Source organism: Dermacentor andersoni, chromosome 7 (genome assembly GCF_023375885.2).
Source record: "Dermacentor andersoni chromosome 7, qqDerAnde1_hic_scaffold, whole genome shotgun sequence".
NCBI lineage: Eukaryota > Metazoa > Arthropoda > Arachnida > Ixodida > Ixodidae > Dermacentor > Dermacentor andersoni.
Window position 1 is genome coordinate 149363715 of NC_092820.1, and position 227315 is coordinate 149591029.

Genomic DNA, 227315 nt, shown 5'->3' on the forward strand with positions numbered 1-227315 from the left:
GTAAGACTGGTTTGAAAGTTAGCCATAAAAATGGCCACTACGATCCCCACAGAGATTGAGCATAAACTAAAATTAAGCTCAAGCTAAGATGGGCGCCAAATGCCACTGATCTGGCATGGTCCAAGACACCAATTAGGGGCATTTTACGCCCCTAATTGCACGATTTGCACGGAGAGCACTATAGTTGAGCGCTTAAGATTAATTTTGTTGGCTTGTGGCTTTTTAGTGTGCAACCATATCCCCGCTGGAACACAGTCGCAACGGTTGCAAGTGAAACCAGGCTACCTTACACACAGCAAGCAGTTGTCCAGTCTTGAGAAGACATTGCACTGGTGCTCAGTTTTGCCTCCACATTCGCCCAACTAACCATGGAGAATAGGAGAAAAAGGTGGGGGTTTCATGCCATTCTAATAAGAAAGAATGGGTTTCAAAGCTGCCGAGGCACGTCTCTCTGTTCAAGTCAGTGTGTCGGAAAAAAACGGGAAAAAATTTTTTTCACCAGAACAAAAACTGTTTCAGAGTTCAAGGGGAAAGTCAGTATTAGTGCGTATCTCAGACAGGAACAGTGCGAATGGTAGCCGGTCGAGCGCTCCACTAATCTAAGCCCGTTGCTCGGTGCACTGGCAGATCAGCATTGTAACAAAACCCCGAACTTGCGCGCAGAAGAGCTTATCGTTTCGTTTTCTACGGGTACAATGTTTTATTGTTCATTTATGTTTAGGTTGATTTTATTCAGACAGCAGTATTTCTATGAGTATACTCGATGACGTGCTGCTGCTAAGATCATGCTCGGTGCCTTGACTCAAGGCACCGAGCATGATCTCGGTACTCAATAACTTATAGAGAAAAATTAATACAATGTTTATATTGTTACTTTGCTTTGAAATGTTTTGTATGTACACAAAAACTGCTATAAATTACGGATAATTTTGTTGTTGTTCTGGAGCACTACCATTACGGAACTTTTTCAAGTGGAACAAAACTAAAACCAGAACGAAAACCATTTCGTTCAGACACCCTAGTTCAGGCACCAGCATCATAGCCACGGGCAGGAATTAAGAAGTTGGGAAGCTAGAGTGTCCTTTGCTGTTGTGGTTGCAAGTGGATGTGAGCAGAATATAAAAGTTCCATTTTACCAAAATTTGAACGCACTAATTGTTTCAAGTTCCTTACCTAAAAGTTTCCTTTCCATTGACAACCATGCCTGCATAATTAAATCATTTTTTTAATACTTAGTCGTACAAGCTTGTTCACCATGTCAGCAGGTGTTCTGCTTTGACTCGCATCATGAAACAGGACTGCAGTACGTTGGCTTGTGAATGAAAACATTGCTCTCCAAGCAGCACTTTTTTTTGCCACTGTGCAATTTTCTTGGTCTAAACAACCTGCAATGTGCTTTCGCCACATCTTAGGTTGTGCACTGACTGTGACACCAACTAGTTTTTAAAAAAAAATTTGTATGAATAGTCTTTGAAAGGTGTCAGCATGTAAGGTCGAATTCTATGCCATGGAAAAAAATGAGAGCTTGTGACATCATGATGCTGAGAGCAGCGTCTTTTTTTTTTATCAGTAAATTCTCAAACTACAGTTGAGAACCAATCTAGCAATACCAGAGTGCTCATTCTGTTCACACATGGGCACTTTTCAAGAGAACTACAGAGAGATATCACAAACACAAGTGCTTTCGTGTGCCATCTTTTTGTCCCACAGACAACTGTTTCTTTCCTACTCAATTTCACAGGTGATAAGACATGATAAAACGTCTGTATTGAGCAGTAACTTATTGCACACACCCTGCAACAAAAAAATAATTTTATATCAAGCAACGACAATACAAAAGCCAGTTGAGCCAACAATCACAGTAAGTTCTTTAGTACTTTGAACAATGCCCTGCTGCTGTGGCAGGATACACCAAAGGATCAGAGTTTTGTTCCTCAATTAGTTCACACTAAAGCCCCTCCATCGATGTGCCACCACTGCTTTTGCCAAGTAGCGCCAGCCTTTGATGTGCTGCTGTTCTCTGATTCCTCGATCACGTGTCAGTTGTGCTTCCGTAATTACCAATTCCTACGTTTTGTTTCCGGTAGTTCCGCTTCCCGGATTTCCAAACGTTCCCATTTTTCGCTTGTTGCACGCTTGCATCTCTATGCAGCAATAGCAGACGTCAGTGACGTCACTTATGCTTGGAACTGGAAGCTGGGACTACGTCATTTGTTTGACACCGCAAGCTGAGCGAATGAGCGAGGGAGAAGCATGGAGGAGGAGGGCAGGCTGGCAGTGAAGAGGTTGTAGATTGTCAACCTTTCTTAGATGTGCTCTTCTACTCATAATTTAACATTGTTCCCTGACAATCTACTGAAGAGAGCAGCAGTGATTATACCCAGCCTCATGCGGCTCTCGTGCCAGCGTGAGGTGTGATGGCTGCGTCAATACGTCTATCACAATGCATTCATCCTGAGCAGGAGTTGATGCAAGCTGCACTGGTAAGCTGAGAAGGCAGCTAATTGCAACCCATAAAAGTGTGAGGCAAGCAGATAAGCGAGACCTAAAGAAGAAGGCGTGACTATAATTGACGTCTACGTATCGGCTGCCCTTAATCTAAACTGTTGGTTTAGCGTTACACTGTTCACTTGGGGCTAAGTTACTTCTTTTTGGCGATTTCTCCTTTGGAATACAGAAAAAGAGACCAGCTCTCCAGGAGCAATATTCACGTTCTATAAACTTTTGTGGATATGGTCAATCGTGCAGGATATTGCGTGATTCGGCACTGGACACAGCACCAACAGGCAACAGCATACCTCGCACTGTGCCAACATTTATATCTTGGTTCTGAGAAAAAGAAATGTATAAGAAAAAAAATGCCCTTGGTCATGGCACTACGTATAACAAGGTACTGCGCCAAGACAGCACACGTGGCGCTCTGCGAGGAAAGCTGTCGCCCGTAGACGCTGACATGTCCGGGGGTGGAGAGCAGCGCCACAGGGCTGAGTTTTACAAAATATCACGACTGTGACAGACCAAGCATAACAATCCGTGGTTAAGTGAACCCATGGTGAAGTGAGTGGGCTGTTTTACCCAGTGACTGGCCAGCAGTTTGAGACAAAGCAGGTGTAAAAATAGAAACGTGAGACAAGCAGTTGATGCTAGTAGTGGCACCAGAGCGCTAAATGCAAAACGCTGTAAGACATGACGCGCAACATCACGGCTTGTGTAAAGTCCAGATGCAAGTCTGGCCAATGCCGGACATTGCCACCACACGGTAGCCCATCAGCTCTAGCTTGTTCAGCACAGTGCGGGGTGGGTCTTCCGTCCGGTACTCAGGGCTGAAACGGCAAACATGATCCATGCGCAATTAGTATGGTTTAAGGTGCATTCATATGATGGACAGGAGCATAAATTTTCACAGCAGACAGTGTATCATGTGACCTATGCGCCATGACTTGCTGCCCTTGCCGAGTTCGGATTTCTCCGCTCACAGGCCAGATGGAAGAGGTGGCGCAGTATTTCTGGCCATCCGTTTTACAGTCCTCTGTCTAGCTTAACGAGGATCAAGTCTGCCTACACGGACTGGACTGGCCTGGCTATTTATCTGGTGTGGAATTGTGTTTATGATTGCAAACATGAGTTTTTACTTTGCTGGTTTGTTGGCGATAAGCAGGCGTGCGATAGTCAGATTGCATAGCCTACAATGAAAGCGGCCTTGAGAACGCTCTCGCCTTTTATGCTTTGGCAATGTGCACAAGAACTAGGAGTCAGGAGTAAGCATGCGGATCCCTAGAGCACGCTCCAACCGAGTGAATGCGCCTCTGTAGACTCTGCCCCGTGTGTTGACGCAGTTTTATCAGTTGCCCCAAATCCTAGGTGGCCCAGACACCTGGGTACTCTAAATGATGTCCTGCATGGTACCGTGGTGGTAGGTGTTCATGTGTAAGTACCAACATCAGTAACATCTGTGACCTTGTGACCTTGGATTCTAAAATTTGAATCTTTGCAAGCTTGCATGCTTGCTTAAATGGTTATATAGCCTTCAGTATACGAGGGGCGGGGGGGGGGTATTTAAAAAAAAACTCTTGACAGGATCTTTAAACATCACCAGTGGCATATACCCAGAGAGGCGGACATTAGTTACATGAGAAACCACACACACACACACAAAATATGGTTAATTAACACAAGTTCAAACTCACATTTAATTGGTTACCTTAGGGAAAATATGACTGAATTCAAGCTATATATAGTGAGTTCTCAAGGCACAGCAACTTGAACGAATTTTGATATTACCATCGTTCCGAGATAAGAACTGTCTCTTCAGCTACGACACCCAAATTACCATATTAATAAGTAAAGGGATTAAATAATGCCTAATGACTGAAAATCAATTAGTAAAGCTTTTATTTGCAATTGTGCATATTGATTTCTCGTACGAGTATACTGTCCGCCTCTTCGAGTAGTCCGTCTTGTGCTATTGCCACAGGTGATGAAAAAAAATTACGTTAAACGAAAGAAAAGCTGGTATAATTATATCTCGTGCACACACAAGCATCGGTGTTCATTCGCGCCACCGGGCCACAATCATTTATCTGTTATGCAATTTCCTTAGATTACTGCCGTCAATTACGTTCAGGAAGTTCTTATCGGGCGATGACACAAGGTCGATTATTGTACTAGTCACGGCACGTAGCCATACATGTGAACGTATTGCTGCGACAGACCGCGAAGGCGCCGCAAAGAGGCTACAATTTGCAACTCCGTCTCAAATGACCGTCGTCTCCAGTAGTGACCTTGGTTTCATATGATTCACCAACCACCGGGAACTTTATCTGTTTCTTCTTTTTTTTTACGACCGGCGCGGATAAAGGCCAAAGAGCACCGCCTTCTTCCGCGAAGGGACCAGCCAATCCCTGCAGCAGCTCAATCACTGTCATTGTGCCTCAACTAAAAAAAAAAATAAAAAAGAAGAAAGAACAGCTCGTTTCGTAGTTAAGAACAAAATCGAACAGAAGACATTTACGCGTGATGAAGTGCTTCCTGTTAGTTACAGCTGTCATTCGCCTAAAACTTGAGAGAGTCAATTCCGAGTAGGATGTGAGGGCACGCCCTCGATCCCCTTTCGAAATGCCCGCAACATGCCGTTAGCTCGCGAGAAACTTTTAACGGTGTCGGCAAGGGATGTCGGCAGAGGAAAACAGGCAAAGGCCGGTTGTCTCCGTAAATTAAACCATGCGCATGTTCGACGAAAGATGAGCGACGTTCCGCTGATCATGCCCACGGCTTCCGCTTTGGGTTCCCAAATAGCGATAACGTTTGCTACGCGTACGAATACCGAGCAAACATGAACAGGCCGAGGGAAGCGACGGTCGGAAGACGGCGCACTCACAAGTCGTTTCCTGGCTGGGTGATCTTGCGCGCGCCAAGATGCTCCATGAGAGTTGGATCGCTGTTGCGGTCCCCTACGATGGTCGGTCCATTCTCCTGCGGCAAGATAAACACGACAGCAGTGTTATAGCCGCGAGCAAGAACTCCGCACAGCGTGCCACTTACCAGTCGGATCTGGGTTGAGATCAACATGTACGGCATCGCGGTCTCCAAGTTGCCCCACACGAGAAAGTCCGCACGTACGTGCTGCGTCTGCCGTCTGCTGCGCGTGCCAACAAATGCAGGCAGCTCGTAACACGCGTCGCACGAGCGACTACAGCGACCCACGTGCGATCTGCGCTCTACGGAGTTGTGTAAACACTTGAGCGAAGTCGTGCTGAAGCCTTCCCAAAGCTTCGAAACGCGTACGGACGAAGCAACAATCTACTGACATTGTCTTCCACGTGTGCGCAATAACAATTTTAATTTTGCAATTTCTAGTGCTATCAAACGTCAGTTTATAGTTTAAATATTTGAACACAGATGACGCAACAATCTGTAACTGGCATATTTTCTAAATTACAAATTGAATTCTTTGGATTCATTAAAAAAATACATACACATTGAATTGCATGTGAGAGCGTAAACCTCAGTGTGTGTCTCAATTTTCTCGAGAAAATTAAATAAAGAACAGCAGCAGTACAGCATAGAGTGGCACAGAGTTTTCTTTCGTACCACGGCCGCTCGATGAAAACGCACAGGTGCGGCCTGCCGCGTCGCGCCACCGTCTATGGGCGAGAGCGTGGAAGCGGAGTTTACAGTTGTCGCCGCGTTTCGCGAGGAGGGCGCTAGTTGTCGGGAGAGCTAGGGAGAGCCCGCGCGAGGCACTGGCGGGAAGGAGCGAGCATTAAAAAGGGCGCGCAGCTCAGTGGTTTTAATTTTTTTTTTTATTCGCTTGCATCGTTACTGTTTAGTGTCACTCAAGATAGTTCACGCCTGGGTGATCTTTTATGCTTGCGGCACAATGCCGCGCAACTGTTGCGTGCCGCTGTGTACGACGAATGCTTCGAAGAACACCCAAATCCGCTACCACGAGTTCCCCTAGCGACTCAGAACGCAGGGCAGCATGGCTGCGAAACATTTCCCGGGAGGGACCTGGCGGGAAAGGAACAATATAGCAGCCAAATGACAGGTCATTGTTGTGTGCTCTGCATTTTACAGAGCGCCGCTACAAGCGACCGCCAAGTTGATGGTGCTTTTGCCAACTGCGGTGCCGACAGTGTTCCCCAGTTATCACAGCTACATGAGCACGAGGACCACGTCAGCTCCAAGGAAGAAGCGGCCGCTCTTGGAAAGAAGATAGGGTGATCCGCAGTCACGGGCAGAATGCGCGGGCACTGTTGCTTCACATGACGAGCTTGTTGTTAGTCAAAACGGCCGGCTCACTGCCTGACAGCAATGAAACCGTAATGTCTAATAACACCGAGCCAGTGGTTGAAACCTGCGCTGAAATTGCATGATTTGCTAGATGCATCATGCCAAACTTCTCTCGAGTTTGAAAAAACGGCCTTCGCTAAGCTCGAACGCGCCGCGTACAAGCGAAGGCCGCGCGTCTTAAAGGAGCGCAACAGGCACTTCAAGAGAAGGTCGATGGAGCTGAGGAGCGCGCACAATTTTTTGAAAAGAACAAGGACATTGCCTATTTTACGAAGGTACTCGATGGTGTTGCTCAAGGCGACAAGACTGCCGAGTTCATTAGGAACCAAGTCCGCAGTATCTCCATGAAGAAGCCTAAATGTGGTAACGTCATTCTAAGGGAGTGTGTAATTTGGAAGGCTTGCTCAAGCAAATGATATGACCATGTAAGATCCAGAAATCTTTTTAAGCTTCCTTGCCGTTCAACGCTGCAAAGATATATATGTTGGCCATTCAACTGGTGGAATTGGCGTCACTTCGATGATAAAGGAGCGGCGGTGTATAGAATTTTTTCTTCAGCACCTTTTGCAATGCCGTGAGCTGACTTGCGGAGCGGAGGGCCGTACCATGGAAGGTGCAAAGTTTTCCTGAGAAAGCTCTTGCGACCGGTCGCATGCAAACTGGGCAGGAGATATTAACCTGTCAGTTGAGCGACTTGTACGCCTGGCGCAAAAGCCTCTCGCCAGGAAAGTACTGCACCTGTGATTACAACAACAAAGAGTATTATTTTTCCTACACGGAGTTATAACTTCTCCGTTGCTCTAGCTCGTATTCTTTTTTCTAGAGTGAAAAACACAATGCTTTGGTAAATACAAGCGCACTTGTCAACAAGCGGCTGTGCTGTTGCAGAAATAACTGTTGCATAAACCAACATCTTCGAGAGTGTACAGCGCAACGGCAAGGAAGGAGGAAACAGAGAGACGCGCACAATGCGAATAGCACAAGCAACCACTTTAGTTACAAACGAACAGTTGCTATATTTTGGTGGAAACATCGCCGACCTGGTACATTCGATAGTCATGCTTACTAACATGAGTAACACTATAAAAAAATTATTATCGCCCTTTAAATAGCGGCGAGAGCAGGCGAGCTGCGCTGTCACGTTGCGATCCGCCGCAAATATCTCCGGCTGCTCTCCCCTACTGGTGGCGCCGCTGCGGTGGCCCGGAACACTAGGCGAGCTACGCCGTCTCCGCCGCATACGGCAGGCCGCACCTGTGCGTTTTCATCGAGCGGCCGTGTTCGTACGAACAATAGCTGCCCCGCAGCAGGTGCTTTGGTCTTGGCGGGAAACTCTAATTTAAGTTTAGCCATCGGGGGTGATCGAAAGGCTCAGCGCTTAAATTATCTCAGCCACACGTTAGTATCGAAGACAGAAGGTGAGTACTCGGCCACGTGATCGGCGCATCCGGTGTCCCACATCTGCACAAGAACGGCATTGTTCCATGCGTGTCCGCAAACGGTCTCGGTCGACTGACGCATAAATATTTATCTTCCAGGGACCTGGCAGCGATTCAGGCGTGCAGCGAAGCTTGCGGATATGTAAAACGGCTAGCTCGAACAATGCAGCAATAGTGTTTAGTTTTGCGGTATACAGCGCAAGATTTCACAGCATGTCCAAGCAAAGGACAGCTGGGGAAACTTCGGATCGAGCAGCTGTGAAAATAACTAACTAAATAAATAAAAAAGCAGGCGCGCTCGGTGCTAGTCATTAGCTTTACCTATCCGATTCTTGGCCAATTTCCCAAAGTGGGTATGAGCAACAAGTTGAGAGGAAAACTACCAGAACCATGCCAGAAATTCGCATGAGTATTGGGGGCGAGGAGTTACGGAGTCGCCATCTGTCGGAAGCGCCTCCCTTGCGTAGTATGAGGGATCACGCGGCGCGCTCCTCATGGGTTTCGCTTTTATTCCATGGTTTCGCTTACAGCGCTCAATAAGAACACCACGCGGCAGCCTTTCTGACATTTATGTAGGTGCTCTCAAAACGAAGGAAGTTTTTGACTGTCGATATAATAGTCTTGGGCAAACTGAAAGCACAGAATCGTTTACAGACGCTATCTCTTTACTGAATATGTGCAGTGAACGCCACTGCGCGCGGTCGCCGCAATGGAGTCTCCTGAACCGGCTTTTTGCATGAAAGTTAGGCAAACGCTGAGAGTAAGCTATAGTGTGCTGTGGCGTAGCTAGGTCGTCTGGCACCCGGGGCCGATAGCCCTTCTGTCACGCCCCCCCCCCCCCCCCCCCCCGGGTGTAGTCGAGGAAGGCGAGGATAGCGACAATTTTCGGGTGTTTTCAGACGTATATGACACCCCCGCCCCCTACTGGCCCCGTGCACCCGGGGCCCACGGCCCCCCGGCAGTGGGCCCCGACTGTATGTATGTATACATACAGGGTGTTTCTACGAAGACTATAAGTAATATTTAAAGATAGCAGTGTTGAAATAAAAAGGACGGTTCCTTCGGAGACATATCGTCAGTGGTGGCGACCATGGTGACGGGCAATGCGTGTCAATTAGTCGCTAATTAACAAAAAAGTCCATTAGCTTTAAGCTTATAGTTTCCGCGGGCGCATCGTAATAGGGAATCTGAAGCGATCTCTCCGTGCAAGCCATATCAACTTTGGGATTTGAAAAAATGCGATTACCCGCGAAACTGTGGCACGACGAATTTCGGCTGTCAGAGCACGCGGAACCGAAACTGCGAGACCGCAGCGATCGCGAAGCCGCGCCCCTCGAGGTGATGTCAGCAGAAAAGCGCAACGCCAAAGCCACTACGCCACCACGGCAGGTGCGGAAGTGACGAAGAGAACACATTGCTGAATTATCAATTTCTTTTTTACAATGGAGCTGTTAGAACCTCGCGGGGTTTCTCTTGACGTCCGCAACTTCGCCGAACTGAGGGAGAGAGCTGAGAGAGCGCGAAAGCAGAGTATAAAAATAGCATCGCGCAGCAAAGAGACGCGGCCAGGGTGGGTGGGGCCTAGCGGGGGAAAAGGAGCGGCGCGGCGGGGACACAGGTGGTGTGACGTCATTGCTCTCCGATGATGATAGGATGTGATAAAAAACCGCTCGCTCGCTCCGGCAGTCCTCTTTCTCGCAGTAGAAGAAAATTATACGGGGCTCTGCTATCGCAAACACCAGAGAACAGCGGAGCTGCGGGAAGCCCAGCAAAAGTTTGACTAAGTGTGCGGTTTGGCACTACTTTGCTGGCCTTCCCCCAGCTCCGCTGGTCTCTGGTGTTTGCGATGGCAGCGCCACGCATAATGTTTAAAGGGACACTAAAGTGAAAAATGATTTCTTCTGCATCAGTAAATTATCGTTCTACAACACCAAAAACACCACTCTTACAACGATGAGACTTTTGGTAAGCCAGAAAAAGCGCTAGAACGAAATACGGGTGGCGACGCCTACTTAAGTTCCCGCACCTGGGGGCTGTGACGTCTTGAATTTCGATGGCATCTTCTAGGGCCTACTAATTATATATATCGGTACAGATTAACTACGTTGTGTTCTAAAGGAACCAAATATTAAACATGGCAAGTTTCTGGAACCTTTATTCAGCCAACGCGACACAAATGCCAAAACATACTTTGGAATCCCTGACGTCACGCTGACGTAACGGCGCTGGGGTTTCGGCTGGAAATTCAAATACTGATACTTGGACTTTCATTTTCTCACCTAATAATCAAACAATTTTTTTTAAATGATTGCCTGCAGGTTTCTCAAACAATGCTTCATTAGTCTAAACTGATTTATTGTTTCTCTTTAGTGTCCCTTTAATTAAATTAAATTAAATTAAATTATGGGTTTTTACGTGCCAAAACCACTTTCTGATTATGAGGCACGCCGTAGTGGGGGACTCCGGAAATTTGGACCACCTGGGGATCTTTAACGTGCACCTAAATCTAAGTACACGGGTGTTTTCGCATTTCGCCCCCATCGAAATGCGGCCGCCGTGGCCGGGATTCGATGTGTTATAATGATGCTCATAGTGTTTGTACAGTGGTCAGCGGCTGAGCGCATGCCTGCCGGTGCGTTCCACGCCAATGGGTGGTCGCGGTCGCTGGGGACACCCAGCCTGATGTATTGTTCTATATAATGTCCTTTTTTTTTTTTTTTACAGCGACGCTGTTAAGGGCTAGTTCCCGAGGAACGTGTTCGTGTGTTAACAGAGAATTGTCATCATCACGATTCGCTCCAGCGTCTTCTTCCACAGCTGGCTCGTTGGCGCCCCTCTGCGCTACCGCGCTTGTGCCACGTACTGCTCCCGCGTTCGTCGTCGTCATTAATTAGTTAAGAAACACAAAGAAAACCAAGTTTTACAGCGAATTACAGCGAAGCTGTTAAGGGCTAGTTCCCTCAGGATCGTGTCAGTGTGTAGGCACAAAACTCCCCATACGCGGGCCGCTCCCGAAGATAGCACAATACTGGGCCGACCCGTGGAGGAGGTGAAGCAGGCGTGAAGCACTCTCCACAACACGTGGGCCGATCCCGAAGATAGCGCAGTGCCGGGCCAACTCGTAGCGGAGGTAACGCATGCATAGGCGTTAAGCACTCTCCACACGTGGGCAGAGCCCGAAGGTATAGTGAAATGACGGGCCGACCGCGGCGGAGGTGCAGCTTACAAAGGTTCGCTGGTCATCCTTCTTCACAAAGTGGAAGGGAACTTACCTTTTTTTTTTCTTTTCACGCACTGGGACTTAATTTGGTTCCAAATCTATCACCCAGCTCTCAACAGTGGCGCAAGAAGTGCCGTCTGCTATGCGGTCACTGTACATATAAAACAACCTCCGAGATAGGGACGAACGTGCTCGCGCTACTTCCGATCTCAAAGGTCATGAACGAAGAATCCCTAAAGAATACGCATGCACGCACAACGCTGATACATTTATCCATAGTTGTCTAATATCTCTGCGAAGATATTCCTATTCCATCTCCATCAAGGTGAAGGAACGGTGCACTGGCACATTTTTCATTGGTTCATACACGGAGGAAGGAAACTAAGGAGAGGCCCTGACGTCACTCTTTGTGAAGCAAAAGTGAAGCCGGAATTTGGCGTTGCTCATGGCGATGCTCCGCCTTTTGGGCCACCCTCCTCGTTTGTTTACATCTTTCGCGAAACCACGCCGCGCTGCGCGTGGTGTCGCGCGCGCGCTCGCGCAACATCTGGCAGAGCACGGTGCAGGTAACACAGCGCAACAAGACACGGTGACTAACGCAAAACCGCCCACTCAGCGCCTTTGCCACGGCCCGAAACCTACCAGAGCAACACGTGTGAGCGCTCAAAACCATAACAACGCCGCTATTGTGGCCCAAAAGGCGTGGCCATACAACAAATAAAAAATAAAAAAGCAGAAAAAAAAATGAGAACCTACTACGTCATTTCCGTCACACTTTTCTCCTAGCGCGCGGAGGGGGTAGGGCCTCTCCTTAGTTTCCTTCCTCCGTGGGTTCATACGAAAGGGAAGGCTTACCCGGCGTGCCGTTCTATCCATGTTGTGGAGTGCACAGTTTGCGCTGACATGACAGATGACAGGCGTGTGTGCCCATTAGCGTCCCCGAGTGCCGCGGTGTCCTATCGCTATCAAACCAATTAAGAACTACCTTCGCATAGATTTCAAATGTTTCGATTGCTTTTCTTTTTTTTAATTACTATAGGTCTGCCCTAAATATGCACCCCGAACAATTAACAATCGTCATCAGTCCTGTTTGCGTTTCCTTTCGTGGAAACTGCCGCTCGCTATCGCTGACGTGTCAGGAATGCTGTGTCACGCTGTCAGTGACAGCACGCACCCGTTCGTGTACCGCTCGCGCTGCGTTAAAGAAAGGGTGCGCAAGGTGCACTATATAAACTAATTCAAAGCCTCAACACTGAAAAAAAAGTTACGCCCTTTGGGGCTTATCTTGTCCCACAACGATAATCGTCATTTGACTTGCCCGCATTTCCTTTGAGTAACGCTGCGAGCCCGGTATACTTCCAAGTCACGAACGAGATGCGCATGAGCATGCGCTTTATCGGCGTGACGTAGCATTCTCGACAGGAAAGTAGCGAGCGCAACTTTTTCAAGAAAGGAAACACAAGCAAGGCAGATGAGGAATATCGTTGTGGGACAAATATACTCCAAAAGGTGCAACAGCTTTAAGAGTGAAGGCTGCATAAATGTGTAAAATTTGTCTATAACTCGCGTCCTTACACCTCGACGGGTATGAGGATGCGAGTTATAGACCTATTTACACCACTAAGAGTGTAAATTTTTGTTTACCGTGCACGATAAAAACGACGTACAGCGCCAAGGACAAGCCCAAGCAACCACCCAAGTTTACCGTGCACGGTTGACGCGATCATCCTTCTGGCGCAGAGGTACGCCCCAAAGGGTGTAAAACGCTTGAAGGCGTTCGCTTTTCTTAGCTCGTTGCTAAGTTAAACGCCGCTGGCGCCGTATACACGGAGTGGTGGGCCGATCCCGGAGATCGCGCAGTCTACAGTTCCCACGGGCACGTGATATGTGTGGGTGTTTTTGCCGTCGTTGTCGCGCCTTCATCGTCGTCATACAGTGGTCGTGGCACCGTCGCAGTCGTAACGCCTCCGGCTGCGCTGGTGAATGCGTGTTGAAAGCCGGTGTGCGCTAAAAGCATCGGATACACACTCTAAAAACAGTTGCACCCTTTGGGGTGTACATTTTCCACACAGCAATAATCGTAATCTGTCTTGCCCGCGTTTCCTTTCTTTAACGCTGCGAGCCCGGTATACTTCCCAGTCACGAACGGCTTGCGCGTTATCAGTGTGACACAGTATATTCTCGGAAGTAGCGAGCGCAGCGTTTTCAAGAAAGGCAACGCAAGCAACGAAGATGACGAATATCGTTGTGTGACAAATATACACCCGAAAGGGTGTAACCTTTTTTAGAGTGCACTCTTAAAACGGTTGCACCTTTTGGGTTGTACATTGGTCCCACAACCATCATCATCTGCCTTGCTTGCGTTACCTTTCTTGAGAACTCGGCGCTCGCTGCTTTCCTGTCGAGAATGCTGTGTCACACTGATAACGCGCACGCCGTTCGTGACTGGGAAGTACCGGGCTCGCAGCGTTAAAGAAAGGAAACGCGGGCAAGACAGATTACGATTATTGCTGTGTGGAAAATGTACACCCCAAAGGGTGGATGGATGGATGCAAAACTTTAATGAAGGTCCTGAGGTACGCGACTCAGCGCACTGAGGGCCGCTCCCACGTTGGGACAGTCAGGCCATGCCCGACCGCCGCATTGTGGGCCCTCTGAGCCCATAGCTGCGCCATAGAGATTTGCGCCCCGGCATCGGGGCTCTTGGTAGCGGAGAGCCACTTGTCCGCAATGATTTGTTCTGTGCCTCGTAACGAGGGGCAACGCCAGAGCATATGGTCTAGGCTGCGAGGTCATTGCAATGCCTGCAAGAACTAGTGGCATAGGTGTCGGGATAAAGCTTGTGGAATAAAGCCGGGCTGGGATATGAGCCTGTTTGCAATAATCTGAGGGCCAATGCCTGCGCTCTATTTAACTTCTTGTGTGGAAGGGGAAAGTCTCTCCCGCCGACATAAAAGTGCTGCGCAATTTCATTGTATGTGGTCGGTCGATCTCTGTTCTCCACCACTGCGGGCCGGCGTTGGAGTTCTCCATGGTCGCGGAAAGAAAGGGTTAATTTTTTTTAAGGAGTGTAGGAGCGTGGTATAGTTTACACCACCGTTCACACTGAAATGTCATGGAAGAAGCGGGACTTTGAACGCCCACCCCTTAAAAGCGATTCGGCGAGCTCGAGAGCCGAGAACACGCATAGACCACACCACAGCTAAAGCTTAAAATTCGCGCTATGTCACTGTCAGTTCTTTTGTTTTTTAGAGTGTACTTTCTGCTCTTTTTATTTCCGCATTTAAAAGAAACCCGCAATGTCGCGCAATGGGCGGGCCACCGCGGCTTCATTTTAAACGTTTCGGCTGCTTTTCTTGAAGCGCGGAAGAAATAGGTATGCGCAAACGGTAACGCGCGTCGCAAACAATTGAAAATCGTGCTTTCGGACGAGCCCTTCGTATATGCATTTTATTGGCACTGTGGCTACAAAGTTAATTGAACACTTTACTAATTAATAACATAAAATATACTGAAGGCTTCTTGGAGGATTAATTATATATGAACATATGCAGGGGCTTTTTTAAATCGCTCGAAAGGCTTCGCTTTAACTTTTCTCCGTGCATGGCTCCGCGTCAGCTGGATCAACCGGTATAGGTGCCGGCCATCTTGTCTGTCTAGTGTTCCCGCACTCTTCTGTATGCCATGCAAGCTCCCTTTTAAAGTGCAACTTCTACGACCATTCTATGAAAACTATATACCCGGATTTATTAAGTAGAAAACGGTATACGGTCGAGCGTCTCTACAACGAAATGACCTGCATAACGAATGATTTCAGAGGCTCCAAGCACGTCATTATATATGCATTCCACTGCAGTTACTACAAAATGAATACCAAGACGTCATGGCGAACTCGTGTTTGGCGGAGTCTCCGTACATCTATCGTTTTTTTTTATCGCGATAGCAAATATACGGACACTCCAGGCGCATTTCCGCCGTCGCCGTGACGTCCCATATAATTCCACGTGCGAAAACATCGTCGCCGCATGCCGTACGTTGTACGTGCGAGTGAAAGCGTGCGAGAGTGAGCCGACTGTGGTGTTTCGATCTCGAGCGCGCAATGGAGTAAAGCGCGCCGCCTTGCACCGGGCGCACGACACCGGAGGGGGGAGGAGGAGGAGGAGGGGGAGTTTACTCTGGTGGCTGTTGCGTATGGCGCGGCCGCCCACGCCCTATCTCGAAATCGATCTGCGATGAGGACAGAGTGCTGATAGCTTCGTGTACGCTCTGTTTCTCGCCGCTTAGTTGGCACTGAAGCAAGAGGCAGCACGAAGGTCAATCAGCTCGCTGCTGCTGCCGCAGTTCCTTACTCCAACGTTTCGACAGCGAGTGCGCGTGGGCATCGAGGGAGATGTGTTTGTGCGCGCGTGACACCATGCCTGTCAATTTAATAAGTGACTGAAGCGTACACTGCCGATAAACTGTACTTATTTTGTATGGCTGTTGACTAATTTGCTATCACAATCGATGTTTCGGGCGGAACTGCAATATTTCTTTTCTCCAAAGCGTCCTCTGATAGAACGCAAGAGTAGCAGTTTTGCTATGGCGGGACAGTAATCTTGTAATCGAAGTCTCCGAACAACGAATGTCGGTGGAGCTTACGTTACGACAATTTTTTACTTAGAGACAGTTTGTCCCACAGCGATAATCATTATCTGCCCTGCTTGACTTTCCTGAAAACTCTGCGCTTGCTACATTTCCTGTCAAGAATGATATGCCATGCTGAAACGCGCATACCGTTCGTGGCTTGGAAGTACCGGAAGTGCAGCGTTGAGAGGATCGAACCTTTTGCTCAGGGTATTCTATGTAAACACATGGGAAAGGAGAAATAGTTTAATCTTGGCAACCACTCCACCAAATTTGATGAGCTTTATAGTGATTCTCGGTAGCACATTTCTGATTTAGGCCGTCCATTTCTTTAATTAGAATTGCTGAAAATCGAACATTTTCAGAAAACGAAACTATGAAGTTTGCAACTCTAACTCGGCAACAAAAAACGATATCGGAATTCTGTAAATTGCATCTACTAGAACATTTAAAGCAGTCAAAATTAATGCATTATGCACGGCTCTCAACTAGACAACCAATATGTAAAACTTTCGCAAAACCCTTGTAAAGAATGTACACAAATCATGTAAGATATAAATTGATAAATCAAATTTGTCCGCTTTGGATGCTCGAACGGATTAAGTTTACAGAACTGCAATATCTGTTCTTAGAGCAGAGCTACGAACTTACAAACTTCGTGCTTCTATTTCTTCTTCAATCTTACCAATTTTTGAAAATTATTTTTAGAAATTTAAATTTATTTAAAAATTCTAAAATAAAGATTCCGCTTCTAAAAGTCACTAGAATTCGCTTTGCACTCTAAAATGCAACAAATCTCATTAAAATCTGCCCAGTGGTTGTCTCAGAAAAAGAGTTTCTACATTTTACACATGCATTTGAATGCGCGGCGTCGGAGGTGGGCGGCCGACCTAAAGCTTCCTCTCAAACTATACGGAAAGGCGGGCAAGACGACTATTATTGCCACGGCTCGAGGTTTATTGTCAAGTTATTGTCAAGTCGAGGATTATTGTCGCGAGTCAAGCACCAACGGGTGCAAACGCCGTCTATCGGCTCCATGAGCTATGCAGTGGGCGACCTTTACAACGAAGTAACCTGTATAACGAATCATTTCGGAGGGCCCGCAAGAACGTCTTTATAAAGGCGTACCGCTGCGTGCTTCATGTAAACGCGATGCGGATGCGGCAGCGCACAGGCCGTGGGACGCCGCCCGCCACTTCACATCCGGCACGCGCGGCTGCAATTAAACGGCGGGCGAGCGCGAGGCGTCGAGATAGGGAAACGGTTCGTGTTATTGTGTACGACCTTTCTGTCGTTCGTAAACGTGGGCGCTTGACACACAAAGAAGAGCGCTATATCGATAAATTTCCGGAGGCGAGGGGGGGGGGAGTGACACTAACTGAATGGGACCGTAAACGTACTTCTCGAAAGTCAATGCTGATATTCTAATGCGCTAACATTAGGAGTGTCAACATGGGAAACGGAAGTGTATGCGTGTGGTGTGTGTGTGTATGTATGTATGTATGTATGTATGTATGTATGTATGTATGTATGTATGTATGTATGCGTCGCAACTGACGGTGGTCTGTTGGCACCACCGTCAGCTGCACTCCGCTCCTCGAAGTGGCGAGACTTGTGTCGAGTCAGCTCCTGAACAACACTTTTGCGATGTGGCAAACGTGGTTTAAGTCATGGATCCGAGACCTCAAAGAATAAGTGCGACGTAATTCTCAAGCATTTATACCGCTAAATCGCCACTGCTTATATTTTTTAATGCGGATACATTCTGGTCATTTTCAGGGCACATCACACAGTGATACAATATGCTGCGAACTACACCTTCTTTATTTTCTAATAAGAGGCTGAAACACTTAAAGTTTGCACCCTCGGGGCTCGTCTTGTCATCGGACAATAATCACAGGTGTGCGCAGCGCGCCTGGCACTTCCAGATCACGAACGGCATATGCGTTATACCTGCGTCACGTGACGTTCTGGGTAGGAAAATATAGCGAGCGGAGAGAAAGGAATACGCAAGCAAATAACGAACAACAGGTAGTTGTAACGCATGTAAACAGATAACGATTATTGTTCGAGGGTGACCTCGAAGGGCATAAGAGGTGTTATAGAGCGTTCTATACGCACCCCAAGATAAAAAACAAGAAAGAAAAAGATACTGCACGCCCTTGGAGGCCTATATCTCGTCACCCAACAATGAGCCGTGGCCTATCTTGCGTGCATTTATTTTGTTTCGGTTCACGAGCATCACACGCGTATCTACGTAACGTACAGCGATCCTCGGAAAGGACAGTATGCGAGCGCAGAATGCTAAATAAAGGGAAGCGTATACGCAATATTGAGGACAATTATTGCTGGGGGTAAAAGGTAAGCTGCAAAGGACTCAACATTTTTTTTTTTTTTTGGCATGTGCTTTACTACCGACATTCTTGAGTTCACCAATACGTACGCTCGCATTGAAAAAAAAAAAAAAAATAAGAAAAAGCTTAGTCGCCTTTACACAAACTCTGAATCGCTGTTCCGAGCGCTCTGAGACGTTACATGTCTCAAATACATGGCGTGAAAAAATTTCCACAACTGAAAACAAAGTGAGCATACAGGTGTGGTGAGACTGCGGTTGTAGCGATTATACTTCAACGAATGGGGGTACACAGAACCTTTTTTTTTCTTTTCTTTTTTTAAAGCGCTGCGATAATGTTAGAAATAATCGATTAGTTTTGCGAGACGAAAATCATCTACAGTGACACGCGAAGGGGGCCGCGGTACGCGGTGGCGCACGGAAGTTTTCGGCCCGCGGAAGTGGAGCCGGTAGCAAAAATGGCGCGCGTGCTGCAGTTTCAACCGATAGCTACACGCATTACATCGCCGGCCAGGTTTTTTAAAGCCGAAAGTTGTGTACGTGCAGGGCGCTCCGAAGTGTATAGCTGGGCAAATTTGTAAACACAGAAGCGCGGCAGCAATTATCACAGCTGTGAAGGATGTTTGTGGCGTCGATGGGGACGCGTGATCGCCCGGCGGAAGAGACCAACTGCGACAACGCAACGTTGTGTATACAGGCAGCAGATTCTGGTAACGTCGACTTGCCCCAGGATCCGCACCCCACGTTCCCGCTCGAGACTACTGTGGTAAGACGACAGAAAACTTCGCTTGCGTCGCTATAACGAAACATTTCGTTCACCGGATATATATATATATATATAACGGCGTAAGAAGTGCGGAGAGTATACGTTCGCTCTGTCAAAGCGAGCACCGAAACGGTTAAGAAGGCGCCAAAGGGACAATCCACCGTTTCTTTCACCTTCTACTACACAAAGAAACTGCATTACTGGCATACGCACACACACATAAAAAAAAGACCACAGTGGCACAGCCGAGGGCTCCTAATCGGCATGGGAAAATAACGCGTCTTACACGTCGCGCGGCGTTGTGTCGTCTGGGCAGCGGGGGCGATCGACTTTGCCGCAAACCGCAGAACCGATCGCCGCGTCAGGTCGTCGACGGGTATCGGTGGCGCGGTTTCCCCCCACCTCCCCCCCCCCCCCCACTACTTATCGAGAAAACGTCGTCCGAGGAAGCTGCGGCTGCATCCATAACACATATCGCGCGCGCTCGAGAGAGAGGAGTTCTCCAGATACATGTATGTACCGCTGCGCGGATACACGACGGACCTTCGGGAAATCCGGGCCAAGTCCCGGCTCCGCGCCGACGTCTCCTTGGAACGACGGGTCACCGATCAACGACGAGCAACAACACAACGTGGCCTACACGTGCCCCGGCGCAGAAGACAAAAGAAACATTTACGAACAACTGCACGAGCTCGGACCAGCAACGCAAGTATGTGTTAAGTGTCTCCCATCCCCGCCGACGCCGTTATCCGGTCCCGAGGAGGTCCCCGATAAGACTACTACGTCGACGGCGCACCGATAAGCGGCCGGTGCGTTAAAGACCCTTTCAAACTAAGGCAAAAAAGTTGAGTGTGGTGCCGGGGGGGTTTGGGGGGGTACACACACACACACACACAGTGCCGGCGCGCTATGGCACCGTCAGCGGGTCTGGTGGTGGCGACCTGGGACGCCCTGCTGAGCCTTCTGGTCTGCACTCCGCTGGTGGTCGCCCACTGGCGCGCCGTCTGGTTCCTCCTGGACTGGTTCGTGCTGCCGCAGCGACCTCTGGTAAGCGGCTGGCTTTGCTGCGTCATCGGCCACGCGTTCGTGCTGGTCGCCCACCTGGTCCAGCACAACCTCGGCTCGCTCGGAGACGACGACGTCGTCGCCCCCCGCGACGCCAAGGGCCGGCAGCGCCGTCAGTGGCCGTGGCGGGAGTTTGCCGGTCGCCTCTACACCCCTCTGCTGTCGGTGGCCACGATTGCACAGTGGCGCGGCATCTGGCTGCTCCACGACCTGTACCTCGTCGAAGCCGGTCCGTTGCCGTCGGCGCTGGTCTCGCTGGTCCTGGGTAGCGTGGGCCTGGCGCTGGCGGGGTCCTTGAAGACGATGGCGGCCTCGCCGCCCTTCGCTTTCGGAAGCGACGTGCCGTGGGCCTACTTCGAGGCGCCGACGAGGCTCGGTCGCCGCCCGGACCGCGAAGGCGGCTGGCCCTGGTTCGTGGCCGACTGCGCTCTAACGGTGGTGGTGCTGCACACGTTGCTGGTTAGCGGATGGAGGGGTCTCTGGGCTCTCCTGGACGCGCTGAGGAGGTCGCCGACGGCGTCGCTCGCGTCCGGCGCCACGGCCGGAGTGTTGCTGCTGGTCGCGCAGACGCCGGCGGGCATCTTGTGGCAGCGCCTAGGCGGGGAGCCCGAAGCCCCCGAGAACGTCTTGAACGGGGAGGCTGGAGTTTCCAAGGTCATGCTGGATGGAGAAGCCAGACCCTCCGAGAACGGTAACCCAAAACACTGCCACTCTGATTCTTGCAAAACAGAAACCACAAGGTGGGTGGGCGGGGCGCAGCTGGCATCGATGTTTGCTATAGATTATTGGGTACATGATAAATTGGCATTACCGGTCTACACAGTGCAGCTGTATCACCTCTTGCAAAAGACTTCTGCTTTGCTGAAAGGGTGCATCTTGTTTGGACGACAACTGTCTGGAATGAGAACGCACTGCTGGTTGAAAAGTATTGAGAACGTGGTTTACCTCTGCATACTGAATACCCTTTACCTTATGACCAATGTCTCCAATGTTTCTAGTGAATAGCGGCAAAAGGCCAATGCGAGAGAGAGAGAGAGTCTTGCAACCAAATAATGTATTAGGTGCAGCATGTAGGACAGGATGTATTGCTTTAAGTCAGCACAAGGACTACAAAAGATGCTAATTTGACAAATTATGACCACCCGGTATTTAGCATGCACCCAACGCTCAATACACAAGCTGTCTTGCATTCGACTCCAGACAGAATACTGCTGCCACAGTTGGGAATCAAACCCACGACCTTGTGCTCGACAGCAGAAAAAACATTGTAGCCACTGTACCACCGTGGCAGGTTCATCCCTGAGATGTCCTGCTTTGCCCTTTGTTACAAAATATGAATTTCACAAATTATGCCAATACATTCAAAACTCCTTTGAAATTTAAAATTGTAATCAAGTGACATGCTACAGCTACTGCGGCATCATATCTGCTGCTAATCTAGCCGTCTGTTACATAAACCACGAAATAATGAAAGCAACCACTGCTGTCCCTACCGAGACGGTGTTGAGTCCATAGTTCTGTGCATGGGTGCGGCATGCAGCCTCATCAAAATAAAGCTATGCCCACGATTAGGGCAGCTAGACATTTTAATGCTTTAGCTTTTAGAGCACACGCTCAAGAAAAAACACATCTGTGTCATAGAATAAAATCACCGTTTCTATAATCATTTATTTCAAGAAAGACTTTGTTAATCGAGTTCAGCCAGGTTAGTTTCGTTAATTCTGGTTGATGACAACACTGAACCCTAGGGGGATCTGCCGGGGAATGGAAATTTCTTCACTAGATCGGGAACTTCGTAAAATCGGGTTTCGTTAGATAGAGTTTTAACTGTACATCAGCCTCAGCTACTAAAGCCCCTACAGATAACAGTGCCATAGGTCATTCAGGAACATCTGAAGAGCTTGTAGCAGACACTGATAGCACAATGCTTCCTTGCATATTTTTGTAAAATGTGGTAACACGTGTAAGCACACAGCTCTGGCAAGTGTTCACAAATCACTGTGGCTGTTGGTACCACTCAAGCCCCTCCATCCATGCTCCACCGCCGCTTTTGCCAAGTAGTGCCAACCTTTGATGTGCGCCGCCTTTTGCCCTCATGCCGGTTCCGGTTTCAGAATTCCCACTTTCTGTATTTGTGCTGCTAGAATTTTCCCCACGACTGCTTTATTATACCATGACTGCTGTTGGATGCTAACAGGTGCTTATCAACTACGCTAACCTCAGTAGCTTGCTCTAGCCCCTCCACCTACATGCAGGCATCCTCCGCATTCATCTGCATTTGTTGAGTGCATGTTGTGCCTGCATGCTCTTGTCTGTCGTCCCTTTTTGCTGACATAACGCGGACAGCCATGGGCTGGTGCGTCACTTCAGCTCGGAACAGGAAGCTGAAGCTACGCAAGTTTCGTTTGACTCCGTAAGCTAAGGGGGTGAGTGCGAGAGGAGCGTGGAAGCGGAGGGTAGGCTGGCGGTACTTAACCTGGTCGGCGAGAATGTGGATGGAAGGGCTTTAGGTCCCACTAGGTAACTTAAGCTTGGCTTAAGGATTTCAGGTCTTATGTTGAGATATACGAAGGGTTGGTATTTCATACGTAAGGGTGTTTGGCAGTGCAGCTGCTTAGCATAGTCATTGTCTGGAGCGGCAGAGTCTTGTATAATTTTATTTAACAAATTATGTCCACTGGTGGACATGGGCAGTAACTGACTTGTTCACTACCAGCGGTTTTAAGGTTCTAAATAACCTTCTCACTGAGGATTGCTATACTTGTAAGCTAAATAAAAAACAAGCCATGTTCACACTCTAACAAAGACAGGTATATTTATTTTAGCGCCCTTAAATATCACAATATATCAACAGCCAACTAAAACACACGAAAGTTTGGGCATGTTTTAAAGAACAATAGTGCAAGGAAGGTTAAAAAAGTAATGTAAACAAATTGCAAGCAACAAATGTACAGCCAGGGCTAAAGTGCTCGTTCTGCCCCATTAAACCACCACAAAGCCCAATTTCACCACCAGCAGTGATAAACCTAAAATGCTGCGATGAAACTTGGCCAGAAGTTCAGCTGCATCCCAAATGACACAAATTATGTGAAACATACAAAAAAATGAAGAATGGGAGTTACGTTAACAGAATTTGGGCGCTCAGTCTTGCAGAAAAGGCGAAAAGAAGGAGCCTGACGCCGGCTTTAAGGTTCACAAGAACCCAGCAGTAAAGGCACAGCAAACACTATGGTTTTTGTGCACTTGCAGTGAACACCCCAAAAATTTAGGCATAGCTGACATTTCCTGCTGAAAGCTTAGCTCATAACAAGGCATCTGTATTGTATCACAACACCTCACCTCTCTTCTGATCTTTTGACCTTTCCTTAAGGAAAACCTGCATGCCCCACAACTTCCATATCCAACAAATCCCTGACGATCACATGAAATTATTCTATACAAAGAATGAAAAGACTGGATTTGGAGGTTCCTGAGCTTCTTAATGTGGTCATGCATCAAAGAAAAAAAAAATTCCCATCACCGATTTTTTTTGACAGCGGCAAGAGGCCTGTCCTGGATGCAACGTCTGTTCGAGGAACTCTGGCACCTGGCAGCAACATATGCCTGCGTGTCTGTCTGGCGAGGGATTTGGATGCTCGTCGATGAATGGCTCCAGGACGATGTGTCCGCATTTGCACTGCTGGCCACTGGAACGTTCCTGCTACTGCAAAGTCTGTACGCAGCCAACAATGTTCTCACACGAGGTGTCTCCATCGACGGACAGGGTGTTGCATTTGACATTGCTTTTCTGGCGGAGCTCCTCACAGCTCCGTCTTCCGGTCTATCTTGACTAGCTCCACCTCGAACGTCAGTGTTGCGTCACCTGTGTTTTGAGGCGAAAGCTTTAGACGCTGTATCTGGCTGCTGCGGCCAGCTGAGAATGTCGTGAAAGTCTGCTTCGCTCTGTGTTAGCTAGGCAAAGGCAGGTGAACGAAAGTACAGCAGCAATGTGGTCAAAGAAACACAGAGATTAGCAATAGTTCCAGAAAAAACAAAGTTGTGGATGTACATGCAGCCAAAATGAGCAGCTGGCATATCGCTAATACCTCCAGGCCATCAAAAGCCAAAAGGTGGACCAATAGGCCAAGTGAAGCATCACCTGTGAGTCACAAGTGATCCACGTGGGGACTCTCCCCGTATGATGCTTTACATGCAGAGGATGCACACTACACTCACCACTGCACCCATGCCCCAGTCAGGTGTACATAGAAGCGAAGTGTGGCATGATTCAACGTAAACACTCAAAGGACTCCATGTGTAACGGATGCGACTTCTTTTACTAGTTCGTGCCAGCGCTATTTATTGAGGCCATCTGGTTATGCTTGTGCTTTTGTTTGTACCAGGGTCAAGGACGTGTCCTAGTCATGATACCACTTATGCATGAGACGAAAATTGTAGGATGCGTGCTGTGCGATGTTCTTTAGGCCGCTTATGCTGTGCCAGTTACGTAGTGTACAAAGTAATAACGCACATAACATAGTGCTTCTACATCCTCAGACGAGGCAAGAAAGTAGACGACACTGGGCCACGGTGCTTTAACGAATTCAGCCACAGCTAGTGAATGAAACATGCTCTTTACAGTGTTCACCCCCCCCCCCCCATCTCCCCCTCTTGCTGTGTAAATGACAGAGCTTAGCTAAAATGCAGCTTGTCTCAAGTGTCATCAGTTCGAAAGGTCCACAAAGTAGAGTTCTGGAGTGCCGGGAAGCACACCGGACTAGGTTAACATCCCGGAAGACTTAACTGTTATTAGTACCCCGGCCACATGGGGCACTTAATCATGACTGAATCCTATCACGATTGGCTCATCATAAATTTCCTATCACGATTGGCTGCTCTGAGCAAGGTGTGGAATGGAGCCAGTCGTGATCAAGAAATTTGATCCTGATCAGGCTCAATCACAAATGAAAGTGCCCAGTGAGAACAAGGTATAACTCATTTGGCCCGAATGGTTTATCACTGATGTTTTGAACTGTTAAACATGGTTTGTGCAATTGTGTACTCCAGAAACAAGACTGATTTATAAACTGTGCTTTTGAATGTATCACAAAAGCACTGCGTACTCCAAGACGCTTACACAGCCCAGTCTTCCAGTCTATCATGATGGAGAGCAGAGGCGTCGTGCGATGGTTTGCGTGTTCACCTGCTGATTAAGGTATCAAGAACTTGCAGCTGCATCACAGGCACGAAGCCGTGGAAATAGCAAACTATATTTTGCATGTTAAAAAATTGAAGCTTGCTGCGGCATTAAACCTCATTTTTCTTTCTATAAGCACTCTTTTTCGTCAGCACACATACTATGAATGTTACACTGCATAACAAATTTTTCCCCTCATGTACAAAGAAAATGTGGTCTGGGCAGCGGGTTGCTGTTGGTGACAATGCAAAATTCACCAGGTGTGCTTCCGTGGACATCTTGTCTAACCGAGCCAAGATGGTGGGCCAGCATGGAAACTAATGCCATTATCTCTGTCGCCTTCCCAACAACAAAGATTTAAAAACGCATAGTGAGAGGTTGGCAATCTTGGCAGAGGCAAGTTATACTGCGTTTCATAGATAGTAGGCGACGCTGCGAAAGCTATGCAAGTGGCACGGTCATAGAAAGTCTCACTCTGCACATTTCTCACAGGGCAGTTGTTGCTTTCTACAGAAAGCTTCATACATTACAACTACAATTTGCAGATGTAAGGCTACATCAAACTAAGATTTCTTCGCGCAGCAGTGTGCTTCCAGTATGCAATGTGCTATATCTATGTTGCGAGTGCAAAAGTTCTAAATAACTTCAGATTTGTGACGCCTTTCAAAAAGTAAATATGTCATATTATGTTACATAAAAGTATGAGATGTGAAGTAACATCGTATTACGCGCCGCATACCTATCACTATCTTTTATATCAGACGCACTACTTTTGGGTCTTGACTGTAAGAGGAGTCTTCTAGCCTTTGCAGTGTTGCCTTCTACATACGAAACAGAGTACAGATGCATTAAGAAAGTCTGCTTATGGGATTTTGCCGATAATTTGCCAAACACACAAATATAACTTTTTCATGCCGGCCTCCCTCTCGGGCATGTTGCTTAAAACAAAATGTAGGGTGGGTGGAGCAAAGCTCTGTAAAGTTGCAGGCAACAGGTTGTAATGCCTGCGTGATGTCCAGCTCACTGATAAGGAAGTAGCTGAAATGGTGTATGAAAGATAGTGTAATCTTTCTTCCGTGTGGCATCATCAAAAAACAGCACATGATGTGCGACCCCAAATTGCTTCACAATTTAGCAATAGTGCCCCCACACCTGCTTCCGTCGCCTGCTTAAACGCTAACTGCGACGAAATTTCACTTTGGCTAAATTGGTAATAAATGGGTAGTGAATACCACTGAAGCAATACTGTCGGACTTGCATGGCTGGTAATTGTCTAACTTTCTCATTAGGAGCCTTTAAATAACACCTAAGCAGACGACGCACACACCTGGTGGTTTGCGGTATTACGGAAGTCTCAACATAGCCTCGGAGATTTCTTTAGTGCGTCGTGGGCCACCTGCAGGCAACACCTAAACTCAGACGGCCAGCCAAGGAGTTACATATTCAGAGTCTGGCAAGTGGTAATGGCGGTGTTTAATTTTAGTATTAAAAACATCTACTTTTGTAGGCCTTTTATAACACGTCCACTGATATCTCAAATGCAAAATTTTGCAAGGAAGTTGCTCTATATCCATGTTATTTGAAACTAGGCTTTTTACACACATAAAAATTTTTTTTTTTTCAGTTGGCAATAGCTGCGAACTGCTGATCCTGTCTTTCACCCTTTAAAAGGAGCAGAGCTGGCTCCAAATCATCGGGTACACTAAAGAGCAGTTTTGTTCGGCACAACATCTATCCCCTCCCCTGTATTGAAGTATATACACCAGGCGTCCTTGTTTTTTTTTTTTTTTTCCAATGCAAAGTTCGTAGAAATCATCTGTAGCAGTTAGGATGGATAGTTGGGCGGGTTGGTTAAGCATGATCTGAAGTCCACCGTCATTGTCGCACCTTCACTTCTGATCATCTGTAGCAGATAACGCCAATTCTAGTCCTTGAGTTGAGTTTCTCAAAGTGCTGCATATTCTTGGATGAGATATCGAAATGCATAATAAACTGAATAACAAAATGTCACTAATTAGGTTTTTACTTATTACTTAAGAACAAATTGCAATTTACTAATTGTAGCCCGTGAGTTTTCATGGCATATCAACTTGGAACGAATTCCATACATGGCACTATGCTCTGATTCATTCGCTGTCAAACTTGCAGTAAAAAGCACTCCTTACTGCAAGTTTGAAGTTGCGCCACTTTCAGTGAACATCTTTGACGCCAACTTGCATGACTAGGTATGTGCCACCGGTGATGTGCCACTCTACAACGACAAAAAGAAAAAGTGTCAGAACCAATCTTACCATGGCTGTCTATGGTAATGCATTTAGCACTGAATTAGTACAGCAATACAATGTATTTCCACCGTGGAAACAAGTTATGTACGAGGCCTGTACTGCTCATTCAAGAGCGGCACATAACCCAGTGACCCAAATTGGCATCAAAGAGGTTTACTGATGACCAGGACTGACCGAGGGGCACAGACCAGGACTGATGACCTGGACTGATGACCAGGACTGACCGAAGGGCACGTAAAAGGAGAATTCGTTTTTCTCGCCAACCAGTGCATCAAATTTGACGAGGTTTGTTGCATTTAAAAAGAAAAACTTAAAATCTCATGACTGTTGGTTTCAAATTTTTGATTTATGCCTCCAATTTTTTATTAAAAATTGGCAAAAATGGAAAATTTCCAGAAAACAAAACTATCAAGTTTACAACTCTGTAACACAGCAATGAAAAATAATATCACAATTACTGATATTGATACACATATATTGCGTGTTTCTTGTGGATGACGCATGCGGGCACCCCTACGAAGATGACGAACGCTCTCTGGCTCCTGAGCTGTCGGCTGAACTAGCCAGTGCTGCGGTTATTCTTTGTAAGTATACTTTGTAAATAGACTCCAGTTCTTAATCCTTCGTTTGCGTTACATTTTGGTGGAGGTGCGGGCTATCGATCCCCGTGCCTGATGCACAATATCATCACCGAATTCTGACCAAAAATGGTCAAATTATTTAGACCGCACTTGTAAAATTCTGGAGCCTTACGTGCCAGAACCATGATCTGACTACGAGGCATGTTGTAGCGGAGTTCTCCGGATCAATTTTGACCACCTGGGGTTCTTTAGCGTGCGCCTAAGGCATGTCTGCATGGGCATTTTCACATTTCGGCCCCATAGAAATGTGGCCACCATGGCCATGATTTCATCTAGTAGTGTCGTTGAGCGAAAACATGGGTGGGAAGAAACTGAGTGGACAGGTACGGAGCGCCTGTCCTGTCCACTCCGTTTCTTCCCGCCCATATTTGAGTTCAACAACACTACATGATGCACCAAGTGGCCGAACAGTCTACACTTCCAAGATTTCATCCCGCGACCTCATGCTCAGCAGTTCAACACCGTAGCCACACAGCAACCGCAGCAGGTAGAGACTCAAGGTTGCCGCCACCACATTTTACTTTCAAAGCTAAAAAAACTCACTCCTGCCATGCACAGCCCATGGATTTTGCATGCTGTCATCTCCCAGAACCATGACAAAGCACTGAGACAAAACCGGCTCGCCTGTGGCATTGCCAGAAAATAAAAAATCATCAAGGAGCTGAGCTCGTCCTTGGCCGTTCCTTAGCAGCAATGACTGGACGAAGTCTGCTTGTCCTTGACATAAAAGTAGTGGAAGTTTTTTAATTCCTAGATCATTAATTACTTGGAATTAATTACTTCAAAGTAATGTCTGCCTCTTCAAGTAATCCAGCTCAAGCACCAGAAGTGTATCGGCCACGGGCAATTTTTTTTTATTGTGTAGTCTTAAAACACCCAGCATGCTATATAGAGAGCACAACAAAGGCACACACAAGCTATCTGCAACAGGCAACTTAAAAAAGTTATGTATAGCCCTAAAAAAAAGAACATCCAGAATGTAGACATGAATCACGAGCACCTTGGTGGTAGCCATCTTTTGTATGGTCTGCGGGAACTCGTGAACAAGCGAGAAGGATACAATGAGCCTGGTATCCTTCCCGTCACAAACCTGTCTCATCTATTTATGCTGCAACAATTCACTTTTCTTTTTGTGGCCGCAGAAACAGCAACATGCGTGCTCACCTGGAATAGTGGGTGGTGCACCTCGGGAACCGTACGCCAAGTCAGGTGGTATCACCAGCTTGCGTTTCTCTCCCACACACATTCTGAAAAGCAATGCCTAGATGTCAACTCTGAAAAAGTGGCATGCATCAGAATGTAGAGGAAAGAGAAGAACCAAATCTGCTGCTTTTACGCAGAGTCTGCAGTTTTCATGGCCAAACTTCCTCATTGAAAAATTTACAACATTGATAACCTTGCATTTAAATCTGCGGTGGGTTCCTCGTGACAAAGCAAGAGGCTTCATGTGCAAGTTTTTTCACCACTAGGGAAAATACCTCATCAACATTCCAACACCAGTATCGGCTTACATTTGCACAAGTAAGGCCTGCAGATGATCTTATAGATATGTGCTTGAAGTGTCACGCCTACAATGTTTTTGCTATATGGAAACATTCAAGCTAACGTGGACAAACGAGTGATTTGGATGCTTGGTTACGGTGTAAAAGGTGCGAAACAATCTGAAGGAATGACAAAGCAGGACAGAACATCCAGTGCAAGACATTTGCATCGGCTCACATAATGCTCCAGCTATATGTCATGTTTAATAGCTGCTATTGACTGACAGTCCTTGACAATTTAGAGTTGTTTAAGATTTCATATATGCTAAAGAAAGTAAAGAAAAATATTGATTTATAGGATTTAATATTCCCGATAAAATCTTAGGCTATGCGAGATGGTGTAGTGGAAGGTTATGGATCACTATCTTTCACTATCTGGAGTATTTAATGTGCACCTAAATAGACGTGCAACAGCTCTTTCTGCACTTAACCCCCACCGATATGCAACCACCGTGGTTGGGAATCGACAAGAAAAACGCTTTCTCATATCCTGAAATTTCTTCCCATCGTTTCACGTCTTTCTTGCACTATAACCAAGCATGAATCAAACTGCCCAGCAACAAGTAGTGCTAAGTATTCAGAGTGAACAATCCTGCCTACAAACTTTATAGACAGTATCTTCTTGTGACAAACCTGTGTAGCTGAAATCAAGATGCCTGCAGTCAGCACTCAGAAGGTATGTGTGGGCATCAACTTCTGTTTTTCCATGTGACAAGCAACAGAATCAATGATACCGCTAACAATCAAATTTCGCAGAGTCGGCACGTGGCAGTATGCACTTTTTACGTACCAATTTGATGCAGTATGAGCCTGTGTGGTAGGTAATGGATGTCATACATAATGAATGTCGTAAGGAGCTATCTTCAGCGATACTAGGGTGAAGATTATTTTCAGCCGACAGTACGGAAGCTCCATCTATCCCTAGAAGAGCAAAATCGCTGCAGCATTAGCACCCACCTGTGGCGGGCGTTCTGCCCTTTTCAGAGAGATGGCGCCACCATCCCTTTACGTTTCGGGGATGCTTTTACTTTTGTGTTACGTGGCGTTTTGGCGCGACAGGCGTTCCGTCAGCTGCCTTTAGCGAATATGCGTACACCAAAGTGATACCCCTCGAAAGCGATCCAACATAAATACGGATTGTGCTCGACAGACGCGCCGCCAACAACGGTAACTGCACAGTCATACCATATACTAAAGAAAGACGTTGCCCGAAACAAAAGACATCGCCGAATATAAAAACCGATTCTCCCCCGGCAAAGTTCTGACTGGTGACTCTGCCTTTTCTCCGAGCAGCGCAACCTCAGGGGACACAAAAATAAGAAAACGCTCACGCCAGCAGTCCCTGGTCCCATCCTCGGATGACCTGTCCCGAGCCAAGCGTGAAGGTGAGCGGCTCGCCGCGGTTGTAGCTGCTGTCGAACTCGGTGCCGTCCTCGAGGGTGCCGCGGTAGTGCATGTGCAGCACGTCACCCTTGCGGGATCGCGCGTCGCACTTTTCGACGCGTCGCTTGACGCCGATCTGCAGCCGCTTGCTGTTGCCGCCGCTGCCGGACTCCGACGTCGCCGACACTGCGCTGCTCGCAGCCACTACGGCGAGCCACGCTACCAGGCCCAAGCGAACCATTTCCGTACCGTTTCGCGCAACAGACGTCTTCTTCAACGAATCAATAAGCTTGGCACCAAGGCAGCGCTTTTCGAGAGCGGTGCGCGTCTGCACTCTGCTCGCGCAGCGCTTCGTAACACAGCGGGAAAAGTGCCGCAAAACGCGAAGAATTAAACAGTATGTTAGAAAATGCGGCCACAGCACCACTAAGAATACGAACTTTTCTTTCAGTTTCTCCACACAGGTCGTAAAATACCCGGCTCCATGGAACGACTCACCGGCGTACTATTGGGGCGTACCGCCGCCTTGCGTCTTCCGAGCGCTTGCCAGCTGGCACTGTGCCAATTACGAAGAACGCCGAAGGGCGGCCGTGGCGCTAGTAGTCAGCTATTATTAAGCAGTATTTCAAGTTTCCGAACGAAATTACGCTTTTCTTCCAGACAAAGAACAATTTGTAGATTACCTACCGAACTATCGCAGCCGACACGGATATCAACTACACATTATTACTCGTACGCTAACATTATCCACCATGGAACGATGTATCAGAGACAAAACGCTGACAGTTTGCAATAGTTTTCCACTAAAATTGTACGAAACTCTACGCTAGAGACTGCGTGGTTAACTAAGTTGCTAAGCCGATTGGTCAAGTAAGGGCAGCATGGGGGAAGTCTCAGCCCTCTGCGTTCAGCAGAAAGAGAAGTTCGAAATGCTGAGTTTCAGCAGAACAATTCTAATGGCAACCACCCGAGAGACATGCGAATTTCTACCCACACTAACTGCTAATAGATTACGTATATTGTTAGGACAGCGTTTTTATTCCACCCGAATGCACAAGTGCTGTTGGGGAAGAATGGCATCAGGTATGGTAGTGCCATGGGACTTGTTGGGGTTGGTGCTTGCTTACTGACAATGTGGCGCGAAGGCGCAATTACAAATAAGAGACACAAGTACGCTGTGACCTGTATCTGCGTTTCTTCTTTGTAATTGTGCCTTCGCGCTACGTTATGTCGGTAAATAATACTGCAAGCGTGCTATATAACCGTTGTCGGTGCCCTTTGATCCAACAGTTGCCAGGACAGACTAGCTGGTACATTACATTCCGTTCTTATCAGCCATTCCCTACTGAACATTCATTTTTTTTTTTTTTGTGCGCAGCTCTCGGGCGCCCGTTTCTGCGCTGAGCGTCGGCGTCCCTCGGCGTAACCAGCAGGCGAACAATGGAAGAGCGAGTGCGGAGCGCAGCGGGTGATGAAAGACGGCGACAGCGAAGAGAGTGCGACAAGGAAAGCGGAAGAGGACATGGCGAAAGCGTGAGAAGCGTATGCCGCGCAACACGGTTTCTGCGGCGACGATCGCTACGAGATGGCACCAGGAGTAGCACGCCTCTGTTCACCGATAACACCATCGCTAAGGCACGCGGCAAGAACGTCCGTCGATGCCATATATGAAAACAAAGCGCTGCATGAGCGGTCTGTCCCGAGTGTATCTTATACACTCGTGACGTGGCGCCACCTCCTCACCATTGGCTGCGCTGTCACGCCCGATGACGCACGAACTAAACACACCTTCACTTTTTCGGGAGTTCGGGAAGCGAGCTCGTCTGAAGCACAGAGCCCCAGGTTCGATTCCCACCAATGCCGAAACGTACCACTCTTTATTCAATGCCCTAATTTACTTTGTTCAAAAGGACCGAAGTGAGAAATTTGAAGTCAATCCGATCAATTCTTGACGCGTTTCTCTCTGCACCGTTGGCAACTTTTGGTACCATCGTTAGGTCACGCCGCCGACTACGACGGGTTTTCGCGCAATGGGACATATAACGCATTCGCATGAGTAAAATATCCGGGGGAAGATACATATATCGGCGTGTATTTTGTACAGTAATAAATGGCAGGTTATCGATATCCTCGACTACATAGGTTACATTGAAGTCCTAGACCAACCCAAGGACGACAGAACAAACAAAGAGACATACATTAGGGGTCAGGTATTGCTTACTGTAGTCTGAATGCAGTAGCAAATATACAATACTGTCGAACTCTGAGAGGAAGAAAGCAAGAAAGCGGGGATTGGAGAAATGGTATGGATGTCAAAAAGGGAAACTCCGGCGATTTTTTTATGCCCACTGACGTCAATAAAATTTTGAATATATGTTCTCTTTTGCATTCCGATTATCCGTGCCGAACTATATGGCCGCAAGTCATTTAGATTTCCCGAAAATAAATTTTTAAAATTAGTTGCGTTCCCGACTTTATACTGGCCACCCTGCGTTTGCGACATCAGAGACTACACCACACTGTCGCTTAAATTGCCGCTGTCTAGTTCGGAAATTCTGCAAAAGCTCCCTGTGTCGTCAGGAGACATCAGCTTTGCTTCTTTGGTGTTAGCGCCACGTGAACTGCATGTTTACGTTATGGCAGTGTAAGATGCCACTAACTCATTGTGACGTCACACGAAGCAGCTGCCCATTTCGGTATCTCGTTTACTGGTTATTTAACATCGCTGACGAACTCAAAGCAAATTGAACCAACCTACAGGTGACAGGGCCGCCAATGCCATTTGAAAATGACAATAACCTAATATCGTTAAAAATATGCCGGAGTTGCCCTTTAAGAGCCATTGCATTTGCTCATTTCAGCGACGGCACCCACGAGGCAAACTTTCATACATAGGCACCTCTCGCAACTGCGTTTTGGCATGCACACACACACACACACACACACACCAATAACTGGTGCAGTTTGTGGGGATGCGCGACTCTCATGCCTCCCCTGAGATCTAGTTTTCCCGCATAGCTCGTCTCCTGCAGGGCGACTTCGCCCGTCGCGTGGCCTGGCGCCCGCGGCGGTCGGAGTGGTTGAAGCGCAGTGCGAGAGATGGCGCTAGTGTTGCGCTGCGGCGAGGTTACTTGGGCGCCGGAAGACAAGGGGCTGCCTCTTTCCCGGCGGGTCGGCGAACAGCGTGGTCTTTGGTTCGAGATCGTCGGCGGGCGCGGACGTCCGCGCGCGCGCCGTCCGATGCTTCTGCGACACCGTCTCGCGTGGCCGCCTTGGACACCATTCGCGTGACCGTACACGCCAACGACCAGGCGTTGGGATCCAGCATGGGGCGAACATATTCGCTCGTTTTGCGGTCGCGGTAAGTCGGACTCCTAGATTTGTCGCGCGCCCATCAGCATGTTTTGGGGATAGCAACTCGGCTAGCAGGCATTGATCTATGAAAGGTGCAATAAATGCCCTTGTGATTGTTTGCACTACTGTGTTGTCATTCCTTTGTCCCAAGAGTACGGAGGAGAACCCCGTATCTCCCACATGTTACAGAATGTTAATCCATTGGGTCAAACGAATGAATTTCAGCCGAGGGAAATAAAACGTTACATAGATTTATGCCAATTAAGGAACTCTTACACTCATAGTAAAAGTTTGCACCCTTTGGGGGTTGTCCCGCAACGACGTCATTGGCCTTGCCTCCTTTTCCTTTCTTGAAAAATCTGCATTGGATACTTTCCTGTCGAGAATAACAGGTTACGAAAACGCGCAGGCCGTTCGCAACCTGGAAGTACTTGTCTCGCAGCATTTAATGAAATAGCAAGATAGACACAGAAAAAAAAAAAAAAAAACTGGGCTTGTAGAGTTGCCCGATACGGATGCCTTTGATAGAATCGCATGAGATTATCGACAGCTTGATTAAACATTGTACGGCGCAGGGCATTTTGTTGAAGGTAAACGAATGCATACTACGGCAAGCTTTTGCTTCCCTTTCACAAAACGCACGAAGACAAAGTGAAGACAGCAAATACATATATATATATAATTCTTTTTTTTTTTGCACAGAACTTCATGACCCTGAAGTAAGCACTAACCTTGAAGAAACATTACAGGAGTGGGAAGCCTAGTGACGAGACAACTTCTGTAGCACCATACTTAACTAAACACCACAAGGACACCAGGCAAGAAACAAGAATGCCAAGGCTAGCAGGTTTTTATTTTCTTAAAAAATGAGCTACTTCGCTGACAAGAAAAAAAAAAAACACAGGGAGGGGAAATAAAAAAATGTAAACACGTAAGAAATGCAATGGTGTGCCTCGGTGACACAAAATGAAATGCCAAATGCCCCACATCTATGTACAACTACGGGCAAGACGTTTGTACAAGACCACTGCAAACGACCCAAGCAAATGGCAGGTGACTACACGGAAAATAATAAAAAAAAAGTAAAAAAAAAGGTGGGAAAGGGTGTGAGACAGCTCACACACGTTTAAGATGAGGAAGAAAGAGTGACAGAAAGAAAAAAGAAAGGGCAGGAAGGATCCTGCTGCAGAGAGCTAGGTCTGGGGAGCTAAGAAGAATGGATGGGGTTCGCTTGTCCTCGATTTAAAAACAGTTGCGGGCGCGCCACAGAAGCAGCACAACAGTCTGTACACGCTGGCAAACGTGGCTGTGAAGAAACTTGGCTGTGGAGAGGTTGATGAAAGCCTCAGGGAACGTGGTGACCTTTTTGACGTCTCTCGCACACAAGTGCTCGTAAACCATTCACACCTTTCCTCTTGCAACGCCATGACTCCGTGCCGAGCACCGCCTTGACCGTCTCTCCCTTCAGAGTGCATTGTACGGCTCGGTCTGACAGCCAGTGGTACGTAGGGGACGCCTTCGGGCCATCCGGTCGTTCTTCGGTCGTGGCACTGAAACCAGAGTGGGGTTCATCGTCACAAAATGTGGCCATACCGCTTGACACGGCAAAAAAAAGTGTGCCCGATTCTCGAGCCACGTAAAAAAAAGCACTGACGAAGCAGCACAGAACTATTTTGTACAGCAATACCTTGATCATGCGGATCTCTTTGGCTTTCTGAAAATGTACTTATTTGGCGAAATTCGCACGACCCACAACAAACCACAATTGCAGCACTAAAGTTGAGGAAACAATCTGCTTTATTTACAGCGGCAACTTTCAGCAGAAATCCTCACTGGCTTTTAGACCGTTATTTCCTTGTGAAGTCAATGCCTCCGGAATGCTCTAAAATTCTACACTTATTCCAACAATGGAGCACACCAAATCGACAACTTACCTTGACTTCAGAACTCCACAGCCACTGAATAAAAATGACCCCACTGCCATTCAATGGTGCTGCTTATGTGTATACAAATCAGAACATCTTGCAAAATTCTTCTGACTGCCATTCCAAACCATAAAAGTGAGTAAAGCCCTTGATGACTATTTTCTCCGGCTTCAGTTCATGCAGCCAGAGGTGAAGGGAGAAGTCTTGCGAAGAAAATTCTCATAGGACTGGGAAAATAAAAAAATGTGCATTTGTTCACGCTAGGTTGCACAAGCGATAATGTGCGTTTCCAATGTGTTCTGCATTCTGATGTTTTACGCAGTGTCAGGCTTAGCAAGTCAACTGCAGAGCCAAGTGTTCATTCTAGCCGCCACATTCTTTATTTGTTAGTAGAAAAGAACCTCATGCATGAGGAAGCCATTCCCATTACTAGAACCGGCAGAAAAGTTCAATGGCAGCAAGAATAAATAGGAGGAGAACCCTGAAGAGGCCTGGGAACTTCCAAGTGACGAACCGATCAAGGAGGGCACCCAGAGGACGGCCAAATCCAGGGCTCCCTAACCAATCAAGCAGAGAGAGAGAGAGAGAGAGAGAGAAACTCCATATGCAGGAAGGATAGGAGGCAGGAAGAAACAAGTGCACAGACAGTTCACCTAGATCAGGGGTCCCTTGTAACCCATCTTTGTGAGTGATCAAACCTAAATATTCTGCCCAAAATATTTTCCCAAAGGCAATCAAAAAGTTACAACCCGTGAAATGTAGTTTTACGATTTTATTGGCAATGATTCCACAAAGTCTACAGCTGCCATGAACCTTGGTTAACAAATAATTATCACTTTGCCTCTAACCTAGTTTCAGATTGTGAAGTCCTTCCCTGCCGAATTAAAGATAGCTGACGTTAGCCACCAGCTGGAAATGGCGCAGAAACCTGAATCTTGAGAAGCGATGCCTGAGCATGACCTACAAGATCAGGTGACACTCGCAGCGTGCCAAGAAATTCTGAAGCCACATTCCAGTCATATTTTTGTTACATCCCACGCAACCACCAGCGTCACTGCTATCAAAGAAAATTAAAACAATAATGGCAAGCTTCGGTTGATAGCTTATAATTAATCTGCAACCAATAAAGACAAAGTGAAACTTTGCTGCAGCAGGCCCTGCACAGTGTATCAAAATGCTGACTTAAGGTGGAAAACAATGCGAAACCCATGATTACGTGTTTATATGCCGGAGTGAAGTTTCAGCTGTCGATTTATAACCAATCACTATTTAATAATTAGCCATACTAAATAAGTTTTAACATTTATTATGTTCCAATATTGCTTGACAATTTCCCGTTTGAGCACTACAGGGTTAGATAATGATGTTTGGTGCATACCACAGTTTCGTACAAAAAACCACAAAAGGAAACTTTGCAGCCATACTCATTTGCAATACAAATTTGCACTTGCTATACAAATGATCAGAAAAAAACAGTAGCCTTCGGATAATTTGACTGGTTATTCCGATACCAACTTTACGTTGCAGCTGGCACCACTGCATTCTTACGGGCCCAAATTTTCATCATTTCGATACTAAAATTGGCCTTTGGCAGATAATTTGAAGTTGACCAGTCAGCATGCATGTGCGTGACCCCAATAGTGACCCCCTTCTGTGGCAGCACATCTTGTCGGAGCATAAGAGACTGAATGCATTGAACACATGCCATCTCTTGTTGAAATGCCTATTTCCGGTCTGCTCTAAAAGACAATGTAATAAAGGTAGCTCACACCATTTGTTTACATTACCTGCCAGTTGTGTGCATCTCAAATTCTGCATCTTCTTTTAACTTGACCCGCGGAATAATTAGATCAATTTCGTCTTTTCTGTCAGGGACAAATGAATGGAAGTCGACTGTACATGGACTTGCTCATCTCGAGTGATTTTTGTGGTGATATTTGTTGCACTTTACCTGTAAATGTCAACGAATCGTGGTTGACCTAACACAGGAAGGAACACACATACGCATGGCCATTGCTACAAGCTGCATCTGTAACAATACAAAAGGATGGACACTTGGGCAAGTTGGTACGGTAACATATTCTTGGTTTGCAGTGCGAAGTGACACAGATGAAGACTAGAAGATGACAGGACGAGCGTTAACTCTCACCTAAATGTTTATTGAAACTATCAACATGTATATAAGTGATTGCAAAGACCGTTGCGAACAAACATGACAAGGTCTAAAGACCATCAGTTACCAATACTTCAAACATGACCAATTTGCAAAGTCACCAAGCAATTTGAAGCAAGGCGGACGAAGTTGAGGCAAATCCACACATTTTACATGTTACGCCCATGCTGGCAGAATTGATAGGAGGCAGGAAGATAATGCGACTTGCACAGACACAAACACCAGAGTTCGCTATAGTAATTTTTGTAGGATACATTATGGTACAGACAAAAATAATTTTTGTAGTATACATTATGGTACAGACAAAAAAGCTATCGAATGCAAATGAAGGTTCAGCGCAGAAGAACTCTGGGGAAAAGCCATGACCAGGTTGCCAGTGAATTATTGGGTCATTTCATATTAAGGAAAGAAGAGCGCAATGTGTCAGCGTTCCCTCGATATCCCTGTACAACCGAAACCCGCGATAACAAAATCCCGCAACAAAAAAATTCTCGCGACAATGAAATGTTTTCATATCCTTGGCAAACGCCCGTAGGATTCAGTGAATTTCGTACCCCTCGACAACAAACTGTTGCTTTACTACAATCCCGCGTTAACGAAATTTGCTGGAACGCAACCCCGCGTATTACCTACTCGTGCAAGGCTAGCAGGCTCAAAAATATGCTCAAATGCGATTGCTTTGCACAAACATTGCGTGCGCTGGAAACACGTCTTGGCCGCCACCTTGTTTGTTGATCGCCCATTTGATGCGGCACGCGTGTTGCTACCAGCATGTGACGACGGTTTTTGCACACCTAGTGCAGTGCGTAATGTGCGCCTTGTCCAGGAAAATGCAGCAAAAACAAGGAAATCCATGTCCTGCCGATGTGGAATTGTGTATGGTGCTTGAGATGGCGGTCACAGCATGGAGTGCCACGCATTGGGCTGTGATTAGGCGGTCGCTTGGGAATACCCATCCCTGGCTTCAAGAACACCGATTTTGGTGCCACTCGACAGGCATCGCGTGCAGACTAGACGCCAGACGTAGATTTGCGGCAAGGGGCCGTAATATCAATCGATCGCCTTCGAGTATGCGAGATACAATCACTTTCGCGCTCGGCACCAGACGCGTGAGCACCTACGGATGACGACAAGCGTGCACTGGAGAAATGCTGCTGCATGCACTAGAAAACACTGTTGCTCTGCGCCCGGTGCCGAGTTACGCGAAATCTCGCAAAAATGATCGTATCTCCAAAATCAGTAGACCACTCAATATCAATACTGCTCCACGGCAGTGCTGCCACAGCTGATAGACGCACGCGGCACATTTTGTGCTGTCAGCATTGCGGTTCTGTATACTTGAGCAAAGCTTGCCAACGTAGGCTAACAGAATTTTGACAGTAACGTTTCCGTCTTGACGCATTATGTATCTGTGCTGTCTCATTTGCAACAACGAAATTCTCACGAAAGCAAATTTTTTCGCATTCCCGGCTGATTTCCTTACTGCGAGGTTCAACTGTAGTTTTTTTAGATACAGCAGCCTAAACAATATGGAGCTTATACGGTTGCTGTCTTTTGCGTAAACTTTCTGCATGCATGCATGTGTGTGTCCAAAGTTTACTTGTGTAGGTTTCAAACTACCAAATCAGTTGTGAGTTGGCGCCTTAACCCTGTTCTTGTGAGCGTCTTAGTTTGCACTGTTCTTAAGCTTGGAACAAAGACAGCACGGGACGGCTCACCATTGCCGTTGTCAGCTTGCACAGCACGGTCACAGGTTTGGACTGGAGAGAGGGGACCGTCTGCCCAGGACGGTGACGAGCAGTGGTTCGCAGGTGGCGAGGTACTTGAACGCTTCCGGCCGTTGCCGCCCGAAGGCAGCAGGCCTTCCTGCTGTTGAGCCAACAGTGCCTGCTTACGCTGCAGCACCTCCAGCATGGCTGGAGTGGGGTTGTCCATACCCATGCTGTTGCTGTCCTCACAGAAGCCGTTCTTCCGAGAGTCTGCATTTCGTGTTGAATTAAGAGATTAAATTCTGGGGTTTCATATGCCAAAACCACGACATGATTATGAGGCATGCTGTAGTGGGGGGAGTCGAATCGTACTGGATCATACGGTTGTGGTATCACCGTGCCTCTGTGTGCAGGAAATGCTCAACGCTGGAAAGGTTGATGCTAACGATTATACTGTCATGAGGCAGTGACAGGGCTGGCTAAAGGGGCAGCCCTGAAAGCTTTTTCTCTTTTTATTGAACTCAAGAAATGCATTGGGAGCTAAATTGTGCCGTTTCAGAAATGCCTCACCGCAAAGAAGTACTTCAATGTGTTCAGCAGAACCAAAGTTATGGCAATTAAAGATAACCTTTGAACCCCTTTGCGGCGTTGATTTTAACCCACACACACACATACACACACACAATGCTGTTTCCCAGTTACTTATTCAAAAAGGTTCTTGCATTATGAATGAGTGAACACGGCATAAACAATCAACACACGAGCTATCCTAGGACGACAAAAAAGTAGTAGGGCTGTTGGCCCCGCGCTCAAATTTACCTTTAGAACTTGTCCTACCCGAGAGGGATGAAGCCGCTTTCTTTTTCGGCATTTTCGGCTCTGGATCCAACTTTGCGAGGCTGCTGAGGCCCGAGGCAGACTTCGTGGCCGCAGGCGACCGGCGGTTGTTTTTCCGGGCTGGAACCGCACGGCTGCGAGCAACCTTGGTTGCCGGCGGTTTTTCCGCAATGTTCTCGCTCTCACTCTCGTCCGCGCTGTCTTCGGCGAGGATAATTTCTTGAAGCACCGGTTTCTTCTAAGGCGGGCGGGAAACAAAGAAAAAGAAAAAAAGAAAAAGAAAGGTGGGCAATGAGAGACCGGAAATGTCAAATCGACAAGGACTTGCACTATTTCATTTTCCATTTAAGACCCTAAAAGGGAACAATGAATCTTTTAGACCGATGTGGCATTCTTTTACAACTCAATGTTGGCAAATTTCATGGCAATAGATTGATTATTAAAAGAGAAGATGAAGGTCAAAGTTACACCTTTTAAAATTTTGCACCAATGCCCCACGCCACCACGCTGTTGCAGTATGACAAAAGTTCTACGAGGTTCCTCTTACATATTCAGTTGCACAACTACCTTTTATGTCACGTAATGTGGCTTCAATACTTTTGACAAAGAGTAGCGGAAACACTGACACGAGACACCAAACTTGCTAGAAAATTTGCCGCATTTTTTTTATGCGCAATTACATAGACTGCATAACATAAAACTAATACAGGTGTCTGCCACTAACTTATACCCTTTAGTGTTGGGAATTCCACAAGGGCCTTTTACAAACTTAGCGCAAATTATCTGCTGTTAAAAGTGGACTAATTTGGATGCCTTGTCAAGGGGAAATAGACTGAACAGGAGTGTATCACACAACAGTAACAACTTCAGACAATCTTAGGGTTGTGCGAAAAGTGTTTTCATGATACCAATTCATACATGAATTCAATAGTGATGGCCCCAAATTCAATATTCTTCAAATGGTCTCCAACACAAAGCAGACTTTTTACTCAAGTGTTCCAAGTATACTACGTTGACTCTCTTTGTAACAATATTGAAAATGTACATTGAAGCTGAGATGCTAGGGTTTGCTCGAAGAATAAAGAAACAGCCGAATACAGCCCGATAATGCTTTTTAACAAGGCTTGATTGGCATGCTTGACAGGTGCAGATCCCATTTCCAAAGGACAAGTGGGAAATAGTTGACAGGAGGGAGAGAAAGACAAACAATGGAGACCCAGATAAAAAGAACCAGGAAACGAAGTGTTTCAGTGCACAAAAAAAGCCTTGGTAAGAGAAAGCCCGTGCTATGGGAAAGCAGGCAAAAGCTTCTGCTCAAAGGGGTCGGTTAGGATGCGCAAAGAGCACAACGCAATGTTATGCCTAATGGCCGTCTAGTGGTAGGCATCACCGGCGAGAGCAGAAAAGCACGATTAGGCTAAACTAAGTGCACAACGAAACAGATCAAGCAGCAAAGCTACCAGGGCATTAGGTGAATGTGCTTGTGTAACAGTAGCGTCAACAAAGATTTCTTTGAATGGGTAGTTCAAAACTTACAGATTGACACTTTCCCATGAGCTCCATAGAGGCACAGAAACACACCTATATCATGGACAAAAAAACGTGCACCCACACAGAAAAAAAAAAAAAGTGTGAGGAAGAACTTTAGTACTAACTCTTACGACATTGATATCATCACAGCAGATGCGCCACTTGAAGGCTGAAAATCAGCCCAGAAATCGTATTTTCAGACTCATCTTCGCGCGTCCGAGACTGAGACCCTGCTGCACCAATCTACAAATTTTAGTTTCAAAGTTACATTTTCTTTCCCACATTATTAACATATCCCTCACTTGGAAAGTAATTGAAATTTCCAACATGACCCATTTGAAATGAGCAAATCAAATAGGCAGGGGGCATTTGATTTGTTGACGTCTTCGAAACCATTCGCACACCCCTACTCATCACATGGTCTTAGATGTCAGCACGACATGTGTCTGGCAAAATAAACTTTTAGCCTCCGCGTGCACGCACTATTGTTGTCACCAATTCGACATTTCAGCTGTAAAATTCACAACACAGCTCACATATCAAGTCTTGAATGCCTCTAAGGGACATTAATAACTGCTTCTCCCAGCTACATCCTAATTTTCCTTTAAGATTTCACCCTCTCCATATTCTTTTTTTTTATGCTGGCTGTGCTTCTACTGCAAGTAATGCACCGAGTTTGCTTTTGGAATATAGGCTTTTATGACAAAGAGTACGTCAGCGAGTAAAGCTGTTAAAATAATTATCACTGGCAGCTTCCCTTCCACACCAACACACCCAACAGTTTTAATGGTTACCATAGTATCACCACTATGCATTATCTACAGGACTTGATTGTAAAGGTTGGTGGTATCAGCATTGCACTACCCTGATGCCAGGCTGTGAAAAAATTTCAGCGACGTCATGACATGGAAAGAGCGCATCGATCTCAACTAATTTTGAAGGATAATTCTGCATGGACTGCAGGTTGAAAGGTGCTAGAATTTCGCAATCCTTCGTAGTCCACATTTGGAGTGCCTTGCTGGCATGGTTACTCCATCAATAATTATTTGCGGGCCCGACTGTTGGCCTGCTTCGTGTACTGAATGCCAGAGGCCAATGGAAGGCGACAGAACGCTCGATTTACAGAGTTGCTGCCAATCATAGGGAAAATTTGCTTCCACCAGAGGTGAGAATAACTTGCACCATGAGACTCTTGTCTGGCATGAACAGTATTCTTTCAATGGGAGTACTTAATTCTAGCTTGACAAATCAAAGCACCAACACTCAATGCACTGTTTTAGGCTCTAGGCTACAAATCACATTCTCCAAAGCAGTACTGCATGCACTGGACTCGTTTAAACGAGACGTACAAGCCCCCACACAATCGCAAGAGTTTGGGGACCTATGGTGCCGTGAAAAACGTGTGCATACTTGACCATGCCCAGCAGCATGGCTGTGCACCTAAATTCCTCTCTCTACTGCTGTCACACAGTTTCTTATCTTTTGCTCACGATGGTATTGCCTACGTTTTCAACTTTCAAAGCAGTCGCGAAATCCAGCTTGGCACAAACCTTTGGCGAGGACGAGTTGCGTCGCGGGGTCCTTGGCGGCGTGAACACTAGCCTGCCATCGGGCTTGAAACCAGCCGCCTGGATGCCCTTCTCCAAGATCCTCTTTAACCGCTTGTAGTCTGGCGTGTCCTCAAACTTCATGGAAGCCACGTACTGCAGGAACTCTGTGATGCCGCCTGCACAAGACACGGTGATCTGGGAGAGCACTTTCAGACACCTATAGTGCGTGAGCTGCAGTAGATTAGCTTCTCAAAGCGCAATAACTGCGGCATTATGTATAGACCTGCACCGAGCGCCAGTACAGCGCGATACCTTAGCATAGAAAATTCAGCAGCTTGGGTGAAACAACAGTGCCCTGGTCAGGCAAAACTTTGCTACAGAATAAGTGTCGTACTAACACAGTTTAACTTATTACAGTAAAACCTCGTTAACCCGTACCCACTCAAACAGAGTAGTTTCGTTTCAAAAGTAGTAAAGTCAAATCCCCGAGTCAGTGGCCGCTGAACATAATGTGTTTTGCATCCGCATAAACCGTACCAGCTTACTGCTTACATATCAGTTAACAAGTAGTGTTTCCGCTTTTTGTCATGCAGTCAAGATGGTAGGCCCGCGCGGCAGAACAAGCCTCAGATCAGAACGGCCTCCACGCACAAATGCAGAGGGCGCTTGGAGGGGTGAAGTCACATCAACATAATTTCAGCGCCGTGCCAGAGAATGTTGCGGCTTGTCTTGTGACGTCGTGCAAGCTAGGACTCGCGTCATGCTGAAGCTGGGACAAAAACCGGCTGCTAAGCACAGAAGGAAAATTGGACATTGTTAGTGCTATTAAATGCGGCACAAAGTCGGTGCTGGCACGCGAGAGAGATCTACCGTTGACTACGGTGTCAGTGTGTGGCAGTTGGAATGCAAAGGAGCAGTTGCTCGGCAGTGATGCTGCGCTTGTGAAAATATGTTGGCTACGAGGTTCGACTATTCACCACTGTTGCCTCTGTTATTGCCGGAGTGTCGCCTAATGATAGTGATGAGGACAACATGGAAAGCAACAGCATGGGCAATTCAGCCCTGACAGTGGCAGAAGCTACAAAAGTAAAATGAACAAAACTGGGTTCAAGCAATCTAATTTGATCAGATGGACTGGCTCATGCTTTTCCCTGCAAGGTTACAGCAAAGGCAACACAATCGCACTTTCATCGCACCCTCATGCGGTGTTTGCTGAGAAGAGAGAAGGGGCTGGCGGGAAAAGCTGGCTTGCAGCTTAAGGGGGATGTGGCTTTGAAAATTAGCTTCCTTAAACCTGACCTTAAACATGGAGATCTCAACAGTAGGAGCAGAGCGTGGCACCGAGGAGGAGGAAGTGCGGCAAATGCAATGTGTTGTTGACGTTGTCGAACTAGCCAAGCCACCACATCTGTACACCGCTGCGTTCAAATGGAGCCCTCAGCACGATCGATGTATGCAGCCATAGTGTGCAGCAGTCGGGAACGCCCATCGTGCCACCGCTATCTTCGAGGGTGTTGTGGGAAAGCTCACTGCCTGCCAACAGAGCGCGCCTGGTCTGGGGGTGGTGGAGTTCCAACATATCCATTTTACGTCCAATCTCATTCGCAATAAACTAAAAATGCATGCGATTTTCCAGGTGATGTAGAAAGTGTTCGGTATACACAATAATTTGATATATGCGTGTACTATATACTGAGGTTTGACTGTACGTAGTCGCGCAGTCGATGTGCTTATTCACACAATCCAAGGTGCCGACGCACGAAATTCCTAGCTGCAAGCTTGAGGAGTCGACACTGAATGTGCTTAGTCACGCAGTCGGAGGTGCCAAAGCGCGAAATGCCTAGACACGGGCTTGGAGAGTCGACGCTTGATGTACTTAGTCACGCAGTCGGAGGCGTCGATACACGAAATGATTAAGCAATGGTCCAATAAGTCAGCACGCGATGTGCTTGATCACCAAGTCAGACTCTCCTATGCGCGAAATGCTTGGTCAAGAATTCCCAAACACCGAGTGTTGAAAGGCTTAGCCGCATGTCCAAGGATTCCGCGGGCGAATCTTGGTCGCGATGTCTGAGACGTTCACAAATGTTGGGATCGGCCACGCTACTGCGATGTCTGCGTAGCGCCCGTTTTGACACTTCCGAGATTACAGCAAATGGAGACGTCCAGACTCGCGAGGTGCAAAGAGCCGAGCAGATGACATGAGCACAGCCAATCACAAACTCCAGCACGACCGTCAATAATTTGCTTCTTGTGTGCTTATGTCTGCATGGAAAAGATAGCTGAAACGTCAAATTTGAAGACGGGGAAATGCGCTTTCCAACGCGACCAAAATGGTGGCGCTCGGTTTCGTCGTTCCAGAGATATTGTGGCTTGAAAAATGCTGTTATTGATTTCTGCGAAATTTTTCGCCAACTTGGCTGATAAAACATATTTTAGAGCACTTCCACATGGTTTACAGTGGCAGTGATGATATTTTGGAATAAGACAGAGTTATAGAAACTGAAAATTTCAGTTTCAAAAAGCTATTTTTTCGTGGCATTTTTTGCAATGCGAAAGCCATGCCCTCCCTTTAAGGGGAGACGTGGGTCCCAAAACTAACTTTGTTAATCTTAGTGTGAATGGGATGATATTTAACAGTATTGTTGAGCTTTTTCTGCTGATTGCAAATATCTAATTAGATTTTGTATATCTTCATTAGAACAAATGATGCAAAGTTTTTAATACAGAAATTCAATCAATTTCTTACGGGACTTTTCAAAAACTTATCTTTGTCAAAAGGAAAAACAAAGTATACGGCCAGAACGCCAGAGAGTAGCTCTAGCCGGTGATGCTATTTTTATTGTTCTCAGTGCAATTATAATGCAAAAATACCAGATGTAAACATAATTTCAATATTTTTGCTAATTTTCATTTGTATTTAGTGGCAATTAAACTTTAGCCGGCAACGTTAGAAATAAATAAATAGCATCACCGGCTAGATCCATTCGACACAAATATATTGATACCAAACATTTTGCTGGTACTTAGAAAGAACATATGAAGATCCCCCGTAAGGCAGTGTGCGGTGTCCAAAAAAATGAAGCTGAGAAAAACGAGTTTGAACTTTCAGTTCACTATAACTTTTAATGGACTAACAATATGGCAATATAAATTGCACCACCATGTAGCCCTGTCTTTCAGCAACAAGTTCATGACATATATATCGCCATTTTGCAAAAATAACATTGAGATATTGGTTGCAAAATCATGCATAGTCACTGAAAGCAATGCCAGAAAGCTAGCACCACGAGCTTCACATTCCTATTTTAATTCCTTGTTGTACAGAAGGCACACAAATGGCATCCCTATGCAAATAAAGTTGCGCAGAGTTCATGGCCACAACAAAATATGTCCTTTCCACAAAGTTTATGGCTACAACAAAAAATTTGGATCAAATCCCAGTGGTGGTCGCCATATTTCAATGGAGCTGAAATGCAAAAAAGTTCCTTTGCTTGTGTTGTGGCGCTTCCCAAGTGGTCAAAATTGGTCCAGGATCATATCACGGTTTTGGAACGTAAAATCCCAGAACTCAAATTAAAAAAAAAAAATTGTTTTGCACACTCTCACAATTGTGCATTCAGCAAAAGGTCACACCTATACCTATAAAAGCCCAGGACTGTAGGCAGAGTCTGTTGGTGGCATGTGCCTCTTTGCAAGCTTGTTTATCAAAGCATTTCTGTTTTTGTGATCCTTGTTGGACATGTGAAGCCTCCGACGATCCTTTCGCGCATGCCACACGGGGAGCACTCCAGCACAAGCTTGGCACAGAGCCCGTACTCCTTGGCGGGGTCCTTCGAAAGCATCAGCGTTTTCTTGGCGCACACGGGACACGGCATAAGTCCAAAAAAGTCTTGCACCACGGATAAATCCACGATCGCAAGTTCTGTTCCGCTGTCGCTGACGTCCTCTTTCGTGTCAACACCCAGCAGCTCAAGCTTTCGCTCCGTTGCAGACTGCGACGCCAGGCGCGTTTTCGCCTTATCGGCGATCGCTGCGCGCTTGCTTCTTTCTTCGGTCGTGAAGAAAACGGTATCTATGCGGTCAGCGGCAACACGCGAGGCGTGGGTGGACGAAGTGTTGATGCTAGACGTACTGGGTTGCAGCTCGGAACTCTATCCGGCAGAATCTTCAGGCAGACCAGCAGCCGGCAACTCCGGGTACACGACAGCATCCGTCTTCTGTCGCGCATTCCACGGCCGCCTTCGCGCCTTGCCGAACGCTTGACGCGTAGTAGTCTTCATACGACGGTCTCCTCCAGCCTTTCGGGCAGCGAAAAAGACACTTTATCGAACGTTGTCGAGAAGCGAGCGGCCGAACATTCACAGCGGCGCGATGAAACCACGCAAACACGCAGCGCGCACGAGAGCGACCAGCCTGTCGGGAACGCGGGAATCAGCACTCAAACGGCGCCGGACCAATAGGAGCGAGGCGCGCGGGGGGCGTGCGTGCTTTGGCCAATCAGCGGCACGGGCGCATCCTTCAGAAATGACGCGATAGCGTCGGTTCCTCCTCACCTACGCCATATTGAACCGGCGCAAAATACGCACAAAGAAAGCAGCTTCCAAACAAGCTCAAAATGGCGCCCGCCGGCCAACGCGTTCGCAAATGACGACGGCGCGAAGTTCGAACATTTTTGGCGATATTTTACTAATTGCGCGGCCACCCTGGCCCGTATAAGTGTTTGTTTTTATTATTTTCCGATTAAATTTAGGTTTTAGATTTCGGGGAGGGATTCTTGAATGTATAAACTTAGCGAAAATGCACTTTTCCGAAAATCGACTTTTTTGCGATTTTTTGACATTTCAAGACCCGCGTCTCCCCTTAAGAGAATTTGAGACTGCTGTCGTCGCTGCTCGGCTGCTGTGGCATTTAATGAAAATAACAGACTTGTAATTTGAAGTAGATACAGTTGACGACCAATAATTCGGACTCCACGGGGAATGTAAACAAGTCCAAACTATCGAATGTCCGAAAAAAACTAATGTATCTTTACGTTTTAAGACCCCTGTGCAAGGAACAAGTGGCCGACGCATTTCTGCATGCACTTCGCTTACGTGCAACCAAGTCCGCCTGTATTTCCTCCAGCTTTGAATTTCGCTGTATGCTGATGCAAGGACTGCAAAGGCTCGAGTCAGATTCGCATGCGGAACGCTCCGCACATCAGCATCCTAGTCAGAGTTGCTGTTTGACGGTGGGAGAATTTGCTCAACTATTTCGTCATCATTTAGTTCGGCACACGACGAATCCACGCTGTCGACGTCTGCAGTCTTCAAATCTAACGGCGGCAGGATTCGGCTCGCTGCAGCCTAGCAGGTCATGAATGATGTCCGCATTTGAACTTGTTGTGGTAGGTGGCAATTCAGTCTCTTCAGTTGTGGAGTTGGGCTCATTTGGACTGCGAGGGCACTGTTGGTGCCATCTGACGCAGCCTATCTATAACTTCCTGAGAACGATTTCTTGGAGCCAGCAGAGCGGTGTATGGAACGCAAACTAAAACAAGCACAGCATGGTAGAACGCTGTCCACAATGCAAACAGAATGGCGACAGCGAGTCATGCACGGGGGTGCTGGAAAAGGATCTGACGATTGCGATGTTGATGCGACCTCACAATTCAGGCAAAGTCTCCAAGGTTGGCATTCACAGGTATATCTCAGAGGCGTAGGGCGGCGACCAAGGCAAGACCTCAGAGATTACCATTTAGTGTAGAATCTGTGAGGCCATACTTGGTGTCTTGTCGAAGTTGCCAGATAAGATGATGGCGGCAGAGTTGGTGCACGGTACAGCCACGGACGGAGTCCGGATAATCGAATGTACAGCTAGCGGCTGTCCGAAATATTGGTCGTCTTTACACATTAAGTCTATGGGGCTATTAGCGGTGCTGCGAAGCTGTCCGAATTACCGAGCATGCCTGGACTGTCAGTGTTCAATCTATTGGTCGCTGACTGTAAATACTGCAAAGTTTTTAGCCCTTTCATCGCACTCTCTCAGAGTTCCGTTTGACAGGTAAGTGGAAGATCTCGCGCTATTTCGGTCAAACAGTACTACTGTTTAGTATGTACTTTTTCCGCATTCCGGCCAACTACAGTATAACGAGGTTTCACTGTATTCCTCTTTAGCATAATAGATAAAGAGAGTCGCAACTCACTTGGAACGTCTCCATGTGGGAAGCATTTGGTCATCAGCAGAGGGATGTTATCCATAAACCTACAAAAGTGAAATGCACAAAACTAGGTTCAAGCAATCTAATTTGATCAGATGGACTGGCTCATGCTTTCCCCTGCAAGGTTACAGCAAAGGCAACACAGTAGCATAATGTACGCTGGCTCCTAAGCACCCCCCCCCCCCCCCCCCCCGAAAGGCGTTACAACTGCTGTTAAATATTTTGCTTTACTGAAGCTGTCACATGTCTGCCTTCCAGGTATGCTTACATGTGCAGTCTAACCTCGATACACCTAACACAGACATAGGGCAACATTGGTTACAGCAAAGTTAATATTTTCTATGTGCATTTAGCAGCAAAAATAGACCCAGCAAGACTAACAAAGAACAGCACATTCTGTATGTGTAGATGCACCTTGGCATGGCTAGCTACCGCCACCACGTTATAAAAAGAATCAATGGAATACCCTCAGTTGGCTAGCAGATTTAGATTCACCTCATTACAGATTACCCACCCTTAATATCAATGTGTATGCTTATAGAAGATGCATTTTTATATATGCGGCAACTTATCTATACCAAGGTTCAACTGTGTTCAAATTAGGCACCACGATGACACAATAAAACCTGCAAATGGTACTTGTGGACTTATTACTCAAGCCTTCAGCTCAAGTACATCATGCCATAATCAGTTACCGCCTGCCTCAGCTTATTAAAGGGACACTAAAGTGAAAAATGATTTCTTCTGAATTAGTAAATTACCGTTCTACAACACCAAAAACACCACTCTTACAAGACGTTTGGTAAGCCAGAAAAAGCGGAAGAACGAAATGCAGGTGGCGACGCCTACTTAAGTTCCCGCACCTGGGGGCTGTGACGTCTCGGATTTTGATGGCATCTTCTAGGGCCTACTAATTATATATAGCGGTACAGATTGACTACATTGTGTTCTAAAGGAACCAGCTATTAAACATGGCAAGTTTCGGGAACCTTTATTCAGCCAACGTGGCCCAAATGCAATAACATACTTTGGAATCCCCGACGTCCCGCTGACGTACCGGCGCTGGGGTTTCGGCTGGAAATTCAAATACTGATACTTGGACTTTCATTTTCTCATCTAATAATCAAACTATTTTTTTGAAATGACTGCCTGCAGGGTTCTCAAACAATGCTTCATTAGTCCAAACCGATTTATTGTTTCACTTTAGTGTCCCTTTAAACAAATCAGACCACCACGTAGAAGAACCCATCATTTCATCTCGCTTTGAACAATTCCTCTTCATTGAAGCCAAGCTGATTGAGCACTACAATGGAGAACCCGTAAGAGGTGCCTATGTACAATATGCCATTAACAATGCCCTGGCCTACTGTTGCTTCAGAGTTCCGGCGCAGACTGTCTTGCTGGCCAACATTGGATACTGACCTAGCTGACACATATCACCACCACGGCTCAATAACTGCTTTGAACAGCTTTGCTGAAAAAAGATTTGAACAGATTTGCTAAAAATAGAAAAGTGTCCCCTAACCAGATTACACGTGGTTACCCCTCACAGTCACACACAGTACGTGACTGCGATTGCTGGAAGCACTTTTTCATAGGGAACACGCAACGACGTGCTACACCAAAAGGCTATAAGGGCATGGTTTAGAAGTGTAGCAGCCAATCTGCTCTAGTGTTGAAAAAAACTCGAAGTGCTGGACAACCTTGTCCTCGTGCATGTTCAATTTGAGGTGGAGTGCAAGTGCAGGAAAGTTACAGAATATGTTATACCGTATTTACTCGCATAATGATCGCACTCGCGTAATGATTGCACCCCTGAATTTTGTCGTCAAAATTCGATTTTTTTTATTTCCCGTGTAATGATCGCACCCTGAACTTGCCGCAGCGATATGTCGTGTGCCAAGTCTAGCTAATAATGATCGCGCTTACCATCTGTCGAATGCTACGCGAACGACTCGTCTGCACGCACCAAACATTCTTAAGTAGATGCCTCATTTCATTACTTTCATCACTTTCCGCACTTCCATGGCAAAAAGACGTACAACCAAACTTGCCTTTATTATGGGTAGGCTTTATAATGGTTGTGGTCAACAAAAACAAAAAAGGCGCCTTTCGATTCTTTTCATCTGCACTCGTGAGCACGCAACAAATTGCGCGCGGCAATCATAGTAGCCACGTTTACACTGATACGTTAAAAGTGTACCCTATTCATACGCCGACGATTTTAAGGGGGGAGGTGGGTCCTAAAATTTTTTTTCTTATTTTTGGGTGAATCTTTAATAAACTCCACTGTCTGGGGTAATTTTTCGTGCTGATTTCAGATCTGTAATTAGATTTCTGATAGCTGTAGCAGTTCAAAAAATATTGAGGTCTGAAGTCAAATTAATTTCAAACTCGTTACGGGGCTTTTTGATGATTCCGTCTTGCTAAACGAAAAACTAAATGCATGACAGCATTGCTAAAGACCTACTGTAGGGGGTGATGCTATTTTTATTCATTTGGAAGCATTTTGCGGACAAGAAAACAATCTTGCATTTATTATGAAATTTTTTTTCTAATTAGCAGTGATTACTATACCTGAATGTAATTTTCATGACGGCGCAAGAGTAATAAAAATAGCATCACCCCCCAGATCATTTCAATACGAATAAAATGATACCACCCTTGTCATTTTTGGCCAAAAACAACCCAGAAAGAACACCCGTAAGGCGGAGTACAGTGTGCAAAAACATCGAACTGAAATAAACACATTTGAAGTTTCAAACAAATGTAGCTTTTGCTGAAGTGAATCTACAGCAATACAAACGGCACCATTTTGAAGCTGTGTTTTGTAAGAATGGCCATACTAAATGTGTGACTGCACACTCTCACAATAATAGCACACTGGCCACTGAACTAGCACAAGAAACTTTATTAGGCACCACGCTCTACAAAGAGCATGGTGCCTGGGTTTCAAACCGAAGTGTAGAACTCTGTATGGGCATGAATATAGTTCCAGTGTTGTACATGCAGGCTGCCTGATTGATAGCAGTCTCCATTACAATCAGTGAGGCACTTTTTTTTTTCATTTGGTAGAATTGAACATGTTACTGAATGAAGGCTCCGAGTGTAAGTAGCCTTCCAAGTCATCTTCACCTGACAGTGGCTGTGGAACTTAGGATCAGAGTCAGTGATAGATATGCAGCTGCTAGGTGCTTTCCAGAATTTTACTTTTGTATGATGCCTCGATCACTTCTGCAGCCAGGTGTGTACCAGCCCAAGGGGCCTAGTGAACAGAGCTCATGATGAGGTTCTCTTTATGAAGGGGTGGTATGACAGATATTGTTACGAGCTATCGTGACAATATGATAATAGAGTGAACGTGCAATGTGCTTGGTTGCGAGTCCGAAGTGCTGATGTGCGAAATGCATAGCTGCAGATACAAGGAGCCGACGCGCGATGTGCTTAGTTGCGCAGTTCAAGGTGCCGACGCGCGAAATGCCTAGTCGCGGGCTCGAGGACTCGACCCTCGATGCGCTTATTCGCGCAGTCCGAATTGCCGACGCGCGAAATGCCTAGTCGCGGGCTCGAGGAGTCGACACTCGACGCGCTCATTCGCGCAGTCCTACGTGCCGACGTGCGAAATTCCTAGCCGCGGGCTTGAGGAGTCGACACTCGATGCGCTGGTTCGCACAGTCGGAGGCGCCGATGCACAAAATGATTAGGGGACGGTCCGAGAAGTCCGCGCGCGATGTGCATGATCGCCGAGTCGGAGGCTCCCTATGCGCGAAATGTTTAGCCGCGTTTCCGAGGATTGCGTGCGCGATACGAATTTGTCACGAATTCGAAACACCGAGTGCTGAAAGGCTTAGCCGCATGTCCGAGGATTCCGCGCGTGAATCTTGGCCGCGAAGTCCGCGTTGCCGACGCTCGGAATGCTTAGCCGCGAGTCTGAAATGTCCACAAGCGTAGGGATCGGCCACGCTACTGCGATGTCCGCGTAGCGCCCGTTTTGACACGTCGAGATTACGGCGAGTGGAGACGCCAAACTCGCCAGGTGCAAAGAGCCGAGCAGACGACGCGAGCGCTGGACCTATGGCGAACCGCACTGGAGTCACGTGGCGGGCGCGGCCAATCGCAGACTCCGGCACGACCTTCAATCATTTGCTTTTTGTGCGCTTGTTTGTGTATGGAGGAGATCGCTGAAGCGGCAACTTTGAAGACTGAGAAATGCGCTTTCCAACGAGACCAAGATGGCGGTGCTCGGTCGCGCCGTTCCAGAGATATTGTGGCATGAAAAACGCTGTTATTTCTTGATTTCCGCGAGATTTTTCGCCACCTTGGCTAATGAAACGAATTTTTAGAGCACTTCTAGGTGGTTTACAGGGATGATATTTGGGTATCACACAAAAAAAGGGTTATAGAAACTAAAAATGTGCTTTTCAAAAAATCGGTTTTCTGGCCATTTTTCGCGATCTAAAACCCGCGTCCCCCCTTAACACAGCTAAGATATTCGCCTACCCTTAGCGGAAACGTGCCGTGCTAGGATAGTAGTGAAGACAGATGCCGCAGTTTCCGCAGCACGCCGGCCATGTGTTTCTATGTCACTGGCAGCTAAGCATGCCCATCTCTGTTTCTGTCCCCTCAAAGTGGACATGGCTATGTTATTGCCGCAAACTTGCCGATATTAACGATATTATTCATCACTGATACGGAAGAAACTGTTTCAATGCACGTAATGTACTCACGAGAAGAAAAAAAAGAGATTGCGTTCGGCGCGTTCGGCTTGCTCCGCCGGCCACCATTTTTGTTTTGGTGTCCCGCACCCGCATCCCGCAGCAAACGCGGGATGAAAAAAAAATTTTTTTTTCTCGCGGGAAATTTAACCCGCGTAATGATCGCACCCCTGAATTTGCGTCAATTTTGCTGACAAAAAAGTGCGATCATTATGCGAGTAAATACGGTAGTTAGCGAGATCATTGGTGCCCTATTTCAATCAAGTGACTGAATAGCCTACCCGCACTTCTGCTGGCTGACATACTCGGGGTCCTTGAGGTTGTCCTCCCAGGGCAATCTACAACAGAGCCATTGCAGCAGGTTGTACCCCAGGATCTCCATGTCTCCCCTCCGAGAGTGTGCTAATGGGAAGAAAAAGTTCATGCTTGAAGGGCAAATGCACTGACAGCAATAGCAAATATTGTTGGACAAAGTGAGGTCTGTAATTTTTTGGGAAGTATAAATTGCAGCAAACATTTGCTTACTACCCGAAGAAGCATGGTTACATGCATGCATTCACACACACAAACAGGTCTGACTTGCCGTCGCAATGCTAGCATGACAAGGAGCACCGGCAGCAGGGAACACGCGCGTGATTGCCATCACACAACATTTCTTTCTGCTGCTAGCTTCCGATTCCAACTCAAATTACGCAACCTCTAACACTAGGTGCGCGGAAAGACGGCAAGCGTGAAGCCACCAGCCATCCTGTCACGTGATAGTGAGCCCTGCCTGCGATTTTTGGCAAGACTTAACCCCGCATTTTCAAATGATTCTCGACCTGAAGCTCTTCCCTTCACAGAGCCGAGCACAGCACCGGCCCACAGCTTAAAAAAGATGCTACGCTTTTCAAGAATTGCTGTAGGATGTGATTGAAGTGCAGTGACCACTTTTGTTGAGAGGCAGCGCTGCCAGTTGTTTTCTTGAGTCGAGGCGGAGTGTTCGAGTGGAGCAGTGTTCTAGAATAAGTTAATTAGTGAGCTCAGTTATGATCGATTCCAGCGATTCTAAGGGAGCACTAATGAATTTCGCTGACCTGTGTGTAATACCAACATTCCCTCTATTGGAGCCAGAGATTGGCCAGTATGATGCTTGACACTGCCCTCTGTCCAACAGCTCAATACGTGTAAGCTCAATGAACGCAGCCCCCACTTTACCGATCAAGAAGTGTTTCTTGTTTTTCTCGCGTAATGATCGCACCCTGGACTTGCTACCGTGAAGTAGGAGACACACAGTACGATTCGGCATCTGACAGGTGTCCGACACTTTGTTGGACGACGAACCGTACCATGTCACCTACTTTTATTTCGATAGGAATTATATGGCCACTTCAGGAGCATTTTTGTTGTCGCCGTCGCTGAGTGCCGCATGGCGTAGCTGTGAGTGAAAAGCACGTGAGGGAAGCCAATGGTCGTGGCTCAATCTCGCACGCCATCTTTCGTCACACAAAAGGCCCCGCGGGGAAGGGCAGGGAGGGACAGTGGCGTTTTACTCTGGCAGCTACAGTGGATCGCACAGCCGTGGCCGAGGGGCGCCGACGATCGTGGCTGATTCTCCCGTGTACAACGGAGGAAAGCGGGAAGGAAACATGTAGTCTTCTGTTGTGTGCATGGCGCCGGGGGTAGGGGATGGAGGGGCAGGTGCGTAATGATTCACTCCGGCAGCAAGCAACTGTGCATTGTGTGGCCGCGACGCGCCCTATCTTCAAAGCGATCCGAGTCGGAGGCCTAGTTGATAGCGGCTCACACCTCTGTGTGTGCTGCGTTCTCACCGCTGAGTTTGGGTTGAAGCGAATGTTTGCAAGTTTATACGGCCGGCAAAACTACTATCCTTACTTGGCGTAGCTGCATGCACATTTGCGACTGCAATCGATAGTTCTCATTTCGGGCAAAACCGACTTTTTGAGAGATGGCCGCGGGAGGCCTCAAAATTTACCCCACATAACGAATGCAGCCCCCAACTTTGCACATATTTTTCTGGAAAAGTGCGTTCGCTGTGCGAGTACATACAGTACATCAACAAACAAGTTTGAGCCCACCTAAATGGCGAGACAGAGAAAAGCAAAGAATGCACATTAAATAAAAATAAAAGCAAAGCACAAGAGTTTAAGCTGCAAAGCAAATGGAACAAAGGCAATCCTGCAAGTAACTCAAGAAAACAGACCTGAAATCTGTTTGCCATAAGTGGAAGTGGGCTCTTTTGTTACTATCTCTTTTGGCCAACATGATGACCTCTAGCCAAGCTTCAAAAGGGGCTACTTACCACCAATGTGGGCATCCCGACTTGTGAACTCAATGGTGCCATCGTGCGCCTTCCGGAGATCTTCCTTGTATTCTTTGTGCTTGCCGTTTTGGTTGTACCGACAGGCCAAACCGAAATCTACCAGATACACCTAGCCAGAGGAGGAAAATTCTCCTTCAGGCAACAGACACCCAAGAAAGCACAGCACATAACAAAATTGAAGAAAACGAGACTGTGCGGGTAGGGGCAAAGGAAACGCAACCATAACCTTGGCACAAGTCTAACAACTTCAGGCCTCACAAGTTTGATTGAAGATACAGCTCGGCATAGGAAATGGCTCTTCTGTAAGCAACACACCTACAGCTTAGCTAGTGCTGAAGTTCCGGCCCAAAATATTGAAGCAATGTTGTGATCACAATTTAGTTTTTGTCATGTAAATTGACATCATCATCATCATCATCAGCTTGTTTTATGTCCACTGCAGGACGAAGGCCTCTGCCTGCAATCTCCAATTAGCCCTGTCCTGTGCCAACCGATTCCAATTAGCGCCCGCGAATTTCCTAATTTTATCGCTACACCTAGTCTTCTGCTGCCCTCGTCTGCGTTTCCTTTCTCTTGGTACCCATTCTGTAACCCTAATGGTCCAACGGTTATCTAACCGGTGTAATACATGACCTGCCCAGCTCCTTTTTTTTTTCTCTCTTGATGTCAATTAGAATATCGCCTATACCCGTTTGCTCTCTGATCCAAAGCACTCTCTTTCTGTCTCATAACATTATGCCTACCAATCTTCATTCTATCACTCTTTGCGCAGTCCTTAACTTGTTCTCAAGCTTCTTTGTCAGTCTCCAAGTCTCTGCCCCATATGTTAGCACTGGTAAAATGCACTTTCCTTTTCAATGATAATGGTAAGCTTCCAGTCAGGAGATGACAATGTCTGCCGTATGTAATCCAACCCATTTTTATTCTTCTATGAATTTCCTTCTAGTGGTCAGGGTTCCCTGTGATTAATTGACCTAGGTAAACGTACTCCTTCACAGACTCTAGAGGCTAACTGGCAATCTTGAACTTTTCTTCCCTTGCCCGTCTATTCACCATTACCTTTGTTCTTCTGCATATTAATCTTCAACCCCACTCTTAAACTCTCTCTGTTAAGGTCCTCAATCATTTGTTGTAACTCGTCTGCATTGTTGCTGAATAGAACAATGTCATCGGCAAACCGAAGGCTGCAGAGATATTCGCCGTCGATCTTTACTGCTACGCTGCTACGCCTTCCCAGTTAAATAGCATGAAAACTTCCAAGCACACAGTGAGTAGCATTGGAGAGATTGTGTCTCCCTGTCTGACCCCTTTCTTTATAGGTAACTTCCTGCTTTTCTTGTCTAGAATTAAGGTAGCCATAGAACCTCTGTAGATATTTTCCAAGGTATTTACGCAAGCGTTCTGTACTCCTTGATTACGTAATGCCTCTACAACTGATGGTATCTCTACTGAATCAAATGCCTTTTCGTAATCTATGAAAGCCAATTAGAGAGACTTATTGTACTCTGCGGATTTCTCGGTAACCTGATTAATGACATGGATGTGATCCATTGTAGAGTATCCCTTCCTGAAGCCAGCCTGTTCCCTTGGTTGACTAAAGTCCAGTGTTGCCCTTATTTCTATTGGAGATTATTTTGGTAAATATTTTGGTAATAATTTGGTAAAGATTGACAACAGTCATTTGAAATACAGTGTGGACAAACAATAAAAGGTAATGCTTCGAAGAAGAAAAAAAATGAAAAGTAGCCATCAAAACACTCGTATGTTGCTGTCCGACTTATAAGACAGGAACATGAAAACAAGTCCTGCAATATTACAACGCCTAACAACAGCTCCACAAGCTGCGTGTGAAAGGAAAGAGAACGCCGAGTCAGCCCGCCACAGCCAGGAGCGACCACACAAACGAAAACAGGTCCACTGTGGGAATCCACTGTGCTGCTTCCTGCTATTGCATCACAACCTAACGGGCAGAGGAAGTATGGTTGGTGGGTTGATGCGTATACAGTAGAACCCCGCTGTTACGTTCCTCACTGCTGCGTTTCCCCGGCTGCTACGTCGTTTTCATCCGGTCCCAGCATAGCTTCCACAGGATCCAATGTATAAGGAACCCCGCTGTTACGTAGTAGCTGTGAAAACGTTCCCGCATGATGCGTCGCAACCCGAACCCACCTGGGCTAAAGTAGGCAACGCGCTCCAACCGCCACTTTGGCTTTTGACGAGTTTTGACCGGGCTTGGCTATGGAACCGGCTGCAAGAAGCCGCACGCCAGTTCGAGAGGCTGCCACTAGGTGGCAATTCGTGAAAAATGCTCTCACTATCATCACTGTGATTACGGTCGCCACGTGGTTTGTTGGACGGGTCGACTCACGGAGGAAGGAAACTCAGGAGAGGCTCAGACGTCACTCTTTGTGAAGCTATAGCTAAAGGGAAGCTGGAAGTTGGCGTTGCTCCACCTATCGGGCCAGCTCTCCTCTTTTGTTTACATTTCTCGCGAAACCACGCCGCGCTGCGCGCAACCGGGCTGCTCGGACGCACGCGCTGCGCAGCAATACTAAACAATCGTTAGCACGTTAGCATGATTACGCCAAAGAGGGCAAAATTTCCCGCGGATATTCCTTCGTCCGTTGCCATTGCCGTGGCGACGATGAGGAGCACGAGCCACATGATGCCGGGGAGTTGCCAAATCCTAGCTTTGGAGAAGCCGTCGCGGCTCTGGACCTCCTCCGCAGGTACGTCGCACCTCACAGCGACGCTGACAGCAATGTGGCTTTCCAGGCTATTGAGAAACGTGTGGCGATTTCTAGCGAGCGAAAGAAACGGCAAGCCACCATTCTAGACTTTTTAAAATTCTAAGCGCACTCTGTGGAAATATATTGTCTATAGTTGAAGCTGCACTTTTTTCATTCATTTTCGGAGCTTTCCTCACTGTTGCGTTTTCCCGGCTGTTACGTTTTTTTTCCTCGGTCCGGTGAAAAACGTATGAACGGGGTTCCACTGTACTCGAAATTTACAGTACTTGCTAGACAAAGCACTGTTTATGGTAAGTCCACCTCCAAAATTTGCCTCAATTTTTGTACTCATAGCTCGTGCGACTACCTGCATTGTATTTTTTTTCCCTTTACCTTTTTTTTTGTACCATGCCCAAATTTCTGTTCTTGTGGATTACTTTAAAGGGGGAAGCGGGGATGAGATCGCGATTTTCGCGAAAAAAATCGATTTTTGAAAAGTACGCTTTTCAGAATCTACAGCATCATTTCTATCTTGTACTGAAATATTTCACCGAAAAACAAACTCTAAGCACTTAAAATAAATATATTTGTCGGTGCCGGCGTCCACAAATCCGCCCGAAATCGCGAAAAAGCCGCGAAGTTCAACGCGCGACTGCTCGGCTTTCCCGCCACGGAGCGCCGCCATTTTGGTATCGTTGGAAAGCCCGACTCTTTGACTCTTTGTCCCAGCCCTTCCCTTCCTTCCCTGCCAGCCAGCAAGCGCACAAAAAAAGAAAAACAGGAGAGTGGCAGCACGGAGCAGCCAATGGCTGCCGCGCCCCGATTGGCTCTGCGCCGCGGCTCGTTGTAAGGCGCCTCCTCATTGGTCGACGCCGCGCCATAATGGCGGCCGAGGCAAGGAGCGCAAGGAGCGTCTGCTTTTGTCCGCTGCTGGGAAGCCTTTCTGGACTTTCCTTCTCTTGTGTTTCGAGGACGTCGGCCACGTGCAATGGATCCGCGCACGTTCGAAAAGAAGTACCGGACGAAGCATGCCTACGGGAAGCGGAAACGCGAGCCCGTCACAGCAAGGAAGAAGCGGCGATTGTCAGCAGGTGGTTCGGCCGAGCCGAGCGTCCGTTCAGAATCGGCGGAGTACGCGCCCAACGTGCTGTGCGATCTCTCGCCCAACGTGCTGCGGGATCTTGCGCCGAGTCGAGCACCAGCCAGCGATAGTGAGACGAACCATGATCTTTTGCCGTCGAAGCGCGGGCGCAGTGTTACTTCACCGGTGACGATCGACATGCCAGTGAGTCTCGCCGTACGCGAGCGTCCCGTCGCAAGTTCGTCCAGCACAGATTACGGAGTGAGCTTGCAGCGGTCATCGCCGCCCGACTGCAGAGCATCGGAGACGCGCTTCCGCGGTGTGTCGTTCAACGCCGAGATGTCTCCGCAGCCAACAACCGCCAGTGAAGGCAGTCCCATGCCATCGACGAGTTCCGGCGCTTCGACGGAGCTGCAACGCGGGCGCACGCTCGCTGCCGCGGATGCGCCGGCGGCCGACCTTGCCGCTCATCGCAGTGTTGACTGTTCGCCCAGTGAACGTCTCACTATTCAAGCTCACCTGGAAACACGATTTGTGTCCGCGGAAACTGCAGAACTGCAAGCGTCGAGAGTTCGCGAATCGCTTCGCGCGGTTTCAGCAACGGAGCGCAAGTTCGGGCTGACTGGCTCACAGGAAAATGCCATTCCCGCACCTCCAGAAGAGGAGTTTATGCTTGTTCAAGTTGCTGCTTTGAACTCGCTGATTGGTTCCCCGCTTTGCCCAACTTGTCAGCAGCCCGGCCTAGCAGTGCACCGCGAGACTGAACTGGGACTAGCTGTGAAGATGGTACTTTCATGCATTTCCTGTGGTAGTACCCTACAGTCTGAGTGGTCCTCACAAAGGAAGAGCGGCTCTAGAGCTTTCGAGGTCAACATCAGAGCTATGCAAGCAATAAAGAGCATTGGGAAAGGACCAACTGCTCTTAATGACTTCTGGGCCACCATGAATGTCTCGCATCGTGGGTTACACCACAAAACATATGATGGGCACCTCAAAAAGACTTTCAAGCCTGCCGCAGCGGCAGCTGCACACAACATCTTCACAGATGCTGTAGAGGCAGTGAAAAAGGTGTACACTGAAATGGAGACAACATTTTCAAAGAACATTACAGTAGTGTATGATGGCACATGGTTGACACGCGGCCACAGCTCCCATACCGGCGTAGGCTGTATAATTGATTTCCATACAGGGCTTGTGTTGGACTGCATAGTTCTGTCCAACTTCTGCCTTGGGTGCAGCCGACAGCCAGCAGAAAGTGACCCCAACTATGCTGAATGGAAGCAGCAACACCAGTGCCAGAAAAACACTGATGTGAATTCTGGAAGAATGGAGGTTGAGGCTGCACTACAGCTCTTCAGGCGCTCCTTGAGCAGAAATGATCTACGTTACACAAACATAGTTTGTGACGGGGACAGCCGCATGTTTCGCACTCTATGTGATGAAGAAGTTTATGGTTTTGTGCAGCTATCTAAAGAGGACTGCATAAATCATGTTAAAAAACGAATGGGGGCTGCACTTCGCTCTTTGGTGGCCAAGGCAAAGAAAGGAGAGCCACTAGGTGGAAAGGGGGGCCTGACACAGCAGCTCATCAAAAAACTGACAAACTACTATGGCCTTGCTCTGCGGAACCACTCGGAAGTCGAGGAAATGCAAAGGGCAGTAATGGCAACGTACTACCACATCACATCAACAGATGATGAGCCCCATCATGAGCTGTGTCCCCCTGGCCCCCTTAGCTGGTGCAACCACCGGTCAGCTGAGGCAGAAGGGCAGCCAGCACCAGCTCACAAGTACAAGCTTTCAGCTAAAGTTGCTGAAGCACTCCTGCCTGTGTACCAGCGCCTCTCAGACCCTCAGTTGCTGGCCCGGTGCAGAGGAGGCAAAACTCAAAACGCGGCTGAGAGTCTCCATTCAGTGATATGGTCACTAGTATCAAAACACCAGCATGCCTCACTGTTTGCTGTGGAAACAGCAGTGCACGAGGCAATTTCAAAGTACAACTCGGGCAGTCTGAAAGCTTATTCAGACCTGTGCACAACATTGGGCCTGCGCCCTGGTGCCCTCTCTCTTCAGCGGGCTGTCGAGAAAGACTCCCAGCGAATGAAGAAGGCACACAAAGTCCATCTCCTGAAAGGACAGAGGGCTAAGAAGTCACCTGCTGCCAAGGACACCAAATTCTACAATGCAGGAGCATTCTAGACAGTGTGTGCCAGTATGGAACTTTGAGGCTTGTTTTCTCAAAAGTTTGTTTTGAGCTTATCACCTCGCTCGTGGAAAGCATAGCACGGCAATGGGAGCACGGATTTTAATCCTGTTTGTTTTGCTGCAATTGGTGAAGTGTGCCTTATGTCAAGACAGTCTCAGATTTACCATTTAGGCTCACCATTTTTTTATTACACAATAATTGGAGCATGATACATTCTAAACATAAAGAGAAGGTGCATACTATATCGTTTAGAAGAAGAGCAGAGAAATTTAAAAAGAAATTAAGAGAATCTTGACTTAGACTATACTTCTTAGTAACTATTAAAAACATTTACAGACCCATAACCCATTTTGCTGTCACGCTAGGCTTTCCACGAGCAAGCAACATGTGAGCAATATATAAATAATGATAAAATAAAAACTACTGAAGATATGATTGTGAAACTTTGCAGCTGTCTGTTTGATGCTATTTCGAACCTGTATGCCAAATTTCATCACTCTAAGATAAAAAATGAAAAAGTTAGTTCCGATCCCCTCATCCCCCCTTAAGCGGCCTCTTCTACGCGAAAGATGTAAATGTATGGGAAGTAGTGAAGTTGACATCCTACTACTTAGGGAATGCCTTTAAAGATTTCTACAAGATTTCGTCATCCGCAATGCTTTGCCATTTACATGGTCACAGGGTAGATAGCAATGTTTCAAAAACTCAGTAGCTTGCTTTGTTCTCCACGAGACGGGACGGGAACGTCTAGTCCAATAACGAGTTCACGTCAACACAGGGAACAGTCAAAGGCTTAACGTCACTAGTAACTGGGTGTTGCAGGTACTTCACATTCTGCTCACCTTGTTTTCGTTGCCTTTGCCATAGCCCAACAGTAGATTGGATGCCTTCACATCAGCGTGGATGTACTCGTAGTTGTGGACATACTCCAAGACATCAATCTGTTTCAGGACAGAGCACAAAGAGATAACGAGGTGTCATAACTGCTTGAGGTGCGGGGGAGCAAACGAAGAGGTTCAGTGCAGAGAAGTGCAGCTATGCTACACTGATTGGAAAATTGTTGGTCGAGATGAAAATGGTGCAAGGAGCAAGAGAATATTGTAGGCATCGGTTGCTTGGTACGCCTGCAGTGCATGAACACGAAACAGACCGATGGGTAGTGCAAGTGCACAGGCCAATCTCCTAAAGTGCTGCACACCTTTGGCCTGTCCTCACCAACGAAGATGGATTGACTGCTTGAAAACTGAACACTCTGAAGCAGCGCCCGAGTTATGAAAGGCTGGTGCGGGAGCAGTTTGGATCAACTTTTGAGTGCAAGTACAGAAGTGTCCTTGCATGACACACCCACAAGAGTGCAGTGGCCACAGTTTGGAATTGAACCCACAGCCTTCGGTTGAGCAGTAGAGCAGCATAGCTACTGAGCTATTGGGGCGAGTGCCTGAATCTGCACTAGATTGCAAAGAGAAACAAGAGGGCAGGGAGCACCCTGGAACAGTGAACTCCACAATTAAATTAAATTATGGAGTTTTATATGCCAAAACCACTTTCTGATTATGACGCACGCCGTAGTAGAGGACTCCGGAAATTTCGACCACCTGGGGTTCTTTAAGGTGCACCTTAATTTAAGTACAGGGGTGTTTTTGCATTTCGCCCCCATCGAAATGCTGCCGCCGTGGCTGGGATTCGATCCCGCGACCTCATGCTCAGCAGCTCTACAATTAATCTTGCACAGCCGATCACAAAAGCTTACAAATTAGATACGAAAAATCTGAACTGTGCAGTTTTAGAACACAGCCTGGTATTAGATTTCCAGCCTATGTCAGCATGCGCAAACAGCTCAGTGTTGCACTCAATTTCACTGGCCACTGTCGTAGACTGCTGGGAAATTTCAATGTTTTCTCAGATCCTGCGGTTTAAAAACTTTTGCAGTTAACTGCACATCAAGCAGGACGTACACTGTTAGAAGAAATGTGAAGGCACACCTCGTTCAGACAGTATCGGAACATGCAACACTACCCTTCGCCGCAAATGCAAAGGCATTGACAAAGTGTGTGAGACAGCAGCTACGTGGTCACTGTTCTCAAACACAAAGATATACCAATGGGTTACACACACAATATGAACAAGCGTGTATTTCCAATAATGGGAAACTTTTAAGAAGTATGCATGACAGCGAACTATGCAGAGCTCTGGGATACAATGTGCATTTCAGACACTTTGGAACACAAGTTTACGAGAACCACGTGCACGCCTGCCAAACCCGTGAACTTTCAAAATTCGTAAGGACACTGTGAAGGAGTGAGAAAGCATGCATTAAAGAAAAAGTTTGTTCTTTGTGGGATACGTATGCACTTTAGTAACAATGATTTATTTTAAATGCAACACAGAGGCAGCCGCAAATTTGGACCAGTAGAGACTGACAATCAACACATTGCTTTATTGTCACAGCGACTTAAGCGACTTTGCTGTTGCCAATTTTGCCCGTTTCGGGAAGTTGTCTGAAGCAAGCATTTCTTGGGGCACGATGTCTTGTACCAAGTTTAGTACCCCTTTTCGGCAACAGAAGTTTGATGGCAACATCGACAGAATCCTGAATCAGCCCAAGTGCAAACTTTATGAAAAAAAAAAAAAAAAAAAAAAAAAATTGGTAGAGTTGGCAGGTATGTGCATGGTAATTGACACTTATCAGGACTGCAAGTTATCGTCAGGGCTAAGTCCCAGCTCATCTGCATGACCATTCTCAGCTAAAGTCATCCGCCTGACCATTCTCGTGGATGGCTAAGAAACAAGGCTTCCTTACCACGCGCATGCCGAGGCTGAAGGCGGTCTTCAAGGGAAGTGTTTTCCCATTCCTATCGAGGACCTTCTGCAGGTCTTCACCAAACCTGTCCATGACCATGAACCGGTACTTTACTCCACCAAGTTCGTGGGACCCAGAACCTCGGAAACGGGGCATGCCAAGGTAATCCAGCTTCCTCTGCTTGACCCATTGCTCAACTGAAAGGCACACAAAGCAATGAGTGAAAATATGCATCTCGTCATCCTCTTACTCAGTCTCATGTAACGAAACTTCCGTTCTAAAAACCACTGTCCCAGAGGCACAGATATCGTCGCTGAGTGCACCTCCCTACTGATGTAATTTGCAGGATGCCGCAAGAAAAGGTTTACCGACACACACCTTGGAACGTGCTTGCTGGCAAGGACATTTGAAGAGCTAACTCAACTTCGAAAAAGTGTGTGTACACATGATACCGCTTCAGTAATAATACTTGGTGCAGTCGGGAGCCATTTAATGAAACTGTTTGTGTCACTACAAATGTTACAAGAACGCTCATACAATCTGCATTGAACACTGCCGTCTTTCTTCTGCTCGCGATGTATAACAATGCTGTCTTGGCTTGCAAATGCAGTGCCTAAAATAACACATGCGAAACATTTATTTTGACTGTCTTTGACACTATTACAAATATCACTTAAATTACCTAGTCACTTTCTGCAAATTGCAAAACCACCTGTCATGCATTTTAACGTAACCAATTGATGTGTTGATTGTCCTATGTCATACATTTATTAAATTATATCTTACCTGGGCCTTGCAACTTGTATTTTTGCTGTTGTAGTGCCCTTCAGAGGGCACACTGTTTTTATAATGTTATCATGTTAACACTTTCAACAGTAAACATTTTTATTGATTGATATATAAAAGCACTACTTTCATGAAATTGCGCAGGACAATAAATATAATGATGCACTTGAAAGCTGCTGATTATCATCAATTCCAAATGACGATATCATTTCCTGTGACGAAACAGCCAAAGTGACACACAATGCAGTGAAGTGCATTCGTGACACAAAATTTGGTCGCTCGAATGGTTCATTCCTTTATGTAGGCTTTTGGCAAATGTGGAAACTTACTTCCTCCAGAAAAAGGCTGGCTGAAGATGGTATGAAGACAAGTTGCCTTTGCAACGAAAAACTTACTCTGTTCAGCTTTTCCCACACGGAGGTAGAAGTTGATCTCTGTGAAAAGCGGCCCGTTGCTATGAGGTTCCTGCGAGGAATAGCACCGCACTTAGCGAACGAACACGCTTCAATGCAAGCTCAAAGTTACAAGGCTGACACACTCACAATTTTGATGACGTAGAGTGCATTGGCGTCCACAGGTTTGGAGACTTCATCAGATGCTGACGGGGGAAAAAAAAAAAAAAGAGAACAGAGGACAGTTTATAGATTCATATACATAAAAAAATATTTGCATAATGTAGACACTTGTTAAGACAAATCCTAATAATTTGAATGGGTTGAAGACCGTAATTTAGCCTTCCCAATTACTCGGTCTGCTTGTATTAAAGATGAACAGGCCTTGCATTCGTAAAACCTTTCATCTCTATCAGATCGATTATCTCGGCATGCTCAAAGTGACGACTTGCTGCAAGTGCCTCGTACAGTGGCCAATGAGGATGTGCTGCTAGTTCAAGTGCTTCATAGAATGTTAGATTTCCACAGTCTTTTCAAGTTTGTTTTAAAGGGTGCCTACTGTGATCAGGCTCGTGAAACTGTCACCCACACGAGACAATTTTAGAGTCAGCCTTCTACAGGGTTGAACACCAGAATACTTTACAGCCTGGGCACATCAGCCCTGCATAATGAGCTGAAAGACTACTGAAAACAGTCAGACTGAAACCCTTATGGCAAAAGAAATGGCATCAGTTGACGGCTGTGCCAGGCGATTCAGAACCATGACAAAAGAAGACAATAACACACAAATGGGTAAGAATAAGGTACTTTATTCAGAACAAGCATAGCACGCAAGAAATACAGAGCTTTGTCCAAAGCTATATGTGCAATTAAGACAAAAGCTGATCATCATGTCCGAGGTCAAAGCACAACCATGTCCAAGGATGTCTCTCACATGATATGAGCTTCTTTTTAAAATATATCAGCAGCCTCCAAGAACAAGAGCCGAGAAACCAATCAATTGCAATTAGAACAATTCCAATATACAACTTTCGGGTTACAGGTAACCAAACACGCGATCTTACAATGCATTTTCATGTTAATTTAACCCCACAGTTCATGACAATCATCAGCTGTCAAAAGAAAAAAAAAGTATTTTGACAAGAAAAAGCGGTGATCAAATAAAAATCAAGGGCAGTGATAAACATAAATACTCCCCCTCCCCCAGACCCCTACCGAGCAGTTCTACATATCAGTGTTTGCTATCCCTTGTTAAGTTAGCTAAATGTTAAAAGCCACAATCAATATGCAAGAAGACAACAGGCCCTGTTACATCAGATGCTGACATAGACCCTCCGCACTGCCTTGAAACAAAGGCACTGTCACAATTTTAGGAAGCTTGTAAGAATACCACAGGTAGCTTCAAAAGTTTCACATGCTCTTATTTAGAAATACACACCTGCCGACATGTGACACTTAATATGCATTAAAATTTTCTGGATATGGCATTCAGCAAGAGGGAGGGAGTGGGGGGGGGGGAAGCACACATACATTTGCAGGATACACAGACATTTATTGAATATTTATCTTTACACGCAGCACATATGCAGCACCTTTGTGGATCAGACGATCAGACTTTTTTTTTTATCTTTCACACCTTGGTTTGGATTAAATCATGGGGTTTTACGTGCAAAAACCACGAATTGGTTATGAGGCAAGCCGTAGTGGGGCACTGCAGAATAATTTGGACCACCAAGGGTTCTTTATCATGCACCTAAATCTAAGCACATGGGCATTTTCACAGTTTGCCCCATCGAAATGTGGCCGCTTTGGCCAGGATTTGATCTCGTGCTTAAGTAAGCTTGCTCAAAGGAGATCTGTTGGGTTTGCTTTCACCATAAGATTGCGAAGAATATGGTCGGCAAGCAACAAAGAAAAGTCAGTCTGGGTCTTGCAGTAGCAAATATCTGTTCACGTTTTACATTACCGCGTGAAACCGATATGGTCAGCAGCGATCCCAAGGAACCGCAGCAATCTGTCCACACCTTTGAGGCTTCCTTCTAGTGCACACGGTATGCATGTCACACCGCGGTTCGTTCAACATGTCAAACAAAAGTTTGCAAGCTCGTGAACTGAACTTCTAATCAAATTTCGTAAATCTTTGCACTAGTGCAGTAAATACTTTATACTGAGCCTAAATCTGTAAATGTTATGGAAAATTTGGGCGTGTGGAAATGTTGGCAGTACAACAGGAAACTAAAGGCAGGTACACAAACAAGTGCTTTTCCTTTCCCCATTCATGCAGTCTGCAGCAGTGGATAACGTACCAACCAACCTCAACACCGTGTGTGCCTACGATATTCTCACAGCGAGGCGAGGTCGGACGGCACACAGGAAGAGCAGCGACTTGACCAAACCCAGGAAGATCCACAGTGTGCGCAGGGAGATGCAGAAGTGCCTTGTCGCAGTGGTTCAACACAGTGGAGCTTGACAAACGTCACCACAACCCGGCACATGCAAGGAAGCCTCACCCACTTGTCTGTGAAAGCTAGACTTTGCATGGCGAGCGTACTTACACAAGTGCCAGCCACAGCCAAAGACGCCTTCCAGCCGCGAGGGAGCAGTAGGCATACCAAAAGTTATGCTTTTTGTTAGTGCCAAGGTGCAGGCGTTCCAAATTTTCACGGTACATACTCACCCAAAACCAACTACCTGCGGCTGATGCCTGGTCGAACTCCATCCACCCTGGGGGTGGACCAAGTCCAACAGGGTGTCACCCAGCCTTCCATGACAACTGGTCTAAGGCTGGAAACCTAGCCATGACTATCCACAACCATGGGGGTGACCCTCTTTTGCTTACTCATTACACAATATCAGCACACTAGATCTAAGGAACCACCACTGTTCCCAGCCATACAAAACAGCGGCACTCCGCATCAAGCAAATCGAGCCGGTGGCCCAAGCTATCCATAACGGGACAATCACACTCACCTAGGTAGATTTCCCCAAATCCGCCCAAGCCCACCGCTTTGCCGAGCCGCCACTGCTTTCTGGAGAGGTCTGTAAGGACCTCACCGGCAGGCAATGGATCTGGTAACCGGTGTCCATTGGCAGCTACCCTGGGTGCTTTCTTCGCAGCTACGAACAGAACATGTCACGTATTATGAGCACAGATTCAAATGCAAATGTGCCGAATACAGCCGAAACAAGCCAAACCATTAGCCATTTGCAACAGTGGCATGATTCAGACACCAAAACGTACATTTACGACTACTCGAGGCTTAGAAACCAGATCCAGAGTGATTATGCATCTCATTAGTATGCGCTTATGTACAGTGGGTGTTGTACACGAGAAAGAGAGAGAGAAGCTGTGCTTAGCGCACAAACAATTTAGAAACTGAAGTGAGACACCCACCTTGCACGTCTCACCTTAGACCATTGTTTCTGAACTGCTTCTGCACTGAACACTAGAAAAATATGTTGCACCAAACAAGGCCAGAACTCAAGGCTTGTAAAGTGTGCACCATTGTTCATGCCACAACTACTTAAAAGAATTAACTGGTGGACAGATATTGCAGAAGCAATAGGTCCCCCCCCCCCATTTTATCCAGTTTGGTCAGAGAGAGAGAGAGACTTTTGTACCATGCCAGTTCAATTAGTGGTAATTCGTTTCCCCCCCCCCCCCCTTGCTTCTGGTTTGGTGTCCAGTTTGTAACAACACTTGCCTTTCTTCTTCGGCAGCTCAGGAGTGCTGGGAGGTGCTCTCTTGGGCATTGCAAGGTTCGCTTGGGGCACTCGGACACTGTGTCACGAGGGTCCACCGTCAAGCATTCAAAGATGAACCAATTTTTGGCTTCCGTACTTTTCACAAACTCCCCGAAGACCAGACCTGCACGAGAACACCATCCGCCAGGCTCAAGTGAAATGCGCAGCACTGCGTTTACTAAAAAATTAAAGGTGAACTGTAACGAAATTTCGCTTTGGCTAAATAAGTTACAAATTAAGAGTGCAGAGTGTCAGACCATTCTCGGCAAAGCTGAAGAGCTGTTAATTGTATGATTCCTTTACCAAACAGCCTTCAGTTGGCGCATAAGCAGATGATGTGTGCACCCGGTGATTAGTGGATATTATGCATATCACAGGCGATGGCCTCCGAGATGTGTGCCGTGGGCGCCCCCCAATCTCGAAGGTCACGGCTGTTTCTCAACATTTTCTTTACATCTGCAGTATTTCCTGCAAGCTCAACTTGGGCTTACATTGACTTGCATTGCTACTTAGTTAATGAGCTGAAAATTGGTTCGCACTGGCAATGCCCTCTGAAACACAGGAAACAGCACAAGTGGTTGTACGACGAATGCCTTAATAGAAGCTCAATAGTAATTCACCACTACAATGCTATGCCAAAAACAAGACTGACAGACCATTCGTGAAATCATAGTATTTTTATGCAAGCTACCAGATTCTACTGAACCTGTGAGCTGCCCAAAACTGAAATACAGGAGCTGCACTTGTGTACTTACAACACTGGCCTTTCCAAGTAGCACGGATTTTTGCAGGCTGTTTTTTTTTAATTACATTTCTTGTCAGTCTATTACATGGGTTGCTCAGATGCAAGAAAAAAAGATGGCTTATGGCTTGCCAAGTTACCATGCCTGCCCATAATCACATCGCTATTTTCCTTAAAGACCCCTTTTGGGGTTACATAAGTGGTGGGGCTTACAAAACGCAGGCCTTTAGAGCGGTCAAAAATATTGATGGGCAGGTTACAGCAGCGACATGATGGGGAAGGCCCTTCCAGTCAGTTGCTGCTCGTGAAAAAAAAATGAGTTCATGAAGGTGGTGGTACGGTCTCGTGGATGCAAAACTTGAAAGAGGGTGACCGACGCGATGGGATCTGCGTGGTGGGGGTGCGCGGATCTATGGTTCTCGTCTCAGTGATGAATAAAAATAAATAAATAATAAAAAAAAAAATTGCAATCACTGCTCCAATAAACCGTAAGTTAGGTGGGATGCACTATCACATCTAGACTGAATTAGGTCTCATCATATTACAAAACGTGCAGTTCGGCTCGCCCAGAAATCCAGCGAAGGGCACCATCATTTGCAGATTGCATATGGTTACGTAGCTTCACAGTAATTTACAATAATATACAAGAGGGAACTTGTGCCCTGCGATTTTCCAGTTATTATGGCAACAGCGGCTTGTACATGGATTTGTCCTATCTGGGTGCTAGTGGCTTCAAACGTTCTTGCGGGCTTTGTTTTACCGGCCTTATGTCGGCCTAAACTTCCAAGCAATCCTACTTTTAGAAATGCTGAAGACAGCGAGACTTTCCACACATGCATAGCCACAGCAAACTGTGGCACATGCGAAGCAAAATTTCGCAGAAGATGAGCTTGAAAATTCGCCAAGCTATTTGAAACCAGGAGGACAGATTTTAGGCACATCCATGCACAACCCATCTTTCCTATGCCTGCAGCTGCCGCAGACACTAAGGGCCCGAGTTCCCTCTAGTAGTTATTGTAGGAAACACAATGGTCCTAACTACTGCAGGTACCAATTTCCTTGATCCAACGCAACCAAGCTGAATGTACCAAAGTTTTCCAGATTTCCTCACCCAATGGTTGACATCCTGAATTGAGGCCTCCTTAAGGGGGTACCGATATACATATTTTCGATCTTGCAGAAACTTTACCACATCTTCTCGCATGTAAGAGAATTACACTTAGCATGAAGGTTCAGAAATGCTAATAGGATGTGATGACAAATGTTTGACTTGGTGCCACTGACACTGCAATACCATGACAGCAGTTTGCCAACACCGCGCGGCAATAAGGATAATATACGTGATGCTGCTGCTTCTAATGAGTAAATGACCGTGGCGCGCTGTTGCATGGCAGCTACGGAGATCATAGAAGGCCTGCCAACCTTAGAATTAGAAAAACGCTACAATGGAAAGCAAAAAAATACCAAACATTCTTGAACACTAAAATTATTTGATCATTCAATATGTTTACTTTTCATTAAATTCGCAGACTTTGTTCTTGAGGGATCGAGGACACTCTGATCTATTTAGTTGCAGTAACAATGACCTCTGCCACAGATAAGCAGAAATGTTTATGATGCTTACTAAATGCAATATTTACACAACCTTGATACGTTTGTTTGATCAGCTGATGTGCAGACATGCCTGAACAAATGGGCCATAAAAATTGATTCAGTCTTTAAATTGTTTAGGCCCTCAGCTATATGCAAAATAAAATTTTTTTAAATATTTGAGTCAATATGACAGTTGTGAATGAGCGCCGCATATCAGGCATTTTGCGATAAAGGTGTAAAAGTTGGCAAGTATGCCATAAGAGCGGAGCAAATGGTTGTTTCATGACACCTTCACCTTCTGGGCACCAAAATAGTAGAAACTGGTCAATACAAATGAGCATTTCAGTAAATTTAGGATGTTCAGACAGCTGCATGTCTTTTTTTCCCCGAGGGTCTACAGAATTTGGACCTTCCCTTACGAAAAGAGAGAGAGAATGTTATGCCAGTAGTCCTTTAAAAGACTACACAAAAATAGTGGTTCAACAGCTGGGACACGAGGTTTGTCAGCTGCCACAAGAAGTTAATGCTAGGTTCCTGCTTTGTATCTACTGTGTGCCAATTTCACTTCTGGAGTAGACAAGGTGTTTTCAGACATATAAGTTTCTTGGGACTGAGCACTGATGTGAGAACACCAGCAAGCATGCACAAAAGCAATTTTCATGTTAAGTGGACACTAAAGAACTAAATTAAATTTAGAACTAAAAATAATCTTTCACAACAGCATCATTTCAATTGACAGTTCAACATTGCTGCGGATTATCAAAATCATGAGCTCAAGATCAAACTTCAAAAAAATTTTACGCCAATACCAGGGCTGGGACAATTTAACAATTGTAGTTCAATTGTTTTCCTTTTTGTGCTTTGTCAGTGGTGTGAGCGGCACTTTGTCAAAGTTGTCATCACCATCATCGGCCAGTTGCAAGTGCTAAGAAATTAAGATATGTGAGAATTTCTGCATAATGCGAGAATTTCTTATGGTTTGAGATAAACTAGAAGAATATCTCACATTATGCAGGTTTATCGGTGTCAAACCATTAATTTCAAAGTGTATTTTCGTACTTGAGGCTGAGCTTTTGGTACAAATTCTGAAAACGTGATAAGCTAAGCATTTGTTTCTGTCAAAACAACACAGTCCCCACTTCTCGATGAATAAGCTATGGCCGAGCCACACATATTAAAATAAACTAAGCAAGCTGGTGCAAACCTTTAGTGTGACGTTGCCACTAGTGTTCCGTATTTACATGTTTTCAGGCTTGCAAAGTCTCCCGTCACGTTAAGAGCAGGTACTCGGTTATTAATGAAGCATAATTTATTGCTACAACTGAACTGAATATTCCCATTTCATCTCCCTTTAACTGCAAGAAAGAAAGTAAAGGTGAATAATTTAAATTCAGTGACTTTCTTATGCCTTTTGTACTAACTTTGTCGTAGTTCATTCAGCATTGCAAGTCCCCTTCATCTGCTTCGTTTGAAGCGACTCCTAAATTGCTTCCACTATTCCTAAATTGCAAACTTGAGATTTCAGGAATGACACATGTACCGCAATGAAAACACACCAAGCAATCTTGCCAGATCAGCTCAGCTGGAAAAGGCCAATTAGGTCACATTCGACAGATGAAAGGGTCGAAATCTGCACCGTGTGCGAATGCACATTGTGAAGTTTGGGTCTTTGTGTTCCGTATACTAAGACAGACAATCTCTAATCTCGTAGAACAGTGTAGCAACGACACTGTTAGAGGAGTTGCTACTCAAATACAAACATGTTAAAAGCTGAAGTGTAATAGGGATGTACACAAAAACAAAAGAATATAATATTACGCTTTTTTTTTACTTAAGTATACACTGACGTGCCAAAACCGATCTTGTAAGCTCCGCAAGACAGCCATCATAGAGCTGTAACTGTTAGATACCCTGAATACCTAACAACACTACGATATAGTGAGTTGACCAAGAAATATGATACTACCCAAAAATACCGACATGAAACTGCAGAAAAAAACAAGACTTGTCAGATACTATGCTTGCTTAGCCAGTTCGATTACAGGACAATAAACTTCACAGAAAGGTCAGTCAAAAGTGTGAGAAAGTTCTCAATCATCTCGTCTCTCCAAAATGTCATATTAGTGACCATAATCGTTATAAAGCGGGCTTAGCTGAAAGAAAGAATAACATCTTCCCTAAGCAGAACTGCAATTGTATTTCTGGCAGCCAATCACAACATCCCCAGTGCAGCAACACATTTATTAATGAGAGTTCACAAAGCAAACATCGAATTCAGCTAAGAATGCCAGCCTTCATGCACTTACGTAGGGAAAAAAAACTGGACCACACGAGGCAACCTTAATATCCAGCTAAGTCAAAAAAGATATCGGAAAAAGCTTGGCAGACACTGTTGAATAATGTGCGATGACCATGCTAGAAATTCTGCTCTTGTTCACTCTATGAGGCGAGAACTTCATATTGCTGAGTGGGGGTAAATGTGGCAATATGCTAACCATTCTCATGGATAACTTTCTTAAGGTTTTAAGGGAAAGCTACTAGGCCAGAAATTCTCTGCTTGCGTTACAGTGGCAAGTATCCTGGCAGCATTTGGCGGCACATTTAGTTCCTTGGAGCAGATAGTAAGTCAGCCTAGCTCTCAGGTGTAATGGTTTCGCATTTGCCCCACCTCGGAAAAGAAAAACAGAAAAACAAGTCAAATTCAAGACCCAGGTACTTGTTTTTCCTATTTCGCTATTTGTACAGAAGATGTTTATGGTTTCTCTTCCCCAGCTGTAATGCGGATGGTCAAGTGGGATTTTTTTCTTTTCTTTTTCAGGAGTGCTCCTATTTGCGTGCACTTTTACATCTGTAGCTTCAGCGTCACTGCTGCAGTAACTTGTGTGCGAGTACACACGTGTTACTAGAGTGGGACATCCGAGTATGAAACCAGTGGAACAAAACTTGAAACTCGTGTATGTGGCCGATAACGTGAACAATGCTGCAGAAAGGGAGAGAGAGAGAGAGAGAGAGGAACATGAAATTTACGTCTTTCAGGCGAGTGATGCATTAGGGGCACCTTGACATGTTGACATCCTTGCTGTTGTCCCAACCCCTTGTGTTTGATCAGAGGCGAAGCCTCGTAACCTAGAACCTTTAACAGACTCGCAACCTTGCAAATGGGGTGAACAACGATCTCACTTAACACTTAACTAACGAGCAGTGAAAACACACAACCCATCAGGAGGCAAACCGTTTGAGCAATGTCGAGCCCTGCATTTGTCATTCACATGCGTCTGATTCTAACTGGCCCGGGATGGAAGCGCAAAGCGCTGCACGTTCTTCAACACACAAAAGGGTTTCACCCTTTCAATGCACCCTACCCCAGATGGTGTGATGGGAATGCGTCTGGCACGAGCTCTTAACGAGGGGCGAATGAAAAACCCCCGATCAAAACTCCCGTGTCCAGTTACGATGCGTCAGCTCCGAAGGAATGCAAGCTGACCCTTGCAACTGTCAGCAGGGCGACGGCAACAACCACAGTTTTCGAACACAAGGGTGGTGCATGCGTTTCTTTGCATCACGGATGCGCAGCGCGCCAATATCACTATGTTCCACGTCGTCTGCGCAAATAAATCATGAGAACAAGGACGCGCTACTAGGGAGGGCAGTGACCGGCGCACACTTCGCTGCTAAGGAGGTCGCGGCACTATTTTTTCTACCGTCTGCGAAACGCCGGTAGTCGGGTCGTTTCGAACGGCGGTAGCAGCTACGTTTCAACGGACACTGGTTCACCGGCCGATGTCGATGTCCGCACCGCGTTAAACTGCCAGGCCAAACGGGAATCGTCGCATCGGAAGTCCACAGTGAGGACCGTACCAATTCAGGAGGAGCAAGGCACAGTGACAAAACAGGCGCAGACCCGTGTATCGAAACAAAACCAGCCGAACCCGTCGCAGACAAGATTTAAAAAAACCCGAACAACAAAGAGCGGCAAGGTACAAAACTCACTAACAGGCCCGCGATGCTCGGCAGAGCAGGTGTAACGGTAACGGGCCAGACAAGAAACTTAGGCAGTGGCAAACAAAAGGTTCAAAACTCGACTGAAAAGGCGCAAAAAAAGTTGGGGGAATTCGAATACGAGTGCGCTAAGCCTACCATCAAGCTTAGGCCTAACTTATGACGTTACTCGAAAAAACAACCGGTGGCCGCTGTGCGATTGCGATGTCAGCCATGGATGGGGCACAGTCTGGGAAGCCCATCATTTAACGAGACTTCTGAAACGATTTGCGAGCGGCCAAGAAAGAGCTAAAGGGTTGGAAAAAATTAACACATACCTCTTAAGTCCGGCCTACCGCCATTGATTCAAATAGCACCTGAAGTCTCGGACCCAATCGCGCCGCTGCAGCGAAAGATTTTTCAAAACCGAAGAAAGTTGTTGAGGCTACATACATCTACCACTCTGCAGCCAACTACAGCCAGCTGAGTAAGCCAGCTTTACGGACGTTCGGAACATGTAATTCGAGGTAAAAAAATAAAACATTACCTATCCACAAACAAAAAGAAAATGACATACAAACGCGTCCGCAACGCGATATAGAGTATTTTTTCAGCTACAAGATATAATATAAGATATTTTTGCATGCAGCGGTGTCGTACGCGGGTGCGCGGATCTCGTAGGCTCGTAGTATGCGTTATGGTAGCTGGCAAGAGCTGACTGGTATGACTTCTCGGTCCGCAGTTTTGAACAGCTGAGGTGCCCGAAACGTGTTGAAACGCGGAAAAAGTGAACCGCAGTGCTCTCGCCTTGGCCCTGGCGCTGCAAGATGTCTATGGAACCGCTGAAACTACTATGCAGCCCGACTTCGCTGGAACGGGACAGAGGCTATCAAGAGGCGCAGAGGTATTTGACAACTGCGCAAGGCGGCGATGTCAGAGTCTTCGAAGCGGCCGTGCTCGCCAAGCTGGAGAGCGACAAATCTAATTGGGAATCGACGATAGGCGCCCTCCTGGGCGCCAAGGCGATCGTGGAACATCGGCGCTCCGCCCAGCGGCCCAGCAACGAGCTGTTCAACGAAAGTGTCGCTGGCATTTGCATTTCGTTGGTGGCGGACCCCAACGTTAGCGTGCGTTTGGAGGCCGGTAAGTTTCGGTTATCGGCGGTCGTCCCGAGTGTGCGAGCATTTCGTGGTGGCTCGACTTTTGTAATGCGCGCGATCCTAGTAACACCGTGCTTTCGTAACGTTGTATCTAGGTCACGTATTGGGCACCCTTTGCGCCGTGGACGGCGTCAAGCTGTACGCGAAACATCACAAGGACCTCATACGCCTCATCGAAACCTACTTGGACAAAGACCCGTCGGAGTCCGGTAGCGTTCAGGAGGATGCGAAGACCGAAACCAGCATGTCTTCTGTAAGTACATTTCTATCCCCACCCGCAAAAGAACAAAAATAAGCTTTTAATATGTCCAAACAGCTGCTGCGAACCGAAACTGTATACGCATGCATACAAAATCCATCTTTTTGTTTAATGTATTTACAGCTTTTACTGCGGGCTTTGTGACCCAAGCAGGAAGGTCAAGGTACAAATATAAAGGCACAATGAAATGAAGGCTAGTATAATATTAGAAGGGAAATAAATGATGAAAGAATTATAAAACATCGCTATAAAGAGGAACTAAACTTGGAATGAGACATTCTAAACATAAGTTTCAAGTGATTCAACAAAGTTAAAAGAGTCAAAAAGGTATGGCACTCCATTCATCGATGATTCTTGGTGGTACTTGCAGAACAAGGAGCGAGAGGGGGGTATGATGTACGGGTTTGTCGGGATGCTGAAGGAGTGAGATATGAATGGCTCGGATACAGAGGAAGTTTGCAGTCCAATAACAAAAATAGAAACTTCAGTCGTGAAATCCATTAGCGCATTAATTCACCTATATGTGTAACCAAAGCAACTGTTTTCATTGTGCGAGTCATGTATTGCATGTTGCTTTGAGGATAATGATTGTGAATGCCATTTTATTGCGAGGTTGACACAATTTCCTGGACTTCTGTGTTAAATCTGTGCTGTATCTGTTTTGCTCAGCATGATGGATCCAGCGCTGCAAAGGTTCTACTCAACACCGTTGGCTGGAGGCACCTGGAGACAAGCATAAAGTTAGTAGCACTTGCTAAACATAACTATGTGTTGAAAGCCTCGTGGTGTAAGAAATCGCTTGTATCAGCTGCGTCTAACTTTGCGATGCCCAGAGGGGTAAAATGTCATGAGCATCATAACGTGCTTGGTGTAAAGATGTCACAATCCAAGTAAAGGCATATTGTTTCATGTGCGCAGTAAACCAAAATAGTTAATGGACCATGGGATCTAATAAATGGTGAGCTTACAAGCTGTTTGCAACTGTATCCAGCAAAACTACTCAACATTATGTTGTTAGCACATACAAGTATGACCTGGAAATCTGGGTGTGCATTCTTGGACAATCACTTTTGGCGATACTATCACTTTTATTTGATGTAGTACATGGCCCATTAGATGATTCAAGTGCTTTTGCTTAGCCAGCTAATCAGCTCAATGGTATTGCTCATCCGGCTAATCAATGTGCACCAAAAGGAACATATCCGAAAGTGAGTCTCTGAGAATTAATATGTCCCTTGAATACCAGGCTGCATTCCGAGTCATTGGAGACATTCAGCTTGTTATCGTATCTCATGGTTTGTAAACAGTTGTGGTTTGCTGTATCTTTAACACTTTTGACTGCCAAGCTTTCCATCTTACTGCTCCTGAGCACCTGCTATATTTCTTGTCCTTTTTTGTGTGTTGGTTCAGTGGACATTTCTGGCGACATAGAGGCTTTCTTTCTTTATTTCATTTTTTTTGTCCCCGTATCTTTATGAATTTTTTTGGCTATCATAGTTCAGGTGGAAAGACCTGCCACACTGACCATAGCTTCCAAACGAAAATCCGTTCCAAAAGAAATTCCAAACGAAAAGCCGTTTGCCCTTCTCCTCACGGGCGCCGTGCTCCCAGCCGAAGAGGTGACGTAGATGTGCAAGTGCGCTTACGTACATGTATATGCTGTGACGTCGCTCATAGTGACATATCACTTCGAGAATTATTCAAGGCAACATCTGCCATTCGTGTAATCTGTTGCTTCATAGACAAATTAAATTTTAGAGAAATAATAAAACACACAAACCAAATGTCTGTGTGTTTTTCTTTTACTTCGTATTGTAGCAACAGAGATGTACCTTTATTTCGCCTGCTTTTTGCCACGTTCTTTAGATGCGCGCACAGGTGACGAAACTATGTCATTTTCTACCATGTTCCAGCATGTGATCATGCTCTGTGATTTGCTTCTGTCTGCCTCAGTGTTCTTGTATCACTGACTTCAGGTGTTCTGGTGCACAATGCTCAACACCATGTGCTGTGTGAAATGAGACAAACGCAACAGCTTGCGTGCGACACCATCAGTGGAAGTGTGCTGCGTGGCAATAAAGGGAGGAGAATAAAAATGAAGGCGGAGCCTGTGGCATGCGTCACACGATCCTCGAGCTCCACTATAGGAGAATGCAGGGAAAGAATTTCGCATGCGTAGGCTAGACGAGGCAAGTGGAGAGAACGTTATGTTGGCGGTGATGCTTGCCTCCTGAAATCATGGGTTTGCAGCACTAAAATATTTCTGCCTCGGCTATTAATGAACCAACTTGAAAAATTCTTGCGGTAGAACACTCCCTAGGAAGTACACAACAACTTCAAGCAAATAACAAAAATGTTTTATGTGGCCCGGTAAAGGGCCCTTTAACAGTAATGATGAAGTGATCACCATTTTATTAATCACGAGCAAGATATTTCCAAAATGCACTGTCCATAACGTTTATACGAAATGTTTCTTGTTATAAATGTCATACAATTGCATTGATTCCTGGCATCACTGAACAAACACTGTTCTAAGACATCAAAAAGGGTTTTTCAGTAACTGACACCTCTTGTATGACACATATGATGCACAGATGTGGAAGGAAAACAGATAATGGAAAGTTTTAGCATGTGTGGTATTCAGGTAAACGCAAACGGACTGGGTGTTTTACCGGATGAGCGGAGGCACAAACATAAATGTCCTGCACAGTGCAGCCAACTGGTGGTGCAGAGCTCAGTCAGACAAACAGCTAATATCACAGTAACCAAGTGTATTCTACTTTGCTAGTGTAAATTTTTGGCAACAACACATTACACCGCTGCCAAAAATTTACGCCAGCAGCAAAGTAAAACACATTTGGTTCCTGTGATATTAGCTGCGTTTGTCTGGTTGAGCTCTGCACGATCAGGTGGCTGCACCACACAAGCTGTTTACGTTTGCGCCTCCACTCATCTGGTAAAACGCCCAGTCCACTTGTGTTTACCCGAATACCGGACGCGCTAAAACATTCCAATATCAGTGCAGCATATTCAGTTTCTCTTTCTCGCCACAGTGTTGTCTGTGTCGTAAAAATGCAATGATGTTCTTTAGTACAAGGCCCTGTGAGAATGCTACTTGTTTCTGATTCAGGTGCCTCCAATCTGTTATCGACGGCTGTGGGGCGAGCTTTGAAGAGTTCGTTGACAGCACGCTCCTCGAACTTCTCTGCAAAACTGTGCAACATGTCAGCCGCTTTGTTCGTGAAACAACATTTTGTGTTATCTCATCCCTCGTCACCTGTTGTTCAGGTATGGCTGCTCATGGCGAAATTTTTTTTTATAATCTGTTTCGCAGTCAAACCTGAGGCCGCATTCTCGGCCAATTACTTTTGGGGATGCTTTCACTTTTGTGGGATCTGACGTCTGGTGAGGAAGTGACAGGCGTTCTCTCAGCTGGCTTAGCCGATCAACCTCTGCTGGAACTGAAGTCCCTGAGAATTATTGACCCATAATCCCTGCTCCTGGCTATAACAAACTGGCATAGACAAATTAAAATGCTTTTAAAATGAAAAAATATTTGTTCAGCACATCTAGTATGGTTCAGTGAAGTCAGCCCTTTGTATAGCAAGCGTTTGTTGTTTTCATGATAAAACTAATCCAGAACAGAGTGCACCAACTTTTCACTGAGATTACAAATTGATTGCATCTACTGCAAATTGGTCTATTACAACCTGCCCTATTTAGCGAATTGCTTCTCAGCTTGTTGTCATCCAATGAATGGATTTCTGATGAGTTAAGCCCTTCCAGCACACTGCAGTGAATCCCGCCGTTCTTCTAAGAGTTAAAAAAAGCTCATCCATGCTTTCAGTTAAGCGGGTGCAAGACAGTGGCATTTGAGACCGCCAACTGACTGCCTTAGCTGATGCATGCTTTCATTGTTTTTACTTTGCAAGCTCTAAGCTTTGTTTCTGCCACCGTGATGTCAAAACGACATGGCTTTGGTCTAGTTGGTGGTCCTCAGAATTGAACATGTTGAGTGGGTAAGAACCGCCACGACAGACAACAGCAAAGCATTGAACAGTCCTTGTGTTGTTCACTGTTTCAGCATCAGGATCGAAAAGCCTATTCGCTGCAAACCAGTATGGGAAAAGAATTAGCAAGTGCCTTGCGCTTGGTTTGGCCGACAACTGGAGTCAGGTGAGAATGGTGGTTCTCAACGTCTCCTTTTTTGATCTCAATAGAGGGAACTATTGGGAAAAGAAGAAAACTGCAGCATCTGTTTTGACGGCATTGCAGGTTCGGCTGGCGGCGTCAGAGGCGACCAGGAAGTTCTTGCTGTCCTTCTCCGAGAGGGAACGCGAGCTCTTCTTTCCCGATCTTTTGCCCCAGATGTGCCTTAACAGGTAGCTGTCCTCAGGGCAACACAAAAAAAGAGAAATATTAACCTAGATTCATGGACCACACTTCTGGAATTGGGAATAGGTCAGTGCTACAGTCAGTGGACGTTTGGTACGTGAGAAAGGACGCAAAAGCCACAAGGTTTGGGGTGAAACCATCCTGAAAGCTCTATCCATGCTTACCATGACATCATCAGTTTCTGACACTGACCGCTTGGCGCTTGTTGTGCCATGTTGGTACTAGTTAGCTGTTAGCTAATCATAAAGGATTATGTGTCACTCAGGAAAGGAAGCAATGACGTCGACCTGGCAAATTTTGTGCGTAATGCTGTCCCAAGTGATGTGTTGCCAAAAAAAAAAGTCTCATTGTCTTTCCCATGCAATCTTTATAAATTTCTTTCCAAGCAACTTTCACGGTAACATCCTGTATGCATGCTGCAAAGTTTTCACTTTTGTTGATTAGATGGGCTGAACTGCCATCATTATAGTGAGACATTGTTATATTTGTTGGACCATGCAGATGTACGAGTATTTTTTGAAGTCATTTGTTGAAAACACGACTTTGCCTCTTCTTATTTTTTAATTTGCAGTTGCCATTACTGACCATGCTTTTCAGGTACTACACTGCTGATGGGGTGCGGATATACTCCCAGGAGACATGGCGTCGCATTGCCAAAACAGAAGGCAGGGAGTTGGTTCAGAGGCACATTGCTTGCGTGGTAAGCTGCAAGTTCACGGTATGGTTGTTAGTATGTGTCATACATTTTAAGAGGACAACAAGAACAAATACTAAGGCGGGCTGAATTGACAAATTACTGTTCTAAAATCAAAGCAGGAAATTTGCCAATCTTGCTTAGAATGGCACTTTTCTAAGAGAAAAAGAAAGAAGTAAATGTGAGGGGAGTAGCATCGCCGGGAAGTGTGGAATCGGCACTCACTGATATGTGTCATTTTAGCGATGATTTGTTGAGAATAGCCAGTAATGAGCGAGTTACAGTGCATTTATAAACGAAAAAAAAAATACAACTTAACCACTTTTAATAAATGTTCCTCCAGTGGAATTCGCTTGTACTAGCTCTGTGCGCCACTGTTGGCATTATTAGTTGGTTTTCGGTTCCCTCTCTGTACCACGTTACGAGTCACCAATAGTGGCAGGACATGGCCTCTGAGATTGTTGGCGCTACATAGGTTTCCTGCGTTATGTAACCACTCTTGGAGCTCTTGCTTTAAAGGGGCACTCGAATGCTTTTAAAGCCACCATGTTTTGGTCACGTGTTGCGTTGATTGATGGTTGGAGAGATAAATGCAACAATAATGACAGCAGTAGGCGCATGCAGTTCAAAGTTATTCAGCAAAGAAATTTCAAGATAAAAGAAAAGAAAATGCATGCCTTCAGGTCAAGTTTTGTGCCCATTTGTGGTCAAGTCTCCCATCCCCATTTCTCTCACCCACTGACATAACCACTCACTGCCAATGGTGAGAGCTCCAAGCTCCTACGTAACAGAAGTTGGCACTCCATAGTTGTCTGTTCAATGTTCACGGATTCCGTTGTGCCGATCGTGCCATTACCACGGTAACAAACCAGGTAGAGCTGCACCACGCTATCTTGTTTTCACCTTCGAAGGGAGGGTGGCTGTAAGTAGTGAGCTTCCCTGATGATGACGACTTGGAGGCATGACTGCCACTACCGTTCAAGCATCGTGGGACAGCGCAAGGTCTCTTCTTAGCCTGCACAGGCAGCTTGGCAAAGCAACGCAAGAGAAAATGGTGCATCAACAACAATGCACTGAGCTGAGAAACTTGTATTGCCTGAACAACACTCACGAGTGTACTGCGCATGCTAAACAAGGTGGCGAGGTGAGAAGCTACTAGTGTGTGCACTTCTATGAAACATAAAGCAATGCTGAAAGGCCAGAGGCTAAAGAGCAGACGGCAGTACTACCGCATTACAGTATTACCCTACTGTATTACAGGGAAGCTGTTAGCCTCTAGTTGGTTGGCATTTTTCGCGTTGATGTCCGTGGGCAAAAATGTGCGCCAATCCCAGAGGTAGTGCAATACCGGGCTGACCCGTGGCGGAGGTGAAGCAGGCTTCAAGCACTCGGCAAAGTGAAGTGAAATGTGCATACATTCTTTGGAATCATGCGTGCAACATACAGAACAGCATTCGTTTCAATAAAGAGCAAGCACAAAACAAGAATCTGAACCACATAATTGATGATAAGGTCTCCTGATGACAATGCGAAGCACATAGTGCTCCCCGCACACGTTTCCCGGTAAACATTACTGTTTCATTTCATTTCATTATATGTTGTGCAAGCTGCCGCGGCAGTGGCAACTTCCGACATGGGGAGTGACGTCACTAGCCTTTCGTACATAAAAGAACCAGCCTAGCAACTGATTTCATTGTTCTTGCAGCACTGATATGGGTAGGCAACACATAGTTAGGACTCCTGAGGGACAGCATGAATACGAAGAGTGGCAAAGGGGAAATGAAACGGCAATACAACCTGCGGCAGTGTGCTGTCAAAATTACCATTACTCTATAAACTACCATTACTATACCATTACTCTAAAGCAATAAAGCATTGCATACCCCCTTCAGCAGTTGTGGTTTTTAACAGCTTTGCAGGACATCCAGTTTCGCAGGGCCGGGATGCAGAGTCAGTTTTTTTTCTAGCTGCAGTGTTTTTCTTTTTCTTTTGCGATCATGTCTGTTTGTGTTACAAAAAGTACAGCAAACAGAAATCGACCCAAATCTTCATTTATCACATTTTTGCAGCAGTGCAGTGGTTATTGCAGCTTTGTTTCAACAAATCACAGATGAGCATGTAGTGGTGTCGATTCCTGTGCAAATGCTCTTGTCAGACACCCCTGGGGGATGATGCAGTCGGCAGCGATGTGGTGATTTGTTTGGGTGAATACAATATTAAATATTTAGATGTAAGTGCTTTCACGTGTGCTAGAAGCATCTCTCAACTACCAGTCTAAGCAATCTGCAACAGAAAGACTGTAGCTTAAAATGCGTTTTCGAGGGCCCCTTTAGCAGGCTGTTAGGCATGAGGAAGAAAGGTGCTGCATTCGTTTGTGATTTTCATTGGGACTGAGTCTTTCTCATGGCATGGAACAAATACAAGGATATTTTTTCTAGTCTAATTTCTCCTTACTCCCGCTAGGTTGAATGTTTGCCTGTAGTGTTTCTTTAAGAGTTAATGTACTTATAGGAAGGTCCATGTGAGATATTTTGTTGGTACCATTTGCTTGCTGTTAGGAGAACATTGAGTATAAACTGACTTGTACTTTTTGAAGCACTGTAGCTAACCTAACCTTAATTTTTTTAACAATTAAGCGAGGAACAGCCTATAACTCAGTGCCTTTCAGTCTTGACTTCTGTACATTATAAATTATCTTGCCAAGTGTTGACAGTAACCCTAATCTGTATCCAGAACACGCACATTATGTGCACAGTTAATTGTTTCATAGCCAACTGACAGCACTGCCTAATGTCATAAAACATATCTAGTTCCACTTAGCACTTGCTCAGAGTGATGAAGCCCTTCTCACAGGTTTGTGGCTGAGCTGGTTTGACGTCACCCAGTATGCAGTTGATTCATTGCTGTTCTCTTTCCTTTTTTCATTGTATCATTGACAAAGTGTGAAACACTGCCTTCCTTGGATGCAGCTGGCTTTCTGCACATCTCACACTTTTTCTGTGTCTGCTATGCAGGTCGACTATTATATATCTCAGGCAGCTGCAGAAAACCACGCTGTTCGGGAGGCCGCCTGCGCCTGCATTGCGGAACTTGCCTCCAAGGTACGGTCGCTGCATCAGAGCCAAGTGTGGGTGGTGATTGCACTGTTGCAGCTTGTGAACATCGTCATCTTAGTTTGAGGCGCCAGTCTCTTCGCGGATGAGAGTTTGGATCCCACCGCTGCCACCATGTTGTGTAACTGGGGAACTTAATGGACTAGGACAGATAATTATTTTAGTCTCAGAACCTGCTAGTCATAAATTGGCTATGGGCTTTACCGGTCGTTTCAGAGCACACCCAGTTGTGCCTAGCAGCCCACTGATGACCAACTGGCATGGTGGTGCCGATTATAGCATGTGTGCATATGTAGTATGCATGTTTGTCTGCAGTGCATATATATATCCAAACATTTACTCGAACCTTTTTCTGAGCTGGAAATGTCATTTAAGTTCACGCAATAAATGTAACTGAATGAGTGAGTGAGTGATATGAAGCCAGCGGGTGGTTGGCAAATGTCCTCGGATAAGAGCACTTTGGAAAACGACGACTATGAGGATGGTAGTGTGTGGAGAGTATGTTCAGAACTCGTATCCGCTGCGGTGGCTAAATGGCTGTGGCGATCTGCTGCAAAACACGGCCAGGGTTTGATCAACGGCCACCGAGGCTGCATTTTGATGGGGCCAGCATGCAAAAATTCTCTCTTGAGCTTAGATTTAGGTTAAGGAACCTGTGCTGTTCAGAATTACTTGAAGCCACCACCAATACCATCTCTCATCATCATCCTTGTGTTTCTTTGGGACATCACTCGCTCAATCAGTCAATCAATCAATCAATCAGACCAAATAATAATATGAGGTTAAGAATATTTGACCTGTTTTCAAGCATTCCAAGTCAATAAATGGATGTTGCAATCTGGAATGTGTAGAATTGGTGGCATGTAAATGCTTGTATAGTATAATACACCTTTGACACTGAAAAAGACCTCTGCTGTTGAAGTCACCCTTTTATATAGAAATAGCGTCAAATTAACACCCTTAGCGGTGAAGGATGTGTGTGCTGAATGTCTTCCTTCCCCTCTCGCCATCACACTCATGCCACCTGGTCCACTCTCTCGCCAACTACAGTCAACTACGCATACAGCCTCTGAGAACCGCGCATGCAGCCACGCCTCACTTAGAGCTCTCCGTTCGCTCATGCCGCCACTCTCTCCTCACAACTGTTACAAGTCATTTCATTTCAAGGGCATTCACAGTGCATGTTTTTGTAATATAAGCACTCTCTTATTGTGACTTTATGGTGCTGGCTTTGGTGAACCTACCACAGTGGCTATGGCATTCTGCTGCGCAGCACAAAGTTGTGGGTTCGAGTCCTGGCCCTAATCGCTGCATTTTGATAAAGGTGGGAGTGCAATAATGTGCGTGTACTTAAATATACATTTAATGTTAAAGAACCCCAGGTGGTCGAAATTGCACCACAGCCCCCCACGACAGCATCCTTTATAATAATCCACCTGCAGCTTCAGGACGTTAAACACCGTAATTTGGTTTGCTTTGGTTTTGGTGCCATCGGCAAAAAAGAGGGAGCATCGGTGACATGCTCCGAAGTTCGAGCCTGTGTTGAGCACCTTTAAAGACACTAGGTGGCAGCTCTCGGATATACCAATTAAAACCATCTGTTCTTCCACTTCTGAATTTCTTTCAGATAGCTCACGATGCCGTGAGGCCACATGTATCCCGGCTATTTCAAACCCTCCTCGTTTGCTTCCGAGACCCTTCCTGGGCAGTTCGGGATGGTACGTATGCTTAACGCACTAGTCTTTTGTGCATTTGTCCATGCCCTGTTTAGTTTATGTACTGTTCTGCAACAGTCTCATATATTATCATTTCTTTTTTCTTCCTCTCCCCCCTCCCCCTCCCATGTTTACAGCCGCTTGTCTTGCTTGCGGGAACTTCATGCTGTGCTACCCTGAAGAGTCCAAGTAAGTGCTTTTCTTTTGGGGGAGACGTAAGCTTTTCTTGTGGTCTGTGCGGTGCTTATGAAAAAGACAACAGAAAAGGAAGTGCAAAAGACACATTGTGATCCCCGTTTTTCTTGAGTACTGCACGAATCACAAGATGAATACGTACCAACTTGCTGAGTTTTTTTATCCTACTCATTGAAGTCAAAGTTTGAGGCTTCATTTTTACGCCTCTAGCATAGGAATTGAGGGTTAGATCCCAATTCTTTAAAGTTGGATGCCCGTAATGAGCAGGCCACTGCAGTTTATTTGTCTCAGTCCATACTAAGCTTGAAATGCAAATACTCGTGCCTGACTGAACTGAAGGCAGTTTACTGTCAAGGTCGGTAGTGTGACCAGAAAGTTGGTACCTACCTTGAAAGGGGTAGTGGAGGCTTGTCAACATTGTCGTGTTTGAAGCAGTATTGACGCATATCTTTTAAGTTGTGGGTACTCTATCACACATTACACAAGAGGATGACACTTTGCAAGTACAGCTGAACTTTGATATAACAAACCTCGCTGCAGCAAAATTCACACTTAATAAACTATGTTTGTTTCCTGATCTTAGTTGCATTGAAAACCGTGTATGTTCTTTTGCGATTTAACGAAGTAATTTCATGATACAGTTTCGATTTAACAAATTTTTTGGCCATCTCAGGCATGAACTTGGAGCCTGTATGGCTAGTTCATCTAGCAAAAAAACCATAAAAATGTCAGCCAAGGCAAAAGTTATTGCAAACTTCTTTCTGCATGAAAAGTAGGAGCAGCAAAACCGCCGTCAAAGCGCGTGCGCTGGTACATGGTAGGCAGGAAATATCACTGCGCCATTTGTTACATTGGTAAACAACTTGCAGAGGTAGCGGGGCGCGTGGCAGCTTGGAGCGCTCGGAGAAACGCCAGACCTGACAAAACCTGCTGCGCAAGAGGGATGGGGAGGGAGTGAACGCACGGTAACGTGATCAAGCACACGATGGGGAAGGGAGGAGAAATGTGTGCATCTTCTCCTCTCACGCGTAGACTCTATCCGTGACAAGTGCAAAGGTAGAGTCGAAATATTTGGTGCCCTCATGTGCATTTTGTTGTTCCCACGCATTAAATGTTGGCGGTCACATAATCTCAAGTTTCCAAGACAAGGTTCGAAGCGCTCGCTTGCATCGTGACTGCCAGTTTGTGGTCATCGAGTGAGATCTGTTGATGTTTGCTTGAGCGCGCGTGACACCGATGAAACTACGAACCTTACCGTGTGTAGTTGTCTCTTTGCTATCGTCATCAATGCTCCTTTCTGGCAAAATTGACTTTTCTTTCTTTCTTTTTTGTTCAGGACGAATACTCGCATCTTTTTATGTCTTTGTTTTTATTTTGCGGGCACCGGCTGCGAGCACTAAGTGTGGTTAGCCATAGTGTCCAAGATTCACGGCACTGCGTGACGCAGTGGATGCAAATCTCCGACACCGTGCTCCCGGTGCTCTCTCCACCGCATGCACTGGTGCTCATAACTGCACTATTATAGCCCACCTTCTTGCAACTTGTTCATAAGCACTTACTGACAAGATACTGTCCACCAGGAATGCTCTGGGCATTTGTGAAGTTGTTTTTAATGCTGAAACTTTGAAACCTCGAATTAACGAAATTCACAATTTAACGAAGTTTTTTGCTGCAAGTAGAAATTTGCTCTTTCGAGGTTCGACTGTACTATAAAGGTTGGGAAACATAAGTTAGTTATATCAATTTCATATTTAAGTTGGCTCTCGAAATGCAACACCTGGCATTGTTGGCATCATCGCGACGTCATGCTACAGAGAAAAGTAAATAAATAAATGAGAGTGCTCGCATGCATTTTTTTTTTCTTTCTGAGCTCGCATGCGGGAGTCGCAGGGATATGAGGAACAGAGCAAGCCAGTGTATCATGACATCATGCTGCATCTACTCCTTGTACCAAAACCAAAACTGGTTTATGGACAGAAGTACTACAGCGAATTGTTTAAGGTGCTGTGACATTTACCGGCATCTTTCCCAGGGTTTATAGTATTCAGACTTTCATTTCATGTAGAAAGATGACAAGTAAAAAGTGTCGTGTCAGTGCTCCTTTAAGAATGCAGGAGTGTGTGAGTGACTTTTGCCGAGGTTCTTGGGGTTTCAGTGTATCAATAGCCACTTCACCCGCTGCACGAGTTGAGACCAATGCGTGTTCCACCACATATTTAAAACTCTCTCCCTGCAGGGCATCTTTCAAGACCGTCTACCCGTTGTTCTTTAACAACCTGCAAGATTGCATACCGTCAGTGCGGCAAGGGGCTGCGGCTGCTCTTGCCAATGTCGTCAGGGCTTACGGTGCGTACCTAACCTTACTTAACCTCGCTTATAATTAAGTTCTTGAACCTTGCTTCTAAACATATATTTTGTAAGACCACGGGAATAGAGCACTGTAGCCAGAAAACATATGCAAACATTCTAATAGGGACGTTGTAACCAGGAATACATGTTAGCTAGAGAGATACCACATGTTGAGAGAAAAACACATCCTGTTGGTGTTGATCTTAAAAGTAAATTGCAACAGTGGAAGGATTTGGTCTGTGTATGAAGTGTTCATTGACGCAGCTACGGTGTGCCATAAGAAGCATCAGTGCCCACCTCTTTGTTTTGCACATCACTCGCCGCCTGCGTGCGTAATGAACTTAGGGTCAGTTGTGTGGTCTGATTGGAATTAGAGATTGCATACTGTGAATACACAATTGTAATCCAACCACCAATCCAAAACTTGCATGTTAGTCTGTCCTGGAAAGCTCACAACAGATTTAAATTTAGAGGTTGTAGCGAATTTCTGGCCCAGACATCTCGCTCGCTCTTTTGATACGTGACATCTGTCAAACACTCGTCTCTAGCGGCAGCGTTGCACACACACACACGCTTGTTCAGCTCTCTCGAGGTCTCCTAACCACAGTCTCGAGGAAGGCCTGGCTCCAAAATTGGCAACGCGCTCACTCTCTGCAGGCGAAGAAGCCTTTCAGGTGGTGAAGGCCAAAATCACGGAGGGCCTTGCCGGCGTGGCCAAGCAGCCAGCGGAGACCATCCACTACAAGGAGATCCAGGGCTGGGGCTCCGGCGGGAGTAGTGGTACGCCTAGCATCAAGGCCATCAAAAAGCTTCACGACAACGACCCCGCCCTGCACACTAACCAGCCGGTATGCGCTGCACACAACATTCATTCCTTGCCTTTGAGCGTTCTTTGCCTCAATCAGTCGCTTTGTGCCTCTGGTGTCTCTGGCAAGTTCTTGGTGCACTACCTTAAGGAGTGATGTATTCTCCCAAGGCCCGAAGACAGGTCAGGGACCTAACTGCTTTTGCAAGTTGCTTCTTGTTACCGATTGGGTATATTAGGAACATGAGAAAAAAAGCATTTTCTTGCTGTTTAACCCTTTCGCTGTCACGGACGTACCGGTACGTCATCGCGCTTCCCCCCCCCACGGTGTCACTGACGTACCGGTACGTTCTCTATCGTGCGTTCAAAATTTCGTGCCTGAGCGCAAAGCTGGCGCTCCTGAATTGGCCACGCCATCTGTTGACTCTTTCTACAAGTTCGTATATTCTCCCCGACCTGTGTTAACCCATGTATTGAAGAGTACGGTGCGACTGCCACTCCCCACTTTCTCTTTGCTGAGTGGCGCGGTGGCTCCGCGTTCGCTGGATCACGCGTCGCGCGCGTGTGGTTATGGGTTCAAGGGTTGTTCTGCCATCTCCGCTGGTTTGAAGGTTTTTATTTTTCTTCTGTTGGTGTGTCTGCTATGCCGCGTCAAGTTCAGGCGCACGTGCCGTTGCCTCTCCGAAAAGAGTGACTCGATTGCTGCTTTCGCTCTCTCTCGCCGAACCCTCGCTTCCGACTTGCAGCAGTAAATGTAAAGCCCTTCGAACTTTGTTTAGCGTTTTTCAATCTCCCTCTGTCTTCTTGATCACGCAATGTCCCATTTCTCTCCGTTGTGCGGGCGACTCAAAGCGCATCCTCCCAGCGCGCGGTTACTTTCGGATGGCTGAGAGCGCGGGACCTTCGTCTGCTCATTGGTGCGGTGGCTCAATTCCGATTTAGAATACGAGCCGAGCTCGGATTCGGACTCGGACAGAGTCGCATGCGAGGAAGAGGGTTCCGCATCGTCAGATTCGGATGTTGAACGGATTTTATAGTCAGGCTGATGATGATGATGATGTTTACTAACAGCAGCTGCAGAACACTGAAATGTGCATATAGCATTGACTACGTTATTTGTATACCAATCATAATCAAAAATAAATTGCTATGTTCATTCCCTGTTATGCTCGTTCCCTGTAACCAAGCCGACACTGGGGGTGCGTCACGGCCAGAAAGGTCCGACAGCGAAAGGGTTAAATACCACTGTTGGATGATGAGAGTACAATCTCCATGTACCTGGAGTAAGCGGCCGTTTCCTTGCTTTGGTTATGGTCAAAAATGTTTTTTCTTTGTCCAAACGCACCGTTCAAGATGTAACGTCATGTGGCAGCTTGTCATGCCAATGCGGTATCTTGTATTTCTGTGTCAGGTTACGGCATTTGAAGCACACTTCACAACTGCTTCTTGTTGACTGGGGTGTTGAACAACCTACATCAAATTAATTTCAATATTCATGAAAGCTGACGTCGGGAACCTGATCAAAGTACTTCCATGCAATTCTGTAAACGTTTGATTTCATACACGTACACACATCTTACGTAATTGCTGCCCAATATTGTTTTGGAGGGTATTGAAAGATATGTGCACTTATAATGTGCAACAGGTCTCACAAAGATACATACATACATACACTCGAAAGAAGGAGGGGAACCGAGGGGCTCAATTTTGACGACATGACCACATTTAGCCAACAGACAATGAAGCCAAGGAAAGCATCGGGGAAATTAACTGTGGTTGAAATAATAGTGAAGAAAAGGCAAATGAAAGTGGATGAAAAGATAACTTGTCGCCAGTGGGAGCTGAACCCACAACCTCCGCATTATGCATGCATTGCACTACCAATTGCGTTACGGTGACGGCTATCAATCTGTCTATATATATATATATATATATATAAGTGATGCTGGCTAACACTACAAGGGCTAGATCTAGTAAAATATAAATACCCAAGTTAGTGGACAGATTGATAGCCGTCATCATAATACAATTGATAGTGCAACGCACGCATAATATATATACTATAATGCACGCATATATATACATAATGCGTAGGTTAGATAACCGGTGGACCATTAGGGTTACAGAATGGGTGCCAAGAGAAGGGAAGCGCAGTCGACGACGGCAGAAAACTAGGTGGGGCGATGAAATGAAGAAATTCACAGGTGCTAGTTGGAATCGATTGGTGCAGGACAGGGGTATTGGAGATTGTAGGGGAGGCCTAATAAGCTAATAATTATACATATATATATATATATATATATATAAGCTGGAAAATATTAATCATGTCAACCGAGCTTAGATAGCATAAATGTATTATGTGCTTTGCAGATGTTATGGCCATGTTGCTCTACTCTTTGATGTGGACCATTGTTGTGTCGATAATACACTATGTGAGGTGCAGTCAGAAAGTTCACTGAATTGCTTCGCAGACGCCAAACGAGCATTAAGATAGCATACACATACATGGGTAGGGGGCTGGGTGTGTCTGCACATGGGCAGAGCAAGTCTAAACAGGTTTCAGTGCGCAGTGGTGTCACTGCACTGTTTGATGTGGACGCGAGTCGTGGGCAGTCGGCACAGTGTCACAGTTCGAACAGTGTGTGAACATCAAGTTCATGTGCATATTGGGAAAATCACCTTTAGAGATGCTATCAGCCTTGCAGCAAATGTACGGTGATAATGCACTAAAGAAAACCACAGTTTACGAACACCACAGTTTGCACGGTTTAAGAAAGGGCAGGAGATGTTAGAGGACGACGACTACAGCGAGAGATCGATATCCCGAAATGACGAAATGATTGCCAAGGTGGAACAACTGATTTCCTTGAAAGAAGAATGACAATCGAGGAGTTAAACCAAGAAGTGGGTATCTCATATGGATCAATGCCGTTTTACGCAATGATTTGAAGATGAGATGCACCAGTGCGAAGTTTGTTACGAGGCAGCTGAACGCAGATCAGATGGAATGTTGCATGAAAATCGGTGGCGAGCTCTTTGAAAGGAGTATGCAGGGCTCGACATTGTTCCAACAGATCGCCACTGGTGACGAGTCTTGGGTGTTCACCTACGACCTGGCGATGAAACAGCAGTCATCAGAGTGGCACACACCACCGTCTCCCAGACCACAAAAATCACGCATTGTCAGATTTAAAGTCAAAGCGATGCTCATTACATTGTTTGCCATCAACGGTTTGGTGCGCTACGAGTTTGTACTGCCTGGATTGTCTGTTACTGGCCAATTCTACGTGCAAGGTTTGCAGAGGGTGTGCGACGCGGTTCGAAGGAAGCAACGGGACAAGCGGCAATGCAAGTGGTGTCTGCATCACGATAATGTGCCAAGCCACACATTGTTTGTTGTGCGGCAATTCCTCGCCAAGAATAACATTCCAGTTGTCCCTCAACCACCGTACTCTCCGGATCACGCTTCAGGTGACTTTTGGCTGTTCCCTACTCTGAAAATGGACCTCAAGGGGACACGTTTTGTAACCGTGGAGGATATCAGAGCGAATGCGATGGCTAAGCTCCAACAGCTTCCAAAACAAGCCTTCCACCGCTGCTTCAAACAGTGGTAGGAGCGATGGAGCAAGTGTGTTGTGGGCGCAAGGGTCCTACTTCGAAGGTGATTAGGCAAGCATTGCTGTAGGTTGTAACATTAGCATGCTGAACCACCTTTCCAGGGACTTTTTGACTGCCCATTGTATACTGCCACCTGTGTATGACACCTTGTGGAATGCTTGGTTTGCAGATGCTGTACCATAGAGTAATTCGTGCTTTACAGAAACAGCTGGCTGCAACAGTTAACCGCAGCCTCTGCTTCCTTTATGTTTTCCTTCAGGCTTTTTCCTGTGAAAGTCTCACTCCAAAAGCAGGGCTGCCAACCGACTGGAACTACCGGAAACCATCGGAGCCTTGGGAGTTGGCTGATGGGTATGTTTTCATAATGGTGCACATTGCATAGATTTCTTAAAGATGGCCTTAAAATGTGTCGCAGCCTTAAGAAGTGAAAAAACGAGTCTGTGCTTAATAGTGCACTCTGACACCTCATAATAACAAAGTTAAAGGAGGAGCAAAAGTCACTTTATTATATATATATATATATATATATATATATATATATATATATATATATATATATATATATATATATATATATATATATTATTGCCCTTTACTGCAATATACAGCAGTTAAATTGAGGATGACACAACGAGCTATGGAAAGAAGAATGATGGGTGTAACGTTAAGGGATAAGAAAAGAGCAGATTGGGTGAGGGAACAAACGCGAGTTAATGACGTCTTAGTTGAAATCAAGAAAAAAAAATGGGCATGGGCAGGACATGTAATGAGGAGGGAAGATAACCGATGGTCATTAAGGGTCACGGACTGGATTCCAAGGGAAGGGAAGCATAGCAGGGGGTGGCAGAAAGTTAGGTGGGCGGATGAGATTAAGAAGTTTGCAGGGACAACATGGCCACAATTAGTACATGACCAGGGTAGTTGGAGAAGTATGGGAGAGGCCTTTGCGCTGCAGTGGGCATAACCAGGCTGATGATGATGACCGTAGTGACCAAAAAAGATACAATATTTTTCATTTCGATCATGTGGGCTAAGCTGTTCAAAATGTTGGTGCTGGGTTATGCCAGGCTTCTAGCCAGGGCAATAGTCTCATGGAGGTGCACTGACATTTTACGTTATTCATACCGCATAGCCCACCCATCGTGCACACAACTTGCCTTTTCCAAGCATGTGTCACAAGGACACTGTTGTATCAACCACTAGTGAAAATATGTGCATGCCGGTGAGAGAAATTTTAATGATAGGTAGGGAGGTTAGCCGAGCAAAAAGTTTGGCGTGCTACTAATGTACAGGTTTAATACGTAACGAGAGATCAAATGACGAGAGAAAAAAAAAGGAGGTGCACATGTAACCCACTCACACAAAAACTTGGAACAGGGCAGCAGTGAGAACCGTGAAATGATGAACCGTGAAAGTGGAGCTTTACGGTACCATCAATAAAGAAAATGTTATCCATCCTGTGGTGAAGCCAAAGGGACACAGATACTCTGGCTTCATTATTGCCACTGGACCATGCCTGCGCAAACACTAAAGCTTCGTTCCCGTCTGACGGAACCTTTGTGAAGCCGCTGTAGCAATCTGAACTGACCAGTGGAATCTGTCTTTAGTTGGCTGCACTTTTTTTGTTGGAACGTTCCTCAACGCTAGTCGCCGCATTTCACTTTTCTGGTTTTCTTTTCATTCCATGTCTGCGCGATTGCGCGTGCCTTCCTGACATTATTGTGCGAGATTTGCGTGTGAGAACGGCTACCACTTTTTTTGAACGGCTCCTTTTTTTTGCCCCTGCCAGGTGCATCCACCTCATAGCGGAGCTGTCCCAGGTACCTCAGGTGTCGACGAGCGTCGCTGAATTCCTGCCTGCTCTCTCGGAAGCGTCGAGACACAGGCATTACGCACACCACGTGGTTTTGCTGGAGACATTGTGCAGCCAGGTGAGGCTTAAAACATGGGTTGGGGTTCACCTTACTGCTGCAAACTAGTATATGTAGCCTTTTTGAGCATAAGATAATGGAGAAGGGGAGGAGGTTGAAAAATGAACAGTGTTGGCATGCTTTAGGCAAGTCTTGTTCACCTCTTGGCTATTCTTATTGTGATGCGATCCTGTTCCAAGTTGGCTGCATGTAAGAAGAGTCCTGAAAATGTTTTGGGTATGCCTTTTAAACCTTGTATGTCAAGCCTTGTAACCTTGTATGTCAAGCCTTGTGTGTAGTGCAAGGTACTGACCTGAATTCTCAGATGTCAATTTTGCTTCTCGTATTATGTTCTAGTACTTAAAATTTTTGGTGTTTTAAGTGTTTCTTGATCTTAGAATGAGCAAAAACAAAACTGTTTTTTAGTCGTATTAGAGGTGTTTTTGTTTAGTGTGCTACCTTACAATGTTGTTTGTATCATATGCAGGATTCTGTAGTATTTTGCTAAACTGCTGATGAACATATCACAAAGCATTTGTTTGCGCAGGTGTTTCTAGGAAATACGTACGAGTAATTATGGTCATGGCGTTAAAAGCGTGTTTTAGAGGACACATGCATATTTAAGAAAGTTCCAAGCAGTACGAAAAGACGCATAACAGACCGGACGAAAAAACGAACCTGCGCTGTCGGTCTGTTTTCTCTGTCCTTTGTCTGCATCTTTTAATGCTGCTTGGAACTTTCTTAAATATGAATGCATACCAACTTGCCCAACTTTCTTCACTTCGAAAGTGTACAATAGACTTAGTTTAAAGTGTATTACAACAAAGGCACTGGAGTGAAATAGTACACCATGTGTAAGCAACGAGCAGTGAGGCATATTAATATACTAATCATGTTCAGGTGGACCTGCTCTTGAATGGTCCAATTACCAGATTGGACAGCGCACATCTCTGCCTCTGCAGTTCTATCTTGTAGACTTCTTTCTGATGCTCACATTTTGGTCAACTGGCAGCAGAAATAAAGAAATTATAAACTGGTAGGGTGGTGTAACCTTAAGCTTTCCATACTTACAATCTAATGTGGCAGTGTTGAAATACTACCTTTTACGATACTCTGTTAGACTGCCGAGTAGTTCTCAAAGTTTTGTGCACTCATTTGTTCTTGACAGCTCCCCAACGTGGTGAAAGGCGTGGGAAAACGAGTGTTCAAGTTGCACATTGAACTCTTCTTCGAGCCCATTTTCTACAGCCTGGTGGGTGTGCATTTGAAGAAATCTTGTGTCTAAAAATGAGCCGATCTTCAGAATTTATGTGGAATAGCTACAGGGCTCCATAAGGGGCATATATATATTCGTTGGCAGCACGTTTGAGGGCACTAATGCCGCCACGCAGAAGCGCCTAGTTACTTTTACAAATGTCGCGCACTTTGTTTGCAACCCAGAAAAATTAAAACCACAGCAGCTACCATTATGGAAAAAAATATATTTGTATGTTTGTCAACAAGCTCCACAACTTCTCTATTGACGATGTGTTTGAAGCGATACTTTAGAAGTTGGTTAATTAATGGAGTTAAAAAATGCTCCGAGTTGCTCACGAGGACAGGGCGCAATGCTCATTTGTATTTCTCTAAGGCTTCACACAGTTTTGCAGGAACACCCTGTATTCTGGCACGTAAGTGAGCACCCTCTATGACGCGTCTGCGCAGAACTGCGAGAATGCCCTGACATCCAGCGCGGCAAGTCAGTGCTTGAATCAGCTCTCAAGTTTATTCGGACCAAGCATACTGAGGGCGAGAGTGGAGCAGTGGAATTCAAAGTAAGTTAATTTTGCGCAGTTCCGTTTTTGTACTCTGTGCAGCACTTCTACAGCTATGCATTGCATGATTAGCCAACTAGAAAAAGATTAACCTGAAGAAGATGCGTTCCTCCAATGCATATCATCCTCTACGCTACACCTACTGAACGGAAGCTTCAAGGAAAGATTAGTAGCGTGCGGTGGGTGAGCCCCCCACCTTGGCTTCTCTAGAACATGTGGCTGGCTTTAATAATTAGGCTGGCTGACACAACCTTGATGCTGCTGCAGTGCACACAATTGGCGGGACAGGTTATGGCTTCCTTTGCCGAGACCTTTGTCCTTAAGCAACAACCATTCGGAGGAAGCTTTTAGCTTGGGGGCCAACAGTGATGTCCGTATTCAAATGCATGTGAAATGAAGATGCTGCGAAAATTTGTTTTATAAGAAAAAGCGATTCTCAGTAATCACACGAGCCATATTTTTATAGGAATTTGCTGAAAATTGGTGTATTAAAAAAAAATTGATGCAGCATGTTTTACAACTTTGCAAGTCTGGAGCAGCAACAACAAATTAGTATGTCCAAAGTGAATCTAAGTTAAGATGCAAAGCTGCATGCCGAACAACCAGCCTTAATTAATGGTGATGAAACTTTCTATTCACAAGAACACATAGTCATTCAACCGTTGCTGTTTCTGTCATGCGCAGGTACTTGGAACAGCTTGACGCCAACCTCCACATAGCCGGTCTTTGAAGAAAGCCTCACGAACATCCAACAAGCCTCGACGTATTAAGCCTGCGTGCCACTACGGGACTTAAACCTTGTTCACCGAATTCTTATACCTTTTGCATGTAGTATTAGGTGCACAAGGTATGGTCGTTTTTGTACACCTAACCTGGAAACGGGAGTTGGGGGGATACTTACACTCTTCAATGTGAAATCGTACCATTCCACACAAAGTTGTTTGAGAGAAAGTGTGTGTGTGCTAAACGATGTGGAAAGCTGGAGTAATGAACGCTGTGGATGTAGACTTGGCTACGCCTTCTTTCTGCAGTCAGTCACTGGTGCTGCCTACGCGCGTCTGGGCCGAAGTGCAATGCGGGTCCAAGTTGCCAACCAAGATGATCTCTCTAAATGGCAGCTATGCAAGAAATGTGTAACATGCCTGCATGCCTTTGACATATCAGTTCGAGAACAACAGCAACAACAACAAAAAAAAGTATTAAGCTTTCCTCATTGGGAAAGTGTTTTTATGGTTGAAGCACTTCCATGTGCGAGTATTTATGGCAAAATTCTGCCACGCGGCAGAGTCAAAGAACAACAGTATTTTTCTTTTTAATGCAGGGGCAATGGCTGTGTGTAGCACTGCCTCCTTCAAGACTTCGCGACACCGTTTTTTTTTTTTTTGTTCGTTTTTGTTAATGTCCTTCGATTTTCTGCTCCTTCTTCAAGTAGCGACATCTACCTCCGTCAGTCGCCATGTTCTTCCTAACCTCCTGAAGTGGCGTATCCGCGTAGATAGCATCAGACCATCAATGGCCGCTGCAGCACCGCACGGGTCAAATATAATTTTCAGGCAGGAGGCCAGATGATTACGAACCCAAAAGCGGCTTAGGACTGCACTGCCGAGGCCGAACGTGAAATTTGTCGCCGTAATTGTGAACCGTACGTGCTGACGGTGCCCGTTCTCAACACAATCTTTACGGCGACGCCTGCCGCGTTGTGTTGCGGTCGGGCCAACCACAGAAAATCCTTCGCCCTAGGAAAAGACAAAAAGATAAATGTGCACAGAAATGCTGCATGTTCACTATAGTGCGTGTTCAGCCTGCCCTGAAGTTTGCTCAGAGCAACGCTCAAGCGACTGCGGGGGAAACAGTGTTAAGAATAACATGGCTGCCAGAATGCGTGCTGCCCAATGAGATTTGTCGGCGGTGCTTGAAAGCTTGTCGCTACTTAAAGAAAAGCAAAAAATGTCTGGGACTTTGGCTTTTATTTCTTTGTCAACAAAGATCTAGTCTGAAGAGACACTTTGTTTTCAAGTGAACAAGTTACCTGGCACACCGACGTATATATTTATATATATATTTTGTCTGTGCTGACCTTCCCAAACATTTCTTTAAAATAAAAGATCCAAGCTTTGCTCCTGGTGACGTTGTTGGTTTTTGGATAATTTCACCAATACTGTTGAAGTCTTATTCTGACCTCACTTCAGACCGAAATTTGCTTGAAATAAGAGCACTTAAGAAACACGGGCCTAGTTTGGCACATAAGCGCCTGGTTAAACTCATGATTGTCAAATTAACACACGTTTTGACTGTATCGTCGTTACCACAAAGAACTAAAGGGACAATTCATTCATTCACACGAGAATAAGCAGAACCCTGAGGAATGATTTTTAATTGCAGTCGTAAGCCAGTAGGCAACAAAGCCAGAAAAAGTGTAAGAAAACTTCAGTTTGTTATTGAACTGCTAAGTGTACTATCAGCATAATTTCAAACGCAAGCCATCCCAAAACTACTACAATGCATTGTTCCATTTACAGGTTCACCTGCATTTGTACGAATACATTACTGCAGACCCGAAAATGTACACTTGGAACTACTCCATGCTTTGAAATCGGCTACAGAGCGATTGCCTGTTGCACTTCCCTGTAATCAGGTGTAACAGATGTTCCGATCAGTTATTTCCCTGTTTGCATTTAAATTTGTGCCGACAGTGCATCCTTTTTGTTTTTTGTCACCCTTACTTCTGGGAAGAACTGACAGCAGTACTCCTATCCGTTATTTTGCTGAGGCCTCCCTACCCTATTCTTTTTAGCACTTCCCTTACCCTACTCTCTGCACCAGCTTATTCTCTTCCTCCGACCTTATTGAGGGGGCCGGAAGACGGGGGAGCGTGCGCTATGCTTACACGAATACTGCCGAGTAACACTCTGCAGAAGAAAGCGGTTGCTACCCCGACGGAGAGGAGTCCGTTGTCGACACATTGGCTCCAGCGTTTCGACCGCTGTTGATCCCTTCACGCCTCTAGTATGTCCCTTGCGAACCACCTTGTCTTGATTTTCAAGGATTGTAATTGGAGCTGCAAACTATACATGCATAGGGATGAGTTATGTGCGCGAAACACATAACGCATTTTTTTTTGGTGTCCTCTAGGAGCAACAAAACTGTTACATTGCTCAGCAACGATAGGTGTGTGGATTCATTTTCCTGGTACTCTATTGGTGGTTTGAGCACGTGAGTGGTGCTGAACATGAGGCTGCTTGTTTGATTCCAGGCAGCACTGGCACCCCACGTTTCGGTCAAAGCAAAGAACGACTTGGGTTCATATTAAAAAAAAAAAATCTGAGGTGATAAAAAATTAAGCCAGGGCTTTCTACAAAGGCACCTATCAGTAATCCCCCCCACACCTCGTCCAAGTTAAGCCACAATCAATCATTTGAGCACACGAAGCCAGCACATTGCTTGTGCCAACATTTGACTGACTTGTGGCACTCGGCATCCTTCAAACTTCTGCCAGTTACGTCTAGACTTGCTTCATAGTGTGCTTTTCGTCGAAGATACCTATAGCAAGTTAAAAGTTGGAAGCAGTAGAGCATGACCTGTGTGGGACGTGGCATAGGAATGATAAGGTTTTAGTTACATTGACGTGGTGCCGTCAGCAATCCCAAAGCAACAGTGGTGTTTACAATAGTTGTGGAGTGGAGTGCTCCAGATTAATTCTGACCACCTGGAGTTCTTTAACGTGCATCTAAGCCCAAGTACACAAGCGTTCTTGCATTTCGCCCCCATCAAAGTGTGGCTGTCGTGACTGGAACTCGAAACCTGCAACCTCATGTGGAAATCCGTGCGAGTTTTCTCTGTGCAGCAGACACTGAGACACAGTGTAAAACATGGTTTAATATGCAAAACATACGCTTTTTCCCAAGCATGATCTGGAGTAATAGAGTGGACACCATAAAGAAAAATGCAGTATGAACACCACCCAGTCTCTCTATGTAAGGCATATGACGCAGGATTAAATAAAAGCAGAAAGCTCTTAATTTGTAATTTGCACTGGAGCCACTGGTATGTGCGACACAAGCAGCAGGCAACAAAGGTGAGTCATGTCGTTGACACTTCGCATCCTGTGGTTTTAAACATGGTTGCATAATCATTTACTAACCACGTAGCAATGGCACAAGATAGGACAATATTAGTTGCATGCAGGCTGCGTGCAACTACGTGAAACCTAGAGGGTGCCATAATTATACAAACTCCTAATCGCGCAAGTTTTGGAACATTACATAGTGATACATGCTAAGTATCCCTTATATTCGGGTGTCGTGGATAATTATTCACTGCTAAAATTAAGGATGTTTAAAGAGACATTAAAAGGGAATACTAAGCTAAGCTGCATTAGTGAACCACACGTTCACAATAGCAAGACCTTTCTGCGAGACGAGCCTCGGCAAGCTTCAAAATTTGCAGAAACAATAGACGGGTGCCAACGCTGCCTCGAAGTTCGTGCACCAGCTTGCGTGACATCACTAAATTTGACAATATGTAATCACCTCCACTTTACTGTTTTCTGGTAGAGGAAGATTACACTGCATTCTAAGAACAGAGAGCAAGTTTCAAGAACGTTTCTTGCTCCAAAGGTGACCCAAATACGGGAAACTACCCACTTCCAAATTCGGGACATTACACTAATGCATAGCTGCCAACTTTAAACCGACAAACTTCTACGAGTTTATCGTAAAGCACCCAATTTTTAAGAGCTTCTTTCAGGTTAAGAATAGTAGTAAACTGGATGAGCTGGCATACTAGCTTATTTTTTTGGATGGCAAGCAGAACAAGGTACAATACGCATGCGCTGAAAGGACACCTTATCAGTGCATCTATCCTGCCTTTCTTCTGCATTTCGTCCATCATTCTATGCGACTTTTCACAAACTAATTGTTTACGAATGTCGTATGATGTCAGTGATTTTAAGAATATTTTTTTCATCCGATCTAGGGCTGAATTTTTTGGACCCGCTCGTCTATTCCGACTTGCACTTGCACGAACTGTCACCCACACCATTTTATAAACGTGTCCGCCTGTGATGCAGATCATTTTAGCTCTGAATAATGAGAATTCGTGAAACTTTGCTATGCAGTACACTTAAAAAAAGAAAAACGACACGGACAAGAAAAAAATGAAAGAGACGTACATGTGTGCACGTCATTTCTTTCCCTTTCAAGTCCATGTATTTCTTTTGTTTTTCTCAAGTGTGCTGTTTAACTAAATCATAAATTGTCAACTAGCCTATCAGTACCTGTTAAACAACACTGAGAAGCGTGCCTGTTTGCAGCGTTGCTACAAAACAGAGGCGGCGGATTATTTTAATAGTCGACATCACAAGTACTAAAACATTTTTTTCAACGTTTTTAAGCAACATCTTTTATTTTTGGGCATTGACTGTAGCAATTTCTTGAACTTTAAAGGTCGGAGGGTCTGCTGGTGTACATACCTGCTTAGACCTGTGCCTATCTTTTGGCTTGCACTTCAACAAAGCGAAGTTTGGTGCTCACTGTTCTGCTGTAACTTCTATGCCAAAATAGATGAAAATAGAGTTTCGAAAAAAAAAAAAATTCCTAATCATAATTTCTAAAATGTCTAAACTGATTTATGCTGGTCTTAAGTGTCCCTTTAATGATCTTTGCAGCAAATGAGGCATTCCCCTTTTATACTAGCGCCCACTATGCGTGCCATGTGCTCAAAGGTTTGTTGCTCGGTAACCCACATAGAAACAATACTAACACCACTGTCACACAAGCATGCTAAAGCGCTTGTTGACGCTAATTCCGATATAAATTTCTGGCGCTGTACCGACTCTGCAGAAAGTCCCACTTGCGCAAGACAACACATGGCGCGGGTCAACAGGCGAGTTGTGCAATTTCCACCAAACAACCCTTTGACGAGATCAGAAGCAACTTGTGGAGCTCTCCTTGCGAAAATGTCGCACTGTTACCTTGTGTGGGAGAAAAACATTCGAGATGTGTATCTGGTTGTGATTTCAGCTGGAGGCTGCTCTTAAAGAGAATGCATTTAATGACACGGCACTGTTGGCCAGTGATAACCAGCTATCTGGTGTGTAGATTAAGGGCTCAGACTCGTATTCCCTTCATACATCAAGCATTCTTCAGACAAAAGCATGAGGGAAGTGCTGTGGTAGGACTAAAAAGCTGCCATATTAACAGCTTCACGAGGCTCCCGCTGTAATTATGGCATTGTCAAGCAGTCCAAACCAGGTAACTTGATGTGATCAGCGACAGGCAAACAAGCAAAGTAGTTTTGACAAGGGAGAGTGGTAAGATAAGCAAGGCCTCGAAGAAAACAGGTCAGGCCTTGACGAACGCAAGTACTCTTGTCAGAAACACTGCTCCCAGGCTCAGGATTCCCTTGTCTGGCAGGTGTTGATCATTGTTCAAGGAATAACGACACAAAAAGAATTTTGTGTCCTACCTTTTCTTTTTTTATTTCTATTTGAAGTAACTGTCGACTTCACGATTACTTTACGAAATCTCACTTTCTCGAAAGTGCTACAAGTGATCAATTACAGCACTTTCAACGCAGTCCATTCAAAACGTGCATCAAGAGCTGCGTGGCTTCGGCCTCGAAAAAAAAGACTATTCATGCACACTGACAGGGGATGTGGAGGTCACATGTCATTGTACACATTTCAAGAGTGTGCCAGTCAGCCTGGTACAGTAATTGAAGGCCATATGATAAACCATCACCGAAAGCTGGCAAATTCGCCCTTTTAACTGTGCGCCTCTCTTGGAAATTCTGGAAAACCGGCTCTCCCTTTTTGTCCCACCAAATGCTGAATGGACTCGCCTTTCGGCAGCATGGCCGTAGTGTGTGCGCGTGTGTAGTCAGTGGTGTTCCTCGAGTGAGCTCTGCCAAATACCACAAGGTGGAGGAAAGGTTCATGAAAAAGAAAATTCCCATTCATCCGACGGTAGCATTAGGCTACGGTGGACAAGTTTCCTCTGTAGCTCTGTGCTACTGTCGGGTGGGTGACAGTTTCTTTTCGTTTCCTCAGTGGTGTCCAGTACCACGAGATCGCCACATCATAGTACTGATGACATCGAACAGTCTTCTTTTTCGATGGCTGAAGTTGCGCTGCCCCTGGCACGTTTTGAACTGGTGCATTTAAAGGTGACGTAATTAATTATTTGTTGCGCGCTCGAGGAATTGAGGCTTCATGTTGCGATTACTGGGTTGACCGCTATCCAATAAAGAAACAGAAACAAGACAATTCCTTTTCTATCGGTACTCCTTTTGTGCAACGCTTTATGCTCGGACATGGTTTAGTATTGTGAACAGCAAGGTTTTGATGCAGCTCAGCGAATTCTGAACGCAATTCGCGAAACTGCTTCCAGTTGAGCAGCGTTAATTTCTACATCTGTCACGAAAGAGGCCAGGAAGCAATGCTTAAGAAGCACAGCATCACTTCTTTTTTTTTTTTTTTTCTTTTTTCGCTTATAGTCAGCAATGAAATTATATATAAGCGGCATCAACAGGTCAGCAGCCAGAAGGCAGACGGACCATGCAGGCGTCTGTGCTGTCCGCTTGCCACTGGCCTGTTGTCTGCACCATGTTCACAATGTTGTTAAAATCGGTCACACTTTCTCTTACCTATATTTTTTTATTTTTTATTGACTGTCTCGGTTTAGAACCAACTTGTCCAAGTTGGCTCACTGCAGCAATGAAAGGGCGCCCTTGTGATCATGAGGTTTACTAAATTAGCAAGGAACTATAGCTTTTGAACAAGGAACTGCGGAGAAAGCGCAAAAAGGCTGTCCCTAGCAGCGAGTTTACCTAAGGCAACATCGAAGTTGCAGCAAAACCTGACATACAAAACATGACTAGACAGCCGCTTTTTCTTGTTCGCATCAAAAGGAATGCTACAAGGTCGCCATGGCGATTGGATTGGTTAAAGTCGATCGAGTGGTCCCCCTAACGCAGTCTAAAATGGAATATAGCGAGTTTCTTATATATATATATACACACACACATCAGGGCCGACCAAACGAAACTTGGATGTGGCAGAGGTCGAGCTTGCAATACTGTTATCTGTTATTGAACTTGCAGCTCATAAGGAGTTCAGTAATGCAGTAAAAACTGGCACAGTTTCACATATGGATATCTACATGGAAAAAAACAAAACAATATGCAGTATTGTTTTTCGATCAGCGTGCCTGTGTTGGAGCTGTCAGAAATAAATGCCTGGGCGGGAATGTGAAGCCAGACCAAACTGTTGCACTTTATCCAGGTTTCATTTGGCCAACCCTCACAGAAATGCAATTGCTTCCTCCACACTAGGAAGAGTCGTGGAGAACAAAAGTTGAGTGCGCTATGAAGCACTAGATGCAAGTAAAGACACAAACACCACAAAAATACAGCAGTTGAATCATGGTAATTGAAGCTCTAAAGGACCGAAAACCTCTGTCTGAATTATTTGAAGCTAAGTAAAATGCGATCCGTCAACAGAATCGCAAGCTTTTGTACAAAAAGGTATACACAAACAGATTTCGAACAGACAAAAAAGAATCTATAATTCATAGGCTAACATATTATTATATGTATTACATGGCTGCAATTGTGGAGACTGGGTCGGCGGCACCACCAGGTAGCCGCGCCATTCACCGTGAATGGTGTCCTGGAAATCAAACGCAAGCACACTTTTGACTATTCATGCAGCTATGAATAAGGATTTACCTCTCAAAAGCCGTTTCTGGCTTCCCTGTTGCTCCCTGGGAAGGGAAGTCAAATTGTTCAAACTACCTGAAGGTCCAGTTTGAATCAATAGACTTTAAATGTGCATAGGCTGATGGCTAGCCCCTTCAAATTTTGATATTTATATTGAGTAAACGTAACTTTTAATTGCCAGAGTTTGAATTATTGGGAATCAACGGCATGGCATAACGATAAAATATGGCCGAAATAAAGGAATGGTAAGGCATGTTATAACGTGCTACGTCATGTCCAGCATGACACACAACAACTTGCCTAAGTATCACCTGTCTTGCAAAGATGTGCCTCTCAAGAGGCCTAATAAAGTTCATTAATAGTTCCCTGCGCAAAGCTATAAGACTACTTTGTAGAGAGTCCATGGTAACTTTGAAAACATTTGCATTCAGCGTGTGCTAAGGTCTGGCAGGTATTAGAGCTAGGGGAGGTGGCACACTTCTGCAGTGCTTGTTTCAAGTTAATGACTTAGTTTTAATGAAACTTCCAGCTACAGCGAGTGTTTGAAGAATGAATGATCTTAAGTACACAACGAAGCTATAGAATGTCATTATTGGACTCTCTAAATGGTGCTTTGAGAAAAAAAAAAGAAAGAAAGATAACGATGTTATACATTCATACCGTTTCCCGTCCAGTGCAAATTGCACTTCTGACGGCAACGAAATCATTTCAGAAAGACGCCACAAACTACACTGCACAAACAAAGTGAGCCATAGTAACTCACAGCAGCGATGAATGAACCGTGGCGAAAAGTTGGCGCTGCCGTGTGCGTTGCATATTTTGACACGTCAACAATGGGCTCGCATAAAAGTACACAACGAGAAAAAAAAAATTGTATGCAGGAGATGCTTACAAGTGCGGCACATGAAAGCACCAAGGCACATCACAATTGTGTGTTCGTTGATGTGCCAGCTGAAAATAACAGCACATGACATCTCATCGCTCCTCGCTGACTACCAAAACCTTCCATTTCACTAGAAATACAAAAGGAAGAAGAAAGAAAAACCCAACAAAGTTGCCTTCTTCACTGTTGGAACACTTGGCATCAAATTCTGCAGCCCCTCCTCTTGTAGCACCAACCACGGCAATCCGTGATGCAGCGGCGAAGTCGTGCCCATTCACAACCGGTAACACACACACGCACTGAACTTTCTTGGCGGGTACAACAGCTTCGGAGCGAGATTCAGAGCCGCGGATCAGATCATGCCGAAGCCTTCAGTTCCTTCATTGATGGAGAGCCTCAAGGCCCGCTCAAACTGCTCGTACGAGTCGTAGTCGGGAAGGCAGAGCTGGTTGAAACTGTGGAAGCAATGAGTGCGTCAGATGAGCCATCAGGTGAATGGCACTGGTTATGTATCTATGATTATGGAGGCAGCAAGTGATGTTGCAAAATGTGCTTGCTGACAATATGCTGCATGGTGTGTGGGAAAGAGGCAGCATATACAATGTGCAGCTTTTCAACATGCCTCTATAAGATTTGATTCAAACTATGACAAAATGCACTTTAAATGCTTGTATATAGCTAAGCCTAAGGCGAAGGATACTGGCTGCTTATGATTATCAAGGCAGTAAATGACATTGCAAAAGGCTCCCACTAACAATAAGCTGCATGAAGCGCACGAAGGAGGTAGTCTGTCGCCCCCATACACTGCATGGCTTTTCCAAATGGCATCAATGATATGTGATTAAAAGCATGACAAAAAGCACACTAAACACTTGTGCCGAGATGTGGCTCACGGATGGCACATAGTCTGTGGATGTTGTGGTGTTTTCCTCCCCAGAAGGAACAGAATCTGTGTAAATGCAACCGACGATGATTTACTTGCCTTAATGGAAACTTAAATCCACTTGAAACTCTAGCACTAGGTAAAGGCATCACGCTTGTTCAGCTTTTGCAAAGCAGAACGTCTCTATCGTGCTTTCTTTGCAGAACAACATGCACAAAAAAAGAAAACCCAGTGATATGGAAATGCGAGTCAAGCCACAGTTTGCACTAAAAAGAAAACAGATTTTCAACTTTTGTCTCAAACACATTGCGCTGAGCCTGGTGGTATTATAAATACAACAAAGGAGATTATATTAAACGGAGGGTTGTTAAAATTTTACAGAAAGGGGGCTATTTTCAAAATTTCCATTTTGTAAGGAACTTTGTTACAGCGACATGTGCACATGCTTGTAAGGGGCAACTTACAACCTAATTAAATTATGGGGTTTAGTGTCTCTCAGCTACGCAATGGGCTACGACAACACCACAGAGGAGGGCACCGGATTGATCATTGGCGGGTTGGTCAAAGCTTGCGTTTGTGTCGTTTGCATACCCTTGTTGACCTTCAAGCTGTTCGCTCGCCAAGAAAGACAGCACCACTTACCACGTGTGTGCCGTAGGCAGGCTGCCAAAAGTGGGTGCCGCACTCAGATGGAAGCGTGGATTGAGCTCAGCAAAGCCCCCCGGTGGCAGCTGGGAGCAGCCGGTGGTGAACTGGAGCAGACGCGCCATCTCCTCCTCAGTGAAGTTTGACACCGCCGTCCAGAACCAGTCCAGCACCTGCAGATTTGCAGCAGGGCTTTGTTCCTAGCACAAAGTTCTTGGGAGCCACGAAGTACTTTTTTTTTTATAGACTAAGAACAGGGGTGGCATTCTTGGGCAATCAGTTTCAGAGATAGTTTCGCTTTCGTGAGACTCGGCAGTGGACGTGTCCGCACATACAGCTTACAATTTTTTCTGGCGCTATGCCAAGTCTTCGCACGGTGTCAAGAGTGCTGTCGACCGTGTCGACACTTCCAGTGTCGAGTCTCGCCAAAAGCAAGTCTCTGAAACTGATCCCCATAGAATACTGCTTCTGCAAGAAATAGAGATTAAATGTTTGAACCCACAGCACTTCGTAGGGGGGGGAGTAGTGAATCGTTGAAGTCTAGCAGTGAAGTTCAGTCAGTACAGTGTACTTGCATATCTGCAGTCAAGTGAATGTTTGTAACAAAATCTGAGGGAGATGTAACCTGTATCATTAACCCTCTAATTCCCAAGTTCTTTCATTAAAAAAGAAGTGTACAAAATAACCTTTGTTATATGCAAATTCGAAAACTACATTGCCTAGTGTAGCTTACCTTATATGTTTGCCCGAAATATTATTGAAAAGCATCTACACTGAGTACAGAAGCCAAACGCTCTGCCTCTACTCCACACCAACCATGTAGAATAGATGCGAAGGGAAGGGAAGCGTAGTTCAGGATGGCATAAATTTAGGGGGTTCTGATGACATTAGGACACTTTAAGGCATAAGATGGGGTCAGCTAGTGCAAGCAGAGTGTAATTTGTGATTGCTGGGACAGTCCTTCGTGCTGCAGTGGACATAAAGATGATGATGATGATGATGAACACTAACAAGAAGTTATCCCTCGGTACGCTTGTAGGGTTTGAGAATGTTTATCCGAACAGATGAAAACGAAAGAAATCAAAAGCATCAAAGAAACTCGAAGTTTCAGCAGGAGAAGCTGTATCCTCAACGCGTGCAGTTTGTCTATGGTGATACTGGCACAAACAGCTAGGACAAGTACAGCTCGGGCTTGGTGCCTGAGGGGTAAATAGAGAGCTTCATTTAAAATGAAGATAACACATTTAGCCCCGCAGCCCTCTATGAAAGAAATCGTAGTTGGTGGACTGGAAACAGATAAATTGATAATTGTGGTGCTTTGTTGAAGCTAACTTGCCGTAACACGAAAAATGGGCTTTGATGTATATTCTATTTGAGGAATGCCTGGTAATAATGTCCACCTAGCAGAGTCAACAAGGCCACTGCCAAAGGCAAGCAAAGCAATGCAAGTTTCTGAATTCCACCTAGTATTGCTACGAAAGTTAGGATTCACTTGTGGCTATAATAATAGTAAAATAACAATAATGTTAATGATGATGATGATGATGATGATAATAATAATAAAGAAAATTATAAAGGTACACATCCAAATTACTAATTAGTGCTAATTACCAACTTTAACCGTTGAAATTCTATCTTGCCTATGCCAGGTAAGGTTTATGCAATGATAGAGCAAAATGACAAGACCACACAACTTATAATGACAGAAGGCGGAATTATTCATAGAAAACACAGGAACAGAAATGGAGATTCATGTTTTCATTATTCATTGCTTGTCTGTTCAAACCACACAGGCCATGAAACGTTCATAATTGTTTCATGGTCTCTAACCAGCTTACTGATGCACACTTCTACACGAAAAAAATAGAAAAGACTATGTACCATTGCTGTGATCCTAAGAAAGACAGAATACTCAGGGATGCTTGAAACCGAAAGTGAACGACCATTTTGCGCACTTACGGTTCAAACAAACCAGGTCGCGAAGCAATTGCTCATTCTACCAGCCACAGTAGCGGAAACCTTAGCACTATGAGGGTAGTAAAAAAAAAAGGCATCTTACCTTTCTGAACTCGAAAGAAAAGCCGCTGACTGTGTGATTGGCTTTGAAGTCGGCTATGCTGAACTGGCCAGTGCCGCACATCAACAGCTGCAAAGACAGAGGTGTGCAAGAGAAAATATACGACAGATGTTTGATTATTTCATTTTTTTTCCCCCTTAGAGGTTCAGTGATTATCCTGTACTTCTTGAACTAATACAAGAGATGCTGCATCCTGCAATTTTTTTTTTTTTCACCAATGCAACCTGGTCCGGTGTTCCGAATAGACTTAGCTTGCACAAGCACCAAACTGGTGCTTGTGGACCGAACAAGGACCAATTCACCGAACAAGAACCAAATCACAATGAACTAATTCATGAGTGCAGGATGATCTGAACGAACCTCAAATATGTGTAGAACTTTTCACCAGCATGCGCTACAAGGAACAACTGTTAGAGTCATTTGCCAACTAACGTGTATTAGAACTTTTGCTTTCTGTAAGTGAGCTTTGCCACAGCTCTAGGGTGCAAAGCAGTGCAGTGCGGCCAGTGGGTAGCGCAGACTTCGACTCTTGCCACTTATATGTTGTACGGAGAAACTAAGCAGAAGCAACAGATGGATCAGATTGGCTACCTGCCTGCTCATAGACATCCAATCTGCAGGTACTTGTGCAGAATACTTCTATTTTTCGCAGTGTCATGTTATAGATGGTACAAGGAGCCTGAGTATGTATGCGTTCAAAGATAGATGTCCTATCTTCTGACACGTCAATAAGCCACTATATCTACACTATATGAGCTATGCTATATCTGTGGTAACATTACGCATTTCTTCTATCTATAGACAATATCGAATACACAGTAAGCTCTGAAGCAATGTTAAGTGCAATTTGTTTTAATGATTGATACACAGTGTCACGGTAATTTAGTAGGAGTAAAAATAGTATTCACGCAAACACCCTCCTCCGCACTTTCTAAACGTGTTAACTTGATATCACTATGTCCAAGAGGGAGATATTCATATTATAACCTGTTGGGTCTAGGAGCCAAAAGCAAAAGAGCCCATACAAGTAGATGCTACTCTATGGCAATGTCTATATCCTTTGATTAGGGCATTGGTTACCTCAGAAAAAAAAAGTCAAAAGCAATGTGTCCCCTGATACTTGTATCCAATAATCCCATATGAGCATATGAGAATCACATATAAAAACTCATATGTTCCCATATATTGTGGGGTCTCAAACGTGCTGTTGGTACAAAGGAACAATGCAGTAGTGCAGACAATCACAAGGGCATTTATCGCGCCTTTCATACACAAATATGGCCAGCCGAATTACCTATAGAACATGCCTAGGGGCGCACAACAAATCGTGGAAGTATGACTCACCGTAACCGGATACCAAGGGAATATGTTCACTCCCATGCAGGACACCTACAACGAATCTTTTGCATGTACGGCCACGCGAAATGCGGCGCGTTCAAATGATCGTGTTTGTCCATTCTGGTGTCCTGCTCCGAAGCCTTTCGCAGGACGGTCCCACGAAGGGCCAGTGAGCGCGCAAAATGTCCACAAAGCTGGTCGACTCCAAGACAAAGAGGGGCAGGCTACTTCTTTTTACACCCGAGAACCCCCCTCCCCTCCCCTTTAGGTGGCATTAGCTGCAAAACACTCACGCCATCTGTCGTACTAATCTACTATCACACCAGCCGCCGGCACTTAGCTATGGGGAGAAGCCAGAATACAGGAGACATGAGAGCCATGCAGGGAAAACAACAGGGGATGCGTGAGTCGAGCGTCCCCACAATATGATATGGAATTACTGAATATATATATATATGGGGATCCCATATAAAAACTTGTGTGTTCCTATATATTGTAAAGAATTACTATACATAGGGATATGGGGTCCCAAATAAAACCCATATGTTCCCATATATCATAGCATTATTGGGTGCGGGGATCCCTCATAAAACCCCTGTGTTCCCACATGTCACAGGAAATTATTGCATATAGGTATATTGGAATCTCATAAAATCCTACATGTTTCCATATATCATATGAAATTATTGGATATAGGGATGGATCCTATATAAGAACTTGTATGTTCCCATATACCATGTGGAATTATTGTATACAGGGGATATGGGACCCAAAATTTGCTTGAGAGGGTAAAACAAAATAATGAAAGTAATGGTCGCGTAACTATTGTAAAAGAAGAATTGAAAAAAAAAAAAGATGAATACCTCTAGCTCGTTCTCGTCGAAAATGCAGAGCAGGTTCTCTGGAATGAGTTCATTGAGTCCCTTGAGAAAGTATTCCACTTCCTCTCGGACGCTGGTGGCCAGCCGATATTGCGCCAGCGCGTCAAGGTACATGAGCTTGTTCTGGTTGGTGACGCGAATCCGTGAGCCACCAGGGATGAGCTCCGTGGTCTGTGCATGGAGAAACAAGGGCACTTATCAAGAAAAAGTAAGTTATGGAGTAGATAAGTGTACGTATGTAAGATTTCACGTTGTGCCATATTCACGTTGTAAATTCGTGAAGAACCTCGTTCACAAGTTTTCGGGAAAAAAAAAAAGCTCGAGAAACAATGCACTAACCGAGAAAACGTACGATCGGAAGTCACTAAAAAAATCTGACAGACTCAACTGTAGTTGACATCTACATAATGTCAAGCGTTGCACGAATCGTTGCACGAGACGCCGACGCGTGCCAAGCAGATGGGGCATGAGCGGCCTAAGGGGCGCATGGTTGTTTCTATGGCTTCAACAAGCTTACGTTCATGCTTCTTGAATTCGGCCTGGGTCAGCAGCTTCTTCGAGCTGCACATTTTGGCAGGAAGTTTTTATGTGTCTACTGAGTGCAATTGTTGCGGCAGGAGAGGCGGATGCACCTCAGGCTAGTAGGGCCCGAGTGACCAGAGTCACACATTGTCATTTTCCTGTGGCGTAGTGTTTTAAGACTGTGACTGGAAGCCGAAAGGAAATCGAGCTTGTGGGCGACACTGGAATGCGATGCCTATGACTCCACCAGAGCAATACAAGACGCTCACTTCGCGCAGCCTGCAGAAGGGAACAGTGGCACACTTGGGTTATCGCCTATTAAAAGTGTGTAGTACACTTCCAACGGCGCTATGGCCCATCTGCTGTGAAGCAGATAAGTGAAGACGCTTATTGCAATAGGGTTGGTGGCAATAGCTGTGAATGCAATGTGCGACGACCCGGGAGGACATTTGCTGGCATTGGAATAAGAAACTTGGTGCGCACCAGCATCTTCACGTGAGCAGGTGGGCAAGCACTGCGGGAAAGCTGCTGTGGAGGCGGCTACTGTTCTCAATCGCATGCACCCCGCACCTTCTTTTGTTTACATGGGATCTAGCAGCTCGAAAATGTACCATACGATCGCAGTTTGGCGATGCACTGAACATTGGTGCCAAAAGATAAGGTTTTCCTTGAAATAAAAATGTTACGTAACTGTACTGGGTCATTTCTTGTGTTATCGACTGCGAACGTTGGCGCCGGGAAATCTAAAGTAACGGGATCGTATTAACGAGTTTCTACTGTACTAGGCGAAATGCCATGCATGTCCCCATAGTTTGTGCCGGTCTATGTGGATTATGCAAACGCTTTTTTGATATAATGAAAGAATTCATGCAGATTGCACAATGGATAGTGCTACATGTGCTGCTAATGCGGCAAATCTCAGGTGGGGCCAATGACCCAAAATAGAATCCTCCAAGAATGGCGTTGGCATTTGACAGAGAAGAAGCTACAGTCTGTCGGTCCTAAATCCTAAATGTATGCTAGGCACACGCTTGTGGCATGCGTCAGTGGTCACAATCTTGGCTGCTCTCACCAACAGTGCCGAAAGCAAAGCAAAGCAGAGAGCATCACCTTCAAGAGCTGCCCGGAGCTGGTGTACTCTTCTTCGGTGAAGTACAGCTCCATGTCGTTCACGTCATTCTCCAGAATGTACTTTATCTTGGCCATGTACAAGTCTGGATCGTCCTGTTCGAAGTACTGGCAGGAAAGAGTTTAACGGCAAAGAGATGTATGCATGGCGACGCTGCTAGTGACGGTTTTGCCCGCTGCTTTTCTCACCACAGCAAATGCGCCACATGCGGTGCGTAAATATCACTCGCGCTGTTGTACACATACACTTTTACATGCCCATCACTACACATTGCTAGCAACTTTTACATGAAAGAGTATTCCATAGAGTTGACAAGGTTTGATCCCGGAAAGATTCATTGGTTCTTACAAGGGGAAGCATAGCAGTGGGCTCAGGATTAATGCTGTCTTAGGTTTCTTTAACGTGCACCGAAATCTGATTATACATGAGCATTCATGTGTACGGCTGTGGTGACAAGGAATCAAACCTTCACTCTAGCGCTCAGCTCAGCGGCAGAATGCCCACAGCCACTGAACCACCACAACTACCAACTATTGCGCAAACTTTAGGGATACGACTGCACCTAATTATTATGTATTACTTTTTTTCTGGTGATAAAAACCTTTAGCCTTGACTTTAGTTGATGCTGCCTACTCCTTTGCCCTTGTGTTTACGCTTCCATGAGAGAAAGAGAGAAATAAATGTTTATTTGCGATGGAGGAAGAAAGAAATAAATGTTTATTTGTGAAACAGCTAGAAAAGTCTAACAACGAAAAAAAATAACAATAAAGTAATGAAGAAAGAAAAGCAGCAATAAAACTTGCACACTGTAAGAGCTAAACATTTGAACGTACACATCATACATAGTAATGGCGTGAAGTAGCCCTCATGCATACACGGCACGTCTCTGTATAGGCAATGTGGTGGCACTTGGCATGTCTGCTGGCAGCACAACAAGAAATCAAATCCTCAAACTAGCATAAAGCAGCAAAACGCAACAGCCACTGGGCCACCGTGGTGGATAAGCGTTCACTGATCGATTAGTCAAGTTTAATCTCACAAAGTGACCCCGGGTTTATGAGAGACGCCGTAGTGGAGGGCTCTGCATTAGTTTGAACCCCTGGAGTTCTTTAACATGTACTTTAACCTAAGCACATTGGTGTCTTTGCATTCCATCAGTGTCGTTGCATGACCTCATGCTTGGCACGATGCATGATGAAAGATGAAGACAAACACTGACCGCGAAAGGTTTTAGTATTATGTTAACATTTTAGCTCCCGCACAAGAGACTCGTTCCCAATCTCATCATGAACAAGACTTCCATGTGGGAGGCCTGACAGGATTCTGTTATGTATCGCAATTTCATCGGCCACTGCACAAGTTACTGTACTCTGGATCTGTGCTGGAACTGTGCTGGAACTGTGCTGGAACTGTGCTGGAACTGTGCTGGAACTGTGCTGGAACTGTACTGGAACTGTACTGGACCACTGTGCAGGTTAGCACTTAATACACTGAACCAGACTGTGCGGAGACGCCCTAGCCACAGAAACTGTTAGATGCACTAGATTGTGCTATCTTCTGAAAGAACCCTGAACATGAAATGACAAGTAAAAAATAAATAAAGTGTGAGTAAGGAGTACGAGAGGCTTACCTTGTAATGAACCCTGAGCCCGATGAGCTGAGCAAGGAATGACCTGGAGAAGCGAGCCCTGACTAGTTGCCTGTAGCCACTGCCTAGCGAGGACTCGTAAAGGCACTTGCTGACAATGCGGCCCGCATACTCGTAGTGCTTCAACTTCAAGTGAGCCGGTCTCCGCGGATTCGGGTGAACCTGCAGGTTCAGGCAGGGCGCCGCACGGACGCGGGGTAAGCAATGAGAACTGCAAACAGCATAGTGGCATAAAGTATGCCCTGTTGGATATCCATTTCATCCTCATTATCGTATGCCAAACTGCATTCACAGCAGGTTTTAATAAGCGCGAAGCCTCATGATGAATGTGATGTACTATTGCTACGCACAGCACAATATATAAAGGAGTGTGGTTGGTGCTCGGCTTCCAAGCACGACACATGATATTTAACCTCGTAGCCATGTTGTTTTATCAAGAAATTTCTTATGCAAAGTGCCTTTTTTTTTCTGATGATGAATAACCTTGTCATAAAAAGGAGGTTCTTGAGGTAGGAAAATATAACCGCCCCATAAAATGAATAAAAGTAGCTTACTAAAATTTATTGTATGCCATAGTATAAGTGCACCAACCACTTGCTGGTAATCAAAACAAATTTTGTAAGGAATATATATATAGAAATTTTTTGTATCTAGCGCACTAGCTGTGCATGCTAAAGTGCATTTGACTACGGGAGCTTTGGCTGGGCGTAGTACAGCTCAAAACAAGGGATTACACACAGTCGCTTTCCAACAGGTTTCATCGATCATCATCAAAAGCAGATCATTCTGTCGAAAACACTCAGTATACGATAATTCAGCTGAGAAGCTTACAGTAAACTTCTTACAGAGTACAGAAAAAAATAAAATAGTGAAGGCTAGTGGTGGAACGCTGTTCACGTCAATTTCAGTCCACAGACGTGCAATTGCGGCAGCATTTTATAACCTTTCCTCTTTGTCTTCATCTGAGCAGCTGCTCACTTCAGTCATCACGTTTGTCTCAGTGTCCTGAAACAACGTATACCTCAGCATTCGAACCGTCATCGTCTGAAGACTACGACAAAGAAATGCCTTGTTTTCTGGAAGAGGGGCCAGCGTTACAAGCAGTGCCTCCGCCAGACACCATTTTTTAAAACATCAGTTGCCACATGAAAAATGCGCTTCAGATGTAGAAGAAGAAAGAAATAGCCAGGCATGTACTGCCATCGGCTGACCGAAACACCAATAAAACTGCGGACATGCGTCTCTCCTCCAAGATGGTCAAAGGGAGAACAAGTACTGCAAGGGCGAGCAGTACTCGTCCTAAGTGCCTTAGGGACATGTGGGCTTGCACGAGCAGGCATTGCACGAGCAGTGCTCATTGAAAACAGTTAAGACATTAATAGGCACAGTTTGAGATGCTGGAACGGAGTTGTACAATACCATACAGTTTTATGTGGCACGTGTGATGCAGGCGGAATTGAATGCTTATTATGCCTATGATATGCAAGCCATGTCATACCATTATGAAGTTTCGAGATGAAGGAAAATTGAGTGGCTTGATTTTTGTTAATCACAATTGGTAAGCACATTTAGCAGCGCAACGCACGCATAATGCGGAGGTTGTGGGTTAGGCTCCCCACCAGATACAAGTTACCTTTTCGCCCACTTTCATGTTCCCTATTCATCCCCATTATTTTCTTCTACATTTCAATTTCAGCCACAGCTAATTACTCTTGTGCTTTCCTTGGCTTCATTGCCTGTTGGCTTTATATGGTCACGATTAACAAGAATAGAGCCTGTCACTAAAGTAGCCTATCACCCTAAAAAAAACTTGTCCCCTCGAACAGGAACGAGGTCTGCACATCTGGACCAGCCCAAGCCTTCCTTCCTAGATACTACTGCCATGTTCCAAACAATTTAAATATGATTTTCAAGCACAATTTTTGCATTCAGTTTTTGGTATGGGCAGTGATTCAACAGCAGGATCGTAAACACCAGTTCCTGTTGCGGGAGAGGAGTCTTTAGTGAACAAAGTTTTGGCTGACTCACCAAGCCCTGCTTGTCATTCTTAAACCGATGAAAGAGCTGGTTTTCAGGGTCGAAGAGTGCAGCACAGAGGATCTCAAACCATTCTCGACGAAGTCCACCCCAGTCCAAACCTTGGAATGTCAAAAGACAGGCAGAAAGAGTTGGAACCTTCGAACAAGAGTCAGCCAGTGAAACAAATGTACACTGCCAACACATACAATGTTACAGTTGGCATCGAAAGTATATGGAGCATGAGATCTCGGAGAATTTAGATATGCAGCCCGGGTTAGCAAGAGTGACATGCAGTGCTGTGCTATTTTTCTGACAGCAGTCAAAAACTGATCAGGAATGCAACTTTTTCTCAAAATATGCACCCTGTAAACTTCTGAAGCCAGCTTTACAGACATGAGGAATAACCTAGGGAACACTTAATTTGTTTTCAGGCAATGATTACTACTGGTGTGCAGATTCGAATCTGAAACGTTAATGTGTAACAAATATACATAGTTTTCCAGTTCGACATTTAAGTCTCACGGAACGCATTTACGAGGAGCATTTTTGTTACGCTTTCCATGGCCTCTTGAAAAACGTGCGAGACGCTGGTTGAAAAACACTGCTAAACAATTTACAGCAAAACTGTACATGCTGAGTCAGCGGAACTTACGGTTGCAGAGAAATGCAAAGCAACATGTGGCAAGTTCGCCCATAAACTCTAAAAAAGTTACTTGCACGAAGCTAGCTTCATGTGAGATTCAGTTTACCAAGACCAAGTAGAAGAGGAGTAGGTCAGTGGCGATCAAACACAAATAAAATCAATTACATGTCCCGCTATCCAACCAAGTCATCTCCATCAAGAAAGTCACTACATGGCTTCATTTTTTACTTCTACCTCCTCATGGCTGGCCATCAAATAACCAGAAGCAGTCTGTGTACACTAGTACACTCTATAACCAGTCTGTACATGTTTTTAACCTTTTCATTGTGTTTATTGAGTGCCCCTTCTGCCAGCGTCACAACAGTTCGCAGAAAACAGATGCTTCTTGGAAAGTCTCCAAGGCTATGTATTTATCCTATATAGCAGAGTGATATATAGTACAGTAACACAGAACCGAAATCATAAAAGCATACAGCTGTCACAAAAACATGTCTTCAAGCATTTTGAATGGACAAACATATGCTTGTGCTTTTCCTGTCTTTTCTTAAGTGCAAGAAAAAGAAATTTTGCTCAAAAGAGTCTCCATTTATCACTGTGGTGCCTTGAAGAAAGGCGAAACAAACAATGAAATAATGTAAGCAGAATATGAAGCAAGCGATTGGTGCTCACAAGGTCTAGAAACACAGCCACACAGAAATGTTGAACCGTAGTTACATTTCACCGCTACAGCACAGCGAAGTTGCCCTGAAAAGTGGGACTGTTATGACCTACTGTCAATCAAAGGTCAACGTCCAAACACTTGCTGAGAATTGCTGAACACTGTTGGAACACTTCGGATAACAGTCAAAAGGCCACCATGAGCTTATCTAAAATGTTTGCTGTTGACATTTGATGGCATGTGGTAGAAGGTGTTTTTAACAGAAACTCACCTTGTTCTCCCATGAAGGTTATCTCGAAGCTCTTGCACCAATCACTGGTGCTGAAGTTCTTGGTCGCCTTCATTGACTGCAGCAAAAACGAGAAAAAGAAGAGGAAATGTTGGCATGCACTGTGGGGATGCTCGACTCCCTTGAATACCCTGACATTCATCTTCCCCGAGTGACTTTCGTGCCTCGTGAGGGGTTCCGCTTCCTCGCATGACACACATGCGACAGCGAGAGCCAGTGTCGCAGTTATATTGTTACGCCAAAAGGTGGCACGAGCACTCCTACGCTAACGCCACCTGACGGTGTGGAAAAGGAGGCTAGTATTAGTTGCTCAGAAGGGTGCACACACTCAATGTGCTAATAATTTTTTGGTGCAAATGTCTTGAGGAAGAAATATTGACTCTTTCTGGAGCTATCAGATACTAAGTTTTTCTTTAATAGGAATATAACAGGTTAGTAAACTGTTTCTTAGACTAAAATGCCAATGTAAACCATATTTTATGCAAAAAACTTGCTCTGACCCTTTAATTAAATAGTAGCAACAAAAGCAGGTTGCCAGCCAAGTGCAAATGAAGAAACAGTTTAGGAATTTTACAGGTACTCCTAACTTACTACGATTTTGGAGGAAATATTTGGACAATAGCATCAGGGGTAACCTGAGCAACAGTAAAAGTAGTTCAAGATAGCATGTAGGAAGCTCCTAATTTAACTTTGTAATCATTAGCAGCTTGAATTTGTAGTCAGTAGGATTCACAGAATGAATATTTTACATTGACACTCTGGTAAATTTTTTTTTTTGACAGAAGGGTTAGCCTGTGAATTATTAAGTGCAAAGGATTTGTTGGCACAGGTCTGCCGGTCGACAAGGCCTCGTTCGCACAATGACTTAGCTTGCCGACTTCAACTTCCCTGAAGATGTTGTGAACACTGTGTAGAGAGCCAATTGCACGGCCATAAATCATGTATTCTGTGATGTTATGATGTTGCAAAGTCATTTTTATTAAAACAGTCTTATGGTTAGGCTACCATAGATAGTGACAGGCCATGTGTCTTTTTAGCATTCATCCAATGTTTTTCTTTCTTCTTTGGTGAACCAGAATGTTTCATTTTGTTACAAATGGGTCTGGAATCTGACAGATGACTTACAGACTCAAGAATCTTGTCTCGTGACACCTTCAGCTGAAGCTTGTCATGGTAGTGCTTCTGATGCAGCTTCCGCACTTCGTAGTGGAAAAACTCTAACTTGTCCTTGAAGGTCTCTGACCCACCTATTTTGCAAAATGATCAAACCGACGTTCATCACGCTCAGAACAGAAACAACGTCGAACTAAACAAAAGGCAGATAAAAAGAAAATGCCGAAACATGCCGTTGATTCACTAGGAAGCAGTTGTCTTTAAAGTTAGCTTCATCGAGCTTCACCGCAATCCAACGCCCTTATGCGATGAAGCATGTTAAGCGCGAAAAGGTGCTACTGTTACAGGACATAGTTCCTTAATTTACACATGCACATGCACCCTCTCTGGTCACAGTACAAGCACCGAGAAGCCTAATAAGTTTACTGGCAGGCCTTTGGAATTTTAGATATAACCCCCGGTCTTTTGCTGGGTTTAAACGTCCCCTCGATTTGCGGAGTTTTTTTTTCATTTTACTGCCTTTCTTTTCATTAGCTTTCCCAAAACACGGTTAGTTTTTATCAGCTTCTCGGTGCACGGCGCATGCGCCCGTACATAATCAAGGATCGCGTACTAGGCCCCGTTAACGGTTAACGGTCTCGAATGCCAGACAGGCATGGCGGGCAAAACGAGGCGCTCATATCGCCACAGCAACATCAGAAACAGCTCTCAATGGCTGCCAGTATGCTTATTATGCGTCTACTAACTCCTACTGTGACCGGAGAAGGCGCGTGCGCGCCTACATAATTAGGAAAGGCGTACTATGCCCCGCACCAGCGGCCCCTTTCCCGTTTTTAGTATGCTTCGTTGCCTAACACGGCTGTATTGCGGCGAAGATGACCACTCAACTTCGTATTATCCGGCGAAGGCCAATTTTGAGCGAAATAAACGGAAGCTTTGGCCCATAGAAACGTATGGACACTGGGTGGTACCTTCGATAGGGATCGAATTAACCGTAAAACCGAACTCACCGGAGTCTAATTAACGGAAGTCTACTGCATAAGGCCAAGTTGCCTTAAAACATTTCATGTGAGAAAATGGGCAACGACAAAATAGGGCTCTGCACAATTCCGTAACACGCCACACTTAGTTTAAACGATTACACGCAGGTTAAACTATGCATAACTGAGATTTCCTTGAAAGTCGTTTATGTTCACTCAAACAAAAGTGGCTACATCCAAATTTCTGGGGTTTCATCCAGCTATCTGCAGCTGAAAGATATAAAAGCACCACAGATGGTGCTTTGAATGAGAATGAAAAGTCGAGCAACTTTGTTGTCTGTTACCCCCTGTGGTTCAGTGGCTATGGCATTGTGCTGCTGAGGTTGGGGTCACAGGTTTAATCCCTACTGTGGCGTCTGCATTCCAACATGGGTGGAATGCAAACACACTCGTGCATTTTGAGTTAGGTGTATGTTAAAGAACCTCAGGTGGTCAAATTTAATCTGGAGGCTCCCACTATGGTGGGCATCATAATCAGATCGTGGTATTGTCAGTCTTCTGCCAGTGATTACACAAACATACTGGTGGCAGTGTGGTGGAAACATAGTGGATGCAGGCTATGCGAGACGTACAAGGTGTCAACATGGTTATGACAGAGGCAGCATTCCTGAGAATTCACATCAAGGGGGCACGTTTTGGTGGCGACACAGTCGCCTCTGCCGCGGCAGCGCCAAATCACTACCAAGTCCCGGTATACATGCAATTTGGCACTTTGTCTTTACTCGACTGAAAAACAGCTGTGTGAAAATGTGGTTTGTGAAAGTGACCTTAAATAAATGAAACCAACGACCGCGAGTGCTTCATCTGGGAAGGAGGTGCTGCTACGCAATGCGCACATTGAAAGCTTGGTTGTCTTCCATGCTGCTACATCGGCCTTCGCAGCAAGTAGCTGCATAAGAAACAACCAAGCGAGTCGCAGCGAGTGCAAAGAAGTCACAATGTCAATGTCCTGCTCCCACGTGACCGCCTTCTGCACTGATGACTTCATGATACAGTAGAAACAAAACTGTAACTGGCTGTAGAAAAGCTATTATATTAAACTATTTAGGCTGCCCCGAGGTTCGCATGTATTGTTTCTGGGGTTTAGAGATCTAAGACCTTCACTTAACATAAAAGAATGAAGAGTTGAAAATATGTCAGTACTCCCAATTCCAAAACAATCCTATTGGATGCCTCACATTAGCACTAAATCAGGCCCAGCTGCTCTTGGGCAGAAAACATTCTTGCGTCCATTTTCCTGCGGTTTCGTTTCTTTTCATTTGTGAACTGCCGTATTTTTAAAAAAAAGTGTCTTCCTCAGGCAATGAACAGAGTTGCACTAACCAATGTTCTTGAGCAGGAACTGAGTGAAAGTGGCGGCAATGACGTCCCTTTCCTCGCAAACCATTTCAACTTGCGGCTGACAGCCGTCGTCCACGACGAGCACGGGCTCTCCTTCGTGATTGTTGCTCCCTTTGAATTGAAACTGCGAGCGAGACAGCACACAGTCCTGGTCAAAAGCTTCGAAGTTTTTGGGCATCACAGAACATGGCAAGTGAATGTTACACAGGGCACAATATGAAACCAGGTGGAGTATGAACAAATATAAATTAATGCATTAGAGCAATGCAGACTCCACAAAGAGCAAAGTAGTCGTGCCATTAACTATGAGGCAAATACTATACTACTAAATAATACTATTAACTAAACAGAGAGTATAATGCAGGATCTTTGTCTCAGACGTGCCACTGTTTTAAAATAACATAATCTACATGAGTAGACTCACCCAAGCCAAGCAAGAATTCGCCATCACCAAAACCACTGATTCACACTCATGTTTACCTGCTATGTTGAAAGGTTGCGGTGGGCTGTATTAGGAGCAACCACATTTAAGGCCACAGAAATAGACTGAGGGGGCAAGATTTTTACATTCACAAAGCAAATGCGTCGAGCACACAGGAAGCCACAACGGTCATCTGCGATGTGTTCAACTATTACCAAAAGTTTATCACGACATCCTTTTCCCATCAATCCCTTCAAAACATACAGATCTTGTGCTCCATGAATTAACATCTTGTTTGTTCACATAAAGTGTCAAGCAGTATGTAGGCAAGCTACACTTGAGAAGTTCTTGTTAAGCCTAAGTTGCGAGTGCTAAATTCTGTGTTCTAAAAACCATGAAAATGCGACACAAAGGAGGTCATCATTGTAACATCCTCTGTTCCTTATTGCATTTTATGTGCCTTGAATACTACTAGATTACTCAGTGGGCTATTATGCTAGTGCCATAAGTGCACTGATGTCAACAGCTATAAGTGCTATGCACTGCTTTTGTAGCTCTGTTACCAAACATGGCCACATATTCACGCCCACCCATAAATTATGAGTTAATGTGCCTGAACAGTCAAGGTAACAAAAAGTGCGCAAAACATAGCAAGAGCCAAGCAGAAAAAAGTGTTTAAGGAGGGGAATCTGTCCGACCATGATAATGGACAAGGAGGAAATGCAGTTTTCGTCGCAGCAGGACAGATGATGCAGCAGGCCGTGTTCTCATCGTTTACATGCTTTTCTCTGGGGAAACTCAGGATAATTGCGATATCATCCCATATTTTGTAAATCTTTCCCGGATTTCACTTGATAATTTCAGGAAACAGAAGTGACACAGATTTTAGCAATGGTAACTGCTCAATACTGCTTAAATTACACGCCATGCCGCCCCCGAACATGCTACCAGCAGTATATCTGGGCAGACGACCTCTGCAAGTACCACAAATTCACTTGCTCGCATGCAGTGCACATGTGTGCATGCGTAGATGACCTCGGGAGGCAAAGCTCCGATTAGCTAGGTTGTGATGCACTCCAAGACGCAAACTGTCATGCTTGTCCCTGCAGTTTGCAAGCTTCCCGTCTTCCTTGTTCTCGCGGGCTACGGCATTGAGGCAACGGTGGTGGAGGTTTCTAAGACGCTGCGTGCGCGCTTTTCAGGTTACTGCAAAGGCCAGTGCTTTCCATTCGTGCCAGTTGAGGATGTCGAGCAATTGTGTGGTTTTGAACTGTAGCACCGGCTAGGCATCCATTTACGTGTAGAAGTGGCTAGCAGCGTATGGTCCCCAGGCGGCCTTGAAGTGGCCTGTATGTGGCGAGTCGACTCGAAGGACTGACAGCGCATTGGCGCCACGCCCTCAGCCATGACTTTATTAGGATGCCGGAGCGAGCACTGTCTCACCTCCTGAAAAATTCTTGCTTTGTGACAAGAGTAATTGGGCACGTTGTTGTTACCAGTTATAAGCTTAGTAAAGACCATTTGTATTGTTTTGTTTTATTCCCTCCCCCCCTTCCCCCTTTAACCAACCTACAAATTGATGTCACATATAAATATTCAGAACACATCAATCAAGGAAAATGAAGTTAATCAGCCTACCTTAGTGCTGGGGCAGAGTCGAAATGTGATGAGCCTCTTTGGAATGATCCTGAGCATATATTCCTTGATTGTGAGTTGCTAGAGGAAGCAAACGAGAGTCGTTAGAATGTGGGTGATTAAGTTAAGGAACACAAACTATATTCAGGCAAAGAAGCACTTAGGATCGAGTTGGGTACATTAAAAAAAATATTTAGGGAAGAAGAAGGAAATGAGATCAACAATGACATATTAGTGCTTGCAGCTCACCTTTGGCGAAACGTAGACAAACACCCTCTTGGGTTTGCTAAGCCTCTCGCAGTTCATGGCTATCAGCTTGGCTTCGTACCAGATGTTGTGGCTTTTCTTGGCAACATTCTTCTTGACCAAAGCAGCGTCGCTTTCTGCATAATTGACAAAAAGGAAATGATAAATTTATGGCGAAAGTTCGCCATGCAACTGAAAAGCTACGAGCATAAAAAAAAGCAGTTATACAGTTATACAATAATGGTATCTGTGGATTGTTTTTAAGATTCTTGGTCAACAATTAAAATACCATATCTGGGCTTCAACAGCACAAAGTGTACTTTTATAAGACAATGCATTTTTCACAGATTATTATTCCAGAAACAGAAGTTATTCCAGAAGTTATGTTCTACTAATCGAGTTTCATTATTTAAATGTGCCTTTTTTTTTTTCTTCAGTCACAGCTGTGCTGACACAATACTATGACAAAATTGCATATTTGTTGATAGCAACCATGAGAAGGCACAAGTTTATTTTGTTTCACTTAATATGTAAAGCCCACAAGCTGTACCTGACACTTAGTGCCTTACACATCATACGCGGTCAAGTTATGTAAACTCCAATACAGCTGGTGACATCGTGCGACGCACTCACTCGAGAGCACAATGACGTGGAAGTCTCCATTGCTCAGGCTGGTGGCGCGGTATGAGACGTTGACTTGGTAGCAGCCAACCTTGTTGAGATTAAGCACTAGCGCGATCCTCGAGTTTTCAGGATGGCTCTCCCAGTGGTAGCAGGATGCGACGGGTCTGTTTGAGCTGACCTGCACGTTTTGAACGTAAGAAAAAATGGAGTCTTCCCACCTTGTACCGACAATAAAACTCCAACCGAAATATTTTTTCCTGCAGTGCCAAACTGATGCTAACAGACGGCAGATTTCGAAAGCTTTCACCGGAAGCTAGTGCACGGGATCAAACTTTTGAAACACATCAAGACCCCCCCCCCCCCCCCCCCCGTCCTACCCCACCCTCCCAAGTTAGAGCTAAAGATTTAAATCTAATAATATGCACATTGAGAAACTGCATTATGGCCTTTTCCTGCTTTTTGTATAGCCTTTGTCTTTTTGTTTTGCTTTAGCTTTAGAAGCTTGACCTTTGAAGTCCTTATAAGTTATTACCAATTTTCCAACTGCAAGCTTTAGTAGTAGCACAACTTAGTAGCATCCCCAAGCAACAGTGTGCTGCTACAAGAAAAGCTACCACACATCTTTCTTGTTACTAAAATCTATATGAAAAAAAATTTTTTTCCAGTTTACCTTGCATAACGCAGTACCACCTGCACACTATGTCACAGTGGTCAAAGCACAAGACAGGAGGAGGACTACACAGGCTGAGAGAAATTTGTAAAAATATCATTTTGGGATTTGACATCCATAACGGTATAGTGGGTTACAAGGGGGCAATGTAGTAGGGGGCTCGCAATTAATTTTGACCGCCTGGGTTGCTTTTAACAATGCCCCCAACGAATGGTACACAAGTGCTTTCTTGCACTCTGCCCCCATTGGAATGTGGCCACCACAGCCAGAATTGAACCAGTGCCCTTGTGCTTGCCAGCACAATGCCATAGCCACTACTGCAGTGGGTAGGTTGAGAGTAAAAAGATGATGACTATGCAACATGTTACATAGTCTATCACAGTTGCATGGTCCACGTGACATACTGACATAAACATCCTATTCTATCCTATGTAGATATAATGAAGTACTAGAGGCATATGACTTTTGTAGGTTTTTACATGTGGAAATCACACAGAGGCCAAAAATTTTCACTGCAGATCTTACCTTCACTGTGGTACTCATGGTGTAGAAGGTGCATTGCTTGAAGAAAATGTCAGTTAACAATTTACGAGCAGTATAGAAGTGCGTCTTCAAAAACTGTTTTTTTCTCTGTTGTTGAAAAGAGATGCGTGTCATGTAGACCTCAATCTAACATCCAGTATACAGGGCGTTACGGTACCTCTAAAATATGCCATTATACTGCCAGCTCTTTTTTTCTCCCCTCAGATATATAGCATGAGGTACTCCTATTAGGTGAACATTCAAGGCTAACTGCAATGAAATTTGGGCCTTATAAAAGGCACAGTCTCAGATAATGTACATAGAGAAAAGCCTCAGTGCAAAATTTTACATATGAAATACGAGTGGATGAGTCATGAAAGGCTTGCAAAAGTAGTGTTTTTGATACCGAAACAAAAAAAAGAAAAGAAAAGAAACTGCAACCATTATCACTTGCCACAAGTGACACATAATTCAGAATGTATGGCTCCTTGGCATGATTTCCGAGATTAAGCGATGCCCACGGCTGTCCACGATACGCCGAAAAAATCTCCAAGGCAACGTGCCGGGACTTGAGTCATACCTGGCAACCACTAGGTGCACGCATCGTTTGCCTACGTGCAATTTAACAGGCACTAATAAGAAAATTAGACTACTACAACAGCCATGCAGCTTTGCCAAGATTGCTTCAGTGGCATATACTACTCACTTAAAACCAATTGAGCCAAAGTGAAATTTCATTGCAGTTGGCTTCTAAATTAAAAATAAAAATCACAAGTTATATTTGTGCAGTAGGCATGCTTTCTTTCAAGCTGCTCACTGTTGGAAAACAACACCAGCTGCACGTACAATGCGCAAGATCGTAAGACAGAATTGCTCTTCTTGAGACAGGTGGTCAGACGAAAAAGGTGTGCAAAGCCCACCTCGACGATGTCGACGCTGTACTCGTCGCTGGCATCGGTGGTGGAATTCACAAGGCATGCGTTGTTGTACTTGTCCCTGGGCTCCAGGAAGAGATGGTGCGGTTCGTCCTGGGTGCAGACCACCGTGCAGCTGTGGTGAATGAACCCTGTCTTCTGAGGGTCCGGCCGACCTAAATTTGCACGAAGTGAGAGAGGCACGCGGTGAGCAAAAAATTTGTCTCCCGTGGGACTGGTTTATATGGCTGGTTAATTGATTGATTGGATTGCTGATTGATTACCTGAATAATTGTTTATTAACTGACTAAGCCAGTTATTTACCTATTGGTTAACTCTTTCTGTGCCATGAACGAGCTGGTTTCGTCCACGAATTTCTTGTAAAGCAGCCAAGGATGAGCTATGGTCGTTGACGGTACTTTTCGTTTTCTAGCAATGCCATGGAAGAGCTGATCTCATCTAAGTGCTTCGTCGTGATTCTGATAGATTGCAGCATGCAATCCGCGGGGCAACGCAAACAGAAAGCATGGTTATTCTGGTGGAGGAAGTATAAACCAATCAAACTAACCAACGAATTTCTAGAACCCAGAGGCCATAAAACCAACGCAAATCACTGATTCTCAGCAACAAATACCTTCCTTCGCATTGTTGCCTCCTGCAACCATGTTGCCAACTGGGGTCTTTTAAAAATAATCTGGCCATTCTTGGTCAGAATTTGGGACAAAATAGTATGGCACGAAAGGGGTTAATTAATTTATTACTTAACTGAATAATTGTCTGGTTAAGTAATTAAAGTGCTGATTAATTGGCTAACTAAATGTTTGTTGATGATTAATTGACTTTTTGATTTGGTTTGATTGATTGATTGATTGATTTTAATGTCTTAAAGCAACGTTGGGACTATGAGAGATGAAAAAATGTGGCTCTTGACCTCCTGCTGAGCAGCAGAATGCCATTGCCACTATAACTGAGCTTTTGCAGAGTGCAAAAACTGGTGCTAGAGACAGGATTTCTGCCAGATGGACATTATTTCATTATTGCTCAGCTTCAATAAAGCAGTTGGTACATGTGCACTGGAGTAACTAATTATAAAGTTAATTAGCACTTTTTTGTTAATTACCGAATATTACTCTACTGTTTGCATCCAATTAATACCTGCCTCTTCAAGTAATCCAGTTGACGCAACAGAATTTCAATATCTAATGCAGTAGGCTAATGCCTAACTGGTACCGTAGGTAAGAGAGTAAGTAAACAAACAGAGGCGATGATGTTTATAAGGCCTGCTTCCAACAAAATAGGTAACCCAATATATTAATTTTGTTTAAAATCAGGCACGAAGAACTGTAACACAAAGAAAATTTCAGGAATGATAGGCGCTGCATAATTCTGTTTTTTTTTTCTTCTTTTTTTTTCACGGCAAGGTTCTACTTTATGCTAAAAAAGAAATGCCGGACGAACCGCAGACCAACCTGGAAGAAAGTTCTTGACAAACGGCGAGCCCCGAACGTGCACCATGCCGATGAGGACCGACACATGGCAGAGACCAGCGCGGCGCACTGTGAACTGGACTCTCGCCTGATTGGCCAGGTTCGGATCTGTGCCACCCAGCTCAACACTGCATGCCACCTTGTGGGCGCCATTGCCGGCTACGATTTCGACTAACAGTGGATCTTCGTCACAAATTGGGTAGCTGCGACCATTGCGCTGGAAGAACTGTGAGAATGAGAAAGAATCAAGATGTGGTGTATCAGGCTTGAAAAAAAAGGCAGAAACTTCTTTTGAGTAAATTCGGCAGAAGAATCTAAACTGCAGTCAAGTCATCAATTTACTCACCTCTGAGGACAGTTGTTGCACATGGATTATCTGATGCAGTATCATTACAGGAGTCACATTCGTAGACAATAGACCACATTATTTGATAATCTATATAGAGCATAACAGAAATTTCTGAGGACAGCTTGATTCTCACTTCAGATGTAAAGAAGATACCTGGCCTCAAGAATAAAATTCACACACACTGTGCTCTGTTATGATGCTTCCACTGCGACATTTCAACAATGTGAAAAAAATTTCGAAGTGACAGTCAAAGAACCCTTACAGGGTACTCAAAATAACACTAGCTGTTTGGATGACAATGACAAACAACACAATGATGAAATTCTTCTGAATATTATTCAATTGTCTTATATTTATTTCGTGGCTCCCTTAACAGTGCAATGGCATTTAGATTTGACACAGTGTGGGGACAAACACATCACAAGAGTTTAGGCACCCTGCAGACACTGATGGCATCCTTGACAAACTGCTCCAGTGTGCCCCAGTGTGCCGTTTTAGCCAACCATTCTCGCACCGGGGTGCTCTAGTGCACACCGGTGCAGATTGTCAAGGATGCCACGAGACTAGGACATCGTGTGCATTGCAAAGAATTTTCTTCTTCTTCTTTTTTTGAGACTATGGTGACATGCGCTGAGAGAGCTTGTTGCTGTTGTAGTAAATGAGCTCGAAGCTGGAGGAAACGTTGAAGATTACAGATTTCATTTATTATTTCTTTTTGTGCGTGTGATACTTTCTGGTAATGCACTAAGTGCTTAAACTGTAATCTTGTCAGTTATAGATGTTTCAATATGTTTCTATGAGGGTGAGTCAGAAATTCTTTGCCCCTATTTTTTATTAGCCAAAATAAGGTACATACATAAATACTAATATACATACATACTACTATTCATACATACTACATACTATTCTGACTTTCTGATTTGCCCTCGTATATTTATGATCATGGCATGAAGTATGTTCTCCTGTATTTATTCTCGTATTGGAAAAAGAAATGCACCACAGGGACTTCAATGATTTGTGAATTTGTCAGGAAGGTCCTAAGACAGAGAAGATTGAAAACCAATACTCGACACAAGAGCAGCGCGATGAGTAGTCAGCTCCAATGCAGTGCATGACAGCAGCACACCTTGATGAAGAAGGTCAGTGTGCAGCCTACGACCTGTGGCTCGGTCCAGTCGAACTCGACTTTGCAGTTGGCCGGCGAGAGGTACTTCCCGGTGAGGTAGCTGAGGAAGCCGAGCTTCGCGGCGGCCGCAGCCGATTGGTCACACAGCAGCCCCGCGGGCGCCAGCATCAGGGAGGCCACGCCCACCAGCACAGAAGCCACCAGGGACACACCCAGCATAGCCCCTACAGTGACAGCCAAGAGATGTGGCATGACAGGCATTACGTATATGACACGTAATTTAACACAGACATACAGGAGGTTTTGCACGTGAGGTGTGTCACACAACAGAAGTGTCACGGATAGTGTGTGTCACACTTAACAGTGATCGTGTCTGTCGCATATACTGTGTACCACTTAATAGTGAACTCCACCTGTCACACACCCTGTACTTCACAGGCAACGGTCATTGCATCTATCACACACACTGTAAGTCACGCTTAGCAGTGAGTTCATCTTGCACAAACTGTGTGTGACTGCACCTGTCACACACCCTGTACCTCAAGGTAACAGTAATCGCATCTGTCACACGCAATGTAAGTCACACTTAACAGCCATTGTGTCTGTTGCACATACTGTGTGTTGCACTTAATGGTGACCGCACCTGTCACACACCCTGTACCTCACAGCTAACCATCCCCGCATCTGTCCCACACACCCTGTAAGTCACACTTAACAGTGATTGCGTCTGCTGCACATGAAAGTGATTGTCTTTCACACATACAGTGTTTTTTAAAGGGACTGACAGCTGGCCAGAATGGGTTGTGAGACGTTAATCGAAATGAAATTACCATGATGTATAGTGATATGAATCCAGCAAGCTGATTGTGATTTAAGTAGGAATTATAATCTTAATTTACCAAAGAAACTCTAAAACCAGTAAGTGGCGAGACCTGGCAAAGAAATCTTGGTGCTTTGGATGTATTATATGGGATTGCTGTATGTAAGTCGACTGTTAATAAGTACAGTACAATTAGTCCTTAAAATTGCAGTTGGTATATCACCAGACACTCTCGCATTATTCTATGCTTCAGAAATCAAAGATGCACGCATGGTTACAGCAACGTGCTGAACTCTGTATCACGTGTAAAGGCATTGTTTTGTTTTCATTCCAAGTGGTTTAGTTTTGGCTGGTTAAATACCAAAACAGTTGGACATGAACCCACGAAAACACGTGGCTATTATCACAGAAATAATTTAACAAATTGGAAAACATGAATCGCAGGGACATCAACTTGATAAAGTAGATCATACTTTGTTACAGCTACGGCCGCACTTGTTGTCTGCCTCCCACTAATGCCGGCATATAATCGCTATCCCGCTCACCTATCACCGTTTTCAGCATGCTTCCAGTGAATGACTACATCCTCACTGCAGATTGAAAAATTATCATAAAAAAATTTTCCTAGGCATTTTCCGCATTAGCACTGCATGATTAGACACTCTGGATGGTAAGCTTTCCATTGCACACACACACAAAAAAAGGGTACCATGAAAATTGGCTGTCAGTCCCTTTAACAGTAATTGTGTCTGCCACATGTCCAAAGTGTCACACTTAATAGTGATAGCATCTGTCACACATACTGAGCATCACAGAATACAGTGTCACAGCACTGTCACAGGGAAAAAGTGTTCACACTGTCACGTGCACAACAGACTTAGTACACAGAAGGCATTGAGACATCAGCTCCCTACAGAACAGAATATGACACAAAACCCAGACACAAGGTCTGTGGATCACACATAGCCTATGGTCCATGTGTTTTTGACGTCCCCATGCTGTTGTTGCCAAAATATAGAATAAAGAGCCAAGCTGAAGAGGTTATCTGAACTTGCGAGAACATCTCAGCCCCCTGCCAGCAATTGCAATGACAAGTAAACATAGACAGAGGAAACAAATGAATTGCATTTGCGCTGCATTAACCCACGTAAAGTTTTTCCTTAGCACTAAACAAGACAACACTGTTTTTCTTTTAGCCACGTTATGCAACCACACTAGTTATGCAAGAACACTAACAGTGTTTAAGGGGAACGTCAGTTATGGCCTGCTACAGTTTTGCTCAGTGGCAAGAACCTGACCATGATAAGAACCTGACAAGAACTTTAACAACCTTAGCTTAAATCTTAAACTTAACAACCTTACCAGGTATTTACCTATAGTTCCCATGCATTGCTACTCACCAAAGGCCCATGTCTTTTGTTCTTGCTCAAAGAGGATGCGCTCCCAGATGAGGTCTGTTGCAGCCCCGAGTGCCTCGGGTGTGTTTGGCAGCTGTCTCACAGCACGCACCACTTCTGGAGTCCAGCTGTGGTCCTTGCTTTCGACGTCACTGAGGACCTGCTGCGCTAGCTGCTCGAGGCTCTCGATTCCAAAAGGAAATTTTCTGGACTTCCTGTAACGATGCGAGTAAAAAAAAAACAAGCTTCAAAATTATAGCAAGAAATGAGAAAACATGATAAGACAGCAGCATGCTGGTTATAAGAGCAACTACGCTCGCAACAATGAGATATTCCGGTGCAGCTTACTGTTAAGAGGGAAAAAATGCACATATGCATAGATGCACACATGCACTGTGTAGTAGGTAGACCACAATTTCAATAATGCAGCAGAAGAAAACACATCATTTATCAAATGAAAGCTTTTAAAATTTTCCTGCAATGACAGATATCAGACATTTAAGACATAAATGTAATAAAAGAAATGCTGCAAAACAGCTTGCGCACCACTAGAAGCAACAAAGAAGAAATAAAGAAAGACGGGTATCAGGACCAGGAAATTAAGATTTGATGGACAGGCAACAACACATAATTATTGGAACTATTGGAAGCACTGAATCTTTTCGTATCATGATGCCACTGTGTCACACTTATGTTCAATCGGTTATTTTCCGTCACTCCCAACATTCCTGCAAGAAATATTATTGACTTTCGACCTCCTAACCCCCCCTCCCCCCCCCCCCCCCCCGCCCTCATAATGCCATATCAGCAGCAAAGTATACTGTCAAAGCAGCCTTCGAAACTACATACATGCAGCCCCAAGCTTTACCAAGGCTGAAAATGCACACACATCCTGGCTTTCTAGAAAACATCGAACGCAGTAGGCCACCACTGACCCACTAAGCCTGCAGGGGTCGCTGAACCTCCTTTCATTACCCTCTTTGTTATTTCCCCGTCGTTGAAGAAGACCCAATTAACTCCAGGAAGCCCAGTAACAGTGCTGCCTCCATAACACAAGAAAAAGGCTAAGCAGACGGTGATGGGAAAATTGAGTTTCCTCCGATCTCTCTCTTCCCTTCGTCACCAAGTGAGCTTTGTCCCCATACCCCTTATTAGTTTCTCGCCCAGAGATAGAGACGTTCTATGCTGACATTCTCTTCTTTCTTTTCTTTTTGTCTCGATTATTATTGTTTTCAAAGCATGCACGTCTCGGCTTACCCGCTGTTTGAATCCCATCGCTCATTTATCACTGTCCACCGAAGCATTATGCGTGGCCCCTTCCCGGCGAAGATGAAGCTTTCTCTGGAACGTCAGCATTCTTTTGACACCTAGGTAATAACACGGGTGTATGCCTCACTTCCCATTAACTACCAGAGTGAAATAGGGAGAGAGTGTGGCCACAGAGTGACAAGTGGAAGGGAAACACAAATGCAATTAATGGGGTTGTCTCACTTTAATGCCCTTGAAAATGACGCATAAATGATGTAAACCATACTGCTAGCGAGATATTTTCTAAAGAACTGAGAATGCAACGTCTTTATTCTTCTTTTTTAATCCTTAACCATGCTTCTGACACCATGCAGAAAAGACAGCCATAAAAACAAAAGCACAACTTGCTTGATCAAATAGATGATTACCTGATTTTCTTTATACGACCACCCATCGTGCACAATCTTGTGTGGCCAAAGTAAATAACGGTGCACTTTATGCAAATGTGTAGTCAGGGTGGCACCGATACACTCAGGAAACAGAGCAACATGTTTTTGTTTCTTTTATCGCTCACACAATTTTAAAAAATCACCTGCATATGTAAGAGAGTTCTACCTCTTGAGCTATCTTAGTCTCGGAGGCAAACTTTACTTGCACGAGAAATCAAAATGAAGATTTTAATAATTAATTAAGTTTTGCTAATTAACATACAACAATTTATTAATGGTAACCAGTCATATTCACTGGGAGCGACTTCAGAGAATCACAGCAGCTTCAAGATACCCAAGTACCGAAATTTTGCGACAACATGCATTGGTGTTCCATTTATTATTGAGCATCAGTGAATAAAAAGGAATTTTGTTAAAAAAGTAAGTAGAACAACCGTGCATTGACAGCGCATATCACAAAACTGGTGCTAGTTTCAAATTTCGTTTCAAGTGGATGTGCCTCGTGAAATCACTGGCATCAACCCATGTATTGCAACATTTGCACTAAAGTAGCTGGTTCGAAAATTGATTAGTACAATTTTGTTAATTAGTTAATTATATTAGTCAATTATGCATTTTGATTTCCAGGATGACCAATGCCCGCATATTTAAATAATCCAGCTTAATGCCTAGACTTGTGCCATATGCCACAGGTGTTTATTCATAATTTCTGGTAATCACCAATCAGTTTCGCACAAAATTACGTTTTCCTTAGTCCTAGTCTCCTTTCACGTATTGCGCTACACACAGTGCCGTGAAAGTTGATGCAAACACCTTTAACAACGCCGATTCCGATCTGCAGTTCGGCTTCACGGCACCGCTCTGTTATGTTGCCGTGAAGCAACATCGCACCTAAACAGAAAGCGGCTTCGTGAAGACGATAACCGTTAAGGGTACAAAGAACAAAATGAGCTTTCCTTTGCGCGTGATATCTGCGCGTTGCTGCTGTCATCGCGTGCGGCTACTCGCGCGCCCCTGTGTTACCCCGCGCAGAATGCGGGTAACACAGGTGGGTGGGGTTATGGGCGCGAAAATTCGGTACTTAAAGAGCGTACTTTTTTTTTTTCGTATTCTTGCGCGTCAGAGAAGGGGGAAAAGCGAATCCGGTAAAAAAGCAGCAGCAGCAGCAGCATCAGCAGCAGCTCCGAAGAGAATAGCTTAGGCAAGAATACCGTCCCATATCTGCCGTGTAAAGCAGCACCCCCGCGAAAATGTTGCAAGCTCGCGTAGCCGGTGCCACGACCATGCATAATTTAAGGGTCCGTACGCTGCGTAATGAGCTTCGACAGCCGCGTAGCGGCTGCTCCGTCAGACTCGCTGCTGCTCGCTTACAATGCACTGTCAGAAGGAGGCTGTGGGTGAGAGGTTGGGAGAGGGGGTGAAAAGCGGAGGGAGGGGGAAAGGGGGAGGCGGCGCCCGAGATCCATTTCCAGCTCGTCCGCACGACGATAATCAACATGTTTACGCACCGCGCTAGTGTAACATGCGGACGAGCGCTGCTTTATTCATAGCCGCGTCGCGCAAGGCGGCTACACGGTGGAGATCGCCTGTCCATCGAAAGGTTTTTTTTTTTTTTTTTAATTTGTCGTCGTATCATACTACCGTCTAAATGTTAACGGAGTCACCGTCAGCACTAGAATGAGAACTTTCTAAATGTTAAGCCGTTTAAGTATAAATGACGTTAAGAGACGGCAATGCAGAAGCGTGGATTAGAGGGTACACTGATAGATAGCATATTGAGAGGATGAATAGAGAGCATAAATCAGAGAGCGGAGTTGACAGTAAAGGGACACAAGAAAAATTTTTGAGCTGTATTAAGTACTCACCCGTTTACAACACCAAAAAAGCCATGCCTACTGTGAAGCGGTCCATGGCAAGAACCAATATATATATATATATATATATATATATATATATATATATATATATATATCAGTGGCGTAGCCAGAAATTTCGTTCGGGGGAGGGGGGGGGGAGGGGGCTCATGTTGCAGCTCAGCCTCCTTATAAGAGGAAGCTTTAGCTCGGGTGCTGCTATTTAAATACATGTAAAAGGGTAATTCGTTTTTCCTCGCACCAACTGCACCAAATATGACGATGTTTGTTGAACTTAAAAGAAAAACTTAAATTCTATAGTGACTGTTGGTTTCGAATTTTTCATTTAGGTGGTCAATTCTTTATTAAAAATTGGCCAAAATCGCAAATTTCCAGAAAACGGTACTATCAGGTTTAAAACTCAGTAACTCAACAATGAAAAACGATAGCACAATTCTGTGAATTGCTTCTAATTGTACATCTACAGCGGACAAAATCGATATGTTAAACATGAATCTAAAAAAAATTAGTATTATGGAAATACGACCTTTCCAGAACCCTTGTACACAACGTAACCAATTCACGCAAGATACAAATTGACACACCAAATTTGTCCGCATTGACTTTCCTAATAGTTGCCGTTTACAGAACCGAGATATCTGTTCTTGGTACATAGCTATTATTTTGTAAACGTCGCGCTTCTATTTTTACGAAAATTTTTTCAGAATATTTTATACAAAATTCAGGCCGTAAATAGAAATTCCGTTTCCAACAGACACTATAATTTACCTTCTCTCTCAAATGCAACAAATTTCATTAAAAGCGATTCGCAAGATTATTTCAGAAAAGCGTTTCTGAGTTTTACATGTATTTGAATAGGCCGCGTCAGATTGGGCCCCAGCTAAAGCTTCCTCTTAAACAATTTGTCGAGGGATCAAATACATGAATAATAACTGCATTACCATTGTCAAAAATGCTGTAAACGAATTCTTGAACGCTACGCACTGTCCAAACAAGTAAAATGTGTATCTTTTCATAAAAGAATATTCTCGTATGTGCCAAAAATTGTGCCCAAAGTAACTGATATCAATGCTTCCATGTTTTTGTCTATTTAATAAGTAAAGAAAATATCACACGAACTTTAGAACTATATCAGTTCGAAACCAGGAAAGCAGCGCATACCGCTGATATGAAAAATGAAAAGGCCATGAAATGAACAAGTTGAGGACAAATATGTTAATGAAACTTAGTCATTCAAGAACCGTGTTTACATTCTTGTATATATGCAATGACCAGTGAAAAATCTCCATGACGCTGTCATTTGTTCCAATGTATTACGCAGGAGCAGCTGTCACCGATCGTGAATCATGAGTAATTGCACCGAAATTATAGTCGTAACAGAGAGCACGTATAAAAAGCAGGAGTTCTGCAAGCTATACGAGGGCGAGTCAAATGAATGTGAGCCAATGCGAATATATGACAAACGGGTACTTTATTAAAAAGTAGTCTTCATGAGAATTTAGGCATTTGCCCCATTGACTAACGAGTCGCGTGATTCCCGTCTCATGAAACTCCTTAGGTTGCTGCTTCAAAAAGTCTGTAACTGACTCTTTCACGTCATCGTCCGGCACGGATCTAGTTCCGCTGAGCTGTTTTTCAGTTGCCCCAAAATGTGGAAGTCGCAAGGGGACAGGTCTGAGCTGTATGGCAGATGTTGCAGGGTTTCCCACTTGAACTTTGCCAGTTTTGTATTAACCACATCAGCGACGTGGGGACGGGCATTGTCGTGGAACAAGATGACCCAATTCGTCAATTTTCCACGTAGTTTGTTCTTGATTGCGACACGCAGTGGTTCCGGCGTTTCACAATATCGGAAACAATTGATAGTCTCTCAAGATTGAGCAAATTCTATCAGTAATGGCCCCTGACGATCGAAAAAAATGTTAACACCTTTCCGGCGAAAATGACGGCCTTTCCTTTCTTTGGGGGTGGTGAATTCGAATGTTTCCACTGTAAGCTTTGCCGTCGTGTTTCAGACTCGTAGTAGTGGCACCATGTTTCGTCCACGTGGCTGTTCCTCACACGAAGACGTCGAAGCTGCGTTTGGTAGTCTTATTGAACTACTGCGTTACGTGGCGACTCTTCATCAGTTCGAAACTGCGGCACTCTTTGATGATCACAGTTCTTGATGATCATAGATGATCTTGATGATCATAGTTCTTGAGTCATAGTTCTTGCAGATAAGCAGGTTGAATGCGTCATCTGCTGTGCACTTCAGGATGTGGCCAATCTTGTCGGTCTCGCTTATGTCTTTGTCAACTTTACGACAGAGCGCGAGGACATCTTGAATATGTGTCACGTAAGATTCTGTAGACGTTTGAGCACGGGTCGATAGCTCCTTCTTCACTGCCAGCTGACGGCCAAAGGGCTTTCCAAACAGGTCTAGAAGCTTCTGCTAGCAGACGTCCCAACTCGTTATGTTGCGTTCGCGAATCTCGTACCATGCTAGCGCTGTGTCTTGGAGGCAGGATATCACATTCGCTAGCATTAGCGTTGGGTCCCATTGATTGTTTTCGCTTACACGCTCATACTAGGCAATCCAGTCTTCAACGTGCGTACCATCGATGCCATTGAAGGGCCCTGGGTCTCGCGGATGGGACAACACGACGGAGGTCGGAGTCTGCGGCACCGCAGCTGGGCGGTCGGTCATCGTGGCGCTTTGGCTGTCGATCATCGTGTCAGGGCTCCACGCGGCGACCGCTGCGGAGCTCCGTGTTGGTACCCCCCACGTCCACAAAAATGTAGCGAATGTCGTTTGAAAAAAAAAAAAAGCACGAATGTTGTTTATGCAAGGCGAATGCTGAAGGCACCAGCTGACACTAGGTCATGGCGGCCCAAGCGCCCCTGCAACAAAACAACACTTCTTCGCCATCGGCTCTTGTCTGCACGTCCTGTGCTGCATCGCGGCAATATATATATATATATATATATATATATATATATATATATATATATATATATATATATATATATATATATATATATATATATATATGTATATATATATATGGAGAGAGAGAGAGAGAGAGAGAGAGAGAGAGAGAGAGAGAGAGAGAGAGAGAGAGAGAGAGAGAGACGCCATGAACGCGCGAGCCCATTGTGACTCATTGCGACTCCATTTGCCCGAGTGCAGTTTGCTTTGCAGTAATGCGGCGCCTAATCAGGTTTAATTTGCCTCGCTTATCTGCTCTCGAAGAGTAAACACGACAAACATATCGACGTTGTTTACGCCAGCAGCAGCAGCAGCAACGGCAGCAACGCTGACCAACCAACAACGAGGACAACTCACTGCAAGGCGCCCCACGGACGCTCCAGTGTTTACCAAGGCGTCGCGCGCCCTAATCTCCTAAAAGCGCGGGTCGCGCGAATTATCCGGCCATTAGTCGTCGCGCGCGTTTAACACATCCAAGCCATCCTCATCCAAGCATGCAAGGAGAACCTATACGGGAAAAACGCGTACACAAGCAGGCACACACACGCACACTCCCATCTCTCTCTCTCACACACACACAAGCAACACACACACCGTCAGTCACTATACTGTTCACATAAACGCGAGCACACACAGAAGCTCTCGCATAAGAAAAGCAAAATAACACGCTTTCACTCATACATACGGACTCCCCTCTGCCTTTGAGACACAGTCTGTCCCTCAAAAGTTGTCACACAAACAAACAAACAGCGGCAGGCGACAAAGCGCGCGTCCACGGCCCGACAAGAGCAAGCCAGACACACACAGCCGCCGGCAGGAACCCCCGATGGGAGCGACTCTAATTCGCTCGCAGACATACGACCAGCGTAAAAGCGGCGGAGGGGTGGGGGGTGGGGGAAGGCACGCATCCATTATTCCGTGGCAGATGCAAGTTTCATATCGGCCGCGAGGCCACGCGGCCAAACTCAACGACGGCTCTTCGCCAAACGACCGCGAACTGCGCTCGCGCGCACGTCGTCTCGTCACTTCTCGCGCGCGCTCTCGTGGGACGCGTCTCAACGCGCGCTCGCTCCGCGCGCCGGCGTCCAGCAAAACAGGCGACCCCACGGCCAGTTAGGCGGGGCCTGCCGGTCGCAGCGGCGTCCGTGGCTTCGTTAAACTTTCACAAATGCGGGCCAAGGCCACGTGCATCCCGCAGCTACCGTGGCGGACAGAGCTTAATGGAGAAAAAAAGAAAAACAACAGATGCGTCGCGCGTGGGTATCGTATACTCACGACGTGGGACAACACTACAGGCGTATCTATAGGCGGCGGTACGATATACATACGTATATAGGCCAGCAGGGGCCGACGTGGGACGGGCCGTGATGGCAAGAAAGGGGGGCCTTTAGCGTAGCGACGGTCTTCTAATCGTCAGTACACGTTTCTGCGTACGCGGTCAGACCTTCCCACCAACGTGAACTATATACGGCTTCGCCGTTGACTCGTGACGAACGTACAGATAGCGACGGAGAGAAGGACGAGTACAAGTTAAGACGACAGGGCGAGCGTTTTATCTCGTTTATCTTGCCCGTAACGTCTGTATTGTTCTCGTCGTTTCTCGCCGCTCTGTGAAAAAAAAAGAAGAAAAAGAGAGGGTGTGAGGAGGCTGTTAAAACCGTCGCCTCAGTCTTTCCCAAAACTTCGGTACAGAGCGACTCTCTCTCTCTCTCTCTCTCTCTCTCTCTCTGTGTGTGTGTGTGTGTGTGTGTGTGTGTGTGTGTGTGTGTGTGTGTGTGTGTGTGTGTGTGTGTGTGTGTGTGTGTGTGTGTGTGTGTGTGTGTGTGTGTGTGTGTGTGTGTGTGTGTGTGTGTGTGTGTGTGTGTGTGTGTGTGTGTGTGTGTGTGTGTGTGTGTGTGTGTGTGTGTGTGTGTGTGTGTGTGTGTGTGTGTGTGTGTGTGTGTGTGTGTGTGTGTGTGTGTGTGTGTGTGTGTGTGTGTGTGTGTGTGTGTGTGTGTGTGTGTGTGTGTGTGTGTGTGTGTGTGTGTGTGTGTGTGTGTGTGTGTGTGTGTGTGTGTGTGTGTGTGTGTGTGTGTGTGTGTGTGTGTGTGTGTGTGTGTGTGTGTGTGTGTGTGTGTGTGTGTGTGTGTGTGTGTGTGTGTGTGTGTGTGTGTGTGTGTGTGTGTGTGTGTGTGTGTGTGTGTGTGTGTGTGTGTGTGTGTGTGTGTGTGTGTGTGTGTGTGTGTGTGTGTGTGTGTGTGTGTGTGTGTGTGTGTGTGTGTGTGTGTGTGTGTGTGTGTGTGTGTGTGTGTGTGTGTGTGTGTGTGTGTGTGTGTGTGTGTGTGTGTGTGTGTGTGTGTGTGTGTGTGTGTGTGTGTGTGTGTGTGTGTGTGTGTGTGTGTGTGTGTGTGTGTGTGTGTGTGTGTGTGTGTGTGTGTGTGTGTTTGTGTGTGTGTGCGTGCGTGTGTGTGTGTGCGCGTGTGTGTGCGTGTGTGTGTGTGTGTGTGGAGATAGTGGGGGACGCAAATCGGTCGTTATACCGAGCCTCAAACTGATCTGAACAGGACGAAGTCACGAAGGACCGTTAATTTGCTGGCTGCGCTTGTTTTCAAGTTGTGACGTTAATCGAGCGTACGAGAAAGACGGCGGGAATTGAATGTTAGCGTCAGATTCTAAATTGAATAACACGAATAGAAAAAAAAAACAAAGAAATAACACTGAACGATCGAAAGGAAGCAACAAAGAAACAAACGAACGAACAAACAACCCGAACGCTCCAACACGGATGCTCGTGAAGCAACAGCAATACACTAAACGAGGGCGTTCGCAATTGGCAAAATCAAGACCGATCAAAAGAGGAGTGAATCGAATGCGCACATAATGGCCTTCGGAACAGCAAAAGCCTCATAGTGGTTCTAATCACCGTTAGGTCTGCGTGCACACGAACAGTTCTTCCCACACACGCACCGGCGTATTACAGCGAAGCCGTTAAAGAGCCTTCCGCAACAATTTTCGTTGCCGGCGCCGAAGGCCGGCGTCCGATGGCGTGGTCGATATCAGATGTAGACGCAGCGCAAACGCGCGTCGGAGCCCCGAATTTGCTTTGCAACGCAACCACCGACGACCGCAAAATAAAGGTCATCTCGCGTGCATCTCATTCGAATGGAAAACAACTCGTGCACGCGTTTTTTTCTTAAACGGTAATCCGTAATTTTCGTCTCCCGCGTCTCGATGCACAGGCGCCACGTCGGAGGTCGGCCAGGAGTTAGTACTACGGCTGCGGCGGCCCAAATTGACGGCTTGTCGCTGCGACACAGACTGCGTGTCACCACAGTCGGTGACAACCTGAACATTTACGAACGATCTCCACCCACAGGAAAGCAGTGTACCTGCCCCTTCAGCTCTGAAAGAGAGCCGGGAGCCAGCTTGCAGAGTCCGCTTGTAACTGAATTACGTAAATTGGTCTGCTAATGCGAATGCTAAGCCAAACGGAAAATGAAAGCTCGTTGTTTCAGGCTACAAACATAACGACAGGGTGAGCACTGATATTGGGATCGCCCATATAGTTTGCCAAGACGTTCGGGTTTCATCCGAAAACGAATAACGCAAAGACAGATCTTAACGAGGGAAGAAAAAAAAAACAGCCGTTTTTAAACACGCGAAACGACTTGACGTCACGGAAATCGGCGCACCTAACTGGCTGGCTGGCGCATCTATGCAAATTGCGTTTCAGTTACACAGCGTACACATAACGTTACATTCTTAGTTTGTCACCGAATATAGAAACGACAATAGCCACGACCGCGTTAGAACGAAGCAGAAACTGCTGCTGCGTTTCCTAGACTATATATTTCTGAAGGCTGCGAGAAAAAAAAATCGTTCCTACAGCTTTGCTGTCTGTGATGCATCAGCTGCTGTGGCTGACGCAGATCTGTCAACGTCGTTCTGGTTTTTACTGAGCTGCAGCTGTTACTCCAACATCGCGACACAAGCCAGCTGCGAGCGGTGGGACACGCAAGAGGAAAGAGAGAGAGCGCATCTGGCGAGAAGCAAGAAGCTATAATATGCGACGACTGAAACGACAGAACGAATGCGCACAGGACGACAGCATTAGATTTTCTCCTCCCGACGACCACTGCGTTTTGCACACGGACCCAGCCGACATAGCACGCCGTTGCCGCTCCGCGAGCTACGGCGGCAGGCCGCGGACGAGAGCAAATGTGCCAAATACGGAATGCTACGGGCAAACCGAATGCGAAAGACCACGCACGCACGCACGACACTACAACGCACGCGCACACATACAAAACGCGTGCGGAAACACGCGCAACACGTACAAGAAAAAAGAAAAACGGATACGTATGCGCATGCGCGGACACCGATACATAACAGCCGAACACGCCCGTGCAGACACGCACAGCAAGCGCTATAGGAAAGCAACAGGAGTTTGTAGGCGAGCAATATCAGACTTCAAAGATTAAACGTAGCGAATAATCATTGGAACGAGAGAGACACAGTGTATCGAAGAAATTATACACAAAATGTTGTTCTCCTCATCAACGTTCTAAGGTCCGGTCGGTAGATGGAAACGGCTAGAAAAGGAAAGAAAAGAAAGAAAGCACTAACTGAAGAGAAAAATAACGATACAGACGCTAGCAAATACAGAAGCACGCGTATTTGAGAACATTAACACACAAGCGAATCGGAAGCTACCGCGTAGTAAATGAAGCGAGATCGACAGAACTCTGTCACACCACAAGACCTAACGGGAGAAAGAACAGCTATAGCCGATACTAGTACACATACCAACCTCTGGTGATTAAAATTAAATTATGGGGTTTTACGTGCCAAAACCACGACCTGGTTATCAGGCACGCCGTAGAGGGGGGGGGGGGGGGGGGGAGGGCTCCGGAAATGCGGACCACCTGGGGTTATTTAACGTGCACCTAAGCCTAACGTGCACCCATCGAAATGCGGCCGCCGTGGCCGGGCTTCGATCCCGCGACCTCGTGCTTAAACGCCCAAAGCCACTACCACTAAGAAACCACGGCGGATAATGTCTGATGATGCAGAATGTCGTCTTCGATTACGCGCGCCATCTTTTTCGATCCCGTTAGGCCAACGCACATGGACAGGCAGAGTAGCACACTCTCCCTCGTCCTTCTCTTCTTTTTTTTTTCGTATAACGGAAACAAAGTATGCCGGCATCTCGCCTGGCAACGAGTATATATGGCAAATTTTCGAGGTCGCGAATACTTCGACCAGAAAGCACATTATATATATATATATATATATATATATATATATATATATATATATATATATATATATACGAAACTTCTGCGGCACGCATGTACATGTTCCCATCACGCAAGCCACTCCGCAAAAAGCGTCGGTTATTTTCTTTGCGAAGGGTGCGCCCTCTACGAGGCTGCTGCAACCGCACGCCACGTTTCCGGCCCGACCTCTGGACTTCTCCCGTCACGCTGTCCACGTCAAAACACGCGACGTTTTAATTTTCCGCCGTCGCTCGAAAGTGCTCCGCAAAGTGCATCAGCGCGCGATAAATGAACACACGCACACACGCACATACACACGTGCGCACGCCCGCGAACACACAGCTCGACTAGCTGACATTGCGGACCCAGGTACGAGTTCCTGGTGGTGGTTTGTGCGGAATGAATTTTACCGCAGACGGCTGATTGTGATTACGGTGAAAACCCTACATCCGCACCACCTCACACCGCAATGTGGTCTACAGAAGTTTACAGAAAGAGAAAAATGTCGCAGAAAAACAATTAAACAGTCTCCCCTAAAAAAAAAAGAAAAGTTTCTGAACAATACCGAATAATATATCCCTGTAAAGCATGCTTTGCCTGTAAGACATTTACGTCGTGTGGCGAAGCCAAGCCTAAAACAGAATTAAAGAAAAAAAATTATATTATTGTGGACTACGTGCAGATATTAACAAAGCAGAGGTTTAGACGTTGCCAATAAACAAAAATGAATGAGGCAGACAATAAAAGTGATATATGCAGATCCAAGTTCAAACGCAAGTGTTGGAATTTCCGAGAACTGAAGCTTTCGTGGAGGGGGTTACTAAATGTTACAAAACTAATGTTACAAAGGGAACGGAGAATAGAGTGAGCGCTCACTCTGTTCTCCACTCCACCTTCCATTCCACCATTCCACCTTCCTTTTTGCTCTTTTTGAGCTGCACTACAAGCCTAAAAAAGTGGTGACGTGGTAGGTCGGCACGTTGGTGCTGCATCCTGCGTTGTCACGTCAACTCGCTCGTATTCGAAACGCACTTCACCGTTGCTTTTCGCCTCCCTTGACGACGCGATAGTCTAGATAAAATTAGCGTCAATTTTCACGAAAGCTAACGACCGTAATATGATTAATGAGTTTCCACGAAGTTTCGATCCATGCATCATGTATTAATGTGAGGGATGAATGTTTTACGTCATGACTTGTCACTTCATTTTGAAGATGGTTAAAGGAAACGCACATTAAAATGTGTACAAGTGGCAACGTGTAGCTGCTACTCCTCGCGCGTGTCGTAAATGACCTTGGTTGGCTAAAAGGCCTGCACGGAACACGGCCCTTAAAGGTATAGACGACTGATGCAAGAGTGACCAGGTGACACTGACTGCCAAGGTGAACGTTGGGGGCCTAAAACCACAACAGCAGAAGTTTTCGAGTGGGCACTGTATAAACATCGGTAGTCACTTCATATACGGATACACATTAAACTGAACGCGTTAATATACAGACGTCGACAACGACCACGCGCAGATTCAGACAATTCAGGAGCCTATAACTGTTGGCTTAAAAAAGCGCAGTCTTTTTCAATGCGTTAGCATTAGGCGTGTCAGAGTGGGGGAAAAGTGCGTGGGAAGCCATTCAGGAGATATAAGTAGAGACAGGATGCGCTTTAGACACAGACAGACAGACAGACAGACAGACAGACAGACAGACAGACAGACAGACAGACAGACAGAGACAGACAGACAGACAGACAGACAGACAGACAGACAGAGACAGACAGACAGACAGATAGATAGATAGATAGATAGATAGATAGATAGATAGATAGATAGATAGATAGATAGATAGATAGATAGATAGAGAGCATGTGTGCGCATGTGTGTGTGTGTGGGTGTGTGTGTGTGTGTGGGTGTCTGTGTGCGCGTGCGTGCGTGCGTGCGCGCGCGCGCGCTGCGGACCACCGTCAGCTGTACTTCGGTGCTCAAAAAGAGAGGACATGTGTCGAGTGAGTTCCTGAACAACGCTTTGAAATTTGGTAAACGCAGTTCAAATCATGGGTCCGGGGACCCCAAATAGGTGCGACGTAATGCTGTCGCATTTCTCTCACATATACTGCTAAATCGCCTCCGAATTTTATTTAACAGTGTAAAGCGTGCTTTGCCTGTATCAGAACAATGTCTCGGGGCAAAGCCCACACGCAGACAACACGCAGACAAATGAAGCTCCACTAAATGCGGCCTCACAACCACCATTCAGTTTTATCCCACTGAAACCATAACTAGCGTTCAACGAATACGATTTCAAGTAAAAAAAAAAAGCGCGGCTACACGACCTTTTTTTTTTCTTCGACGTAAAGCTTCTATTTTCTTAATCAGCTAGCAGAAGTTCGCTCTCTCGATTTTATAATTAAATTATCGCTACATGAAGCGAATCCTGCGCCTTGCGTCTCAAAGCCCAGACTGCGGGGAAGTATGCAACGAAGGCTTCAACTTAAAAGACACCCGCGATTACGAAACATAAATGGGAACTTTAAAGGTTTCTCCACACCCTCCCGTAAAGCGTGTTCTGACTGTCAGACAGGAGCGTCCAGGGGCAAAGCCAAACCGCTGCCAAGAGCGGCGGTGGCGAATGAAGGGATCTAGGCGATTCGGCGGTCCAAGTGTTGGCAACAGTGCATACACGAACAACGATAAGTCGAGCCAGTACCAAAGGCGATTCGGAAAATCACTTGATCGATCTCGCAACCGGAGACCTCCCCCATCCCCTCTTTCTTATCGTTTCTTAATTCTCTCAGTTCGCCTACTTCCACGTCCAAGAAAGTAGAGGCGACAACACGGCACGTGGAAAGCGAACAAAACGACGCGCCCTGTACATCTGACACTCCAGATCTTCGCGACAAGACATAAGGGAGCAACCATAACAAAAAGAAAGAAAGGGGGGGGGGGCGGAGGAAGCGAAGAACGAAAGATACAAATAACGATCACGAAAGAACGAAAAATAAACACTGGAAGAAAGGAAGAAAGAAAGAAGGAAAGAAAGAAAGAAAGGACAAGTAAGAAAGGGGATAACGAATATAGAACGAAGGAAGAAATTGACGAAGGGACGCACGCCGCAATAAAAAAAAATAAAAGCAATAAGAGCGAAAGGAAATAAAGTATAAGAAGGACAAAGAAGAGAAAAAGGAGTGACAGAGAACGGCGAAAAAAGCACAAAGAAAGAAAGAGAGATTCGGAAGACAGCTAGAAAAAAAACGAGCAAGAAAGAAAAAGAGAAAGATCTGGTTTGGAAACACATGCGGTTCTGCGACAGTCACAGCGTCGCACAAAACCGAAAGCGAGAAATTAAAAGAAAGAATCGAACTGGCAACGCGAGGAGCTTAGTAGTGTCCTCGCCGGTCGATGCGATCGACTACTACACGACGACGACGCCGGCCGAGGTAATAGGAGAGAGAGAGAGAGGGTGGGGGGGGGCGTTGGTGGCGGCTTGTCGCGAAGGCTAGTTGATCTTATCCTCGTGGACGGGGAAAAGCGAGCAGCGTCATGCAGAAGGAACGAGAAGGTACGGAAGGGGGAGGGGGGCGTATCGCTTAAAAGGCCGAGGAGGAGGGGGTGAGAGGGGGACGGCAGTTTGCTTAGAGAAGCGTCGCACGTGTCAGACTGGACAGAGAAAGGCGGCTCGGAGACGTCGTCTTGGAGACGGCGAGGGCTGCCGCTACTACAAGGCCGATTCACGCATTTCGCGAAAGCGGGGCTCTAAAGGGCGGTCGAGAACCGATTGATTGATTGATTGATTGATTGATTGATTGATTGATTGATTGATTGATTGATTGATTGATTGATTGATTGATTGATTATAACGACTCTATATTAGAGGCATGCGAATTCGTTGGCCACTAGGGCTCCTTCGCAGCACACCAGCGCTTTTGAATTCAGACAGACAGACAGACAGACAGACAGACAGACAGACAGACAGACAGACAGACAGACAGACAGTTGCTGCCCGACAGGCTGCCCGATGCACGTTGCGTATATTCGCGGGCTTCTTTCACGCTCGGAAAAAACACTTTTATGTTGCGCGTATTGAGCAACAGAAAGCTGTATCGGAAGTTTTTTGTGTCGCGCCACTATGTCCTCATTAACACTTTTCGTCGGATCATAACATTTGAGAAGTTGAATAATTAGTTATGATATATTACGCAGTGGAGGCGGAATGCAAAAAATAATCGTTGGCAAACAACATTACCTTGGTTCTGTCCAGCTACGCGGCATTCGCATATTTTTAAATTTTGGTGCACGATAGTTGGGACATCTGTATAATGCAGCGCTATTCAACCGGCGGTTCATATGGCTTGGCCATATGAACCGCGTTTCAGCGTTCGATTGCGAGCGGTGATTATACCATCGCGCGAAGCTGTGAAACGGCGCTTAATTAGACACGCAATCGGCGACATCACCCAGTACTTTAGCGGGGCCCCACAGATAATTATACAAACGACGCAAACCAAACTGAACGTGGCGAAGCGTACAACTTGAAAATTTCTACGAGGATGTGGGCAGTTCAGCCAGTTGGCGAACATGCGGCTTTTGTTTCCTTTCTCACTGTACACAGCGCGGATATATACACAGGATGACATTCCGAGATAATGCGTTTAGATGTGCAGAAATGGGTATAGACTTACGCATTCAACGTTGATGTGCCTCCCTCGAGCAATATGCTAAGGAAACAGCCAAATTGCTTTCCAGAGGCTGTGGTGGCTAAACACAGATTTCCCACATAAAAGCGTTCCTAAATATGTGCTCCTACAAAAAAAAATCGAGGATTACGATACTCCCCATGCGAAATTTGCGTGCAGCATCTATACGTGTTTCCACTTCGCGATATACTGACTGGCGCGGACAATCTGTCTCGTGCGGCACGCTGCAAACGGAGCTAAGTGTGGCGCGACTGCCTCGCAAATCGGGAGATCGCGAGAGGCAGCGCGTGCCGGGTGACGCGTGGGCGCGACTCACAGCGGTCGCCGCAGACAGACCTCCGCTCATGCAGCGCTTTGTTTCCATATATGGTATCGGCGGACACGCTCGCACCACGCCATCGGTGAACAGACGACGGCGAGCTACTCTGGCGCCACCTCGTAGCGGTCGTCGTCGCAGAGCCCGTCTTGCGAGGCACTGCACGCTTCTCTTGTCACCCTTTCGCCATACCCTCCTCCTCCACTTTCCGCCTCATGCTTTCAGTGTAGCCTCCTCCTCCGCTTTCCTCCTCGCGCTCTCTTCGCTATGACCGCCTTTTATTTCTCTTTCGGTGTTCGGCGTGCTCGTTCATTCGGTTATGAAGGACGTCGGCGCTCAATGCAGGAACGGGTGTCTAAGAAGTGCACTCTAAAGAAAAAAAACCTACTTCAGCGTACACTCTGCCTGGATTGTGGCACTGAATTTTGCTGATTAAATCACATGCTCTGGCAGAGTGCCCTGTGTTACATGCTTTTAACCGAGAAGAAGACTGGACGAAGGCCATCACAGACTCCAGAGAAGACGTCCAGCCCCTGGCTGTCCAGAGGGCCCGTGAACGAGCGGAGAGGCGTGGCCACTCTGTTCCGACGTGGGAATAGGCAACGGCTGGGTTGGGACCTACCAAGCAGGCCACCTGCCTAGCTCCTCAGGACCCCAATAAAGTAGTTTACTACTACTACTACTACTACATGAGCATACCCCTTGCATATTAACATATCAGGTATGAATCCACAAATCAAGAATACGAATTCGGCGCTACTGCTCACACTGCTGGCAATTGCATACAGTTCAATCTAAACCAAGAAAATTACGGGATAATGGGAGTTGATGTACGTATCACCGGATGCATACTATATATGTTCTGCCTAGTTGAACTCCACACTCGAGGTTTTTGTTACCGACGACGCGCGCAGACACAAGCTGACCTGCACAGCACCCGACGAGGAAAGTGGGGGGGGGGGGGGGAGGGGGGTCGCGAGAGAGGCGCGACGGCTAGCGTGATTGATTGCTCGGCCGCGCCAGCAAGAAGAGCCTGCGCGCCGAGGGCACTTTGTCGCGCCCGCATAGTATGCATAGAGCCGCCGCAAGCGAAAAGGGCTGTTTACACACACCACCGAGAAGGCCAAGAAAACGAAGATAGAAAAGGCGATGACTACCCTGTATATATGCACTGCCTCCCCGTCTTCTGCCCTCCTTAACCTTCCGTCGGTGGGCGCAAACTTCCGCGTCTGTTAATGACATGTGGGACCGCTTCGAGACAGAGAGATATCTTTTCCCACCGTACACACACACGCGTGCACACACACACACACGCACGCTCATACGCACACACACACACACGCACGCACATGCACGCACACGCACGCACACACGCACACTTCCTGATTGTTTTCTTCTCGCCAGAGGAAGCGCTCCGCTTACCCGAGAAAAAAAAAGAAAGGCTTTGTACCGAAACCTTATATCACCGCGCGCCTCAGCAACTACATAATTACGTTCTGCGAGCAGAAACACAATACAGTCGAGCGGCTTCGCAACGAACGTCTATACAGCGAAATTACACGTATAGCGAAGGAATAACTCTGTCCCAGTTCTATTGGGAGGTGTGCGGAGCGCGACATTTGCAAGACCCGCATAACGAGTGATTTCGGAGGCTACATGCACTTCGTTATAAACGCATTTCGACTGCGCGGGAGCCCGTGTCATCCTGCAGCTGCAGTGACGAAACGAGGCAGCACGTTCCGGAGTAGGCAAGATGATGATGATGATGATGATGATGATGATGATGATGATGATGATGAATAAGAAGTAGAAGAGGGAGGCGCGATCGCCCATTGCGCGCCGCGGATCCTTCCGCGAAAGCAGTTCGATGCACTCAGTCGGCGCCGCGCGGAGGGCGATCAGAGGCGGTCAATGGGGGAGCCAACCTCCTTCTGGTGGTTGACTGACGCCACCTGTAGCTTTCGCTTCACTGCGCGGAACTTATGAACGCACACAGCGCATTGTGTGTGCGACCACGCCGTGCGCGAGACTGGGCACGTTCGAAGAACGTACGGGGAATCGCAAGCAGGCAAAAAAAGGGGGCGAAAATAAAAGAAAAACGCGATAAAACAAAAACGCAACACATGTATATCCGTAGCGAGGGTCTCGAGTCTCGCAACCTTAATGTCATTAAGTACATAGCATACGAGGGTTTATTAGTCACGTGCCTGCTCTTCTAAGTTCATGTGTTGCGTGACGCCATCGGGCAGCAGAATAAAAGGGTATTCCACATCCACCCGCCACGGGTATGAGTGGCCCTGGTTAAGAACTCCGGGGGCTAAATCCAGTATACACAAATACCCAAGTTAATGGAGGACGGATTGACGGCCGTCCCTGTAGCACAATTTGGTGGTGCATCGCACGCGTAATGCGAAGGTGGTGGGTTCGCCTGTCACCGGCGGCAAATTATCTTTTCGTCCCGCTTTCATTTTCATTTGCTTTTCCACTACCTTTCAGTTTCAGCCACAGCGAATATTTCTCCGATGCTTTCCTTGGCTTGATTGTCTGTTGGCTTTATACGGTCGTGATTTAACAAAAATCGAGCCCCTCGCGGTTTCCCTTCTCTCGTGTATACAAACACATACAAAAGCAACAGCGCGAGCGCGATAGATGGAAGAACAAAACAAAGACGAGAGCAAGAGTGCTCGCTTTCAAGGCATCTTGTGGAAGGCACATCAATGTACCGTACAGCGCACCCACCTGCTCAGACACACTGCTTAATCGACGATGCACGTGGATTTCAAAAGAACCGGCTAATTAAATAAAATTCCTTTTGGGACAACAAGTGTATCACTGATACACTACTGCGCAGTCCGCATCGTCGATCACGCGCATCAATTCGCACAACAGCTGGGTTTTCCGGCCAGGGGACAACCGGGCAACAATATTTCATGGCATTTCGCAAAAAAGAGAAGGAAAAGAAAGAAAAAGGACCACTGCAGTCTTGTGCGAAAGTGTGCGTCTACCAGTCACAGCTGTATATTATGGCTGGAACGAAATTTGCGCCCCTGTGTGCGACACGCGCAGTTTTTCCGCAAGTCCGCAGTTCTTCCGGAAGTCCGCACATGTGGAACACGTAGGCGCACAAATTTCGGTTTACGCGAACGCTGCTCGTGCGGACCCCAGTGAAAACCGAAATTTGTGTGCACCCTTTTGCGGCAGGCGCAGTTTTCCGCACGACCGCACGCCCGCGGAAGGCCGTGCGGATCGAGTGTTATATAAATCGGCCCTAAGATTCACATTCCGTTCCCGTTCGCCGCCGCGTCCTCCTCTCCCCCATCTCAACTCCTCCCCCCGATTTACCCGCATCCAAAAAAAAAAAAAAAAGCGCGCAGCCATTTACGAAGACACGCAAATGCCATCGCGATACGGATCCGGCTCGGCTCCAACCGGATACGCGTGAAGTGGCAGCAACCGTACATTTCCAAGTGCGAGCAATTTCTGCCGGGGTCGCAGTCTAACACGATGGGACTGCACCGGGGCAGCAGAGAGCGGGCGGGAGAGAGAAAGGGAGAGAGAGAACAAGCTATAGCTCCGCGCCGAAATAAACGCCACTTCGAAAAAAAAAAAAAGAAAAGGACACAAACGACAAGCACGCCACCTGGCGTGACAGGCGCGGAACTTGTCGGACGGTCCACCAACGCACACCATCATCAGCACCCGCGCACCAACTACCGCATCGGCGAAGCAAAGCAAACAAAGCAAAGCAAAGCGAGGGCAAATAGGCGCCGAGCTTTGCACAAAACCAACACCGCACGCACGATGGCCACGCGTGTATATATAACGACGCGGTGCCTGCGTCGCAAAAAAAGAAAAAAAATCTAAAGCACTTATATGCGCTACATACCGAGATTGGGCAACGTAACGCGACGACATGGGCAATCCGCGCGCGCGCGCACCTATAGGTGTCGCGCAATCACCTGCACATACGGGACACCTGGCGGCGGCGGCCAGACGAAGTGACCGCGCCCACCCGCATTTCGACACCGCATACGCCTTACAGCGCGCATACAACCCGCCTGCGTGTAGTATATATATTACGCGTGGGGTGAATACACTGTGCGTGTGTACAGTGTATAAACTACGGGGTGAGGTTGCACATAGGATTGCAGCCTCTTTCACCCAGACACGGCCCAATTCTCGGTATACTTATGGTGGGTGTGTGAAAATGCGACATGATTGCACTACTGCCCGTATTTGTACAGTACAGTGCGCGTATAGTATATGCTCGAATGGTGAGCAAGAATTACTGGAGCAGAAGGGGGGGGGGGGCGCATAGATATCTAGTACACGCATACCACAATGCGTATATTATAAACGCGTACTGGTATCTGTATAGCATGCTTTACCTATATACTGCAGACGCATACGCCTTACAGTACGCAAGACGGTCAGCACCGAAGAGCGGTGTGAGGCTGTCTCGAGCGTACGTATACTAAACGTGTAACATACGTTTAGTAGTATACGTATATTATACGTATAGTACACTACATATAATACGCACCATACCGTACACACGACGCCCTGCACCGAATAGGGGCGTGCGGATGTCTCCGGCCCATCTATACGATTCCCCGAAACAGCACGCCATAAAACGCGCTCTTTTGTTCTTTGCTGTGTATACCACAGATTGCAGGCTGGTGCGTTTCCAGTCTCCAAAGAGCGGTAAACCGTACCTTGGGCCGCAAACACACCGGTCTGTAGAACACGGGGGCTGTTCCAGCGAACAGCCTAATGTCGAGAGAAGAATGGCCGGACTGTATGTGTGCGCACGTTAAAATGATGCATATACTTCGCGTGCCTCTCGTGCCATTTTGGTACAAAGGGAGAGCTATTCACGAAGCGTTTTTGTTTCTTTCTGTCATGTTATTCTATTCTCGTTCTCTCACTATTCGCGGGACATGCGTTGAACGTGTCTGTGGGGTTGTTCTATACACTGACTTAGGTACGTTGTTCCTATCACAGCAAGGAGGGCCGCCTTTTTGGAGGATAGTTGGTATTTGGGCAATTAGCGCGAGTTATGGAGCGGAGGCTGATTAAACCGTTCCGAGTAGGCTTTCCATGGTTCTTTAATTTGACGCAAACGCAGTCAATGATCCCGAAAAAAATGATAAAGAGAGAAAGAAAGAACGAGATTAAAACAAACAAGAATCTCATTCGGCTGGCTTAACCAAAAAGTGACGATGTTTTTTTTTTCTTTTTTGTCGCGCGAGGGTAAGTTTCGGCCAAAGGGCGTAATATTATTCGCATACAACGATCACCTACGCCTCTTAGAACGGCACCGACAAAGTAAAATACAAATTGTGTTTTTTTTTAACATGCACAACTGAATGTCAACTGAATCACTGCACTCGCGGCGATGGGAACGTCATCCTCAAGGTCGTGACGTCACAGTTCCGGGAACCCAGGCGTTTTCCTACACTTTAGAAGACGCCGCGTAACACGTACACAGCGGATCGGCAACACAACGCGGCAGCTCTCTGCCCTGCTGGGAACACATCATCGCAGCGGCGATGACGTCATTGCATTAGCTCCCTGAATGGCTCGAGCGCGAAGAGACTGCGCCTGCTTAGCAGTGCTCTATCTGTAATGGCCTCGGTGAAAGGTTTATTGCGCAGCAGACCATATAGATCGACACGTCGGGCTTCTTTGAGTGTGTGTGTGGGGGGGGGGGGGGGTACGCAAAACCCACGCAACCGGCCGACAGCTTCCCGTACGTCTACAGGACGTTAATAGAACAGAAACGGACGTCTGTGGGGGACGACAAAAGATCGGATGCGGTGATGAAACCAGGCGATGCGCGGGCGTAAGGAAAAGGGCAGCACCGGTGTGGGCGTAGAACTGGAGACATTGAGTTTCCTCAAAGAAGAAGAAGAATTGACTAGAAGGAACTCTGCCGCTATATCTAGTGCATATATGAGATTAGCAAGTGTGATGGATCAGCCAACTAGAGCAGCGTGGTACATGTGGATTTTCCCAGAAACTGCGTCCTTCTGGCTTCGAACGGCCTAATTATGACCGTGCAAAATTTATCCTTCTTCAACGAAACGTTGCGTGATATAAGCGCAACAATTCGCTATGGCGATGCGCGTGCCAAGAAGCACAATAATGTCTCGGAAATTTAGAAAGGATAAAGTGTAAAGAAACCATGCCACAAGGAAATCGTCCGAAGCCAGAATCACAAAGGTTAGACAAATCCACCGTATGCCACACCCATCATAGCCACGACAGTTAAACGACCGCGGCGACAGTTTTCCGTCTAAAGTCGGATACAGCTCATGTCTGCAGTGAAGCCCCGCCCACGCCCTCATAACCGCCGGCCACTGTTCCTCCGCGAGGCTGCAAATAGTTCGTACTTCAAGCTTTCCCAGTTACCTAAATAAGGCGATAACCACAAAAAAAAGAAAATTACAAGCGCGTAAGTTTGTACGTTTTCACTCGCATATTATAGTGGAACGGGGAAATCCTAATTCTTAAGTGAACTGAAATAAAACACCTGCTTCGCTGCAACTATTTATTGTTAAGCTTCATTTCAGTTGGCAGTGAAGTTTCATGAGTAAAAAGGGGTCAGTAGGGAGATGAACTGTACCCGCGGACTCTTGGAAGGTGAAGTGCTCAGACTCCATACACTTCGTCCCTGTCTGTTGCACACCCCATCGCTTGCGCCGATGAAAAGACTCTTAAAGAACAGCTGACGCTCCGGAAGTATCAAGTAGGACGCCATCTTGAAATGGTCGCATGACGACCATTTTGTTCGCTTCTGTGATTGGCTGGCGAAGTAACAACCCCGTGCGGTCTGTGTGCCTTGGTTGCTAACTGCTATTCTTTTTTCTTTTTAAAGCTGTATCCTACTATAGCAATTTTCGTAAGAAATTCTGCGTGAATGGAGCGTGGCCCCCGAGATCGCAACGAGCGCCGGTGATATCTCCGAGGCCATGGCTAGAGAGCCCTGGGAGTTGCCTTTGTGTCAGAGGGGAGTTAGACTACACGATGACAGTGAAGCGACGACGTATGCGAAGGCGAATCGGAGCGACATGATAGCATCCATAACCAGTTCGCAGCCAGTTACGCCAAAATTGCAAAACAGAAAGATGACGATGATGGTCGATGACGTTTGTCGCAATGATGTTTTTTTTTTTTTTTGTAAGGAATCTTTAATAAGGTCACCGCCAACTTACCTCATTATTTTAAGCGAGATCAAATAGCCCATCTGTAAGCGAGTCTTTCGTAACGACATCCGCAAGGACCAATTTTGGTCTGCAGTAATATGTCTTATATCTATATCTGCATAGCCAGCGGGTCCTTTAAAAAAAACCGTCGTTTACCGCGGCGCCTTTCGTTCCTAAACTATAATACGACGCTATAGGACGGTTTAGAGGGACTATGCCGACCGACCGAGACGAAATGGTGCCCAATCCGATTCGAGTCCGTTCTTCGATTCGCACGAGCGCTCCTCCCTGCAGAAAAGTGCGCTGCTCTTGCCGATGTGGGTGAAGACAAACCGGCGCGCTAAGCAGCTTATGTACGAACGTGACCCGGCGATCAAAGCCGATAAGAGTGTGCGTGCGCACAATATTTTTTCTTGATTTTTTTTCGCACCAAAGAGCAAATGAGTCGCAAAAAAAAGAGGAAGGAAAGGGAAGCGCGTGTCATGGATTCAGATAATTTTATCCCCTCACCTTAAAGTGTGTGTGTGTGTGTGTGTGTGTGTGTGTGTGTGTGTGTGTGTGTGCGTGTGCGTGTGCGTGTGCGTGTGCGTGTGCGTGCGTGCGCGCGCGCGTGTGTGTGGAGAGATAGTGGGGACTTCAGATAGTGGGGACTTCAGGAAGTGGAGGGATTCCAGGTTAATTAAGGATAGCCAGCGTTATTTAACGGGCCCCCAAAGCACGGTAAGCGAGCGTCTCTCTCTCTCTCTCTCTCTCTCTCTTTGTTTTTGCATTCTGCCTTCAATGGGAAGGCGGCCACGGGGACCCGGGAGTCGAACTCGGGACCTCGTTCGCAGCGGCGCAACTTCCATATAGGCATCCGAGCCGTTTGCACCGCGGCGGGTTAATGGCTGCGAAAGCTTCGAATAGTCGTTTAGCCGAGCAAACAGAGTTATATCGCGACACAAAAAAAAAGTAAGCGCTAACGAAGCTGCGGTAACACATACTGTAAAGTATTTTGTGTAATGCGGCTTCGCGGCTCTTTTTTTTTTTTTTTAACGCGACAATGAGATCAGTCGATTGTGCCATATAACTAATAGCTATAGCGAACGAGAAGCAGTTTCAATATACGGTCGAACGCTTTCACAAAGAAGAGTTTGGGGACTCCGAAAGAATTCGTTGTAGATGTCGCGTACAGCACAGTTCACAATAGAACCGGGACAGCGCATTATTCCTTCGCTACGCAGGCCATTTCGTTGTGGGAGACATTTGTTCTAGAGGCGCTCGACTATAAGTGGAACAGAGGAGGTCCGAAATGCTCAAGCCACTTAAAGAAACGACGTGCTCTATACTACTGCAAACACTTTCGGCCATATATATATATATATATATATATATATATATATATATATATATATATATATATATATATATATATAGGGCGGCGGGATCGGCGCGGCTTCATTACCCGCGGTTCCGATTTTCTCGCCGCAGCAGCTGCAGTGATTCATCGCCAGTCCCGCCGCAGATATCGGCACCGAAGTACTGCCGCCTCCCACTCTGGAGGACTCTATAGCAGCCGCCAATGCTTGCAAGCGAAAAAAAAAGGGGGGGTGGGGGGCGGCAGGGCGTCCGCAATCTCTATCTCCCTCGATCCGAAACGAGAAAAGGCACGCATAAGAAAGCAAAGAGCGTTCGCGAAACTTCGACCTGCAGACACGCACACACACGCATAGAACACACAGACACCCCCCTCCCCTCCCCCCAAGAAAGCCAGCAGCCTTTGCAGTGTTCACTCTATCCGACAACGCATAACGTGCAAGTGAAAGCAACGCCCTGCACGAGGCGGCTCCGCTTAACACTGGAGCGCATTCACGCAATGTCACCAACACCCACGAGCGACAGTGACTGATGGGGGCGGGGCACAATTACGCTCGCATCAGTGGTCCCATCTCAAGAGAACAAAAAAAAAAATACTCTTCGAAAATGCACGCAAATCTGCGGCGCAACTCACGCGCCACATGACAACGAAGGTGCCGAAAAGAGTCATTAACACGCCTTACGGGAATTCCTGTGTAGGGGCCTGGTGGGCTGCTGCCCGAAATATATACCCAACAGTTTGCAAGCGTATCACTACATATTCTGCGAAAGTATACTCTTGCGTTACAGCCAGTCTTTTCATGCGCTTCACTATAACCTATCGTATAGTACTGCTTCTATATATATATAACTGTCGGCTATATCCGACGGATGTTCCTGCAATTCTACGCCGCCGCGGCGTTGCCAAAAAACAAAAAAACAAATAATAAAAATAAAACGAAACAACCTAACAGGTCCCGCAAAGTTTCGTGCGATCCGGAAACGTCACGCGCTAGAGCGTTATTTACGTATAGCAGAGAGAACGCATTGACCGCGCACCAAAACACGCATCCACGCATACCAAAAGGAAAGAAAGGAAAAAGAAGAGACGCGACATTAGACGTTTCCATCGCCTAAGGGGCAAAACGAAACGAAGTATATAGAAAACCGAAAAGACGATAGGCCAGGAAGAGCGGCTGGTATTCACAGCATTCGAATATTTTACATACGAAGTTCTACCTCTCGTGCTTTTTTTCTGCTGTGTTTCTTTACTAGCACTAGAATCACTAGCGCTTTACTAGCACTACGGTGTTTCTTACGAGCAGGAGAGAGAAGGCGACAAGACAGTCATGTAGTAAGCACGGGTGATTGTGGTATTCAATCGTTCTCCCACGGTATATATTTTTTTTTCTTTTCGTCCCAAAGCGCCGGCGCTGTCTCTCAGATGTCCGGTCGCCAACTAGCTAAAATGTCTGCATTAAAATACGCCACCGCTCATCGACAACAGCGGGCGGTGGCCCAGCCGAAGAAGGGCCGATTCGGGCGACACCTTACTGTTGGCCGGTCGTTGCATGTACCCGGTGCAACTACTTCGTTATATCCGAATCTTTTCGCATAACGCTTCGCTATAGCCATATCCGAGCTTAGTACTTTCATACTTTCGGCTACATTCGACGCGCACTCCTGGTAAGCAGCGCCGGACTCTACCCGAAAAAAAAAAAGAGTAAACAAACTCAGCGGGTCTCGGAAGGCGTATCGGTCGACCCGAAAACGTGACGCGGAAGCGAAATAACCCTACGGCGGAAATAACGCAGCGCGGCCCCAACACGCCCCCCAAGACCACACGTAGACACGTAAACAGCCTTTCATATACGAGTTGCGGCAGTGTGCGTGTGACTCCAGAGGAGCCCTGGTGGCGCGTGCTTTTGGCATCGTCAAATATGCGGAGAAAAAAAAAAACGAAATGTTTCGTCCCGTATAATAACGTAGGTACACGCGTGTTCTCGGCGTGTTCAAGTATGAGAAACGCGCCCAGTGCGTCGAGCTCACGGAAGCAGCTTTGTCGCGCTATTTCGGAGTAAGAACACTGTTCACTAATCTAACGTCTAAATGCGCAGCGAAAGTGGCCCTACGGTAGAGGGTCCCACACATATTTCCATGCGATTGCAACATGCCATCCCTTTCGTTACAAGGTAAACTTATTCCAAACAGCGAAAACCAAAGAGAAACCGAGAAGCAAAAACGAAACGCGTCTGTCTGAATATGTACTAGCACAAACTGTCCAGTTTGTGTATACATTCTTTTTTTTATAATTTATTTAATACATACTGCTAGCCTTACATATAAGGCTGTAGCAGGGTCGGGACACAAATACAACTTGAAAGTGGTATCAAACATGGTCAACAGTTTCTGTTAATAACAATTCCAAATACTGTGAACAAAGAATAAAGGCAGTACAGACACTTTCCCGTAAGTCATGACATGTATCGAGCGTTCGGAATAAAATTATATTTCTTTTTTTTTTTTTGTGGAAAGCGCCGCGAGCAGACACGAAACCGGTCTATAACAACATACCCAAATACATCCAAGCACGCTAAATGAAAAAGAAAGAAGAAAAGCAAGAAAGAAAGACTCACCTGCCGAATCCAGGGATGGGCCAGCCGAAGAAGGACCACTTGGGCGACGTGGACCTCCGGCCGGGGGTCGCGTCCTGCGCGTCGTCACAGCCGCCCTCTTCCCCGGCGGCGGCGTCCAAGCCCAGGCTCCGCCGGACCGCGACGACGGACAGCAGGCGCCGGTCGCGCAGCCAGCGCTCCAGCACTAGCCTCGACCGCAGCCGCTCGGCGGCGGGCCGCAGCGCGCCATACAGTTTGCTGGAGGCGAAGTGGAGAGGAGGCGACGAGTGGAGAGGGCGAGGCGGTCCTCCTCCTCCTTCTCCACTGGGAGAGGGGGTCGACGACGAGAGAGGAGGAGGGGAGAGCAGCAAGTCGCAGCAGGAGGCGAGCGAGTCGCAGCCTGCAAAGAGCAGCATCGGAGAGAGAGAGAGATGAGTGTTGGGGAGAAGGAGGTCGGAAAGCCGGAAAACTCCGCAATCGGTGTTCCGCGAAAAGGGGGAGGGGGAAGGGCGGAGTTTACGCATGTCCGATTGCGGATGGCACCGCGGACGTCAAATCTGATCCCACAGTTTGACTGGTCAACGGTGATCGAAACGAAGGATGTCGCTGGAGCAAACGTTTCGACGGTGGGAACTTGTCTGCGTCATTCAAAGGGGGTTATGATGTGTCCCACAAAGCCACCACTGGAGCCACGAGAGACATTTGTAAGGGAGGAAGCTCCGGATCAGTTTTTAACCACCCGGGGTTCTTTTACGTGCACCTAAATCGAAGTACACGAGCTTATTTTCCTCTTCTTTCTTTCTTTTTCGTTTTGCCCAACTTGCGGAAAATGTTGGCTCCAGCGAGATCCCTTGTTCCACGACTGTTCATCAGTGTTCAAGCCTTCATCTTCCTGTGTACTTCTCTTGGACTGTGGCCAAGATAATCCGCTGCACAGTCCCTGACTCGGGAACTCCATTCGCTTAGAACCTTAGAACTCCATTCGCTTCGTCTAATGTTTTCGAACGTATTCTGTCTGTTCTTTTCTTCCTCTCTCCCTTCCTACCGCCCTCCTTCTTTTCAAACAGTTCCCTACGACTGTCGCATCACCTCTACATGAATAGTATGGCAAAACACGGGGAATCACGAAAGTGCAGACGGAACGTTTCAGTAGCGTGGGCGCGCGCCTACGCAGTATTCGCCAGTTGTGCTCCCTTAGAAGAGCAACCAAACCGTTCCTTAAATGGCCGTCAGGACCGTTTGAATAGCTGCAGTTTGGTTTCACGGGGGGGGGGGGGGGTACTGTCGTTGTTACGACACACGCAGTGCCACGGCGAGTGCCGCTCTTGCGTTTGTGTGTACTTTGCCTTGCGTACTTTGCCTTGCAGTGTTTCACCGCAATCGGCTCTGCTCGACCGAGCCTGCTTGTACCGTGCTTTTACCGAGACAGGCCAACACAACCGCACACTAACGACCCCGGCGTAGTGAGACACCCCGTCATCAAAGCACTTCTCTTTATTTTTCTTTATCTTCGTTTTTTTGCTCTTATCACTTGAAAAAGTACAGCGATACCGGAGGAAAGCGGTGGTTATCTCTTCCAATCCTCGAGGGTGTCGTTTCCCAGCAGTCCGGGGGTTCACTAATGGAAGTCGCGGATCCGACACCTCCGATGCGCATCGTTTTTCTTTCTTTCTTCTTTTTTTTTTGGGGGGGGGGGGGGGAGGGGGGGCAGCTGCAGGAGCGTCAAGCTTCGCTGAACAACGATCACAACAGCCAACACAATAAAAGCATAAAGAAAAAAAAAGCTACATACACGGACTTCTGCGAAATGCAACTACGAGAGCTCTCTAAAGAGACAGAACTATGCATAACAGCATGAATTCGCGACGGTGCCGAATTTTATAGGCTTCAAATATTTTAAAAATGCATGAGAAGGTTGCAGTCACGGCAGATGACGAATTAAAGAATGAGCAGTCTAGTTAAACCAGTAAGAATAACAAAAAACACGCCAGGTTTCGACTTAACACCACACGACGTACGTAAGCAAGAGGAAGACGACACATATCACGTGACCTCAGGGGGAATAAATCTGTAAGAAGTCAAGTTTGCGCACGTTGCTATTCTGTTTTACCCTTTAGCACACAAAAGACACAGGGACAGCGCAGACAGCGCTTTGTCTGCGTCTGTCTACACTGACCCTGTGTCTTTCGCGTGCTAAAGGCTAAACAGAAGAAATCTGATCAGCGACACTTTTTTTTTGTTCAGGGAAGTAGGCCAGGCGCCGTGCAGAGTGACAGAGGGACAAAAATAACTGTGAAAACAAAAGAGAAATATAGGTGGCGCCAGACTGTCTTCTTCCTTTTAGTTCGCGAACTGCTAATTCGCTTTCGCGCACAGCTATAGGTCGATTGAGCAGGGTGAAGACATTTGTTACGAATTACTGTCGACACACGAAAAGCATTTGAAAACTAAAGAATAGGTACACCGTCCAAAAACTTATTCAATAATCAACAAAACAACTAGCAGGGCAAGCAAACCTACGCACCGTTCGAAACGAAATGCAATACGCAGGAAATGCCGCCTGTAAAGCGTGCTTCTCTTATACAAAAGTCAACGGCAGGAAAAGCCCGCTTTGCAGGAAGAAAAGAAAGTGCTCGGGGCGGACCGTCTGGAACCCCAATAGCCGCGTCGAACGCCACAATGTCCATCTAGTTTTTTAAACTTCCTTGTTTCTCTTTTCTCTAATGACGCACAGTAAATGTCACGCCCGTCTAGCTCGCGCCTTTACTTCCCGTTCCCCCCTGAATGCCTGAAAAGAAAAAGAAATAAAGAAACTGGGGGAGGAAGCAGACGCGGAAGCGAAAGAAATGAAACTGAAAAATCGGCGAGAAAAAAAAAATACTACCAACGCAGGGGTTTCTTTCGAAGTGGGCGGGGTTTGGACGCGGCATACAGGGCGTCGCGGTCTCAGAAAACCAAATGTCAGCCGGTACAAACCGTCGAATCCGCGGGCGGGGGGCTTAGATAAGGAATTGATGGGAAAAAAAGAGAGAAATAAATAAAAATGAAGAAAATAAACGCGTTTTCACTGCCAGTCGCACGATCAAAAACCAGGAGGTACAAAAAAAAACATCGAAAAAAAAAATGCCGTACGCAAAGGAAACAGTTGAATCGTGCACGAGCGAAACATACAAGCGAGCCACCACCGAGAAAATGCGAGGGGAGTCTGGAAATGGCTCGCTCCCCCAAAACTGCACCGACCCATAACGACATTGCACACACACAACACACGAACGATCGAAGGCTTACATATACTGCAGATTTCTCTCAGTCAAATTTGCACAACACGCACACAGCCACGCTTCCCATATAGAACTCCCTTCTAGACGACCTTTTAAAATCCTCGTCTCGTTTTTGTTTTCCTCCTTACTTTATTTTCCGTTAGAAGAAATACGTAAGAAGCACGTCGAAAATTAGATTTACGAATTTCGATCGATAGCTACACTGGAGTGCGCACAGGTGAAATGGTATATACGCTGCTTTTGGACCCGACTGCTTGCACGCACAACACTTTCATTCACAAACTGACATGGAATAGTTACTTTTAGTTATCTTGCGTTGTCAAACAAATACACTGGTTGTCTATGAAGATTATCCTGCTGACTTTTCACTGACTTTCTCAAAACTTCCTTCGAAAAAACGCAAGGTACCGCGTCTTGTAAGGTCTCTGTCAGCGGTCTTCACTCAGAATCGTGTGCATGTACAACCGTTGTCTTGTGATTTTATCTACCTACTTTTCATTGACTTTTCGTGTCGCAATCTGCTAAACTTCTCTCTGCAAACTCAACGAGTCAAGCCTTGTAACTCCCCTACAACAGCTCTTTACTCGCAGTCGCCTAAACGTGCGCTCGTCTAGTGATTGTCTACAGACTTTCCATTGGTTGTCTATGAAGATTATCCTATTGACTTTTCATTGACTTCCTCAAAACTTCCTTCGGAAAAACACAAGGTACCGCGTCTTGTAAGGTCTCTGTCAGCGGTCTTTACTCAGAATCCTGTGCACGTACAACCGTTGTCTTGCGATTTTATCTACCTACTTTTCATTGACTTTTCGTGTCGCAATCTGCTAAACTTCTCTCGGCAAACTCAACGAATCAAGTCTTGTAACTCCCCTACAACAGCTATTTACTCGCAATCACCAACACCTTCACTTGTCTAGTGATTATCGACAGAGTTTCCGTTGACATTTTTTTGCCACAGCCTGCTAAACTTCTCAAGGGAAACTCAACGTATTACCTCTTGTAAATCCTTTACGGCGATTTTACTCACAATCATCTACCAATACACTCGTCGTCAAGTGATTACCAATACTTATTTTATTGACTTTTCATTGCGGGACATTCCCCTATAAAATAACGTCGTGTTGCAAAGTAATTTCCTTATAGCGGTCTCTACTCACAAGCGCCTAACAACACACTCGTTCTCTTGAAATTAGGAACAGACTTATCATTGCCTTCTGCTAAACTTCCCTCTGAAAACTCAACATACAATACCTTGTAAAATAACTCCTTCACGTGAACATCAATCACTATTGCTTAATTTCAAGTTGCAGTCTCCATGATTACACTAAATTTTAAATTCTATAACAATTTGCAGCCCTCCTGTGAGGTTATATCATCGTGTTTTTAATGACTTTGCGTTGTCAGACTTTCTGTGGTAACTTATTGTGTCATCACACTACAGAACTACTTATAAGGGTCAAATGACATCATCCTAAACTCATTCACTATATTCCGACTCCGTACCAACTTTCTATTGCCATCTACGCACTCCGGCTGTGAAAAGATCATTTGCTGAGATTTCGTCGACATTATGCTGCCATCCGCGAACCATTTTTTTAGAGAAACTTCAGCGTGTTGACTTGCTATTGACTTTTTGTTGTCCTCCCGCAACCTGCCCGCCCGCGCCCTGCTGAATGCCAATGAGAGGGCTCGCAAAATCTCCCTGGACACTCCGCCAAAATGTAAAATAAAAAATAAAATGCAGACGAATACAGCGGAATAAAGCGAATAGAAGTGAAAGAGTCGAGGGTATGAAAGACGGCGGCGGGGAGTATAATAAGATAATGTAGCTTAACGTGCGAAGGAAAAAAAGAAAGAAAAGGTAGAGGTCCTGGAAGGACAACGACCTCGCTTCTCGCGATACTAGGGCGCAAAGTCCGTCTTTCGCTGCCGCTTTTCTTTCACCGCCACGACGACTCGCAGTGCATAAAGAACGGGTAACCGCAGTGTAAGAAAGAGAGATATAAATAAAGAAGCACCACGTTTGCGATCGCTCCCCCCGCCCAGCCTACGTCACGTCCCTTTACTTAACGACCGGAAATAATAACCCACCCGTTCTATACGTCTGCGAGCGCGAATACGGACGGCGGCCGCCTTGGTTGTGTCCATAATCGCACTTTTGCTCGCCTATTAAAGTCTCCCGAAGGAAAGGACCTGCCTTCCTTATTCCTTCTCCACTCTTTCTTCGCCAGCAATCTTTCATTTCCTACTATGGAACCGAGAGTGTAGGTGGGGTCGTAGGTTGGATTTTCTTTTTCTTTCTTCTACCAGAAATTCCGCACAAGGCGAAGAGGCGTGGCTATACGCTCCGCGTTCAATGACATATGGGCGCAGATTCGGGTTATCCAGAAGGCGACACGTTGAACGGGTTTGGCGTAACGATCTGCGCTGAAACGCTAACGATCTAGCTCGAACAGACTTCTTTGTCTGCTAAAGAATTAGCATTTCTAAATTTTCAAAGCGAAGCTTTCTTTTCCTCTTCCTTCGACTTTCCCACTGTTGCTGCTGCTGCTGTCTGGCACACCGCGCCGGGGGGTGGTTCAGAGCGTGTGTATGCATGACAGGAGCGAGGCAGAGAGGAATGGCGACGCGAAAAACTCGTTTGGACTCCACGGCGTCGAATGTGCACAATGTACTGTGGAGCTCCCTGCATGGGCGTCACCAAATTAGCCTCTTGACAGCTGTCCGTGACCCCCCTCAAAAGCATGGCAGAAACTGCAGCGCTTCGCTTTCTACTAACGTGCGCATCCAGAGGGGACGTAGATAGAACTGCAGAGAAGAGGGAGAAGAGGCAGTTCCCATACAAGGGGGGAGGGGTAAGGTGACGTGAGAAGTCAAGAAAACATTACTACTATACGACAGCGGTTGCGGGGAAACTGGATAACCTTAAGTTCAAGGTACGGTACAGTACGTTCCTGCTATTTCCAAAAAATTAACATTATGCAAATATACCAAGCGGACAAATTACGCAGGGCGTACAGAATCAGAGCCGCATTAATCAAAGCGCACCGCAGGGTCCAGGCGACACTACGGAAACGGTCGACGGCCAAATCAACCCTTCTGTGCCTGCCGCGGTAGCTTTGAGGCTATGGCATTGCTAGAGGCCGTGGATTTGATCCCAACCACGCAGCCGCATTTCGACGGGGGCGAAATAGAAAACGCACGTGTATTTGGATCTTGGGACAAGTTAAAGAACATCACGGTGTCAAAATTAATCCGGAGTTCGCCACTAAGGCGTGCCTCATAATCCGATTGTGGTTTTGGCACGTACAGCCCCATAATCCAATTATAGTTTGATACTTCTGCCACGATGCGATGTGCAATGTGAGGTAATGACAATGCTCAACCCTCTCAGAGGTTGTGAAATATGACGCGCAACAATGCCTCAACCGAACACCTCTCCGTGTGTGTTGTGCGTACTACACAGACAAACAGGAGTGGTGCACGCAAGGTAACGTTTAACATCAACTCACCACTCTCGTGTTAGCCTAAACGTTAACGAAATTAAGCTTTCGCCGTCAAAATCCCCGCTAATTATCGTCAATCAAAGCAACTGCACAGAAAGTTTTCTTTACATAGATTCCCACAGTGCACGGGGTCTGCATAACTTTTTTTGGTGACTGACAACCCGAGAATTCGGAAGACGCTCTAGACCACAAAACTGCACCCCATACTGCGCCTCCACGCTCCAAAACAATTCCCGAGAGACCACGACATTTGAAAGGCTATCGCCTGAGCAGTGACGTCACTGAAATAAGGAAACGTGATTCACGGGCGCATCTATACAGACTCAGTTGGACAGCAGCGTATTTGGCGCTACATTCTTATTTTGCCGCCGACTACACCAGCGACACACGCATGCGATAAGATCGGCCACGCTGGATGTTAACCACGACAAAGTTGTTGAAGTAGCTGTCGAGGTTGTAGCCCGACATGAGCAGTGAACTCCCCCGGGCCCCCTTGGGGGCGAGGTCCACCACTGGAATAGCTGGCGCTGCCGTCGGCGTGACGTCGTATGAGGGATGACGAGGACACGGCGGCCGCGTCGGCTGCTTCGGAAACGCCAAGTAAGCGAGATGAAAACGAAAGTTTAAAGTCCCACCTGCGCAACGGTTCTGATTATGTGGGGAGGTTTTCCCGCTTCGGGTGCGTGCTTGACAACACTCGAAAGCCCTACAATATGTAGTGGCTGCCTTTGAAGGCGTCCAACATGGTATAGGCTACTGCTCGGTGCAGCAGTTCCGGCCGTACACAACGGAGCCCCGGTGGTCAGCATTCACACGTACTCGCAGGACAAGAAGCTGCGCGAAGCTTGGATCGCGAAACTTAGAACCGGCAAGCAGCCGTCGGCTACAACTCGAGTGTGCAGCAAGCACTTCCGCGAGAAAGATTTCTGATACGGCGTCGGGGCTGCGACGTTCGTTGAGTATAGCACAAAGCGCGCACTGAGACGCTCGCCCGCGCGCGCTGCCCGGGTGATGTTATGAAGCATGAAACTTTCGTCTATGAACTTGTTGATGCTAGATACTGGCAAGTTCACTGAATTGGAAAGAGAACGGTAAGAAGCACATTAAAGAAAGGCGTTGCATACGCTCATGCTTGTGTAGCACCAAACAATGAAATGTATTGTTAAGAAAAAATGCATTAAGAAAAAGAAGCAGCGGGTTAATGCTCGCTGACAAGACCCATAAACATACAGTGCGACGCAACTTGCGAAATAATGACATTAAATCGTCCAAGACTTTAAAGAAAAGAAAAGAAGATTGAATCGTCGCGGTGGGACATCACAAGTCGCCGCCGTAGGCGTCGAAGCACCTAGTTATAACGAAATTATTTTTGAACAGCTCTGACAGCGTCCACGCAACAGCGGTTGCTTGTGTACTGCCAAATGCTTACATGCTGCGGCCTAAAACTCAAGGCACGGCGCGAAAACGTGCTCGCAGCGAAAGCAAAACGCTGTGCGCGGATATGCATGCAGACGCGCAGTCGGTCACCGCGAACCCGTGTGATCGCTGCATTGAGGCTTCACTCCGTTATGCTCTATTCGGTTATACAGACAGCCCACCATAAGAACATATTTTACGCAGTTTTCTCTTAGTGATTGCCGAGTTTTCACGCAAGAGAAGCCGGTTCGGGGGACTCCATCGCGGCGACCGCGCGCTGTGGGCGTTCACTGTACGTATTCGGTAAAGGAGTAGAGTCTGTAAACCATTCTGTGCTTTTCTGTTTGCCCAAAATCATTATTTTGATAGTAAAAAAGAAACTTCCTTCGTTTCGAGAGTACTTACAGAAATGCCCAGGAGGGCTCCCGCGTGGTGTTCTTTTATTGAGCGCCGGCAGCCAAACCTATGAGGAGCGCGCCGCGTTATCCCTCATACTACGCAAGCGAGGCGCTTAATTCCGACAGATGGCGACTCCGCAAGTCCTCGCCCCCAATAAAGGTGGTTTTCGAAATAAACGGCCGCGAGTTGGCACAAAGTGTGTCCAGTTCCTTCCGTGTTTGTCCTTTTCTGCAACGCACTGTACGATATACTGTTCTTATGTGGATAGGCACCAAGCCCAAAATAGTAAAATTTGTCAACTGCAATGAGCACTCACGTACAGTCAAACCTCGTTATAACATAGTTGCATCTGACGCATAAATAGCTTCGTTATACCCTATATTCATTATAAACATAAACCTAGCTGTTACACTAACAACGGTGAGACCATTTTACTTCTTTATATCCGATAATTCGTTATATTCGTTTTCGTTATATCGAGGTTAGACGGTACGCATAGCGCACGCAATTATATTTAGCGTACGGCCTATAGCGTATATAAATAAGCGCGTTTCTACAGTTCCAGCTAGATGCTGTCTGGTCATACGAGCCGAGGCGCGCGGTGTAGCTACCGGGCGCAATTGCCACCCGGTTCGGGTGGTAACGCTAACAGATTATTTTAGCACAGCGTATGTAATAGGCCGACTGTTAAATTCCGAAGCCTACTTTTAAAAGTACGTTTCCCTCAGTCTGTCTTAAATTCCGTGATTGAGACCCTGCTGCAGAAGTTGAAAGCTAACGCGCTGCCAGCGTGAAAGCGCACTCAAAGGAAACGTAGCGTGTTAAGCCAGAGGTAGGCCCTCATGTGCACCGTGTGAGCCATAATTTCAAGAAGGTTAACCAGATAACCATATATGTTATTCCAGTTATTTTTTCAGCTCCAAACAAGTTGGCTCAATTGATGCTCCCGGATCACTCGCAATGGGCCGCGGTGATACCAGAAGAAGCACGCTAAACCTTTCAGACGCTGTGTTGAAGGGGTGGTATATGAGATATTGCGGCAAGTCCTACATTGGACAAACGGGACCTTGCATTAATGACAGACTGAGGGGAAGAAATTATGGGGCTTTACTTGCCAAATCCCCGATCTGATTATGAGGCACGCCGTAGTGGGGGACTCCGGAAATTTTGACTACTGTTACGGTTGGCGTGTAACACCCTGGGCGAAAAGTACGTTCAAAGACTATGCCTAATCGAAACGGAGGATGGATTCCTAATTTGCCAAGGTTGTATCGAGTGGTTGCCGGTCTGGCAGGAGCCCCGCAGTAATGACAGGCCCCTTTGTGTGCGCGACCAAGGGGAGCACCCTCTCCGCCAACTGTCCAACTATAGGGGAAAACGCTTTCCTCGAACCAGACAAGACCCCCGGGTTGCTACCAGCACAGGCAAGCACGTGGAAACGTCACCTGGGAGAAAGGACCAGCCGCCTACGACCCCCGACCCGCGGCCTGCCGCCAGCGGAGGCAAGCAAGTGCAACGTCGCTTAGGAAAGTGGGAGCAGCCGCCAAGCACCGAAGAAACTCAGCGCATGTCACGTGACGTTGATGTGAGCAAGATCCCGCCTACGATTTTGGTGGTCCTATTTAAGGGGCCCTGCAATGTACTTTTTCAATCAATTCACTCTCTTCTTATCCTGCACCAACCATTGAATAAACAGCACAAGTTTCGCACTAGAAATCGTCTCGTCCCTGCCTGGTCGCCATGGTCTACCGGACGCCTGCAGCCCGCCTACAACGCCACGCTACCCAATAGTAACGCCGGTCGAGGTTCGAGAAACAGGCGTCGCAACGCCACCTGGAGTTCTTTAACGTGCGGCTAAATCTAGGTACACGGGTGTTTTCGCCCCCATCGAAATGCGGCCGCCGTGGCCGGGATTCGATCTGGCTACCTCGTTCTTAGCAGCCCAGCAGACTGAAGGTGCATGCAAATAGTATTGGTAAGTGTGACAAAGCGCATCTTCCTGCGCACTGTAAGGCCTGTCGATCGTTGTGCGCTATACTTTGAGCAAGTATTGATTCTTGGCAAAAGTAGGGACTAAACTGCCAGGGTGTTGTTGGAAGCTTTCTTTATTAAAAAGAAATGGACTGATTCTGTCAGGGATACATCAATCATTCTGCAGAAATGTGCCTTCTTCAAAATATGTTATCATGACCACGTATAGTTCCACGTCACACCTTGGCTCTCTGCGCACGCGCGGAAGTTGTCTGTTTCTGTATGTTTCTGAGGCTGTCATAAAACAGTTGGTAGTTTCGCGCTTCACTGTCTTCTTTTTTCTGTCCCCTTTCATTCATTCAAATAAGTTTAATGAGTGCCCTGCGATTTCGTGGATTGGACCTGGGCCCCGCCTTCACGAAATGTATTTCGCACCGCAATCAAGTATACCTTCACGTATAGTATACCTTGTGGGGATGCGTGACTCTCACGCGTCCCCTGATATGTTGCTTTTCCGCATAGCTCCCGTTTCCTGTAATCCGGCTTCGCCGCGTGGCTTGATGCCCGCGGCATTCGGTGTGGTTGAAGCGCAGTACGAGAGATGACCCGAGTGTTGCGCTGCTAACGCCACCTAACGGCGGGGTTACTTGGGCGCGGAAAGGTGCAGGCTCTTCCTCTGGTTTGGAATCGGCTAGCGGCGCGGACGTTCCACGCGTGCGACAATCCATGCTTGTGCGAGACCGTCTCGTGAGGCCTCGTTCAAACGCGCCACCGTTCGCATGACCGTTCGCGCGAGCGGCCAGGCGTTGGTGTCCAGCATGCGGCGAACATATTCGCTCGTCATCCGGTCGCGGTGAGTCGGACTTCCTAGATTTGTCGCGCGCCCATCGGCATGTTTTGTGGATAGCAACCTGGCTAGCAGGCAATGATCTATGAAAGGTGCAATAAATGCCCTTGTGATTGTTTGCACTACTGTGTTGTCGTTCCTTTGTCCCAAGAGCACGGGTGAGAACCCCACAACCCACCAAGTAACTTGCCCAAGAATAAGTCCTTTTGGAAAGCTACAGGTGCCGTAGGAGTACTTCTTGTTCAGCTAATTGGCGATGCATAGCTAAATGACAAGGGCCGCAAAATTAACAAAGACGGAGACAGCGTACAAGTTGCATGGTAGTGGCGCTCATCCTCTCTCCTTTGTCTGTGTATGAGTTCATTTGTGTCCCTTTTCCGACAGCTACAGGGGCAAAGCTTCTGCACGTTAGAACGCTCTCGATTTTTTTTACCACATACTGAATCGGCGTCACTTCCCCGTGCGACGTTTCGTATTTGTCCAAACGCAGGAAAATAAAAAACGTAAAAATTAAGTTATATCTAACACTCGCGGTGGTGCCTTTTTCTTCTTTTTGTGCTGCAGATGAGATGCTTATTTTTTTCTTAACCAGCGCTGAACTAACGCGGATAAAAATGTGGGACCAAAAAACGTCAGGAGCGTTTTCTCTTGGGTATGCTTCGTCCCCGTAACTCGCCCTTCACTGTCACAGAATATGGTCCGCGAGTACCAGTTAAATTTCTTTATAACAAAATTGCATAAAACGAACCAACTTATATAACGAAGGAGACGAAATTCTCCATCCAGAGGGATTTAAAGGAGGAATCATATTGGGGAGGCTATATTGCAGTACACGCAATACACGCAGTACACGCAACATAACGAAGTAATGGATATAACGAAGTCATTCTGGCTCCTTCTTCAACTTCGCTATGACGAAGTTTTACTTGGCGCTCCAGCACAGCTGCGCGTCGTGTTCGACAAGAGAAACGCTGCGCGTAATTAAGGCAAAAAAAAAAAAATAACGTTCGTGCGTTCCGCGAGTCTTCTTCCGAAGTTAATTAAAAAGAAGAAAATAACAGAAAGATAAGGATAAATCAGATAGGGAGATTGACCAGGACTGAGCCCGGTTTGCTACCCTGCACTGGGTAGGAACGGGACAAAATTATTAAGAGAAGGTATGTTCAGGCCACCGACGCGGTGAAAATTCTCAGCGCCGTATCAGAGACGGTCGCTCAATCCGGCAGTCTTCAACAATAGTAGCGGAAATATTGGGTGCTTCTGCAGCCGTAAAATGCGAGGCCATGGACTCGAAATCAAAGAAAGGTAAAAAAAAAGTGGGGGTGTTCGAATCGAATATTGAAACGCCCCCGATTGTCGAATATTTTCTTATTCCTTGGCGAACTAAAATATTCGATAAAGAGGAGGCTCGTGTCTGTCGTCTCCCATAGTTTCGTTCTAAAGAGCTGCTTCGTCGCCCAAGTATGCTTTCAGCAGAGACAACGTGTGCTTTTGCACCGACGCAATTTTGGCTCGACAGCTGCACTGCAGTTTAATAATAAAGGGGTTACAGTGACACGTCTACGGGAACGTTTCGCGACTCCCTCATCTTCAGGCGTTCGGCTTCCCTGCATGACACGCGCGCAATGGCGAGAGTCCAGTAAATGGAGAGCTCGCGAGTGTAGTAGTTATACGTAGCTACGACACGAGATGGCGCTATAGCACTACCGTATACTTGGTATATGGATAAATGAAGGCAATAGATATATGGAAACACAGGAAAAAATAACAGTGAAGGGGAAGAGAAATGCAGCCATAATGAAGCACAGAGCGCTATGGGGATACAATAGGTATGAAGTGCTCGGAGGTATGTGGAAAGGTGTAATGGTTCCAGGACTTACTTTTGGAAATGCGGTTGTTTGCTTTAAATCAGGGGTACAATCAGGACTCGATGGGAACCAAAGGTTAGTGGGTCGCCTCGCATTGGGCGCTCATGGGAAGACTACAAATGAAACTGTGCAGGGTGATATGGGCTGGACTAGTTTTGAAGTGAGGGAAGCTCACAGTAAAATTGAGTATGAAGAACGACTGAGGGACATGGAAGAAAGTAAATCGGTTGGGAGAGTGTTGAGGTGTCTGTACAGGAAAAACATTGATTCACAGTGGAGGAAAAGAACTAGGAAGCTTACCAGCAAGTATGCGGCCTGTGGGGTGGGCAACACAGCAACAAAGCAGGTCAAGCGGAAAGTCAGAGAGGCTGAATTAATCTCATGGGTGGCGGCAATGGAAAAGAAACCTGCCATGAGTAACTACTTAAGAGGAAAAAACGAAATCAGGAAAGAAACCATTTATGATAACTCAAAGGGAAGCTCATTACTTTTCGAAGCGAGATCGGGATGCCTTAGAACACGCACCTATAAAGCGAGATACAAGAAGGAAGAAGAAGCATGTGCTTGCTGCGGTAAAGCTAGGGAAACGACGGAGCATATTTTATTAGAATGTGAAGACGTCTACCCAGCGGTCGATTTAGGCAGCCATATCGAAGTAGGAAGCCATATCGAAAGAACAAGGAAGCCCCATATCAAATAATTCCATATGAACATATGGGGATCCGATATATCATATGGAGCATGCCCCCATATGATATATGTGGACATTTGGGTTTTTTATATGGTATCCCCATACGTTCACATAATCATATGGGACTTGCCCCGTATGATAAACGAGAACATTGGGAATTTTATATGGGACTTCCATATTGTTATATGGTGGTCATATGGCGCATGACCCGTGTCATATATATATATATATATATATATATATATATATATATATATATATATATATATATATATATATATATATATGGTATCCCTCATGTTTATACGGGATTGTTGGATGTGGGGAGTACGAGCTTTTTCGACAAGGATGGGCGGCGTCGGAGGAGGAGGAAGAGGTTCGCTTGTCCAGGTTAGTTACCTGATGTCATGCTCCCTCCTAGCAGTTTTTTTTTTTTTCCTTCCTCCACGGTTTCGGCCTCTCTGCTGGGGCTCGCGGCCTCACCTCGGAGGGCTTTCCCGTTCGGCTTCGGGTCCAGAGCGGTACCGGCGTGGGCGAACACGATCGCTCGAATCGCTTCGCGCGACCGCGCCAGCCGGTGGACGACCTACATGCCTCGAAGTCCAACGTGGGCGAAACATAAGCGCTCGAGTCGAAATCCTCGATTCCTCAGAGCGTGTCACTGTGGTACCAACCCTCGTTACACACCTTCCAACCTTTGAACCTAAAATTCGTAAAAGATCTTGCGGACACGTACGTCCCCGGAAGTTGAGAGGTGGGAGGAATACACTCTTTAAAAAGTTTGCGCCCTTTTGGGCTTACCTATTGACTCGTGTAAGGGCCGCACCCCCAACTTGGCAACCAAAAATTGGGGCGGGAGGGGGCGTTCAATCGGAGAAGCAATCGCGTTCGGTGCCCGATGCCGCGCGCGCTCGCATCGGCGAATTTTCGCGCGCTGCGCACTTCCGCGTGCCCTTACCAGATCGCGAAAGCTGCGTGTTGACCTCTGATGCAGTTATACATTCGAGGATCCGGGATGTGCTGTAGTCCAAAAGGTTAGGTCCCGTGTAAGGGGTGCACCTGGTCAAAATGGTGAAAAAGTGCGGCCCTTACACGAGTCTTGTCCCACAACGATAGTCGTCATCTGCCTTGCTGCAGTTTCCTTTCTTGAAAACTCTGCGCTTTCTAGTTTCCCCTCAAGAATACTGTGTCACGCTGAAACGCGCATGCCGTTCGCGACCTGGAAGTGCTGGGGGCGCAGTGTTTAGAGATAGGAAAGGCAGCCAAGATAGATGACAATTATCGTTGTGGGACAAGGTAAGCCCCAAATGGGTGCAAACTTTTTTTTAAGAGTGTATAGCGCGCATTTTCTTTTTTCACTTTTATGTTCGCCCTCGGCATACACCTTTTGCAGGGTACACGCTCTATTAACGATGATTTATCTTCGGACGTATCATGCAAGCACCTAGCACGCTTGCAACAGCACAAACCGACGAGCAACGTACTGCTTTTAGACCGCAGCGACTTTCTCAGCAGCTTTGCTGTTGCCGATATTACTTGATTTGGGAGCGTGTCGAAATATGATTATTATGTTTATTGGCATCCTCTTCGAAACGGGGAGGGACGAACAGTTCCCTAGCCTGCTTGGTTTAATTAGGTTTTACTACATCTATCGCTATCTAGCATTTTGCGCATCTGATCTCGATCTTGACTTTCGTATTTAAAACATCACTGTACTGCATACCATTACCAACACTTGAAATGACTCCGGCTCCATCAATCTCTTCCTTGATTTCCTTCCAGCAATACGCCAATCGTCTCTTTCTTATTTCGACTGCTGACCAGTTAATCCTTCCTTCTTTGAATCCCAACGCTTCTGGAAGGCGGACATCTAGCTCCTACGGGCCTCGACGGCTGAATATTTTCGCATTCCATTACGACGTGCCGAATCGTTCCCAAACGTTTTAGAGCGCAGCTCGCAGACGCCCGTTCCTACGTTGAGCGTCGGCGTGCCTCGGCGGCGTAGCGTAACCGAGCGAACGAGCACAGCAAAAAATGAAAGAGCGAACGCGGAGTGCAGCGGGGGATGAAATACGGCGACAGCGAAGAGAGCGCGAGGAGGAAGGCGGAGGAGGCCACTTTGAGGCACCACCAGATGGCGCTGACGTCTGCGCATCCATGGTGTAATCCATGTGTAATGCATGGTGAAAGGTGTAATGGTTCTATGACTTTTGGAAATGCGGTTGTTTGCTTTAAATCAAGGGTACAATAAGGACTCGACGGGAACCAAAGATCAGTGGGTCGCCTCGCATTGGGCGCTCACGGGAAGACCACAAATAAAGCTGTGCAGGGTGATATAGGCTGGACTAGTTTTGAAGTGACGGAATCTCGCAGTAAAATTGAGTATGAAGAACGGCTGAGGAATATGGAAGAAAGTAGATGGGCTGGGAGAGTGTTCAGGTATCTCTACAGGAAAAACATTGATTCACAGAGGAGTAAAAGAACTAAGAAGCTTACCAGCAAAAAAAAAAAAATTAAATTATGGCGTTTTACGTGCCAAAACCACTTTCCGATTATGAGGCACTCCGTAGTGGAGGACTCCGGAAATTTCGACCACCTGAGGTTCTTTAACGTGCACCTAAATCTAAGTACACGGGTGTCTTCGCATTTCGCCCCCATCGAAATGCGGCCGCCGTGGCCGGGAATCGATCCCGCGACCTCGTGCTCAGCAGCCTAACACCATAGCCACTGAGCAACCACGGCGGGTAAGCTTACCAGCAAGTATGCGGCATGTAGGGTGGGCAACACAGCAACAAAGAATGTCAAGCGGAAAGTCAAAGAGGCTGAAATAATCTTATCGGTGGCGGCAATGGAAAACAAACCTGCCATGAGTAACTACTTAAGAGGAAAAGAAGAAATCAGGAAATAAACAATTTATGATAACTCAAAGGGAAGCTCATTACTTTTCGAAGCGAGATCGGGATGCTTTAGAACACGCACCTGTAAAGCGAGATATAAGAAGGAAGAAGAAGCATGTGCTTGCTGCGGTAAAGCTAGGGAAACTATGGAGCATGTTTTATTAGAATGCGAAGACGTCTACCCAGCGGTCGATTTAGGCACCACTGGCCTCCTTGAAGCCCTTGGGTTCAGCGGGAGCAGTGGTAAAGTAAACATGTCCGCAATAGCCATTAGTAAGAGGCGATTGGAGGATTGCTGGAAGAAAAGTGGGGAAACGACAAAAGACGGAGACGTACAAAAGCAGAGTTCGCATAGGGGATCAGACAATTTGGGTGTGGTAGTTCATAGTGTTTTTTTTTTCTTTTTGTATTGTTTAACCTAGGTAGGACATTAGGCAGTATAATAGCAAGAGCTGGGTGGCGCAACCCACCGCCCCGTTCCAAAGGAGACGCTCATAACATCCATCCATCCATCCATGGCACCGGCCATGTGGGGAAGAAAAAGAACCAGAAAGCTCGCCTTCGCGCACATCGTTCGCCGCAAGCGTTTCCGGTAATGATTACGGTTGCATAAGCTGCGGTTGCCGGGAAGCGGCAACCGTGTGGCTGGTCTATATAAAGCGCCGCGAGTCGTGGCTCTGCGGTATCGGTGCGATGACTCAATATATCGCGAAATGAAATCAAGTATGCATCTCCGCTCAAATTTCGCAATAGGGAGTATCGTAATCGTCGGGAATTTTTTTTTTTTTTTCAGCGGTACACCCGCCTTATCCTGCGGCGCTTATTTGACCCGGTTATGTTTTCGTCGCCAGGCAGCCAGCTTGGGCCTCCAACAGCAAGGCACTCCGCTTTGCGTTATCATACTTTTTCAAAGTACCCTCTGGTATCAGTTTCCCATAGATGTGGTGGCAGACTGACGAGCAAAACTTTTCTTACAAAGCGAATTTATTTTTCGGGAAGCTTGATGAAACATCCGTAAAGTCGCACAATGATCCTGAATTCATGAACTTTAGGGAACATTCGGGAGTTCACTGGTATGCTTGGAACGTCAATAGCACTTAAAAAGACGGACACACATAAAAATGACAACACACGGCGCTAACTTCCAACTGTTGATATTAACGCGTTAGTTTTACAAGGGCCCCTTGTCGCACAAAATCCAGCGTAAGCGTCCCGCGTCGACAGTGTTCTGAGCGAAAAATCATTCTGAACCATGCATACCCAACTACGCAGACCCTCCGTGTTGCGCAGAGGTGTCACTGAACTAATTGAATTTCTCAAAGTAAAATGCGTCAGAAAAAATCGTAAAGTATGACTTACACACAACCTACAGATATGACAACGTCGGATTGTAATTTCAATATACGAGAAAACATAATTCTGTCACGCGGAGACTCAAACACAAACCCCTTTTCCAGCGTTTCTGCCAATCACAGAGCGGCGCGCCCGGTTCCTTGCAACACCATCCAGATGGCGCTCACCTCCGCGCATCCGCGACCCACGCAGGAGGCCGCGTTTCTACCGGAAAGCTTGCCTGTGTGCATAGCGTTCGTTTCCAGCATTCCCTGGTAAACATTACGGTTACATAAGCTGCAATTGCCGGGAAGCGTGAGAAGCAGTCAGGGAGCTTTGAATGCTATCGTGTTCCACTCTTAAAGGCAAAGCTTAAGCATCCTCCAAATTCTTGAAAAGGCACATGCCTTCTTAAATTGGATTGGGAGTATGCTCATATTTGGGCTAGCTATAGCATCGCATAGGGGAAAAAGCTGGCCTCTTGTGTGTTTGAACTCACGTGCCTTGCGTCAGTTTGTTTGAAAGAGCTATAATCAACCACCATGCACACCTAGCTTCCATGGTTCGATCGTAAAGAAAAACCCCAGCTTGGTATTTGCGGCTTCATAGTGAGGGGGTATCTGCTCTAAGCATTTCACATCTTGCTGTAGGCAGTTAAGATTTAGATCTATAGTACAAGATAACTACAAGCGTGAGGACACCGAGCATTCATTAAAGGATCCCTTGCGATTACATACAATATGGATAATTCTGGCAGCATATTCTGCACATTGCTTTAGTTTGTTCCCTGCTATAAAAAACAATTAGTGAGGCAAAGTTTTTTTGTTTTTTTTTTGTAAGTCAATATAATGTGTGACATGGCTGACAGTGACCTAGCTGTCACTGGCAATATTGCATGAAGATGTTAAAAAATCACCAGCCAGAAGAATGAAACCACTGAAGGCTTTCATTTAACAATTTAATAGAAACAAATTTATTTAACTGACTTACTGATGAGGTTCAACAAACTAAGGCAACATAGAGACCATGGGAGCTGCTGTAGTTAGCGGTGTTGAGCTTGACTTGGCCCCTCTGGGGTTCATTAATGTACACCTATAGCTTCGTACATGAGCTCATTCATTCTGCCCGGAACGTCATGTATCTGGCACAGGCGAGCACCAAAATTGTGACATCATGATCAACAGCAGAATACTATTACAAGTAAGCTGCCATGGCAGGTTGATTACATTTGATGTACAGTAGAATAGGATTAAATGGAAGTCAAAGGAACAGAAAAATAGTTCCGTTTATCAGAAATCTTATTTATGCAAAGGCCGCAAAAATTTCACAGAAAGATTGTTGTATTTGAAAAGTGTTGAGTGTTCTGACTTCAACATGGTGAGAAAAAAAAAATGTTCTTGAACACTGCTTGGAATAGCACAGATTCTTTCGCACAAGGCATTCATTCATGCGCTCTCGCTTTTTTAGTGTTGCCATCACGATGAATGAAGGAATGAATAAAATAGGCAGTGTGAACGCTGCACAGTAGTCGCTAATGCTATGACAACACAACTGCCTGATAGATTGGATTTTATTGGCTATTTGGCATCACCATTTGACATGTTTGTCTATCTACTCCTGTTTTACATGAAGTGCGACAGCCATTGAGACAGGTGTGCTTTTGGTTCCAGTTCCGTTTAATCGGAGTTCACAAAAGGAAGTGTTTCGCTTAAATGCAATTTGCTAACATTGTTCCTAGCGATGGCAAACCAATGTTGGTACACTCGTCCTGTGTATCCAGTATTTATGCTTAAGTGAGGTTTGTGTATCCGGAGTATGCTGCATCTGATGCATGGGCACAGCCAGGCACATTGACCACGTGTCCACCCCCAAGCCCCCTCTTCTGCACCTTGTTCCCAGTCAAGTGTGTGCGCCCCCCCCCCCCCCCAACCACCCAAAAAGAATTCCTGGTTATGTCGCTGATATGATACCTTTACTGAGAAACCTATTGCTTGGGCCATCCTGATACAAACACACACACACACGCACACACACACACACGCGCGCACACACGCACACACACACACACAGAAGCACTATGTCAGGCAACTGTTCAAGTTATTGGAATCCTAGTAAGTGACTGCAGTAAAACTTGAATTCATAATAAAGCCATAAAATGCTTTGCGAAAATTTACAAAATTTGAAAAAAAAGAAATGCGAAATATTAGGTCTGAAACTTCAAAACTCTGGCACCAAGGCTGAAACTACAACTCTGTTAAAGCATCCGAGAGCATTTTTAAAGCAAATCATATCAATGTGTCAAATTAATCCTGCATGTAACCAGCTACGTCAGTAAAGAGAGTTAAGCAAAACTTTATATCATTAAAAACGGCATAGGTCGGAGGCATAAATAGCATATCAAGTGTTTATTGCTAACCACCTTTTGTGTGCAACTTTACTGCTGTAGTTTTTGCCAATGTTAACAAGCTCCGTCAACACTCACCAAAGCTAAGGTACTCGCTTATTCGGTGTAGTGGATTCCCATGAAATCAGTCAAGCAGCGACCGAACAAGAGCAATTCTTTTGTTCCACACATATTTGGATGGCGAGTACCCAGCTGTTGTGCCAAATCTGCTCTTTGTGTGTCCTGGTGAATCGTTGTTAAAAGCTTTTTTTTTTTAAAGCAATGAACAAAAGACACTGCAGTCACCTGCCTTATCTGCCCTATGAGGTATCAGGTAATGGAGCGAGAATATGTGTACATACAGTCTTATCTACCTTTCAGAGTTACTAGTGCAATATATATATATATATAGCCCCACCCCCCTGTCCCATCTCAGCTGTCCCAAATATAATATCTTCTCATGCCATAAACAGGATAGATACAGGTACACAGGGAAGACCCTAACCATATCTATGGTCATTCAGGTGCTCAGATTGCAGTTAAACACCCACCCGAAGGAAAATTTGCCCGTGCTACCTTCAGGGGTTTCCTAGTGTAGACTCATTATAGACATAGACTTTCTACCTTTCCCGAAACATACATACTATATGTTTGCCCAGCTTGCAACGGGGTAACAATACGGCAGCAAGGGGCAAGTGGGTGGTGCTTCGAAACCGCACCACAATAACAGAGGCAAATTGGGTAACAATGAAGGGCATGTTAAAAACTTGAACAAGACAAATGTTCGTAGGAAGATGGAGGCTTGAAGCGATTAACAGTGGCTGAACAAAGTTATGTCGCCGGCTCCAGCAACATTTCTTGTTCAATCACTGTTTCTCACCAACTTGGTCCTATATGGTGCATAGCTAACAATATTTTGAGTGCCTTGAATTTGTAATTCGGTTGACATTTGTTATCACTGCCCCCTTTTTTTTGTTAACATTGATGAGTGTGGCGAAATGGGCTTGTTGGTCGGTCATCTTCTAACTTGTAGTGCAGGCACAACAATAAAAACATAAAAGATACATTATCTGATATAACTAAGTAAATTTAACATGTTTCACGATTACATTAAAGCCTGCAACGTGTATATACTTACAACAAATATTGGCTATAGCAAAGGTATTTTTGTATAGAATGAAACTTTATTATAATGAAGTTTGACTATAAATAGTTTTTATGTGACATCACAAATGCAGCTTCTCACCATGCTAGTACCTGAACACAGCAGCCATGATGGTGCTGGTGTACCATATTACCAAGTGTACATTGTTTTGCTTTTTGACAGACTATCACTATTATCGATTTGTCACTTGGCACAATATTAGACAGATGTGCTGTCACGTTTCATGTTTACAAAGCTTCTCGATGCACTAGTAGTATTAACCCGATGTGGTGGCCATGATGACATCAATGCAAACCATATGCACGGTGTGTCCCAGCTAGCAACACTGAGTGTTTAAAGATGGGCCATTCTACACGAAGATAATAAACAAGTACATATTGTTCACAGTCAAGTCAAGTAGCCGCCAGTAACGTTTTGTTGATGCCATTTGATTTAATAATCAATTGCAATAAGCTATCTTTTAAATACTGTTCTGAATGCCATACTGTCAATCAAGAATCATAGTTAAATTGAAAGAAACTTAAAACTGGGGTGTTTTCAGCCAGGCACTTTTTGCCTGCTTACTTTTTCCGGCTGATAAAGAAAGCTCACGGAAAGTATCACGTGACTAACCATCTGCCCGCATCAAAAAGCAGCGCCTTCAAACAAGCTCCGTAGCAGTTAGTCGCAGAGCTGGAGCTTTATCTGGCGCTCCCCGCCCACGACAGCACGGCATGACTGATCGTCCACTAACTCCTGTGAAGCTAGTTTGAAGGCACTGCTTTTTGACGCAGGCAGAGGGTTAGTCAAGTGATCTTTTTCATTTCTCGCAGGCTTTCATTATCAGCCAGAAAAAGTAAATGGGCAAAAAATACCTGGCTGAAAACAAGCCAGTTTTAAGTTTCTTTCAATTTTCTACAAATTCGTCATTGACAACACATCATTCAGAGCATTAATTTAAACAATTAGGCAATTGTAATTAATAAACTGAATAGCTTCAACAAAAAATTTACTGTCAGCTGCTCTACTCTGCTGTGAACAACATGCATGCGGTTACCTTCGGGCAGAATGATGTCTTTTTTTTTTAATGCGATGTTTGATAGCTGGAACACCCTGCATATGAATCTCCGTGCGTTATGTGTCATTATCAAGCACTGCGTGCTAGAGAAGTACAGCTACTGGTCAATTTCATGCTCCACCCTTACCTTGGTCATATATGAACTGCTTGTGCTTTCCATAGCCAATGTTGTCGAGCCATCTGAACACTTCCTCTTGGTCTTGTTGCTTGATGAACTCGTCACTCTGTCGTATAGCGAGGAACGTCAACACAAGCGTGGCCAGGGCGCACAACACTATCGACGGGAGACGTGCAGCGAGCCATATGGACGGATGTGACATGAACGTGACTGTTATGCCGTTGTCCCTCGACGATCCTGAAAGAAACGGCAGGGAAAATTCATTCCTGCTAACTCTGTCTTGCGATTTCGTAATGCTAGCATGCTGTCTCAATGCTGCAGTCACATATGGAAGGTCAAAAAAAGAGTGTGCGGTGATAGTTAAATCAATGCACGCAACCATGTCAAATTTACACAACTCTCTGGATTCAAGGGTCAGGCTGTGGTTTTCATACACAGTGTTCACGGCTGCTATATCCGTTAATTGTTCGTGGCCCGAACAACACAGAGGCTTGCAGGAAGGTGGAGACTTGGAAGTAATCAACAGCTTGTCGAACAATGTCTGCCTCTGGCTGGAGTGCAACGTTTAGACAAGGGGACTTGTCAACAGTGCGGCAATGCCAATGACCCTTCCTGAGAAAGGCAGGACTCCCTTGTTGAAACATTGGCTCCAGTAGGAGGGGTGCTCTATAAGGAAGGGGGGGGGGGAGAGCAGAAACATCTTCTGCCCTTCTATCACCTCTCCCCCTTCACGCTTGTACCACCATGTAGTGCCAAGTGATAGTGCCCTCCTACACCTTCAATGAACTGGAAGAATCGTGTACCGCTCTCCCCACAATCCCACGAACGGTTAAGTCCTGATGGTTGACTCAAAGTTCGAGACATCATTTGTGTAACCATTGTTTATTACTTGAATTGTCTGTGGGTTTCAAATCTCATAAAGTTTATGAGCATGACTCCATAATAAGATCACGTTCATATCAGCAATACATTGATATAAAATAACGACAAGACGGGACACAAGGAAACATGGAGACAGACACACTATGCATCTTGCAAACCCATGCCTATATCCTACATTGCGAGCTTTACAAGGGGAACGCTTGCAACGTTCGTAAAAAACGGGATCACATGTATAAGCGGTCTCTTGAACATTTGGCACGCCGTTCCGAGTGTGACAAGGTGTCGACGGAGCTCTCTGTCTCTTTAAAAAGAAAAAAGATATTAGCAAATCGCACCGGCAACTGCTTCGACAGGCGCCGATCATAATCACCATAAACTATTTTACCAACACCGCCGATTGACGCGTAGCGAGAATGCACTCGTCTGCAGCACTGATGGCATTAGAGCGAAAGGCGTGCGGCATGCCAACGTCTGCTGCGTCTCTTACCCGACTGTCCCTCCATATCTCAGGAAATCTTGACGGGCAGGTCCCATGCATGCAGCATTTGCCTGTAGGCAATGGGCCGTGACGATCGCGGGGATTGGTCGGCCCGTTTCCCAGCGAGTCTTTTCTCCACTCCTTATCAACGGCGTATTGACAGGCTACAACGTCACGAAGACAGCTGCTCGCGAGCCATTTTTAGACGCTAATCCAGACGAGCGTAAACCAAAACGCGCGTATCGGCCGAAGCCCCAAACGTTAGGTCGCGTAACACACAGACGCACTAGACGACGGCGTCTGCTGTCGATGCCGCGAAGCCCGACGTAGTGTGCGACCCCGTCTCCCCGTGATCCGATGACGCTGAATAACTACAGCGCGGCACACTCAACTCAATGCGATACCTTGCTCGTGGAAACGTCGGCACTTATGGCATCGTTCGGCTGATTTTGTTGAGAATGCCTAGGCTGCCACTGGTTTTCTTTAAGTTACGCCGTTACGCTATCTGCGACAATACACACAAACACAACAAAAAAAACCTTGCAACTTACGAGCACAACGTTGATTCAGTTCTGCGTTCAATAGACGCAGTTTCGTAACAAACTAATCCTTTTATATAAAAAACTTTGCGCATCTTAATAAGATTTAGAAAAACGAAAATAATTAGTGAGTAATATTTTGTGTTTTTGTAAAGTACAATATGCGAACTATGTGAACGCTGCCGCACAAGGATGAAAAATAATTCAGGTTCGCGCCTTCTGCTAGGGGACTTCTAGCCTCCTGCGCCTTCTGTGTTTTACATTTGCCGCCGTTTTCCTCTATACGTAGTTTCTACGAGTTCGCATGAGGCCGCTGGTAACAGCTGTATGGCTGTGTGCAGGCTCCTACCTTACGCTCTTTGTTTGTGTGCCTTTAATGAACACTGAAACGGACGTATAGTTAGCTCCTCGTGGTGTCGGTAAACCGAGGCTGACGCCCTGTGTCATGGAACACCTGGCAAAGTTCATCCAGGTAAAGTCCTCTGTCAACTTGTTAATGTCGCCTTGATCTTGGCATGTTTCGATAGATTTGATTTCGGACAACTCAAACGAGGCTCTCTTGTTTTTCACGTTCTCGTGAATTTTCCAGACACTTGAGAAACCGCCAACACTGCGATGAGGGACACATTCGACATGCCTTAATTGTGCATGGGCACCTGTCACTTCTATTGTCATTTTTATTGCTCCTTACTGAACTGTTGCATTTCGCGTCTACTTGCATGGAGGCAGCATTGTGATCAATCAGCTGCTTCACAGGCTGGGGACGGGACAATAACCTTATTTCGTTTCTCCGTGCTTTACCCCGTTTGACAGCCCGTCTTTCCTTATGCAGGTTGGGCCCTCGAATGCACTGTTCTCACAGATTCGGTTCATACAGCCGAACGACGACTGGCTGTCCACACAACGCTTCAAGGTCCGTTGCAGATTATGGACGTCTCTTAAAACACGCACCCGATGTACCGTTCAGCCATTCTTGCGCCTGTCATCCCCTTACTGCCGAGCTCTGTAAACCATAACATTGTACTCATCTGCTCATAGCAGGTACACACTCTAGCTGTAGCTGCCACTACACTTTTGCTTAGCTTAAGAAGTTGCCATTGCTCTTGGTAGTGCTCGTTTCAGTCACTTGTGTAGGAGTGATTGTTGGCCTAGTTGGCAGATTCATCTTGGTAGAAATGATACAAAACAAGACGACAAATAAGAGCAGACGACAGGAGGCACCTACCCAAGAAGCGCCTGACCTGTCGCCTTTATTTGTCATCTTGTTCTGTGCCATTTCTATCACTCACTTGCGCTCAGCCAGGCTTCGTTTTCTGTCATTATGAATTTCTGGAGTGTTCTACATTACAGAGTAGCCTGCCTTGATCGCCTATTTGCTTTTAATGTAGTTATTTTTGTCGCACTCTGCTGCTTGACAACTGTCAGCTGCAGTGGTGCTGCGGCATGGATAACGGCTAGGTCACATTATACAACTTGAGGCAGCACAAACTGTGTTATGTCAAGGAATAGACACACAAGACTGAGTTTGTCTATCCCTGGTGCTGACACACCTACAATGTAAAATGTTTGCTTAGATGATGCAAAGAAGGAGACTGAGTAGACTGGGCTATCTGATGTTTGTCTGCTGCTGACGTGCTGTGCTTGGCAACTGAAACGCAAGAATTGGACTACATGGCTGTCGGTGCTCTTTTGCACCACTGGGGAGCGCTAGGTGATCGCTGGGGAACCAAACAAAGTCGCAATGCGTCACAAAGGCTTCACAATGCCCTCCTCTCATCGTATGCTACAGTGCATCAGCTTGGTGTCCCCTGTGCCCACTGATAGCGCAAGTGCTGGCTGCCATGCACTTCAGGTATTGCATTTCAATAGCCAAGCACTATAACTAGAATATAAAGGTTTATGTAGATGTCCTGTAACCCTCTGTGCTTCATTTGTTGTAGGTATCTGTATTGTGCAGCGGTATTGACGACTAGATCGGTAACTAGAACTAGAAAAGGTATACAAAAAAAGGTGGAAGGTAACTAGAAAAGTTATATTTAGATAACCACTTCTTGTAGCTTGCTGGCTGTTTGTGATGACATCAACATGTGGTCTAGTTGGTACGAGTTGGACTTGAAACAGCATAAATGGACAATGTGAAACAGGGAAAGTTTAAATGCTGCCTCGTCTGTCTCTTGTGTTGGCAGCTAAATGCAAGATATTAAAATGCATGGGCTGCTCAATGTCCCCTGTATCTCGGCATAATTCGGTTAACGATGCAACCAAGGCATGAGTTTGTCTAACTGTATCTAGGCTAGTGTAATACATCAATTTCAATCGATATCTGAGTTAATTGGCATGAGTTTGCCAAATCTGTAGACTAGTGCAATGTAGTAACTTGAATTGGCATCTTGCCTAATTTGCATGAGTCGTGTGCTCTGTAGGCTAGTGCAATGCAGCAGCGCCAATTGACAGCTGGGCTAACATGAGTTTGCCAACCTGTTGGCTAATATGATGATGTGGCTTCAGTTGACAACTTGGCTAATTTGCATGACTTGGCCGCTCTGTAAGCTGGTCTAATGCAGTAGCTTCAATTAACAGCTGAGCTAATTTGCATGAATTTGCCAACCTGTAAGCTAGTGCAACTTCAGTTAAGCACTTCCGGCGCAATGATTCCTGTAAGAATAAATTTCGTGCGAGAAATATCTGAGTATCAAGAAAAATAATCAACAAAACTATTTTCAGTGATGTGAGCGTCGGCAATGCTAATTGCATCATTTGTTGGCTTTGCACAGCTGATAAATATGTCTCTCCCTGAAATTTCGCACATGTCCATGCATCTCGGAAGCTGAGGTTAGGCTTCTGTGCTGTATCTGTGGATCCTACTGCCTAATGTGTGTAGCCTGTCTGTCGTGGCAGAACAATGGTTATGAAATATTCTATGACTAAATTTCACGCTCCTGTGAGTGTGAATTAGGTCTGAAGAGTCGTAGGGTTGCTTACAACACATTGAGTTTTTGGCAGTTAATGAGAAAAACGTTCAGTTCATTGAGATAAACTTCCGTGGGAATATTTTTTTTCCCAACGTTTGTTGTTAAAATGGCATTAATGCACGTTTCACTTTGTTTAAAAAAATTTGTACCTGAAAGGATTAACAGCTGGGCTGATTGGAGTCGGTTTTGTGCAAAAGAAAGAGGAATAAAGGGAAAGGAGGTTAACCAGATGGGATTATCAAGCTTGCTGTCCTGCAACGGGGAACGGGAAGAAAGGGATGATAAAAGCTAAAGGAAGTTTTGTGCGAACCTGCACAGGTGACTATTGACGAGGCAGACGAAGCGATGCTCTGTCATTTGTTTCATCATTGTTATTATTCATTCACTTGATTATCGTGAGTGACACTGGTTTTCAACATAATTACATTGTCTCTAGGCCATTGAAGTGAAACTGTGCAATGTCCTGGAGAAGAAACTGCCTGACGTCGTTTCTCTGAAACCGGGAGCACTGGAAAGCGTGAACGGGGATTTGACTCTCGGTGAGTTATGTCGTGGCTGTGGCATATTTGTTAGTGTGCTATCTCATGTTTGTTGTTCTGCGCTTCCTGGCACCATCTGTTTTCGTGATATTGTTTCCAGGTATGAGGCAAGCATAATATGTGTGTTTGTGTGTGGGTATGTAGGACGGACTATTCTCAAGAGGAAGCTTTATCTCGAGACCGACTCCAATTTGCCTATTCAAATTACATGTAAAATGTATTCTCCTGAAGGAGCCGCTGGACTGCTTTGAATTAAAGTTACCGAATTTCAAAGAGAAAATTGAATTTATAGCAACTGTAATAAGCAGAATTTTGATTTATGATATGATTTGACTTGACGGCCTTGAAAGTTTTACAAAAATTTCCAGGCCTTTAGGGAAAATAAGTAGAGTTGGGCACGTCATGTAATGTGTGTGTGGGGGGGGGGGGGGGGGGGGGAGAGACAAATAACTAGTTATCATAGGCCTACTCAGGCTTGACTGAATGGGAAGTGCTGCCGAAGGCCAGAAGTTTAGATGGATCGATGGGATTATGAAACTAGCAATCACACAGTGTGATTTGTTGATGTGTGGCAAGGGCAATTGATCTCTGGGAGAGGTACTTGTGCCGCAGTGGGCTTGAAATAAACTGGTAGTGATACGAATATCGTTGCTTTAGGTGAAGTTTCATCAAGTATTCCAATGCAGCCTCACACGGATTCCTAGACTGTTGCGCACGTTCAGCTGTTTTGTGGGCATTATGACATTTATGTTGCATGGTTAAAGGGACATTGAAGATAAAAGTAAGTTTAGTTGCGTCTGAAAATTACGCTTCTAAACTTACTTTTATCTTTAGTGTCACACACACACAAAAACAAAACGCTGTTAACATCCGAGGAGGCTTCATAGGCCAGAAGACGCAAAATCAAGACAGTTGGCAACATGTCGCCTTAAAGTCCCTCCAACCAGCTCGACGTCACGTCGTGGACTCTGACAGTGTTTGCGCAGGCCTAATTTTTATATTGGTAAAGAAGGACTAGTGCATTGTATTTTAAAGAAGACAAAGACCAAACACAGTAAGTTTCTAAAACTTTACTGTACCAAAACTGCTGAAATTCTTGACATGGCACTGACACACTGCCATTGACATTTCGGCGCAGTTTCCAAGAAGCAGAAATCTGGCCTTTATTTTCTCTTCTGGAAATCGCTAAGTTACTGCGTAGTAGATTAAATACTGGAAGAACATTGTACTGTTTTAAACTGATTTAGCAATTATTTTTAGTCTCCCCTTAACATTGTTTCCTGCAAAGAGGGTTTCCTGCAACGCAAGGATGGTGCCAAGCTAGCTTAATTGGCAAAGCACCGCTCGCATAGGTGCCGAGGATGAGGGTTCGGCTCTCGACTTGGTGCGGCATATTTTCGACCACCTTCATTTCCCTTTACCTTATTATTTCTACATTTCAATTAAACATAATTCCCCCATGCTTTCTCTAGCTTGCCTGTTGCATAGTATGGTAGTAACCCACAAAACAAATCCGGCACGACCCATCTCACGATGAATGTCGGCATTAATGAAATCAGTATTGAAGCAATGTATCGGCACACCGTATTGCAACCATCGAAATGCGCCATGCACAAGCCATGTATGCAGTTGGGCAGCTCTCCTGCGCTTGTGAACATGCTGCTGTATCTAGTGCTACTGCAGCAAAGTCCCTGCATGGTGCAGGTGTGAATGTCTAGTCAGGCAAGATTGTCTGAATCTATATGGTATGTGTCCAACTCCACCCACCACCGGAGAAATTTAAGTGATCGGCATGTGCCCAGCAACCCAAGTTCGTGTCGCAGAGGATCATTGGATAGCGGCACATACCCAATGACTCCAGTTAGTGTGAGACAGGTTTATTGAAGAGCAGCATATACCTAAAGTTCTTACTACATACTGTGGCAAGGAAAGCATATGTCGCCTTGAAGAAGGCAAGTCCACTTGTCGAAACGTTGGCTCCTGCTTTCACCTTGTTCTTGTTTTGCTCAAAATTCTTCATTGTCACGTAAAACCCGACAACTCCCAATATTTGCGCCCAGAACAAAAATATTTGAAAATCTGGTTGAGCCTGAATGCTCCCCGAAGTTTGCCCTTTCGTAAACAATAACAAATCAGGCATTGCAAAAGTAACAAATGCAGCCCTCGTTTTTACTTTACACTGAAGCGAAAGCTGGCATACGTGTATAAAAATATTATATATTCGGTGCCTTCCGGCTTTGAGTCAAAGAACGAAGGCTTGTAGCCTTTTCAGTAGTGGCGTTTACAGGAATGCGACAATGGCAAATTGTATCGCATTTTCCGCACATCGCATGTAAAAGTAAAATGGTGATAATGTACTGGGAAACAAATTCACGCAGCGCTGACGCTGTTCTGCATTGGCACATAGCTGTGATGGAAAGTGCTCGAAATACCCAGAGAATGCTAATTGCATTAGAATCAAGCCCCTCTGATTCCCTTATTCATTTCGCTCATTCCCAAGAGACTCCGGTATTGAAAGAATGTCACCTCCACCATGATATCACGAAAATCAGCAACCATGCTTGACTGCTCATACGTATACAAGTTTTCTTTGAGTTGAACAGTGGTGTATTATAGCGTTCCTTGTACTATGACTTCATAACAGGTGTCATAGCAGGTGTGCCCTTCTTGAAGTGACATCTTTGTTCTTTGCTTAATATCTCTCTCTCTTTTTGCAATTGCTTATCTATGTTTCATCAATCCATAGATGACGTCAAGGTGACCTACAACATGAAGAAACGAGCCAACCTCCCAAAGTTTGTCATGGTGGCCCGCAAGGACGACGCCAAGTGGGAAGCGAGGAAAGCCAAACACGTTGACGAATCCATCTGCAAATTTAAAGATTACGGTGAGGTCGGCTGTACAAGTGTCACCTGTTTCCAGAGCTACCAGTTCTGGCTGTTCACAGCTCGGGCGCTTCGGTCTGCAGCATCCGTGTTTTGACGAATCCCTTTTTGCTGCTTCAGGTGGGATGTTCGAAAGGAAAGCTGTGCTCAAGTCGGAATTGACTGTGAGCATACGACGCTTGACGTCTAGCGAATTGGCACAACAGGCCAAGGTATGTGCGCATTTTTCTGCATTTTGACAAGCTTGCGCTCGGACCATGGTGTAAGAATAGTTTATGTGCTGGCACATAAACATGGGCCAGATGGTGTTCACTGTAGTTCAGGTGCAGCTGCCCTCATTACATTCTGTGGGACAATTGTAGCTTTTTCCGAGTCCGCATTTAAGCACTTGCCAAGGAACTGATGCATGCAGTGCTTCATTTATTTTTTATTTGTAGTTTTTTCTTTCTTTTTGTATTCTGTCATTGGCTGACATGACGCTAGGACATTGTTATTGCCAGCACCTGTCACTCATGCAACAGGTGACAAGTAATTAGTAGAATCAAAAAAAAAAAATCTCTACATAATACAGTCCCTGATCTGAGCAATCCAGTTCATATGCAGAGCATCGTAATGGAACCTTATGCATGGCCTATTATACTAGTAATTTGTCGTCTGTTGGCTCTCTGAAATTCCTCGTTTCGCTTAAAACTTTAGAAGGTGCTCTAATGCAGATGGTGTCGATGTCATCGGGTTGGGGGGAGGTATTTTGGAAGTTTCCACCTAGTCGACATGTCCTTTTCGTCTGCTGCTGATGTGCTGATTGGCTGGGGGCATCTGTTTCACTCTGACACGTATCCAAAATACTCCCGTCCCCCCCCGTCCCGAAGTCGCATGTCTCTCCTGTCTGCATGCGCAAGGCAACTGCTGCAATTCAGTATGAGTTGCGTTGATAAAGTTCCTGTTATCAATACCGTAAATTTGAAATCAGAGGTGTACACAATAGGCTTCAAAATGAGCACACATCTCCACTTTTAGCGGAATATAAAATTATTTTTCTTCTGTAGTACCTTGGAACACCGCTAGGGCACCAAAACAAAATATGGCAGTGACCATTGAGAAAGTTCATTGAAGCTTGAACAGGGATCCGCTTTCTGCAGATCGCTGCTGGTGGCGGTGTATCAATAATAAAAAATTTATCAGAGCCCTTCGTACTGCTTCTGTGTTACGAAGTCTCACTGACGTGTTCTCGACCCCTTCATCAATAGGTTCAAAACAGCCAGACGTCCCAGAACAACAGTCCACGAGGAATCAGCAGCTATTTCAAACCTGCCACAGTACCACGGCCGAAGACTCCCGATGAAAAGGCAGCTTTGAAGAGGCTGTGAGTAACTTTACTTGTGTAGGTGAAGCTGGGTAGGTTGTGCAACGTGTAGAACAGATAATAGATAGGGGGTAGCCGAATATTTGAAACTTTCGAATAATGAATCGAATAGTCACTACATATTTGTAAATACGAATATTTTTCCAACGGTTCTTGAATACCTTGTAATGGTCCGCTGTGCTCAGTCAAATGTTGTACTGCAGTGGCTGTATCACTGCTTGTTTTTGATTGCCTCTGTCTGTTACCAAAGTTACGGGAAGCAAAAGTAGAAACTTGAACAGATTTGGCACTCTTGATTTTGATATCAAAATGTGAGGCTGAAGTACGGCCATTCTTTTATTTTTAGACTGGATCGTAGGGAATCGAAAAAGCGGCATCTCAGCAGCTCCGACTCCGAAAGCAACAGTGCGAGTGAAAATGTAAGCATTCTTTTTCCTGGGCTTTGCGAGAGGCATGCAGCAGCGCCCATAGTTTGAAACTTGCCCTTCACTGAAGTGTACAGCCTTCCTAATAAATGTAGTGAAGATTCAGCTTGTAATGTGTTGCCATGTGTTGAGACGTGTTACCTCTTTCCAACCCCCTTTCTTTTCTTTTTACTTCTAGTTTGAAGTGCACAAGTCGAAACGTCACGAAAGAAAGCTCGCCCCACCCACTCGCGGCGACATTCGGAAGGACCCCAACAAGGTCGTAGGCGATGCCAAAAAATTTGCTTCGCTATCACAGCCAGTTCCTGAGAAGCGCATCCCCCTTCATGATGCGACCCACCAGGCAGAGGACAGAGTCTCGGCCACCCAGGTTTCCAAGTCGGCGGCGGTGGGCTCTCGAGGTGGCAGCCCATCTGTCCGGTCAGGCTGGAGCCGCCATCATGACCATCGAGCCGATGTGGCTCCGAGAGAAGTGGCTCCAGTGGCTACGAGGGAAGTGGCTACGAGGGAAGTGGCTCCAAGGGAAGTGGCTCCGAGAGAAGTGGCTCCGAGAGAAGTGGCTACGAGGGAAGTGGCTCCAAGAGAAGTGGCTCAGAGAGACCCCGACAAACCGAAGACATCCTCACATCGAGGAGAAAAGGAGAAGACGAAGAGCCATGATGCATCAGCAGTGGTGGCATCCTCCCGCGGCAGCAGCTCCTCCCGCGAGAAAGAGCACAAGGCCCGATCCGAGCACAAAGAGACGCGCGAGCGAAGCGCAGCGTCTCACTCTCACAAGGCCGAGAAGGAGTCGTCAAAGTCCAGCAGGAGCGTAAAGGAGAAAGAGTCGACACAAGAGAAGAGCAGACACCACCGGGATAAGCGGCACTCTCCACCAAAGAAGTCATCGTCGCACAGGGAAGAGAAGTCGTCGTCAAAGAGGCCTCACGAGCAGAAGGGTCGCGAGCAAAAGTCTAAACAAAGCAAGATGAAGCAAGCAAACATAAAACAGCTGCTGACAGACTGCGGCATCGACGACTCTGACGACTCTGACGGAGGGGTGGCGCAGAAAAAGGAACGTGACGAAACATCCAGGCGATCGCCGGACTCTACGCAGCAGGTCGACGTAAGGGTCGTCTCGCACACGTCCAAGAGCATTGCTTCTAAAAGGGAGAGCCTGGATGACTTCCGGAGCAAGAAAGAGTCTTCTCAAGCTGCACCTTCAGGTACGAAGAGGCAGAAACAAGCTGAAAATGTGCTTTCCAAGAGCTTGTTCCTTGAAGACGATGAGAACAGCGATGAGAGTGATGACGACAAGCCGAGGCAAGAGACTTCCTGCAAGTCGCCCACGACCGAAGAGGATGCGCCAGCTATTGACGTGGCGAAACAAGCAGCGCGAAGTTCCCCAGAGATGAACTCATACGAGCCAACTCCCGTGGCAAGGCTGGCAACAGAGGCCGAAGAAGATGAAGAAAGTGTGCCTTCAAAACCAGCTGGCACGACTGCCACGTCGGATGACGAAGTTTCCAAGTTAACGAGGACACCGCCACATCGAGAGTCTTACATGCCTTCCTACCGGCGGACACCGACAATGCCTGAAGCGTCATACAATCCATCATCACCGAGAAGACAGGTTGGTCGTGCTTTTAATGTGGAAAGCCTTGCAAGCATGCAAGGATAGTTAAGCAACTTCAAATAATGTTCAAATTACAGAAATCAGATAAGTGAGACCTCGTTAGTGCATACTACTTGGCAAGAACATGGCATTATTGTGCACTAAACATCAGCAACAAATTTGCGTCTGTTTATGTGCGCCTGTACGTTGGCCTGTGGAATTCTGCCATGTTGCCTTTTCAGCCATCCACAGAGGGCTCGGTCACTCTGTGAACCAGTCAAATTTGACAAGATGACGAAGCTTTACGATATGGCAGAATTTGGTAGTGTCCAAAACACCGTGGTCCAGAACAGGCCCAGAGTAGCATATACTAAGCATTAGCCCTTCAATACCTTGGTAGGGAGCATTGCAGCCGAGTGCCTGGTGAATCGACTCTTCGAGCTTTTTGCTATGCTTGTGTGTGCTTGTACGACGATCTACCGAGTAAGATTACCGAGTAGGCCACCTGCTGCTGTGTGTTGCCCAATCCTGTGCTATTTCTGTGCAATGCATTGCCTACCAAATGCAGGTGTCGTCCTTGTGTCGGGAAGCTTGCTGAATGCACGCATGTTTGCTGGCAGACTGCATCTGCGTTTCACGCAAGGCTCTCTCCATGACGTTGTGCTTGAGCTGTCTCCGTGCTGCCTCCTTTGTACAGCTCCTCCAACCATGCCGCATTTTTCTAGCTTATCATAAAAAAGCATGCAAAGTGCACTTGTCAAAATGACTTACACCAGGTATTTCTCAACGTTGGCCACAACTTTCCGACTGATACCCTGGTCACTAATTGGTGACTTAGTAAATTTGTTGATTAAATGCATATATCTGTTCTCTGCCATATTCCTGGAAACTATATATGCAAATGTAAATTAGTGTTGGGAGCACCCGAGGCAATATTATGTATGACAGCTGCTACCATAGCTTAATCTTGGAGCACCACATTCATTGTGCAAAGGTTGTGGGTTCAGATCTCGTTAGTGGCATTCCATTCTAATTTCCCATATAATAAATACGTAGGCAAACATCAGTGCTCCCTTACAAATGAAACACTAAGATTCTTGCATGCTTTCTTTGGTCCTTGTGTGCTCCCTTACAAATGAAACACTAAGATTCTTGCATGCTTTCTTTGGTCCTTGTGGTAATTATGTGGCTGAATCAAGAACCTCACTTTCTGCAGCATTTTTAGGGGAGGGAAGTTAGGGGGGGGTTAGTCGAAGGTGTGACATGATTCCTGTCACCAGCAGTTACTTTTGAACTGCTTTTGAAGTTTGAACCGTGTAAAAAAAAAACACTGTCTAGTTTCAGATCTTGGAGATGTAGACCAGCCTCGGTACAAAATTTTACGTTTGAAATACGAATGGATGCATCATATAAAGCTAGCTACAAAGGTTGTTTTTTTATGACCGAAACTAAATGAGATGCCACCATTATAACTTGCCAGAAATTATGTAGAACCCTGAATGTTGAAAACCAGCAAGGCCGCTGGACAAGACGTCGGTGATTGGGCGATGCTTGTTGCACGCTGAAAATTTCAGAGCCCATGGCTTGAAATCTGCAACATGGCCATGTTTAAAGGCTGTTTATAGAAAAAAAAAAAAAAAATGTTGGACAGTCATCAGCCCTGCAACTTTGCCAATTTAGCCAAAGTGAAATTTTGTTGTGGCTCAGTGTGTGTCTGTTGATGTTCTTTCTGTTTGCAAGGCACAGAAAGCAGTCCGAGAATTCAGATTGAATGCTTCTCTTCTGGTTGTCGATATCAAACACAGGAGGAGAAACGCAAGAAGAGAGACCCGGCATTCGAGTACATACCTTCAAGCATTGGGTCTTCGAGTGCTGCAAAGCCTTCACGCGGTCGTTACGAGGAGTACGTTCCAGAGGCCGTCAACCGCTCTGCGCGGCATCAGCAGTCAACCTTGGAGTACATCCCAACGTACATCCCGACGCCCAAGCGGGAGACGAATTCCGCCGTTTCCACAACAACATACTCTTCTTCCCCGCTGCCAGAGGTGCCTGAAACCAAGAACCAGCCCGCAAACACATTTGTGCCGTCTTCCAGGGTGGAGCGAGAAATTCGGAATGCAAGGTACCCGGGCCGGCCATCGTAGTTCTGACTGATCCCATGCATCCGGTTGTTCCCTGCAGTCTTGGTAGAAACAGCTGCGCACTTTGTTTGGAGGGGTGGGGGGCGGTGGCATTTGTGCTAGAGCACCTAAGGCTCATTCACGCTGGGCCGACCTGACACTAATTTCGGTCTGCCTACTGTCGGCGACAACGTTTATTTCTGCGTGTCGGCACTGCTGTCACACTGTACCAACGCTGACAATCTGCCGACGGCCGGCGGAGAGATCGGCATTGGTACAGTGGAACATAGACGCCGACTCAAATGTAAAAAACCCTGTCGGCCTAGTGTGAGCGAGCCTTTAACAACCTTGATTCAGAGCCCAATTGGGTACTTCCATCAAACAGACATGCATGTGCAGAAGTACCCAATCGGCAGTCATACGGTTGCGTACCGGATGACTCGAGTCGAATCTGAGCATTCAAAGGAAGTATTACAAAAGAAGACATGTGCCCAACAATTCACTTGAAAGTCTGTGGCTTTTGAGTACCTCAGTATGCCTTGGAAAAGTTTTTATAGGACCTTTTAATGTTTATATGGAAACTGTTTGTTTACATGCATAGTTTCAGAGAGAATTTCGGTTTTGTCCGCTGGAACAGCGCACTAAATTCAGTGGGTAACAAACATAATAGCAATTTGGAATAGTCTGACAATTTTGGTCTGCAGTAAAAAAATGTTGCTTCCTTAATTAATTTTACTCAGAAATATGCAAATGCTGCATGTGGGATGTCGCGGCACTGTGCACGTTTCTTATTCGAACACATTAAGAACAGATAGTAGTACTTATAATTGGCTACAGGAAACAATGCCGTTTCTTTCTTGGCAAAACTGGGTGCCAAACTTATACGACGATGTTTCCTGGTGTTACAAACACACTGCTGCCACGGTGCAAAGAAAAGGGTCTACATGCTTGCTTTCTAGCAAAGTGAGTAGTATTTACTGCTTGAAAAGCAAAAACAAATAAACTTGTCTATCGACACAGTTGTGGCAAGGCCTGCGCACTTACTTTATTGATTCTACGTTTATTGTGTCGGTTTCCACTTTCATAGTTTTTATATACGTGACACACTACTTTAAACTTGACATTTCTGTAGCATGTTTATTTTGCTGTGCGACATGGTATATAAACTTTGTCATAACGAAGTCATGTTTGATTCGAAAATACTTGTATTCGATGTTCATTGCAAGTGTGTATTAGTTGCACTCGAATATCGGCGATAAACACTTCATAGTATTTATATGCAGTAATTCACTATATCGAGCTTCGGTTTTATTTGGAAGCTATGAAGATACCAGCATTGTTTTTTTCCTTCAATTGTTTGAGACTGGATGGAGGCAAACTTCGCACTAAATTGATGAAGTCTTTTTGTTCTTGTTGATGTTGCAGTTTGTCATAATCTATATCAGCTCTGTTGAATGTGCTATCATGGACAATGCAATTGCAACCCTGGTGGAAGCTTTCAAATCAGACTAGTAGAGCTGGAAGATTGTGCTCAAGGTTAAGGGACTGGTTGGTATTTAGGTTAGGTTAGTGTGTTAATTAGAACATTTGACATGCCACGCACTATTCATTGCAGGGAAAGACATACTCCACCCTTACACGAGAGCCATCGAAATTTCTTCGGCTCATGTTTCTGTTTGAAATGTGCTGTTTGCACTTGATCTGTCTGCAATAGTACATCAGCTATTTCAGAATCTAATCAGAATTTGAGTTCAGATATCTTCTGTGCTTTTTGGGTGGCCATCAGTCATGCATGTATCTGCATGGCTTTCGACCTTGCATGCCTTTCAGACACGTCTGTCTCAAACTTTCTCTCGTACATATCGTTACGAAACTTTTTGTTTTTGCAAAATAATGACTTTCAACTCTTGCGCTTTTAGAAACAAAAGAAAGGATCTGTAGGAACACTGCAGTCTCCACAGTTTTCTTTGCATAATGACCAGTTGGAAGCATTTGCAAAGCTGCTACATTTGTGGAATGCTCGTTCTGGCCACTAGGGTGTCTGTGGAAGCAATCATTTGGGGAGTCGTGTTCTTGGCCAAACGTTCCATGACAGGCAGATCCAAAAAAAGAAAATTTGGTGACGAGCAGTGCAAGCAGGTGTGGTACACAGACACAAAGAAGCAACTACTACTGTCGAACTTGTGACTGGCATAGCAGGGTGCTCTAGCTTGTCCCTACGCTAGTCCTGGACGCCAAATGGCAGCAGCGCTGTTAGCGACATCTTGCGACGCTAGGTTGAGCCACAAAATGTAGGGAACGTATGTGGGGAACATACTTGAATTGCATGGGTGTCCACGTCACATTCAAAAAGGAAAGAGTGTCTGCGCACTAATGATGGTTGCTACAAATGCCTTTACACTGGTAGCCACATATAACGTGGTCGCTGGAATGTAATTTTACGTACTGACTTGAACTCGGCATTTGCAAGATGGCGCCACCAGTGCTTGATGTTTCCGGTATTCCGTGAAACAGTAATATTGCTCACGGACTGGCAATATCTCTCTGTGCTAGGTTAAGTTCAGCTCTAGTTCCTTCCTTGCATGTCGTTCAGACCCCACCTGTTTGTGCCACTTGCCACAGTTTCCAGCGATCGTCCAGCTTGCCCAGCGAACGTGCTCAGCCGCCAAGTAATTCGCCAATTCACTGGGCACCAGGGCCACTGCTTGGGATCTTTCTGTTTCGATGCACTGTTTGCGCTCTCTTGGCAAAGTGTTAATTTGCCAGCTGTTGCTTCGAACTCAACGCCGGCTGTTTACGAGAACTCGCAAGACACATTTACCTGTACAGTTTCAAGCACCAGTTGCCAGATAATGTTACTTCAACACTACTTCTGTGTTTATGTGTTGCATCGGGACAGTGTGTGTTTTTTTCTTGTAGGGGCAGCGCAGGTCTGGCATTCCGTTGCCGAGCACAAAGCTGGGGGAGCTCCACCTGGTTGCATTAGCTGTGCTCTGTTGGTTGCAAGATTTTATTGCACATTAAAGGTGCTGTCGGGGTTCTGGTTGGGCTGTTAGCACTGTAGTACAGCATCCCGGTGTAGCTTTGGGACATACCATAGCATCCCTTGTCACTGCCGACTTCCCAACACTTGTAATTTATCAGAAAAAGGGGTGTATTGGGCAATGTCTTGGTAATTAGGCAGGAAAAGTACAATTGATCAAAAGAAATATACTCGGAATGTCTCGTATGGACATCTGCCTGCCACAAGTTCCCCATCCTAACATAATGGTTGCTCACACACGATATCAAAAGTGTGCTTTCGCTGGGCGGATGGCAAGTTAAACTAAACAAACCATCATTCCACCGGTGCATTAGGTGGCCTTGTGTGCAAGGTTAAGCTACGGCGCCCGCCATGGTGGCTTTGTGGCTATGGTGTCGCACTGCTAAGCACAAGGTTGCGGGACCAAATCCAAGGCCGCCGCAGCCGCATTTTGGTGTAGCTGAAAAGCAAAATTGCTGTGTACCGTGCATTGTGTGCACGTTAAAAAAACCGCGGGTGGTCAGAATTAATCTAGAGTACCCCACTACGGCCTGCCTCATGATCAGATCGTGGTTTTGGCACGTAACACTCCAGAACGAAATTTTTTTCTTAAGCTACGACAATGCTTCAGCAGACATATCAGCAGTATACAGGGGTTTGAAAAGGGGCTGACAATCTTGTTGGTATTTTATATTATTTATATTTTGCGTGAGGAGTATATTGCTTTTTTTGACATAGCTTCCTAATCGTTCATCGATTCTGGTTGCAAGGCTGGGAAATTGGAAAGACTTGCAGATGTTCTGTAGCTGTGCATTTGCTTAGCATGGTCCTTATAGAGTGACAGCCTGAACACTTGTCTTGGTTCTTTGCCTGTAAAATAAAAGTGTTGTTTGATGCACAAGGACTCCTGCCTTTTTTTCGGGGGAGGGCTTCGCTGTTGCACAGGTTTTCTAACCCGTCCTCGTCTCTTTGTTCTCCACCACGGGCAGAGACGTGAAAGACCTGGAGGAGAGGCACTTACGTTACCTATTCCAGAAGAGTTTGCCCGAAATGGAAGGAATTATCGCGGGGAAGGTACTGTCATTGGCTTTGCAGCTTTGCCTATGTCTTTCAATATCAGATTTACATGGAGATGGCCCTTTTTACTTTGCCAGTACAAAGTTTAAAGCATAGGCTGTCTATTCCACCTTTGCAATGTTGTTATACAATGTTGGTGCACTACATGTTATACACCCAGGTGATATGTTGCACAGCCTCTTATGGGAGGCTGCTGCTGCTATATTATTTATAGCATGTGCTTCTTGGCCCTTGCACCCAAGGGCCCATGTGTGAGGCATCAGTGCTACTTGCATATGCTTGAAACTTTTATCTTATGATCACTCTACAATGTATGTTTTAAAGCCATAGCACACCTTAGTTGTCATTGTCGCATTTTAGTACATATATATTTTACGCATTTATACAGTGACTGATTTTAAGCCCTGTTACAGCCATGTTACATCCTTGAATTCATGAACCATAGTTCATTCATTGCAACATGCCTTTTGCACCCTCTGGCCAGAACTGGCCCTTGTGCCATAAAAACCCAATAATCAAATCAAAGTTACGTGAAACGGCATCACATGAAACCGTATCTGCTTTTTTTTTTCTAAACACTCATTTTCATTATAAATGTTTGTATCATATAGGAGAAAGACAACATAAGAGCTTTGTGTAAAGTGCTTGTATAGTCTGTCCATCGAACGAATGTTCTAATGCCATTTATGACACAAAAAAATTTTGCCTTTGTCATCATGGTAGGCATGCTCTAATGGCCATGCCAGCTGCCTCATTACTGCTGCAGCCATTGCCACATTCTCCCTGAAATCTAGTTAGTAAACCTTTTCTCGATGCTGCTCTAGATTTATTAAATGTGCCCAACCGTGTAATACTCTCGTCCCCAACTATTTTTCGGGTCCTGTGGTCTCAGAAAGTCGCAACATGGTGATGTGCTCTGAAGTTGTGCAGATCACATCACGATTATCAAAATCATTATTGTTGGGAAAGAAGGAAAGACTGTGAATACATGGCTGCAGATCGATAAATTAAACAAGCAGAAGCAGTCACGTTTACTGGATCTTATAAGAGAGACATGCAAATCTCTTGGTGTTCTTTAGATGTGCATCTCACACACGTGTGTACCCACGTTATACTTGGGTACAGTTTTTATGGAGAGCTTTTAAGCCACCATATCCGTTAGTATTTCGGTGCCCTTGTGGTGCCTGGAAATGGGAATCTGCATCCACAGTCCATCAGTGCCACGAAGTGTTTGGAGACATGTGGAGGATGTGTTGCTGTGACAGACACACAACACTACATACATTTTTGACAAGATGTTAATGCGACAAGGATGGTTAGATGGTACTTTAAAAGTATTAAGAATGCCATTACTTGGCCAAGTTCGTAACCAAAGGAAACTCGGTGTGAATGACTTGATTGGCAAAATACAAGGTTCCTATCTGGTAGGCTTCGTGTAGGCAAAGCACGCTAGGTAATAACTCCATTTGAATATTTGCACATGGCTATTTGTTTAATCAGGAGTGGCTACCCATGTAAGTTGCCCAATCTATGGGCAACGCATTTTGAACGAGATGCAAGTCTGCTATTTTAATTAGTGTCCCTGCGTACCAGGTCTAAGCACTAATTCATCAGCTTCCAAAATGTGCCAGGCAACATTAGCCGTGGAGTCCAACAGAAGTTATTGCATGCCTACCTGGCATTGCAATAACTGCATTCATGTCATAAAGTTGTTTTGTAGTTATGGAGATGATTTAAATAAACCTACTTTTCCAATTTACAATTGCCAGTCAGCTAAAAGCAAAACAGTCCTTGCTGTCGATTTGCCAGCATGTGGGCATCGCATTAATGGTGAAGACTGCAAAAGCATCAGCCAGGATTTTCATGCAGATAAGCTGCTATTACTGTGGAGTGAATTACTACCACTCCACATTGTGTTGCAACTATTTCGCTATTGCTTTGCATGTGCAGGAGATTATCACGTATTGCATAGTGTAAGAAAAAGCAAACAAAATGTACTCAAATGCACCAATGCGAGGACCCAGTCACGCTCTCCATGAAGCTTCGTTCCTACTTTCCTTTCTCATTGCGGGGCTGAGCACGTCTCCTTTGTGCCACCTTAACCAAGATCACGTCAGCTGCAGAGAGTAAACTAGTGTTCTTAGCTAACATTCCCATTTGCCCCATAAAAAAATTCAAAAGAAGCCTAGAATGGCATGCAATTTTAGCAATGCATTCAACTTTTAAAGAGAGGCTTCTGGCTCTTCCTCCAGCTCCGCATGAACAGCTGTCTGGTCGTGTAAACTGGGTTGATTCTTGACATGGTGTAATCAGAGGTGACCAACTTCATAGGCCTCATACCGATAACAGTGCATGATGTGCTCTTTTAAGGGCGTTAATGTGGTCTGTAATGCTGGACGACCCTGGAGGCAGTGAAATATCACGGCAACCTCACCCCTCGTAACATTAACATAGCACTCCCACCCCACCAGCATACCTCAGCAAGTCTACTGGGAATCTTTAGCTTGACTTCGACAACCATCCTCCGATGGTTTCCACTCACTTTTTTTTCCTTCCTTCAAGCAGCCTGCAAATTCAAAAAGTCAATGCGTCCAGATAGAAAATACACTCGCATGAATGAAACTACTCGCAAACTCGCTAATTCTACATTCATTGTTTCGCTCTCATTACAGGTTGAAAGTTGGAGGCGCAGCGATTACTACAAGGGTGGAAAGGCTAAAAGTAAGTCTTCTTTCATTTGTGCTTTTGCTTCGTTAAGGCAATGCAAAGTGTGCTAATGGGTGGCTCCTCTTTCTTTTTTTCTTTTTTTGCAGGGATGCTCACCTACCAGGTGTTCTTCTCGCCGTTTTCTGACAAACAGATGAGCGTCATCATGAACCTCTTCATGGAGGAGTACATTCAGAAGGGAGTGGTGAGTTGATAGCTGGAGTTGCTTGGGAACTGTTGCTGGGCAAACTTACCTTGTGGTCGTTGACATGTAGGTAAAGCTTTCTGTAACCGATGTAGGATGTAATCTCGGGTGTAAAGCCTGTGGGCATATTCTTAAGTGCTACACTATTCCGCAAGTGGTCCCAACGGTTGTGATACCGCTGGTCCCGCAAACGCCAGCATCAAACAGCAAAGGTGTCACCATACTTTGATGGTTGCAACTCAGGGTCCATATCTCTTAATGATCCATTTTGTTTCACACTATTTTCTACCTTTGCCATTGGCCCAGGCAACCCCCCCCTCCCCCCCAAGCTGCCATTATTATAGGGATCAGCATCTTGGTGCGGAAGGTGACGAGTAAATGGTAAATGAAATGGAATGTTACAAAATATAGACCCAGTCCCTTCCAGTCGTTCTTTGCATTGCACTAACTGTGCTGCTGTTGGAAATGCGGACTTGGAAAAGGTGGATCGGTGCAATCGCATTTTTCCTAAAATTAGCACTGCGTCCTGTATCGAAATTCTAATAGAGTGCGGTGATTTCTTATGCATAATGCTCCACTTCTTGTGCTCTGATCTAAAGTTGCCTGTTTGGCTTTCACTTGTCCGCAATAGAACAAGCATTGCGGTCTTTTAAACACCAGTACCCAACCTGCTTGCACTCTTGGTCAAACTGACTGCCTCACTCTCGGAATGACCATTATTCTAATTCTCCTGCTAGCAGTCATTTAGCTTGTTTAATGAGGGTAGGGTAGGGGAGGGGGGGGGGCTGTAGGATCAGCAATGACTTGGCATGAATAGAACCCCATGCACAATTTATAAGTCTCCTTTCTAACTGCTGCATGATGTTAAAGCAGCCCAGTCTTAACAATATAGCATTATAGACGTTATAGTTGTGGAGCAAAGTCTGAGCTCCAGTGGCAGCTGTGCATGGTGTGGCTGAATGCAGGCGCAAATGCTTTTATCTTGAAAGAAATATGCAGTGGGTACATAGTCTAGGTGCTTCAAGGGCTGATGGCTTTGTGTGTGCTGTGTTCTCGTCACTTAGTTCACGTTAGAGCGAGAGGCAGCGCGAAGGGTAATTCGCTCGCTGCTCCTGCCGCTCTTCATCACGTCAGCGTTCCGACAGCAAGTGTCCGCAGTAATCGAGTGAGATTTGTTTGTTTGCCTGTGCATGCGGGACACTGTGCTTGTTAGTTAGTAAGCGAATGTTTACAAGTTTATACTGCCGATAAAACTACTATCATTGCTTCATATCGCTGTCTAATAATTTTCTATCACAATCGATGCTCCGTCTTTCAGGCAAAACTGCAACATTTTCAAGAACAGGGAGTGTGGAACGATAGTGAGAGGACTATACACTTCTGTACACTTCATAGCCACATACTTAGTGACGTACCATATACAGTAAACTCTTGTTAATCGAGAGATCAGAGACTTTCAAGATATTGGAGTTCAAGTCAAAATATTTTTTCCGGTCATGGCGTCGTCAGTCCATGTGTTTTTCACCTCTTATTTCGAAAAGTTCTTGTGCCGGACTCCGGATATCTCGAAACCTCGACTTCGAAAATACCAGGCAAAAGGCAACGAGGCAGCATTGATAGTGTCGTTGCTTGCGCTCTCTTTTCACCCTGCGGCAGCTCGCTAGCCAAGCCAGAAGCCACGCTGAGCCGCGCTCTCCACTTGCCTGCCCCCTTTCTTTCTATCACCACTCATGCACCCTTGCTCGACTCCTCATTGCCACTTTTTGTTGTAGCCTCACGCATGCAGCAGTGAGCTGGTCTCACCTTTATCTCTTTTTTTTTTTTTTTTACTTCTAATTTAGAACGCTGTCAGTGGCACGTCAATGTCATCACAGTGCATTAATCGTGACCTTGAGCAAGACGATCAGCACTTTTGAGCAGGCGTGATCAGCACATTTGCTGCACCCATAAGAAGCCTGCATGCAAAATCGCAGCTTGATAAGGACGCTCACTTCATGTTCTCGCTAGGGTGAGGTGTAAATGCTGCGTCACTTGTGGGCGCCTGCTAAAGGCTTGGCCGGTGCACTCTTCCGCCGTTCAGTTTCAGTTTTCAAAATGATATTGCCTGGAATGCACTACGATGCAGAAAGCAGCGGCACCAGCTTTTTGGGGTGTCTGGAACCGGCTGTGCTTGGATGACTGGCTTCAAATATTACTTTAGGATCGATTGTCTGGACTCTTTGCCAAGCACGCTGTCTTGGCACGGTGCAAGCAGTGCCGTTGCCTGTAGACTTGGGCCAATGTGTCCAGTGCCGATGCACGCCAAAGTGACCGGGAATATTACTGGTGGCATTTTGGAAAGGCTCGATGTGGTCTCTGCGTGGCCAGCAGGCTTCCATTTCCTTAACTTCACTCATCTCGAAACTCTGCTTACCTCACAATTTCATCCAGTTTTAACAGCTTTGAAATTAACGGGGTTTATAGTATGTATAAATTCCTGCCTCCTACCTATGCTCTATCATATCCTCAATTCCGTCTTTTACTCCTATTCTGCCATTCAGGTGTCAGCTGTGATGCTAGACAGCTAGTGCAGTCAGCAAGAAATTCCTAGTTTCTTCCTTTCCACTATGAGTAACCAGGATAGCCGATCAATGCTACTATGGGAAGGGACTGACACAGACAATGTTATGACCATGCTTTTCTTTGCAGAATGGAGACTACTTGAACCAAGTTCTCATGCCCGAATTCCTGATACGGGTGTTCATGGCGAACAAGGGAACCAGTCCTGAGGAGAGCGACCGGCTTATGTCAGAGATGCCCTTCCTCCACAACATTCCGCGGCTTTGAGCCAGCACACTGGGAGCTGGACGGACAAAATTTCTGGAAGCGGCTCAACGAGGGAAGCTTCAGGAACAAGCAACTTTGTGTGTGCTTTTATAGTTGGAGGAAGGACTCATCCTGTTGTGAATGCAGTGGTCTGACTTAGTTGCCAGAAGCCAAGTGGCGAGTATGGTGAAACCGATGCTTTCATTCATTGCACAGTTAACTGCCAAAACAAATTCTCGAAAGCCAACTGCAAGAAAGTGTCAAAACTGCACATTTCAATGCTCACCAACCATGTACAGTCGTCCACAAAACATAACGCTCAGTGCATGCCAGCCATGCATCGAAGCAAACTTGCGTGGCTTCACGTCGTCTGCTGCATCGTTTGGGTCCACTGAATCTGTGTTTCGGCGCGGTGAAGCGGACTCTGCTTTCAGTAGCATATTGCCGTTGCGGCAAGTGAGCTTTACGTGTGCGCACCGCGTGTGAAACGATCGCAGATTCTCCAGCCCAATACACTGTGCTTTCAATTCCAGTAAACATTTCCATTAGCACGTCTAAACATTCAGCAGGCAACACAAAGCCACGCCTCCAGGCGTCATTGCACACGCGCAGGTTTGTTTCGATGCACTGTTGCAGCAGCGGCACTTGTTCAGCAGAGCATGGCCACGCGCCCGAGAATATTTTGTGGATGGACGAGTCTACATGCTCCTATAGTTTGAGGAGGCACTCATCCTGGTGAGAATGAGTACAGTAGTCACTGAATTGATTGCGAAAAGTCAAGTGGTGGGTTTAGTGACATCGTTGCTCTTTCATTCATTGTAAGGTTGACTGCCAAAAAAATAAATTATAACAGAAGCCAAGTTTAAACTGATTTGAAGAAGCTTCTGAGAGCTGCTTTTCCTCATCTAATTTAAACCCTTGGTGACCGGAAGAGCCGGTAGCCTGGCTGAGTTTAAATGCGAAGACAATAGTTATGCAGGAAAATGTCTGTGCCCCCATGGCTGGTGGTGTCACAATCTGTTGCGGCCTAAATGCTTAAGTCTCATATTATTTTAATGTAACTACTACAAGCAACTTTGTGCATCCTCTTTTTAAACCACAATGTGTATTTATCTGTAGTAGGATTGCTTTTACTGGCTATGTGGGACAACATAGTTTACATCTGTGATACGCTGCAAACTGCAGCACAGCCTCTACTTTATGAGTAGGATGGCACTTAGTTGATCTTAAACCAAAGAGCATGTATGTTTTCGTATTTGTTGCAAAAAACGATGCAACAGTCTGCCCTGGCTGACCCTTTCTTTTTGTGTGTGTCGCAGAGTTTAGGACTTGTGTAATGTTGACAATTTGTATGTACACATAATTGTTATGCCAACATTTCCCAAGCAATAAATATTTCAAGATATTATAAAGCTGTATTTTTGTTACATACAAACAGGTATGAACAACAAGACACACTTTTTGTTTCTCGCTGCTTCTTTCTTCTTTCGTGTGTATGACACAAAAACCCAGTTTTTTTTTTATTTACAGTGAAAGAAAAAAGGTGGCTTCAGTTCTTCCACTTAACAGCCTGGAGAGAAAAGGAACAAATCACATTAAGCACAATATGCCTTTCACAAAGTTCTGTGATTACTGCTGCACCATAATGTGCTTTACCACACTCGCGTACGTTTTCTGGCAAAGCTAGGGAACCAAAACATGCATGTGGTACTTCTAGCTGGAAATAGTCACGTAAATTTCATTGAAATTTTTTTTTAATGTTGGAAATATAAACATAATTGTTAACATTACTGTTGTTATTCACATTTTAATTCGCTCTTGATTTCAGCTGCATGCAATATCAGGTTTCATTTTTCTTTGTGGTGATCATTTGTAATTTTCTGGCCAATCACTCAACTTAGCAACAAATAGCCATCACGACAGGTGGTCCAATATTTACACCTATTTAATTGTGGTTGTCTTGGTAAAAGCAAGCAAGGTTGGAGCAACTTGCCCGGACTGCTTGGTACATAGTATAAGCTCTATCCCTGTAGCTTCATCTTCGTACCAAAAAGATGTCTGTGAGTATAGGTTGGATGGTTCTGCTTGACAAGATCTTCGTATTTCAAGTTCCTCCAATGCAAGCTAATACAATGTGCAAGTGCTAGCTACATGAAATGTATCATCCTGAATCAACCAGTGTTACAATTCTACAATGATGCCAGGGCAGTGCAATGAACAACAGGACTGGTGGCAACGTTGTGCAATGCTGCTTAGCCAAATCGCGTAGACTTCTTATTGCAACGTAGACATGTTTAGCTCTCATCTGCTGGTGTAAAAATTTCTGCAGCATTGCAAACTTCATAACATTGTGAGGCCACTGTTCAAATGGTGCACTTCATTCTAGAGTGGCGTCCTGTAAGCCAACGAGAAGGGATGATGATGAAGTGCATATTAGTGCTTGCAATATTTTTTTTTTTACCCACCAAGCGTGCTAGTGCATTTTGGTTTGGACCAGGGTGTCTACCAAGCTGATATTTCCAAATTCCCTTAGGGACACGGAACTTTGCTTTATCTCAAAATGGGCTGACACAACGTCTCCTGGTGCTGTCACTCTCTAGTAAGCGTTTAAAAAAAATTAAAGAAACGACTTAGTCCAGTTTGAATAGTAAAGACTCATGTTTATTTTATTCAAAAAGAAAACAGAAGGGAGGGGTTAGCAAAATGCACAGCGAATCAAATGGCAAAGCCCATTGCAAATCGAGTCGAACATATTCAAATACGAATAAAAAGACTTGTACCGGGGCAAATATATTAGAGGATGAGCTATTTCTATCAACTGATCGCAAGCTCATTGGTATGAGGTCCGAACTTTGTCACAAGTGAGATTCTCTCTCAGCAGCTGGAAAGTCAACCTCAACTGTCCTGACATACTCTCAGCTTGTGAACAACGCCTCAGTGTTGCCTTTCACTACTTTAAAGAGATTATTTTGGTTTGGATGAGGGACATCTGCATCTTGGCGTCAGCCAACACTTTGTTTTTTGAACTCAAGCTCTTTGAAAGAAGCAGTGGCACACTTCCTTTCCCGTTCATTCCTCAGTGTGTCGGTCCTTTCTGTTCTTGTGCTCCTGCCGTGGCGCGTTCACCTCACGGACCATTTGAAGCATCCTCCTAGTCAGTTGTACAGTCAACGTCCGATTTTTCGGACTCCCCAGGGGCCGCAAAAGCATCCCAAAAATCGGGCAGTTCGAAAAAACGAATGCTTGTGTTTTACTACACTTAAGGGCTCAAATCGTCACAGGCACATCCAAAAAAAAGCTCTGAAGGCCTGCCAGTACACTTAGGCATATCGGTGCTCGTACTGGGACAGGAGATGGCCGGTGCAAGTGTGTGTAATTAAGGAATACATACTGAGTTCTGTGACAATTGCCCCCTTCCCAAATTTGCTGAGCTTCACCGCAATACATTGTGTATGCTTCACTGCGTAACAGTGTATTGAGGCGAAGCTTACATTTGGAAACCAGCATAATTCAACGCGTCGTGCTTTCCGAGCTTCGAAGCCATGGCGAGGATTACAAAGGCTGAGTTGACGTTCGCTGCTGACAGCAGCGAACGTCGAAGTAGCTAGGCCTAGTGTTGCTGCTGTGGTGGCTATGGCTGCCAGCTGATCTGCATGCGAGAACGCCCGTTCGAGACGGCAAGATAATCGAAATGGCGGCGGTGGTGGCTTTGATTAATGCTGTTTCGGACCTGCGGTCGCGGTAAAAAGTTCGGAAAATTGGACTGTGACATGTTCTTGTGTCCGAAGTTCCATACTTTCTTATGCATTGACTCTGTGGGGCAAGTGGTGGTGCCGCGAAGCCGTCCGAATCATCGGGCATGTCCCAAAAATCGGGCGTCCGGAAAATCGGTCATTGACTGTACATTGACAACTTCTCCAGCCGACGACACAGCGTCAAGGATGATTCCTTACGATTCCTCTTTGTTACTCGTGCCAGCATTAGCGCGACTTTCGTTCCCTTTCAATAAAATTGCACCTAATTTTCCCTGATAGAAGCACAAATTCCCCGAGTTTTTGCCAAGTATTTCTAGACTTCAAAGTCCCTGAGAATTCTTGGTTTGCCTGGTTGGCAGACAGCCTGCAACACAATGTCAAACAATATTTGCACCAGCGTAGCTGTTTGCACCCTTCATCATTAGTCATCCCAGTACAACAATCCCACTATGTAAGCTAGAGCACAAATCGGTAGTTATACTAGTATGCTAGAGCACTTAAATGAATGACAGCTTTGGAGAGTGCAAGAACAGCCCCAAGTTTTACAAAATCCTCTTAGAGAACTTGGTTTTGCAGACACACCTGCTGAGCATTCCAAACTCCATGTCAAATAAGAATTCTACAAAGAACTAGCATGTGTCACCTTTACAAAAATCCAGAAACTGACTAGTTTGCATACGACCACTGCTATGCGTGTGTGTGGAAACACAGAAATTTGCATGTGTCGCCTCCAGTGCAGACGACATCAAAGAGAAGAAAAACAGACGGCACCAGTGTTTATATTGTCTCCTTCTATCCTGACCTGCATGTCTGCGCTGCAGAAAATCAGTCGAAGGGCGCTCAATTAATGTGGCCTACCTAACGCAAAGGACACATGATCATTGAAGCCTACTTACCGTGCCGCTGAGAAGCCTTTCAATCTCAAAGAATGCAACAGATTGTTGTGGCACTTCGCTCTTGTACCTAAGCAGCCGCTGTCGATCTCTTAGGTAAACTAGTGTCTGCAAATGAAATCACGTGACATGCACACTATAGTATGCAGTGTCACAAGAGTTCACAACCAGTAACGCTGCTTCTTTATACAGCCAGTTTCCAAATCATACGGTAATGGTAACACACTTGTGTTGGGCTAAAACTTTCCGACGCCAGCACACATGCAAATCACAGTCAATCTCTGAAAAGTCTGCTGACTGTCTGCAGTACTACTGCGTAATCTTGCATTTCTCTACTGTTCGTGACAACCTAACAATGCAGTGGCGCATGTACTGCCATCCAAATAAAAAGAAATTGTATATCCCCTCCAGGCAATGTATCAAAATCATAATTTCTAATGAATACATTGACACTGAAAATGTGACACTTTAAACCACTTCTGATTGGACTTGTGCTGAGAAAGTGTTTAATAATGCGTACCAAGTGTGCTAGAAAAAAAAAAAAGAGTTGGGACACAGACGGCTGGGCGTTTGATCATGCCGCCAATACTTGGCAATGTCATGGGTCCTCTTCATTCGTTCTTTTTGACAGCAACGATTTAAATCTGACGTATTTCACAAGCCATCATGAGTACACTTCATGTGAAATGGTCTACTGTGTTTTCGTACGCCAAATATTTTTGAGGTTCAAGGTTTGGAGTACACACTCTGGATGGGACAAAACTCGCTAAAAGTTCTTGATCTAATCTGCTTCTGTACGTTTTTAACATGTTCACTGCGATGTGGATCGCGGCAGTTGCTCCCCCTGTGCAGCTATGCAAGGACCTCTTGCAGTGCACAAGCGACATCTTTTCTCGAAATCAACAGATATGAAAAATTATTAGTTTCTGGTCCGATGATGGTCCGACGCATCGTGGTGCCATCTCTCTGTACCTTGGGGAAGTTTCAAAGGGGAACAACTCCCTCGCAACTTACTGGTGGGTCACGATGCACCAGGTGAACATGAAAAGTGACCCACCGATGGGTCATCCCACACAGAAATCGAGACTACGAGAGATGCTGCCGCACTGAACATGTTATTGATGCTGAAGTTGCGGGTACAGCCTTCAATCTAAATTTTAAACAAGAATTAATCAGTTCCTGAAGGGGATATAAGTGCCAGGCAGTTGTGTTAGCTCATTTCCGTGACGTCATAACAAAGGCAAACTTCTTTCAATCGTGGAGTTCACTACAAAAAAAAAATTACTCCAGGGAACTCTGGCACTGCCATGGGAATAATGGTTATTCTATGGATTTGCCTAATCTTCATGCTTTTGGCTTGAAATTAGGTTTTCTATACAAAGCGAGACGATTCATTCTCTGTGCACCTACATAATCATTGCGAACTGTTGTATATATAGCGGATCATTTTAGTAGAAAATGGTTGATTTTCAAAGCCACAATGCCGTATAAAGCTGGAAGGCTGAAGTTTAGTCAAATCCATGTACCGTTCCATCATTTCCATGCTGACTGAACTATCGCCACTTGCAGCTACCGTACGGTCACTGGCGCCGGACTTCCCCCTAGTGGTATTTTGCAGGAAACGCTATGCTTTCGATGTCAGTGTCTCTCGGGAAGAATGCTCCAGAGCGTGGAAGCACAGAGGGCAGGGTGGCTGCAGTACTGTGAGCAAAAGTTGTGCCAGATTCTTAGGTTGTCATCGAGTACAGCTTGTTCCCTAGTCACTCAGTTAATCAAGGCATTGCAGCAAAAACGTTTGACGGGGGCACACATGCTAAAAGCACACCTTCACAGCTTTTTTTTTTTTGCTTACTTCGCTCTCCTAGCCATCACTGGTCTTCTTGCTGCTGAAAGTAATGTGCCACAGCAACGTCAGCATTAGATGAACTCGACCGTCTCAACAAAGCTAAGCCTTCTCAAAAACAAGAGCGTTCGTAATTTAGCGGCTAAAACTCACCTCAATGACAACGTTGTGGCACTTGTGCGCCTTGGCCAACGTTAGTCGCTTTTCTGAATCGTCAACCATCTGGAGGTATCTCTCGAACACCTAGGACGGATGGCACCGAAGAGGAAGCGTGAAAGTCCAATTTGGAAATGACAGTCCTAGTTACCGCGGCACATAAGTACTGTGGCAATTGCTGAAGGCTGGGTGATTTGATTACTGGAATTGTGCAGTACTAAAAGGACTGGAAGAAGCACGAAAGCCATGCCTTCTGCTGCTTATCTCGTCCTACTAGAGTGCATGTTGCACATCGGCACTAACTAGCACAAACATTTTTTTTTTAAATGTAGAAGCCATTACTATCGGGCGTGGTGAATTTTGCTTTGCATTGCGATTTGTTGTTTTCTTGAAAAGCTGCCTACTGCAGGCTTAATACATACCCTTTAGCACAACAGCTCAGGCTAACTGACTGTTTTTAACCATTGCCTCTGTTGCTCTTGATGGAGCTCTTATTAAGTGCTTCGCCACAGTAGCATGCCCTCCTTTCCAAGACATTGTGATGTTGGCTTTCAAGCAAAGCTATGTTCCCCCTAGGGAGTGGTTATACTTAACACATCTTGAAGTGCAAAACTAGAATTACATTTTCTTTTCGTTTTTTGAAGCACGGTCCTAAATTGTAGTGCGAGGCAGTACTTTCCTAAGCTGGTAATTATGCAAATGAAACTTGCCCTTTATCAACGTGGATACGGCATTTCTTAAAAGGCATAGAGCATGCTCTAGCTTTTTCTCCCTTAGCAGCGAGGACTCTGTCGCGTGGAGGCAGCTAGAAACGGGCTCGTACCCAAACCTAAACGTACTCAGCAAAATGTATCCCACACAATACAATGACAAATGTCCCTGGTGCCATGAAACACCCACGCTGTATCACATAACGTGGGCATACCAGAAGATAGACGTGGTACCCGTTATACCAAACCCAAGTGCGGAGCAATGGAAGGGAGCTCTCTCCAGCGATCGCCAGGTCGACCAAGAAGGTCTGATTCGGCGAGCACAACCTGCAGCAGCATCCAGCGGAGCCCTGGACTAAGGGCAACCAACCGTTGTGCTAGAAGATGGACGAAGCCATCTGAAGACCGCAGAAGACCAGCGAATCTAGAGCTAATAAAGTTTTTCACTCACTCACTCACTCTCCACAATGTACTGACTTTGCCTGCGACTCAACTTGACTTGCCATTAACATGGAAAGGAAACCTCGAAGTGTTGTGGGTAGCTATGCACTTCCCAGAAACTGTGGGATCTGGCAATGACAGCATCACAAGCAAGCGGCCTGCAAAACTGCCACTACTGAAAGTTGTCAACGGATCAAAAAATAAAGCTGGGCCTCTGTTTGCAACCTCCATTTTAATATTACGGTGATGTTTGTGATGGCTACAATATCTCTGTCCACTGTGCAAGACTGTGCAAGTCATTGTTTCTTATTATGCTGATATTGCTGGCCCCTTTAAATTTAAGATCGGTACACAAAGTTGTGAGAATATAATGGGAGGCACATCAAAGTTGTGAGAAACAAAAGAATGAGTCATCGTAACGCTTCAACAGGTGAATACGATACACTCTGGAAGGTCAGAAGTTGGTAGTAGCCCACCTCGGGTGGGGCATGCGCCTTGGCCAGGATTTCAACAGCCTTGTCGAAGCCGATGCAGCATCGCATTTTCGACTTGCCAAGCCACGACTGCGGAAAAAATTAGCAGAGAATATAAGTCCTTCACATTCTTCCATACACTTTATCACACAAGGGAGGTCAACTCCAAGTATGAATCTTGAATTGCCACAACGTTTTGTCCAAATTATAATCAGAGTTGTCAGAATACTCTTACCTTGCCTTGAAACAGGTTGTCAATTTCTTTCCAATGTTTTATCTGTGCTAACGCTGCCAAAGCAGTCCAGACAAATTGTTTCTCGGTCAGCTGCAGGGAGCATAAAAGTAGAAGGAGGTGCTCTCGTTCAAAATATATGAGAAAACAGTCGGGGAAAAAGAAAATAAAGCAAGAAAGAAGGCATGACAGGGGGTGTGTTGAATCGCAAAGTGAAATGTTCACCTTGGAACACACGAGGCCCGTGTACACATACTCACAGGAGCATCCGGTGAAACATGATCATGATCAACAGGCTTATGTGCCGAAAATAGATTGATATATATATAGGGTATAATTTGATCCACCCAAACTCTCCTATAACGAACCTAAACGAACTGGTGCATTTGTCATATACAGATGTGTTATATCCAGTGGAAAAAGAAACAAAGGAATAAAGTTATCAAGAATAAAACTGTGTAGTAGGCAATGATGTTTACATACGCCTGAGCATGCAAAGAAAAAGAAAAGAAAAATACACTTCCATGACTGCTGGATTCACATGGTGCTGGCAAAAGATGTCCGGAGTTCAATATATGCAACGTCCACTTCGTTATAAGGGAGTTATATTACATGAGTATAGGTCAGTAAGTTTCGAGGCATTAATAATGAGAACAGTTCACTTTATCTGGGTTCATTATAGTATTGGGGTTCGACTGTACAGTACATCGCCGCATGTGTTTTGATGCATACTGCTCCCACTCAGAGTTCTTTAAATTCACATGGGATTTGAGTTATGCACGAACTATCCTGTGCAGTGCCCACCTTCATGGCATTATGAATCTGTCTCTTGAAGCGCGGTGCAGCTTCAAAGCAGTGCGACGTGCTTGACCATGAAGCCACACCTTGCTTTAATGTTCAGTAGCAGTAGTAAAGGTACAACGGAATCTCGTTAATTTGAACCCATGCACTCAATTCGAACTTCCAGTTTATTCAAACTGACGCTGTGGTCCGGTCAAAAACATCTGTATAGTATTTCAATGTGCGAAAGTGCCTCATAATTCGAACGCATAAACATTTTGAACGGTTTATCAGAACATACCACGTGTCGCCAACCATGCTCTCAGCAGCGTGCAGACTCAAGTAGCGGCGTTTCACTCTTAAAGGCAAAGCTTAAGCATCCTCGATTTTTTTTTCTGACCTTGGCAATTTCGGAGGCTAGCCTAGATTTGAGTAATACTGATATGATAAACATCAACATTTTCCAGTTAGACATATGTACCACTACTGCAAGATAATATTTAAACTATCTTATCAAAAAATAGGGTTTGTTTGCACTCATGGGAACACCACAGAATGCACCTACATTGATGTACCCAGCTTTTCTTACTTAGCAGTGAAGTGCAGTCAAAAGCAAAAATTTAGAGACCATGGCATCATCAAGACTAACTTCTTAGAGCACAGCCGTGCAACATGAAATTGTTTTAGTGCATGACACTGGTCAAACAGGCACACATAGGCAGTGCCACTTGAGTTAAGCATTTATGCCTAGGCTGCGCAGAAAAATACATATTTTAGTGGCACCTCTGGTTCCCAGACTTTTGCTCTCGGCTGCACATAGGCTGATAGATGGAGCTTGCACATTATGCTGAAAGTAGTCGGTGTGCATGACAGTCAGATACTCACATTGAAGAGCGCCTTCATCTGGCTTGGACTGGCAATATGGCTCTGCAAAACGGTTGTCAAATTCAGCAGAGCATTGTCAAGGTCGCACAAAACGTTTGAAGCTGTGATCTTAGAGCAAAGGTAAATCCTGAGTGAGCAATGCGGTCAAAGAATACCGAGCTTACGTTCGAGACATTGTAATGGTAGAGGCAGCAGTAGTAAAGTGTTGTGACCAGGGACGTGCCGACCACGGGTGCCTTGCGAGGAAACTCTTGCATGAGGATGTTCTGACCTTCTTTTTCCGCTCTTGAGTCTTGTTCCTGCAGACCACATACCAGCGCTCTTCAGTAGCAAGCAAGCAAACAAACAAACAAACAATCAAACAAACAAGAAACCAAAACATCTCAGTTACCTCTATGGTGAGCTGCATTTCAAGAAGTTTCAATTCTTCTCTGACCAGTTCAGCCTGTGTCTCAAGTGAAGGGTCGGACTGGAAGTGGGATCTGCACAGCAGTCGTGCAGTTGACTACATAACACTTGTTTATTCATTTGTCCATTGAAACATTCATACTGCAGAGGACCAGACTCACTTGTAACAGGACTGCAGGTTTCGAAGCCTTGTTGCAGCCTCTGGTGTTTCCACAGCAAGCTTGTACTTGAACATCTAAGAACCAAGGTCTGTCTTAAGTGCTTACGTTTGAGCGACACAACGTGAAAAAATTTTCACGGCTGAGCTTGACACTTACGGCGGCGTCCTCGGCCCTGCCAAGCATTCTGGTGTGAAAAAGAAAGTACAACAAGCAATTATGTATTCTTCTGGAATTGGTAGGTTAAAAACAGGTTTGACAGGTCTTGCATAATAATAAACTACTGTGATACTGTTTAATATTGTGTCTGCTGCTTACGGCTGTAGCGCCAAGTCACACTGAATAAAAATGTTCATTTTGACCTATCTGCTAAGTTTTCTTGTTTATCAATATAATGCCTCTCTGTCACAAACAAAATTGCAGTGCACACAGTGATGTTTGCAAGATATGGAGAATGGCAAAGATAATTTTTCGTTTAGTATGGCATCAAAGTTTCCCGAGAAGGAAAAGGCTTGTGCCATATTGATGCTGTGGGTACCAAGCACAACACCTGGGATCTTCTTCAGGGAAAATGCAAGTATACGAATAGTGAAAAGCAACAGCTATGGCAGGCTTCATCTTTGGCCACCAGTAATGTAGAGGGGGGACATACCAAGAGCTAACCTAGACACACTCCCACATGCAGTAATGCCACGCAAAGCGTTTGATTGCTCTATCAAAATGCACTCAAGCCCACTTATAACAAACAGTAACGCAGGATGCAAACGTCACAGACAAGCGTTTGTAATAAGTGAATGCACAACGTTTTCAAAAAAGCATCGCAGCAAGCGTCCTCACCCCAGAACATCCATCAGCTGGCTGTTGTCCTGCACAGCACGAAGGTGACTGACGTAGTGGGACACGGCCCTCGGTCTCTGCATCAGCTCTTGGTTGAAGAGCGACTGCTTCAGGGTTTGCTTCAGAAATAGCAAAACCTGCACACGGCCCCCATCCCAGCAACATACATTTCCCCGACAATTCGCTCTCTTCTTTCCGTGTGATAATGAAGACACTACAATGCAATGTTTTTTGATTGGTTGGTTGATTGATTTTAACATTCCAACGCAACACATGGGCTTAAGCCAGCCTACTCACTCATAAGTACGCTCACTCATACATTTACAAGGTTGACGAAGGGTGAGCAAGTGTGACTATGACCTTGAGTGACTACAATACCTGTTCAAATGAGTAGATGTTAGTCTAAATGTATGCGAGTGCCTATAAGTGCAAAAAGATGCAAGTATAAATATGAGTGAATACCTATCAATGAGAGACACGGTAACAGACCTCTCCGGATTGGTTTTGACCACCTGGATTTTTTGAAGTGCACCGAAATTGACCACACGTGGTGTTTTCGCATTTTTCGCTCAGTGAGATGCAGCTGCAGCATCTCTTCCGACCTTGAGTGCCTGGGTCCTAAACCTCAGCGACAAAACACTCTATTCACTGAGCGACTGCGGCGAGTAAAGCCCCTTCATTGAGACTCAAGAATAAACTGGTCATCAACAAAATGTGTACCAAAACCTATACAATTCGTACGTTTCATCTTGAAATCCACGAGTGGCGCAGTTAACTTACAAGGACGTGCATGAAATTCTGAAGTGCAACTGCTGCGACTGGTTATCATTGTATCTAGACTGACCTTAATCTACAATATAGAATTATTTCAATGCTTCAACTACTTACAAAGAGCAATAACAATGAACCTGATCAACTGACTTACAGCAATTATGGCGTTTCCATCTTGGACACGCACAGCCTCATTCAGAAGAGCAATCTTGTCTTCTTTTGATCGATGCTGACCAAGGAAGTAAGGCTGAACACAAAAAAAAGAAAAGAAAACTATTAAATACAGGTCAGTGCAGTGGTACTACAATGTGCCTAGATTGCATGTGGGGGCGTCTGTTCACTTCCAATGCAACCAGATAAAAATACTTTCATGAATTGTAGCAAGGTAGAACAGCAAGATTGTTTGTACTTCCTTGTGATTATGAAAAAAAAAAATTGAAAGACAGTTTGGCTGCACCAATCATAGAATAGTGTGCGAAATCAGATTTCTTTTGACCAGATTGGCCATTTTCTAGGACTAAGTTGGGCATTGCAAGGTCGCTTTTTGACCGGCTGCTAATTAAATGCTTTGCAGTCACAATGTCGTCGCTGTTGTTGCTTTATTGCATGCATGATACGCATGGTCATGCACACTGCCCTACCTGGCCTGTCACAATATTTCTAAGACGGCCGTACCCTACCTGGCCTATCACAATATTTCTCACAGTCTCCTCCGGGGTGTTTGTACTTTTCAGACCTTTTGTAGGAACCTGCAAACAGAGTACACAAGTTCGTGTAATGAGCACGCAAGTGGAGTCCTCTTAGTTCAGTCACTCTAGAATACTCACATCATCGTGTCCGATTCTCAGCCTTTCGGCGTGCTTCTGTAGTACATCTTCCAGGCCTGCACGCCTCAAATTTGAGCCGAGAGTGGGTAGAGTGATACCTAGTGATTAAAAAAAATGAAAAATAAATAATATGTTACATATGTGTACTCAGCTTGCCACTTGCACATAAAGCATATCCGAGGCCTATCGTTTCCAGGCTTTGTATTATTCGTGATTTGGCAAGGAGGAAACGCAGGTTAAATTTGAGTCGGTGGTCTAACGTACCAACTTCAAGTTTCTTCTTCATTAAACAAATACTTTTTATTATTTCATATACTAACCTCTGATCCATCAGCTTCTGCCTTTAAAAAGAGTACTAATGCTGCACTTGGTTGGCTGCCTTAATAAGCCCTGGTACAACTTGTGTGATATGATTGTTCAGGGTTACTTTCTTTTTGTTTATATTGGTAATTGATGTAACACTTGAAATTATTTGTATGTGAGGCATTGTGGGCACTCGTATACTTTTTTTCTCCGACTGTATTGCACCTCGCTGTTGTACGCTGTATCCCGCACAACATGAACTTGTCTACGGGCATTGCGGACCAGTTAGGCAAACTACTGACTTCAATTACATTTCCCGAGATTGCTGCATATATCTATACTCTACGTCTAAAGATGCTACATACTTAAATAAATATATATTGTGGAAAAGTTAGATTACACCTTAACAGGCGTGTGCAAACATTCCGAACTTTCGAGCAGTGAATCAACTAGTGTCCCATTACATTCGGTCTCCGAATGGAATAGTCAGTATTCACAAGTACAAATAAATTTTATGAACGCTTCTCGAATATTTTAAAACATCAATTGTGCGCCATCAAACATAAAGCAATAATTCACACTCCCTGAGGAGCTTTGTGCATGCAAGCAAACCACTGAATAGTTCCTAATATTCTATTTGTGCATTATAATAAACAACACTTCATAATGTGCAATGTATAAACAAAAGCTCGCTAACTACTAGGATGTGAACATTGTTTCACATCAATTGTGAAAATGTCAGCTCATTATTTGAAAACTGTTTGAAAGGTATTCAATATTCTATTTCACTTTTGCACTACTTGACTTGTAGTCAATTCCATTTCAAAATTTACAATTTGCACATCCCTACACCTTAATGTCTGCCTGGAATTCAAGATTTCTTCTTTTTTTTTTCAATTCAAGTTACTTTAACCACAGACATAATTAACAGATGACATGCCATATGGACAGACATGACGAAAACACAGCATCATGAAAGTCTGCTCCAAGAAAGCCGTGCACTTTCATTTTTTTTCTTCCTCATCACTGCTACTTTTTCTTATGTTTCTACCTAACATTAAAGTGTTCCTTTCTCTTCCCTTAACCCCGTCGTAGAGGAACGGGTCTTAGAGGAGTTAACATCAGGTCAACCTCTTTGCCATTTGTTTCTCAAGTTCCTTCTCTCTCTGTCACGTGTACTATGCCTTTGCGGACATGCAATAATGAAAAATGGAAACTGGATGCTCGTGTGTAAGGCTAGTCTATATTGACACTCTCTACAGATGCATGGTGCCAACATATGGCTTACCACCAGGAAAAATTGAAGGCCAATCTTTCGCTTAAGATCGGGCTGTGCCCAATTTAAAGCACCAGTGATGTAGACAATATGAAGTTATCAACTGGGTAAATTTTAATAAAGCCTGTTCAGGGTGCAAAGGCCAAGAAAAATTGTGCCCGTCTTGAAAACAAAAGGCCCTAGGCACATTTTATGACTGTATCTATATACCACAGGCTTCCGCGGTGACCCGGTTTGATTCGTCAAAGCTAAATTTCCTCGCATGGTTGCCGGAAGACGGTGTTCTCTTGTTGGACTGCACATTCCTTCTCCCATCGTCGTCCTACAGGCAATCACAGGGAAGCATAAGCAAGTATTAGGGCACATCACGTGAAAGTCATGCAGGGGACAACTTTGGATTACCGAGTCGTCGTCAAAGTTGAATGCAGCATGAGCAGATTTGTGCCAGAAGTCATCGTCAGCATTCACTTCCTTTCTGTGCAGAAGAAAAAGAAAGGCTCTCGAGCTGCCCTGGCGGTGGCTTCTGAAAAATGGGCTCACTTATTTTTCGACTGCACCGTCTGCTCAATGGAATCGTCGATGGTGGATGGCTTGAAAGGATCTGTTACAAATTCTGCATCTTGCTTGACTTGGGCTGATAGCCGGGCTGCTTCTTGCTGCAGTTCAATGAAAATTTGTTGTTTTATAGGAAACAAATCGACTTGGGATGCAAAAACCTTCAGAAACTCTGTATTACTAGCATGTAACAACACTGCAACTATCACTGTTTGCAACTAATATCTGATCATGAAATTTTTGGACGCACACAGATTGTAGTGGCAAACGGTTTCTTTCTTTCTCTTCCCCTCTGTCTTTCTTTTCCAATCACTTGCGTACCTCACTGGTTCGTCCTTTAGTGTACACGCGCTATTTTTTATTCGCAAAAACTGGTGTTTTTTTCGCAAGTGACGTTATTCACAGCGAATCTGACGCCTTGCGGTGCAAGATCATGTAAATGTTCGGTTGTACGAGTTCACAGAAAATGCATCGCAACGACATTAGGGCCTTCTGACACACGAATCGAGCAAATACATCACCAGTGACGACGTGTCTTCAAGCCAGAAGGCAGAGGCGTTTCCGCTGCGACTGCTGTTCATAGTGGCCTACGAGGTAAAACGGGGCAACGGACGCTTGCACTTAGTTCCGCAGGCGCCGATTCCAGCTAGTACTTTCGGGACGTCACAATTTTTTTCTTATCTTTTTACACGAGTGTCACGCTTAGATCAGCGCACGCCCTTCCACACACTTAGTAGACGAGGTGGTCGCAGTTCGAGGCCGCGATCGGCGGCGATTTGTTGGTTTCGATCGCACGCATATTCACTTCCCTTTTCGTACGAAGCGCACTGAGAAGCTTGCGATGCAAACCAGTCTACGTCATTAGGCCTTCAACGTGACAAACGGAAACAGGGCGGTGATTAAACAGCCAGACAACCACAATGCCATAAGGAACGCTGCAAAGTCCTTCCGTAGACCGACAACGGCACGCAAACGTGCCAACCACAGAACACCTATTGCCAACCCTCTGTGCTCGCGACAGCGTTGTCGAGGCACTTTAGACGGCGTTGTTCCTGATTGGCCGAGCCCAAAAGGACGCGGTAATTTGAACAATTTAAAAAATGCGGCAACATTCCCGTCAAAAGCATCCTCCATAAAACGATTGCTGTCTATTCATTTATAGAACGATCTTTAGCACTGCCGGTTCGTAAGAGTTTAGTTCTACTGGTTCTACTACTACAATTGCTGTCAGTTGAGAAACTGTAGTGAACCAAGCCACAGTATTATTACATGATATTGGCACAAAGATTCCGTTCTCACCAGAAGAGCTGAAGTAATTTTTACCCGCTTACGTTGTCAAATACCAGACTTTTATCGTCACAGAGCTGGTCTGGTGCCCTTCCCTCTGTGGAGAATGTGAGACTAGATCATTTTTGTCTTATTCTGCTGCTGTTTTCTTTAAGGAAATACATTTTAGGATCAAGCTTTAGACTTAAACTAAATTTTTCTATTCTGAATATTTCTCTAGGAGCATCCTCTCTTGGGAACATCTTGGAAACTACCACAGGGACGTTTACTCGGTCATGGAGGAAATTACAGTAGTTTCAGGGAGATGTTTTGAAGCTCTTCATAGGTTATTATTTATTCATTTCTTCCTGACAATTTTACCAATTTTAGTAGTAACTGCAGTTTCCTTATACCATCCAAATCTTGACCGATCCCCAGCCTTGCTTATGCGTCATATAGTAAAAGGAAAACCAATTGACCAAGCTTATGGTCTACTTTCGCTAGCGCATCTTCTCCACCTTCT

The 227315-nt window shown here is 45.7% G+C and overlaps 8 protein-coding genes across 13 annotated transcripts; 3 read left to right on the top strand and 5 right to left on the bottom strand.

Annotated features, from left to right (window-relative positions):
• Positions 1–1795: 1795 nt before the first annotated feature.
• Positions 1796–5755, bottom strand: LOC126533631 (GTP cyclohydrolase 1 feedback regulatory protein-like). Its single transcript, XM_050180793.3, has 3 exons — positions 5542–5755; positions 5378–5472; positions 1796–3323 (listed from the first exon to the last, which is right to left on the bottom strand). The coding sequence occupies exons 1-3, from the start codon at positions 5575–5577 to the stop codon at positions 3200–3202; spliced, it is 255 nt and encodes an 84-aa protein (XP_050036750.1). The 5' UTR covers positions 5578–5755; the 3' UTR covers positions 1796–3199.
• Positions 5756–19683: 13928 nt separating this feature from the next.
• Positions 19684–25572, top strand: fusl (transmembrane protein fuseless). The gene is made up of 2 exons (XM_050180790.3): positions 19684–20952; positions 23798–25572. Exons 1-2 carry the CDS (start codon positions 20106–20108, stop codon positions 24088–24090), a joined length of 1140 nt encoding a protein of 379 aa, XP_050036747.1. The 5' UTR covers positions 19684–20105; the 3' UTR covers positions 24091–25572.
• LOC126533630 (peptidyl-prolyl cis-trans isomerase FKBP2-like) lies at positions 24034–31839 on the bottom strand. The gene is made up of 3 exons (XM_050180792.3): positions 31236–31839; positions 29528–29610; positions 24034–24123 (listed from the first exon to the last, which is right to left on the bottom strand). Exons 1-3 carry the CDS (start codon positions 31526–31528, stop codon positions 24062–24064), a joined length of 438 nt encoding a protein of 145 aa, XP_050036749.1. The 5' UTR covers positions 31529–31839; the 3' UTR covers positions 24034–24061.
• Positions 31840–35473: 3634 nt separating this feature from the next.
• On the bottom strand, positions 35474–78120 carry LOC126533624 (serine/threonine-protein kinase VRK1-like). 2 transcript variants are annotated; one of them, XM_050180786.3, is made up of 15 exons: positions 77995–78120; positions 71304–71467; positions 70570–70716; positions 67750–67805; positions 67603–67672; positions 66422–66618; positions 64464–64562; positions 57585–57714; positions 55564–55684; positions 50553–50611; positions 44366–44541; positions 42822–42866; positions 41268–41523; positions 40458–40718; positions 35474–36191 (listed from the first exon to the last, which is right to left on the bottom strand). In XM_050180786.3, the coding sequence occupies exons 2-15, from the start codon at positions 71350–71352 to the stop codon at positions 36106–36108; spliced, it is 1752 nt and encodes a 583-aa protein (XP_050036743.1). In that variant the 5' UTR covers positions 71353–71467; positions 77995–78120; the 3' UTR covers positions 35474–36105. The 2 variants fall into 2 exon arrangements, with proteins under 2 accessions (XP_050036743.1, XP_050036744.1); XM_050180787.2 differs by lacking the exon at positions 42822–42866.
• Positions 78121–78330: 210 nt separating this feature from the next.
• On the top strand, positions 78331–104669 carry LOC126533623 (uncharacterized). Its single transcript, XM_050180785.3, has 17 exons — positions 78331–78799; positions 78912–79069; positions 79745–79815; positions 82206–82363; positions 83160–83251; positions 83351–83457; positions 84068–84170; positions 87179–87265; positions 88905–88995; positions 89130–89181; positions 91424–91533; positions 92194–92384; positions 96219–96310; positions 97749–97890; positions 99038–99121; positions 99574–99683; positions 100368–104669. Exons 1-17 carry the CDS (start codon positions 78484–78486, stop codon positions 100411–100413), a joined length of 2010 nt encoding a protein of 669 aa, XP_050036742.1. The 5' UTR covers positions 78331–78483; the 3' UTR covers positions 100414–104669.
• On the bottom strand, positions 103540–188511 carry LOC126533622 (apoptosis-resistant E3 ubiquitin protein ligase 1). Of its 2 annotated transcripts, none has more exons than XM_050180784.3 (20): positions 188376–188511; positions 186621–186848; positions 163702–164080; positions 135725–135936; positions 133505–133728; positions 132012–132255; positions 130549–130718; positions 128446–128614; positions 127816–127949; positions 127570–127647; positions 125493–125634; positions 123142–123263; positions 121999–122074; positions 120436–120545; positions 118390–118569; positions 116741–116866; positions 115091–115279; positions 112872–112958; positions 110810–110985; positions 103540–109739 (listed from the first exon to the last, which is right to left on the bottom strand). In XM_050180784.3, exons 2-20 carry the CDS (start codon positions 186811–186813, stop codon positions 109637–109639), a joined length of 3114 nt encoding a protein of 1037 aa, XP_050036741.2. In that variant the 5' UTR covers positions 186814–186848; positions 188376–188511; the 3' UTR covers positions 103540–109636. The 2 variants fall into 2 exon arrangements, with proteins under 2 accessions (XP_050036741.2, XP_054928201.1); XM_055072226.2 differs by having other exon boundaries at positions 187981–188511.
• Positions 188512–188749: 238 nt separating this feature from the next.
• LOC126533620 (uncharacterized) lies at positions 188750–211635 on the top strand. Of its 2 annotated transcripts, none has more exons than XM_055072224.2 (13): positions 188750–188982; positions 189100–189423; positions 191919–192021; positions 194768–194908; positions 195027–195118; positions 196154–196269; positions 196616–196688; positions 196873–198306; positions 200094–200410; positions 204420–204504; positions 207180–207228; positions 207321–207418; positions 210107–211635. In XM_055072224.2, the coding sequence occupies exons 2-13, from the start codon at positions 189337–189339 to the stop codon at positions 210242–210244; spliced, it is 2733 nt and encodes a 910-aa protein (XP_054928199.1). In that variant the 5' UTR covers positions 188750–188982; positions 189100–189336; the 3' UTR covers positions 210245–211635. The 2 variants fall into 2 exon arrangements, with proteins under 2 accessions (XP_054928199.1, XP_050036738.1); XM_050180781.3 differs by having other exon boundaries at positions 189343–189423.
• On the bottom strand, positions 211619–226560 carry Vps16B (Vacuolar protein sorting 16B). 3 transcript variants are annotated; one of them, XM_050180782.3, is made up of 18 exons: positions 226048–226558; positions 225512–225627; positions 225374–225446; positions 225182–225293; positions 223393–223490; positions 223246–223314; positions 222720–222812; positions 221795–221931; positions 221117–221144; positions 220961–221034; positions 220783–220873; positions 220556–220690; positions 220392–220433; positions 218730–218819; positions 218498–218584; positions 216868–216957; positions 214875–214979; positions 211619–211793 (listed from the first exon to the last, which is right to left on the bottom strand). In XM_050180782.3, the coding sequence occupies exons 1-18, from the start codon at positions 226105–226107 to the stop codon at positions 211773–211775; spliced, it is 1521 nt and encodes a 506-aa protein (XP_050036739.1). In that variant the 5' UTR covers positions 226108–226558; the 3' UTR covers positions 211619–211772. The 3 variants fall into 3 exon arrangements, with proteins under 3 accessions (XP_050036739.1, XP_054928200.1, XP_050036740.1); XM_055072225.2 differs by lacking the exon at positions 211619–211793 and adding an exon at positions 216724–216754 and having other exon boundaries at positions 214889–214979; positions 226048–226560; XM_050180783.3 differs by lacking the exon at positions 211619–211793 and adding an exon at positions 216724–216757 and having other exon boundaries at positions 214889–214979; positions 226048–226560.
• Positions 226561–227315: the final 755 nt, after the last annotated feature.

What these genes read in the sequence shown, in the direction of transcription:
- LOC126533630 (XM_050180792.3), bottom strand. Translation starts at nt 31,528, where the DNA reads ATGGTTCGCTTGGGCCTGGTAGCGTGGCTCGCCGTAGTGGCTGCGAGC. An exon ending in TGGGACCAGGGACTGCTGGC is followed by an intron (nt 29,611 to 31,235) that starts GTGAGCGTTTTC and finishes ATTGCTTTTCAG; the next exon opens with AATGTGTGTGGGAGAGAAAC. An exon ending in TGCACCACCCACTATTCCAG is followed by an intron (nt 24,124 to 29,527) that starts GTGAGCACGCAT and finishes CTCAAAACACAG; the next exon opens with GTGACGCAACACTGACGTTC.
- LOC126533620 (XM_050180781.3), top strand. Translation starts at nt 188,956, where the DNA reads ATGGAACACCTGGCAAAGTTCATCCAG. An exon ending in CATCATCACCGAGAAGACAG is followed by an intron (nt 198,307 to 200,093) that starts GTTGGTCGTGCT and finishes TATCAAACACAG; the next exon opens with GAGGAGAAACGCAAGAAGAG. An exon ending in CGAGAAATTCGGAATGCAAG is followed by an intron (nt 200,411 to 204,419) that starts GTACCCGGGCCG and finishes CACCACGGGCAG; the next exon opens with AGACGTGAAAGACCTGGAGG.
- LOC126533624 (XM_050180786.3), bottom strand. Translation starts at nt 71,352, where the DNA reads ATGCCCAAGAGAGCACCTCCCAGCACTCCTGAGCTGCCGAAGAAGAAA. An exon ending in ATTTGGGGAAATCTACCTAG is followed by an intron (nt 67,806 to 70,569) that starts GTGAGTGTGATT and finishes TTCCCCCGTCAG; the next exon opens with CATCTGATGAAGTCTCCAAA. An exon ending in CCCACATGGAGACGTTCCAA is followed by an intron (nt 44,542 to 50,552) that starts GTGAGTTGCGAC and finishes TGTCTTGTGCAG; the next exon opens with GCGGCATCACAGAGTTCCTG.
- Vps16B (XM_050180782.3), bottom strand. Translation starts at nt 226,107, where the DNA reads ATGAACAGCAGTCGCAGCGGAAACGCCTCTGCCTTCTGGCTTGAAGAC. An exon ending in TTGAAGACACGTCGTCACTG is followed by an intron (nt 225,628 to 226,047) that starts GTGATGTATTTG and finishes ATTGAACTGCAG; the next exon opens with CAAGAAGCAGCCCGGCTATC. An exon ending in TGAGAATCGGACACGATGAT is followed by an intron (nt 223,315 to 223,392) that starts GTGAGTATTCTA and finishes CTCTGTTTGCAG; the next exon opens with GTTCCTACAAAAGGTCTGAA.
- LOC126533631 (XM_050180793.3), bottom strand. Translation starts at nt 5,577, where the DNA reads ATGCCGTACATGTTGATCTCAACCCAGATCCGACTG. An exon ending in TCTCAACCCAGATCCGACTG is followed by an intron (nt 5,473 to 5,541) that starts GTAAGTGGCACG and finishes ATCTTGCCGCAG; the next exon opens with GAGAATGGACCGACCATCGT. An exon ending in ACCCAGCCAGGAAACGACTT is followed by an intron (nt 3,324 to 5,377) that starts GTGAGTGCGCCG and finishes TTGCCGTTTCAG; the next exon opens with CCCTGAGTACCGGACGGAAG.
- LOC126533623 (XM_050180785.3), top strand. Translation starts at nt 78,484, where the DNA reads ATGTCTATGGAACCGCTGAAACTACTATGCAGCCCGACTTCGCTGGAA. An exon ending in CACCTGGAGACAAGCATAAA is followed by an intron (nt 79,816 to 82,205) that starts GTTAGTAGCACT and finishes TTTCTGATTCAG; the next exon opens with GTGCCTCCAATCTGTTATCG. An exon ending in AGCCCATTTTCTACAGCCTG is followed by an intron (nt 99,122 to 99,573) that starts GTGGGTGTGCAT and finishes GCGTCTGCGCAG; the next exon opens with AACTGCGAGAATGCCCTGAC.
- LOC126533622 (XM_055072226.2), bottom strand. An exon ending in TGTCAAGAACTTTCTTCCAG is followed by an intron (nt 130,719 to 132,011) that starts GTTGGTCTGCGG and finishes GTGCAAATTTAG; the next exon opens with GTCGGCCGGACCCTCAGAAG. An exon ending in AGAATGACAAGCAGGGCTTG is followed by an intron (nt 118,570 to 120,435) that starts GTGAGTCAGCCA and finishes CTGAACCTGCAG; the next exon opens with GTTCACCCGAATCCGCGGAG.
- fusl (XM_050180790.3), top strand. Translation starts at nt 20,106, where the DNA reads ATGGCACCGTCAGCGGGTCTGGTGGTGGCGACCTGGGACGCCCTGCTG. An exon ending in AGCCAGACCCTCCGAGAACG is followed by an intron (nt 20,953 to 23,797) that starts GTAACCCAAAAC and finishes TTTTTTTGACAG; the next exon opens with CGGCAAGAGGCCTGTCCTGG.